This window comes from Schistocerca nitens, chromosome 4, assembly GCF_023898315.1.
Source record: "Schistocerca nitens isolate TAMUIC-IGC-003100 chromosome 4, iqSchNite1.1, whole genome shotgun sequence".
Classification (NCBI taxonomy): Eukaryota; Metazoa; Arthropoda; class Insecta; order Orthoptera; family Acrididae; genus Schistocerca; species Schistocerca nitens.
The window spans coordinates 868,999,312-869,287,669 of NC_064617.1; the positions used below are offsets into that span (position 1 = coordinate 868,999,312).

The 288,358-nt window shown below is 40.4% G+C and overlaps 2 protein-coding genes across 3 annotated transcripts; both read right to left on the reverse strand.

The window, feature by feature from the left end:
• Positions 1 to 295: 295 nt before the first annotated feature.
• LOC126252013 (tektin-2) lies at positions 296 to 75,266 on the reverse strand. 2 transcript variants are annotated; one of them, XM_049952795.1, is made up of 8 exons: positions 75,064 to 75,266; positions 60,929 to 61,043; positions 57,467 to 57,691; positions 51,695 to 51,911; positions 49,508 to 49,722; positions 42,462 to 42,684; positions 2,854 to 3,077; positions 296 to 535 (listed from the first exon to the last, which is right to left on the reverse strand). In XM_049952795.1, exons 3-8 carry the CDS (start codon positions 57,667 to 57,669, stop codon positions 406 to 408), a joined length of 1,212 nt encoding a protein of 403 aa, XP_049808752.1. In that variant the 5' UTR covers positions 57,670 to 57,691; positions 60,929 to 61,043; positions 75,064 to 75,266; the 3' UTR covers positions 296 to 405. The 2 variants fall into 2 exon arrangements, with proteins under 2 accessions (XP_049808752.1, XP_049808753.1); XM_049952796.1 differs by lacking the exon at positions 60,929 to 61,043.
• Positions 75,267 to 91,182: 15,916 nt separating this feature from the next.
• On the reverse strand, positions 91,183 to 224,870 carry LOC126252624 (folylpolyglutamate synthase, mitochondrial-like). The gene is made up of 10 exons (XM_049953525.1): positions 224,800 to 224,870; positions 216,663 to 216,715; positions 172,260 to 172,387; positions 162,170 to 162,416; positions 146,817 to 146,953; positions 139,243 to 139,426; positions 124,775 to 124,928; positions 114,359 to 114,569; positions 94,647 to 94,792; positions 91,183 to 91,677 (listed from the first exon to the last, which is right to left on the reverse strand). The coding sequence occupies exons 2-10, from the start codon at positions 216,711 to 216,713 to the stop codon at positions 91,439 to 91,441; spliced, it is 1,497 nt and encodes a 498-aa protein (XP_049809482.1). The 5' UTR covers positions 216,714 to 216,715; positions 224,800 to 224,870; the 3' UTR covers positions 91,183 to 91,438.
• Between the last annotated feature and the right edge of the window lie 63,488 nt (positions 224,871 to 288,358).

Below are 288,358 nucleotides of genomic sequence, written 5' to 3' on the forward strand. Positions count from 1 at the left end.
ACAAATACATACACAGCCATCCATTTTTATACTGATGATTAATACCACATAACAACCAAGCATTAATAGTATACAATGCACAAATGAAACAATTAATGATGCTGACTTTTTTATGCCCCAGCATCTCTTATTTTGTTCCACATGTTTAAAGGTGTATGTATGTGTGAATGAATCATCAACAGTTCTATAAAAATGCTGTACCAAAATTACTGAAACATAAGTAAGCTGTAGACCACATGCTTTTATTACTAAAAAGTTTCAGTATTGTATACAAATGAAAATTAACATCTCAGTTGCTTACTGAATCTTCTTTGATGAATAACATGATGAGACCAAAGAACAAGTTGTATGTATTTTACTGTAAGAATAATTCTTAAGCATAAAGTTGGAGGCAGCAGGATGAATCTACCTCTCATCAGGGTGCAATGCAGTCCGTATGTCACAACAGCGGTTCAGTAAAGTCAGAGCTTGGTTCTTGCAGTCGATATCAGTGGCCAGTCGTGCACTGTGCTGCTGCAGAGCATTGTATGTTGCTCTGGAAGAATAGACATAGTCTAACATCATTACCCCAAAAGTTTAACACAATAAGGCAAGTATTACAGATAAAAATTGTGTGTATGTCTTGAGACAGCACAACTGATACCACGCAATGACATGGACTTCAGTCACCCAGTATTTGAGAATGAGAGCACTTCGCAACTTCCAACAAACTTTACAATCAGTTTCAAACTTTTACGAAACCTTTTTTCACTGCCACCCCCCCACATAGTTCAATTTTTGTTTGAAATGGAGCACAAATTATGCTGACTGTATTCTTACAGTTTTTCGTAATGTCAGCGTCTCACGACTTCCAACAAACTTCAAGAACAATTTCAAACCTCTTCTAATCTTTTTCTCACTTAAATGCTTAATGTCAAGTATTTGACACATCAACTCATTTGTAAAGTAATCAGACACATTTGAAGCTGTTTTATACATGGGTGTTTGATCCTTAAAAGAATCGGTGGTTTTGCTGCATCAGTAATATTTATTGTTCTACCGATTATTTTTATACAGGGTTATTACAAATGATTGAAGCGATTTCACAGCTGTATAATAACATTATTATTTGAGATATTTTCACAATGCTTTGCACACACATACAAAAACTCAAAAAGTTTTTTTAGGCATTCACAAATGTTCGATATGTGCCCCTTTAGTGATTCAGCAGACATCAAGCCGATAATCTAGTTCCTCCCACACTCGGCACAGCATGTCCCCATCAATGAGTTCGAAAACATCATTGATGCGAGCTCGCAGTTGTGGCACGTTTCTTGGTAGAGGAGGTTTAAACACTGAATCTTTCACATAACCCCACAGAAAGAAATTGCATGGGGTTAAGTCGGGAGAATGTGGAGGCCATGACATGAATTGCTGATCATGATCTCCACCATGACCAATCCATCAGTTTTCCAATCTCCTGTTTAAGAAATGCCGAACATCATGATGGAAGTGCGGTGGAGCACCATCCTGTTGAAAGATGAAGTCGGCACTGTCGGTCTCCAGTTGTGGCATGAGCCAATTTTCCAGCATGTCCAGATACATGTGTCCTGTAACATTTTTTTCGCAGAAGAAAAAGGGGCTGTAAACTTTAAACCGTGAGATTGCACAAAACACGTTAACTTTTGGTGAATTGCGAATTTGCTGCACGAATGCGTGAGGATTCTCTACCGCCCAGATTCGCACATTGTGTCTGTTCACTTCACCATTAAGAAAAAAATGTTGCTTCATCACTGAAAACAAGTTTCGCACTGAACGCATCCTCTTCCATGAGCTGTTGCAACCGCGCCGAAAATTCAAAGCGTTTGACTTTGTCATCGGGTGTCAGGGCTTGTAGCAATTGTAAATGGTAAGGCTTCTGCTTTAGCCTTTTCCGTAAGATTTTCCAAACCGTCGGCTGTGGTACGTTTAGCTCCCTGCTTGCTTTATTCGTCAACTTCCGCAGGCTACGCGTGAAACTTGCCCACACGCGTTCAACCATTTCTTCGCTCACTGCAGGCCGACCCCTTGATTTCCCCTTACAGAGGCATCCAGAAGCTTTAAACTGTGCATACCATCGCCGAATGGAGTTAGCGGTTGGTGGATCTTTGTTGAACTTCGTCCTGAAGTGTCGTTGCACTGTTATGACTTACTGATGTGAGTGCATTTCAAGCACGACATACGCTTTCTCGGCTCGAGTCGCCATTTTGTCTCACTGCGCTCTCGAACGCTCTGGCGGCAGAAACCTGAAGTGCGGCTTCAGCCGAACAAAACTTTATGAGTTTTTCTACGTATCTGTAGTGTGTCGTGACCATATGTCAATGAATGGAGCTACAGTGAATTTATGAAATCGCTTCAATCATTTGTAATAGCCCTGTACAGATCATGTTATGTTGAAATTTTTCGACCACTAAAACTAGACCATATTTCTTAAATTTGTTATGTAGTAGACACTCCTCTCTCAGTAAAAATATTTTAAACTATTATCAATATTATTTCCAATTATTAGGTGATACATAATATATTTTGAAACGGTGTCATGAACATTGTCAGAAATAAGAACTTAAAAGTCATGGTGTTCACAGCAGTGTAAGAGATGTGCTCATTGATGTTCCTGAAGTCATCCTAAATTGTTTATTTAAAATTGTGATCCAGACTACTGACTGCACTTTAGGGTTTAATTTTATTTTAATGTCATTTGGTTAAACTTTCAAAATTTATTTTATTGCATGAAAAATAAAACTAGACATAGCTTATAAAATTTCTTGCTAAAACTTATGCACAGAACTCTCAAACAGTATTAGAAAGGAAAAAGAATAGTCATGAATTCCTTACTTTGCATCAGCAATCTGCTGTGTGAGCTTTTGTTGAGACAGTTGGAGCTGGAGCAGTTCATTTTTTATTGTCTGTTGGGCATCATCATACAAAAGTTCTGCACGTGGCCGCCATAGACGTATCTCGAGACGTGACTCTGCCAACTTTGATGGACCTGTTTTATCAGCTAGAGCTTCTTCCAATAGCGAAATTTCACGATTTATAACACCCATTTCATTTTCAGTCTGGGGAAACAGAGGACAAGCTCTTGTTACTGGACAAGATGGTCAGCTTCATTTAAATTCTGAGTATAATAAGTATTTCTGGTGCCACTGAAATAAAGCAATAACCTTAATTCACAGATAATTTTAGTATAAAAAATAGGAGAAAAGAAAAACAATTGCATAATAAGCAATAATCTTTATTTCTCTCTCATTGTGACCTCTTTTCTCCATCAAATCTCCAACCAGCTGTGGTATTTGTTGCTTTGTTAATTGATCCTTGTACAGTCCCATTCCCTTCAACCTCCTCTTCTCTTTGCCACATCTAGGAATGTCTGATACTGAAAGCCAGCATTTCTGTCATCTTATATTCACATGTGATTTCTATAACTGTCTGATAGGTTAACAGTTAGCAAAACATATTACCATCTTCAAAAATGAGAAATAATGTGTGCAGTGTGGCTTCTGAAGAAAATATGCTGTGAATGTTAATGTATACTGAGGAGTTAACTTATTTTGTTGGGTGTAGGAGAAAGGTTTGAAGGATTTTTACCAAACAAGAAAAAAATTTGATACAGAGGAATTAAATGAAGACATTTGCAGAACATACTTGCAGACCATGGGTCTGTGACCTCTTATAGTTTGTTGCCTTATATATGTGGTGTCTGTTCTTTCAGGTATATCCCAAAGAACAGACACTATTTTGATTCTGCAATCACTATGAATCAAGATACAAAGGAATTAAAGACATTAGCTGCCAGTGGGCATTGATTTTATATGAGTGAGACAAGTTGAAAATTTGTGCCGGATTGGTATTCAAACTCTGATCTCTTGCTTTCAAAGTGGTGAGATGCCATGAGCAATGAGGCTGATGAGCAGGGTCTCTACATCAGTAGTGTGTGGTATAAGTTGAGAATTTGGGTCTGATGGGAGGGGTGCTAGGGCAGTCTTTGTGCTTTTGCCGATCACTGTGTCCATATGGCATAGTGGTCAGCGCATCTGCCTGGTAAGCAGGAGAGCCAGATTCGAATCCCGGTCTGGCTCAACTGGTATAAAATTAATGCCCAATGGCAGCTAATGTCTTTAATTCCTTTGTGTCTTGTTGCTTCAGCACCAAAATTGCCTATACTGTGAAAGATTGCCACAGTGCAAGGTGCGACATTGTAAGCACATTCCAGTGTGAGCTGTCCTTGAGCAGTCAACTACAAGAACCTTCACAGTACTATTCATTCTGAGATGTGGAGTAGCACAGTTAAATTTACAAAATGAGAAAAGTAATATTGCATTTTCTTAGTATTAATTGTGACAGTAGTAGACAGTTGAAACATTAGAGAGGGAATCATGATTCTTAGTTGGTCTGACTGGCTCAAGATACACATTTTCAATAATTTGCTAGCAGCCATAAAAAGTTTAAATACTGATAAAGTTTTGTCTAAGAGGAACGTAAATGATTTGTTGGTGGTCAACTCCTTCTACTCCATTGACGAATTTCTTGGTAGAACCAACTGATGTTATATGTTACTGGTAATATGAAATAATGCAAGTATCAGTGCAGTAATGACAACATTGCAATTAAGTGCTGTAAAATGATTTTGCAATTTGGTGATGCATGGCTACAACAGCCTAAGGATTATCATATGCAGCTCAATGTATAGAACATTTACTTGTTTTGTAAAAGTTATTTATTACCATTTAAATAAAAAAACATTTTAAGATTTTTTTATTTATTCCACATTCACATTAACCATTTCACTTGGAATCTATGGAAGGTACGTATTCGTTTTTCTTTGTAAATATTTATTGTGCATGGTTGTTGTTCTGGTTTGTTCCACACTCTGGATGATCTCCACACTATGCAGCAAACACACTATGGAACAAAAAGTATATTTAATCGAAACTAATCTGCAATAATGACTATTGATGAAGGTGAAGACTCCATTAGCTCTGCACATTACCACTTGCAAGTGTTTACATATTAGAAATGTCTTAAGTTTGTTAAAAATAATGTAGATGTATTCACAGAATAATCTGGTATTGTAGAGCAAGACAGAAAATGAAACTCCACTTCATACTTTTTCTTTAAAAATTGTAATTTTCAGGATGAAGATCTGATATGCAATAACTTGCCAATGGAAATGATATTTAAAAATAATAAACTAGGTCTATTTCCTTACTTGGTTGTAATCTAAAAGTCCTCTTAGTTGTCACTGTCTGAACAGTACACCTGAAATTTTTGCACATGACTTCAAATAAATATAATAATTAAATGCAGAAACAATTTTATAAAAGAAATATACACAATCCAGTCACATTAATCCGACCACCCCATATGCTCAACATCTACATCTACATCTACATCTACATGATTACTCTGCAATTCACATTTAAGTGCTTGACAGAGGGTTCATCGAACCACAATCATACTATTTCTCTACCATTCCATCCCCGAACAGCGGGCGGGAAAAACAAACACCTAAACCTTTCTGTTTGAGCTCTGATTTCTCGTATTTTCTTTTGATGATCATTCCTACCTATGTAGGTTGGGCTCAACAAAATATTTTTGCATTCAGAAGAGAAAGTTGGTGACTGAAATTTCGTAAATAGATCTCGCCACGACGAAAAACGTCTTTGCTTTAATGACTTCCATCCCAACACGCGTATCATATCTGCCACACTCTCTCCCCTATTACGTGATAATACAAAACGAGCTGCCCTTTTTTGCACCCTTTCGATGTCCTCCGTCAATCCCTGCTGGTAAGGATCCCACACCGCGAAGCAATATTCTAAGAGATGACGAACGAGTGTACAGTAAGTTGTCTCTTTAGTGGACTTGTTGCATCTTCTAAGTGTCCTGCCAATGAAATGCAACCTTTGGCTTGCCTTCCCCACAATATTATCTATGTAGTCTTTCCAACTGAAGTTGTTCGTAATTTTAACACCCAGGTACTTGGTTGAATTGACAGCCTTGAGAATTGTACTATTTATCGAGTAATCGAATTCCAATGGATTTCTTTTGGAACTCATGTGGATCACCTCACACTTTTCGTTATTTAGCGACAACTCCCACCTGCCACACCATACAGCAATCTTTTCTAAATCACTTTGCAACTGATACTGGTCTTCGGATGACCTTACTAGACGGTAAATTACAGCATCATCTGCGAACAACCTAAGAGAACTGCTCAGATTGTCACCCAGGTCATTTATATAGATCAGGAACAGCAGAGGTCCCAGGACACTTCCCTGGGGAACACCTGATATCACTTAAGTTTTACTCGATGATTTGCCGTCTATTACTACGAACTGCGACCTTCCTGACAGGAAATCACGAATCCAGTCGCACAACTGAGACGATACCCCATAGGCCCACAGCTTGATTAGAAGTCGCTTGTGAGGAACGGTGTCAAAAGCTTTCCGGAAATCCAGAAATAAGGAATCAACCTGAGATCCCCTGTCGATAGCGGCCATTACTTCGTGCGAATAAAGAGCTAGCTGCGTTGCACAAGAACGATGTTTTCTGAAACCATGCTGATTACGTATCAATAGATCGTTCCCTTCGAGGTGATTCATAATGTTTGAATACAGTATATGCTCCAAAACCCTACTGCAAACCGACGTCAATGATATAGGTCTGTAGTTCGATGGATTACTCCTACTACCGTTCTTAAACACTGGTGTGACCTGCGCAATTTTCCAATCTGTAGGTACAGATCTATTGGTGAGTAAGTGGTTGTATATGATTGCTAAGTAGGGAGCTATTGTATCAGCATAATCTGAAAGTAACCTAATCGGTATACAATCTGGACCTGAAGACTTGCCCGTATCAAGCGATTTGAGTTGTTTGCAACCCCTAAGGTATCTACTTCTAAGAAACGCATGCTAGCAGTTGTTCATGTTTCAAATTCTGGAATATTCCATTTGTCTTCCCTGGTGAAGGAATTTCAGAAAACAGCATTCAATAACTCCGCTTTAGTGGCACAGTCGTCGGTAAGAGTACCATCGGCACTGCGCAGCGAAGGTATTGACTGTGTCTTGCCACTTGTGTACTTTACATATGACCAGAATTTCTTCGGATATTCTACCAAATTTCAAAACAATGTTTTGTTGTGGATCCTATTAAAGGCATCTCGCATTGAAGTCCGTGCCAAATTTCGCGCATCTGTAAATTTTAGCCAATCTTCGGGATTTCGCGTTCTTCTGAACTTCGCATGCTTTTTCTGTTGCCTCTGCAACAGAGTTCGGACCTGTTTTGTGTACCATGGGGGATCAGTTCCATGTCTTACCAATTTATGAGGTATGAATCTCTCAATTGCTGTTGCTACTATATCTTTGAATTTGAGCCACATCTCGTCTACATTTGCATAGTTAGTTCGGAAGGAATGGAGATTGTCTCTTAGGAAGGCTTCTAGTGACACTTTATCCACTTTTTTAAATAAAATTATTTTGCGTTTGTTTCTGGTGGATTTGGAAGAAACGGTATTGAGCCTAGCTACAACGACCTTGTGATCACTAAGCCCTGTATCAGTCATGATGCTCTCTATTAGCTCTGGATTGTTTGTGGCTAAGAGGTCAAGTGTGTTTTCGCAAACATTTACAATTTGCGTGGGTTCGTTGACTACTGCTCGAAATAATTTTTGGAGAAAACATTTAGGACAATCTCGGAAGATGGTTTCTGCCTACCACAGGTTTTGAACAAGTATTTTTGCCAACATATCGAGGGAAGGTTGAAGTCTCCACCAACTATAACCGTATGAGTGGGGTATTTATTTGTTACGAGACTCAAATTTTCTCTGAACTGTTCAGCAACTATATCATTGGAGTCTGGGGGTCGGTAGAAGGAGCCAATTATTAACTTAGTTCGGCTGTTAAGTATCACCTCCACCCATACCAATTCACACCGAGTATCAACCTGCGATAACGACTCACCAATGACAGGTGGCAGAACTATCAGTGGAAGGTATCCAGCATAAAGCAAATTGGGAAACACAGAAAGCAGTGCAGTCATTGTCATTGTGTGGAAACAGAGGAATATATCTGACATCCGAAAGAATATGATCATTGTCTCTCGGGCCAAGGATGGAAGCATTTCTGAAACAGCTAAATTTGTTAACTGTTCACATACTGTCATGGTTAAAGTATACTATGCATGCAAAATGACACTATTCTAAACCAGTGCTGAGACAACTGTGGTGCATCATAGGCTATAGATGATGGAGGTGAACAATGGCTGCAGAGATTTGTACAGACATACAACTGTTGAGCAACTAACCACCCACATGAACCAATGGGCTACCAACAGTGTCTCCTCTATGACCATTCAATGAACGTTGCTGCATATGCATTTCAGCAGCAGGTGCCTGGCTCATGCACCCATACTGACTGCTGTTCATTGGGGATGAAGATTGGAATTTGCATGCCACTACTGCAACTGGATGTCTGTCCACTGAGTTCCAACACATGACCTTTCCAGATGAATCACGTTTTGTGCTCCACCAGACAGATGGGCATTGATGTATATTGTGTGAAATGTCTTAAAGCAAATGCCCTGCATGTGTTATGGTCTATGGAATGTTTTTGTGGCATTTCCAGGGTGATCGTTTCATTCTGGAAGCCACAGTGGATCAGCCCAAGTAAGCATCTATCCTTGCAAACCATATCCATCTCTAAATGCAGTTTGTTTTTATTTGGCATGATGGCATCTACCAGCAGGACAACACAATGTGTCACAGCTTACACTGTACACGTGTGGTTCAGAGAGCACCACGACAATTCTACCAAATTCCCCTGGCCACCAAACTCCCCGTATGAAAACCCAGTCAAGAATCTGTGGGACCACCTCGAACGGCTGATTGCGCCATTGATCATCAACCAAGAGACCAAGCACAACTGGCCACATTGGAGAACATCACTCACTCTCTTCCTGCACACCTTACAGCGGCCTGTGCTGCAAAAGGTGGCTATTCATGCTTTTGACAGGTGGTCACAATAATGTGGCACTGGTGCATTCAGTGTGTATGCCTGGATGCACATTGAAGATGCTACTCCGGCAGCCATTGAGGGAACAGGATGCAGATTGTGGTGCATGTTAGAACAAATGATGTCTGTCGTCTGGGCTCTGAGGTCATTCTTGAGTCATTTCAGCGACTGGCATAGAAGGTTGAGGAGACCAGCTTTGCTTGTGGAGTTTAAATGGAGCCCACAATTTGCAGCATTGCCCCCAGAACTGATTGTGGCCCTTTGGTGGAAGGACTGAACCAGAGACTTCAAAGTGTTGTGACTCACCGATCTTTCAAAGTGCTGCCGTGCAATTACGTGCGTCCTCTACATGCGGCACTGTCTGCCAGCCATGCAGCAGCAGCGCCACCTAAGCGGCCAGCCAGCCAGCGGCCGCTAGACTTGGACTCAGTTATGATTTGACTGTTAAAGTGTACACACGTCTTACTCTGTTTACTTGATCTGTGACTTTCATGTATTGCATCTTCCTTGAAATACATTTGTTCAACTGGAAGTTATAACAATTGGCGACGAGGTAGTGATTTTTCTTTTCCATCGTTGACCCACATGTTTCCATGCCTACTTTAGAGCAACTATTGCAAGGTCTCATAGAACAGCAAACACTTCTTACAAATGCGATTCATGATTTCGTCACGGCATCAAATGTGGGGCGTTTCTCGTCATTGTCTCTACCTACTTTTCCTCCTTACGATGAGATGGCGGAAGACTGGTCTGATTACGAAAAACGTCTTCGACAGCACTTGTTGGCATTTCATGTCGTGGATGAACAAACATGTAAGTCTCTGTTCCTTTCATGGATTTCACCTCAAATGTATCGGTTGTTGTTGCAAATGGCTCCTCTGAAAGATCCTGCGTCTTCATCCTTTGCTGAAATGTGCTCCCTTCTGTCCGTCTATTTTCAAAAGCAAACGCATGTGGTAGCCTCTCGTGTTGCCTTTTATCATTGTCAAAACCAGCTGAATCAATCCTATCGTGCTTGGGCTGCTGAACTTCACGGACTCAGTAGAAAGTGTCAATTTGTTACTGAATTTCACAAAGAATCCTACACTGATTCCATGGTACAGGATGCTATTATCCAATCGGCGCCCGACAAAGAAGTTAGGTAACGTGTGCTTCAGTTGGAAAATCTGACTCTAGATGAAGTCCTATCCATCGCTCAGTCTTTTGAAGTTTCTCGCGCCGCTGGAGCACAAATAGAGGCATGGGGCAGCGTCGGGGAAATACAACCTGTGTGTGCTGTTGATGAAGCGTGTGGTGTGTCCCTGCCGGCCAACGTAGCTGCAGTACGCTCCCAAGTGCAGCCTCGGCCTAACCGTAAGCAGACCTCTAAGAAACTGCAGCAAAACCCACGGCAACTTCCTTCATGTCCGCGGTGTTTTACGGAACATTCACGAGAAGATTGTCCACAGCGTTGGGCCATGTGTCACAAATGCAAAAAAAAGGGTCATGTGTCATCCATTTGCAAATCTGACTGCATACATGATGTTCATGAACATGATGCTGATTTTGATTCTGTGTTGTCTGTCAATTGTACTTCTTCCCTTTCAGGGAAGTTATTCCTCACTGTCCAAATACTTGGTCGAGATGTTCGCATGCAGGTGGATACTGGTTCTGCTGCCACTATCATCAATTCTCAGACGTATCTTCAGTTGGGTTCTCTAATCCTGTCACCTGTCACTAGACTTACAATAAACAGCAGATTTCTCCCTTGGGACAATTTGATGCTGAGGTATCTTACACATCTGTTGTTCACACTGTTCCCATATTTGTGGTCGACCATAGTAACGCGGAGAATCTTTTTGGTTTCGATGCCTTTAGCGTTTTTGGGTTCTCCATAGATGACTCTGTCAATATTGTCTCTGATGCTATTCCTTATGCTCAATTGGATTCCTTGTCGACGACATTTTCGTCCCTTTTTTCTCCTGGGTTAGGCCGTGGAAACGATTTTGAAGCTCATATCATGCTCAAACCCACTGCTCGGCCTAAGTTTTTTCAGGCTCAGCCCATTCCTGTGGCCCTTTGTGATCAGGTCAAACAGGAGCTGGATCATCTCACTGCTTCAGGGGTCTTGCTTCCTGTCACTTCCAGTGAGTGGTCCTCTCCTGTCATTGTCGTTGCTAAGCCAAATGGTGATATTCGTCTCTGTGTCGATTTCAAAGCCACTGTAAATGCTCAATGCCTTATTGACACTTACCCTATGCCTCGACCTGAAGAATTGTTCACTAAACTTGCTGGAGGCCAGTATTTTTCTAAACTTACCTGTCAGAAGCTTATCATCAACTTCCTCTCGACACTGCTTCCCGGCAGTTTCTGGTCCTTAACACGCCTTTTGGCCTCTATCAATACCAACGATTGCCATTCTGGGTTGCCAGTGCCCCTGCTCTCTTTCAGCGATTCTTGGAACAATTATTGCTCACTGTCCCTGGGTATATAAATTACCAGGACGACATTGTTGTCAGTGGCTCCGCCACTGATGAACATCTTCAAAATCTCTGCACACTTTTTCATGTCTTACAGACTGCCGGTCTTAAGTGTAATCTTCAGAAATCAAAATTTTTTCAGGCATCTATCACGTACTTGGGGTTTCAACTCTCTCGGGATGGTATTCGTCCACTTCAGCAAACTGTCGCTGCGATCGATGTCCTTCCTCACCCTACGTCTGTTAAGGAACTGCAGGCCTTCTTGGGGAAAATAGCATACTATCACAAGTTTTTACCATCTGCTACTTCGGTGGCTCAGCTGTTGCATCGCCTGTCACATAAAAATGTGCCTTTTCACTGGTCTGCGTCATGCGATGCGGCTTTCCAGAAATTGAAGACTATGCTGAAACAGGCCCCGTGCCTGTTTACTTATCGACCTGGCTAACATCTTGTTCTTGCCACGGACGCGTCTCAATATGGGGTTGGTGCAGTTCTTGCGCACCATTTTTCTGATGGTTCTGAACAAACCATTGCTTATGCCTCCAAAACGCTCATGGATGCCCAACAAAAGTATTCTCAAATTGAAAAAGAAGCTTTGGCCATTGTTTATGCTCTTCATAAGTTTGGTGTTTTTCTCTATGGATCCAAATTTCATCTTGGTACGGATCACAAACCACTTGTTTCCTGGTTTCATCCATCAACGTCACTTCTCGACAAGGCTGCAGACTGCCTCCAGCGTTGGGCTCTTTACTTGTCTCGTTTCAATTATGAGATTCATTTCCGGCCGATGGCTCAACAAGTGAATGCTGATGCACTGTCTCGCCTTCCCATGGGTCCTGATCTGGCATTTGATAGGGACGAACTTTTGTGTTTCCACCTGGATGTTGCCGAGCAGTGGGTTGTGGACGGGTTCCCCATCACCGGGGACCGGCTGGCGGCTGCTACGGGTTCTGACCCTACCCTCTCCTGGGTTTTACACTGTATTCAGAAGGGTTGGACAGATCGTCCATCTGCTAAGACTTCTGATCCATTGCGGAACTACTACACTTTGTGTTACTGCCTCACGGCTAGGGATGGTGTTATCCTCCTTTCCACTGAAAATGCTTCGCCGCGTGTTGTGGTACCTGCTCCTTTGCGTTCTTCGGTCTTGTGCCTCCTTCATCAAGGGCACAGGGGTGTCTCTCACACAAAATCTCTGGTGCACTGTCATGTGTACTGGCCCGGCATCGACTCTGAAATTACACACATGGTCGCTGCCTGTGGCTCTTGTGCATCACAGGCCGCCGCCCCGAAGTCATCTTTGTCACCGTGGCCTTTGTCTAAGAAGCCCTGGGAGTGTATTCATGTGTCTTCGCAGTACATTTTTTAGGTACTTATTGGCTTCTCGTTATTGACACCTACTCTAACTTTCCTTTCATTGTCCATTGCACATCGCCTACCACCGCGGCAACCACCAATGCTCTAGCTCACATTTTCTCTTTGGGAGGCCTTCCCTCTACACTTGTTACTGATAATGGTCCGCAATTTGCCTCTTCTGATTTTGCGGATTTTTGTGCCCATCACGGCACATCTGTTCCATCCACACTCAAACGGTGAGGCTGAACAACTGGTCCGCACATTTAAGGTTCAGATGAGGAAACTCCTGACTTCTTCTGTTGCTGATGATGCGCTTCTCCAATTTCTGGCTTCTTACCATTTCACCCCCATGGGCGACCACAGCCCGGCCGAGCTCTTACATGGCCGACAGCCCCTCACACTACTTCATCTTCTGTGGCCTTCCACCTCACGGCCGCGGGTTCCTTCGCTTGGTCAGTTCACTGCCGACGACCTTGTATGGGTACAGATATATGGCAGGCAGCCAAAATGGAGTCCTGGTCGCATCTTACAACACTGTGGCCGACACCTGTATGAAATCCAGACAGACACAGGTGTTGCAGTGCATCATTCGGACCAGCTTCAGCCTCGTGTGCTGGTAACACCTGTTCCGGATGCCGCTACACCACCTTCGACTCTACCTGACACTCGGGATACTGGACTCTCTCATTACTCACAACTCAATCCTCTTGTAGGGAAGCAGCCTACTCACGCTGCAGCAAATTCACATCAGTTTCCATTGTGTGTTAGTCAGTCTGCTAGCTCTGACGTCATAGATGTTGCGCAATACCTTAAAAATCAAGCAAATGACATAAAACTTTCCTAGTATGTCTGGAATAATGATAAACTAATGTGTGTTAAATATCAGCTTGATAACTTCAGCCGTTTCCTTTATTTGGACGTTTTTCTATAAAAATAATTGGCGGCACAGAAAAGAGCTAGAGACTGCAAAATTTGTATTTAGATTCAGCTTTCATAATGATTTAATAAAAATAGTACTTTGGATTTCACAAATTAAGATGTTAGTGTAAATTCATGATTTTGTGGTTTTCATCTCAAAACTAGAGGAAGCAAGATAGATTAAGTGAGCTTATAAATCATACTAGGATGTTTAGATTTTAATAGGTTGGAGGTCCGCTATGATGATGAAGCTGTAAAAAGTTTCTTTCAAATATCTATTAAATTATAGCAATAGCGGATCTCAGAAGGGACAGTTCAGAGCCCATCTGCTGCGTGCAGTGCAATTAAATTAATTCTCTCGCCTAAGTTATTAAAGTTAGCCACGTCAAAAATTTATTATCAATACTTCCCTGCGTGCTGAATGCACAGTTAAATTAGGAGCTTCATCGGCCTTCAGCAAGAGAAGCTAAAATTTATTATGTAACTTGAAGTGGTGCGTTACTAGCCTAGCGGCTAGTCGAGCCAGCCGATTTGATCGAGCATTTCCTCAGCGGTCCGCACCGCGGATATATATATAAGAGCGCTGTGCGAGGAGCCAAAAGGCCCCAGTTCTCTCCAGACGCTGAATGACACGCCATCTGTGTCGGGAATCGCGCCGCGCCAGGATCAGTGCTACTAACAGCCTCGGGTGCCGTATTCTGTTATTCGAGATGCGCGTAACCAGTAAAGCGTTTCAAGTAAAGTGTTAATTCGGGAATGATTTTCATTATCTAACCTCAGTGTGCGTATTGTCGTATTTTCATGTGCCGTCGCGGGACAGACATTCTACTACTTATATAGCGTGGCGTTTGATGAGATATTTCATCAAATTATGGCGAGCATTCATTTCAACAATTATTTCGGACATTTATGGTTGCATTGGCGCAATAGACTCTGAACTGTTCTGTTAGTTAGGTTGGAGGGATATTTGTGTGTATATTTGTGATTTTGAGAATATACTCAACTATTTTGGAAAGTCGTCTTTGGTTAGAAATCCCGAACAACTTCCTGACTCTACAGAGCTACAAGCTGCAGCTATAATTGTAATCTCAAGGAAGTGGGCACTAGGAACTCTATTTACAGGCTTCAGGTTTTGTCAAATCGCTTTCTGGGGGTCTACAAAGTAAATAGAGAGCCAGTGTTGAGAACGGCGAAAGACAGTATAACAACATTCTAAAGCTAGAAACTGACAGCAAGCAAACATTAATGCAGCAGTAATATATTTAACAACCAACATCAAAAAAATTTCTACTCCTCCGCCGCCCCACATATGGTGCATCGGCCGGGAAATTTACTAAGTGAAAGCGATTTTTAACTATTCGGATTCGCGAGTGAAATGCGACACGCAGCTGAGTAATAGAACAGTGAAAGTGTTACGTGTGCATGGGAGCGACGCTATTGGATTAACGTCGCATCTGGATTCACGGAGCTGGCACTGAGTCTAGCGGTGCAGCCGGCATCGCGAGAAGCCAGTTTCACCTCACCGCAGTCGTCCGCTGCAGCAGCCGGAGACGCGCCTGCTATTGTGGGCCACGCAAACACATCACAGCCGTCGGAGTGCCGTCTGCAGTTCAGCGAGTTGCGTCGCCTCAGTAATCCTGGTACGCCGCGCCGACAACGTCGTGCAGAAGGAACTAAGTTAAGTGAAAAGTTGTTAAAAATTTTACTCACCTGCACTAAAAGACTGTCGGCGATGGAACCGCCAAAAGAAACCGAGTTTAAAATTAAATTAGAACCTATGTATGTTGAGGGAAATGTAAATTCAGACCACGATTCAATTGTAAATATGCATGGAAGTAATGTTCAAGTAAAATATGAAGTATTGTCTCCTGACAGTAGTGTGGGAAGAGGTAATGATTCTGTAATAGAGACCCCTGTAGTAAAGCCGAAAATTGAAATTGTAAATTTATTGGATGATAGTTTCTCTGATGAATTAAAAATGAAACAGTCATCAGAGCTAGTAGAATTTAAACAGAAAAAGTTAGACATGTCTGATCAATCAGAAGTTTCATTTAGTTTTGATGATTCTGGTATTGGAGCTAGTTTTTCGTCACCTGAGTGTGAAAAGAAACCAGCTATTGAGCAACCCAAAGATACTGGGGCTGTTGATTTAAATGTTATATTACAAGCAATAGCTGCCAGTCAAACAAATTTTAATATGCGGTTTGAGGCAATGGACAATAAATTAGAATCCAATAATGCTGAAATGTCAGCCAGTAACGCTCAAATGACAGCTGATTTAAAAGCTGAAATAACTGAGGTCAAAAGCAGTAATGCTGAATTAAAGTCTGAAATGGTGGCCAGTCAAACAAATTTTAATAAAAGGTTTGAGGCAATGGATAATAAATTAGAATCCAATAAAGTTGAATTAGAAAATTCTTTCAAGGCTAGTTGCAATAAGTTGAAAGACGATCTGGACAGTTTGAATAATAAAATAGATTGCAACCATGAGGATATTAAGAAAAAGGTTGCTCAACAGTTTTCTGAGATGTATAAAACAGTTAAATCCGAAGTTGCTGAGGTTCGCAAAGATTTCCAAATGGAAGATGCGAAGCTGGAGCACAAGTTAACAGAAAAGATCGAAGCGGAATCTGAACTGTGCTCAGATAGATTTAAAGATGTTAATATAAAAATAAACATATGTCAAGCAGACGTAGATGCAATCAAAACTGACACTACTCATATTGTGCAAAGAGTAGATAATGTTGAGAGGAAAGTAGAAAATATAAGTACTAACATTGCTAACATTGAAAGTAAAGTAGCTTCGGTAACTTCTGGTAATGGTAGTGTACAACAAGTTGTAGCTGCAAACGCCGCTTTTATCGGGTGTCGGCAGTTCTTGCGGTTCGATCCAGATAAAAATATTCACCCGCTAGATTTCTGGAACGATTTTGAAGATGTGATTCCATCAACCTGGTCTGAACGAGAGAAAATCTCATTTGTTAGAAGCCATCTAGCAGGGGACGCCATGCGTTGGTCAGCTGATGTTATGTTAAAGTGTAAAACATTAGCGGAGTTCAAAACTGCTTTCATTAATGAGTATTGGTCTAGCAATAAGCAAAATGAAGTGTTGAGAGAATTTTGGAGTGGAAAACGCTTCAATGCAGGCAAGGAATCAATTAAAGAGTTTGCTAGGTCATGGATCTCACGTTTGTCGCATTTGGACGAAAAGCTAAAACCTGAAATGATTATACTAGGTCTTGAAGCCAAACTGCCATGGTATTGGCAAACTAGAATTATATCTGCCCCTAGAGACAATCTTGATCGTTTCATTGAATATTTGGAACGTGTAGAACGTGTTGCCGCCAATGAGGAGCAAGCACGTAATAACAGAAATGGCAATAACAATAATAGTAATGTTAGGAACGAGCAAAATGGCAATGTAAACATCAGAACAGTAGGTGTTCGCCATCCTAAGAGAGGTAGGAATTGGGGAAATAATTATCAGAATCAACAATGGCGTCCAAGGGATAATAATTTTGTTCCAAACAGAAATATGCATGTAAGCAACAGTACGGAAAGTAATGCTGTGCCAGTTAACTATAATGAAACTAAAGGAAACAGTAGTAGGACGAGGCAGGAAAACTAGTTCCCGTCTATGAGGACACTGGCGCTCAACAGGCGGTTACTTTTCCTAAGCCAGTAGTTACGATGATTGGTAAGACGGATCAAAATACTCAAACTGAACATGTGGATGAAGAGTCGGTAGCACCTAAGAATACGACAGAAATATTAGATCACTCACAGTATTTAATAGATACCGTGTTAGAGACGCTTTCTAAATGGGAAGAGAAAGAGAAGGCGCAGCTGTGTAATGATAGGGAAGAGCTACAAAATATTGAATTGACAGGTGAAGAAGCAGAAGAAATTCATGCTTATATTTACGATGAAGATGATGTGCTCTTATCTAAAGTGCCTGTGCAGGATGTTGATAATGTACTAATAGATTTAGGACAGGAGATATGTGAGAATGTAGAGGGTAGGCTGTTGGGGGTCGATGAACCCGGTAGCTGTGACCAGTTGTCACTTGAGAAGGAAACCGACGATAATGGTGAAAATGGTTTAGCTGTAACTAATGTTATGCCCGGTCTGGAGGCGCAGAATCGCTCAGACTATAGTAATTTGGGTCATGTTCAGCAAACTAAATGTAATGAAGTCGTGCGGTGTTTCAATTTAAAATTAATAGACCGACTGGAAAAGGCAGCTGAAAGTGTAAGTCAGGAAACCCCTACTCACTGTGACCTAAATGTAATGAAGACAGATGTTGATCACTTTAGTTGGAGACAAATCCAAAAGGAATTATTAGATGAATTTGAGGAACCACCTGTACAACCTAGAATAAGCCACCCTATAATAATAGTGAATATGTTAGGTATCAATGTACGTTGTCTCTTAGACAGTGGAAGTGAGGTGAGTGCAATATCTCAGTCCTTCTTTGATGCATTACCTGGTAAGGACAAGCTTACAGTAATGAGGGTATCAGGACTAAGAATAATTGGTGCTACTGGCAAGGTGTCGAAAACAGTAAAGCAAGAAGCTTTACTGCCCTTTAACATAAATGGTAATTTAATTGATCATCCATGTTTAATTGTAAACAATCTGAGTATTGAGGTTTTAATTGGCATAGATTTCTTGTCAAAATATCAGAGTGTTGTTGACTTCGAAAAAAGCCAGTTAAAAATGGTCTTGCCAATAACAGGAGTAATTACAGTCCCTTTTAGTGATAAACATGTAGTAACTGATGATGAAACTTGGGAGTTGCCTATACGAGTTCTGAAAAATAGGAAGTATTGGGACGAGGATGTTAACCTTAGTACAAATAAGCTAAATACAGAAGAAGAAGAAGCAATTATTTTAGACAAGATAGAAGCTAAATTGCAGGAAATAGATACGATTGCCGCGAATCAGAAGGAAGAACTGAGACAGGTTCTAAAAAGGCTGTAGGGAGGAGGTTGTTCTTTAACCTCTACACAGTGTGGCAGCTGTGCAGTCCCAGCTGTGTGAGATCGTCTTTCCCGTTTCAGGTCTCACTCAATCTTCATCTTTCCTGTCTCCAAATATTTTCGACCTCTTCTTTCTAACATAATAAATTTGCCGTTATGGTTTTCTAGCCAGCATTCAACTAATGAATGCTGTAGGGAGGAGGTTGTTCTGTAACCTCTACACAGTGTGGCAGCTGTGCAGTCCCAGCTGTGTGAGATCTTCTTTCCCATTTCAGGTCTCACTCAATCTTCATCTTTCCTATCCACGAAACTTTTGACTTCTTCTTTCCAACAAATTAAATTTTCCGTTATGACTACTAAGCCAGCATTCAACTAATGAATGCTGTAGGGAGGAGGTTGTTCTGTAACCTCTACACAGTGTGGCAGCTGTGCAGTCCCAGCTGTGTGAGATCTTCTTTCCATTTCAGGTCTCACTCATTCTTTATCTTTCCTATCTACAAAATTTTCGACCTCTTCTTTTCAAATATTAAATTTTCTGTTATGGCTATCAAGCCGTGCGTTATGTAACCATTCTATCTACCGATTAGTGAAGAAAAACACCTGATATGACAAACCTAATAGTGACAAACAATAGAGAAGTATGACGTAAATAAGATAAAATGTGCTTGAGTAAAAATTATGTATAGTACCCTGGTAATATAGTAAGTACAAAGTGTTGTTGTATTGGAAATGGTCCCACAATAATATATTAAAAGATGTACAAATTCTTGTTCAAGCAGGATCTGAAGTGGTAGTGAAACCTAGTGTATGCATTAGAGCTAACTAAGAAATAGTAAAAGAGATTGCTTAGTGTTAGGAAAAATATGCAGACAAGTTGTAAGATTAAACTCACCTAGTGTAGCAAGGAAAGGCAGTGTAATAGAATTGAGCAGTGTTTGTGGTTGAGACGTGAAGGACACGTCTTTGAAGTATTTATAAGGTTGGAGCTGGCCATTATTTTGGTGTAGTGTGTGACAGGATACACCTACACGTATTGAGGTTATGAGTTGGAGGCGTGAATGCGACCATAGGTACCCTTATGTTAGATGAGACAGAGAAGCTCATGGTGTCCTATAGGTGTAAGGAATTTAGCATTACGCTCGTCCATAATTACTTGATGCACTTTAGTGGTAGGTCTGAGAGAGACTACCTGTGGTTTCAGCGTCCAATTGAGTGGAAATGGATTGCCACGTGAGCAAACTGATCAGCTGCAGTACACTAAAAATATGAAATGAATGTGCTATCCTATGCTTTAAATGTTAATGAGTGAGTGTCAAATAAGTACATACACTAGCAATATAATTGAAAAACATAATGACAGACGTAAAACATTATTTTAGCTCAGCATAAATACACTTCACAGTAAGTAAGTACCTAATTTCAGATGTGGAATTGACAACAGCAGAGGACCAATAAGTGAATTTAGTAATCAACTAAACGTAGTGTGTTTTGAACACTCGCAACTGTACTATTACCAAAAGTTACTCACATGTATAAAGAAGCTGAGGAACAACTACTAATCAAATATACTCATACTATCTCTAAGAATGAAGTAATAAAAAAATGAGTCAGTTAAGTGAATAAAAGACAAATGTATCAGAAATGTAATGAGCATTGGTTCAGTGTTCCGGCCCTGAAATAATAAATTCAGACTAAATATGATTTATGATTGTATGTCTTGAGCATAAATTTTATCTAGTACATGACTAAAGGCGTTTTGAGCCATTTGTTTACCAATTTATGACAATTAAGTAACCTCGAGAGTATTATTGAAAAAGATTCTGTTAACTTTGTTCCAGCAACATATTGAAGGCTAAGATGTATATATCCCCATTTCATTGTGACCCATCCATAGATATTTAGTGAACAGAGTCTGAAGCACTCTTTTTGTTTGTTCTACAGGACAAACCAGATAATGGCAGCCTGGTAGCTGCATGAAAGCGTGGAGTGACTTGGACACAACTCACAGTGACCCCTCCCCTTTCCCCTTGTAATTTAGAGAGAACGTGAAGGACGCACACCATAGCAACTTCCCTCCTCTACCCTTTGTGAATGGAAGTGTAGGACGCCAGCCAAAGCGGCTACAACCACGTGTGCAAAAATTATTTGTGCCATTTCTTTCAGGTTTATAAAAGACTGATAAGGAATAGTCATCTGTTTATGTATCATGTTATCTTCCTTGAATTTGTGTGTGTAAAAATGTATTTGATGTATTTAATGTAACTAAGATTTTCACAGTTTTTCAATTTCTATGTGTTTGTTAGTCTAAGGCAATATGTATGCCAAAAATATTTCATTGACTTTGCTTAAAATTTGAGTAATGACATTTCTAAAGAGGCAGTGAAAATGCCCGCAATTTAAATGATTAATGTAGGAAATCAGTTTCTTTTAATATTTATATATGTTTATAATTCAATTTTGATTTTTCATAGGGAGTTTAAATTGTACTCTTGCTTCCCTTTTTGTAATTAAATTTTTTTTTCTTCATTCATTAACATTCATAAACAAAACAAAAATTTAAGTAGAGGGTGATGTAGGGAAGCAGCCTACTCACGCTGCAGCAAATTCACATCAGTTTCCATTGTGTGTTAGTCAGTCTGCTAGCTCTGACGTCATAGATGTTGCGCAATACCTTAAAAATCAAGCAAATGACATAAAACTTTCCTAGTATGTCTGGAATAATGATAAACTAATGTGTGTTAAATATCAGCTTGATAACTTCAGCCGTTTCCTTTATTTGGACGTTTTTCTATAAAAATAATTGGCGGCACAGAAAAGAGCTAGAGACTGCAAAATTTGTATTTAGATTCAGCTTTCATAATGATTTAATAAAAATAGTACTTTGGATTTCACAAATTAAGATGTTAGTGTAAATTCATGATTTTGTGGTTTTCATCTCAAAACTAGAGGAAGCAAGATAGATTAAGTGAGCTTATAAATCATACTAGGATGTTTAGATTTTAATAGGTTGGAGGTCCGCTATGATGATGAAGCTGTAAAAAGTTTCTTTCAAATATCTATTAAATTATAGCAATAGCGGATCTCAGAAGGGACAGTTCAGAGCCCATCTGCTGCGTGCAGTGCAATTAAATTAATTCTCTCGCCTAAGTTATTAAAGTTAGCCACGTCAAAAATTTATTATCAATACTTCCCTGCGTGCTGAATGCACAGTTAAATTAGGAGCTTCATCGGCCTTCAGCAAGAGAAGCTAAAATTTATTATGTAACTTGAAGTGGTGCGTTACTAGCCTAGCGGCTAGTCGAGCCAGCCGATTTGATCGAGCATTTCCTCAGCGGTCCGCACCGCGGATATATATATAAGAGCGCTGTGCGAGGAGCCAAAAGGCCCCAGTTCTCTCCAGACGCTGAATGACACGCCATCTGTGTCGGGAATCGCGCCGCGCCAGGATCAGTGCTACTAACAGCCTCGGGTGCCGTATTCTGTTATTCGAGATGCGCGTAACCAGTAAAGCGTTTCAAGTAAAGTGTTAATTCGGGAATGATTTTCATTATCTAACCTCAGTGTGCGTATTGTCGTATTTTCATGTGCCGTCGCGGGACAGACATTCTACTACTTATATAGCGTGGCGTTTGATGAGATATTTCATCAAATTATGGCGAGCATTCATTTCAACAATTATTTCGGACATTTATGGTTGCATTGGCGCAATAGACTCTGAACTGTTCTGTTAGTTAGGTTGGAGGGATATTTGTGTGTATATTTGTGATTTTGAGAATATACTCAACTATTTTGGAAAGTCGTCTTTGATTAGAAATCCCGAACAACTTCCTGACTCTACAGAGCTACAAGCTGCAGCTATAATTGTAATCTCAAGGAAGTGGGCACTAGGAACTCTATTTACAGGCTTCAGGTTTTGTCAAATCGCTTTCTGGGGGTCTACAAAGTAAATAGAGAGCCAGTGTTGAGAACGGCGAAAGACAGTATAACAACATTCTAAAGCTAGAAACTGACAGCAAGCAAACATTAATGCAGCAGTAATATATTTAACAACCAACATCAAAAAAATTTCTACTCCTCCGCCGCCCCACACTCTCACCATCATATTGGTGCCAGCACAAGAACTGACACCACCAGGAGACATGCCCATGCAGGAACCAGACGACCATCATCTGTCGGAGCAACTCTACTCGCCTCATTCTCCTACGGACGCGGACACATCGCCCATGTCTCCTGTTATAACAACCGGACTTGCTGCAATGGGCAGATTGGTGGACGGGGCCCCAGCAGATTCGACCCCCATGTCTCCTGTGATCTCGACCCATTATCATCAGGGACACTTCCGTCCGTATGGGAAGCCTCCTCCTCGAGACTTAACGGCCAGTCAAACAACACCTATGGACATTAGCAATCTACAGGCCACCTCCATCAAGACCTGTGCAAAAAATTCAAAGGGAGGAAAAGTGTTGTGACTTGCCAATCTTTCAAAGTGCCGCTGTGCAGTTACACGTATCCTCTACATGCGGTGCTGTCTGCCAGCCATGCAGCAGCAGCGCCACCTAAGCGGCCAGCCAGCCAGCGGCCACTAGCCTTGGAGTCAGTTATGATTTGACTGTTAATGTGATTACACGTCTTACTCTGTTTACTTGATCTGTGACTTTCATGTATTGTGTCTTCCTTGAAATATATTTGTTCAACTGGAAGTTATAACACAAAGGTTCTCTGACAAACTAGGCTGTGGCTTCCTGGGCTTGCACCATAGTGTTGAGAACTGTAGGGTCCCCCTAAATAGGTCAGGTGTGCACTATACATCAGAGGCTGCTACTGAGGTAGCTGACTGTGTGTAGGGTGTACGCAAGGGTTTTTAGATTAGGTGACTCTCCATCCAGTGTAGATAACGGTTACTGTAGGAAACCCAACAGTACCTGTGTAAAATCAAAAGAAATGCATCCCGTAGGTGAGAGTATTAAAATCCTAATGGTAAACTGCCAAATCATTTGCAACAAGGTGCCAGAGTTTGAAGCGCTAATGAAAAGCAGTGAAGCTTACATAAAACCAGGTAAAGAAAGCTGGTTGAAACCTGAAATTGACAGCAGTGAGATTTTTGGGTAACATTTAAGTGTATATCAAAAGAATAGGCAAATGGCAAATGGAGGTGGTGGTATTTGTCACAATAGGCAAAAAACTCAAATCCACCAAGATAGAAAATGAAGCTGCATGTGAGATTGTTTGGAAAAGACTCAGTATCAGGGGTGGGCATTAACCATAATTGGACCCTTCTATCGCCCACCAGGCCTATCTCCTGATGTAACCAAAAACTTTAGAGAAAACTTATACGTACGTTCCCCAATCATACTGTATTCATCAGTGGAGACTTTAATCATCCAATAAATAATTGGGAAAATTACAATTTTGTTAGTGGTGGGCATGATAAAACAACTACCTAAAACAGATAGTTAGGAACCCCACTCATGGTGGAAATATATTGGATCTAATGGCAACAAACAGACCTGACTTCTCTGAGTATGTCCACATCAAAACTATTATCAGTGGTTATGAGTGATAAAATACCAGTGGTTATAGCGTTCAGAAAAGACCCTTTTTTTTAGGGTAGGGAGGACAGAAAGAAACCAAGTTTTAAGAGAGGTTAGGATTGAGACAAACTTTCAGTTTGAGAAAGAAACCAAAAAACGTAAGTCTAGCTAATTACATCAGCATAAACAGCTGTTGGTTAAGACTTTTCAACAATCAGCTGAAATTTCAACTCTACCCAATTTTAACTCATTCAATGTGAAATGTCAGCTGTCTTTATTGCATCAAAATATTTGAGGACTGAGAAATAAAATTAATGAATTAATTATCTGGATAGATGAATTAGAGTCCTCAAACCCAGTTGACATACTCTGCCTCTCTGAACATCATGTGACCACTGGTATAGAACTTCTAAGTGTTACAAGTTTTAGGTTAACATCTCACTTTTGTAGAGCAGAAATGGAGAAAGGAGGAGTTGTCACATTCATCAGGAACTGTCATAAATGCAATCAGGGGCATCTCTTGAGAGGCCAGACAAACGTGTGGTTCCTGAAGAGAGGCAGCAGCCTTTTCAGTAGTTTCAGGCACAAATTTCCGTCCAATTTCACTTTTGCCAGAATCCTCAAAAAAATTAGAAAAGATAATGTACAATCAGCTTTATAACCATCTTATCACAAATGACAGACTGTCAAAGTTGCAGTTCAGATTTCTAGAGAGTTCTGATATTGAGAAGGTTGTCTACACTTACAGTGAAAATGTACTTTATACATTAGACAAAAAATTGCAGGCAACTGGTATATTTTGTGATTTGTCAAAGGCATTTGACTGCGAAACTCACAGTATCATTTTAAGTAAATTAGAATATTATGGTGTAACAGGAAATGTCTCCCCATGAACCATAGACATTGCCATTGGTGGGGAGACTTGTGTGCCTCAGCAATACAGATAGCCGTACGGTACATACAGACATCCATACTGTAGATGCAACCACAACTCAGGGGCATCTCTTGAGAGGCCAGACAAACGTGTAGTTCCTGAAGAGAGGCAGCAGCCTTTTCAGTAGTTTCAGGCACAACAGTCTGGATGATTGATTGATCTGGCCTTGTAACACTAACCAAAACAGCCTTGCTGTGCTGGTACTGCAAACGACTAAAAGGAAGGGGAAACTACAGCCATAATTTTTCCTGAGGGCATGCGGCTTTACTGTATGGTTAAATGATGATGGTGTCCTCTTAAGTAAAATATTCAGGAGGAAAAATAGTCCCCCATTCAGATCTCCGGGCTGAGGCTACTCAGGAGGGCATCGTTATCAGGAGAAACAAAACTGGCATTCTATGGATCAGAGCATGGAAAGTCAGATCCCTTAATCGGGCAGGTAGGTTAGAAAATTTAAAAAGGTAAATGGATAGGTTTAAGTCAGATATAGTGGGAATTAGTGAAGTTTGGTGGCAGGAGGAACAAGACTTCTGGTCAGGTGAATATAGGGTTATAAATACAAAATCAAATAGGGGTAATGCAGGAGTAGGTTTAATAATGAATAAAAAAATAAGAGTGTGGGTAAGCTACTACAAACAGCATAGTGAATGCATCATTGTGGCCAAGATAGACATGAAGCCCACGCCTACCACAGTAGTACAAGTTTATATGCCAACTAGCTCTGCAGATGATGAAGAAATTGATGAAATGTATGATGAGATAAAAGAAATTATTCGGGTAGTGAAGGGAGATGAAAATTTAATAGTCATGGGTGACTGGAATTCGATATAGGAAAAGGAAGAGGAGGAAAGGTAGTAAGTGAATATGGAATGGGGGTAAGGAATGAAAGAGGAAGCTGCCTGATAGAATTTTGCACAGAGCATAACTTAATCATATCTAACACTTGAATTAAATATCATGAAAGAATATTGTATGTGTGGAAGAGGCATGTTGATTATATAACGGTAAGACAGAGATGTAGGAACCAGGTTTTAAATTGTAATACATTTCCAGGGCAGATGTGAACTCTGACCACAATCTGTCGCTTAAAACTGAAGAAACTGCAAACAGGTGGGAATTTAAGGAGATGGGACCTGGATAAACTCAAAGAACCAGAGGTTGTAGAGAGATTCAGAGAGAGCATTAGGAAATGATTGACAAGAACGGGGAAAAGAAATATAGTAGAAGAAGAATGGGGAGCTTTGAGATATGAAATACTGAAGACAGCAGAGGATCAAGTTGGTAAAAAGATGAGGGCTAGTAGAAATCCTTCGGTAACAGAAGAGATATTGAATTTAATTGATGAAAGGAGATAATATCAAAGTGCAGTAAATGCAGCAAAAAGGAATACAAACGTCTCAAAAATGAGATCGACAGGAAGTGCAAAATGGCTAAGCAGGGATGGCTAGAGGTCAACTGTAAAGATGTAGAGACATATCGCATTAGGGGTAAGAAAGATACTGCCTACAGAACAGACACAAGCAGACATATTTAAATATGTCTGCTTGTGTCTGTATATGTGTGGATGGATATGTGTGTGTGTGCGAGTGTATACCCGTCCTTTTTTCCCCCTAAGGTAAGTCTTTCCGCTCCCGGGATTGGAATGACTCCTTACCCTCTCCCTTAAAACCCACATCCTTTCGTCTTTCCCTCTCCTTCCCTCTTTCCTGATGAGGCAACAGTTTGTTGCGAAAGCTTGAATTTTGTGTGTATGTTTGTGTTTGTTTGTGTGTCTATTGACGTGCCAGCGCTTTCGTTTGGTAAGTCATTTGTTTGTGTGTCTGTCGACCTGCCGGAGCTTTCGTTCGGTGGGTCACATCATCTTTGTTTTTGGATGTATATCTCATGTTACACTTTCCATCTTCTAATACCATGTCACCCTCACAACACCCCCATTACGACCCCATTAAGTTTTATTTACATTCCCTCTGCAAACATGCCTTCGCCCTAGCCAGATTACGCTCCCATATTTTATTTTCTCAGGCTTGTCTGACATTTGGCATTACCCCCAAAGGCCTCACACTTAAAGTTCCCATCTCTGGCTGCAACCCTTCTCTCCATCAGTCCCTATACCAGTTCCAAACTGAACAATCCATTGCCCCCACCCAACTAATCCTTCACCTACACATCAACTCAGCCAATGAACACACCCGTCAACTACTATCCTTAATAAAAGTCCTCAATCTTTCCTCTCCCACATCCACACCGGCTGTTCAGAGCATCCTCCTACAGGCCAACCGTAAATTAGAACAGCATGCCACCCTCCACCTCAAAAAACTATCCAATCTCCTGGTTTCCCACCTCCGGAAAGCAACTCACTCACCCTTCAAAACCTTTCCAGCAAACCTCAACCTCCTCTCATTGCACACCAACCCAGTCTCTCCCATCTACTCAATCTCCCACTTCCAGCTCCACATCCTCCAAAACCTCAAAATTCCAATCAACACAATCTGGAACCACAACACCCCAATTCAGTAGTTAACCTTTCCTCCAAACCTCTCTCCCAATCCGAAACCTCTGTCCTATCCAAAGGCCTCACCTTCAGCCCCACTCCCAGATTCAACCAAACAGCCCTCATCAAAGATTTACTATCCTACACCCGTACTCTCAGATGGAAATATCACTTTGCCATGAAGAAAAATGATCCTAATCCTACTCTTAATGATCCAACTCCCCAAGACACTATCCAAATTGAACCCTGCCTGGAACAGTTCCGTCCTCCGTCGCAGCGGGACCCACCTCCTCTTCCTCAAAATCACCCTCTCCAAACCTTCCAGGAATTTCTGACTTCCAGCCTTGCCTCTCAATCCTTCTTAAAAAACCTTAATCCTACTCCCAACATCACCACTGCTGAAGCCCCGGCTATCCGTGATCTGAAGGCTGACCGATCCATCGTCATTCTTCCGGCAGACAAACGGTTCCATGACCGTGGTACTTGATCGTCGGGAGTATGTGGCTGAGGGACTGCGCCAGCTTTCAGACAACACTACTTACAAAGTGTGCCAAGGTAATCCCATTCCTGATGTCTAGGCGGAGCTTCAAGGAATCCTCAGTACCTTGGGCCCCCTACAAAACCTTTCACCTGACTCCATCAACCTCCTCACCCCACCAACACCCCGCACCCCTACCATCTACCTAAAATCCACAAACCCAATCATCCCGGCCGCCCCATTGTAGCTGGTTACCAAGCCCCCACAGAACGGATCTCTGCCTACGTAGATCAACACCTTCAACCCATTACATGCAGTCTCCCATCCTTCATCAAAGACACCAACCACTTTCTCGAACGCCTGGAATCCTTACCCAATCTGTTACCCCCAGAAACCATCCTTGTAACCATTGATGCCACTTCCTTATACACAAATATTCTGCACGTCCAGGGCCTCGCTGCGATGGAGCACTTCCTTTCACGCCGATCACCTGCCACCCTACCTAAAACCTCTTTCCTCATCACCTTAGCCAGCTTCATCCTGGCCCCCAACTTCTTCACTTTTGAAGGCCAGACATACCAACAATTAAAGGGAACAGCCATGGGTACCAGGATGGCCCTCTCGTACGCCAACCTATTCATGGGTCGCTTAGAGGAAGCCTTCTTGGTTACCCAGGCCTGCCAACCCAAAGTTTGGTACAGATTTATTGATGACATCTTCATGATCTGGACTCACAGTGAAGAAGAACTCCAGAATTTCCTCTCCAACCTCAACTCCTTTCGTTCCATCAGATTCACCTGGTCCTACTCTAAATCCCATGCCACTTTCCTTGACGTTGACCTCCACCTGTCCAATGGCCAGCTTCACACGTCCGTCCACATCAAACCCACCAACAAGCAACAGTACCTGCATTATGACAGCTGCCACCCATTCCACATCAAACGGTCCCTTCCCTACAGCCTAGGTCTTCGTGGCAAACGAATCTGCTCCAGTCCGGAATCCCTGAACCATTACACCAACAACCTGACAACAGCTTTTGCATCTCGCAACTACCCTCCCGAGCTGGTACAGAAGCAAATAACCAGAGCCACTTCCTCATCCCCTCGAACCCAGAATCCCCCACAGAAGAACCACAAAAGTGCCCCACTTGTGACAGGATACTTTCCGGGACTGGACCAGACTCTGAATGTGGCTCTCCAGCAGGGATACGACTTCCTCAAATCCTGCCCTGAAATGAGATCCATCCTTCATGAAATCCTCCCCACTCCACCAAGAGTGTCTTTCCGCCATCCACCTAACCTTCGTAACCTGTTAGTTCATCCCTATGAAATCCCAAAACCACCTTCCCTACCCTCTGGCTCCTATCCTTGTAACCGCCCCCGGTGTAAAACCTGTCCCATGCACCCTCCCACCACCACCTACTCCAGTCCTGTAACCCGGAATGTGTACACGATCAAAGGCAGAGCCACATGTGAAAGCACCCACGTGATTTACCAACTGACCTGCCTACACTGTGATGCATTCTATGTGGGAATGACCAGCAACAAACTGTCCATTCGCATCAATGGACACAGGCAGACAGTGTTTGTTGGTAATGAGGATCACCCTGTGGCTAAACATGCCTTGGTGCACGGCCAGCACATCTTGGCACAGTGTTACACCGTCCGGGTTATCTGGATACTTCCCACCAACACCAACCTATCCGAACTCCGGAGATGGGAACTTGCTCTTCAGTATGTCCTCTCTTCCCGTTACCCACCAGGCCTCAATCTCCGCTAATTTCAAGTTGCCGCCACTCATACCTCACCTGTCATTCAACATCATCTTTGCCTCTTCACTTCCAACTCGACTGACATCTCTGCCGAAACTCTTTGTCTTTAAATATGTCTGCTTGTGTCTGTATATGTGTGGATGGATATGTGTGTGTGTGCGAGTGTATACCTGTCCTTTTTTCCCCCTAAGGTAAGTCTTTCCGCTCCCGGGATTGGAATGACTCCTTACCCTCTCCCTTAAAACCCACATCCTTTCGTCTTTCCCTCTCCTGCCCTCTTTCCTGATGAGGCAACAGTTTGTTGCGAAAGCTTGAATTTTGTGTGTATATTTGTGTTTGTTTGTGTGTCTATCGACCTGCCAGCGCTTTTGTTTGGTAAGTCTCATCATCTTTCTTTATATATATATATATATATATATATATATATATATATATATATATATATATATATATATAAAAACAAAGATGATCTGACTTACCAAATGAAAGTGCTGGCAGGTCGACAGACACACAAACAAACACAAACATACACACAAAATTCAAGCTTTCGCAACAAACTGTTGCCTCATCAGGAAAGAGGGGAAGGAGAGGGAAAGACGAAAGGATGTGGGTTTTAAGGGAGAGGGTAAGGAGTCATTCCAATCCCGGGAGCGGAAAGACTTACCTTAGGGGGAAAACAGGACGGGTATACACTCGCACACACACACACACACACACACACACACACACACACACACACACACACACACACACACATATCCATCCACACATATACAGACACAAGCAGACATATTTGTCTTTAAATATGTCTGCTTGTGTCTGTATATGTGTGGATGGCTATGTGTGTGTGTGTGTGTGTGTGTGTGTGTGCGAGTGTATACCCGTCCTTTTTTCCCCCTAAGGTAAGTCTTTCCGCTCCCGGGATTGGAATGACTCCTTACCCTCTCCCTTAAAACCCACATCCTTTCGTCTTTCCCTCTCCTTCCCTCTTTCCTGATGAGACAACAGTTTGTTGCGAAAGCTTGAATTTTGTGTGTATGTTTGTGTTTGTTTGTGTGTCTGTCGACCTGCCAGCACTTTCATTTGGTAAGTCACATCATCTTTGTTTTTAGATATATTTTTCCTACGTGGAATGTTTCCCTCTATTATAACCATATATATATATATATATATATATATATATATATATATATATATATATATATATATATATATATAGGGAAACATTCCACGTGGGAAAAATATATCTAAAAACAAAGATGATGTGACTTACCAAACGAAAGCGCTGGCACGTCGATAGACACACAAACAAACACAAACATACACACAAAATTCAAGCTTTCTCAACAAACTGTTGCCTCATCAGGAAAGAGGGAAGGAGAGAGAAAGACGAAAGGATGTGGGTTTTAAGGGAGAGGGTAAGGAGTCATTCCAATTCCGGGAGTGGAAAGACTTACCTTAGGGGGAAAAAAGGATAGGTATACACTCGCACACACACACATATCCATCCGCATATACACAGACACAAGCAGACATTTGTAAAGGCAAAGAGTTTGGGCAGAGATGTCAGTCGAGGTGGAAGTACAGAGGCAAAGATGTTGTTGAAAGACAGGTGAGGTATGAGCGGCGGCAAATTCAAATTAGAAATTAGCGGAGATTGAGGGTTGGTGGATAGCGAAAAGAGAGGATATGCTGAAGGGCAAGTTCCCATCTCCGGAGTTCTGACTGGTTGGTGTTAGTGGGAAGTATCCAGATAACCCGGACGGTGTAACACTGTGCCAAGATGTGCTGGCTGTGCACCAAGACATGTTTAGCCACAGGGTGATCCTCATTACCAACAAACACTGTCTGCCTGTGTCCATTCATGCGAATGGACAGTTTGTTGCTGGTCATTCCCACATAGAAGGCTTCACAGTGTAGGCAGGTCAGTTGGTAAATCACGTGGGTGCTTTCACATGTGGCTCTGCCTTTGATCATGTACGCCTTCCGGGTTACAGGACTGGAGTAGGTGGTGGTGGGAGGGTGCATGGGACAGGTTTTACACCGGGGGCGGTTACAAGGATAGGAGCCAGAGGGTAGGGAAGGTGGTTTGGGGATTTCATAGGGATGAACTAACAGGTTACGAAGGTTAGGAGGACGGCGGAAAGACACTCTTGGTGGAGTGGGGAGGATTTCATGAAGGATGGATCTCATTTCAGGGCAGGATTTGAGGAAGTCGTATCCCTGCTGGAGAGCCACATTCAGAGTCTGATCCAGTCCCGGAAAGTATCCTGTCACAGGTGGGGCACTTTTGGGGTTCTTCTGTGGGAGGTTCCGGGTTTGGGGAGATGAGGAAGTGGCTCTGGTTATTTGCTTCTGTACCAGCTCGGGAGGGTAGTTGCGGGATGCGAAAGCTGTTTTCAGGTTGTTGGTGTAATGGTTCAAGGATTCCGGACTGGAGCAGATTCGTTTGCCATGAAGACCTAGGCTGTAGGGAAGGGACCATTTGATGTGGAATGGGTGGCAGCTGTCATAATGCAGGTACTGTTGCTTGTTGGTGGGTTTGATGTGGACGGACGTGTGAAGCTGGCCATTGGACAGGTGGAGGTCAACGTCAAGGAAAGTGGCTTGGGATTTAGAGTAGGACCAGGTGAATCTGATGGAACGAAAGGAGTTGAGGTTGGAGAGGAAATTCTGGAGTTCTTCTTCACTGTGAGTCCAGATCATGAAGATGTCATCAATAAATCTGTACCAAACTTTGGGTTGGCAGGCCTGGGTAACCAAGAAGGCTTCCTCTAAGCGACCCATGAATAGGTTGGCGTACGAGGGGGCCATCCTGGTACCCATGGCTGTTCCCTTTAATTGTTGGTATGTCTGGCCTTCAAAAGTGAAGAAGTTGTGGGTCAGGATGAAGCTGGCTAAGGTGATGAGGAAAGAGGTTTTAGGTATGGTGGCAGGTGATCGGCGTGAAAGGAAGTGCTCCATCGCAGCGAGGCCCTGGAAATGCGGGACATTTGTGTATAAGGAAGTGGCATCAATGGTTACAAGGATGGTTTCCGGGGGTAACAGACTGGGTAGGGATTCCAGGTGTTCGAGAAAGTGGTTGGTGTCTTTGATGAAGGATGGGAGACTGCATGTAATGGATGGAAGGTGTTGATCTACATAGGCAGAGATGCGTTCTGTGGGGGCTTGGTAACCAGCTACAATGGGACGGCCGGGATGATTTGGTTTGTGAATTTTAGGAAGAAGGTAGATGGTAGGGGTGCGGGGTGTTGGTGGGGTGAGGAGGTTGATGGAGTCAGGTGAAAGGTTTTGTAGGGGGCCCAAGGTACTGAGGATTCCTTGAAGCTCCGCCTAGACATCAGGAATGGGATTATCTTGGCACACTTTGTAAGTAGTGTTGTCTGAAAGCTGGCGCAGTCCCTCAGCCACATACTCCCGACGATCAAGTACCACGGTCGTGGAACCGTTTGTCTGCCGGAAGAATGACGATGGATCGGTCAGCCTTCAGATCACGGATAGCCTGGGCTTCAGCAGTGGTGATGTTGGGAGTAGGATTAAGGTTTTTTAAGAAGGATTGAGAGGCAAGGCTGGAAGTCAGAAATTCCTGGAAGGTTTGGAGAGGGTGATTTTGAGGAAGAGGAGGTGGGTCCCGCTGCGACGGAGGACGGAACTGTTCCAGGCAGGGTTCAATTTGGATAGTGTCTTGGGGAGTTGGATCATTAGGAGTAGGATTAGGATCATTTTTCTTCATGGCAAAGTGATATTTCCATCTGAGAGTACGGGTGTAGGATAGTAAATCTTTGATGAGGGCTGTTTGGTTGAATCTGGGAGTGGGGCTGAAGGTGAGGCCTTTGGATAGGACAGAGGTTTCGGATTGGGAGAGAGGTTTGGAGGAAAGGTTAACTACTGAATTGGGGTGTTGTGGTTCCAGATTGTGTTGATTGGAATTTTGAGGTTTTGGAGGATGTGGAGCTGGAAGTGGGAGATTGAGTAGATGGGAGAGACTGGGTTGGTGTGCAATGAGAGGAGGTTGAGGTTTGCTGGAAAGGTTGTGAAGGGTGAGTGAGTTGCCTGTCCGGAGGTGGGAAACCAGGAGATTGGATAGTTTTTTAAGGTGGAGGGTAGCATGCTGTTCTAATTTGCAGTTGGCCTGTAGGAGGATGCTTGGAACAGCCGGTGTGGATGTGGGAGAGGAAAGATTGAGGACTTTTATTAAGGATAGGAGTTGACGGGTGTGTTCATTGGCTGAGTTGATGTGTAGGTGAAGGATTAGGTGGGTGAGGGCAATGGATTGTTCAGTTTGGAACTGGTATAGGGACTGATGGAAAGAAGGGTTGCAGCCAGAGATGGCAACTTTAAGTGTGAGGCCTTTGGGGGTAATGCCAAATGTCAGACAAGCCTGAGAAAATAAAATATGGGAGCGTAATCTGGCTAGGGCGAAGGCATGTTTGCGGAGGGAATGTAAATAAAACTTAATGGGGTCGTTTTGGAGGTGTTGTGAGGGTGACATGGTATTAGAAGGTGGAAAGTGTAACATGAGGCTGAAATGAAAATGAAAATAAATGTATGGGGAGAGATAAAGGTGAACTAGAAAGCAAATGGAGATCTGGTGTGAAAAAAGGCGAAAAAGTGTTGGTTACAGCTGGGCTATGTTGATCCTGTGGTGAACTTGTGTAGGTAGACAATGATGTGCATAAAGGTTAGGTGGTTGTGTTGCCGCCAAAACACGTTAAAGTGTGGAGAAATTCGGGAAAATTTCGAAAAAACTACGTGTAGATGTATTAAAAGGAGTGGTTTGGTGGTGGCAGATTATGGAAATGAGGCTAACAATTGTCTGATGAAGAAATAATGACGTTAAAACCTGTGGGAAGCGGCTGAAAATGATCGGTGATGTGAGAAAAACGGAAATGGAAATAAAGCAAAAGTTATTAGAACTAGCCGAAAAGGTTGTTTAATAGGTGAAAGGAACTGTTTGTGAACTAGAAACGGTGGATTTTATAGCGGCGGTAGTGTTGAAAGCGTTTTTTTTTTTTTTTAAATGGGTTACGTATTACTACGTACTACGTATTATTGAGTATATATCGGCGGGATAAAATTGTATGGTCGATTACGGTAAAAAGGAGAAGGTAAATACAAAGTGAAACTACTGGCAAAAACAGAAGGAGGAAATAAGACGACAGAAAAGACTTCGAAATGCAACAGTGACAATAACAAACATAATTGTTGGGTTCAGATTAATGATATGAATATAATAGAGGGAAACATTCCACGTGGGAAAAATATATCTACAAACAAAGATGATGTGACTTACCAAACGAAGCGCTGGCAGGTCGATAGACACACAAACTAACAGAAACAAACACACAAAATTCAAGCTTTCGCAACAAACTGTTGCCTCATCAGGAAAGAGGGAAGGAGAGGGAAAGACAAAAGGATGTGGGTTTTAAGGGAGAGGGTAAGGAGTCATTCCAATCCCGGGAGCGGAAAGACTTACCTTAGGGGGAAAAAAGGACAGGTATACACTCACTCACACACACACACACACATATCCATCCACACATATACAGACACTGCTTGTGTCTGTATATGTGTGGATGGATATGTGTGTGTGTGCGAGTGTATACCCATCCTTTTTCCCCCTAAGGTAAGTCTTTCCGCTCCCGGGATGAGGAACTTGAAAGTTCGAGCACTGGACAAGAGCATGTAGAGGAAGTATGACTCAAATTTTAGAGAATAGTTGACCTTGCACTGGATAGGCATGTACCCAGTAGAACAGTTCATAATGGGAGGGAACTTCCATGATATACACTCACCATAAAGAAACTTCTAAAGAAACAGAGATTACTGCATAATAGGTGTAAAATAAAGTGTAGGGCTATACATAGAGTGATGCTGAATAATGAAACACATTTGGCTGTCAAGAGTGCAATGCATGATGCCTTCAATGACTATTGCAGCAGAATATTGTCGAATGACATTTCACAGAATCCAAACAAATTCTGGACGTATGTAAAAGGTGTTAGTGGCAGCAAAGTTAGTGTCCAGTTGTTAACGAATGAGACAGGAACTGAAATTGAGGGTACCAAAGCAAAAGCTGAAATGCTTAACTGCTTTTTCAAATGTTCCTTTAAAAAAGGAAAACACAGGAGAATTGCCTTATTTAATCCTTGTATCACTGAAAAGATGAATGGAATAAGTATTAGTGACAGTGGTGTTGAGAAGCACCTAAAATCGTTAAAACTGAACAAACTTGTAGGGATCAATGGAACCCCTGTCAGATTCTATAATGAATATGTGGCCGAGTTAGCCGCTCTCCTGACTATAATGTATCATAGATCCCTCAAACAAAAAACTGTGCCCAGTTCTTGGAAAAAGGGACAGGTCACACACATCTACAAGAAGGGTAGTAAAAGTGATCCACAATACTACCGTCCAATATCCTTGACATCGATTTGTTGTAGAATCTTAGGACAAATTCCGAGCTCAAAGATAATGAAGTATCTTGAGCAGTGTGACTTCCTCAATGTCAACCAATATAGATTTTGAAAACATAGATCATGGGAAAAACAACTCACACTCTTCTCACACGACATACTGAAAGCTTCGGATCAAGTCAGTCAGTCAGATGCAGTGTTTCTTGATTACTGAAAAACATTTGACTCAGTACCGCACCTACTATTATTGTCAAAAGTACAATTATATGGTGTATCAAGTGAAAATTATGACTGGATCAAGGACTCTTTGGTAGAGAGGGTACAGCATGTTATCTTGGATGGAGAGTCATTGACAGATGTAGAAGTAACTTCAGGTGGTGCCATTTAAGTGTGTTGAGACCATTGCTGTTCATGTTGTATATTAATGACCTTGCAGACAACAGTAAAATCAGGTTTTTTGCAAATGATGCAGTTATCTATAATGAAGTACTATCTGAGACAATCTGCATAAACATTAAGTCAGCTCTTGATCAGATTTCAACATGGTACAGAAATTCGCAACTTGCTCTAAATGTTCAGAAATTTAAAATTTTGCACTTCACAAAACAAAAAAAAATGTAGTGTTTAAGACTATAATATCAATGAGTCACTGTTGGAATCCACTGTTGGAATCAACCAACTTTTACAAATACCAGGATGTAACACTTTGTAGGGATATGAAAGGGAATCATCACATAGGTTCAGCTTTGGGGTAAGCAGGTGGTAGACTTCAGTTTATTGGTAGAATACTGGGGATGTGCAATCAGTCTACAAAAATAGATTGCTTAGAAATCACTTGTGTGACCCATCCTACAATACTGCTGAAGTGTATGGGACCCATACCAGGTAGGACTAACAGGGGATATTGAATGTATATAGAGAAGTGCAGCATGAGTGGGGTTTGTTTAATCAATGGGAGAGTATTGCAGAGATTCTGAAGGAACTGAACTGGCATACTCTTGGGAAGAGAGACATAAACTATCCCGAGAAAGTCTATTAACAAAGTTTCAGGAACTGGGTTTACATAACTGCTCTAGGGATATACAACAACCACGAACATACTGCTCACACAGGGATCATGAGGATAAGATTAGAATAATTAATGCATGCATAGAGGCATTCAAACAGTCATTCTTCCCATGCTCCAGATGTGAATGGAACAAGAAGAAACCCCGGTAACTGGTACAATGGGATGTTCCCTCTGCCATGTATCTCATGGTGGTTTGCAGAATATAGATGTAGGTATAGATGTAAATGTGACTGGATATAGTATTATAGTGCAAAATCTGTTTACATAGGGTTTTGCATTTACATAACTATAACTTAATCTATCACATAGTTGGGTCTGGTGGTCCAGTGGTAAAGCATGTGCACGGAAACCAAAAAGTTGTGGGATCAAATCCTGGTCTGCCTTTAACCTAGCCTTCACCTCTCAGTAATGTGAAGATCTCCCAGAAACAACATGTGGTTTGGATTCCACATTAAACAGTAGGTCACCTTTCTCCATTTGGATACCTGGGGTAGGTTGGGAATGTGAAGGTGGCCAAATTGGTGTCCAATTGAAAGACTTGCATCAGGCCATTGAGCCACATGAAGTTATTAATTATTACTGTGTGTGTGTTTGTGGGGGGGGGGGGGGAGGGGGGGGGGAGAGAGAGAGAGAGAGAGAGAGAGAGAGAGAGAGAGAGAGATAGAGAGAGAGAATACATTAAGGGAAGGGAGTGCATATTACTTGTCCCATATCATAGTGGACCTATTTTCCACCATCTGCATATCTTATACAAAAATGGACAAAAAAATATATCAACCCACTGGTCATTAAAACTGTAACACCACAAATAATAGCAAATCACGAAATTTTACTTTTTGTCTCCCTACAATACAATGGGAAAAATCCATGACTAAATTTAGAGGTGACTAGGAGTGTCCAGAGTGTGAAATTTAGCAAACAGAACTGCCACATCTGCCAAGCTGCTTCAGCACTATGCTAGAAGTCATCAGTTGTAGTTTGTTGTATTCTGCCTTCATCATGTTGCAGTTTTAATGGGCAGCAGTGTCTATAATAATAATACAAAATTATCAGTCCTATAAGATGGATCTGTGGAACAATGTGTATTTGTCGTATTTGTAAATTTATTAGTACTCTCATTTGGTTTAATGATTTTTACTAGATAATAGTGGTAATTACATCATTTAGCTAGTTAATTGAACATAATCCTTCCTAGGAATTCTTGTAGGCAAATATTTCCACTGAAAAGGTGGCCTATAAAAGGTATTGTACACATTTTGCTGCACAATTGATGTTCGCATAACAAGCAGTGTGGTGACATGTGACTATTTTCCTCTCAGCCGTTGGTGTAGCAATGTGCCATGTGATGCATCAGGCATTTGGAGTATAGAGAACAGTTTCAACAATATAAACAGTGGTTCTGTAACCACCTTAGTAGTAACACAAGTTATAATTTACTATCAAAATGATTGCTCAAGTGAATGAGATACAAAAATAAATGAACAAAGCTAATGGTGACAAGATGCTTCACAAGAAGAGAAACCTATTTTAAAAAAAGACAAACAAAGGAGTAAGAAGATCATAAAAGATACATACTATTTAGGACTAATGTACAGGTGACATGACTCTCTCAACTGAAGGATCTGTTCTCAGAGGCCATAGCCTCTTTGCGGCTAATGTTTCATGATTATTTACTTTTCTGTTCCCAGAGTGAGATTTTCATTCTGCAGCGTAGATTAAAGCTATGTGCCGGACGGAGACTCAAACTCCAGACCTTTACCTTTTGTAGGCGAATGCTCTACTGACTGGGTTATCCAAGCATGACTTATGAGCTGTCCTTACAGATTTACTTTTCTGTTAGCATTTAAAATAGATTCGACATAGTTCCTGCTTACAGTGCACACGAAAGCCAATTCTTGCTCAGTAAATAACCAACACCAAACACAAAGTGCCATTTCTGAAGATGATTCAACTCAAGTTGTAATGTCTACCATCATGGTCACTTGACTAGAATATAAATGAGACACTGAGATCCATAAGGGGCTAAAGCTCACCAGCATCAGACCCACATTTAAGTGCATATCAGAGAATCTAGTGATACAGCTCTTCACGAATTTTCATACATATAATGTGAGCCTCACTATCAATGGTCATGTGCTTTAGGCCCTCATGATTCTCAGTGACTCAAATGGATTACTGTATGATAAAATTCATAACTTAATATACTATAACTCGTTCAGAAACCCACAAAATAAGTTTACTGTCAGTAGAACTTTATCATCTTCCAATCTAATTTTACTATATGGTGAGTTAATTAGCTTATCTGAGGAGTGTACTATCATATAGCAGGATTTATGCCGAACAAACAGGGATAAAAGTCTGCCACAGTGTGGTACCACCTTGTGTCACTGGCTTAAACTTCTAGTTGAGTGGCAAGGGCTAGCTGTGCACATCATGAACCGTGCACAAATCCACATGTATTTGGCCGTAAGGCAATTCTGTCAAGCTCCTTAAAACGTGTACAACTGAAGGTGTGCTCATGACCCTCATGCCAGTTTTCATGACGTCTAGAGGAACAGCAGTGCGATAGATTTAAGTGCCATATCTCTCAGATTGCAGCATCTATGTTACACTTAACAGCATTCAAAGAAAAATAACGAATAATTCCAAAAGGCATCAAAATTTAGGGTGCTCTTGTGCTCGTACACAGCAGCCGCCATTGGGTGCCAATAAAAATATTCTCAGTGTGCTGAGCAAAATGTCAGACAGAATGGACCTCATTTCACGGCTTGATTTTACAAAGCCATAGCCTTGTTGAAGTAGCTGAGTAATACATTCAAGAGCAGCATAATACTGAGTGACAGGCATACTCACAGGCTGTTTCTGGAGGGATCAGCAGTACCAGGACAATGTGATGGCCTGGGAAATCTGCTTTTGAACTAGGCTGGTGGGGTAATTACTTCCAGTAAAGGCTGAGGTGAGAATGGTGGTGTATTATTATGCAGAATCTGCATCTGAACAAATATGTTTGTCTCAAATGGCAAGGCTTTATGGGAGGGAACGTTTTACATGGAAAGAATGGCAACTGCCAAAATGTAAGTATTATTGTTTTTTAGTAGGTTTAATGTGAACAGAAGTGTGTAGCTGACTCTCGGTAAAGAGGAGGTCAACATCAAGGAAAGCAGCATGGGATTCCGAATAGGGGCATGTGAAATTTAGTTGGGAGAATGTATTTAGAGATTCCAACCATTTTAACATGTTAGCTTTACCATGAGTCCATATGGCTGTGATGTCATCAATGTATCTACACTAAACCAGAGGTTCTATCGGATCCCTGGTGTGGTTTTGATATGCTGATGACATCTTTGTCAGATGGACTCACTGGTGATGCTGACTCTTACACTTAAATTATATTTTCAAAAACTGATTATTTTTATTGGTATACTAAACGATAATTTGTGCATCACAGTGGGACACAATGAAAATGAACCATGGAATGTTCAAATAACTAATTTCTGTTTCATTTAAAAACAACAAAGAACAATACACACACACACACACACACACACACACACACACACCAATGTGGGACACATGAGCCTTCCTGGTTTGTTTAGGGCACACAATGAAGAAAACTATGGTTTCCTGCCACCCACCCAGTCTACAACACATCCTGGTCTACCCTTGTAGCACACCTACATTCAGACCCTTGTCACATGAGTCATATCCCTACAGAATATCCAGGTGCAAAACCTGTCCTATGCATACCCCCAGCACAACCTATTCCAGTTCTTTTGCTGTAACTTTTGCACAGCCCTTATATGGACATGATCAGCAGTAGACTGTCCACCCATATGATGGCCATTGCCAAACTGTGATCAAGAACAAAGTTGACTTCACAGGGACAGAACATGCCACTCAGTGCAAAATGCTTGAGTTTAATGAATATCTTACAATCCATGCCTTCTGGATCCTCCCCCACCTCCCCCCCTCCCCCCCTCCCCCCTCCCCCCTCCCCAGTTCCAATTATAGCTCCTCTTAACTCCACGAATAGGAATTATCCTTCAAGACCACAATCTTCCAAACTTCCTTCTCCATAGCCCTTGGCTCATACCTTCCTCCATTCCCATCCCCCTGTCTTGCACTCCACCCCCCCCCCCCACCAAAAAAAAAAAAAAAAAAAAAGAAAAATCCTATAGATCACCATGATTGATGTACCTATTAATCTCTACCCCAGTTTCAACATTCAGTGTTTCACACAGTCAGCTGTGTGTTTATATAGAGTGGCTGACATTGGTATCAGTAATGGATATGTCTATTGGTGCTTCAACACTGAAGGTCATTGGATCAAAGAAATGCAGCTGACAATGACTTTTGCCCTGTGCACTTGTACCCTTTTTGAGCCATCTGCAACTGAACATAAGCCAAAGCTAGATTTAGCAGTCATGGATGGTGCAGATCACTATTCTGGCATAAAATTAACATTAAAGGCTTATCACATAATGACTATCCATACATCTCCACTAGTAAGAAAATCTGTCCTCAATTTGAAGGTTAGTTTGAATGCTGCAGTGCTTTTTTGCAGTTCTGTTGCAGGTGGTATATCCCCAACCTCCTCGAATCACTGAACTAATTTACCCATCTATTTGTATGAGCACCTACGGCAGGTGGTATACCCCTGTCCTCCTCCAATATTTGAACTGTCTTAACCATCAATTTATAAAGGGCCTACAGTTTCATGTGGGCTCCAAACCCCAGTGCAACTTTCCATTTTCACATTTACAAACCTTTGTTTGAGGTGAAAGAAGGAGTAAGTGACAAAAAAACGATAGATAGGGCTGACTGGTGTTGAACCTTTGGATTGGTGGTCTGGCACTTACTGAGTCATCAAGCCATATGCTATCTTCATCTAAATGTCCAAACTCTGAAATACCAGCTTGTGTATTCTACACCCTCCATTGTGGCATGAGCCGTTCAACACAAAACTAACAAATATTGAGTTTCTGTGTATGGTTCCCATTCTGGTGTATGTCTACTTTCATTCTCACCTCCTCCTTCTGCCACTGAAGCTCATCGTGGGCTCGCTGGACTTCATATATGCGTCTGCTGAGAGCATGGTCTGTATCAGAATGTTGAGCATGCAGTGAATTAGTGACATCAGCTCGCAGTGAAAACATGTTCAAGCGTTGACTTCGAGATTTTTGAATTTCTTCTTCGGCTCTGTTCATATTAGATTCGGAAACTTGTTGCCATGTCTCATATGGGATACATCTGAAATGTCAAAAACAAATCAGTGGTCTTTATCAAACATCCTACCATTTTAGCCATTTGGTGTTTTCAAAGAGCCAGAATTAAAGGGGTGGGGAGGAGATGTACAAAATAAAAAGTTCTGCAGGATGTCAAATCAGTGACTATACAAGAGAAAAAGCAAAATTAAACTATCATTCATCTCATTTCCACAGTTTATTGGTAGAGGTGTGCACAGATTAGATTAGATTAGTACTTGTTCCGTAGATCATGAATACACTTTGTAATGATGTGAAACGTGTCAGGTTAATAAAAGGTGTCTATACAAGATATTACATTACACGAGATATTACATGACACTTAATATTTTTAATTTTTTTGTGGGGGTTGGGGAAATTACCCACTTACTATATCCAAAAATTCATCTAATGAGTAGAAGGAGTTGCCATTAAGAAATTCTTTTAATTTCCTTTTAAATGTTATATGGCTATCTGTCAAACTTTTGATGCTATTAGATAAGTGACCAAAGACTTTTGTGGCAGCATAATTTACCCCCTTCTGAGCCAAAGTTAGATTTAACCTTGAGTAGTGAAGATCGTCCTGTCTCCTGGTGTTGTAGCCATGTACACTGCTATTACTTTTGAATTCGTTTGGCTAGTTAATAACAAATTTCATAAGTGAATATATATATTGTGAGGCTACAGTGAAGATCTCTAGCTTTTTAAATAAGTGTCTGCAGGATGATCTTGGATGAGCTCCAGCAATTATTCTGATTGCACGCTTTTGTGCAGTGAACACTCTTTTACTCAGTGATGAGTTTCCCCAGAATATGATGCCATACAAAAGCAGAGAATGAAAACAGGCATGGTAAGCTAATTTACTGAGATGTATATCACCAAAATTTGCAAAGACCCTAATAGCATAAGTAGCTGAACTCAAACGTTTCAGAAGATCCTCAGTGTGTTTTTTTCCAGTTCAATGCCTCATCAATGCATACACCTAGAAATTTTGAATATTCTACCTTAGCTACCGATTTCTGTAAGAAGTCTATATTTATTAGTGGCGTCATTCCATTTACTGTGTGGAACTGTATATACTGTGTTTTGTCAAAGTTTAATGAGAGCCCATTTGCAGAGAACCACTTAATGATTTTCTGAAAAACATCGTTTACAATTTCACCAGTTAATTCTTGTCTGATGGGTGTATCATTGGCAAAAAGTACCAGCTTTGCATCTACATGAATATAGAATGGCAAGTCATTAATATATATTAAGAACAGCAGAGGACCCAAGACCGAACCTTGCAGCACACCATTCTGGATTGTTCTCCAGTTTAAGAAATCACCAGTTTTTTGCATATTATGTGAACCGCTTATTTCAACTTTCTGCACTCTTCCAGTTAGGTATGATTTAAACAATTTGAGCACTGCCCTATTCATACCACAGTACTTGAGCTTATTTAGAAGTATTCCATGATTTGCACAATCAAAAGCCTTTGAGAGACCACAAATAAATCCCAACGTCTGACTTCCAGTTACTCAGAGCATTTAATATTTCATTAGTGAAAGTATATATAGCGTTTTCCATTGAAAACCCCTTCTGGAAACCAAACTGACATTTTGTTAAAACTTTATTTTTACAAAGGTGTGAAACTACTCTACAACACATTACTTTTTCAAGAATTTTGGATAAGGCAGTCAGAAGAGAGATTGGGCGGTAGTTGTTGACATCAGACATATCCCCTTTTTTATGCAGTGGTTTAACTATGGCATACTTCAGTCTATCTGGGAAAATACCCTGCTTCAGAGAGCTATGTGGCTAAGAATCCCACTTATTTCTTGGGAACAAGCTTTCATTATTGTGCTGGAAATGCCATCAATTCCACGTGAGCTTTTATTCTTGAAAGAGTTTATCATCTTTCTAATTTCAGAAGGAGAGGTGGGTGGAATTTCAATTTATCAAATGGTGTGGGTAAGACCTCTTCCATTAACTGCTTTGCTTCTCCTAATGAACATTTAGATCCTATTTTCTCTACAACATTTAAAAAATGATTATTAAAAATGTTTTCAACTTCAGGCTTGTTGTTTGTCAAGTTTCCATTCGCTTTGATGGTAATGTCGTCATCCTGTACTCTTGGTTGCCCTGTCTCCCTTGTAATAATATTCCAAATTGTTTTGATTATGTTATCAGAGGTATTAATCTCAGACATGATGCACCTGCTTCTGGACTTTTTAATAACCTTTCTTAATGTAGCACAGTAGTTTTTATAATATTTGGCTGTTTCTGGGTCATTAATCTTTCTTGTTGTTAGATACAGTTCCCTTTTGTGGTTACAAGATATTTTTATTCCTTTAGTAAGCCGAGGTTTTTTGCATGGTTTCTTATAATCAGATTTAACTACTTTCTTGGGGAAACAGTTTTCAAATTCTCTTACAAGTGTATCATGAAATAAGTTATATTTTAAATTAGCATCGGGTTCCTTGTACACCTCATGCCAGTCTAACTGCTGAAGATTTTCTCTGAAATTTCTAATTGTTGAGTCATTAATTGAACGCACAACTTTGGAGGGTAGTTTTGAATTACTGAATGGAGCTATGTCATATACTGTAACTAGCTGAGCACCATGATCAGAAAGGCCATTCTCAACAGGACAAGAATTTATGTTTCTAAACCTGTCTTGGTCTATAAAAGTGTTATCTATCAATGTGCTGCTGTCCTTTACTACCCAAGTAGGAAAATTAATGACAGATGTCAAATTGAAAGAACTGAAGCAAGACTTCCAGGTCATTCTTTCTATTACACTCTTTCAATGAATCAACATTGAAGTCCCCACAAATAATAATTTGCTTTCCCCTATCTGACAGATAGCACAACAAGGCATCCAAGTTTTCCAGGAATAAATGAAAGTTTTCTGAAGGGGATCTATATACTGTTACAATTATAAAAGAGCTCTCCTTCAGTTTAAGTTGGCAAGCACATGCTTCTATATGTTGCTCTAGACAAAACTTTTTGTATCTAAGCTTTTTACACAGTGATAACTTTTGACATATATGGCAACTCCTCCTCTCACCTTATTCTCTCTGCTCATTATGTGCAGCTAGTTTATAACCACTGATATTTACCTTTTCCATATCAGACACAGTGTGATGCTTAGACAGGCACAGTATATCTATTACATTATCAGATTCAATGTCATCTAAACAAACCAAGAGCTCATCTACTTTATTCTTCAATCCCGGAATATTTTCATGAAAAATGGAAACATTATTTTTTACTTTACTTTTGTGAGAATCTACTTTTTTCTTTAATCCACCAGTATTTTGGTTAAATATGGTAACATTATTATTTACTTTCCTGCTGTGAGAATTTTGTGAGTTTTGGACCTCTTTAGCACCTGCCTGCCTGAACTTCTCATTGGACACTGATATTAGTCTAAAAAAGAGGTACTTCCATGAGTACTAGTGTCCCCCCTTATGGATTTCGCTAACAACCCTCCCAGTTTACCCTTCCCTTTCCTACTGAGGTGTAGGCCATGTCTTGTGAAATCTCCCTATCAATAGCCTCGACAGGAACCAATTCAATGTCTGACAAAGTGGCCACCCTACACAACTGATCCAACTCCATATTTACCCTCCTGACAGAATGGTTCAACTGGGGCTGATCATGCCGCACGAAAGCAGGCACCAGCCCAACATTGCTACGGGTTGTTGCCAAGGCTATTTTCACGAGGTTACACTCAATACTGTAGCCCTGATCCCTATCAATACTGTTTCTCACTCCACCCACTATCATCACATGATCCTGCTTTGTGAAACCCTTGCACAAGGAACCTATATCCTCTACCACCTGCTCATATCCAGGTAAAAGTCAGTTTATGATATATGACAATATTCACAATAATAATTACTCATCAGTATCGTAACATACTTTTCATTGACATTATGTGCCACTGATGAACATGACTGCACAAAGTGACAACACTTGCCAGTTATAAATTTAGCTGGAAACTTGAGTCTGTAGGTATTTCTGGAACATTTTCAAGACCAAGATACAGCAAAAGTCAGTCTTATTTCTTACATTGTGCCTACAACTGTTTTACCTGCCTGCAGCAAGCTATACAAGACAGCTTCAGTGAAGTTTGGAATGTAGTAGAGAGCTGCTGTAGAACTGAAGCTGTAAGGCTGAGTTCTGAGAAGAATGTAGCCCATGACTGACAGAGGCAAAGGCGAAAAGCAAACATTCCAGGTTTGAGTCTCAGTCCAGTATGCAATTTTAATCTCAAAAAGTTTCAGGTTTCAGAACCAGATTATTAAATTTTCTGGCATTTTTACATTAGTATGTATTCAAAACAGTTTCTGTACAATGGCACATGTCACTGAGTGCTAAGTATTCTAAGCTGTCTACTAATTTGCAAAATTAGAATACTATACCAAGCTGAAGACAATTTCTGACTCATTCAACACTGTTAGAGGGTCGCCTTTTAAGTTTTTACAAATGACCTCTGTATAGTGCCACTGAGGCAGAGATCACTATTGTTTTAAAGTTTGTTAATGTTAAAACAAAGGCAGTTCAGAAATTGGACAAACAGTTTGTCTACAGTGAACATTGAAACAAACAGTGTGTTAAAAAATGGAAATTTCATGTGAATGTGCCTGTTGGATAATTTTTATAATTTTTGTAAAGACCTTATTCAACATCAGTGCCTCTAGTCACTTCATTCAGCTTTAGGTAATCAGTCACCTTCAGGCAGTACAGTTTATGACTGGTTTGCTGAATTTTGCAAAGATCAAATGTGATCAGTTGCTGTCCCAAGAAACATTCACAACGTACACAACTCAATCGAAGAGGACCACCATATGACTGAGTGTGTGAGACAGGGGCATCCTTAGGCACATCAAAAAGTGCAGTACATTCAGTTCAGCATTAAAATTTAGCTGTGAAAAAAGATCTGTTCTCGATCCATTCAGCACAATTTGACTTGAGCTCAAAAAGAGACTCTGTCAATTAGTGTATGGAAATGCTTGAAAAATTCAACCAAGCATGTGCAAAACCTGTCTATAAGATCATAACAGCATATTAAACTTTGATATATTCGTACAAGGTGGAAACTAAGCAGCAGACAATTGTTTGGGTGTTTCAAGATGAGCTGAAATCAGCAAAAGTTGTTCAGTTATGAACTTCATCCAGAAAAGACTTGTTACTTTTATTACACAGGACATGTGGCCATTGCTTTAGAGGACTGACGAACAGTAAATGCTATATTAGAAGTTGTGTACCACACGTCATTGATGCAATAAGAAAAAATAATTGAAAATATTGCATCATTCTTCATTATGACAATGCCAGCTATTTATTGCACAACATGTCGAACAATGAAGCTAAAATCTCATCACCTACATTCATCTGATTATCTCGGACAACTTCTTTTTGTTCCATTACAGCAAACAAAATATGCATGGACAGTCATTTTCATCACATCACGATGTAGCTGAATCTTTCAAAAAGGACAGTTTTGAGGTATGAGCATCAAAGTGTCAAAAATGTTTCAAAAATTGATTCAAAGTCATACAGAACTGTATAAATTCTTATATTAAGGAACAACAAAATGGTTGGTATAAAAACTCTTTTGTTTTTCATTGAGTTTGTGAAAACTTAAAACAGGGCCCTCATCTTCCAGATACTGAGTCATCTAATAAATGAGAATGTTTTTGTAGCACTATAAAACTGAAACTCAATATTGTAAATGCTGAAGGACTGGTAAGGAAAAGTCAGGTGGTGTACAAGGGCTGTAGTAGCTCTGTACAAGTTGGAGAGGAACAATCTTCATGGTTTCAGATCAAGGATGGAGCAAGGCACTGCACTAACCTCTCAACTGTTCACCACTGTTATGGATGATATAATACAGAACAGAAAGAAAAGTTTTGGTGAACTCCATGCAGTTCCTTTGCTAATGATGTCATCTGAGATGAAGAAGAAGAGAATTTTCAGACCAGACTCAACATATGGAAATCACAGTTGCAGGAGTAAAACCTCACATGAGCAAGACCAAGACAGTGGTGATGCCAACCAATAGAGATGGGCATCCTGCAAGTGGGAAACCATGATACCACCAACTAGAATGATCAGACAGTTTTCCATAGCTCATGAAGTATAACCTCCACAGACAATTTGAATAGACAGGAGATTATCAACAAAGTGCAGAAGAATTCTGAATTCTAACGACAAGTGAGAATCCTTTTATGGGACAACATGCTTCGAGAAAAAGCAAAAGCAGTGATAGTTAACAGTTAATTAATACCAGTATTGACCTATTGTACCAAATCATGAATTCCCACAGTATCATTGAGACTCCAAGCATCAAAAATGAAATTCCTTAGCTCCACTATCTAGAAGACCAAGATGGATAAATTAAGAAATAGGAAGGAAGCTGGAATCAAGACATTCCTTTAAACCAGATCAGTTAATACAGACTATGGTGCTACCTGCAAGTAATAAGTTTGGAGCCTACAAGAACAGACCAAATAAGTTTCAAAAGAGAGGTGGAAGGGAAACATTCTGTAGGAAGACCCAGAACCTGTTGCGTGGATGTAATTAAGGAGACCTCTCTGCCAGAGGAATGACAATGGATGATGTTCTCTGTGAAAGGCTATACATGGAGAGATGGAAGTGCAAGAGGTTCATTAACAGTATCTGGGAAATTAGGACTGTATGATGATGATGACAACAACAACAACAACAACAATGATGATGATGATGATGATAAATGCTACAGTTGCATATAACATGATATTCCTCCAAACTTTTATCTGTAACGATGTAACTTACATATTATTGAGAAACATACTCACTCTTTGGGATGTCTCGTTGGGTCCTGCCTGAACCCAATGCCACTACTGGAGGGTTTCAGACCAAGTGCACTCTCATCCACCGCGATTGCCTCACCCTTGTTCTGCAGGTCTCTAGACAGCTGGTTGAGGCACTCCCCGAGTCTCTGCAGCTGCTCCCAGGCTGCCTTGCACTCTGCTTCCAGGTCATTCTTCTTCTGTTCTATCAGTCCCAGCTCCTGCACACAATAAACAATTTATAACAGTACTACTTGGCATCTGAATATAGCTAGTGATTTGGGTTAATTTGTGGTTTCAGAGTCTCTTACAACATATGGTGCAGTAGTATGTGTCAGCTGGTGAGATGGAACAGCAGCTGCCAGGGCAAAGTTATGGCATTACTGGCTAATCTGCTGGAAATCTTGGAAAATGATGGGAGTCTATGTATGATACCATGATTGAAGCAGGGATATTCATTAAGTTATGTAAAAATTCTAGGGCTGGCTGGATCTTGGGAGTAGTTCACTCTGTAGACTACTTGTAATTGCTGTTACATCTAATATATTTGACATTTGTGTTAATTGTGGTGAAAGTTACTGCCAACTGAAGAATCTTGTGGAATATTAAAAGTGTGTGGAAGCTAACAAGAAGAGGCAGTGCAGTTCTAGATTAGAATCAGTATGAGGAATCAGATTCCTGAATAAAATACAAATGCCTGCTGTCAATAATTTTATCTAAAAAAAAAAAAAAAATTGCCTTCAAAGTTTAATACAAGAAGCCTGTTCACTCACAACTGGATGTTCAAAAATTGATGCAACTTTATGAAAGAATGCTTCTTTCTGTTGCATCTTCCTTGTTCACTTGTTCATCACCTTTGATGTTTCAGTTGTACTGAGACTTGGAATGACTTGACAGAAAAATATGGCAAGTTTGCAGCAAGCAAGTACTGCAAGATCTGAAAGAAGTGAAATACTGCAGATGGAACTAACAGAAGCATATTCTTTGAGCCCCATGAAGTCCATGTAGTGCTTATCTACCAAGTCTGGTGTCTCAGTTGGTACCACCCAAGTGTTAAAAGTTGCACTCCTACAAACTTCATGCTGCTAATGACTTTTTTAATTGAACACACTGGAAAATGTGTACCTCTCTGTCAGTGCGGGGTTTCATGTCATCTATAGTGTCAGATGGGAAAAAAACTTCATCATTGGTTTTGGTCAGATAAGGCGTGGTTTCATCGTGGTCGACATGTGATGCAGAGAATTCCTGAATGTGTGCTATAGTTGCACAAGTCTACTCTGCACACACAAAAAGTTTCAAGTAGATGAATATTCGTCACATTCTTTCATGGCACAGTGAACAGTAATGCTGTACACAGATGGTGCAAAAATTTGTAAACACTATAATTGAAGACCAGCTACAGGGTGAGTGGTTTCAGAGGAAGAATGCGTCATCTCATTCAGCCAACAAAATCAGTTCATTCTTGGATAAGAGTTTTCACAGAGAAGAGATTCTTAAGGAATAGTAGTTCCATTGATCTCATGATTGATCCCCATTTGACGTTTTCTTGTGGCTACACCTTGAGGATACTGCTTACAAAACTCACCCTCTCACTATCCATAAATTTCAGAATGAAAGTCAACAGTATGTTCCTGTTTTTGATCTGAAGATGGATGTAGATCACAGCTGAAAAATAAAAATAATTGATTGTCATCAGGCATAATAAAAGTAGAAAAAAATCATTTTTCAATCACAGTCTCCTGAATGGACAATTACATCATATTTCACAAGCGGAGAAGTTCTAATGGGGAAGCCACAACTGTATAAGTCTATTTTGTGAAATGAAGAAGCCACACAACAGTTGCTTGACCAATGGCCTTTTATTATATATATGACTGGTTCCAGAACACTTACAGTGCCATCACTTGGTCTAAAACATAAATCATTTAATCAGCCTCACTCCAATGTTGTCATGGAACCAAAAGTTCCATGTCAAAAGGATAAAAGGGGGGCCATAAATTCCATAAAAACCATTCCCTCTGTGCTGTGTGACTGGGAATACATACAGGAAAAAACAGTGTTCTGAAACCTGTCATGTATACAGTAAAAGATTTTTAATTAAGCAGCTGTTTTACAGTTTCTTCATTTTACAAAATGGAGAAGTACACTTTGTAAAAGCAATGAGATCTCACTAGGAGGCCACTGAGGAGATACCTTCTGCAGCTGCAGATGCACAGGGTCTCTAAGAAGGTCAGTGTCCAGTCTCTGGTCGATAGCCAGTTGGCACTCGACGGTCACGGCCCTCGGCACAGACAGCAGCTCTAGCTGCCGCTGGCACACGGCTTTCTCCTCCTCTAGGCATTCCATCTCACAGACTGTTGCTGCCCTCTTCAATTCCAGCAGGTGTTCCACTCGGCGAACTTCGGTACATCTGTCAGCACATTAAATAAAACCTAGCTAATGTCTGCCACACTATGGATTACATCATTTCTGTAGACAAGGGGTAATTGTCACTCTGAGAAGTGAATTATTATTCAAAATGGCAGACGGCATCAGTATCAAAAAGTGAGCCCCACAGCTCCATTCTAGGGTCTTTTATTGTACTTAAATGATTTAGCCATAAATACACACTGACCAGCAGGTCTGTTTAAAGATTACACTATGTGTTAATTGAAGGTAAGGATGCAGAAAAAATTGTAGGCTCTATTTTGAACACCATAATATCCTAAAAAATTAGTTCAATTTAAGTTGGTTGAAACTTGTCATCATAGAAACCCATTGGTATGAAAACCAAGAGTTAAAAATGCCAGGAGATTAAAATAAATCAAGCATCAACATACTGAAGAAGTCGAAACTGTTAAATTTCTCGCATTAAATTTGGATAAGAATTTAGGCTGGAATACAGATGTTGAATTTTTACAACTAAATTAAGCAATTTTGCAGTTTGAATGTAAATGTAGTGACACATGCACAAAAAATAGTGTATCATATTTACAAATTATTTAGGAATAAAGGAGACAACTCACCAATAGGCAGAAGCACTGTGCCATTGATAGGTTCATAAGCAAAAGGTACAGAGGTTTGCTAGCTTTTTGAATGACCCATACGCACACACACGCATGCACACACTTGTCACTCTACATCATGCTCAGTTGACTGCCAGCTCTTTCCTGACCCACGGTGAGTGAGTGTATTGGGGTGAGGTGGGGCTGCAGGATGGGGTGGGTGAGGGATGGAGAGAGGCAAGAGGCAGGAGGGGGTTGGGGAGAAGCGTCTATCAGCTTGTGGGAGAGTGGGGAGCCGTCTGTGGGCTAGCTAAGGGTGTATGTAGAGGGAGCGGATGGCAGATGGCTGGGCATGTGACACACACACACACACACACACACACACACACACACACACTGGGTGTGGGGTTGGGGAGACAGGTTTAGGCCAGGGAGGTTACAGGAGCGAAGGATATGCTGTAAGGATAGCTCCCATCTGTGCAGCTCAGAAAAGCTGTTGGTCATGGGGAGGATCCAGATGACACAAGTTGTGAAGCAACCATTGAAATCTCGATTGTTGTGCTCTGCTGGATGATCCACCTTGTTTTTGGCAGCAGTTTGGCGGTAGCCATTCATTGTAGTAGACAGCTGGTTGGTTGTCATACCAATGTAAAATTCTGTGCAGTGGTGGCAGCAGAGCTGGCATATACAATGGCTGCTTTCACAGGTAACCCAGAATCTGATGGTGTAGGATAAGCCTGTGACAGGACTGGAGTAGGTGTTGCTGTGTGGGTGAAATGGACAGGTCTTGCATCTGGGTCTTCCACAGGGGTACGATCCATGTGGCAGGGGTTGGGGGTGGGAGCGGCATATGAGTGGACAAGGATGTTGTGGAGATTGTTAGGTGTGTGGCGGAACACCACTTTTGGAGTGATTGGAAGTATCTTGGGTGGGATGTCCCACATTTCAGGGCATGATGATAGATAATCAAAGCCCTGACAAAGGACATGGGTCAGTCATTCCAATCCCAGGTGGTACTGGGTGACAAGGGGGGCACTTCTTTGTGGTTTGTTCTTGAGATGGATGTGAGGATCAGATACGTGTGTGGATATGACATGGGATATCTGTTTGTGAATTAGGTCTGGAGGGTATTACCTGCCTATGAAGGCCTTCAGCATACTGGGTGAGGGAGTTATCACTGCAGATGCGTCCAATGTAGGTGGCAAGGCTGCATGGGAGGGATTTTTTGGTGTGGAAGAGGTGGCAGCTGTCAGAGTGCAGGTACTGTTGAAGGGTGTGATGTGGACCGGGGTGTGGATGGAGCCATCTGAGAGGAGGAAATCGACATGTAGGAGGGTGGAGGAGGACCAAGTGAAGTGGATTGGAGAGAAGGAGTTTAGGTTGTGGAGGAATGAGGATATTGGTTCCTGGCCTTGGGTCCAGATTATAAAGACATCATCAATAAACTTGAACCAGACCAGTTTTGGGAAGTTAGGAATGTTTCCTGTAGGTGGCCAATGGAGAGGTTGGCATAGGAGGGTGCCATGTGGGTGTCCATAACTGTGCAATGAATTTGTTTGTACACCTTCCCTTCAAAGGTGAAGTAGTTATGGGGTAGGATGTAATTGGTTAGGTGTATGAGGAACGAAGTAGTGGGTTTCAAATCTGCAGGGCATTGGGAGAGGTAGCATTCAGTCACAGCAAGACCATGGGCATGAGGGATGTTGGTGTATAAGGAGGTTGCATCAACAGTGAGGAGTAGGGATCTGGAAAGTAAGGGCGTGGGGACAATAGAGAGCTGGTGCAGGAAGTGGTTGGTACCGTTAATGTGGGAGGGTAGGTTTTGGACAATTGATTGCAGATGTTGGTCAACAAGAGCCGACATTCTTTTGGTGGGGGCACTGTAAACAACCAAATGGGACATCCAGGATTGTTAGGTTTGTGGATTTTTGGGGGCATGTAGAAGGTGGGTGTGCAGGCTGTTGTTGGAGTGTGTAGGGAGATGGATTCCGGGGGGAGTTTCTGGGAAGAGCCTAAGGACATCCCAGAAGTTGACCATAACCTCCAGTCCCTGCTAAAATCCTTAGGCTTTTCCCAGAACCTCTCCTCGGAATCCATCTCCCTACTCATGCCAACAATAGCCTGTACACCCACCTTCTACATGCTCCCCAAAATGCACAAACTGAACAATTCTGGGCGTTCATATAACTACTAGCAAATCCAGCAATGCTTTACAACTGCTAAATATGTATGAAAATTAGATATGCATCCTACAACCCTCTCTCTGTCCGCTCCTCTTCACCCATTTATGTGTCCATTTCCTCACACCACCCCTCTCTCTCCTCTTACACCCAAATCTCCTCTTACCCATGTCTTGGACCTTGAGCTTTGTTTATTGTTATTCCAAATGAAACATTCACTGGGAACTGAAGTTGCTTAAAATGAATGGGTAAATCGGTTGGGATTATTGGTGTACACTGTAGGAAAGAGACCTCTCCAGCTGCTGGATGTGTGAGGATAGCAGCTTCAGTTGACAGTATTTCGTATAGTTTCAATCTACAAATGGGTAGGATTACAAAGTTTTGAATGTTGCAATTCTGTAGTAGTGTTCTAATCATTAGCCGATAAGCCATAAATATACTTTTCCTGGCAAGGAAGCGAACGAAACAGCACATTATTGTGTGTACAACTTTTTTTATGAAAGTATACACTGTGTCCCATATAAAACTGGTACATCTCACACCTGAGATTCAAGTTGTACTAAACTAACTAAAAAGATCATTGAAGTGGTGGCCATGGGCATCTAGGCATCGCTGACTTCGTGTGGTGATGTTACCAACACCATGCTGTAATTCTGCAGGTAAGATGTTAATTTCTCTAGCAATGTTCCAATTAAGATTGTCTGCTGTGCATGGATTGTCAGCATGTGTGTTTCTCTCACATTTGTAAGTTTATTGGTATATAAAAAGCATTGTACACATTTTGCTCCACAGCTGATGTTCAAGCAACTAGCAGTACAATTATGTACCATTGTTTTTACCTCATTGCCCTTAATGATGTGTAATCATAAATAAATTTTTCAGCCTCTGAAATACCTATTGCTTTTTAGAGAAAACTTTAAGAACCTAACTTGTGAAATAAGTGTAGCAGTCAGCATCCCACAGACTTTGTAATAGGAGATGGAACATGTAACCAGACCCTGAGGAGTGTTTTCCTTTCATTAAACTCCTGGCTTGCTACTGAATTCTAGGATAGGTAGGAATTGAAACTTTAATCTCCTCACTCAAGGTTCAGCAGCAATGCAAAATCATGATATATAAGTTTAAATTATCCAAGTTACATGAGTTATACAAAGAAGGATACCATATCTTCTGCTTGAGAAGAGACCATAATATGCATCCCATAGAGTTAGATCAAGCGAGTAATAGTGTTCTTGCTATATATGAATAGGCTACCAATTTATTTGTAGGAGGCAGCAGAATTAGTCCTTTTTGTAGATGATACAAGTATTGTTGCCAAGCTGTGCAATAAAGTATCAACAGCAAAAACAGTAAATGATGTTTTTATAAAAGTTATTAATGGTTTTGCCTGCTAAAAAGTTTACTTCAGTTACTTTTGTCATAAGAATTGTTGCCAAATAAATCGCTTAATTATCATACTTCACAGATTTTTATTCACTGATGTCCTGCATGATAATATTCTAGTGTATCTGCTCAGTTAGGCAAAAAGTATTCGCTGTACAAAAGAAAGTAATTATAATTACATGTGGGGTTCACACATGTACATCCTGCAGGAATCTCTTTAACCAACTGGATGTTTCAAGCCTAGCCTCACAGTGTGTTTATTTAATAATAAACTTTGTTCTCAACAATCCACTGCAGTTTTATGGTAATAGAGACATTCATAAATACATTACTAGAGAGAAAAATGGTCTGCACTTCACTGTAGTGAATCTACCTTTGGCACAGAAAGGTGTGAAGTACGCAGCTGTAAAACAGTTTGACAGTCTGCCCATGAAAATAAAATGTGTGGTGGATGGCAGCAGCAGAAGTGTTCTCTACAGCAGATGAAAGCTGTTTCTCTGTAACTCTTCCTCCTATGCCATATAAGAACTCGTGAAAACATTATTAGTTAATGATTTTTAGATTATGTCTGCATATGTGCATCTAAATAAACATGTCTTATCTTAATTTATTGAGACATCTTCAACTGCAGTGTATGTTGTTGCCTGTCTCATATATACTTACTATTCTTCTAGTGATCTAAATGATTAATGGAAAATCTCATATAAAGATGTGAAACAAATACTAACAAAGAGATAGAGGGGCTGGCCTCTCCTTTCCCTTCTTCCCTTTCTTTCCTCTCTCTCCTCCCCGATGAAGGAACATTTGTTCCGAAAGCTAGGAACTTAAATTTTCAGTTCTGTTTTATGTGTATCTATCGGCTGTACTGAGCTGAGGTAAGTACTGGCCAGCCCCTCTATCTCTTTGTTAGTATTTATTCTTCTAGTGAAGCTGTTGTCCTGGCTACACCACTAAGAAACTTTGTCAGCAGAACACGCAAACTATATGACAACTTTCCACAATGTAATTATGTTTGCACAAACATTATAATTAATTTTTGTGCTGTGCTGACAAGATTTCATTGTGATGTAGGCAGAAAAATAGCTTCACCAGAATAACAGCAAGCATACATGCGAAAGACAGCAATGCGTACTGCCACTGAAGATGCGTCAACAAACTGAGGTGAAATACACCTCACTAAATAAAATTTACATTAATTCAACTGTATATAGTCACACATAAAAATCATAATATCATATTACCCTGTACATGGACAGCATGCAACAACATAAATAATTTGTTTTAAATTGTCTATGCAATCTTTGCCCAGTCAACATGTTTCTCATCATAATGTTTACCATGAGTATGATCTAAGAAAGATATTATTGGACAACTGAATTGAGTATAGGGTGTGCTGTCTGATCTGCATATTGTCTAACCTGTCTTGCAGAGATTGTGAACTTTGCAGCAGGCTCCAGTGTGTTGTGACAGCCGTGTCAGCACGCAGCTGGATACTCTCTTGTCGCAAGTCGTGAGCCTCCTTCCTCCTCCTGTGTGCTGTCTCTCGCAGCTCCTGAATGCGAGCGTCCCAGTCTGTGACTGTTACGTGGTCAACAGGCTTTTCTGGTCGTCGGTCACACATTTTTTGTCATGAGCAGCAATTCCTACAGAGAAATAGTATATGTAACATAAGCAACAAATTGCTTTCAATAAATCTGAAAATTTTCATTTTGTGTGTCCATCTCCTAGTTGCGTCACTGACCAACCAACGTGAATTATTTCAGCTTGCGTTTGATACAGTGATTTATTTACATCACTCATCATACATGTCACAAAAAGAGGGAAGTAAAATATAGAACCAGAAATATTCATGGAAATCCATCCACTAGTCTTAAGTTGGCTTTAGACTCTGCACTATCTTTAATTTTAATTCTTCAAATGTCATAGCAAGACAAGTTTCTGGAATGTAAATGATTAGATGGAACAGATATAAAAGGGCTTGCTTATAATAAAACACACTTAGTAGTAGATATTTCTGTATAAATTTGTTATCTTATTTATTATAATTGAAACTGTGACCTTACACAAATGGTATCTATAGCTCATTGAACTACACAATTATTAAGAGAAAAAATTAGAGCCATTACCATGTTTGCTATTGAAATTACATATCACTGTTGGGAGAAGGATCAATACTTGTGCAGATAATCTTTTTCGCTCGCCAACTGTGTTACTTGCAAAGTAAAACTTTCGTAACTCAGCACAAAGTTTAATTTGAATCATGATCTAGTCTGCCAATGTGATTTGACAATTCAGTTTTGTTGGATAAGTATTTCCACAGTGGTTGAGTACATAGCATTTGCAAGGAGTATATAGTCAAATTTTTCTCCCTCTGAGCAGAAGCATTTCCCAACCCAATTGAGATATAACAGTCCATTAAAACCAATTAAAAAAAAAGTATTTTCAACCATAAATAGAAAATTTCTGATGTAAATACTATAGGGGTGTAGATAAACATGTACTTGTGGAATAGTTAGTAACAAGATAATTAGTATACTGAAATTGTATTGAAGAGTGTAGGTCCTGTAATTGGTAGGAATGTTCACTTCAGTATGAATCTTCTGTAATTAATAAAAACATCCAAAGTATTGTTAATATTTCATGTTTGAGTATTTTCACATTTATAAAATATCAAATGGTTAAAGTTTGTTATATGTATTCGTTCTGTAAGTGCCAATGCAACTGATGGAATCACACATTAATATTTAGATAACATTTTTAATTGTAATTTTATTAAAAAATCCTTTATAACAATACTGAGGATTGTTCGGATTTGTATATAAAGGGGCAGCCATATTGGCAAGTGAGTGAGTACTTTGTGTGCATCTAGCTTGTTGAGTTAAGATTCATTTCATTACTGTAAGTATGTTACTACTTATTTGTGTTTTGTAAAGATTCTTTGATATTCTTTGAGATCGTAATAAACACTCTATTGAAACATAATACAGGAACTGTCTAAGAATCCAGGACTACGGCTGTGACAGATCATCTGTAGCGACGAGTACACGACCTTAAATCAAACTATTTCATAAAAACGTTTTACAGTTCACTGATATTTGTAATAAGACAGCTAGTCCATCTAAGAAAGCAAAATTTTCTCCCTCTGAGCAGAAGCATTTCCCAACCCAATTCACTGATATTCGTAGTAAGACAACTAGTACGTCTAACGTGGTAGCACAATGTAAGACTGAGACAAATCCAAACAAGCATCTCTGTATTCATCTATGGGGCACATTAATGTAAAATAAACTAATTATTTTGATGATATTATGAAATGTAGAGCTGCTACTCATCATACAATGGAGATGCTGAGTCACAGGTAGGCACAAGAAAAAGACTGTCAAATAAGTAAGCTTTCACCAAAAAGGCCTTTGTCAGAATTAGACAACTCTCTCTCTCTCTCTCTCTCTCTCTCTCTCTCTCTCTCTATGCAAACACAACTTACACACACATGACCACAGTATCTGGATGCATTTTCATAGTATGTGTGTGTATGTTGTCTAATTCTGACAAAGGCCTTTTTGGTGAAAGCTTGCTTGTTTGACAGTCTTTTTGTTGTGTCTACCTGTGACTCAGCATCCCTGCTCTATGGTGAGTAGCAACTATCATTTTCATAATACTGTCATTATTCCATCCTGGATTTTCAATTGTTTAAACTAATTCTTTTGCCTCTTTGTAGCTTCTTGTCAATGTCCACATCACAAAACAAAGAGATCTGCATGTTCTTCTCACTTTACTTCTAACATGTTCAACAAAATTTAGGTATCTATGTCTTCATACATTCTACACAAACCATTGTACAGAAGTGGCAGAGGCAATATTCTACTATTTCTAGTCATTCCCTTTCTTGCTCCACTCCCAAACAGAGTTCACGAAAACACTTTGGCTCCAAATCTCTGTACAAGAACTTGACCTTGCAGCCATTTGGGGAAATGTACATGAAAGGCCATAGAATCATTCAGTTGCAAATGTTGATCCTCTGAACTTTCTATATATTATTTCATAAAAAGAATTGCTTTACATCCCATAGTTTTCTCCTTTGTGTTCATGTAGCATTTTCATAGCAAATCAACCAATAGTAAATCTGGTAGCATGCATTTGAATTGCTTTTATGTTTTACATTAATCAAATCTGGTAGAGAACCCAACCAACGGGTCTATCCAAATTTGGGAAAAAATCCCTGTGAATTACAGATGTAAGGAGGAAGATGGTGTCAAGAAGCTCCTGATAAATTAATGGTGAGTGGAAGAAGGGAAAAGGGGGGGGGGGGGGCAGCATACGAGAATAATGACTTTTCTTTCCTCTCAGCTGAGCTGTATACCAGCCATAAGCAACAGTATAAGCACAGTTTTTAAACAATGGTAATGTATATAGAATAATATTCATATAATTAACAAACTTTGAGATATTAAGTATTTTAAAATTGGTGATTTATAAAACTAAATAAAATTCAGTTTCAGTGCTAGGTAAAAACGCAGAATTCCCTGAGATTTCCCTGATTTTTCAAGGTAAAATTTAATTCCCTGAGAATTTCATGTTTTCCAAAAGAATTGCCACACAGCCAAATACTCAAACAGTATTCAAGAATCACAGTGTTCAAGACATTCACCATGGTCTTCTTTATAGGTGCCCTACAATTTTCCAGTAAACAACATATTTAACAACCAACTCCTTGAAGTAGCTCATAAGACTGGCATGGAGAGTTCAAGGGATAAATACATTCAAAACACAGTTGTACATATGTGTAGGCAAATCACAATCACTCCATGTTCTACCAGACAAATTAAGAATGTAATTAACAGCTTCAAAATCAGAAGAAACTGTCAAGGAGTTGATAATACCTGAAGCACTAAAATCCTTTTCTTCACATATATGTAATGTTTTCAGTAACATGCGTAATTCATCACTATTGAAGGGGATGCTTCCAGACAGACTGAATACACTATTGTCAGGCTCCTGTACAAGAAAGGCAGAAAGACAGATATTAATAATTACCAACCAGTTTCACTATTTACCTACTTCTCAAAGGTACAAGAAATGATTGTGCATGCAAGAATCAAAATGCACCTCTTTCAAATTAAGGTACTTTGTCAGTTTCAATTTGGGTTTCAAAAGATTTCTTCCACAGAATACACAAATTTGCAATTCACAAATCAGATTATACACAATTTAAATGACAAAATATTGGCAACTAGTATTTTCTGTGACTTGAGGAAACCTCTGATTGTTCAATTCACAGTATTCTCACTGAAGATCCCAAATATTATGGTATCAAAGATCTTACTGGTAATTGCTCTGTATACATTTAGTATTCGTACATTTGCTTTTAAAGTCCTGTGTCACATATTCACATTCACGGCACACAATGCACATTTTAAGTAGTGACTAATGCAATATGATGGCTTAAACCAGTTTAACCCTTCATCTGTGAAGATAGTCCAAGACCGAAACCGGTAGATGTTTGGGTGTAAAATAAAAACAGTTGATGGTTCAAATATACATTTTACACAACTGCTTTTCATTCAATCTTACTAAAAGGATGCACAGTGTCACATTAAGAACACCAATAAGTGTACACAATAGAAGAGCACCTTCAGAATGAGGAGTAGTAACTACAAGTCTACCACAGAGATCAATATTGGATCTGCTCTTTTCTTGTATACAAATGACATCAAACAAGCAGAAATAGTTTCCTTTGCTGATGATGCACCTATTATAAACAAGCTTAAAGGAATAACTTCACCTGAAAATGTAAATAAGCAATGAAAAATGCAAGATGGAATGTAATAACATTACAAGAAGGAAAGTTGCTACTCACCATACAGTGGAGATGCTGAGTCGCAGATAGGCACAACAAAAAGACTCTCACAATTCAAGCTTTTTGCTATTAAGGCCTTTGTCAACATTAGACGAACATATGCAAACACACACACTCATGCAAACGCAACTCACACACACACACTCAGTCTCAGGCAACTGAAACCACACTGCGAGCCACAGCACCAGTTCATGATAGGAGTGGCGACTGGGTGTTGGTGAGGAGTCTGGGGTGGGGAGAGGGAGGGATAGTATGGTGGAGGGCAGGAGATGGGGGAGGGGTGGGTGGGAAGTAGCGGAAGGGGAGAGAAATAAAAAGACTGGATGTGGTGGTGGAATGATGGCTGTGTAGTGCTGGAATGGGAACAGGGATGTATTACATGGAAAGTTCCCACCTGCACAGTTCAGAAAAGCTGGTGTTGATGGTAAGAATACATATGGCAAAGGCTGTGAAGCAGTCACTGAAATGAAGGATATCATGTTTGGCAACGTGTTCGGCAACAGGGTGGTCCACTTGTTTCTTGGCCACAGTTTGTCGATGGCCATTCATGCTGACAGACAGCTTGTTGGTTGTCATGTCTACATAGAATGCAGCACAGTGGTTGCAACTTAGCTTGTAGACCACATGACTGGTTTCACTGACTGTGAATGAACATGATGTCCTTCATTTCAATGACTGCTTCACATTCTGTGCCAGATGGATCCTTCCCACCAACACCAGCTTTTCTGAACTGCACAGATGGGAACCTTCTCTGCACTACATCCTACGTTCCCGTAACCCTCCTGGCCTCAACCTTCGTTAGTCACTGTCCTCACCCATCCGGTCCTTTCCCTGTTCCCATTCCAGCACTACACAGCTGTCATTCCACCAACACACCCAGTCTTTTTACTTCTCTCCTTTTCTGTTACTTCCTGCCCCCCCCCCCCCCCTCTCCACCTCTCCTCTGCCCTCCGTCTGACCTGCAGCACTTCACTGTCCACCACCACCACCATACTATCCCTCCCCCTCCCCACCCCCCACCTCCTCCTTACCCCCACCCTGTCGTCACCCTCATCATGCATTGGTGCTGCTGCTTGCAGTGTGGTTTCAGTTGGCTCAGACTGCAGTTGTGTACACTAGTTTTTGTGTGTGTGTGTGTGTGTGTGTGTGTGTGTGTGTGTGTGTGTGTGTGTTAATTGCCGAAAGCTTTAATTGTGAGAGTCTTTATGTTGTGCCTGTCTGTGACTCAGTACCTCTGCTATATGGTGAGTGGCAACTTTCCTTCTGATAATACCGAAAATGTGAGTAATATTTTCTAGAAAATTAATAACTGATTCTCTGCAAATGAACTGTCACTGAACATAGATAAAACACAATACATGAATTCTGTACTGCACAAAGCTGACTGTGCCATTTGAAATAAAATGCAAGGGGTAAATCAATAAATGAAACAGAATATTCAAAATTCATGTGTTTATACTGATAAGAACTGGAACTGGAAATCAAATGTTACAGATCATCTTAAACATCTCAAGTTTGTAAGACTGGTCAGGCACAGTGAAAAAGCACAGCTAGATATTATAAAATACCAGACTAAGATAAAACAAAACACACACACACATGTTCATCCATTCATAATTCACACACACATGACAACTGTCATCTCTATGCGATAAAGCCTTATCGGTCTGTTTCCAGTGTGCTTGTCTGCCCCTCAGTGCCTCCTTTATAAGATGAGGTGAACAGTGCAATGGAGTATCTGAGACCAGTCTTTCAAAATAACTTCAGTAAAATGGAAATGACACTCACATCTCCCAAAAAAGTAGCATCCATCATGAAATCCTTAAAATCTAAGTATTGTAGTGGGTATGATAACATACCAATGAAGTTAATCAAAGAGTGCTCTTGAACATTGAGTTCTATCATAAGTTATTTGTGTAATCACTCTCTTATCAGCAGAACACTTCCAGACTGCTAAAATATCATGAAGTTAAGCCTTTTTACAAGAAGGGGGATAAAGAGATACCATCAAACCATCAACCAATTTCACTTTTGCTGGCTTTCTCACAAATATTTGAAAAGGTTGTGTTCAAGCATCTCCTTAAGCAGCTGACTGAAAATAATATATTGTCCAAGCCACAGTTTGGTTTTCTTAAGGGTTCTGATATGTAGAAAGCTATTTACACTTACAGCGAGAATGTACTTAATTCATTAGATAATAAACTAGAGGCTACTGGCATTTTCTGCAATCTGTCAAAAGCCTTTGACTGTGTGAACCACACCATCCCCTTAAGTAAATTAGAATATTACGGTGTCACTGGCAGTGCTGCAAAATGGTTTGAGTCTTATGTAACAGGAAACAAAGGGTGTCATTGCAAAATAACTGTGCAGAAAGCAGTCAGTCATCATCTGATTGGGAATTAATTACATGTGGTATGCCTCAAGATTCCATCTTGGGTCCATTGTTTTATGTTGTGTACATTAATGACCTCTTATCTCTTACATTGCCAGATGCTAAGTTTGTTTTATTTGCAGATAATACAAACATTGTAATAAGCAGCAAGTCAAGTAAATATTTAGAAATAGATGCTAATCAAATTTTCACTGGCATTAATAAATGGTTTGAAGCTAATTCACAGTCATTAAACTTTGAAAAGACCCACTATATGCAGTTCAGAACCTATAAGAGATTTTCTTCCAGCACTTGTATAACATATGAAGACATACAGATCAAAGAGGTTGCCAGTGTTAAATTTCTGGGATTAAAACTCGATAATAAATTCAATTGGGTAGGGCATACCAGAGAACTGCTTAAGTGCCTAAATAAGTCTGTATTTGCGGTGAGAATGATGTCAGATGTAGGAGATATAAATATAAAAAAAACTTGCATACTTTGCTTACTTTCATTTTATTATGTCATATGGGATTGTATGCTAGGATAAATCATCAAACCGAGCAAAAGTTTTTAGCATGCAAAAGTGAGTAATAAGAATTCTTTTGTAGTGTAAATCCAAGAACATAATGTAGAAACCTGTTCAAGGAACTTTGTATTCTAACCACTGCTTCTCAGTATATTCATTCCTTAATGAAATTTGTTGCAAGTAATATATCTCAATTACCAACTGATAGCTCAATACATAGTATCAATACCAGCAATAAGAACAATCTACATAAATACCTAAAATCTCTTACCTTTGTCTTAAAAGGGGTCCAATATTCAGTAACACACATTTTCAATAAATTGCCAGCAACCATTAAAAACTTGGCTTCAGATAAAGCACAGTTTAAACAGAGTTTGAAAGATTTTTTGATAGGCAACTCATTCTACTCTATAGATGAGTATCTTAAAATAACTGTTGTTGTTGTTGGTGGTGGTGGTGGTGGTGGTGGTGGTGGTGTTGTTGGTGTCTTCAGTCCAGTGACTGGTCTGATGCAGCTCTCCATGTTACTCTATCCTGTGCAACCTTTTTCATATTCAAGTACCTACTGCAAGCTACATCCTTCTGAATCTGTTTAGTGTATTCATCTCTTGGTCTCCCTCTACGATTTTTACCCTCCACACAGCCCTCCAATACTAAACTGGTGATCCCTTGATGCCTCAGGACATGTCCTACCAACCGATCCCTTCTTCTAGTCAAGTTGTGCCACAAATTTCTCTTCTCCCCAATTCTATTCAATACCTCCTTATTAGTTATGTGATCTATCCATCTAATCTTCAGCACTCTTCTGCAGCACCACATTTTGAAAGCTTCTATTCACTTCTTGTCCAAACTATTTATCGTCCACGTTTCACTTCCATACATGGTTACACTCCATACAAATACTTTCAGAAAAGACTTCCTGACACTTAAATCTAAACTCGATGTTAACAAATTTCTCTTCTTCAGAAATGCTTTCCTTGCAATTGCCAGGCTACATTTTATATCCTCTCTACTTCGACCATCATCAGTTATTTTGCTCCCCAAATAGCAAAACTCATCTACTACTTTAAGTGCCTCATTTCCTAATCATTATTTTCATCATTGCAGCAACACCAGCAACTGTTACAAAACTTTTTTTGAATGAAAAACAGACCACAGTTTCACTAATTATGTTTGTACTAAATCTTACAAAGATAATAAGTGCAACTGTGGGCTGTTTTTCATTCGGGGGAAAAAAAAAAAATCAGTTCCTAATCTAATTCCCTCAGCATCACGTGATGTAATTCGACTACATTCCATTATCCTCATTTTACTTTTGTTGATGTTCATCTTATATCCTCCTTTCAAGACACTGTCCATTCTGTGCAACTGCTCTTCCAGGTCCTTTACTGTCTCTGACAGAATTACAATGTCATTGGCGAACCTCAAAGTTTTTACTTCTTCTCCATGGATTTTAATTCCTACTCTGAATTTTTCTTTTGTTTCCTTTACTGCTTGCTCAATATACAGATTGAACATCATCTGGGATAGGCTAAAACCCTGTCTCACTCCCTTCCCAACCACTGCTTCCCTTTCATGTCCCTCAACTCCTATAACTGCCATCTGGTTTCTGTACAAATTGTAAATAGCCTTTCGCTTCCTGTATTTTACCCCTACCACCTTCAGAATTTGAAAGAGAGTATTCCAGTCAACGTTGTCAAAGGCTTTCTCTAAGTCTACAAATGCTAGAAACATATGTTTGCCTTTCCTTAATCTATTTTCTAAGATAAGTCGTAAGGTCAGTATTGCCTCCCGTGTTCCAACATTTCTACGAAATCCAAACTGATCTTTCCCAAGGTCGGGTTCTACCAGTTTTTCCATTCGTCTGCAAAGAATTCGCGTTAGTATTTTGCAGCTGTGACTTATTAACCTGATAGTTCAGTAATTTTCACACTTGTAAACACCTGCTTTCTTTGGAATTGGAATTATTACATTCTTCTTGAAGTCTGAGGGTATTTTGCCCGTCTTGTACATATTGCTCAGCAGAAGGTATCTATCAGTAGTTCTAATGGAATGTTATCTCCTCCTGGGGCCTTGTTTCAACTTATGTCTTTCAGTGCTCTGTCAAATTCTTCACGCAGTATCATATCTCCCATTTAATCGCCATCTACGTCCTCTTCCTTGAGTGAGAGAGAAAAAAATTGGCAGTCTGCATGCAAGAATGATCAATCATCAAAATGTGAATGATTGGCACATGCGTAACGTCCAAACTGGCTCTGGACTTCCACGCACGACTTCTATTTTGGAACAGTCACTGGCGGGAGTAAACTTCCTTGAAACATCACCATTTAATTTAAAACTCCCTGGGTGTATCCAGCACGTTTTCTTCACAATTTATCTGTAGAACCTTCTGACTGAATTTCAAACTTGGACTGAAAGCTATGAATGCATTATGAACCGTGAAATTGTATATTTGTCTAGAAATGTATATATTTGTTGTAAATAACTGTCTAGCATTTTCATGTGTTATCATACAATAAATAAATAAATGTGCCTATCTGGCTCTTGACACCTTCTACTTATACTGAGTAGCAATCTATCCTTTTCATATTGTTGAAAATAGAATTGGATACTTAAAAATACTTACTCTCCAAGTGGTGGCAGAAGGAAACACATATAAAAGTTACAGAAATGTGCAAGCTTTTGGAGCCAGTGGCTCCTCCTCCTGGCAGAAGGGTTGAAGGAAAAGGGAGGTGGGCTCATCCTATGTGGTAAGTCTCTCCTGGCCCAGGGTTCTAGGTGAGTTTCCATAACTCTACTGTTTCCTAAATCTCACCAGTCCTTTTCCTTCATTCAACTTCTGTTCCCTTCTTCAGCCAGAAGAAGAAGCAACTGGCTCCAAAAGTGTGCGCATTTTCATAACCTTAGTATGTATTTTCTCCTGCAGCCACTTATTAGATGTTTTTTATCTAACCAATAATACTTTCAAAAACTATTATTCCATCTCAGATTTTCCATTGTTTGAATATATGATATGAAATTTATTTAGAATAGTGTGGGCACTAACACTGTTATTTACCTTGTACTCTGTATCTGTTTCTCTGTATTGTTTTGAGTTGTTATGAAACAATAGATTTAATATTATAGTGAATTCAAAAGTACTGTAAATCTTACGACTGTGAAAGTAATTATAAACATAAAAACTGACTTGTTCCATGTCCTGGCAAGTTAAACACAGTAGAACCTATTGAATGTGAAATAAAACTAAATTATTTTGTTCGTATTCACACTGATATCTTAGCAAATAATGAAAGCACTGCAAAAGTTTTTGTGATCTATCCCAGAGCAAATCAACTGAAGAAGAGGCGTACTCTTTAGAGTTCAGAATGAGTTTTAAATCCTGATGCAAAATACTATAACACGTTACTGGTAGACATGAGGCTGGAAACTGGAAATGCTCTGATGAATAAGAGAGTACTTTGTTAGCCACTCCTTCTACAGTTTAACAAATGTTTGAACTCAGGCATGTAATTTCTAGTTAACACTAGTGTTCATATTAAACAGTTTTTAACTTCTCTGATATACAAAAAGCCAATGATGGTCTGTGAAATTGATGAAGTTACATCAGTGCTAAATACAGGGAGCCCAGCAAAGGAGTCATTCATTTCAAAATTAAAACAATGGGGACTCCAAGTTGGAATATCAACAATATTAGTAAAAGTATAGATTGCTGCTCACTGTAAGGATGATTCACTCAGTTGCAGACAGCACAACGAAAAGATTTTTTTGTTGTGCCTACCTGCAACTCAACGGGTCATCTTTATGGTGGATAGCAATCTATCCTTTTCTTAATATTGTTGATTTCAGAATGAAATACTTCAAAAACTAAGATCAATATGCACGTGCAACAAACTGCATGTTTACTGTGCAAGTTGTAAGAATTTTATACAGAAGTTTTAAAATATTTCAAAAAGCTGTCAGATGGTGCTATAATGACAATACATAGTTCTTATAAAAATTGTGCAGTAGCTCAGAGCAATCAGTTCCATCATTGAAACATGACAGGAGGTTAGCATACTGAAGAAAGAGGTTGATGAAATCTTATATTCCACTAAACAATGTGTTTTTCTGGTAAATGGAATGCCACAGGTTACAACACAGTCCTAGGGCAACAAGGCACAATTTTCAAACATGATGTAATGTTCCAAAAGAACCAAATTCCAGCAGACAGGCCGTGTGGCTGATGATCTAATGGAAAGTGCTGGTCCCAAGGCAAACTGTAGTTAATCCTGAAAATGTTAGCACGATTTCTGGAATTATTCAGCAATTTCCACGAAAATCCATCTGAAGAATTGCAGCAGAGGCTGGTCTGAAGCATTCCAGCAACCAGAAAATATTGAAACAGAGCCTAATGTTTCCATTCAAAATCCAAAGTCACCAGGCCATACCTGTATGAACTGTGTGACAGAGGCCTAACTTTGTGAAGCAGGTTCTCACAACTGTTGACAAAGGATTTGATGCTGGCTACATCTGGTTTACAGATGAAGCACACTTCCACCTGAATGGAGCCAGAATAAACAAAACTGGCAATTTTAGGGTAATGAAAATCCCCATTTGCGGCAAGCAAAACCACTGTAATCTCCCAAAGTTACACTTTGGGCTGTGGTATGCAGCAGAGGCATTACTGGCCCTTTTTCCATGGGAGAAATGATCACTAGTGAACATTAACTTGAAATTTTGGAATACTTTGTCACCATTGGAGGATTAACAAGACAGAAAATGGTTCATGCAAGTTCGGGGTAGATTACATAGCATTGAGCACGTGTTTCACTTTCTGGATGAGTCCTTTGGGAATAGAGTCGTTGCATTGGATTATTGCAAATTTACTGGTGCAGGGATCGATCGGCTTCCATATTCACCAGATCTAACTCCTTGTGACTACTTATTTGGGGGACATTGAAAAACACTGTCTACCAGAGTCATCCCACCCTCCTGTTGAGACACTATGGGATGTAATGGCAAATTTCATTGTTTGCCTGCATCTACTCTGTACTGCAAGTGGTGGACATTACATTTTAAAAAGATTGTGATGTGACTGCAAAGTATGCTTGCAGAGGATGAGTTTAATTGCACGCACTGATACTATACAAGCTACACAGCCTACACCAACATCTGTTAGCACATTTTTTTTTAACTATTTTGAAACTTATGTATAAAATTCTTACAGCTTTCACAATAAACATACCTTTTGTTGCACTTGTGTATCAGTCTTAATTTTCAAGATATTTGATTTTGAAATCAGTAACAACCTCTTTGAGGTAGTAGATAAAACAGCATAGAGCAGGAGGAAGGTAAGTGCATTTTCTAGAGCAGCTGCCCCCTCCCCCTGCCCAGCCCACGCACACATCTTATACATATTGTAACTATTGGTATGAGTAGATTAGCTCTATTCATAATTTGATTTTACAGATATAGGACACAGTGGTTGTTCCTGCCTGTTAATGTATAATATGACTGATTCCACATCCATGAGGGCTCTCCTTCATGATGGAATTTGTGGAACATGACATGTGAATGAATGAAATGAGAAATAAATGAATGAAGGGCTTTCATAGATTAGAGAAGTGAACTCAAACGGGATGAGTGTTAATAGAAAAACAGATCAAACATGAAATGAAATCATATTTCAATGCACTGAAAAGGGGCAGGGGTGTCCTACTCAGAGGTGGTGTCTTCAGTGCGAAAAAATATGTAAGTCTCATTTTGAATAGTGTACTTCCAGGTAGTGTCAATACCAATATTACTGGATTATTGATCTTGAAGTGGAACCAAGAAGAGCAGTAAGCTCTTCAGGAAACTGTCATTTATTACAGTACATGAAGAGCCATGATCAGATATCCTAAATGAAGATGATAATTGAACAAGAGGCAGAGTAAGTTCAAAGTAAAATCTAAATTGTACTCACGAAAAGTGGCTAAAAATGAATAGTCAGGTGTTTGAGATAATTTCAGTATAGAAGATTGCAGGACTGGGAGACCAGACATTGACATCATCATCATCATCATCATCATCATCATCTTGAACAGGTTCCAGCCCTAGGCTGAATCTGTTTGGAACATAAGCCTCACCAGGTAGTTCTGTTTTCCCATCACCTTTCTGCATTCACTCTGGTCCAGTTCTAGCCTCTTTTTTTCAACACACTTATCCTAGCCTTTCTGCCATCTATCCCTTGGTCATTCTCTTCGCACTTCTATTTCATGTATTTTCTTGGGAATCGTCTTGTTTTTCACTTACTTTAAGTGCCCATACTACCTCAGCCTTGATGTTTCTATCCTGCTCTGCAAGGGTTCCTCTTTCGCTGTTTCCCTTGCCCTTTCATTCTTCATCCTATCTCTCCTTGTTATTCCCATTTGGCTTCTGACGGAATGTGTTTCACATGCCTCTAATCTGCTTACATCATACTAATTTCTATATATTACTTCTTTGCCTTTTTTTGGGACGTCTTTGTTCCAAACCAGGCTGCTAACACTTTACAGGAATGCTTTACCCATTTGCTATGTTCACTGATATCTTTCTCATTTCTTCCATTTTCCCGCTACCATGCTTCCCAAGCACTTGACACTTCCCACTTCCTTCAATCGTCCATCTCCTATCCTTATTCAACTAGTTGGTCAAGCTTTCTTTCTAGTTGTAACATGAATTTCACATTTGTTTACATTACATTTTGTTCCATACTGTCTCTCAGTTTTTTCCCAAGCATCTAGCGGTTCCTGAATCTCATCCTCCCTGTCTCCCCAGATCATCAAGTCATCTGCAAACACCATTGCTTTCATCTTGTCTTCTCCAGTTTTTTCTGCCACCTTAGTCGTAATCTCATAAAAGACTACAATGAAGAGGAAAGGTGACAATGCATTGCCCTGTTTCATACCACTCGTTTGCTGGAATCAAGCTGTCCTTTCATTTCCAACTTTCACACAACTCAGACTTCCACAATATATCTCAAACACTCTGCTTGTTGCCTCTTTTTCCACTCCCTTCTTTGTGTTGCTTCCCAGACCTTTCTTCTTTTTCTGCATCAAGAAAGGCCATCACCACATCTACACTATATTCCTAGTGATGCTCCTGAGGCTGCCTCAATGTGCATACGAGGTCAACAGTTGACATCCCAGGTCTGAAGCCATGCTGTTCCTCTCTCAATTTCTTCTTGAGACTTATTCAGTTTCTACTCTCCAGGATCTTTTCATATTCCTGGGCAAAGTGTGACTCTCCTGTAGTTTCTACAATAGGGACTAGACGTTGTTTACAAAATAAATGTGTTTCAATATAACACAGTAACAGGGAGCATATCCTTGACAAAAAGGGAGTAATGGATTGAAACATTTTGTGAAAAGAGTTTGTTAACACTTGTTTGTAACACTACACTGTTTCAAAAGGGGGATGGAATGCTGTGATGTTGAGGGTGTGCAAACATAAGTGAGTAATGCATTTATTGCTTATAGTCTGTACATTTGTTAGTCAATAGCCACTCACTGAACAAGATGGCACAGTGTGTAAGGCACTGGACTCACTCAGGAGGAATGAGATTCAAATCCCCAGACGATCACCTATATTTAAGTTGTCTGTGGTTGTCCCTTTCTTACAAACAAGATCATACTCAGTTTCATTCTTTCTGTATTCTCATTCAGTTCAAGCTTGTGACCTTTCACCACTTACCATATCACTACTGAAAAGTGCATGGCAGGGGGTACTTCCTAGTGTAACACATATTACAAGGTCTTCCCATTCCACTCTAAAACACAGCGCAGGAACAATGTCTGCTTAAACACCTGTAATTAGTCCAATATCATTTACTCTGTTCATATGAGAGTGATACACTGGGGGATGAAGTATAATTCTGAAATCTTCACTCAACACTGGTTCTCAAAACTTCACGAAGCAGGGTAGTTGACATCTATCATCAAGCTTCTGCCATTTTAAGTTTTTCATGATACTCTCCTGTGAGTCAAGTATACCTGTCCTTATATAATAATAATAATAATAATTATTATTATTATTAAATTCCAACGTGATCAGTAAGTGTCAAAGTTTTTATTTCTTCTCCATGAACCCTAATACTCTCTCCAAATCTGTCCGTGATTTCCTTCACAGTGTGATTGTTGTACAGACGGAACAACATAAGAGAGAGTCTTCAACCCTCTCACTCATTTTTCAGCCACTGCTTCCCTTTCATGTCCTTTGACTCACAACTGCAGTCTGGTTTCTCTAAAGGTTGAAAATAAGCTTTTGCTCCTTGTATTTTATCACTGATAATTTATTCCATTCCTCACTAAAAATGCACATAATTTTCTAAAAAGAACTGTGATTATGATAATTACTGTTATTATTATCACAGGTCTTTGAGGAAATTATGTGCATTTTTAATGAGGAATGGAATAAATTATCATGATAAAATAGAGGGAGCAAAATGTTATTTGCAACTTTTGTAGGAACCAGACTGCAGTTGTGAGTCAAAGCTCACAAAATGGAAGCAATAGTTGAGAAAGAAGTGAGAGTGTTGTAAACTATATCTCATGTTATTCAATCTGTAAAATGATCAGACTGTGTAGGAAACCAAGGACAGATTTGGAGACGGTACTAGTGTTCATCAAGAAAATAAAAACTTTGAGGTTTACTGATGACATTGAAATTCTCTCAATGAAGCAAAGGACTTGGAAGAATAGTTTAATGGAATGGATAGTGTCTTGGAAAGAGGTTGTGAGTACCAAGAAAAGTGAAAGAAAGGTAATGAAATGTAATGGAAATAAATCAGGCGATGCTGAGAGAATTAAATTAGAAGATGAGGACCCTGAGAGTAGTTGATGGGCTTTACTACTTAGGTAGGAAAACAATGGACGATGACAAAGGTAAAGAGCATGTGTAATATGTAAACTGGCTATAGCACGAAAAGCTTGCCTGCAATAGAGAAATATGCTAAAATGGAATACAAATTTAAGTGGTAGTAAGTCTGTTCTAAAAGTATTTATCTGAACTATAGCCTTGTATGGAAGTGAAATGTGGCTGGTAAAGAGTAAGGATCAGAAGAGAAAGGAAACTTTTGAAATGTGGTGGTACAGAGGAATGTGAAAAACTAGATTGATAGATCAGATAACTACTGAAGAGGCACTGATAAAACTGGGGAGGAAAGACCTTTATGAAACAACTTGCTTTAAAGAAGTAGTAAGATGAGAGACCATATCCTCACTCATCAAACAATAGTTAATTTGGAGATGGACAGAAGTGTGGAAGAGTAAACACTGCAAAGAGAATACAGTTAGTAAATTCAAATACAATAGTTACATGGAGATAAACAGATTTGCACTGGTTAGGATAATGGGAACATCTGGTTCAAACCAGTCTTCATATTAACAACTTGGACCAGTATGGAAGAAAATATAAATATTGTTTCATTAACATGCACAGAGCAGAATGTTTGCTTTTGCTTTATGCTCTTCCCATTGTCTATTATTATTTCAAATTTTAGATGTGGTATAAAAACTGGTGTTACACATACAATTATGAACTTTCCATTACTAAAATGAGAGTTATATAACAGTTATAGATTATTCTGCGAATACAGAAATTTACTTCAAGGGATCTGATACTGATCACTGTAAATTACAATAATGGCTTGAGTACTCTTTTTGCCTCAGTTTTCATTACTGGCAATAAATGTATATATCTTATAAATAAGTAATGACAGTTAAAAACCAACAAATCTACATCCAACAATATTATGAAAAGGACAGATTGCCACTCTCCATGTAGATGAGACACTGATTCACAGACATGCACAATGAAGACCTTGCTCCACATTTCAGCTTTTGGCCAAAAAGCCTTCTTCTGAAGTAGAAAACACACACTGCTTCAGAAGAAAGCCTTTTGGCCAAAATCTAAAATGTATAGCAGTATTTGTGTTGTGCTTGTCTGCAACTCCATGTCTCCTCTATACGGTGAGTAGCAATCTATCCTTTTCATAATATTGTTATTATTTCATCCTGATTTTATGAAGGCAATATGATGTTGATTTGTCAGCAGGCAAATTGCAGAAATTGAGCTGCAATTTTAACAAAGTAAATGTAATAAAAATGGGCACTAGTCACTTGAGAAAATCCTCAGTTCTAGATTTGTTAAAATATTCCAGCTTGAGGTGTCCAATTAGAAAGCAACAGAAGATATTTCTGTGCAAGAAAAAATGGTGGAAAAATGTGAATACTTTTAAAGCTTGCTTTCATGTGGTCACCTTTAATAAGAGTCCGTGTAAGATCTAGGCAGGGAGACCATGCAGCACAGCCTGTGGACATTAAAAACCATTTCTGTAAACTTTGTTTATGTAAACCAAACTGTTTCTCTCTCTTTTCTGTAATAATGCAATACAGTTCAAACTGTTTTTGAATATCACTGTTATTTTGGTCTTTAACTAAGTGCCAAAGATTTGTTGTTAAGTACTCAGGCTACCGGAACCAGGAAAGAGAGAGAGAGAAAAATTATATTTCACAAATCTACAAAAAACAATTTTATTTTCAAAAATGAATGAAATATAGTGCTTCAACTTTCATCATGATGCTTGGTAAATATTCATTGTTAATTATTTAGACTGTAATTTCCAAATTTTGAAACATAACTCGTAATTTATGTTTCTGAGCCCACTAAATTGAATTTCCAACCACTCTGTGAAGAAGCTTGTACAGTTTACAATAACAAACTGTACAGTAGATAAATATGCAATACAAAACAATTTCATTACATACCACTCCAAAAGCTAGGAAGACTGAAGACATTTACATGGCAAATTTAACAAAACACTCACTAGTACACACCACTTAATTACTAAAACAGTAATACTACAATATGTTAAATTATCTTGAAATAGATAACTTGAAAACTATGGATCAGGTCCCTGCAAATATATAACTGTTATCAGACCACCTATGTAAATACAATTATCAGAGAACATATGGATAAACTGGAAAGTTTAATTATTTATATATTAATAATATGAATATTCTATTCTTTGTGAGTATATGAAATGGAGACCAACATATCCCATCCTGACTGGCTTCAGCAAGTGTAGTTAAACTTGTCAAATTAGACTGAAACAGTGAGCTCTGTACCAAACCCAAACAAGTGTTCTGTTACCATGGTAACAAACTCTGTAAATATTGTGTTGATAGAGAGAAAATTCTCTCATGTTTCACATACATGTGTGTATTCATTCTTTTTTAATAGGTAACAGATATTGGTTTCATGTATTAATTCAAACAATAAAAGTGTTGTGATTATGCCAGTTATAAAAGTTGAAATAAGAACATAACAATTTTTACTGTCATGCTCAGTATTTTATATTTATTCTGGTTTAAATACACTTGTATTGAGCAAGTGTTACTAAATTAACCCTGCTACATGTATTGTTAGATTTTGGCAAAAGATAAATGCAAAAACAAATCTTTTGAATGCTGTTTCCTCAAATTATACCTATAAATACTTTACTCAGTTACAAATGAGGTGAAAACAGATATTTAATTGACAACTACTGCTGCAGTGTTGATAAATAATCCAGCAAGTTGTAAGTCACTATTTCTATATTTGTACAAAGGAAGTTAGCTTGTTATTAATTCTCTAAGGACACATACTGTAATCCAACAAGCATTCAAATCATTTGGTGTGCATTTACTGGAAATACTTCATAAGCAATCATAAAAACCTAAATTTACTTTATTACTAAAAAAATTGCATATTTGCTAATTTAGAGGTGTATATTAGTGAACCTTATTATATTATGTTAATGAATACTGTATGCATCCCTCCACTTCTCATTTAAGTTAGTCTTGAATATATTCTTTTTCTTCACATTTTGTGTAAATCACATGAGGAATGCTAGTCTTGCAAGCTTTGCAGGAGAGCTTCTGTGATGTTTGGAAGGTAGGAGATAAGGAACAAGTGGCAGGAGAGGTGTGAGAACACATTGTGAGTCATACTCGGGTAGTTGAGTCGTAGAACATTGCCCACGAAAAGCAAAGGTTCTGAGTTCGAGTCTCAGCCCGCACACAGTTTTAATCTGCCATGAAGTTTCAGTAACCATGTTGTTCACAAGTTAAACAATGGAAACTCCAGGGACGAACATCAACAATGTAAGAAGCTTGCTACTCACCATGAAGATGACATGTCACATTGCAACCAGGCATACTTAAGACAGTTGTGCCTGTCTGCAAATTAACGTTCATCTTTTCTTACATAGTTCACAAGCTAATACATATAGTTTACTTGGAAGACTTTGCCTGCTTGTACGGGATTTATAAAGCTTATATAGTGCAGTGCAAAAAATTCAACAGGGGCCCCTGTAGGCATAAGGCAACGAACTGACAATCTCTGCAAATTAATGGGAAAACAAATATCACTTACTAGCCATCCTTCTAAACATTACATGTTTATCTACAGTCAACAATAGAAATGCTTTGTCACAAGTATGAAAAATAATCATTTTAACTGTTTTCATCATATTGTTCCACAAATATCAAGTAAGCAGTGATATAAAGAACAATATATTTGGTTTAACTGATGAAGCAGCAGCTTTCCTAATAATTTTATAGGTTCAGTTATATGCTACATAAGTGCAGACAGATTGCACCAGTCAAATGATGATAAATTGTTAATACAATCTACAGAATTAATATGAGAGTTGCCCCTCTCTGTTATACTATACCTTGACTTGTTCCACAACTCTGAAACTCTTCTTCATGAAGAGGTCTACAGGTTGCCATAAATGAAGTGTCAGGGATTGTCAATTTTAGAGGTTTTTTTTTTTTTATTTTTTAACACTCTCTCTCTCTCTCTCTCTCTCTCTCTCTCTCTGTGTGTGTGTGTGTGTGTGTGTGGCCTAACTGTGGTAAGTAAGGTTGGTTGTGGTGAATGTAGTAGTGTGGGGAAAGGAGGGGGGCAGCAGGGTGGGATATACAAGGGGATAGCAGAAGAGGGAAGGACAAGAATATGTGAGCTACAGGCAGAGGTGGTGTCGTAGTGAGGAGCAGAGTTGAGGGAGGTTGCTATAGAAACAATCAAATATTGATTTATTTGTTTGTGCTTGTTGCAGGTTTCAAACAATATGTACCCTCAGTTGGTATATGACACACAATAAAACACTGCTCCTATGTTTCATACATCAGACAAAACTTGTTAGCTTCACTCGAGTGGCAATTGCAATGTACTTCTTGTTAATATTGGTACTAAGAACATCTTTTATATTGTTATGGTGTGATCATTTATTTGCAATGTAATAGTTTCAGTTCCATTGATTATGCAGATTAATACCAAAAAATTTACAGTTATACTTTTACGTACAATAAATGAATATTTTCCCATTTTTGTGTAAGGGGACTTAGTTTATGTTTCCTAGGAAACTATATTGACCAATCTACCCTGTTTTCACCATATATTCATTCACTGCAATTTTTAAATGTCGTCTTTTGTAATTTGGTGGACTATAAGAGATGCCACTTTTAATACATTGTTATCTTCTTTTATTTCCCTGACAGTGAAATTTAACACGCATAAGTTGATACCCTATAGGCATCATTCCGTTTGAAGTTACTGTACATGAACTGTAATGTAATGAATACATACAGCAGATACATGATGCACAGTTGCTTTATGTAATATACATTTTGTATATATATAATTATACTTTTATTGTTATTTCTAATGTCTGCAAAAGCAATCGATTTGAAGATTCTATGAAAAATATGCAAATTAATTAATTAATATGTGAATATAGCATCACAAAGTCTAAAACGAATACAGGTGTCCTATTTGTAATACAATAATGTTTCACTCCTGTTTCAGTCAGCTTTGTTTATTTTTCAATGTATTTTATATGGCAGTTTCTTGAATTGCATCATCCACAACTTTTCCTCTTTCATACAATTATCACCCATGTTACATTTCAGCTTATTGAACTGTGGCAATTCTGGAGAATCTAGGACAACTATTTCTCATTTATTTATACTCCACATTGCATCTGAGATAGATGGAAAAGGCGAAATGGGAAAAGTACATGAAAATCGCTCTGCTTCATAAAAATCAGGACCTAGATGTAGTGTCACAGTAAGATATCCACAGGGAATAGTCTTATGATAACAATCATGAGCAATATGAAAGCAAGGCAACAGTCTGTGAAATGAACTGCTGAACAATTTGAATGTATCCAAGATATTACATTTGATAGATTAATAAAGATTCAACAAAAAAGACTAATATAGCAGAAAGATTGCCAAAATTTCTAGTTACCATTTAAACACGAGGGCATTCTATGACTACATTCTAAAAGGAAGCATGGAGATATAATCAGTTTGATAAATAATGCACCTTAACTGTTGATCACAACATTCAACACAAAAGGAAAACAGATTTTACAAACAGAAGTCTTCAAGCCTTCTGGTGGATATAGGGTATTGCTTCAGTTTAACAAATAATATTAATACTGCAATTTAACTCTGATATCTGTATCAGACCTCTACCAAAGACTATGCTCCTTATTTTTACAGATTAAGTATTTATACGATTCTTTTGCTGTTCAGAATAAGACTCCAGTACTGTAGTGCAGATTTACTTCTGTTATTACAAGAAATTATACACCATATAGGTGAACACTAGTTTTTTAACAACATTAAACAATGGGATGGAATAACAATATGAATTAGGACAGACCAGTAAAACCCTGATTCTTCAAAGAATCAAACTTCTGTGTGCAAAACTACTTTAAACTTCTGTTTACTTTACAAATGAGTTAATGTGCTAAATATTTCACATTAAGGATGTAAGTGAGACAATGTGTAGAAAAATGTTTTAAATTATGGTTAAAGTTTGTTGGAAGTTGCCAAGTGCTCTCATTGTCAAATACTAGGTTAGTCTACGTCATTTGTACATCGTGAGCTATGCTGATTCAAGACACACATTCAGTTTCTAAATGTAATACTTGTCTTACTGTGTTAAGCCTTTAATGTAAGAGCATGAGCAGAGTCTGACAGCATTTTAAATTTGGTCAGTAATTATATGAAATCCTGAAATTCAAATTTTTGTTACCCTGGAAGCCATTAGATACGCAAGCATCACCTGAGTCTGCACACCACGAACCCAGTGTGGAGGTGACCGTGGCGCTCTCTCTCTCTGTCTCTGTGTGTGTGTGTGTGTGTGTGTGTGTGTGAGAGAGAGAGAGAGAGAGAGAGAGAGAGAGAGAGAGAGAGAGAGTGTCCTAATTCATATTTTTATTTGTACTGTAGCAGACCAGGACACACAATAATGAAGAGATCCGTTGATACCTTACCTATGAAACTGTGATCCATATTTTGTTTTACCATGATGTATGGAATTATGTTTTGTCAGTTTACTGATGAATATGTTGCAATTTATTACTGCACAGATAACGTTTCATTAAAAGTATAATAATTATGTTGAGTGTACTGAAAACGTACTTGTATTTTATATTTCAAAAGTGATTTGCGACAATTTTTACACTAAATGCAACCACGTGTTGATACGAGGTAACAAAAATCTTAGTATAATTTATGACTCAGTAATTGCATCTATAATTAGAAGTAACATCTTTGCATTGTGATTATAAATTTTTAGATTTTTCTGATGAACGCTTTCTATATTGCATGATTTTATGTAATTAATCTCTGCATCAGGATAGTGTTATTCATAAATTTGTATGTAAAGAACAGCCATGTGACCCAGGACTGGAGCAACTGAATTACATTCTCTGCCAGGGTTTCGACTACCTCTCAACCTGCCCTGAAATGAGAAATGTCCTACCCATTATCCTTCCTACTCCTCCTGCAGTGGTATTCTGCTGCCCACCGAACCTACACAATATCCTCGTCCATCCATACAGAGCCCCTGCTCCCAACCCCTTGCCTCATGGCTCATGTCCCTGTAATAGATCTGGATATTAAGACCTGTCTCATACATCCTCCCACCACTGCCAACTCCAGTCCAGTCACAAATATCACCTATCCCATCAAAGGCAGGGCTACCTGTGAAACCAGTCATGTGATCTCCAAGCTAAGCTGCAGCCAGCAGAATTCGTGGTTATGTGTGTGCTGAGTTGTGGTCAGTGTGTGTGTCTCTATTTTTGACAAAGGCTTTGTTGGCCAAAAGCTTATCTTGTGACAGTCTTTTTGTTGTGTCTATCTGCAACTCAGCATCTCTGGTATATGGTGAGTAGCAACTAACCTTTTCATAATATTGGCAGACAGCTCTCAAATGCATTTGTTGAGCTGAGGGATTATGAGAAGCATATCAAATAAACCTCAAATATATCAGATGGAATAATGTTTTGGGTTAACTCCTCTTTATGAAAGGAAGTGTTCAATACTCAAAAACACACTGTAACAATATTATATGATGCTCACCCATGATTGTCTTGTTGACAATCTGTTTAAGGAGTTGCACATTCTGACTATTGTTTTGCAGTATATTTGTTGGAAATAATCCACTACAGTTCAAAAGGAACAATGAAATACATATTTACAACACTAGAAGGAAAAATGACATTCATTACTCCACTAAGGTTGTCTTTAGCACAAAAGGGTACATAATGCGGCAACAAAAATTTTTGATAACTAACCCTGACATAAAATGTCTAACAGAAATTAACGAAAAAATTGATAACAAACTTTTATCCTTGACAACTTCTTCTATTCTATAAAATAATTTCTATTATTGTAATGTAAAAAATGTGGCAGGTAGGAATACACACACACACACACACACACACACACACACACACACACACAGGCAGGCAGGCAGGCAGGCAGACAGAGAGAGCGAGCTTATAAATATTCAGCATGTAACCATATGTACAAATTAATTTACAATGTGTATGTAAAGTGGCTCATTCCATGAATTATGATTTATTGAGCAAATGATCCATGGAACATGAAACTAACTACGAAAACAAAAGACTGTAATATAGAATCATTTTCATTATTTATTGCCTTTGTGGGTTCTTATTGAGATTGTATCATGGCTGAAGTGGGTCACTGGCAATTATAATTCTTAAGGGTACAGCTGAAGTGTGTGGCCAAGTTTACACAGCATAACCTGCACAGATAGGACTATACAGAGCTATATGTTAACCACTGGAAGTTGAATGTAAAATCTCTTTGTATATGAAATGTTTGAAGTTTCTATGTACTTTCATGAAATTGTTTTAAAGGGCTTCATTATCATTGTTGACTATAAAATTTGTTTATTGATAAAATACACTTTTATTGCAATTTTAGCAATAAGACAATCATCAAGTGAAGTTCTTTGAACCTGCAGACCCTGAACGTACATACAAAATTGCAATTATATAACTGCCATGCGCACAGCAGTTATATAATAAAATGACATATTATTCATTTTATGCTTCAGCACATGTAAAAACTTAAAAAAAAAGACATGTAAGTATGTCATCTCCACAACTTTATGTTCAGTTTTTAATTAAAAACACTTCTACATTAATCGAGACTGAGACTCTGTAGCGCGACTGCTACGGTCGCAGGTTCGACTCCTGCCTTGGGGATGGATGTGTGTGATGTCCTTAGGTTAGTTAGGTTTAAGTAGTTCTAAGTTCTAGGGGACTGATGACCACAGATGTTAAGTCCCATAGTGCTCAGAGCCATTTGAGACTCTGTACATAATAAAAATGAGATCATTTACACGCAGTGTTATTGTTGCTATAATCTTTTACATAAATTACATCAAATAACTACACATATATAGTGTATTAACTGCCATTAACTGACTTTCTGTCCAGACACAAAAGTGATGTTGCTTCAATCAAATGATGCAATGCTCTTCAGACCACAAAACTAGAAGTAGTGTGAATTGATGAGCTATCAAACACTAGCACAAATCTTGAACACTGAAGAATACACACACACACACACACACACACACACACACACACACACACACACACAAACCAGGGAATACAGAGCGTATTATCATTTAATGTATTTTTACAAATACAAATACTTCAGTCACCTCCAATTTTAACATCATGGTCATTTTTGTGAAGTGTTTGTGGGAGGAAGTAGTATGATCATGTTGTTGTTGTTTATCACCCAGAATTAAATAATCAGAAACTCTCAAGAACACTGCACCTCACCCAATTAACAACAAAAGGAGCTTATTTCTTGAGAAAGGGAAGCAAATCATTTCAAATTTAATAAGTTGCCTGTTAAGTCATTACAGGTTCTCACAAACACTTGGGGCATTTCCAACTCTGCTCTGAAATGATGTAGACAAATTTGAAAGTATTTAATGGGAGTATTATGCACGTTAATATTACATGAAATATTACTGAAAATATTTTTTAATAATGTTTATTTAACATAAAATAGACTATTAAAATGTAACATATAACAAGACTTCTTAGTTTCTATCCCAATTATAAAAAGCTTATATTAATTTTAAAATATTTTTCTCACATAAAAATACCAGTTAATCACAGAATACATCTCCTGTCACCTCAAATTTGTCTGTAAAAAATGTCAAAGAATATTGTTCTTCCAGATTTGTCAGAGGCACTAATGACACTGCTGGTACCCTCCTCGAGCCACTCATAGATATGCAGCACCTTGTGTATGGTAGAAGTTTTCATGTATAGATCCACTGTATATTATTGAACAAATGATAACAAACTAGATCTGTTGTATTGACTAGTTCTTTAAGAGACTTCCACATAAAAAAAAAAAAAAAAAAAAAAAAAAAACATACAACTGCAATGTCACATGATTTAACATAGATAAGTACACTTACTATACTAATAATGCCTCACTGGCAAGTAACATATTTACAAAGCAGCCATGTGACTTAAACAACAATAACTCACTTCCCTATAAATGGGTCTTACAACTTTTATAATGAATTACAAAATTACAATATGTCTATTACACTGCCCACATTCTTAGTGCTATAGATGATCGATCACACATTGACTCTTATCACATTTTGATATCATTTTGATAAAAGAGTGATTCAAATGATCTATGGAACAAACTAATCAATGAGACAGCAAACATGAGACAAAAGAAGAGCCTTCTTGCATTCAAAATGGCCATTCATCATCATCATCATCATCATCATCATCATCATCATCATCATCATTTATTGCACATGCAGATAAACAGGCCATTTAGGCCAACGGTAGAAGACAAAATATACAAATACATAAACATAAAGCATAACAAAATGATCAACGCATCCAGTCCACAAATCATGAGTAAATACTCATAGAGCAGTAAAATCACAAAAATTGATAACATATGCTTGCCCATTTGATTTCAAAGAATTATTTCATTTTTTTGTTGGGTGATTGCAATTACTATCTAAATTCCTGATGATATATCAATGAAAGTAACCAGTTTTTGAAAATGTAGTGTAATTGGTTAGATAAAAAAATCTACTCAGGAAGTGGCAACAGGAGAACACATATACAAAGGTATTAAAGTTCAATCCTTTGTACATGTGTTCTCTTGCCACTGTTTGGTGAGCAGACTTTTTATCTATCCAATTACATTATAAATTCCTAGGGAAATATATGACAAGAAAATACTGTGTGATGATATCTGTTTCAGTTCCAAGAAGTCTACACATTAGAGTCTGATGACATACAATGTATCATGCTTACATTATAACAGCATAAAATAAAACACACAGATAATTAACCGACAAGTAATACTGATGACAAATGGTATTGTTTGCTACAACTAAGAACCTTTAAGCTTCTACAATTGTTTCATAAGGCACGTATATTTTTTTCCATACAGTGTATGTAATTCTGATGATAAACTGTTGAGCAAATGCATTTATCATTATACATCAGAGTAACAGTTTGAATGAAGAATAAACATTAATAGCATATGAGATAGGAAAGTTATGTCTACCTATCAACTGCTCAAGCAGACACTGTTGGAGAAGGGTCGATATAAATTAATATAACTTTCCAGCTCTTTTACTTCACACAGTTGACAAATTATTTCATCGATTCTGCCACCTCACCATGCGTGTTTTGGCATGAGCATAGTTATATAACCAAAACCAGTCACCAAGTAGAAATAAATAATGATGTTACCTGTTTTAAGATAATGTTTTGATTATCAGTTACTGAAAGCTCAAATCTGTGTGTTGCTTAAGTATTTCCTCTGGTCACTAACCAACCTTTGTTATCGAACAATACTGTACGACATTACTACCAACTGATAAATACTGTATTTCATTTACCTGTGCTGTGTTCAAACTGTATGTGCTAGAATGAGTGCTGGAGCAGAACAAGATCCTTCTGATAGCACTTATGATTCCTCTTAGGAGAATAAATTCACAGTGCACACTGTCCATAGGAAAATAACAAGAAAACTGTAGCCAGGAAGGGGGTGGGGTTTGGACATCTGTATGAATTGTAGAGGAAGAACAAGATTTGCCTGCAGTCAGATGGATGCAAGTTGCAGTAATTATGCAAAGGTGAACACTGCTTAGGACAGGCTAGCATAGAGCTTATTCCCTCTGTCACACTCCTCTTTCTGTAGTAGTCCACAGTTTATTGTTAAATCAATTTCAGAGTATATGGTGATACATGTGTTTAGAAGTAGATGTAATGTGGAGTTCACATGAAGTTTAGAGATATCTGTTTATACTTATCAATTGATAATGGTCACAGAGAACAAAATCTGTTGTTTATGTTAAGCCGTACACAGAATGTCCCAGGAGGAATGGTCAATGTTCAAGAACATGAAATGAACGATTATTCAAAGTGCAAAAGCCTAGTAAACACTGACTTTAAAATGCATACCTTAAGAGCTATGATCACTTGTTCATCTCTGCTAATGTGAAACACATCTCTTCTACTGAATAAGTGCCCATAACTCTCAAGGTATGCACTTTAGAGCCCATGTTTACTGGACTTTTTTTACTTCGAATGATCTCCCCTCTTATACCCTGGAGTACTGAAATTTCCTCTTCGGACAACCTGTAGACATCTGTCTAATAACTGAACTCTATTAAAGAATGTCTGCACAAAAATGTGACTGCAGTTACACAAGTGAAGGACATGAAAGGAAGTAGTAGCTGAGAAGACGACCATCGTCAACGAATATGGCGGCGACCTGGGGAGAGGTCCCATTCTTACAATATTCTGGAGAGCTACTGTGGTGTTACTCCTGGTGTCAAAGTGTGGGAAGCCAATGCGTATCACTTCAGGTCATGGCTGATAATGATTGTGGGAACTCTGACGGAGACCATAGATTACTGGTGGGATAATGGAAAATGAATCAGTGTGTGAAAAATAGAAAACAGAAGAAAATGGTGAGGATACAGGATCAGAAACTGAAGGAGAGTGAAAGTGCCGAGAAGTACGGAGAATTAATCACACAAAAATTTCCAAAAGAAGTTTTCTGCAATGTAGAAAAAGAATGGAGTTTATTGAAAGAGACTTTAGTCGAAGCAACACAAAATGTATGTGGTAGAACATCTGGAAAGGAAAAAGTAAGACAGGCAAGTTGGTGGGATGATACCACAATCCAAGCAGTTAAAAAAAAATGGAGCATGGAGAAAATGGTGGAAAACTAAAAATAACAAGGACCATAAAAGATATACAGAGGAAAAGAAGACGTGCAAAGAAATAGTGGAAACAGCAAGGAAAAAGGCATGGAAAGAGTTTACAAAAAAATTGAAGAAGATGTAAACAGCAATAAGAAAATGTTCTATAAAATGATGAAAAATAAAAGGAAGGCTTCTGAAGTACCAGTAAAGATGGAAACAGAGGATGGTACTGTGATTGAAGATCCAGGGAATATAACAGATCTCTGGAGAGAACCTTTTAAGAAACTGTTAAACGCTGAGAAGCATGTACATGAGGAAACAACAAATAGTGGAGAAACTGAGAGAAGTTGGGAAGCGGAAGTAGGACAAATTACTCGGGATAAAATGTAAATAGCTGTGAAGAAGATGAATGGGGGGAAAGCCCCAGGACCTGATAAGTATCTGTGGACAAGATAAGAGCAGCAGGTTCAATGGGAATGCAGTGGCTGTAAAGAGTACTGCCAAGTGACGATTGGCAAACAGGAGACAAGTTCCCGTCTTCAAAAAAACGGAATAAAAGACTTTGTAAAAACTACAGAGGAATAACCCTTATGAGTCATACAGCCAAGATTTTTGAAAGAATTTTACTAAATTGAATAAGTGAAAAGATAGAAAAGGACCTGAGTGAAGAACAGCATGGGTTTAGGGTAGGAAGAAGCATGATCTACCTGATGTTTTCTATCCGTCAACTGACGGAAAAAAGTTGGGAGTATAAAAAAAAGGTGATAATGGTTTTTATAGACACAGAAAAGGCGTATGACTCAGTTAACAGGGAAAGACTCTGGGAAGAAATGAAGAAGATAGGTGTAGAAGATAGATACATAAAATACAATATACAGAGGAGACAATTGTAGAATTAGAACATCACTGGGGAACTCTAAATACTTCTAAATAAGACAAGGACTTAAACAAGGAAGTATTCTATCCCCTGCACTTTTTAGTGTTGTGATGAATGGAATGAAAAGGGCAGTTAAAGATATAGTAACAGAAAAAGGCAAATAGATGATTTTTGCAGACGATAAAGAGGTAGATGTACAGTTACAAGTTGATGTGTGGAAGGTAATAATGGAAAGGTATGGATTAAAAATAAATAAAGATAAGAGGGAAGTAATGGTGTTTGGAAGAGACAAAGGGATAAACAGGAATATTACTTTGAATGGAGAACCCCTCAAAGTGGTAGACAGTTTCACTTATTTAGGGAGTGAAATGTCTAGTGATGGAAGAATAACCAACGAAATTAATGGGAGGTTACTGAAGGGAGGCAATTTCTACTGCCGGCCGCTGCGGCCGAGAGGTTCTAGGCACTTCGGTCCGGAACCGTGCTAGTGCTATGGTCGCAGGTTCGAATCCTGCCTCGGGCATGGATGTGTGTGATGTCCTTAGGTTCGTTAGGTTTAAGTAGTTCTAAGTCTACGGGACTGATGACCTCAGATGTTAAGTCCCATAGTGCTCAGAGCCAGTTTCTACTAAACAATGAAACACCTGATTTGGAATAAGGAAGTTTCAGAAAAAGCAAAACTCCTTATGTATAATAGTTATTATTTCCCTATTGTCACCTATAGAGGAGAAACCTGGACAATGACAGAAAGGGACTAAAGCAGACTGCAAGCAGGGAAAATGAAATTTCTCAGAGCAGTTAAGGGAAAAACAAGTATGGCCAGAGTAACGAATGTAAATATTAGAAATGAAATGAAATGATCGTATGGCATTGTTGGCCGGGAGGCCCCATGCGGGGAAGTTCGGCCGCCGTATTGCAAGTCCTTTTTAGTTGACGCCACTTCGGCGACTTGTGAGTCAATGATGATGAACACACAACACCCAGTCATCACGAGATCCCTGACCCCGCCGGGAATCGAACCCGGGACCCCGTGCGCGGGAAGCGAGAATGCTACCGCAAGACCACGAGCTGCAGACGTAGATATAGAAAGGACCATAAACAAGAAAGTATGAGAAAAAAAGAGATTAAGATGGCACAGGCATGTTAAGAGGATGTGTGGGCAGAGACTACCCAAAATTGTGGAAGAACTAAAGATGGATGGAAAAAGACCAAGAACACGGTGGAAAACGGGAGTGAGAATATCTGTGGAAAGGAGAGGTGTGACCTGACAACTAGTGGAGGAAGAAACGTGGTTGGGGGACTGAGCCAAATGGAGAGGAGTCGTCAGCACCCAGACCCGGCAGTAGCTGGATAAAACAAACAAACAAACAACAGGTTTCCAGGATGTCAAGCACCAGTTACACCAACTGAGAGGCAGCTTGGCACAGGAGAGAATAAGACAGCATTACAACACCCTTCCCAACTGAATCAGTACATGCATCCAGGCCAGAAGGGGTGCAATGTCATATTCATAAGTAGGCTCATGCTGACAATTTCTTAGTAAACTAGAATTGATTTTATAATGACTGAAATAACATCACATATCCTCTCAAGCCACAGAGTTATTTCTTTTCCTCCTCCCCTTCTGGTTGATTCACTTCTTTTGACAGGTAGAATGCAACTAAGTTAAAAGGGGACAGAACAGGAGGGGAAATCCCCTTACTGCTGACTGAGACACATAAGAACTACCTCAGTTTTCAGAACTGCTAAGTTGTTTCCTTATGGAGGATTAGAAAGGAATGCTAGAATTACTCAAACCCCAGGATGAAAGGGCGCTACCGTCTGTGACGTTGAGACGAGACGGTTGAGAGGAAGGTATCAGAGAGTTGGATAACATTGCAGACAATGTTCTTTTTGTCTGAGCTAACCAGGCACAACTCGAAGACATGCCCTCATGGCTTCAATTCTGCCAGAACCATTTTCCTACTTTTCATACATCACAGAAGCTCCTATACAGTAGAGCTCTGCTGGATTACCAACTGTTGAAGAAAGCATATTGTGGAGAAGTGGCTTACTGTTAGACACAGCCAATGCATTGTTTCCAGTCTTTCAGTCTGCAGCCAATTGGGTGCTAGGTATGTTTTCTCTCTTACATAATGCAAATGATTTTGCTTACTAATGACAAGCCTTTAATTAGCACTTTTTGCCTTCTTTACTGATCTGAAAAAGATTGCTAACAATTGAAACTGGTTATTAGGCTTATAGTAGTCATTGTTATGATTAATAATTAAAATTATTATAAAATAAATAAAGGATTACCAAGGAGTGTGTTACACAACAATATTGAAGACAGCACAACCAAATGACAAAGTAGAGACAGTGAACACTAAGGTGTACCACGGTACTTAAGTATTTTACACCCCCTAGGTGCTGAAGGTCTACTGGAAACCAAATCAAACGTGAAAGTAATTCCAAGGGATTACAGTACAATGCAATCAAATTTTGGACTACAATGAAGTCATTTAAAAGACAAGTAGCGACAAAGAAAGAATAAATATAGAAGTCTGTGTGTAAGGTATACAATATGCTCCACAGATAAATTTTAAGAAGAGAGTTTTTGAAGGAAAAAATTAGTATTTTTAATCTTAGTAAATAAAACCTGTCTGTTTCATTACTTCTGTCTCAATCTTGTGCTGCAGGACACAACAATATACAGACTGATACTGTAAATTCTCTTTTAAGAAACGTGTTTACTAAAGTTAGATATACATTCAGAATGTTCACAATGTAAATGTCCATGCTGTAAATGTTTACTGGAGAAATGATAGTTTTATGGATCACGAAAGTCTTTAACAAATGCTGTTAAAAGAGAAAATGGCTACACAACATGAGCAAATTATTCTATTTGTTCTGGAATGAATACTGACTCCTTTCAGTGTTTTAACTTGAGGGTATACAAGTCTGTAAGACAACCTAACAATAATCCCAAAATAGTATTCTAAACTCTTAACCTGTAGCCAAAAATAAGTCAGGCATCATAGGGCCGTCGTTTAGTATTAATAATATAAGTGACATACTGGACAATGACATAAGAGCTCTTATATTGCTTTTTAGTGTATTTACAGGACATGGAAAAATATTTTGAAAAAGAAAAACAGCAGAAAAATCTACGATGATTTGCACAGAGTTTGGATTTTTTAACAATGAGCCTTATTTTAACTGCTGATAAAATGGGGACAATGCCCATAATGTAGTTACAGTATGTGAAATAATGAAGATGAAAGGCAACCCAAATTTCTCAATACTGAGTTAGATTCAGCTTTCTGGAAAGATTCCCGAAAATATTTTGCAGAAATGTTATGTAATGCATATCAAATGTCTGAGAAGATCCTTATTTTAATATAAATAATGAATTCAGGGTGTAAGCTTAAAATCTGAATGAGAATGGTACAGAGTGGCTAGATAATAACGGTGGAGGATGAATGTAAATTATAATCACCACCATAATAAAGTATTGTGAGGAAAAAGTTACCCTCAAAATATTTTGTGCCTGCACCTTCCCAGTTCACTTGGAAAACAAGTATAATATCACAAAAACTGAAGCATATTTTTTCTGTCAGTGGACTTCATACTCATTAACACATTTCTGTAAACACTTCTTCTGTCCAGAAATAATGTGTTGTACATTAAACTTTTTACCTGAATTCCTTTTTTGGCACACTTTTCACCTCTCCAAGAACATGTAACAAGATAAAATAGTTTATATGCTGGAACTTAAGGTTAACTTATTTTGAATAGTTTAAACACAAGAACATGAAGTACATAAAGAACGAGGGTACAAACACTGAAACTGCAAACTCACAAATCAAATTAACTTTCACTTTTAGAAGTATTTACAATGGCTTCTCATTTCACTGAAACCTTTATCACGAGCCCTCATCTACTTAAACACAACACAAATGGAATGTTGTTATTTTCAGCAGCAAGGCAAATGTTATCAACACGTGCCTATCAGAGACAACATTTCTGTCAGAAGCATAACTTGCAGTATTCCATAATACACGTTCTTGAAAATAGCCGTATCAAGATATGCCTTCACGATCCACTGCATTGTACAAAGCTTTATCCTCTTCTGAGTATACACATACAGCCTCCTACTTCCTCAGATGCCGCTACGTCACTGTCGGGACTGCAGCAGCTGCTCCTCTGGGTCCAGTAGGCTGAGTGCGGCCCCTACCAGGTGCAGGGATCCAGTGACCAGCACGTGGCATGGACCCAGAGTCCTCACGTGGGACAGCGCGTCCTGCATGCAGTCCAGCCGGCACACACCTGTCGTGCACAGTGAGAGCCACGCCTCGCAGTTGTGATCGCAGCGCTCCAGTTGCTGTGCCAGTGTAGTCATCAAATTAGCTTGGTCTAAAACAAGGAAACGACAGTTAGAAGCTGATGCATAAGGTACAGTTCACTGAAAATGCAATTAGATCCCACTGAGCAGTAAAATGAAATTTTCTGAAGGGTAAAAATAGGACGGGTTTGATTGTGGTTGAGTCAAGAAATACTGCTATTGCTGTTAGAATAGTATTTATCACATCAAAATTATCTAATTGCTACAATATCCACCTTACCAGATTTGAAAATTTGTTGCCATCTCCAATTGTGATAGTTAACCCACAGACAACTTCATCATTACATACAAAAACTCAAGTTACGTGCATTCTGAACATCGTGAAATGGCATAAAAGATGTCAATAAATTATACATCGTGCTGTTAAATGGTACAAATAGATATGATGTATAATTCATTGACCCATTTTGTGTCATTTCTTGAGATTCAGAATGCATATAACTTGAGTGTACACAATATGGCAAAACTGTTTGTGGATTATCACTCCTGAAGATGGGAATATACAGCAGAAACCGATGATACGAATATTGTAATACTTAGATTGACCTGATGTAACAAATTCCTATATAAACAATGATCTACTTTTTTCTAAATGCAAGCATTAATCCACGAAGTGATGTTATGAAACCGTGAAACATATTCCTGATGTGGACCCATAACACATGTTTCAACCTTCGTAACATGTATCTGCAACAATACAAACTGAGACACAAATGCTTAAGTATCTCATGAAAATGCCTACTTCGCCCACAATGGACCACAAATTGACAGCATAACGTTAATGCCAAAAGGGTGGCAGCGGTTGGACAGGACGCAAAATACTGCTTAGCTGAAAGTCTTCAGACTACTGACAGTCCAACAATCAAGTGATTTAGAAACAGTAAATTAAGTTTGCACTCTTTAACTTAAGGCATAGAGGAAGCAAATATCTCAAGCGAGAAGAGTGGTATGGAGGTAGTGCATGAGCAATTATCCTCACTGTAGGCAGTGAGCTCTCTTTACTGAGTCATTGTAGGTAGCACCTTCGATGGACCAAAAACTACTTTGCCATTCATTCTGGCATACATACAACCCAAAGACAGAATCTTTACTCACCCCACAACCCAAAAGATTATTTTAAGACAGCCACTATACAGAACTGGTGCAATCTTACTTTTAAAAAAGTGCTACATGGAGGGTTTTCTGTTAGTCTTTACTTGAGGAAAAGTTAATTTCCTGTACCTGAAGTGAGCCAGGAATGTCATTTTATGGAAGATTAGTTTAACACAAAAGAATGATATGGTGTCAACTGCTGCAGTTTTTCACATGAAGGAAGGAAGAAGGAAGAAAGGGAATTGGGGGTTTAATTTTTTGTCACTTAGAGGTGGAGCACAAGTTCAGAGAGGACAGGAATAGGTAAGGAAATTGGCTGTACTTTTTTTCAAAGAAACCATTTCAGCACACAATTCAGTGAAACAATGGAAGCCCTAAAGAAATTTCTCTATTTACAATCAACGATGTGAAATAAATGCCTAAGTGTGAAGTTCAGTCAGCAGTGACCACCTTCAAATCTGAATACAAGCACAAAGTAATGAGATAAAACATGGATATGCCAGCATAATCACATAAGGTAACAACATATGCACAGTGCAATGATGATAAAAATCATGTGTGTTCTAGGACGGTTACAAGCATACGAGATCTGTTCCAAAAATTCTGGAACTTTACCTGCAAAATTTTTCTATGCTTACCTTTTACTTTTTGTGCACTGTCTCCTTCGAAATACTCTCTTTGACAATTGATACTCTGCTCCCAATGCTGTTTCCACTTCTGGAAGCAGTATCGGTATGCCCCTTGCTTTATCTCATTTGTTGCTGCAAATCTTCATCCTTTCAACAGGATTTTCCAACTTTGGAAATAAAGTCCGCCGGGGCCAGGGCTGGAGAGTACGGAGGATGAGGCAGCACAGTGATTTCATGTTTTGTGCAATAACCATGCATGACTCACAAGCCATGGGACGAACTTGGCAGTAACGCGATGCATTCCATGATACTGTGTCAGGATTTCATGAATGATCCAACTGAAATGTTACATTCTTCTGCAATCTCTCAGACAGTCATTCTTTGATTGGCCCACACAATTTTGTTAATGTTCCTGATATGAATGTCGTCGGTAGACGTCAAAGGGCGTCCTGAATGAGGGTCATCTTTAGGGCGTCCTGAATGAGGGTCATCTTTAACTTTAGTCCGGCCATTTCCAAACCGTGTGAACCATTCGTAACACCGAGTACAGCTTAAGCACTCCTCACCATATGCTTCCTGTGTCATTTGGTGTGTCTCTGTAAAGGTTTTCTTGAGTTTAATGCAGATGTGTTGCTGCTCTAACTCTGCCATCTCGAAATTCGCAAACTGTGTAACACAACATTCACTCAATACAGCACTGAACAATAACTAACAGACATACAACAATGAAACTTCCGACAGTTACACATTAAATACAGGTGTGTGCAGGTATGCCAATCGCATTCTGCTCCGACACACCACTGATACGAAATTACGAATGCGCCAGAATTTTTTGAACAGACCTCGTACATTACAGAGGCTACCTGCAATTCTAAAATGTTACTTAGTTAAATGTGCCATATATCATTTGAACGATTCTTTTATCAAAATGATATTGAACAAGTCAGTTTACAGGATACATACACATGATTAGTATTAACATCAATGAACACATTATTTGTAGTTCTTGTCGGGCAACTGCTCTTTTCCAACTGGATACTAGTTTAAAAGTCAATGGAATAGAAACTGTTGTCCAGTAGAAATGATTTTAACACTTGCTTCACACTCTGTCAGACATGTTATGTTATTGGGCAAATGCAAAGAAGTGAGCATGTGCTGTAAAATCTTCAGTGTACACAATGACCAATATTTTTACAATACTAGAACAGTGACTTAGACACTTCCATGATTTAACACATTTATGCACATCAGCAACTAACCTGATGATGAATCTACTGTTTTGCAGACAAGATTGGGGCAGAATACACACAAATCAAAGTTGCACTCTGTTAATGGTGCCAACAGTTGCACTGCATCTCTATCACCAGTTGCATTGAAAATTAGAACTCGTTTTGATGCATCATCACTGAAACAAAGAATTAGTTTTTAGAAAATCTGACAGTAACAGACTTGGAACAGAATTACATTAACTATAGCACAATAAATAAATGACATACAACAGTGACAAGTGGACATTACTAACTGAATTAAAGGCAAATGAAATGACCAAGTGGGTTGGGAAATGGCAGATAGAAAGGGAGAAAATTATATAGTGTCAAGCAGTTTTCTGGAGATCAGTTCACAGAAATGAAATTAGAAAAAGAAGACTACATAACAAAATTGAGGAGAGATCTTTCAGCATTTCAGATAGACATATATGTAGATAAACACACACACACACACACACACACACACACACACACACACACACACACACACACAGAGAGAGAGAGAGAGAGAGAGAGAGAGAGAGAGAGAGAGGGGGGGGGGGGGGGAGGGAACAGAAAAATAACCATGTCTTCCCATATTTTGCGTTAATCTGTCATGAGATTCTCACCATCACGTTTCAGAATTCTTTTGAATTTTTACATCTTATACTTGCATTCTGCTGTCCCTTAAACAGTGTTGCTTTTGTAAAGATGCATCTAACACTTTTTTAGTCACTCAACCCCAACATAGTTGCTGTTCTACTTTCTGAAGTCAAGGCATCATTTTTGTGGTGTATACTTGTCAGCTACAGAAACACCAAAATTTCAACAGAATTCTAAAATCTAAATAGCATTAAAATTTCATACTGTGCATGAATCTGCTTTACCGTGATGATACAACAACACAACAGGCAAAAAAGAGCTTTGGAACGAAGTGCCTTGAGAGAACAGATGGATACATAATGTGGTATAACATGCTGATAAAATTTAACTTATTTTCATTGGAAGCACACCTTAGTAAACTATCTCCTTAGTTCAATTTGGTAACTTCCCATTCCAGTGTGAAAATAACAGTGGCATTCTTATTTTCATTCAAAAACTATATTAAACTAGAGGACACAATTAAGGAAAATCTATCAAGCAGCTGTCAAAACAAGAACAAGACAAAAATTAACACACACCTGAAGGATTTCTAGCTTGTAGAAATCACAAATGGTAAAGATAGAAAAAAGATGAAAACAAGGTTAAGATTATGATGAATTTTGCATGTGGTTCATTAACAACAACAAGAAGGAAAGGACAGGTTGCTACTTGCCACATAGAGGAGGCACTGAGTAGCAGACAGACACAATGAAAAAGAATCTCTGAAATGTTCAGTTTTCACACTACATCCCCCATGAGAAGTAAAAAACACACATCCACACAAGCACAACTCTCTCTCTCCCACACACACACATTGCTATTGTCATCTCCAGGTGCTAAGGCACAACTGCAACTGCATCTGAGGTGAGCAGCAACCTAGCTGTGGTAGGTGGCACAGCCTCACCTATCAACCCTATCCTATCACACTACATCCCTGCATGCTCCCACAGTCACCACTATCATCTCCCCCACCCTATTATCCTTCCTCCTTCCCACCACACACCTCTTCCATGCCTCCACTACCCACAACAACTAGATTAGTGCTAACTTCAGTCACCGTTGCTTTGGGCCTTAGCGCCTATAGACTGTGGCCACGCGAGTGTGAGAGTTGTGCTTTCTACCTCTGATGAAGGACGTAATCTAAAAGCTAAACATTTCTAGCATTCTTTTTCATTGTGCCTGTCTGCTACTCAATGATGAGTAGCAATCTATCCTTTTCATATTGTTATTCCCACATGGAATTTCCATAGGTGGTTCAATGCTAGAGAATACTAAATCTCCTTCGTTCCTTTTTCATTTAAAATAAATGCGTGGGCATTTCTGTGGGTAGGAAAGTATAGGGTTCTTTGGCAATGTACCACTCTGAGTTTATCTGTACCATGATGAGGACAGTATGCATGACCTTGTGTTTACACTTGGTTATGCATGAACATCTATCAACTTAACAATGACAACAGCAATATGATGCAAACAGTTTCTAAGTAATGTAAATTAAGTTTGTCACTTACTGATATACTGTTTTCTGGACGCATCACTTCAGTACAGTGGCTATCATAGAAAGAAGAATCTTTGGTGTGGGGGTTGAGTCAATGCAAACATTAAAACAGAAGTAGATAAGCACTGTGTTTTGGGCTGGAGCTTGAATATTTTGCACCCAAGAGTTCTACTGATTGAGCTATCCAAGTATGACACAACCTGCCCTTACAGCCTCAGTTCCGTCAGTGCCCAGAGATGACAGTGGCCGTGTGTGTGTGTGTGTGTGTGTGTGTGTGTGTGTGTGTGTGTGTGTGCGCCTCGAGGGATTAATAATTCTCAAAGAAAGGATACAGCAAAGAAATGACTTAGCCATGGTCTAGGAGATTTTTTCCTGAAAATGTTTTCACTTCACAGCAAAGTGTGCACTGTGTTTGAGTCACAGCTTGCACACAGTTCCAATCTTCTATTGTCTTGATTCATACCTTCACTCACACCTATATTCCAAAAAATCCTTCTTTCTAAGACTGACACAATGAGCAGAACTTGTGCATCCATAAAACAATGTGTAAACAAATGATGAACGTAATTCGTATTTCCTAGGAAATGTGTGCATCATATTATTGTTATCATTATTATGTTAGCTTTTCATACTTGTAGAAAGTTGTAAAACTGTTAGCTTACAGGGTCGCAGGTTGCTTCACACACAGGAGAGGAAAGGGTAGGATGAAGAGGAATAATAAGGCTCAAGGCCACAAGACAAGTCACCCAGGATCCCGATGATGATGACGATGACATTTTCAAGGCACTCAATGGCACAGTTATCAGCATCCTTGCAGAATATGAGATAAATGCTTAGTGAGAATAAAGTCTTTCCTCAAAAGCAATCTTCTTAGCATAATTGTCCATGGACATGCCAAGAAACTTGAAGACTCTGGTAATGGCAGAAGATGCTTACTGATATATTACAATGGATAGTAAATATCATGCACGAGACTGTGAATGTGTATCTGTTGATTCATTCCCTATCCTAACAGTTAGGATATAACCATACTCCATAAAATGACAATTAGCAGAAAAAAATGCTGCAAGTTATTCCCTGGGTACAGATGTCTTGCTGACTACTAATAAAGATCCAGGTACTCGGAGAACAAGTAAATGTTGGATAACAGTTAAATACCAGGCTATTACAAGGGCTTCAATAAAAGCCTGAAACTCAGTTAATAATGTATATCAAAAGAGAAATCAACAGACAATCAAAATTGTAAAATTGTGATTCGCATAATCACAGCTAGTTTGATTACTGAAAAAGAAAGAGTGAGCCAGTCACTCAGAGATACATTAAAGTAGCTTACCCAATTGGGACAGAACTCCATACAACACAAAAAACCTTAAAAATTATTTTCCACACCTGTATCATTGTTATTTAAACAGTAGGCAAATTATTATCAAGAAAACTGCAGCCTTCTTGGCAGATTACAAAATTCGATCAAGTAAGCTGAGGCACACTGACAGCAGTATACAACAAGCACTGCACTCCGGTGGTTTTTCCTGCCAGAGGTGATGCCTATATGAAAGAGGACTGTGCCCTATTTGCAGTTGTTTCCAAGTCACTTCTTTCCATTTGTGTGGCTGGAACAATGTTCACCATGGCAAAACTGCAGGCCTCACCTGGCCTTAATTTGTTATTCTATATCTGTAAGCAAACTTTCTCCCACCATGGATACTGAGTCAACTGCCACTAAGGGATCCTGGTTGCAAACTCTATGATTTTAAATTTGTCTACATTTTCAATCAACTACCATTTGGTGAACAGCGTGTCTTCTAGTTACATTATGAATATTTTCAATTCTGAGAAGATGTTAATTAAATGTCAAATTTCAAAAGATACAAATAATTATCTAATTCAAACACAGATCATGTCATTATATTTTAAAAGCACACTAGAGGCTTTTCCCTATATCATTTCACCATTTAATTTTAGCTACACATGATAATCCTTTTGTTTTCATCCAAGTTTACCACATTTTCAAAATCTTTCACCAATTGCCAAAAGTAATAACATTTCAAGAAACTGGCAAACTGTTTTAGAAATCTGATTACTGTCTGTATAGCAACCCTGTCAGGGTGTTTCAAACATACTTTCATGATCTTTGGGGACAAGCTCCTTACATCAAAATGAGAAAAAAAAATTTCATATAAACCCATATAAAAAAATCCTGCATGTCAGAGTTATTAACGAGAGTTGACTTTCATCACCTTCCACGGAAACTTCTTTACATTCGTCTGTCTTCAATGTGTCCATTGTGCACCTGTACTACAGATAGTGAGTTAACTGCCTTTGGTGTTGTGTACTGTTGCACTGCCGAGACAGCACCTGTAGCACCACAGACTATGGACTGAGGAATACCGTGCGTTGCTCATACAACTGACTGGGAAGCTCTATGGGCTGTTGAAGAAGAGTCAAGTATCAGTGCGAGAAAAATTGTGCTAGCATATGCTACATCTCCCAGTTCAGCACGGAGAATACTTCAGGAGCATCTCACGTATCCGTGTGGCCTGCAACATATGCAGGGCCTTAAGCCTGGGAATAAACAAATTTCCAAACCAACACATATGGACCAATTGCAATCCTCATGCTACAGTACAGGTTAGACATCAACATCATTAAAGATTAATGTGTGGGGTAGAACTGCAGGTGACTGGTAAGGTCACATGTTTTCCCAGCACTTCTTATAGAACTTTTCTCCAGGGACAACTTAAACACACAACAAAGATACAGAAACTTAATGACATGTCACGCAAGTTGCGGTATCAGCCCTTATCGGGTCAGCCGCACTTACTAATATGTTTGCCATGAGTTACACCACCGCATTTCCTACAGCCACCCCCGTGGCACGAGGATGCTGACACAGACAATTGTGTCACTGATGATGAGATGCAAGTGTCCCTTCTTTGAAGCTCCGGCAACAGGTCTACTCGAGTCTGAACATTCGTGCACTGTGCCCATTTTGTGTGTTTGACAGTTGAATAACATTTACAGACTTTCATAGTGACCACAGCTCGATATCTTCTGAATAGACATTGCATTGAAAGAGTGCCAGTTTTATAAATATTTTTATCCGTGTATATTTCTACATTCAAATCTACTGTTCACAACTGACGCTGCAAATACAGCAACAAAATTATGCATTATTTTTTCTATTTGATATTAGACATAGAATAAATCAATATCCAAATTCTTTGATCATGAATGGCATCCACATGCAACAAGATATTTGTCAATTTACACAGTAGTATGTCACATAAAAGGTTAAACTTCTCACAAAGAATATCTTATCACTAAAGAAGAAGTGGACTGTGGCCAAAAGAAAGACTGCGGCTCTACTGACAGCTGGCTTAGTCAACTGACTACGTACATCCATTTAAAGCAGGACATGTTGTTACAAGCCTGCTGCTAATAACATTAACTTTACTGGCTTTGCTTTCACCTGTATTAGGTTGGTTACAAAATAGATAACAAAGAGATAAATATTGATTTAACTAATATACAACATGTGTATATGAATTTATTTATTATGTTATGATTTACAACATTTAGAGTGATACTTACCATATGAACACTGGTAACAGAAATTGTTCTTGCACCTTGAACATTGTATGGACAATTTCTAATAAAATGAAGGGGGAAACATATGTCATCAACATACCACAATATTGGTTTCCCTATGTTAATTTTGCAGCAAAAAACCAGAATCTAATGAAGTCAATGGTCTTTCTCTTATATTCTGTCGCACACATAGTTAATTTCTTGGAGAGGGGAGGCCAGTATGATACTATACAAACTGAAATATCTAACCACTGCTAATAGGATGTCTGTTTTAATGGATTGTACAAGAACTTATCTTGTCCAATTTTGGAGGATGGTCTCTCCTGTATGAAGACACATCAGTGTGAATAGCTTTAGTGAGAGACAGCTGGCTCCTAAAGTTACATCACTATTCAGTCAATCCCTGAACAATGTCCTATTGTTAGAGGAACTGTTCTCTTCGTGAAAGATTTTTTTAAAAATGTGCCAGAATGAACTATTTATTATGTATAAAAGAGACGATACAGTTCAATAAAAAAGGCAAACTACAGTAGATCTATACAAAAACATGAGGCATCAGAATTATGATGGATAGTGTCACAGGTGGCAGTGCACCACCTGTAAGGAGAATGAGTGTATGCTGTCACCGCCTCCTCATTTCTTGAGCATAAACACAACAATTCTACCGCTCTGGCCGTGTATTCAGTCTGCTTTTCCCAGTAATAGGTACACTACATGATCCAAAGTATCCGGACACCTGGCTGAAAATGACTTACAAGTTCGTGGCACCCTCCATTGGTAATGGTGGAATTCAATATGGTGTTGGCCCACCCTTAGCCTTGATGACAGCTGCCACTCTCGCAGGCATACATTCAATCAGGTGCTGGAAGGTTTCTTGGGGAATGGCAGCCCATTCTTCAAAGAGTGCTGCACTGAGGAGAGGTATCGATGTTGATCAGTGAGGCCTGGCACGACGTCGACGTTCCAAAACATCCCGAAGGTTTTCTATAGGATTCAGGTTAGGACTCTGTGCAGGTCAGTCCATTACAAGGATATTATTGTCGTGTAACAACGCCGCCACAGGCCGTGCATTAGGAACAGCTGCTCGATCATGTTGAGAGATGCAATTGCGATTCCCAAATTGCTCTTCAACAGTGGAAAGCAAGAAGGTGCTTAAAACATCAATGTAGGCCTGTGCTGTGATAGTGCCATGCAAAACAACGGGTGCATGCCCCCTCCATGAAAAACACGACCACACCATAACACTACCGCCTCTGAACTTTACTGTTGGCACTACACACGCTGGCAGATGACGTCGACCAGGCATTCACCATACCCAAACACTGCCATTGGATCGCCATAATGTGTACCGTGATTCGTCACTCCACACAACGTTTTTCCACTGTTCAATCGTACAACATTTACGCTCCTTACACCAAGCAAGGCGCCGTTTGGCATATACCTGTGTGATGTGTGGCTTATAAGCAGCTGCTCGACCATGAAATCCAAGTTTCCTCACCTCCCGCCAAATTGTCATAGTACTTGCAGTGGATTCTGATGCAGTTTGGAATTCCTGTGTGATGATCTGGATAGATGTCTGCCTATTACACATTATGACCCTGTTCAACTGGTGGCGGGGTCTCTGTCAGTCAAGAGACTAGATTGGTCTGTATGCTTTTGTGCTGTATTTTTTTAAGACCTGTTCACATTACAAATTTTCTGTTTCAGTTTTTGCTTACTTGGACTATCATCATCATCATCATCATCATCATCATGCACCATACAGAGTTTTCTTTTAATTTGTCCCAAATGCATTTCTCTCTTGTGCAACTTTTCTGGGTTCATATCCAGCAGTCTGACACAGCCTGTACTGATAACTGTCTACCAGAAAAATCAAAATATAATTTATATTTCATTAATAACTTTAAAAGCTCAAGCAGTGTTAGCTTCATGAAAAGAAATCTTTATTATGAATTTTCTAAGAGTTCTTTATTTTCAAGCCTTGTTGTACTAATTTGAATACTTTGATTCCCAGATCATTACATAATTCAATACACATTCTTCAAGAGACTGTTGTACATTACATTTCAGTCTTTCAGTTCTGGAAATGTTATCTCTACTGCAAGAATATTTTAAGCCTGGTTAATAGTAAATGCTGATTGCATTCTGTCATGTGTAAAAGGTATGCAGGTGTTAGCAAACTACATTCAAGTCAAGTTCTGCTTAGTAGTTCACTTGCTATCTACCATACATCTGATGTTTCTGAAAAAGTTAAGAAACAAGTGATTCCTAATCTCTTCTTGTATGGACATTACTTACTTCATAGTGACACAAATTCTGTTTATAACATGTTTTCCCTTTAGTTCTTACTTGTTTCTTAGTGGGAAACAGTCCAGTAGCTAATGCATAATCTCAATGTTTGCAAGAATTTGCGCAATGAAATCCTCATTTTGTCGTGTCCCCTTCCATTCACTGGAACAGACACCAAGTAATAGAAAAAAAAAATGGCAGAGAACACTAACAAATTGCTCAATTTGAACAAACAAGTATCAGTGAATCAGAATTCTATAAGGTACGCAAGGTGGGTGAGCGTTAGAAAAGACTCAATCATGTCTGGTACTCATTCACTGCTGTTCACTCGTCTGCAGCTGGTTGTTGGCCTTTTCATGTAGCTTCAAAGAAAGCTGCTTTGACACTACGATCACAAAAAGTAGTCTTCCGTTGCAAACTAATTTATTTTCACTGTGAGTAATTAATGCTCTGTTTTTAAATTTCCTCCTCAACTACACTCCTGGAAATGGAAAAAAGAACACATTGACACCGGTGTGTCAGACCCACCATACTTGCTCCGGACACTGCGAGAGGGCTGTACAAGCAATGATCACACGCACGGCACAGCAGACACACCAGGAACCGCGGTGTTGGCCGTCGAATGGCGCTAGCTGCGCAGCATTTGTGCACCGCCACCGTCAGTGTCAGCCAGTTTGCCGTGGCATACGGAGCTCCATCGCAGTCTTTAACACTGGTAGCATGCCGCGACAGCGTGGACGTGAACCGTATGTGCAGTTGACGGACTTTGAGCGAGGGCGTATAGTGGGCATGCGGGAGGCCGGGTGGACGTACCGCCGAATTGCTCAACACGTGGGGCGTGAGGTCTCCACAGTACATCGATGTTGTCGCCAGTGGTCGGCGGAAGGTGCACGTGCCCGTCGACCTGGGACTGGACCGCAGCGACGCACGGATGCACGCCAAGACCGTAGGATCCTACGCAGTGCCGTAGGGGATCGCACCGCCACTTCCCAGCAAATTAGGGACACTGTTGCTCCTGGTGTATCGGCGAGGACCATTCGCAACCGTCTCCATGAAGCTGGGCTACGGTCCCGCACACCGTTAGGCCGTCTTCCGCTCACGCCCCAACATCGTGCAGCCCGCCTCCAGTGGTGTCGCGACAGGCGTGAATGGAGGGACGAATGGAGACGTGTCGTCTTCAGCGATGAGAGTCGCTTCTGCCTTGGTGCCAATGATGGTCGTATGCGTGTTTGGCGCCGTGCAGGTGAGCGCCACAATCAGGACTGCATACGACCGAGGCACACAGGGCCAACACCCGGCATCATGGTGTGGGGAGCGATCTCCTACACTGGCCGTACACCACTGGTGATCGTCGAGGGGACACTGAATAGTGCACGGTACATCCAAACCGTCATCGAACCCATCGTTCTACCATTCCTAGACCGGCAAGGGAACTTGCTGTTCCAACAGGACAATGCACATCCGCATGTATCCCGTGCCACCCAACGTGCTCTAGAAGGTGTAAGTCAACTACCCTGGCCAGCAAGATCTCCGGATCTGTCCCCCATTGAGCATGTTTGGGACTGGATGAAGCGTCGTCTCACGCGGTCTGCACGTCCAGCACGAACGCTGGTCCAACTGAGGCGCCAGGTGGAAATGGCATGGCAAGCCGTTCCACAGGACTACATCCAGCATCTCTACGATCGTCTCCATGGGAGAACAGCAGCCTGCATTGCTGCAAAAGGTGGATATACACTGTACTAGTGCCGACATTGTGCATGCTCTGTTGTCTATGTCTATGTGCCTGTGGTTCTGTCAGTGTGATCATGTGATGTATCTGACCCCAGGAATGTGTCAATAAAGTTTCCCCTTCCTGGGACAATGAATTCACGGTGTTCTTATTTCAATTTCCAGGAGTGTATAATGAGGAGCCAGTGGAAGGCATCAACTGAAAAATGTATAAAGTTTTGGAATGATGCTAAAGAAGGTTACAGCCACAATTCAATTTTAAGTGTACTATTTTGATGTGTTTCACAATTATGTAGGAATTCAGAAATGTACATACCTATTTTCCTATTCCATTTAGCTTCCTTCATCAAAACACCAGGCAAAATAAATCTATCTCAACATCAAAGATTTACATTGTAGCTATAACTAGTGCTACTATCATGTGAAACTTGTGTGATGATAATTACCAGTGGGGGAACGGGTGTGGGGAATTTGCAGCATCAGTAGAGTTAGCACGCTATGCTCATTCCTTCATGTTCTCCTCCCATCCATCTAGAGTGGACGCTTGTCCACAGGTACAAACGACTGCTAGTGAACACTGGCAAATTGTAAATGGTTGTTCACTTGTGTTCACTTCCATTCGCTGGGCTGTAAATGAGGCTGTACACTAGTTCAGTCAAGTTCACTCCAGTATACACCAGGCTTTACAACAGGGAAATGATGTCATATGATGATTTTTCCTTGGCTGGGTCCCATAACCATTACATACTTTTTAAATGAAATAATTGCTGCCATTTGACAGTAAGTTTTTATTATTCATTTATTTCACTATCACAATTTCACCTGTAGAGCTATTCTCAAGTGCAATGTGACAACTCAAGTACTGCTCCTTAAACGTTATCACATTATGCCTTGCACTTAGTTACCCATATGTTTTACAGGTTTCAGTTCTCACCTTGAAAATGGCTCTACAGCCAAAATTGCAATAGTGAAATAAATAAATAAATTCAAATGACAGCAATGCTTTCAGATTAAAATGGAGATAGTTCTTGTGCAGGTAGTGCAATTGCTGCAATAGTTCAACATGTAAGCTCAACATAATTTAGACAGAATTGAGTGTGTACGGCTCTTTATTAATTCTTACTTGTAACTAATTTGTTTATTCACCAGAATTCCCAATCCACTTATATAACCTTTCTTCATGTTTGACAAGAAATCAGAAATTTTTACTCTGGGACTTGTCCGTCTGCTCCTTCTACAGTTAAGGTACTTCAGGCACCAGCGATGCTTTTTTAGCTGTACTTTGCAGCCACTAGCCAGCACTTAAGGGAGCCTTGCCTTTGCACAAGGTTGCTGTTTATTTCAGCAAACGGAATGCCATCTAGTCACTGGTGCAAAATGTAAGTGTGCGATGCTGTCGCCACCTGGAGGCTTTCACCGCTCAGGGTTGCCTGTCAGAATAGGTGCTCAATGAATCTGTTTATTACCTGATCTGGGGTGTCATAAATCAGCATGTGTATAAGTTAACTTTAAGGAAATTTCAGTTTCAATAACAATAAAAAATACATAGAAGTTCGCAATTACATTTGTAACGTGCTATACAACAAGCAAAAAACACAGGCCCGACTTCTCTTGTTGGCATGACTAGAAGACCAATATGGCACTTATCCCTTCTATGCTGCACCAGCTGCTGCAAATACACTACCTGACAGAAAATGTGAAGCACCCAAAAGACATGGTTAGACATCAGCGTAAATTCACACACATACACATCATCATATCTAAATGAATATAGCTGTCATTCTCTCTGACAGGCAGAATGGTTGCCAGTGTGTGTTCGTGCTGTTCATGTTTGGTGTTGTTTCCAGGCCTGGTAGGGTATACAAGGAATGTCCATAGTATTACATGATGTGTGATCACTGTGAAGGACACACATTGCCACATACTTGTGTGAGGCAGCATTATCAGCTTCTGACAAGAGTTTTACAGAATCCTCACTGTGGATCTCCTTTTAGCCAGCTGGTTGAAATGTGCAATATATAGATTTGTGGGGCATTTGGATGCAACAGTGGCCCAACGTTGGACCATGTGGTAATGTGTCGGCAAGCATACTGATTGTCAAGGTTCTGGTCGACCACGTCTGACCACAAGGGAGGATAGGCATATTGTGTCCCAAGCACACCATAACCCTTTCAAAACTCTGCTTGCCACCTGAGAACAAGTAATGGAGTCTCTACAAACATACTGTGTCGTCTTGCACCTTTGGTTGGAGACTGGCAGTAGACGGATTATGAAATTACCATCACATGCTTAGACTACCATTTACAACACAAACAGCTGCATTTGGAATGGTGCCATCACCAGGAAGCACGGACTGTTGATGAACAGCATCACACTGTGTACAGCGGTGAATCGCGTTCTGCACTACCCTGGATGACTGCAGCAACATGGGGAGATGTCCCATTCTTCCAACATTTTGGAGAGGCACCTTGGTGTTACTCCTTGTATCATGGTGTGACTCAGGTCACAGCTAGTAGTGACTGAGGGAACTCTCGACAGCACAACAGAATGTCTGTGACATCTATTACCTTACATGCTACAATAACATGGACCATTTCTCAACAGAACAATGCTCACCCACACACGACACCTGCCTCTGTGAACTGTGCGTCATGTTGAGGTATTCCCCTGGCCATTAAGATCACCAGAAATGTCCCCGTAGAACACATGAGGGACCACCTTGGACGTCAACTGTGCCCCAGTGCCAGTATCCAGAATATCAAGAACCAACTACAACAGTTTTAGGCCAGCTGGCCTCAGGAGAGGATACAACAACCTTATGACACCATACTGAAATGAATCTTTGGATGTATTGTAATATTAGTAATTTTCGCCTCACAAACATTAATATATGCTCAATAGTAAATGCCTGATGGCCTAAAGTTATCGAACAATTGTAAAGTAAAAGAAATGAACCATCGCATAGCAGCGACGGAGTATATTATTCTTTATCTTTGCCGTTCTTGCGCGGTGCCTGTAAATCTCTATGTACATGTATCGATTAATGGTATAAAAAAGAATTCTGTTGTTTCAAGACAAATGAGGCTTTTGGCGCCTCACATTTTACTGTTTGTATTCTATGAAAGGCGGACGCGGACTTGCTGCGTTCCGCAACTGTATTTTATATTCTATGTGAAAATACTGAGTGAATATGCTAAATGTTATTTTTTTTAATCAGAAAACATGTAGTTTCTTGTAACTGATTACGAACAGACAGCATCAAGAGGACATTTTGACTTATGTATAAAGTATTTAACCACAATGGTCATCTATTGTAATTTAATATGAAAAGGTATGTAGCATTAAAAAAAAAAGGTGTGTTACAGATAAGTGTGCTTATTTTAGTAAATTAACCTTGATGATTTCCATCTCCTCATTTACTTGAATTATAATTATTTTGTGTTACTTCATCACCAGAAATTACGATCACGCTGATGGGCCGAACGCAGCATGAGACAGAAGGAACATTATCGTTTTCCTATTATTTCTGAACCAACTTTTTTGTGTAGTGTTGCATTTCTTTTAAAGTCTATAAATCTTCTGGTCCCTTAGTGTTGATACGGGTATGACTACATCGCGACTATAAAAATGCACAGAAATGATAATGTTTCTTCTGAACGATCTCAAATATATATATCACTATGCTGCTCTTATTCAGGTATTTAATGCTCAACGTATGTTATTATAATAGTATAATCAATCCGTGATTCTGTTGCCAAGTGGCCCACCAAAATATTCACTTTTTCGACATAAAAAAAGTAACAATTCTTTTTATTTTCGTCCCTCAAGAGCAACGCTACAGTATCCAGGGCGGAGGGGATGCTATGTCATAGTGATAAATCGGCTCATAGTGTCAAGTTCTTTGTAAGTTTGACACGATTTTGTAATCCCTGCAATAACATCACATTCCCTCTCAATCCATGAAATTTCATTTCAGATTCTCCTCCTCTTGTGGATGTTCTCCTCCTCTTGTGGATGATTTTCAATTTTTTTGTCAGGCAGAGAATTTGGTACAGTTTGCTCTCTCCACAGTCTACACCGTCTCCCACCCCTCTCGTGTTTCAATTCCACTTTGAATCCTGACATAACTGAAAACTAGGAAGCTGCAGCAAGTCGTGCACCTCGTCATAATTTTTGAAAGCCTTTGGCTGTTTCAAAATAACAATCTAAATATGAATGGAACAGGAAAGGAAACGACTGATAGTGGTACAAGATAGTCTCCGCCCACCGCCACATAGTGGTTGATAGAGTATGTATGTAGACATAGATATCAGTGATTTCATAAATTTCAAAACTTCAATGAACTTTTATTATGTATTTTAACAATAATGATCTCAAGTTATGCCTTCTACTTGGTACTCTTAAATAAATATCATTCTTTCAAAAAAATATCTGGCTGAGTTGGCTTTAGTAACTGGGCCATATTCACGCTACACCTCTGAACACTAGGTTCCTTTCTTGCCTACGAGTCATCAACCCACATGCATTAAGAAACAAATTGCCTGTCACAGCAGCAGTACCCCTAACTTTATTGTCTCCTAGTTCTCCATGACATGGCTCTCCCCACAACTTACAGTTTAATTTATTCCTTTCATAAATGAACCTTATGGTGCAGTCATAAACATTATAATATGATTGAAAACTTCCTTTACGTAACTAGATAAATCCTCTCAATATGCAGCCAAACATTTCCAAGTACACAATTGAAAATTATAAACCAGAAAATTCTTGAGTATGGTGAATACTATTACTCAGAAAAATATAGAATGAAAGGCCATTTGGAGCTAAGCAGTTTTTTTTTTCATTAAGTAATTAGGTGTTTACAAGAAGCCAACAATCACAACAGTCAATCTAAACTACTTGTAAAAAGTTAAAACTGTGTACTGGACTAGGACTCTTCACCAACAGCTCTGCTTTTCTCAGAAAATAAGCTGCTAGCTGCTTAATTTGTAGCATACTGCCCATGAAAGGCATGCATCCTGGTTTGAGTCCTATTCTGGCACACAATATTAACTTATAGGGACCAGAAAAAAAGGGTTTTATTTTTTGGCCAAAATCAATGTCATTTTTTGCCCAATTTGGTGTAATTGTTTCACAGTTTTAGTATTATTTTTTAAAGACTTGTATTCCGAGTATGTTCTTTATTTCTGTCTTATTTATACCCAACTGTCACATTATACTTATTGGCATCACTATCTCATTTATTTCCATTATTGTAAAAGGAAACCATGTTAAACCTTTCAAATACACTCCTGGAAATGGAAAAAAGAACACATTGACACCGGTGTGTCAGACCCACCATACTTGCTCCGGACACTGCGAGAGGGCTGTACAAGCAATGATCACACGCACGGCACAGCAGACACACCAGGAACCGCGGTGTTGGCCGTCGAATGGCGCTAGCTGCGCAGCATTTGTGCACCGCCGCCGTCAGTGTCAGCCAGTTTGCCGTGGCATACGGAGCTCCATCGCAGTCTTTAACACTGGTAGCATGCCGCGACAGCGTGGACGTGAACCGTATGTGCAGTTGACTGACTTTGAGCGAGGGCGTATAGTGGGCATGCGGGAGGCCGGGTGGACGTACTGCCGAATTGCTCAACACGTGGGGCGTGACGTCTCCACAGTACATCGATGTTGTCGCCAGTGGTCGGCAGAAGGTGCACGTGCCCGTCGACCTGGGACCGGACCGCAGCGACGCACGGATGCACGCCAAGACCGTAGGATCCTACGCAGTGCCGTAGGGGATCGCACCGCCACTTCCCAGCAAATTAGGGACACTGTTGCTCCTGGTGTATCGGCGAGGACCATTCGCAACCGTCTCCATGAAGCTGGGCTACGGTCCCGCACACCGTTAGGCCGTCTTCCGCTCACGCCCCAACATCGTGCAGCCCGCCTCCAGTGGTGTCGCGACAGGCGTGAATGGAGGGACGAATGGAGACGTGTCGTCTTCAGCGATGAGAGTCGCTTCTGCCTTGGTGCCAATGATGGTCGTATGCGTGTTTGGCGCCGTGCAGGTGAGCGCCACAATCAGGACTGCATACGACCGAGGCACACAGGGCCAACACCCGGCATCATGGTGTGGGGAGCGATCTCCTACACTGGCCGTACACCACTGGTGATCGTCGAGGGGACACTGAATAGTGCACGGTACATCCAAACCGTCATCGAACCCATCGTTCTACCATTCCTAGACCGGCAAGGGAACGTGCTGTTCCAACAGGACAATGCACGTCCACATGTATCCCGTGCCACCCAACGTGCTCTAGAAGGTGTAAGTCAACTACCCTGGCCAGCAAGATCTCCGGATCTGTCCCCCATTGAGCATGTTTGGGACTGGATGAAGCGTCGTCTCACGCGGTCTGCACGTCCAGCACGAACGCTGGTCCAACTGAGGCGCCAGGTGGAAATGGCATGGCAAGCCGTTCCACAGGACTACATCCAGCATCTCTACGATCGTCTCCATGGGAGAATATCAGCCTGCATGTGTCAATAAAGTTTCCCCTTCCTGGGACAATGAATTCACGGTGTTCTTATTTCAATTTCCAGGAGTGTACAATCCATTAAAGAATAGTAACTATGCCACCAGACAAAGCTGAAATTTTTTTTGAAAGAAGGTATTGTCATAACGCCCAAGTTGTCTTGTGAGAGACAAAGCCAGCAACCCATGAACACTTCACTATAAAGTGAAAAATGCCTCTCGGAGCCTACATTTGAACATAGAAGCCTCCATCATAGCAGTAGACATTTGATGTGTCCACAATAATGACCACATCTCCTGCTGGCATGGAAAACCGCTTTTTCACTAGATTCTGAGTTAAACCATCATATTGGATGGTTTTTATATTTATACTTGCATTTAACAAAAATCTGCAGTTTCTCTGATGCACCACACTAAAGATCGGTTGCAACTAGTGAGTTAGTATTAAAGTCAGCTTACTCTCCTTCAAATATTATTCCACTGTTCCACATCACTCTGCACTCAACACAACACAACATTGAACAACCAGGCCCAGATTTTAATTTCAACTCAAGTTGTTTATTGCTCACCATTCATTAACACAGAATTACTCACTACAAATAGGAAATATCACACTTTTAAACTGCTCCCTACAACAATGCATAAGTGCTGAAGGTGCGAGAAGTCAAAAACACTCTCTCGACTTAGCTACAGAAATTTTATAAAACCACACAATATGTTAGGTTGGTGCATTAGTTTGTGATGTTTCTCATACGTTTAATAAACACAACAGATACACATAACAAGAGACTTTAGTCATCAATAACATATTCTCCTTCACTATTTACAACAGCCTGCCAATGCAGGGGTAACTTTTTGATTCCACAATGGTAGAAATCATAAGGTTTTGTGGCGAAGAACTCTTAGAGCTATGTTCAGATCACATTTTCATCCGGAAAGAAGTTCCTTGAAGGGTATTCGATAGATAGCGTAAAAGGTGAAAGTCTGATGGCACAAGATCAGGTAAAATATGGTAGGTGCAGAATGACTTCCCAACCTAACTCCCATATAGTGTTTTTTGTCAATATAGCACAAAACGGGTGGGCATTTTATAGAACAGCATCACTTCACATAGTGTTTCTAGCCATTGTTCTTCGACTGTGACTGCAAGATGTATCAGTTGTTGACAGCAAATGTCAACAGTGATGGTTACACCTCGATGAAGCAATTCATTGTACAGCACATTGCTGCTGTTCCACCAAATACATAACATTATCTTTTGTGGATGTGTGCAGATCTTTGTATGGGGAGTTACTGCTTTTTTAGGCTCAACCATACCTTTCTTTTCCTTATGTTAGCATAAAGACACCATTTCTTATCACCAGCAATGAGGAATAGTTGCTGTTGTTCACGAGCAAAGTGATGACGAGCAAGCAGACACACACACAAGGCCACACTCTGATTTTCATGATTTCGGCTTTGAGCATGCGGTGCCCACGCACCCAGTTTTTGAACCTTCCCCACTGCACACAAATGGTTCATAATGGTGGAATGATCACAGTTTATCACATTTTCCAGTTCTCTACTACACTGACCTGGATCATTGAGAATAATTAAATGATCTCCATCAAGCCCCACAGGTCTTCCTGAATATGGAGAGTCACTACTGTCAAAACAAGTCTCCTTAAAACAAGCGAGCCATTTATTTCTGTGCATATTATCCCCACACATAGAGCAAATCTTTCTGGCTGCCTCCGCTGCTGGCATCCCTTTCTTGAAATCAAACAAAAGATTGTTCTGGTTTCTCCACCTAGCACTCCATTTTCTGGCATCTACAGCTCCACTCACTATGTCAAAATGTAAACTCAAATAGTAGCAGTGAACCACAAATAAAAAATGACAATGATAAATAAACCCATTAGCAATTGAAATAACACTAAGCAAAACAAAATCTCTACAAACTTATGCACCAACCTAATAGTATAGTAACATTACCTGCAAAGATTCATACTGGGGGTAGGCACTCATGATGTTTCAAGGTGACTGGTTGCCTTCCCCTAATTTTGTGTATTGTTCTATCCTGGAATTTCCTACCTATTGTTCCATCCAAGAATTTCCACTATTGCTGATCTTTACATACCCTATGTATGGCTACCTACAGCTCAGAATGGAGTTCCATATTCCAATTGAAATACCTACAACACGTTTCCTGTAGACATAAGGGCGAAAACTGAAAATCTCCAAATATGGAGTAAAGTCATACATCTTATTGACAACTGTACTTATAGTTTACCAGACTCTTTAGACACAGTACTGTAAATTACAGTAAACCCTAACTTTCATATTTTTTTATTTTACTTTTCATTTTTACAGGTTGAACCCAATCTCCACAAACAAAATTTTGGAGATTGTTCAGGGACACTTTCCGGGTATTTTCACATAAGTAACCAGCTGTCTCTGGTAGCTAATCACAAAGTAATTGCATTTCATTTGATTTCTTACACAGTCATGGAAATGTTGGCAGTATGCACTGTGTGTCTTGTTTGGGAACAAACATGTTTCTTTCACTCACAGTACTTGCTGTTGTCCACAAGTTTTCATTCAGTAATGCCCAGTTCTATCTCAGGTTTGTGTTTCTGACAGTGTTAGTTGTGTTGACAGTGATACACAACAGTATGGGTAGTTTTACTGATGAAGTATTGGCCAATATGCGTCTTGTGTCTGGGTTCACCAAATGCAATGGAAGAGGAGGACAACAACCCCAACTGAGAAGTTCCCACAGGGACGGCAACTGAATCAGAATACTTCCCAACTGCAACTTTTGCAACTCTTCATCAGTAAACCTATCCTTATTATTGTCAATGACTGTTAACATACAACTAACACAGATGGAAAGACAGTACTGAGCAGTACTGAATAGAATTTGAAAGCAAAGAGTGAAGTGGGCATAACCGTTGTCACCATCAAATGGAGAAAGTTTCCATACAAAATCTGCAATGCAAACAACTGACATTTGCACTGTTGTGCAGATATTTTCACTACAATACAGATATCAAGATAAATGAGGAGCAAGAAATTAAATGAGATACAATTACTCTGTAATAGCAGATCCTATATATCAAAATATTCAGGAAATATCTCTGAACAACCTCCAGAATTTTGTCGGTGAAGTTTGGATTCACCCCGTGTAAACATTTACAGTGGTCTCTGAAATCAGTACAGTTACATAAATGTTTTATTTGGAGTGTCTGATAAAAACAGCAACTGAAAGTGGCACTGGCTTTTTTGAAAATATCTGCTTGTGTTCAAATCTTTAACTATTCACGTAACTTTACTTGTTCTACACCTATTCAGGCTCGTCTTCCTGACAGGAGTTACAGAACAGAAAGTATGAAACAATAATGCAAGGAGTACGAATTTGCTATCTTGTCCACTAGTAAATTGCTAATGTTGCCTTAATCAACTTTGTTACTGCTTTTCACTTACTAATCTGGCTCCTTGGGTGAAACATTTCGGAACCACTGGGAGCACAGAGCCATGCTTTCAGCTGTGTGGGCTCCGTCCAGGAAGAAGGTGATAGGGGGCACCCTCAGCACCTGCATCCTGCCCGGCCACTGACACTGCGTTAGACCCCGCTCGGTGCTGCAGGAGATGGCAAACGTTGGAGCGACTGGCAGCATTGTTGACTGCAGGATGGCTGCAAGCAACCGAGCAAACGAGTAATGTACAACGTGACTGAGAACACCATTGTGCAAACTGCAGAGTTGTATTATAATTTTTTATACTCATTACAAGCAATTTGTTTTTGGCACATTGAAGAGTACACAAGACAAGTTTTTCACCTTCACTCAATCTAGTCTGTTCTGAGGAAACAACAACAACAACAACAACAACAACAACAACAATAATAATAATAAAATAGAACAAAACTTTCAATCAAACTTTTCCTGCACGTATCACAGAAATAAAAATGACAATACATGGATAGAAACTTTCCATTCAAAGGAAAGATGAAACCTTAGCAACAAAAATGTGAAAAACCAACTACTCTAATTAGTTCTAATGGACCAAGAGATCAGAATGAACCTTCACCTCCCATGAATTGCAAAGAGTTCAAACACAACATCGACTAAGAATCAATAAGCCTGCTGGATCCTATAATAGCAAAAATCGTGGAAGTTCGCACATGAAGAAGCAAAAATGTACACAAAACAATAATAAACATATGTGAGAAAGAAGAAGTAAAAGATGACTGGAAAATAGCCTCGATTCATCATCTGCATAATAAATGCATAAATACATAGATGAATAACTACTGTGGTATCTCACTACTTCCAGTAATGTACCAGACATTGTCACTACTCACCTTAAATGACTATAACAAAATGGCGATCATAAACTGGGAAAATATCAAAGAGGGTTCCAAACAGGTCAGTTGACAGTAGAACAAATATTGAATCTGAAAACACTGAGAAGGTGGAGCACACTGAGAGCAGTTCCTTGCTGGCCTCAGTGTCATGCTCCGCTGATTGCTCGTAGCTCACTTATACATAGGATGGCATGAGCTTCATTTTCAATACTGACTGATCTGATTGCCATGCATATATGATTGTTTTTAATTAATTATTATCACCTGATGATTGTGTAATGCTCTGAACTTGCCATGCAGTTAATAAACAAATTTTCATTACAACTGACGCATATTCTTACTTTATATGTTACTCAGTTGCAGATGTCCACCACATCAAATCCTTTGTAAGAAATTGAACGTAACATGACTCTATATGGTGAAAAAAAAGTACACTTTCACCATAACAATCTGCCAGCATATTTTCTGGTTTTCAAACAAAGAAATGGAATTTTGACAGTATTAGGAAAAGAACAGTTTTCTGTTCAATGTAAAGATGACACATTGAGTTGCAGACAGGCACAACAAACAGACTGCAGTCTGAGCTGCCAGATAGAGCGGTCATGCATGCATGCCTTTTAATTGTCTTACACAGCACTGTGTCAGAGGAAGCTCAGTTGAAGATAGTCATCCATTTTTGATGCACAAAAAGTAAATTGAAATTAAAGGAACTGTCTGACTGGCTGTTAAACTGGACAGTGGGAGATGTGCTACAGTCATACTGTAAACACAGTGGCACATTTCTCGAAGCACTTTCTGCTTGGAGCAAACAGCACATTTAAACATTGACATACTCTTCTTTGGAAGTTCACTCTCAATAATATTTCGAAAATGCCTCCCAGTAGATTGTAGGGGATTACCATAATCAAAGCACTTTTCTCGGACAACTTTCCTCCTTTCTGTGGGATAAGCTTCAACAATTTCCCTTACCAGAGACAGATGAAAATCTGCTATTGACGTTTTTTGCCCTGTTACTACCTGATGGAGAGCACGAGTATTTAAAATGCACAAGGTGAGCAAGTGCAAAAATAGCTTTTTATACCACTTCGCCATCTTCCACATTGATCTGAGTGAACTCAGTAATATATCAGTATGTCAGTATGGTCAACTGTCCCCATACTCTAGTTATAATGTGTAACACACTGCAGTTTTTTGATTCTTACACCTGTCTTTCTGTTAGTCTTTTCCGTCTGAAATATTTCTATAGTATTACAGGTGGTCAATATCCATGTTTCTCTTTTTGTCACACTTTTCAGGGCAAGAATTATACCAGTGGACATAAACTGGATGTCTCCTCATTTCAGCTGTGTTGCGCTAATGCCACAAACTTTCCCCAAATTCTGGAAGCCAATTTCTGCAGTTAGACCTGTAAACGCAATAAAATCCAGAACATAACCAGTCCAACAGTCACACAGCACGAGTATTTTTATTCCAAATCTACTGCTTTGGACAAAATACACTGTTTGAAAGATAATCATCCTTTACACAGCAATAGGCTTTCATCAATGCAGAGCTTCTGATATGCATGAAACGCACTCTGGAATGTTGTGTGAACTTTACCCTTAATGTTTCTAATATTGAATAACCTGTCCCCTTCATTGTTGATAAAGTTTTCACTATAATGAAGCATTTAAAAAATTAAAATAAAATGGTCTCTGAACATAATTTTGCCGAATACCAGTGTGTTCAAGAGTATGTCCTTTTACCAACAGTCACTAATTTTCAGCTTTTTCCTATGAGCCATAGGCAGATAAACAGCAATGAAGGACTAGAGTTCCACAAATTCCATTTCTTTCCATCTTGAGAGATGAAAATGCACCAAGCATAATTGCATTGGTCTATCAGTAAAATCTGCTGGTTTCAATTGCAAAAGATTTCATCAGATCTTCTGCTAACTATATGGGGGAAAGTGTCATAATGCTAGTATTTTGAGCTAATCCACACTTGTGCCCTGGAGCTGAATTGCCAAACGCATGCACAAATGGATGAAAATCACTTTTCTTCCAGTCAAAAGTGTCACTAAAATGTTCTCTTTTTCCACACATTTTGCTCTCACAACCAGAAAACTTCAGGTTCTGAAGAATTTTCATGTCTTGTAGAGACAGAGGGACATGCTGGTCAGCTGATTTACTTTGCTCACAACTGTTACTTCGAGACTCTGTAGAAGAGTCATCTATCAAAGATTTCACTCTCACTGTTGTTTCCCATTAGAATCTCCACAATTCCTTCCTCCATATAATCATGACAGTGTACCATTTTCTCAATCCAAAATGAAGACGAAAACAGCAACACAAATAAGATCACAACAGCAAATGCACTACACAGACTAAACATTGGAAAGCTACCGAGGACTTGGGCAGAAAATGCAGCTACTTGGCCACTCTACCCGGCCATTGGGTGCCTTGCACATTAATGTGTCTGGAGCAAACAGACCTGAGCAGCTCTCGACACATCGGGAGCAGAAAGGTATTGGCAAGTTGGCGTGTGTACACACCTTCTAAAGCACCTGACGGGAGGAACAATGGCACACAAAAACACGTTCAGAGTACCTGGGGACAGCAGCAGTGGCACGTGTTAGCAGATCTAGAGCAGTCATAGGTTAAACCCAGATCTAGAACATTATAACCTGTTGGAAAACAGTTTACAGCAATCAAACCACATATGAATGGTGGTATAAGTATACTCACTGTTCCACATACTATGTGGGCATGAGCCATGTCATGCTACATGGTTTATGTCAAGATGAAAAAAAAGAGCAATATCATTCAATCAACTGCTTCTAGCTTTTAGATGGGAAAACTTTAGACGAGAAAAAATGACATTCGATGCCGTTTATGGCAACATCTCAGTCCCTCACATGGTGTGTGGGACTGTGGGTATATTTATAAAACCATATGTATTTGGTTTCAGACTTCTCCAACACCTCGTCTGAACTGCCGCAGCATGTAACAACTATATGTTGTAGAGTAGGCTTGAACATCCCACAATGCTTGATAATAACAAAATGTCAAAACTGCAGTTGCAGTAAATATTTTTAACAGCAATTTGTAGAATGACTTCATTCAATAAAGAAATGGGTCACAAGTAAAAGACGTCTGATTAAGTGCAGGAAGGGAGGGTGGTGTCATCACTGAGACACTATTTTGAAGAGTTTGACAATTTCTATTTTTGGAGACATTAAAAATTGACTGAAACACTGGGAAACATATATACACTGACGAAAGGATATCAGAACGCTAAGGAGGAGTTGAGGAACATAAGTGAAAGTTGGTAGGCATATTCCTACATCTGAAAGACGATGTCTATTCAAATTTTGATTCATATAACAACGAAAACAATCAATTATTGATAAAATTATTTACCTGGATAGATAAAAAATCTACTCATCAAGCTGCGGCAGAACACACAAATAAAAGACTGTTGTGACTGGCAAGCTTTTGGATGCAGTGGCTCCTTCTGCAGGCAGAAGGGTTGAAGGGGAAAGAAGAAAGGTGAAGGAAATGGACTGGTGAGGTCTAGGAAAAGGGGTAGATTTTGGGGAAGTCACCCAGAACCGAGGGTCAGGGGAGACTTACCGTATGGGTTGAGAAGGAAAGACTGACTGTTGGGGAATGCATTGGACAAGATTTGAAAACCTGAGAGCTTAAAGGTGGATGACAGGGTAATATGCAGGGCAGAGATTACTACTAAAACACCGTGCTCGAGTTAATAATAGTGAGAAGCTAAGTGCATTGTATGTAACAGAGGTGGGAGGGGGCGGTGAAAAATAAACGGAAAAGACAATGAAAGATGTACGAAATTAAAACTGAGTGAAGCAAAGAGTAGTTACAGTGAAGGAAAGCTTTTCTTCTCATCCCATATGGCAAGTCTCCCCTGACCCGTGGTTCTGGGTGACTTTCTCAAAATCTACCCCTTTTCCTAGACCTCTCCAATCCTTTTCCTTCACGCTTCTTCCTTCCCCTTCGACCCTTCTGCCTGACGTAGAAGCCACTGGCTTCAAAAGCTTGCCAGTCACAACAGTCTTTTATTTGTGTGTTCTGCCGCCACTTGGTGAGTATTTTTTATCTAACAAATTTCGCTTAAGTCGCGTTAGAGTGGTGCTAGTAGTGCCATTATGAGGTTTGCTTTAAAAACATACTGTAACAATTGTGAGCCTCAGGCTACATCCTACGTAAGCAATGGAAGCAACCAACAGTGCGCAACAGCTTCAGATGACAAAATACAACTGCAAATACGGTTACGGAAAGGTTCTAGGTGAGTGACGTCCGTGGTGCTGCCTGTCCTCTGCTACACCTTGTGATGTTTGAATTTGCTGCAGCACGCACGACAATGAGAGCGACAGCTACGAGTCTTCTCGGATCAGACATGCTAGCTGCTATGAAATACTTATCATCCAATTTTAAGAAAACTATTTGTCAAAAGAATTTGATTCTTCTACATCTTACACATTGCTAAATGAAGGACAGAATTTATTTTCATTATTCGTCATAGTAACTGTACTGCATGAAACTAAGTAAATGACCGCATGAAATTTTTAAGACTGCACAGGCCATACATTATTGCATATGAAATGTAGCCAACATATCGAAATTGTACTTAAAAGGTGAGAGAGGAATAATCTCTTAGATATTGGTTGTTACATCCACAGATGGGGCGCCCACAATATATCCGAATTGCTTCATGTGCATCAGGAATTGTTTCCTGTGCTTTGGGAACCAAGTGATCGTAGAAATTGTGATATTTCATAAATGGTTCAAGATATCGAAACGAGATTTTTTGACAAAGACAGCACACAGAAAGGACTTATTCTGTTGTATGATTAACACACAAATAGTTTTGGTGAAACGATCAAGCAGAGCAAAAACAAGACTCCCTATAAACTACGCAATGAGTATTTGTCTGAATTTACATAGCCAAATAAACAGTGTGGAATGGACAAATGGAGTATCAAAGCGACCAGTGTGAGGTCTAATATTGAAAGAAAATATTTAATTGCTTGAAAGTAATCAGGATAATTAAGGAAATATTAATTGCCAATTTGAGAAAAACAAATATTTCATGAACAGCTGCTGCTAGCTATGTAAATAAAGAGTCAAAAAGTTCATGTCTTCAAGGTCTAGCTATCTTGTGTGTAAGAAGATAAATTGTTGTGATATTTAACTGTCAAAAAGGCTTCCTTTGAATTAAGTGCTAAATTTAGGAATTTCGAGAAGAAGTTAGGACAGCAAATGAAGTATCAATAAGATCATGCTTTCTGAATGAAACATGAAAATATAAAAAGAAAGAAATCAGTGAAATATTTTTTGAAATGATTTGTCTAAAAGAAAACAGATCTGAGAAATATTTGATGTGCTTTTGAATGATGCTCAAAATCATGTACAGAAAATGAGGCGCAACAAATATTTCTCTCATGAGTGTTATTTCTTACTTTTAGACAAATTGTTTCGCAAAACATTTGACTTTATTTTCAAAAAATTGTATGCTTCACCTATGCAGACTGTTCAGATTAATTGAAACGCTTGGCCTTTAACACTGATTCCTGATGAATTATGTTCCGAACAATCAAATATCAGTAATAGTTTATGGTTGTTCACAGTGTTTTATTTGAAATTTAATGTGTATGATGTTCTGGGATAGGTGTGAACACACTCAAAGATAAAGTACTTTGGCAAGACCTTAAAAATATACATTGAGATGCAATGTAAACAGTACAAATAAAACTTAGTAAACAGCTTTGGTGACAGGATTGTAACAGAGTCAGTTAAAATGTAAGTTGGGGCCAGGATTGAACCTGGGTCCCAACAATGATCCTGACTGCTAACATATGATGCTACCGTTACACCATGCTTATCTTGTACTGAAGGTCTCTCAATCTTCCATATTTACCCTAGATAATCACACTTCCACATTTATCGGCTGTTAAAAGTTCTCAGTCATGTAAGAAACATTTGTTTTTAATTTCTTGATGAGACAGTCAATGTCTCTATGCTCATCCATGTATTTTCAAAGAATCTGTCTGGTGATCTTTGTAGTTGATGAAATAAATTATGAAATCCTCTGTGAAGATCCTCCCTTCATAAATAGTGCTCCATTATTGCCTTATTTTCCTAAGCAAAGCTAATTCCGTTGCCTTACTCTCAAGCTACAATATTCTACATTTTAGGGCACTGTTTTAGAGAAACGGCTGGTTGACTCTAGTAGCCGTCTTGTACTGGGAGATCGTCACGCACATGCAGAACACCCGAGTATATTGCCCAATGCTGCCCCTTGTTGCTGGAGTGTCATGTATCCAGGTGTCACCTGCTGTCGGATGGTGGCCACAAGAATGTACAGTTGCAAGAAGACATGACTCCAGATGGCAAAGTACCTTTACCAAGAGGAAAGACCATCATGTTTGGTGTACTGCTCCAGTCCATCATACTGCATCTGCAGCAGGAATATTAGCAGCAGTTGGCACCACAGTGACACAACAAACAGTTACAAATTGCTCACTAGTTAATACAACATTAGGTGAAGTTACCCTTTTTTCTACTCTATCTTGGATAAGCTTAATTTCTCTCCACAGGTCACCCATACCCTTCCTGGTATCATTGCGTTCGGAAGAAGAAATAGGCGATATGTTTCCAGATGTTATTCTCTCGGTAACCTTTTGATCTATAATTTCTCCAAATTGTTCCTTCAAACTAATTACATTTATAATATTAGAGTTAGCTATTTTCTCTTCGAAATTTCTTTCTATATTATCTACCCATGTATTGACACCTGTAATTTGCGATTGAATGACGCATTAATTCATTCTGCTTATCTACACTCTCTTTCAAAGTATTCACCCCTGCCTTACATCATTATACTTAACATTGTACACATTTTCAAAAGATCCTAACTTTTCAGTAAGTTCGGAATCTACATTATTACATTTGTTCTCAATGTTAAGTTCTAACCTTTTTGATAAATCTTCAAAAGTGTCCTCCTGTTTCTGACTAAGGTCAGTAAACATATGATTTATACGAGTGGTCAAAGAATTTGTCAACTTGTTATTTAAATCTACTTTTAAACCCTTTACTTTATTACTTACAGCGTCGAACTCAGTCTTCAAAGCACCCATGCCTTCACATAGATTACTAATTTCTTTGCTTTGAGACGTGTTTAACAAACCTAAATTTGTCGTTTGAATATTTACAGTTTCACTCTGAGAATTTAAAGTTTCACCCTGGGTATTTAATTGAGAACTTAATGAGTTTAACTTAAGAGTCTGAGCTTTGATTAAATTTATCAACTCATTCCAGTCAGGCTCTTCTTTGCCAATTTTCATGGCCACAGCCGGTTCCTGAGTTTCCCCAACTTCTTGTAAATTTTTTATACTTTTAAATCCTTTAGCTCTTGTAAGCATTTAAAACTAACTTTAAATACGATAATTACACAATAAAAGTTCACTCAACAGTATCTTGTACCACTTCATACTAAAGTAATCAAGTTATCTTTCACGCTCACCCAGCATAGAATTCACGTTGCGTAGGTGAGTGGATGTGGAGGCAAGTCAGCACAAGGGAACAGCAGCTGGTGCCAGCGGCGTTGGATGTATAATGGTTTCCGAGACTGCATCCCTTTGAGATGTGTGTGAGAGCTGTATACTCTCCACACTGGATCTTCTTGGTCGAGGCATTCTATGCATACTTCTTCTTAGACAAATACATCGAAATCTTCTTGGCTGTTTTAGCATTGTGAATTTTTCAGTTCTTCACTGTTTTTCCATTTAAATTTTGCTCCATTGCATACTTGAACATATTCCAATTTTCATCAAGTTACCTTCCATTCAGAAAGCTGTTGCACTCAGCGACTGTTATATTGACTTCTAAATTATAGATTGCAGTGATCAGTCATTCTTTTTAAATTTTATTGTGCAGATCTAGATTTTGGCAATAAGCTAGCCATTTTCAATGCACTACTGTTTTCGTTCAATGCGTTGAGAGAAAATAATAGTGCATTGAGAATGGCTAGCTTTTAGCCGAAATCGAGATCTGCACAATAAAATTTAAAAAGGACGACAGATTGCTGCAATCTATAATTTACAATCAATATTCTAATTTCTCAGAGTAATTTCCTTGTGTTATTATGTCTGGTTGCTATGGCAACACGTAACCGCTTCTTCTCTCGTTTCTGACTTATAATTCCTGTTTTTTCAGTCCTTTCACACAGGTCGCCACGTTCTAATGACTTAAAGTGTGAATCTGGGTTATATCAGTTTATTCCCCAAACCACCTTCCACTTCTTTATGAGGTGACTTACTAGGAACTTGTAGACACTCTTCTTTACTGGCTAGCCAGCTGCTGGAAACCCTCTTGACTTCTTCTCCGTCGAATAACGCTAGATACAGGAATTTTTTGACTCTTTCTACTTATGAAATAGGTAGACCTACAAACTTTACTTTTTGTCAATTAACGATGTATTTGCCCTCCATACACAATAAACTCTCACTTTCCACATAAATATGTAAATTCCAGTAAGTCTCTCATACAGCCAAACGTCAGAAATAAATTGATTTACAGTTAAAAGAAAGTTGGCTTAGATACCATAACTTTTCTTAACATGAATCAGGTTATAGCCTACACCAAGCTTACGTAAAGAGTTTTCAAGAGTTCTTTTTTAATTGTCTATGTTTTAATAACTATAGTCAGACACAATAAGCACAGAGCTGCATATAAACTCCAGGGTTCTTCCTTACACACTCACTAAAACATCTATGCATTGCCTGACAGGTACTTGTTGGTGCTGTTCGTCCGCCGCGTCTACTTTCTTCCCACGACTGATTTTAAACCTGCACACACAAACATATGACAAGCAGTAGGTAGGATTCTAACATCCCACTCATATCCAGAATATCGTGTGTTCAAGACAGTACAAGGCTGAGTGATTCTAGAATTTACACAGAAATTTTCGAATCACTACACCACCTGTGACTTCTGAGATGTCAAGTGAGAGCTCATCGGATAACAGCGTGGAGGTCTGTCATGTTTCCTGATGAAAGCTGGTTCTGCCACAGTGCTGGTCACGGCTGTGTGGTGGTTAGGAGGAGGCCAATTGATGACCTGCAACCAACCTGCCTGCAAGGTAGACACACTAGACCTACACCTGGAGTTACGGTCTAGGGTGCAATTTCATATGACAGCAGGCACACACTCGTGGTTATCCCATGCATCCTGACTGCCGATCTACATCTCAATCTGCTGATATCAGTGCATATCTAAGAGGTAACTATAGTGAAAACTAATTTGTTAAATGAAAATGACTGCTTCATTCCTAATACACATACATACTGAGCCATTCTCATTAGACACAGGATATATAGATATATCATATAACATCACTAATTAAAGGACAATTACTATAACAAAACATAACAATTTATTTCTGAACATGTACCTTCACAATGTGAAACATTCAGAGAATTTATCAAAAAACTAAAATCTCAGTCAAAGGCTCACGTGTTCACTTACCTGTGGCTGGTGGTTTGGTAACCATTCCCAGACAGATTGTTGTCAGCTGCAAGGCAAGGGAGGCATTAAGCTTTTGCACATCCACACTCAGGTCTGGCACCCTACCACATGGCCAATTGTATGCTTCCAGTGGAGGTGCTTCGAACAGTGGACACTGTCATTAAAAAAAAATTAAAACATCATGGTAAGTTAGATATTCTCAATGCATTACATGTATACTGCAACTATAGAAAGTTAGGAACAATCTGAAACAGTCATTTCATTACTGTAACTACTTTAAAAAGAAAAATATTGAAGTGTAATCAGTAATTAAAGTCATAGTTATTTTTATTGACCTCAACTCAGTCTATGATAAAGCACGAATTGAGTGATTCCTAGCCAAGCCCACAAGGACAATCAAATGTAAGCAAACATATACTTTATTCAAAAGCATGCCAACTGAAGGAAAAGCTTAAGTTACACTTACTGAGAAAGTTAAAAAGAGAATAATGATGAATAATGGTTTACCGCAAGGATCAACACTGTGTCCTCTTGTTTAATTTATAAATACCAGATATGATGAAAGTGTTATCTCATAAATACATACTGTTTGTCCACGTTAAGCTGACGACTGGAACAGTGGCTTTCGGGAACGCCCATGCCCCCACATTACAGCTGCCAAGGGGAGAGGAGTGATGGGGGGGAAGTCAGCATTGGCTGCCTCCAGTGCTGGCACAACTACCGGCTTTTTGTGCGTAACATGAAATCGGAGGTAGCACTCGCAGAAATATTGCCCACTTAGATGACACTTCCGTTGGATCAGAAATCACCTAATTAGTTGACATACTCCTTGCTCGAGAGTTTTACCTATAACTTATGTGTTATTTATTTACTGCAAATAATGAAACATGAAAAGTAGATGAATGTCCAACTTATGACACTATCAATCGAAAGTTAAGAACTGATTTTTGGATCTTTTTGCACATTGCATTTATTTAACACAATGCAACAGTAATGTTTACAAAGTGTAATTAACTGTGCTTGAAAGAACTGTCAAAATGATGTTGACTAAAGAATATTGTCATTTGTGTTTGATTCAAGATCATCACTGTTTGATTCCAGATGATCATTATCATCATAGCTTGAGGGCATGGCATTCATGAGAACTTAATCAATGACAATTTCCATTACTACATCTTGTGTCCAATACTCTTGCACCAGTTGCTGCACTTTCCTACAGTAACCTTGCCAGTCCTGTGCAGTAACGGAAAGGAAAGCAGCATTAATAAGAGTCTGCAATTTTCCTTCAACATGTCACCAGCGACATTGTGTTTTATTTTGGCCCATGCCAATTCCATCAGATTTAGATCACAGTTGTAGAGCAGTAAACGGATTATTCTGTGGCCTCGGCTCTCAGCAATTTATCCATGAAGTACACATTCACGGTTGGTTTGTTTTCCTTTCTAGGCAATGGTTCAGTTTTCCTCATTGTGTTGTTGCAGTTTATTTTTCCTATCTTTCAACTACTATAACACTGTAATCCTGAAATCATATTTATCAGGCATTCTGTCAAACTTTTTGCTGTGGTATGGCGCATTATCCAGACAATCGCAGAACTGGGTGGAATATAGGAACCAACAGATCTGCAAACAGCCCCCCCCCCCCTCCAGCTACACATCCAGTAGTTTCATCAACTTCAAGAAATTCGCAAGTTAGTGAAAACAATTTCTTGCATGAAATTTCTTGACAAACTACAACTGTGTGCCAGGTTGGGTTTCCAGGTTCGAGTCCCAGTCTGGCACACAGTTTTAATTTGTCAGGAAGTTTCAAATCAGCACAAATTACACTTCAAGGTGAAAATTCGTTCTAGTTTCTTGCATCTTGCAGAAAGCACTTGCCGAATTTCTCATTTGTTTTCCCAAACTAACAGAAGTTGTCTGTGTTCAGTGGCAATGCAAAAATGTCAGTGTTGAGAATGAGAATGGCACAAAGACAGATGGGCCAAAACAAATGTACTATTGGAACCCCTAAACACACACAATTGGCACCACCAGTCAAGGAAGTATGAAATCAGTTTACCAATCAATTTGTTTCACCGTAAGTGAAAGCAGAATGGCAATATAGATGTCTTTTAATTTTAGCTGATTTTGTAATGTTAGCATAAACATAAATGCATTTCACATATGATAAAAGTAGTAAATACTGCTGGCAAAAACTGAAGGGTAATTAAAAGGCAGTCTCTTGGTTGAGATACCGCTCATCATTTTTGTTTCCTATTATCAAATATTTAATTATACAGTAGACAAGGGATGTTCAAGATTTGTGTATGACATCCTCAAATTTTTTAATCTAAGCAAAATGCTCTGACTTTAGTTAACTGAACAGTGATTCTTGGTAACATCATTATGTACTCCTCTAACACTTTTTCCTACTCTTTTATTTTTGTGTTTCATGATTTTTATTCATTAATAATAATAATAATAATAATAATAATAATAATACGACAACAGTAAAGAATGCTTTGGTTTTTAAGAATAACTGCACTTCTGCAACAAGTACTTGCAGAAAGTTCCTGAAATAAACTTGCCCAGTGACTTGAACAAGTAAACTTGAGTAAGATTTTGTTGTACTGTAACCACAGCAAGTGCTTACACAGATTACCTGCCAGTAAACTCAAGCCTCTTGGAATACTTCGTGTCTAGGGGGAGCTTGACGTTGGCAGCAGACAAATGAATATATTTCAACTGGTGCTGATTTTCTCTTATGATTTTTGCTATGGAAAATAATCATTAGTAACATAGGTAGTGATGGCACATTTCACAGTCCTACGTAGTGATGGCGCATTCCATAGGCCTAACAATTTGCATCAGGGCAGAGCAAATGGAAATCACATGTTACTTGTCATAAGCCACCTCTGTTTGACTTTTCCATGATTATTCATGTAATAATAACTAAACAGATAAATCATCACTGACAATACAGAAAGAAGCGCTACAGGTCTTATTTTCTCTGTGAGAATACTAATGAAGAAACACTAGAAATCAAACCTCATCATGATATTTATTGACAGAGAAACGTATAAATCGGCCACAGACAGCAGATCTGGAAATGCTTGGAAAATATACATGTACCAATCTTTCTGATCAATAAGGCAACAATGTTATTCCAGAGATGCTAAAGTGGTGTTCAGAAAGCAGATGGAGGATCTGAGTGGTTTCAAATACAGAGAGGATTTCAACAAGGAAACGTTTTATCACCACTATTTATCACAGTTCGAGACAGAACAATAAATTCAGTTCCATAGAAAGCAGGTGCTGGCAAGTGTAAATATTGCCAAACTATCAGTTTAATAAGTCATTTGCAATATACTAACACAAATTCTTTACAGAAGAATGGAAAAACTGGTAGCCAATCTCAGGGAAGATCAGTTTGGATGATAGGGATTTGTACAAACACATGAGACAACAATGACCCTACAACTTCTCTTAGAAGATAGGTTAAGGAAAGGCAAAGCTACATTTATAGCATCTGTAGATTTACAGAAAGCTTTTGACAATGTTGACTGGAATACTCTCTTTGAAATTGAGAAAGTGTCAGAGGTAAAATACAGGGAGCGAAAGGTTATTCACAACTTGTACAGAAACTGTATGTCTGTTACAAGAGTCTAGGAACATGACACGGAAGCAGTGGTTGAGAAGGGTGTGAGAAAGGAGACAGGGTTGTGGCCTATTCTTGACATTATTCAATCTGCACACTGAGTAAACAATAAAGGGAACCAAAGAAAAATGTGGAGCAGGAATTAAAGTTCCATCAATATGAAACTGATCGCCTCAAACCTAAGCGTACAGCACTTAACTGGACGTTTCTGGATCACTAGAATGTTTGCTCCTCTAGTCCAAATGTATTTAGATACTTATGAGATTTCAAGGAAGTCATTGGAGGACTTGGACTAGATAGTTGTAGCGTACCACTACCACTGAAATTGCCTAATGTGTACGTAACAAATGGAATTAATTTTGATCACAGGGCTCACATTAACAATAAAACTTGACACCATTCTTCAAGACAGTATCTGGAGGCAATATAAATCTATATTAATGACTCCAAAACCAGTGACCATCAAAAGCATGTACTGTGTAAAATGTTTGCAGGAAATTTGAATGTTCAAATTAATGGCAGAGCCAAGTATTGTGACCACAGAACTTGTTGTAATACCAGAAGCACTTCGTTTCTGATCCTAGATGACAGCATCCCTATGTTTGCTACTCAGTGACACTGTTCTAATGGTACTTCACAATTCTGACACCTATAAGACTGAAAACCCCATCACTGAAGTGTTGGAATCGATGCGTGAAGGCCTAGCAGTTAATTTCATTTGGGTGAAACAACATTGTGAGATCACTGGCAATGAAGCTGCTGACCACTTAGCCAAAGAAGCTGCAGTGGCAGAGCATATGACCCAGATAAAACCTGCAGTAGGGATTACCAATACATCCAACACAGGCGCACGACAGAAGACTGGCAAATCCATACCTGTATATTTTATGTAATTACGAGCTGACTGTATGGTCTAAGTTAAGGGCCAATAAATTTAAATTTAAACAGTTAGAAAAAAAAAATTGGCCAGGTGTGAATAGGACTCTTGCTCTGAGCATTCCATACAAACTTTATTACGTATATGGAAAGTTTATTCATCCTAGGAAACAAAAATTTTGACTATTTTTGCCCGGTCCTGATACTAGGAAGACATCAGCTCCAGGAATGCCAAAACTTCCAAGAATGTTTTAATTTTAAGTTTAAATTTTTGTGTAATTTTGCATTTGTTAATGTAATTTTTCACTTACTTTATTAATCCTCCAGTTATATTACCATGCTGTGTTATTAGCAATACCAATAATTTAAACTTTTTAAAAATTTGCTACTTAATTTGTTTGATTTGTGAACTTTTAACATTGCAGCGCATCAGCAATTGTGAATAATTTAATGATTATAAAGTATCCGCCTCAATTGCAAATAGAAACTGGATGTTGACCTAGGTTTACCTGAGAGCCTGCGGCCCACCGAACATTGGTTGGGGTGAGGAAGCACGCTTCTGACGTTTGAGCTAAGTACAGCTATTGACATGGTACACACGTACCATTTATTTTACATTTTATGCGAGTCTTTTTGCCCTTTTGGGCGTTCTGTATTAATGTTGGACCATGTCTCTTTAGGCAGTTTGTAGTTTTAGTGTGATCCGAAGAAGGCGCGGTTATCCGCACCGAACACTAGGTCAACATCCGGTTTCTATTTGCAATCGAGGCAGATTTTTTATAATCATTGTTTGATTTGCTGAATCAAAATTTAAATATCAGTGAGCATAATTATTTGTAATCCTATGCGCTCACACATCATTTAAGTTTTTAAATTATAATATATGAAGTAATGCAATGATAACAGAAACTGACTAATAGATACTTAAGACTCATACTTCACTTCAAACCACAAGTAATTTAGAAATTTAATCCATGGACTTAAATTCCCGGCTAAACTGGAAGTAGATATCCTACTAATTAATATTTCCCCCCCAAAAAAGGGTCCCCTAAGCATATAACCATAACACTGGGATCTTTAAGCCTATAGTGATCATGTATTTACATCAGAGGACCTTTGACACTACCTTCACTCACAATTAGGTGAAATTGTGGTCAAACATGGGTTTAATAAAACTTCCTGGCAGATTAAAACTGTGTGCCCGAACGAGACTCAAACTCGGGACCTTTGCCTTTCGCGGGCAAGTGCTCTACCAACTGAGCTACCGAAGCACGACTCACGCCCGGTACTCACAGCTTTACTTCTGCCAGTATCTTGTCTCCTACCTCCCAAACTCCTTTCTTTCAGGAGTGCCAGTTCTGCATGGTTCGCAGGAGAGCTTCTGTAAAGTTTGGGAGGCAGGAGACAAGATACTGGCAGAAGTAAAGCTGTGAGTACCGGGCGTGAGTCGTGCTTCGGTAGCTCAGTTGGTAGAGCACTAGCCCGCGAAAGGCAAAGGTCCCGAGTTCGAGTCTCGGTCGGGCACACAGTTTTAATCTGCCAGGAAGTTTCATATCAGTGCACACTCCGCTGCAGAGTGAAAATCTCATTATGTGTTTAATAGTTTGCATGAAAGTCAAAAACTAAATTAAAATTATTATTTAGGTATTACAATTGAACCAAATCGTTAAGTGGTGACTGGAAAAAGAAGTACATTGAAGTTGGAAATAACACTGTCAATCATCATATTAGCTCTTGTAGTGCCTTGGTTTATAAATGGAAACATTTCTTTGGAGGAGAGAGATAGTAAAATTGTGTTTTGGGGTTTGGTTTTCAAATTTAAGTTGAAGTCTCCTACAACAATCAGATGAGAAATATAACTGCTGTCATTGTTATAATTTATGACACTGTCTATGGATTCTATAGTAACATTGGTTAGACATTGTGACAACCTCTGAACAGCAATCAACTGGACTGAACCTCTAACATTTCAAAATGTACGCACCCATAACAGTTGTAGTGCTTCGAGAATTTCCGCGTAAATTCTAGAACCACTTGGCCTTCCTCCATCTTGAATCCACAATATTTGAAATGGAAGAGTGAGAGAGACGAATCCGGCCTACTGCGCACTGCATGTTTGTGTGGGCAGGTCTAAAAACAGTCACGAGCAAAATGTGGACGTGGCGACCGAACGGCGGCCGACAAGTACCAGCTGTACTATCCATAGTGTTTCAGTGTATGTGTAGAGAAGAGCCTGTGCTATTCTTTGCTGGTTTAGTGACTGTGATGATTGTTAAGAACAAATGAAGAAATGAGATTAGACTTTTAAGTAATTCATGTGTTGGACTTGCTAGAAGCAAGACATTTTCATATTTTCTGGTGTTTATTAAACGAACCCTATTGTAAATGTATTCTAACAGAGTCTAATGTTTGACGACTTGGTTGACTCGCACGAGTTCAAATACTTATATGAGAAGTGGTGAATTTGTTTTTTGTGGAAGTTGAAATATACCATCACTGAACTAAAAGTATTCTTCGAGTACCAAAATTATTTCAAGAGTAGAGAGAGAGTCTGATAAATTCCCTTAATGAGCATTATTCTTCAGAGAAGAAGTTTCTGGAGACCGACATGGTCGGCTATCCAGAGAAGAAGATCGGCTGTGCATACCATCGTTTCCTGTTGTCTAAAGCGTTAGACGGTCAGTTGCATCAAACGGGTTATTTAACCCTGTAATGTCCATGGCATGTTTGATTATACATTACACTTTTATTTTTATTTGCTGCTGTTACCATTAATTTGAATTGTGTCAGTTGCTTACGGCTGTTTCTGTGGACAGTCAGTTGGAAGCTGCTCTTAACAAGGGTTGTTTTTTAGCAACACAAAATACCGTAAGAGCACCGAAAGCCATTTTCTCTTAGTGTTCCTCTGAACTGACAAAATATTGAGAGAGGTAAGAATTTCATCCTATACTAAAGCTGTTTTATGTTTGGCTTATGGTTTTAGTATTTACTCTGAATAACAATTGGGCACTATGTTGTTTTTAGTTGCAAAATAATCTTTATGTATGCTTATGTGATATAATACTACATTGTCATATCATATATTATACAATGGGAAACTATCACCACTATTATATCTAATTCACTTAACATTTCGTTTTGTACTTTTTGAGTAAAATAACGGATACAATTGTTTGCGGAGGCTATTTTTAACCCTTGACACAAACATCAAGCTGTTACAAGCTTAATGTGTGTGTGTGTGTGTGTGTGTGTGTGTGTGTGTGTGTGTGTGTGTGTGTGTGTGTGTGTGTGTGCGCGCTGGTTTAACAATGATGGTTCTTAGCTCTGTCCCATGAAAGTCTGTTCAGTCATTTAAATTTCATCAGCTACATTATGTAAAAATGTTTCCACCAGAGTACTCTCTTGATATACACTATGAAAGAAAGAACACTTGTTTATCTCTGACAGTTGACCAACAATAATGATTTTTGTCTTTTGAAGTTATCTGTTTCAGCGCCTACAAAGGAAAAAAATGAAAACTGTGAATCAACTGTAAAAGACAAACAGATGTTCTTGCAACCGTCTTTGTAGTTCTTTTTGAAGTCTACAATTCAGTACCAAATCAAATGATTTTGTCCCAACAGTTTAGGAAGCCTATTGAAATTGGCAGCCCACTTTCTTCTGACTTGATTTAAAATTATTGCCGCTGCTTATTGCTTATGTTACATAAATTAGCTAAATCAAACAATGAAAACTCCAGGCTGGAGTATCAACAATGTAGGAAAAGGTAGATTGCTACTCGCCGTAAACATGACATGTTAAGTTGCAGACAGGCACAACTGTGGCCTTCGTCAGAAGGCTGTGGCCACAAGCTTATGAGAAAGTGTCTTAATTGTGTCTGTCTGCAACTTAATGTGTCATCATTATGGTAAGTAGCAATCTACCTTTTCCTACATTGCTAAATATACACTAAAATACAATCAATGTAAGTGTGAATTAAAAAAAGGAAACACGTAAATGAAATAAGTAAAAAGATCTCGAGTTGCAATTTCGTCCTGGAAAGTATTTCCATGTATGTGGGGATAGTGTGTCCATCATACCATGTCTACTAGTAAAATATAAAGTTTAAACAAAACTAAAACTAAAAATTTAAAAAGCCTTGACACAAAAAAAAACACTTAAAAACAGAATACATATAAAAACAATAAAGTATGAAATTTAAATACATGTATGCTGCCTAGGCAAATATTCGCAGGTAAACATCAAAACAACAATATCAGATAACTGAGTCCAAGTCTGAATTAATTTACACTGAAAAATTCGCAATATAGATAAAACCATCAATGACACCTGCCATCACGCAACCGCCCATTTGGGTCGCCGCACTTGGTCAAGCCCTGTGCACCATGAACTGCACACTACACAATTCGTGATTCAAGGAAGCATGAGTTAGTATGATATCATCACACCACTGCAGGACATAGGCCTTGCCAGGCAGATTAATGGATGAAACTAAGTCATATGATATAAAATAAATAGGTAACGGTATTCTTTAACAATTTAAGCTAATTAAAGATGAATTTATTTGTATATGTTATGCAAAAAGTAATTACAACTTCACTAGCTAGTTTGAGGTGTGGACGGTGGGTCATGCAGGACTGGAAGAGATGAAGCTGAACAGAATAGGTTTACACCCAGTAATAATGAAAGTATGCTGTTCTAGAAAGGATAGCTGCTATTAACTTCTAATTTGTTTTTTATTTACTTAGCGGCCCCTGAAGCAACAATGCTTGTATCAAAATATTACTACTTATACTAAACTTAAAGGGGCAAAACAGTTTTTTTAAAATTTTTAATTTAAGTTTTAAGCTAGATCCTTTTGTAGCATATTTTATTAGGAGGTCAAACAAATACTATTACAATTCAGATGATTCCTCTAATGCAGAAGAGTGTCTAAAAATACTTGAGAATCTCAGTGACGAAGATAGTATCAGCAGTGAAGTAGAATGAGGAGATGATCTGGATTTAGTCCTCGTTCCATCATGTGATGGAAATGATTCTGATTGTGATGATGCTCCCAGTAAGGACAAAAGACTCGTTATTTCAGTGATATTGATAAAGGAGTTCATTTGCAGCCAATGGAAGTACAAGCCATTTCAGACGGAAACAGAAATGATGATGTGGAGCCTGTGACAGAAAGCAACAATGGGTATAACAACACACCAGAACAATCAAAGAAATCTAAAACAATACCACGAAAGTGGATATCAAAGGAACTGAATACCCTGAAAGTTGGCAGTCAAGTCGATTTCATGGATAATATATCAGAGCCTTTTTTTGTGTCTGACATGAAAAGTTTCAATGAAAAATTTGTGGAATCCACTTGTAAAGAGACAGTGAAATATGCTGCTCTGAAAGGATATTTATAAATACAAGTTTCAGTTGATGAGATATACAAATATTCTGGAATTCTTATTCTTTCCGGTTACAATCCAGTCGCATTTCAAAGAATGTATTGGGAGACCTGTAAGTAATTCACTCAGCAGAAAAAAAGTTTGAATAAATCCATCGCTTTCTGCATTTCAATGATTACACAACTATAGATCCAAGTAATAAAGCTTACAAAATTGATCCTCAATTGAAATGTCTGAACACCATATTTTGGTAACTTTTTCAGCCACTAGGATGTATGTTCTCTTTAGATGAAGCCATGGAGCCCTACTGTGGGCATAACAGGATGAAACAATTCAGGGAAAAACATATTTGTTACTGGTACAAATTATGGTGCCTTGCAACATATGAGAGCTTTGGTTGTGAAGTTCAGTCAACACACTGGTGTTGGTGACAAGGAAGAAGAAAAAACATTGGGAATTTCAATTACAGAAATATTCTGTGCAGTGTTTCTTCCTCCTCATGCTGCAGTCACTGTTGACAACTCTCTACAACTCTTGGAACCACTGATCTTGCATGAATTTCACAGCATTGGCACTGTCCTAAGACGCAGGATTAAGAAAGCACCACTGAAAGACTTATGAGGTTTCCATAGAATCAGGATCCGGTCCAAGAAATAGTACTGGGTGCTTGTTGGATTCTGCCTTAATGGTAACCTTGTCAGTATGTGGATGCTGTATAGAAAGGTGAAGAACATACATTTGTTGGAGTTCTGATGGAGTATTGTAACGTAGCTATTTAAATTGCTAGAAATGGATAAACCTCAACAGCCCATGTCAAGATCCAGAAAAGGTGTATCAAATTATATCCCCAGAGAGAATGCTGGACACCTAGTGGACAAAATTCTCACTCAATGGAGATATGAAAATTGTGGAAAATGCACGCAATTTCATTGTATAAAATGTAATGTTGGTCTTCCCCCAGATTCTTCTTTTTTACAATATCTCAGGTAAAAATTGTGCAAAATATAGAAAATTTTGCTGATATAATGTGATGTTCGGCTTCATACAGATTTTTCCCCGCAATACCATTAGTGGCTGAATTACAAATGGGGAAATCAGTAACATGTCAGTCCTCTATGAATAAAATAAGATTTAACATTGTTTCCTTGGTACACAAAAAATTACAATGTGCTACTAAATTGTAAATATTAATGCCTGGTGTATGTTTTACCATATACAAAATAAATCTGTGTAAAAATTAAAAAAAGTAATATTTTAGTCACTGATACACACTGCTACTCTCAAATGAACTACTTTGACCTAACTTCATCATAATCGAGAACAAGAAAGTAGTTTTGGGGATTGATGGGTTAAGCAATACCTTTTACATGACCCACCTGTCACAGGACCTCTTAGATTGGGATGTGCATACGCAAAAGATCCAAAACCTGGATTTGCAGTAGCTACTGCCAGGCTGTCTACTCTGCACACCTCATCAAACCTATCAAGTTTAAAGGTGTTTCTTTGACATCCCCAGTTTTCATCATGATGTCCGGCAAAGGGATGATAGACCTTATTATGTGACAAATTTCTGCTTGATATATCTAACCATCCCTGAGAAACAGGGGTCTTAACAAATGGACAGTCATAATTCTCGATTCACAGGCGTTACCCTATAAGTTTTGAGGAGCAAGTTTGCAAGCATCAAAATATGTAAAACCAGTAGCTGTATCTTTTGATTGGATTAACGTAAAAGCTTAAATTTTCTATACCACAACAGGACTGCAGACCTAACAATATGACATAAATTTTAATTTCATACCTCTATCAGTTCCTGAGAAAAAGGTGTCGCGCGCACACACACACACACACACACACACACACACACACACACACAGAGAGAGAGAGAGAGAGAGAGAGAGAGAGAGAGAGAACAAAGTGGTCTCACATTTCTACAGCAAAGTGAAATCTACTGAAGGATAACAAAGTATCCAATGAAATTAAAGTAACCATGTTATGACCCATGGGCTGGTACACATGTACCTTCATAACCACAGAAAAGAAATTCATTGGCCCGACCAATTCAGAAGACTGAGAAAGACAGGAGGAAAAATGAAATAAAGGGGAATGCATTTCTTATTAATTAAGCTTGCGGGATATGGACAATTTGTGAAAATGGAGAAATGTAGAACAGCAATGAAGTATTTCGACACAGAACTACAAGTGAAAAGACCACAAAGGAAGGCAATGAAACTGTGACTAAAGACAGTGCATTTATGTTAGGAAAAAACGAGCTAAAACTGAGAAGATATTACGGACCATATATTATGTAATAATATGAAGAAATGTTAAGCATTTGTGCACCATGTCTGAGAAGATGGAGTTGGGAAATGATGTTGACATAGTATTTTGCAATCTACACTACATACTGATTTATTTAGTTTCTCAATAGTCACTTGTTTTCCAGCAACCAACATTCACTGATAGTTTCAATTTCTACTTAACACAACCATTTTAGCATTTTAACATGACCATGAACGCAACAATACAATAAATAAATTATAATTACGGTCAAACACTGGAGCTGGCAAATAAAAATGATCACTCATGGAAGAAATAGTTCTGGGTAGTATCCAACCACTTAACCAAAGAATTTATTCCAAAATCGAGCATGTTTCTTCTCTCTTTTGTGTGTGTCTGTTGACAACAGATTGCTTCTGCTATTCGGCGAGTGATCTCCTTTACTCATAATAATAAAATGTAATATGATAAGCTATTTTACAATCATATCCACTACTACAGTAGCAACTGTCTTCTCTACGTAAGGTTCTGTGGTGATGGTTCCTACACAGTGAGCACGTGACGCAAAAATGAAATGATTGTATGGCATTGTTAGCCAGGATATCCCAGTTGGGTTCAGCTGCCAAGTGCAAGCAGTTTTTGACCTTGAGAACCCTGTCTTAGCTTGAGGAGAGAGGGAGCTGAAAAACCGCAAAGTTGTGGCACATTTTTCAGTGTTTTGTCTATAGCTTTTCTCCATGCTTTCCACAACAAAAAGCATTTAGACCTATCTTGTATACTGTAAAATGTTCTATAATTTACATTGGTTAATCACAATCTTATAACAAATACTTACAAAGAGAGAGAGCTTTGAAGAAACAGTACACTTCCAAAAATTGCAAGAAGTAGTCAGAGTGATGATAATGAACATCACTATCCCATACACTGCTGCATATGATTGTGTTGCCATCATAGATGAAGACATACATATCCCGGTACTGCTGATGGTTTTAGCCCTATTTCCAAAAGAGTGGGAAGGATGTCCAATTTGACTCCCAGCATTCTGTACTTGTTCGGATATTCTTTCCCCTCACATATCAATCTAGTGTGACACTAGTAGAATTCCCTTTGGACAAGAGAATACAAAAGTTGGCACCATTTATGACAAAAACCCTACCATGCCTGTCTTTGTACTTTTGAATAGTCATTTCTGAAGCATGAGAAAGGCTTCTTGTGACATTGTAGGGTGGAGATATGAACAGAGATACACTGGACAGTTTTCTAAATCTGGAGCAAAATTAAGAATTCCATCAGTTCGTGACTGGACACTAACAAGAGAAGGGGTGATCACCATAACAAAATGCAACTTCAGATTCCTTACTGAAAATCACTTCCTGCGAAAGGATGAAAGGGTGTAGAACAAGGAACTGCAACTGCAAAAAAGCAGAACTCCGGTACTCAGCAATTGGCAAACATTGTTGTGGCCATGCATTCGAGAATTCTCCCATGCCGGACATTTATGAGGAGGATACAGAGAGGGATTATAATGAAGGGGAAACCCTAGTTGACAGCATCATCACTGAGAAAGAAACGGATGGCTAATTTGACTTTGCATGTGGGCCAATGAGGTCAAAGCATAAATTTTGAGAGCTTCTGTACGCTTTCACATATTCTTTTCATTTGTAATACTTCTCACTTTTAAAATATACTATCAGCTGGTATTAGAAATGGATGGTGTTCTGGGGGTTGTTAAACTTTGACCATTAGAAGTGTCTACCGCAAAAAAAAACTGTGTTTTGTGACTTTTTGGACAGCTTTACAGAAATGAGTATCCAACTAGGATTAGGTCTTCATGTTACACACTGACCATTACAGAGACCTACCATGACCCTTTTTTAAAAAAAGTTCTAATATTAAAATTATAAATCTAAAACCTGTCCTTTTTGCTTAAGTTTATGTTAACCTGAGCATTCTGCCATTCCTTTGAAGCACGGTATTATTGGTAGCATAGTGTAAACATACGTTTGACTGGTGCAAATTGCAGAAAATTTTGCACTCTACAAGAAATGTCTGAATGCTTGTTGTTGTAAGATGTAGGGCAAAAAATTTATAGAGAAAAACTGGAAAAATTCCCAAATTCCCACCTGATAAGGTGGCTTGGTCATTTGTCAAACTATAGCACACTTGAAGGGAACTGTCCAACTGGTTGGTGACCCTAAAGCAATTCTTCATATAGGTCTGCCAGTAAAAAGAATGGAGATTCCAAGACAAAAGAATACGGAAACTACAAGTGTGCTAACTCACCTGCTTCTCCTCTGCCCGCGCCTGCAACACCCTTATGGTTTCCTGTGGTTGCCCAGGCACCGTCACAGCAACCACACCTTCTTTCATAATTCCTGCCTTTTGCCAAGCAATCTTCTCCAGAGTATCTCCCAACAGGCTTGTATGATCAAGACCAAGAGAAGTAATACCAACTGCTTGGACCTTCCTGAAAATAATGAATTGTGATTGGTTGATTATAATCGTGATGCAAAACAGATATTGTACGAAAACACCGTTTCAATGTTATACACAAGTTAGCTCTCATATTTCAAATTCAGATTTACCAGACAACAGAACAATTTTTCCTTTTTTGAGTTTAAAATGGATATGGCCATTAGGCGATCTATTATACGGGTGATGATTAAACTTGTAAATACATAAGCAAGTAGCAAATTTTAAAACGGTTATGTCGTCAAGGAAAAACAAGACACTAAGTAAGAAATGAATTTAATTTCATTGGGTCCACTGTGAGTGAGACACCCGTATGGGAATTTTCCAGCTACTGTTTAATTTATTCCAGTAAAAATGTCAATTTTTTCAGTCACCTGTATCACATAAGACAACAAATTGAACAACAAATAAACTGTGGGTTATAGCAGTATGGAGGATCTGAAATTGTTGCTGAAATAAAAGAAATAAATGGTACATAATAACAAGTAACTGAATAGTGCAGCAGTATTTCATTAGATAATCGCCCACAGGGAATTTCTGACAATGTCCACTGAAAAACAGCAATTCAATAATGAAACTGATACTACAACAGTAAAAATTGTAATTTTCGAGGACAAGTCAGTAAGTAAAGCCATTTTTTCTGCTCCACAGAGTGACTCAACAGTGGCATGCATTATTAAGCTCACTTTTGTATTTGCATGTTAGGTGTCTTGGTACAGTGACTAGTTCTACCCGTAATGATTTCAGAACATGTTATTGTAAGTGCCCCTTTGCCTGTAAATACCAAGGAAGAAATCTACATCTACATACATACTCCGCAAGCCACATTACAATGCGCAGTGGAGGGTACCTTGTCCAACTACTAGTGGTTTCCTTTCGTGTTCCACTTGCAGATACAGAGAAGGAAAAATGACACCCTATATGTCTCTATGCAAGCCCTAATTTCTCTTATCTTGTTTTTGTGGTCTGTACGCGAAATGGACCATGGCAGCAGTAGAATCATTCTGTGTCAGAATGCCGGTTCTCTAAATTTCTCAATAGTGTTTTGCAAAATGGATGTCATTTTCATACCTGGGACTCTCATTTGGGATCACAAAGCATCTCTAATACTCATATGTTGATCAAACCTGCCAATAACAGTTCAAGCAGTACGCCTCTGAATTGCTTCAGTGTGTTTCTTTAATCAAACCTGGAAAGGATCCCAAGCACTCTAGCAGAATTCAAGAATGGGTCACACTAGTTTTCTATATGCGGTCTGTTACGAATGTGCTACATTGTCCTAAAATTTTCCGAATAAACTGAAGTCGATCATTCATCCTCCAACAGCCAACCCCAACTACTTGCCCCGCTCCACGTCACTTTGCAACGTTACACCAAATAAAACATTTATCCATTATGCATGTGGAACACTGCAACTTTGATGAATAAAAATTTCCAAAAATTTCTACCACCAATTGCATTTTTTAATTCTTAAACTTTTCAATATTTTTTCTTCCAATTTTTATTTACTATTCTCATACTATTTGTCATCTCATTTACGTATATAGAAAACAAAAGTGGTCCTATCACACTTCCCCGGTGCACTCCTGATGATACCCTTGTCCCTGATGAACACTTGTTGTGAAGTGCAATGTACTGGGTTCCGATACTTACAAAGTCTCCGAGCCATTCAAATATGTGGGAACTCTGTATGCTCAAACCTTTGTCAACAGTCTGCAATTGGGCACTGTGTCAGACACTTTCTTCGAATCTAGAAATACTGACTCTGCCTGTTACCTTCATCCATGATTTGCAGGACAATGTGTAAGAAAAGGTAAAGCTAAGTCTTGCACGAACAATGCTTTCTAAATCTGAGCTGATTTGCACACTGAAGCTTTTCCGCTTTAAGGATATTTATTATATTCAGACTTCGAATATGCTCAAGAACTCTGCAGCAAATCAATGGTAAGTATATTCCGTAATTTTACAGGTCCTTTCTTGTACCCTTCTTGTGTGCAGGAGTCACCTGTGATTTTTTCCAGGTACTTGAAACTCTGCACTGGTAGGGAGATTTGTGATGAAAGAAAGTCAATTAAGGGGCCAATGTCGAAGAGTGACCTCCATAAGAGCAAATTAGGATTCCATCCAGACCTAGTGACTTATTTCTTTCCAACTCTTTCAACTGATTCTTAACACCAGGGATTCCTATGTCCTCCATATGGGATTCTGTATGACAGTCCAACAACGGTATGTCCATATGATACCCCTGTATGTATTATTTTTTTAAATGTAAATTTTGAAACTTTGTCTTTGCTTTGGCAGCCTTCTATTGCCACACCACACTGGTCAACAAATGAGTGAGTAGAAGCCTTTGACCCATTTACTATGTAGGACTAGAATTTTCTCAGGTTCTCACCAGGATCTATCGCTTAAGTATGGAGGTGCATCAATATTTTTATAGAGACACAAGTTGCTACTAACTTTTTCCTGTAGACATTTCAGCACCCTTTTTGAACCAGGAATGCAACAATCTCAGATTCCTCAGAATTTTCCAAATTTTGTTATTACCCATTGTGGCCCTTTTCCATCCTTAATATACTTACTTGGAACGTACTTCTCAAGAGCTTGATTTACAATCACTTTAAACTTTGCCCGTAAGTCCTCTGCATCCAGCATATTTGAATTAAATGATGTTCTTCCACAATCTAAGTAGGGAACTAACAACTACTTCTTGACTTTTTCAAGCATAAAAACTCTTCTAGCCCTCCCAATAGATTTATAAACTTCAGCAATCATTGTCTATTGGATTTGGCATGATTAATTTAAGGGGTTGCCAGATGCCATTCCTGTCACCACCCCATTAACCACCACCCGCGGCCCCCACTTCACCCCACCTCCATTCGCAGGATCAAATATCTATACCCCAATTGTTTGGATATAGTGTTATTCAAGAGTAAGAGAGAGAATGTTTTCTAAATGTTACTGAATTGTGTAGGTGAGGGGGGCCTCGAGTGCCAGCTCAGTATTCATGTAGTCAGATGTGGGAAACTGCTTCAAAGCCATATACAGGCTGACCAGCACATCAGCCCTCGTTGTTAGTCGAATGTGGTGATTTGATGCAGTGCCGGTGCACCTGCCTATTATGCTAACATATATAGCTATCCTGGTGGGTTACATCATTATCACCAATCTCTCTCTTTATACCGACAGTGTCAATATGACTGGACTGATTCATTTTCTGTACTCTGAAAGGACTAAAGAAGCTGATTGTTTGTAGAATGGGAATGTAGATTGGTGATAGCTGTCAGTGGTCAAAACATTTACTAGTGACTACACCGCTTTAACAATTAAAGTATCTTTTTGGAATGAAAAGCCTTCAGATGGCTCATCCATTTCGAAAATGGTCAGGAACATTGAACTGACATACCTAAGCAAATGATTAGTGATGTCCATTGTGCCAGAACTGATGATACTGCACATTAACTGAACATTACCCACAGTACAGTATTTTCACTCACCCAACAATCTCTGAAGTATTGAAAAATTTGTGTGCATTTGCTACCACTTTGACAGACAAGCACAAACAAACAGGAATGTAATTTCGCCACTTTCAACGTGCTCTGAAGAGAAATAAGTCTTTCTCATTCACATGGTCACCACTGATGAGACGTCGGTCTATCACTATGAACTACAGAGTAACTGGCAGAGCATGGTATGAAAACATCCATTTTCAACTAATGCCATCTGATCATTTCATCAATCTTCACCTAAAGAAAAAAGTTCTAAGGCCAAACTTCTGCAGGAAAGTTAATCACAGTGTTTCAGGTTATGAAAGGTTCAGTTATGATACATTACACTCTCAAAGGTCAGTCAGTGATTGGTAACTGCTGCTGTAAACTACTGTGAGATCTGAGAAGCAAAATCAAAATGAAGAGGGGAAACTTTCAGATGGTGTGACTTTGCCTCAGGATGATTCCCATCCTCATACAGGTGGAAAAACGACCCAGGGCATTTAAAATCTTAGTTGTGAGGTGCTGTATCACCAACAGTACAGCCCTGACCTCACTCCAAGTGATATGCACCTTTCTGGTATTGTGGAGGATTACTTGTATGAACCTTTGTGTGAATCCAAGTTGCTGAGGTTGTGGAGGTGGTACATGAGTGGATACACACAATGGCACAGAACTTCTGCCAGTACAGAATTAGGAAGCTTGTCAAAAGATGGACCATTGCAATGTAGTTTTTAAAAAATCCAAATACCTTGCCTTCACTTTTTGACTTGTCACATATTTGTTTTTTAAAGTAGTTTCAGTTACACAATGTTTCAGTCAACCATTGTCCAATGTTCCCTTTGAAACACTCCAAGTGGTCCTTTCAAATCAAGGTCTCATAACCTCAGCAATTTCTTCAGTTTTAACCTCAGTTCATGAGCAATAAATTATAGTCAGTGTCCACATCTGCTCCTGTAAGTGTTTAGCAGTTTAAAATCAGTTTTAGAAATCTCTATCTCAGCATTACATAATATGTCTGATATCTCCTGGTGCACCTAAGTCTTTTCTAGATATACAACCTTCTTTTATAATTCTTGACCCAAGTGCTAGCTACGCCCTGTGCACAATTCTGTCGTGTGGCTGCCCCTTTCATACCTCCTTCCACACACAGCCTTGTTGTTCTACCACTTCTCCTCCTCCTGCTATCAAAATGCAGTCCCTCACCTCAATTATATGGTTCTCTCCCTTATTTTACTGAATAATTTCTTTCATTTCACAACATATTTGTTCAATATCTCTACTCGCAGAACTAGAACCCATATATACTTTTACTACATGGTGGAGTTGGCTCCATGTCTACCTTTGCTATGATAATTCAGTTATTATGCTATTCAATATAGTCCATCCATATACCGATTTTCTTATTCATTATTAGACCGGCTTCTGCATTACCCCTGTATGACTTGATGCTGATAACCCAGTACTCAGCAGCCTTAATGAATTTTATTCCTGCCACCACACTTCACTAACTTCCACTATATTCAACTTCAACTGATCCATTTCTCTTTTTCAAATTCTCAACTTACCTAACTCATTGGGGGATCTAACATACCCCACTTTCACCAGCAGATCATCAGATTTGTCTTAAGCCAAGTAAAAAGACGACCTGAGAAGGAGGAGGAATGGCAAAAAGAAAAAAAGAAAGTAAGAAGAAACTGTAGGGGCTGCGATGGAGGTGACTAATGCAAGTTGAATACAGAAGGTGGGCACAGAGAGATTTGAATGTCTCCTATATCACATCAGGTTTCTTTTCCTTTATGTGAACATTTTCGGTTAGGCTTTACTGTGACTGTTATTGACATTAAATGAAACAACAAGTACACTGTTACCAGTCACTGTTTATTTATCTCCACGATGTGTTTCAAAGGTTTAAACCTCCATCAGGTGGATTTACATTTGTTAGTATGACATTTGTGTATGTGTTGTGTTACGATTTTTTGGAGAAACTTATGGCACTGTCTAGTGGAGAAACAAAACACTATTTCAGAACATGGTTTTGGGTTTCTTTTGTCAAAAAATTAAACGTACATATAACGGTAAACAGTGGTCACAGGTACCTTTCACTGTCTTAAAACATCACATGTATACTGTCATATTTTGTAAGCAAATGTAGCGTATGGAAACTATTGGGAGCAAGGATTGTATAGCAGAAGAGAAAACATTATAACAAAGAGCAAAGAATATACATAATAACAACATTATTACAGGATAAATTTTAAAGGATTTGGAGGTGTTTGTTTTGAGGTGTCGAATACATGGGTTGTAATAAATACTTCACGTGGTATATAAATCCGATTTTGACAACTCAGAATAGTTTAAACTTCATACTCGTTTATACAATCAGGTGAAATGTTACAAACTTTAAGTACAAAAAGCATATCGGCTAAAGTGGTAAAATTATACACAAATAACAATTTTGGTTGGGATTCATAGATAGATATGAAAGGCTAGAGACAATAACAGAGAAGGAAAGTTGCTACTCACCATATAGCAGAGATGCTGAGTCGCGATAGGCACAATAAAAAGATTCACACAATTAAAGCTTTTGGCCTTTAAGGCCTTTGTCGGCAGTAGACACACATACACATACACACACACGTGCACGCACACACACAAACGCAACTTGCACACACATAAATGCAACTTGCACACACATCTGCAGTCTCAGAGAGCTGAGACCACATCGCGAACAGCAGCACCAGTGCATGATGGGAGTGGCGACTGGGTGGGGGTAAGGAGGAGGCTGGGGCAGGGAGGGATAGTATGGTGGGAGTGGCAGACAGTCAAGTGTTGCAGTTTAGACGGAGGGCAGGAGAGAAGGTGCGGAGGGGGAGACGGTAAGTAGCGGAAAGAAGAGAAATAAAAGAAATTAAAAGACTAGGTGTAGTGGTGAAATGATGGCTGTGTAGTGCTGGAATGGGAACAGGGAGGGGGCTGGATGGGCGAGGACAGTGACTAACGAAGGTTGGGGCCAGGAGGGTTATAGGAACGTAGGGTGTCTTGCAGGGAAAGTTTCCACCTGCACAATTCAGAAAAGCTGGTGTTGGTGGGAAGGATCCATATGGCACAGGCTGTGAAGCAGTCTTTCATGGGATTGGTAATGTCAGTGACCGGACTGGAGTAGGTGGTGGTAGGAGGATGTATGGGACAGGTCTTGCATCTAGGTCTATTACAGGGGTATGAGCCATGAAGTAAGGGATTGGGGGAGAGACAGAGGGAGAAAAAGAGAAACAGAAAGAGAGAGGGAGATAGGGTGGAAAGAGTGATTGTGTGAGAGCAAACTTTACAAAGCAAGGGGTCTTAAGATTACATCTGTAACATGTAATAACTGCCTAAAGATTGGGCTTATACATTGGTTAATGCTTTAAAATATGCAGATGGTGTACAATTTGTGCCAGTAGTTGATGTAAATATAGTTTCAAGCTGACAAGGGGTACAAGCTGTTGGTGTGATGATATAACGTAACTAAATATTTATAGAAAATATTAACATAGTGTGAGTGTGTGTGTGTGTGTGTGTGTGTGTGTGTGTGTGTGTGTGTGTGTGCATTGCAATTTTAATGACATAGGCAGTTGCTAAAAACAGAGATGATAGTATAGTAAATATTGTAATTGTTCGCATTTAAGGTTAATCTGCCCAGTCAGGCAATCAAGGCTATTTTTGAGTACCAAAACCCATGTGTGTGGGGGGAGGGGGGTCTATTTTTGACAAAGGCTTTGTTGGCCGGAAGCTTATTCTGTGACAGGCTTTTTGTTGTGCCTATCTGTGACTCAGCATCTCCGCTATATAGTGAGTAGCAACTATCCTCTTCATAATACTACTAGAGAAAAGAAATTTACAACTGGTAGGACTTACCTTAAAACATTAGTACAATCATATTCACCACCTATACCGACTTCAACAATTGCTACATCCACCTTTTCATGTAGGAACACATTAAATGCCATTATTGTCAGGAATTTGAAGTAGGGTGGCATATCAGTATCACTTTCCTGAAAACATTCATACATTTAGTTCAAAATGTGCAGTCATAGTGTTATATATGTTTATTACTTAGTGACACATTTGCATTAGACAAACACGGCTCTTCAAACATTCACTTACAGGAGACCTGATATTTTGTTTCCAGTGTAACCTCATGTATATGCATTTCTGAGAGTTGCTGAATACACAAAGTAACGAAAAGGAATACAAAAATTTTATATAATAAAACAGTCCCAACCACATAAAGATGTTTATGAATTTTCTAGTGACTGAATTCGATCACTGTTCTAGTTATCATCCGACTGCTTATTCTGTGATGAGATTAACATGAATGTACTTAGAGGAATGTAAACTACAAGCACAAAAATAAAAAATAGCAGACAGACAGCTGTACCCATGGGAGTCTGCTAGGTGGCATATAACCACTGTTGCATGACAAGCAATTTACATCGCTTAAATAGTGGAAGCTCTGCCCAGCGTCTCCAGCCTACATCACTGTCAGTCAATGGCCATAAAACACATTAAATAAAGTCTAAATACAATTATTTGTGTACAATATTTACTTCCAGACCATACGTATATCAAAAATACAAATATGTCTTATCAAACCATAACATAAAACTTAAAACTGAGAAAAAAGAAAAGAAAAGAAAATAAGCTATTAATGTATAAGAATATGTGCGAGGCCTTCTATGGGCCCTGTGTGTAACAACCATTAGGCAAAAATGTTTAGCAGGAATCCCACAAAGTAACCATGGTAACATTCTGAAGAGTGATGTATTACAACTAAACATCAAAGATACAATCTTTGGCCTACAATCTTTGTATCACCAGTAATCGAGGTACCATCATCAACATCAATATGTTATTGCTACCGATCAGAAAACAAAACAGTTATTATATTTTGAAAATTATTTCTGTCACAATTATACTCAAAAATTAATGTGGCCTTTAAATACTAATAGGAGTTACAAGCAAACAATAGCAAGATATAAAACATTAGTGCCCTTCTATAGGGACAATTACACAGCGTATTTCAGGTACAGATGTGAGAAAATATTACTTATACTCATGGTAATCATATGAAGATTCATATGCTCCTATTCTTAGTATTATGTACAACATTAGATGTGAGGTATTAACCCCAGAATTTACAATTATGTTTAAGACATTAAAAACATTCAAGAACATTAGTCGAATAATACAAAAATAAATTGAAATAAACCTTTGACATTCACATCAAATGTCCACAATGGTAACTTAACCATACATTTGGTAATGATGATTAGGAAAATGCACCACCAGTACTCCAGCAACATCATTATACCCTCATTATACACTAAACGCTCACCTGCTATTCCATCTTGGTTTACGCAAATGTTACACCATGATTTGTAAAACGAAAATAAATAGTGTTACATCAAATGTAATAGGAGTGAACTAGTCCTTTTGTCAAAACCAATATTCCTGAATATACAGTGCCTTCAGCATGAAACATGTGCTAACATTGGCATGCAACGGTATTTCAACATTCCAATCAGTATTTAGACATTAGTCATTAAAACTTTGATTTAAATTGTAATTAGCTATAGCACAAAAATGCGAATATAGAGTAATCAAGTCAACTATTACTGAAACTATACCTCAACTTAACACAGTTGTTTATTAAACTTAGGTCAGTCCCATGATATTAAAAAAAAAGTCAGTAAATAAAGTGCCCAGGACATTGGCTATTAAAAGCATCACCAAATACAACAAGGATATATTCACACGATACTTTTGCCACAACAAAATATCAAACCCATATTAAAACAGACAAGCAACGAAACCTAGAGTAAATCCTCAAAGAGATTGAAAAACAATTTTTCTCTGAAATCTAACTGTTTTATTAAGTAATGATAGTCTTTTTCTTTTATGATGAACACAAATTTTTAATTTTTCTTTGACACTATAGTAGACAGTCAAAGTGAAAAAGTTTATAAATAAGTGCAAAGTTCATATAGTGTAGGCTTACTTCTTTGTTTACTTTTGTTTCATCACAGACAATACAGACTTAATTGTTTCTATTTCTATTGAAGTTTTGAATTAGTATCCAAACTTTAGGCCTGAACTTTCTAAGAAATTTAAGATATTAATTGAGTAGACCAGGAAGTTAGTCTTGTTTACTTTAGACTAAAACTGAAATTTGTTTGGCATGAGTGAGAAGTGTATGATTTGCATAGAACTGTTAGTTCTGGGGTGTGGTGTGAGGGTTGTTGCAGTTTCTTTCATGTGGGTGACTGTAGTGGTGTGGGAATTAGAGAGATAAACAAGGCTTATAGGTTTTGTAGGATTTGCTATAGAGATAGGCAGATAGTGGAACAGGAGGAGGAGACTGCTGACCTTCAGGTGGAACTAGATAAGGCAAAATAAGATCTGGAAAGATTAATGGGAGAGAAGAGAAAAGAGGTGGGAAGTGGCAACAGGTTATAGAGGAAATAGGAATAGGACATTCTCAGACAGTTTTGTTGTTAATGTGAAAAACATGTTTGATCTGTTGCCACAGTTGGAAACTGATGAGCCCCGAGTAGATGTAGGAGTAGACAAGACACAACAAACTTTTGAAAAGTGAGAAATGAAAAGTCAGAAAAAGATATGAAAAAAAGAAAGTTTTGTTGTTAGGTAATTTGGATGGTAGAGATGTTGGCCAACTGTTGCAGGATGACGTAGGGTCAGCTTACCAGGTCATAAGTTCTTTTAATCCCAGAGCAAGTCTGGGTCAGGTGATAGAGGATGCAGGTTCACTTTGCAAAGACTTCACAAAGGAAGATGCCATGGTAATAGCGGATGGGGCAGACAACAGCTCAGACAGGAACACTAAGTATTAGACTGAAAGTGACCTAGTAAAGATACCTTCAGCAACAAGACATACTGGTGTTGGCCTAGTATCTGTTCAGAGGCACATGACCAGCCTCATTTAAACTCTTCTGTTAGGAGAATTAATTTAGAGGTGGAATGGCTGCTTGGATCAGGTATGGTGTTTCATATCGGTGTGGTTCCTGTTGACTGACTATCAGTAGTTCGATGATATTAGGCATGGCCTTCACCTCAACAGGAAAGAGACGGGAAAACTGTCTTGGCTAATAGCAAATAACTTAAGGTGGGGAGGGTGGGGGGGGGGGGGGGCACTAGCATATGTGGTAAAGAAACAGTGGTTACAAGTGACAGAACAGCATATTTTTTAGGGTATGAAGGGCAGGACCAAAAGATGTTCAGATGTTAAAACAGGCAGCCAGAAAGCAAATTTTAATGTACACAATTCATGAAAGCAGCTCCTAACCAAAACTGGAAATGTTCAGAAATTGACAGAAAAATTAGGTTCATCCAGTTGTAATTCAGCCAGTGCACAAAATTAGTTACCCTTATTGCATCAGAATATCTGAGGACTGAGGGGGTAAGCTTAATGAGTTGCTTACCATGATTTGTATTGAAGAATTAAGAGTTGGGCAAACCAGTTTAATATGCTCTGCCTCTCTGAACATTATGTGACCACTGGTGTAGATACGTTAAATGTTACAAGATTTAAGTTATCCTCTTACTTCTGTAGAGAAAACATGGAGAAAAGAGGAGCTGCCACATCTGTCAGAAACCGTTTTACTTTCAAGAATATTGATATTATTAAATTTTGCTAAGAGCAGCACTTAAAAGCTTGTGCAACAGAAGCAGCATTTCACAATAAGTCCTGCATAATAGTAAGTATATACAGAGCACCTTCAGGAAACTTTAACCTCTTCATAAAAAATCTGGAAGCTCTGTCATCACACCTTACAGTAAAAAACAAGGAAATAGTGGTCGCTAGTGATTTTAATGTGGATTTGTTGAAATTTCTGTCAATGAACATTCATTGCAACCAATAACGCTATCATTTGATTTAATTCCTGCTGTTAACTTTGCAGTAAATGCTCAAAGACTGCTACTAATAATATCTTTGTAGACAAATTTAGGGAAAAAGTAGTCATATTACAAAACAACTATGAAAGTTACTTCCTCATTTGAAAATTGTTTTCTCTCACAGGTAACTCAAATCAAACAGATGCAAACAAATAAACCATGGATTACACAAAGAACAGAGATATCATGTGAGACAAAATGGAGACTGTATCTACTGTCTACAAACAGCTCTGATGTCAGCATTGTAACACATTACAAAGAATATTGCAAAATATTGAAGCAAGTAATCAAGAAATCTAAGCAGCTTCATTATGAGAAAAAACTAATTACATCAGACAACATAATAAAAACTACATGGGATCTAGTGAAGACAGAGACAGGTGGGGCCAGAAAGAAAGAGGAACAGATACCTCTAAAAATAAATGAGACATTGGTAACAAATGCATATAGTGCTGTAAACCTCTTAAACAAATACTTTGACTCCATAACTAACAGTTTGGGCTTATCAGGTTCAGTGCACAGTGCAGTGGAATATCAGAGACCAGTCCCTACAAATAACTTCTGTGAAATGGAAATGACACTAACTACTCCCAAAGAAATAGCATCCACCATAAAATCCTTACAATCAAAGTTATGATAACGTGTCAATGAAGTTAATCAAAAACTGTTCATGTCGGTTGAGTTCTATTTTAAGTTATTTGTGTAAACAATCTCTTATCAGCAGAACCTTTCCAGACTGACTAAAATATGCTGAAGCTAAGCCTCGTTACAAGAAGGAGGATAGCAAAATACCTTTGAACTACTGACCAATTTCACTTTTGCTGGCTTTTTGAAAAATATTTGAAAAGGTTGTGTTCAAGCCCATCTGACTGCAAATAATATACTGTCAAAGTCATAGTTTGGGTTCCTTAAGGGCTCTGATATAGAAAAAGCTATATACACATACAATGAGAATGTACTTAACTCGTTAGAGGCTACTGGCATTTTCTGCATAGGCCGTTGACTGTGTCAATCACAGCATTCTCTTCAGTAAATTATAATATTACGGTGTCACCGGCAGTGTTGCAAAATGGTTCGAGTCCTACCTAACAATAGGAAACAAAGGGTGTCATCGTGAAATGCCTGTGGAGTAAGCACTTAGTCTTCATCTCTCTGGGAATCAATTACATGTGGTATTCCTCAAGGTTCCATCTTGGGTCTGTTGCTTTTTCTTGTGTACAATAATGATCTCTTGTCAGTTATAGAGCCAGATGCTAAGTTTGTTTTGTTTGCAGATGATACAAACATTGCAATTCTTAGCAAGTCAAGTACAGATTTAGAAATGGCTACTGATCAAATTTTTAATAACATTAATAAATGGTTTAAAGCTAATTCACTTTAATTAAACTTTGAAAAGACCGGCTAAATGCAGTTCACAACGTGTAAGAGATTTCCTTTTAGCATGTATGTAGCATATCAAGAGATGCAGATACAAGAGGCTGACTGTGTAAAATTTCCGGGATTATATCTCCGTAATAAATTCATTTGGGAAGGGCATACCACAGAATTGCTGAAGCACCTAAACAAGTCTGCAACTTGCAGTGAGAATGGTGTCAGATGTAGGAAACAGAAAAAAATTGCATACTTTGCTTACTTTCATTCTATTATTTCATGTTGGATCATATTGCGGAGTAACATGTCAAAGTGAAAAAAGTTTTTAGAGTGCAAAAACATATATAATGATACCCATGTGTAGTGTAAATTCAAGAACATCATGTAGAAACCTGTTCAAGAAACAGGGTATTCTAACCACTGCTTCTCAGCATACTCCTCAATGAAATTTGTTGCAAATAATATGTCCCGAAGACCTAAAATCACTTACCTTGGACCAAAATGGGGTCCAATATCCAGGAACACATGTTTTCAATAAATTGCCAGCAACCATTAAAAACTTGGTTTCGGGTAAAACAGAGTTTGAAAGACTTTTTGGCATGCAACTCCTTCCACTATATAGATGAATGTCTTAACAGGGTCTGTAAGACCAATTTACGTAAAAATGTCTGCTAGATTTCAGTTTTGTCAGCATTTGACCACAACAGTCAAAATTAGGTATTTTGTGTATGATGAATTTATTAAAAGTGCATAATTATGTTTCATTCTGACAGTGTATTAATTCTGCAAATACTAGCAGTTCCCATTTTCTGTAATAAATCTACATATTTTGACAATCTCCTGACAAATGATCACGGAAGTGAGTATTATACTCGAATAATCTATGTCTTTTATGTCATACTTTCTGACATGTTCCACACTTGTGGGAAACATCTCATTTTTGGGTCTACGGAACAAAAACTGAATGTAATCTAATTCCAAATGTTTCTATTTTCTTCTTGTCTGTTCAACACCATGCTCTGTTAACTGCTCATCACTATTCACAACACCCCTATTCCATCACTGTTAGTTTTCTAACACTCAAAGTGAATGCCTTGGAGTGTTGTCAACCTCTGATAACCCTCCAACATCCAACTGTTGGCATTGTTGGGGCTGAGAGGGTTGGCTCTCCTCACAAATGTGGCCCAAAGAGATGGTCTTCTTTGTTCTCTAAAGTGTTGGTGGTACTAGAGGGTCTCTGAAAATGAGCTAGTGTGCCTCAATGGAACTCTGTGACAGTAAGTCTGCTTGTGGAGAATGACTTTGTTCGTTTCCTGAATTAATATAGTCAAGAATGGTGCTGATAATCATGCCCTCGAATGCCCTAAAATCAACATAGCCATTGGCATATATGAGTTTCAAGTAAAAAAAGAAATAATTGAGGGAAACATAAACTGGTTGATATGAGTTGCTCAAGTAAATTCCACAGTAGTATTGAGCAAAACTATAATACCAAAACCAGCTAGGCATGCTAGTTATAACTCTAGCACTTAATAAACTTGCTCTCTCATAAAGGTATGCCATGAACAGAACAGGGTACTGCCAACTGCAAGTGGTGGCTGGTGTTGGTACTAACGATGTCGGTCGCTTTGTATTGGAAGAGATTCTCTCTGGTTTCAGGGGGATAGCTAAAGTGGTAAAGACTTGCTTGCAAGATGAAGGTGGAGCTAACCATCTGCAGCATCGTCAGCAGAACCGACAGTGGCCCTTTGGTAAAGAGGTAGAGGGTTTCAGGAAATCACAGAAAGGGTGTCAGTCTAAAAGGGCGCCCAGCAAACAAAGTACAAAGAAGATCTAGCAGCAATTTGCATCTACATCGATACTCCGCAAGCCAATGTACAGTGCGTTGCAGAGGGTACCCTATACCATTACTACTCATTTCCTTCCCAGTTCCACTTGAAAATAGAGAGAGGGAAAAACAACTGTCTTTATGCCTCTATAAGGGCTCTAATTTCTCATATCTTATCTTTGTGGTCCTTACACGGAATGTATATTGGCGGTAGTAAAATCATTCAGCAGTCACCTTCAAATGTCGATTCTCTAAATTTATCAATAGTGTTCCTCGAAAAGAATGTCATTGGTACTACAGTTGTAAATTGTCATAGCTATGTTGGGAAAGAACCAGAGCTTCAAGCACTGACAGAAAGCACTAAAGCTCAAATCATTATAGGTACGGAAATAAGTTCAGCGGAAATTTTTACAAAAGGCCTAACCGTGTTCAGAAAGGATAGATTAAATTCAGTTGGTCGTGGAGTGTTTATTGCTGTCAGAAGCAATGAAATTGAGATAGATAGTTACCGTAAGTTAGTATAGGTAAAGGTTATGCTTGACAACAAGAATAAATTAATAATTTGTTCCTTTTACGAACCTCCAGGCTCATATGATACAGCTGCTGAAGATTTAAGAGGAAACTCGAGTGTCATTTCAAATAGGCACCCCACTCAAACAATTACAGTTAGTGCTGACTTTAATTCACCTTTGATATGTTGGCAAAAATACATGTTTAAAGTGTGTGATAGGTATAAAACATAATCCGTAGTACTGACTGCTTTCTCAGAAATTATTTTGATGAACTAGTTCAGGAGCCCACTTGGATTGCGAAAACGTAGTTGACTTCTTAGCAACAAATATGTTGTTGTTGTTGTGGTCTTCAGTCCTGAGACTGGTTTGATGCAGCTCTCCATGCTACTCTATCCTGTGCAAGCTTCTTCATCTCCCAGTACCTACTGCAACCTACATCCTTCTGAATCTGCTTAGTGTATTCATCTCTTGGTCTCCCTCTACAATTTTTACCCTCCACGCTGCCCTCCAATACTAAATTGGTGATCCCTTGATGCCTCAGAACATGTCCTACCAACCGATCCCTTCTTCTAGTCAAGTTGTGCCACAAACTCCTCTTCTCCCCAATTCTATTCAATACCTCCTCCTTAGTTATGTGATCTACCCATCTAATCTCCAGCATTCTTTTGTAGCACCACATTTCGAAAGCTTCTATTCTCTTCTTGTCTAAACTATTTATCGTACATGTTTCACTTCCATACATGGCCACACTCCATACAAATACTTTCAGAAACGACTTTCTGACACTTAAGTCAATACTCGATGTTAACAAATTTCTCTCCTTCAGAAACGCTTTCCTTGCCATTGCCAGTCTACGTTTTATATCCTCTCTACTTCGACCATCATCAGTTATTTTGCTCCCCAAATAGCAAAACTCCTTTACTACTTTAAGTGTCTCACTTCCTAATCTAATTCCCTCAGCATTAACCAACTTAATTCGACTACATTCCATTATCCTCATTTTGCTTTTGTTGATGTTCATCTTATACCCTCCTTTCAAGACACTGTCCATTCTGGTCAACAGCTCTTCCAAGTCCTTTGCTATCTCTGACAGAATTACAGTGTCTACGGCGAACCTCATAGTTTTTATTTCTTCTCCATGGATTTTAATTTCTACTCTGAATTTTTCTTTTGTTTCCTTTACTGCTTGCTCAATATACAGATTGAATAGCATCGGGGAGAGGCTACAACCCTGTCTCACTCCCTTCCCAACCACTGCTTCCCTTTCATGCCCCTCGACTCTTATAACTGCCATCTGGTTTCTGTACAAATTGTAAATAGCCTTTCGCTCCCTGTATTTTACCCCTGCCACCTTTAGAATTTGAAAGAGAGTATTCCAGTCAACATTCTCAAAAGCCTTCTCTAAGTCTACAAATGCTAGAAACGTAGGTTTGCCTTTCCTTAATCTTTCTTCTAAGATAAGTCGTAGGGTCAGTATTGCCTCACGTGTTCCAACATTTCTACGGAATCCAAACTGATCTTCCCCGAGGTCGGCTTCTACCAGTTTTTCCATTCGTCTGTAAAGAATTCGCGTTAGTATTTTGCAGCTGTGACTTATTAAACTGATAATTCGGTAATTTTCACATCTGTCAACACTTGCTTTCTTTGGGATTGGAATTATTATATTCTTCTTGAAGTCTGAGGGAATTTCGCCTGTCTCGTACATCTTGCTCACCAGATGGTAGAGTTTTGTCAGGACTGGCTCTCCCAAGGCTGTCAGTAGTTCTAATGGAATGTTGTCTACTCCCGGGGCCTTGTTTCGACTTAGGTCTTTCAGTGCACTGTCAAACTCTTCACGCAGTATCATATCTCCCATTTCATCTTCATCTACATCCTCTTCCATTTCCATAATATTGTCCTCAAGTACATCGCCCCTGTATAGACCCTCTATATACTCCTTCCACCTTTCTGCTTTCCCTTCTTTGCTTAGAACTGGGTTTCCATCTGAGCTCTTGATATTCATGCAAGTGGTTCTCTTTTCTCCAAAGGTCTCTTTAATTTTCCTGTAGGCAGTATCTATCTTACCCCTCATGAGATAAGCCTCTACATCCTTATTCCTTTTTGCCTGCTTCATTTACTGCATTTTTGTATTTTCTCCTTTCATCAATTAAATGCAGTATCTCTTCTGTTACCCAAGGATTTCTACTAGTTCTCGTCTTTTTACCTACTTGATCCTCTGCTACCTTCCCTATTTCATCCCTCAAAGCTACCCATTCTTTTTCTACTGTATTTCTTTCCCCCATTCCTGTCAATTGTTCCCTTATGCTCTCCCTGGGTTGCAAAATTCTACCAGACGGCTTCCTCTTTAATTTCTTAGCCCCAATCCATATTCACCTACAATGTTTCCTTCTCTTCCTTTTCCTACACTCGAATTCCAGTCACCCATGACTATAAAATTTTCGTCTTCCTTCACTACCTGAATAATTTCTTTTATCTCATCATACATTTCATCAATTTCTTCATCATCTGCAGAGCTAGTTGGCATATAAACTTGTACTGCTGTAGTAGGCGTGGGCTTCTCATCTATCTTGGCCACAATAATGCGTTCGCTATGCTGTTTGTAGTAGCTTACCCGCACTCCTTTCATTATTAAACCTACTCCTGCATTACCCCTATTTGATTTTTTTATTTATAACCCTGTATTCACCTGACCAAAAGTCTTGTTCCTCCTGCCACCGAACTTCACAAATTCCCACTATATCTAACTTTAACCTATCCATTTCCCTTTTTAAATTTTCTAACCTACCTGCCTGATTAAGGGATCTGACATTCCATGCTCCGATCTGTAGAACGCCAGTTTTCTTTCTCCTGATAACGACGTCCTCCTGAGTAGTCCCTGCCCGGAGATCCGAATGGGGGACTACTTTACCTCCGGAATATTTTACCCAAGAGGATGCCATCATCATTTAATCATACAGTAAAGCTGCATGCCCTCGGGAAAAATTACGGCTGTAGTTTCCCCTTGCTTTCAGCCATTCGCAGTACCACAACAGCAAGGCCGTTTTGGTTAGCGTTACAAGGCCAGATCAGTCATTCATCCAGACTGTTGCCCCTGCAACTACTGAAAAGGCTGCTACTCCTCTTCAGGAACCACACGTTTGCCTGGCCTCTCAACAGATACCCCTCCGTTGTGGTTGCACCTATGGTACGGCTATCTGTATCGTTGAGGCACGCAAGCCTCCCCACCAACGGCAAGGTCCATGGTTCATGGGGGGGAGCAACAAATAACCATGAGCAAATAGGGATCACCACCACAGATATAGGGATTAGTGACCATGAGGTTGTTGCAGCAAGACTGAATATTGTAACATCCAAACCTCAAAAATTCACACAAAATACATCTAATTAAAAAAAGCAGATAAAAATTCTCTTGATACCTTCCTAAGAGACAGTCTCCAATCCTTCCAATCTGACTAAGTAAGCATAGTCCAGATGTGGTTTGAATTTAAAAAAAAAATGTTTTGACTGCAATTAGAGATGTACACAAAATAAATTAATAAGAGATGCCACTGATTCCCCATGGTACACTGAACAGGTCAGAACAGAACACTGGAAAAAAGCATCCCAAATTTAAAATAACACACAATACCAAGATTGACAAAGTTTTACAGAAATTTGAAATTTAGAATGAACTTCAATGTGAGATGCTTTCAATAGCTTCCTCAATGAAACTGTCTTGAAATCTGACAGAACAATCAAAGAGATTCTGGTCATACCTAAAAAACACCAGCAGCAAGAGGCAATCAGTATCTTCCCTGCACGATAACAATGATGATGTTACTGATGGCAGTGTCACTAAAGCAGACTCATTCCATACTGTTTTCCAAAATTCCTTCATTAAAGATAACGAAGTAAGTACTCCAATTCGAATAAAGAACAACTGCCAACATGAGTAACTTTGAAGCAGTAATCTTTGGTGTAGTTAAGCAGCTAAAATCACTTGGCAAGGCCTCTGGTCCAGATTGTATACCAGTCAGCCTCCTTTCAGAGTAAGCTGGTACAATTGCCCCATACTTAATGATCATATACAGCTGCTTGCTCATGAAAAGTTCCGTACCTAATGACTGATAAGTTTCACCAGTCATAACAACAGCAAAGAAAGGAAATACCAGTAATCCACTGAATTACACATCTATATCACTAATATCGATATGCAGTGGGATTTTGAAACACATTCTGTGTTTGAATATTATGGAGTACCTTGAAGAAAGTGATTTACTAACAAGTAGCCAACACGGTTTCAGAAAATATCGATCATGTGAAACAGAATTCTCTCTTTATTAAGTAATGAGGGCTATCAACGGGGGAAGTCAAATTGATTCCATATTCTTAGATTTCCATAAGGCTTTGGACATCATTCTTCACAAGCAACTTCTAATCAAATTGTGTATCTAAGACGTATCATCTCAGTTGTGCGACTGAATTAGTAATTTCCTGTCAGACAGAACATAGTAATCAATGAAAAGTCATCGAGCAGAACAGAAGTGATACCTGGAGTTCCCCAAGGAAGTGTCACAGGCGCTCTGCTGTTCCTGATCTACAAAAATGATTTACGAGATAATGTGAGTATCCTTCAGATTGTTTGTAGGTGGTGCTGTCATCTACTGTCTTGTAAAGTCATCAGATGCTCAAAACCAATAGCAAAATGATTTAGGCAAGATATCTGTACAGTGCAAACAGTGCCAATTGACTAAATAATGAAAAGTGTGAAATCACCCACATGAATAGTACAAGGAATCCATTTAATTTCGCTTGTATGATAAATCACACAAACCTAAAGCCTGAAAGTTCAGCTAATTACTTGGGGATTGCGATTATGAATAACTCAAATTTGAACGAACACACAGATAATGTTTTGGGGATGATAAACCAAGACTCTGATCTTTTTGGCAGAACACTTACAAAATGTGACATGTCTACTAAAGAGACTGCTTACACTGTGCTTGTTTGCTCTCTTCTGGAGTACTGTTGTGCGATGTGGGAGCTGCAACAGAGAGGATTGACAGAGGACACCAAAAAAGTTTGGGGGGCAGCTTGGTTTTGTATTATCACAAAATAATCAAGAGAGTGCAACAGATAAGATACACAAACTGGGGTGGCAATCATTAAAATAAATGAGTTTTTTGTTGCGACAGGATCTTCTTGTGAAATTTCAATCATCAACTTTCTCCCCAAAGTTTGAAAATATTTTGCTGGCACCCACCCACATAGGGAGAAACGATCATTCATGAACCATCTGCCAAGTACTTAACTGTGAAATGCAGAGTAATCATGTAGATGTTGATATAAATAATAATGCATAATGGAGACAACTTCTGAACACTTTTATTTCGATTCTCATAGTATCATTACTGTTGTGACCTTCAGTTCAAAGACTGGTTTGATGCAGCTCTCCCCATTAGTAAGCCTCTTCACCTCAGTATATCTACTAAAACCTGCTAACTGTATTTACGGCTTGATCTGGTTTAGGAAAATTATGGTAAAATTTGACTAAACAAAGGGATAGGTTGATAGGACTCATCCTGACACACCGAGGAATAGTTAATTTGGAAATGGAAGGAAGTGTGGGAAGTAGAAATAGTAGGAGATCAAAGTAATTAATAAAATTCACAGTGAATGTAAGCAAAGCTAAGAAATGGAGGACTGAATATCACTTCTTATTAATGTACCTAGCTGCTCACTTGGTAAGAAAACTGGGTGAGACAGCCACTCTGCCACACATTAATATTTCCTCTTAACACCTTAGTGAGGAGGCTATGGTCATCAACAGTGCAAGTTTCAGCTTGCCCAAGCTGGCTCACCTAGCAAGCTGAGTTCCACAGGCAGAGGGCTAGCAGGAGAGCCTACTGCACTGTGCCCTTCCATTACACCATCAAGCACTCTAGCCCATTACCTGTGTTGCGTCGCACTTTGTGTCTTGTCTGCAACTGTCCAAAACTTACGGATAGAAAATATGACTTTGGTGTTATGTTCTACTTGATTCCTACTGTGCATCAATGGATTCTTGCATTGCGATTATCAGTGGTTTCATCCTATAAGATGGCAATTATATTAATTCTGTCATCGTATGCTTCATTTTCACTATTTGGAAGTAAAAAAAGAAATATTCATATTAATGATTTATAATTCTTATTGCTGCCATATACCCATATAACACAAGAAATATATATATTGTAAATGTCTGGAAAGAATAAAATATGAATACACTGGGACTACACTGAAGCATGGAGGCTCTAACATTCACTGAAACCATTGCCAACCTGTCCCTGCATAGTTACTGAAACTAAAAATAAAGGAGGATATGTAAGGACTTTGTAGAGTGGCATGGTGAGTGACCAACTCAGCGAGCTCATGGCAGGCCAGCAAAGCATATCAACGTGGCCGGACTGCTGGCGAGTTGCACTTGGCTGCAGAGTCTTCAGAACCACACGCATGGGCCTGTGTACCACACACACTGGGCATGTGGAAATCAGCACTGTGCATAATTTTGGAGGGACCCCAACAACAAGGCTGCTCTATTCCCAACAAATAAAACCTGCCTAGTAACAATAATAGGTATACATGTTGCACTGTACACATTGCATACTGGTTGGCATTCCTGTTTAATACTTTGGAGATCGAGCCCGAGCGTAGCTCGGGCCACAACATTGTGTTACAAAGATCGTGCCCGAGTACAGGTCAGGCCGCAATTTTCTCAATGCGCAAGCCACCTACTTCTTAAAAACTGCACTGATTTAATATGAACACAATGTACGGACATCTTGCAAACTGTCCCTTGACTGTTGCTGCCTGCTGTTGTCAATTTCTAGAATTATTTTGAGAGAAACAGTACCAAACATAACAGCTGCTGTCATGAATGGCAGAGCCGACTGTGATCACACTGACATAATTTCGTGTGCGTACTCATTCAGTTTCTCAATTTACTGTAATTCTGGTACAAATACATCACATATGTTGAGTGAACGAGAAATTTTTGGAAGCTCAAGAGGAAGAACTTGCTCAATAACCGACCTTGAACTTTTTTCTTGAAAGGATAGTTATACTTTCTGTCATCCGTATTTTACAGTTTATAATCTATCAAAGAACTAAAGTAAATATGAAAAATGAATCTTGAACTCTGATTTTTTTTAGTATGTATTACTCTTAAATTACCTATGTGCCAGCAATGTTTTAAATAACAGCAAAAATGACCAGTTTCCTAGGCTCAACATTCTTCTAAGTGGCTGGTCTCCAATGTGTTAAAAAGGGAGCATTGGGTCATAAAGCAGTGGCCTATTCTGTGTGTGCTGAGCACCACTTACTTCCATCTACATTGTGGGAGCTTGTGAAACTAAGGTTATATTACTCACAATTTTTCCCCTTCTTCTGTGACAGGGAATGAAACAATTGAATGAAGCAACAGTATCTCCCGAACACAATAATGAACTTAGTTTGGTCGCTTTAAGTAGATACTGCGATAACTATTTGCCTCATTACTACATATAAAAATTAGGATATGCAAAAATTTCAAAGAAAATAGTTAAAATGAGGCCATTTTAACTTACCTTCTGGAGATGCAGTTTATTATAGACATTCCAGAAGTGCTGTGTAAAGTCCTCTTGACTGAGGGGCTTTCCATTAATTCTAATCCTCTCCCGCACCGCCACCAGATGAGGCGATGAGAAGAAGCCAGTTTTAAGTCCATACTGCCTGAGAAGCGAATCACAAAAGGCACAAACAGACCCCTTCCCCTTCGTACCAGCCACATGGATTGCTCTAAGCGTATCTAGCTGTTCCAAAGTCACACCAGACCTGTAAAGATCAGAGCAACTGGTCACAACAAGTTTAATATACATTTAATGTAATGCCAAAACATTGTCTTCGAGAGAAAAGTGTCATCATTGGTGACAACTTCAACAAATCCTGATTTTAGCATATGGTCCCCCCCCCCCCCCCCCTCTCTCTCTCATTTACTCCCTCTCACTAAGCTACAGATCACAAATTTTTTTTATTCCATTGCTTGTTGTGTTTTGCATATTTTTCTTCTTGCTGAAGCGTGCATCATGCGCCACGCAGCAAGCAATGCCTACTAATGAAAATCATACTTCTTCTAAGTACTGTTCTGGAGCAGTTAACAACCATATGCAGTTTCAAGGAGTGCCTCGGAGCAGTGGGAGATTGCATGGATGATGATGATGATGATAAAGAGTAGCATGTAAAAGATGAATGTAAGATCTTAGTTTATAATTGGCCATGGTAATGATTTGCATCATAAAGCTTGAAATTATTATCCAGCTGTTTTGCAGTATAATGTTCTCCATAAATAACAGTTGTACAGTGGATTAATTCTAGATACATTAATCAATATCCACTGAAGATTCTATTCCATTTTCTATAAGTACATTTTATCATCTCTAAATTCAATCTGTGAAAGGTGTACATTGCTGAAAAGAGGAAATCTGGAGATATCCAATTCAGCTGTAGGAGAAAACAACATTAATTCCTTGGAGCCATTATAGAATGGGAGAAGATATTGAAACACTTTTCAACGTACAATGTACCGAGATGTGGTGATGTGTAACTCCTGTAATTGTTTTCTTGTGATATCTTTCTTAATCACGGTAGCTGACAAGTGCACTTTCAATACATTCACATGGAACACCCAGTCAGGTCATGTAAAGGTCAATTGGTGTCACTACCAACATAATTTGTCAACACTGTCAAAAGCACTGTGGATTTCCAAACACGAATCCTGACATTCTGGCAAAAGCTGTAACGGCAAACTATAGTTGCTGTGATTGTTACTTAGAAGCGTGAAATGGCAAAGGCCACAAGGCCCACCGACTTACCTCAGCACAAATCGAAACAATGAGTTTGCAAAAACCCTTATGCAAAAAAAAAAAAAAAAAAAAAAAAAAAATTTATAGGTTTTAAGAAACAAGCTCAAATTTCAAGAGTAACCCCTTTAAATCCTTATATTAAATGAGACAAAAGAAAAATTCAGTTGAGAAAACTACTAAAGTACAAAGAGACACAAAACTCCAAGTACTGCAAATAGAAATACTGAAAACTATAAAGAACAACAATATAAGAAAAAGATAGATTGCTATTTACCATAAAGTTGGCAAGTTAAGTTGCAAACAGGCAGAATTAAAAGACACTTACACATCAACTTTCAGTCACAGCCTTCATCAGAAAAAGGAAGAGAAACACACACACCCATTCATTCACACAAGCAAACACACCTCACGCACACATGACCACCATCTCCGGCAACTCAGACCAGAATGAAAGTTTCGCGTGGAACAGAAACAGCAATCTGGAGGTGGTGGGCAAAAGGAAGGGATAGCAGTGTATGGGTGGAGGGAGAGAAGAGCACTGTGTGGTGGAGTGTGCAGCGACTATACTCCCAACAGGTGCAGCATTGGGAGGCTGTGGGGCAGGGAGGTGGGGATGGGGGGGAGGGATGGAGTGAAAAAGGAGAGGACTGTGGAAACATGGGTGGATGTGTTGGCATCGGGTGGCACACAAACAGGGTGGAAAATGAGAACAGGGAGGAGATGATAGGACAGAGGTGGTGGGAACTGTTGGGCGGAGGGTGTGGGGTGTGCTTACCTGTGTGAATGAATGCGTGTGTGTTTCTTTCTTTTTCTGACAAAGGCTGTGGCTGAAAGCTAATGTGTAAGTGTCTTGACTGTGCCTGTCTCCAACTTGACGTGCCATTTTTACACTAAGTAGCTATCTATCTTTTCCTTACATTGTTGACAAAATTCACAGAAGCACAGGTCTCATACACACACACACACACACACACACACACAGCCACTGTCATCTCTGGGTGCTACTTTCTCTCTCCTCTCCCCTTTCACACCACCTCCCTTCCCCCTCCTCCCCAGCACAGCCTCCCAATGCTGCACCTACCTGTCCCTATCACATCCCTGCACACCACTCCAACAGGCAGCATTAACATTTTTCCATCCACCACCCCAACCCCTATCCTACTATCTTTCCCCCTCCCCATCCCATGTCTCCTCCACAGCCCCACAATACCCCCATTCCAGTTATGTCTGCTGCTCACCTCAGACAAGATTGCAGTTGGGCCTTAGTGCCTGTAAATGGCCCATTGACACTCAGTCAACACACATTTCGAAAACACCGTTATTGTGAAACACAACTAGCTCTTTACTTGCATGAAGTGTTGAGTGCTACTGACAAGGGATTTCAAATTGATTCCTCGTTTCTGGATGGCTTTGGACACTGTACCACACAAGCAGCTTGTAGTGAAATTGCACACCATCTCAGTTATGTGACTGGATTCATGGTTTCCTGTCAGAGTGGTCACAGTTCGCAGTAACTGATGGAAAGTCATCAAATAAAACAGAAGTGATTTCTGGCGTTCCCTAAGGTAGTGTTATAGGCCCTTTGCTGTTCCTTACCTATGTAAATGATGTTCCTTACCTATGTAAATGATTTGCAAGACAATCTGAGCAGCTCTCTTAGGTTGTTTGGAGATGACACTGTCGTTTATCGACAAGTACAGTCATCATAAGATAAAAAAAAATGCAAAATGATTCAGAAAAGATATCAGTATTGGCAATTGACCCTACACAACAAAAAGTGTGAGGTCATCCATAAGAGTGCTAAAAGGAATCTGTTAAACTTCGGTTACATGATAAATCAGTCAAATCTAAAGGCTGTAAATTCAACTAAATACCTTGGAATTACATTTATGAAAAACTTAAATTGGAAAGAACACACAGAAAATGTTGTGGGGCAGGCTAATCAAAGATTGCATTTTATTGGCAGGGAAGATCTACTAACGAGACTGCCTACACCACGCCTGTCCGTCTTCTTTCAGAATACTGTTGCGCGGTGTGGGATCCTAACCAGATAGGATTGACGGAGTACATTGAAAAATTTCAAATAAGGGCAGCATGTTTTGTATTATCGCAAAATAAGGGAAAGAGTGTCACTGAAATGATACAGGATTTGGAGTTGTTGTTGTTGTTGTTGTTGTTGTTGTGGTCTTCAGTCCTGAGACTGGTTTGATGCAGCTCTCCATGCTACTCTATCCTGTGCAATCTCCTTCATCTCCCAGTACCTACTGCAGCCTACATCCTTCTGAATCTGCTTAGTGTATTCATCTCTTGGTCTACCTCTACGATTTTTACCCTCCACACTGCCCTCCAATGCTAAATTTGTGATCCCTTGATGCCTCAAAACATGTCCTACCAACCGATCCCTCCTTCTAGTCAAGTTGTGCCACAAACTTCTCTTCTCCCCAATCCTATTCAATACTTTTTCATTAGTTATGTGATCTACCCACCTTATCTTCAGCATTCTTCTGTAGCACCACATTTCGAAAGCTTCTATTCTCTTCCTGTCCAAACTAGTTATCATCCATGTTTCACTTCCATACATGGCTACACTCCATACAAATACTTTCAGAAACGACTTCCTGACACTTAAATCTATACCCGATGTTAACAAATTTCTCTTCTTCAGAAACAATTTCCTTGCCATTGCCAGTCTACATTTTATATCCTCTCTACTTCGACCATCATCAGTTATTTTGCTCCCCAAATAGCAAAACTCCTTTACTACTTTAAGTGTCTCATTTCCTAATCTAATTCCCTCAGCATCACCCTATTTAATTTGACTACATTCCATTATCCTCGTTTTGCTTCTGTTGATGTTCATCTTATATCCTTCTTTCAAGACACTGTCCATTCCGTTCAACTGCTTTTCCAAGTCCTTTGCTGTGTCTGACAGAATTACAATGTCATCGGCAAACCTCAAAGTTTTTACTTCTTCTTCATGAATTTTAATAGCTACTCCGAATTTTTCTTTTGTTTCCTTTACTGCTTGCTCAATATACAGATTGAATAGCATCGGGGAGAGGCTACAACCCTGTCTCACTCCCTTCCCAACCACTGCTTCCCTTTCATGCCCCTCAACTCCTATAACTGCCATCTGGTTTCTGTACAAATTGTAAATAGCCTTTAGCTCCCTGTATTTTACCCGTGCCACCTTCAGAATTTGAAAGAGAGTATTCCAGTTAACATTGTCAAAAGCTTTCTCCAAGTCTACAAATGCTAGAAACGTAGGTTTCCCTTTTCTTAATCTTTCTTCTAAGATAAGTCGTAAGGTTAGTATTGCCTCACGTGTTCCAACATTTCTACGGAATCCAAACTGATCTTCCCCGAGGTCCGCTTCTACCAATTTTTCCATTCGTCTGTAAAGAATTCGCGTTAGTATTTTGCAGCTGTGACTTATTAAACTGATAGTTCGGTAATTTTCACATCTGTCAACACCTGCTTTCTTTGGGATTGGAATTATTATATTCTTCTTGAAGTCTGAGGGTATTTCACCTGTCTCATACATCTTGCTCACCAGATGGTAGTGTTTTGTCATGACTGGCTCTCCCAAGACCATCAGTAGTTCTAATGGAATGTTGTCTACTCCCGGGGCCTTGTTTCGACTCAGGTCTTTCAATGCTCTGTCAAACTCTTCACGCAGTATCTTATCTCCCATTTCGTCTTCATCTACATCCTCTTCCATTTCCATAATATTGTCCTCAAGTACATCGCCCTTGTATAAACCCTCTATACACTCCTTCCACCTTTCTGCCTTCCCTCCTTTGCTTAGAACTGGGTTGCCATCTGAGCTCTTGATATTCATACAAGTGGTTCTCTTCTCTCCAAAGGTCTCTTTAATTTTCCTGTAGGCAGTATCTATCTTACCCCTAGTGAGACAAGCCTCTATATCCTTACATTTGTCTCTAACCATCCCTGCTTAGCCATTTTGCACTTCCTGTCGATCTCATTTTTGAGACGTTTGTATTCCTTTTTGCCTGCTTCACTTACTGCATTTTTGTATTTTCTTGTTTCAACAATTAAATTCAGTATCTCTTCTGTTACCCAAGGATTTCTACTAGCCCTTGTCATTTTACCTACTTGATCCTCTGCTGCCTTAACTATTTCATTCCTCAAAGCTACCCATTCTTCTTCTACTGTATTTCTTTCCCCCATTCCTGTCAATTGTTCCCTTATGCTTTCCCTGAAACTCTCTACAACCTCTGGTTCTTTCAGTTTATCCAGGTCCCATCTCCTTAAATTCCCACCTTTTTGCAGTTTCTTCAGTTTCAATCTGCAGTTCATAACCAATAGATTGTGGTCAGAATCCACATCTGCCCCTGGAAATGTCTTACAATTTAAAACCTGGTTCCTAAATCTCTGTCTTACCATTATATAATCTATCTGATACCTTTTAGTATCTCCAGGATTCTTCCAGGTATACAACCTTCTTTTATGATTCTTGAACCAAGTGTTAGCTATGATTAAGTTATGCTCTGTGCAAAATTCTACAAGGCGGCTTCCTCTTCCATTTCTTCCCCCCAATCCATATTCACCTACTATGTTTCCTTCTCTCCCTTTTCCTACTGACGTTTTCCAGTCACCCATGACTATTAAATTTTCGTCTCCCTTCACCACCTGAATAATTTCTTTTATCTCGTCATACATTTCTTCAATTTCTTCATCATCTGCAGAGCTAGTTGGCATATAAACTTGTACTACTGTAGTAGGCATGGGCTTTGTGTCTATCTTGGCCACAATAATGCGCTCACTATGCTGTTTGTAGTAGCTAACCCGCACGCCTATTTTTTTATTCATTATTATACCTACTCCTGCATTACCTCTATTCGATTTTGTATTTATAACCCTGTATTCACCAGACCGAAAGTCTTGTTCCTCCTGCCACCGAAGCTCACTAATTCCCACTATATCTAACTTTAACCTATCCATTTCCCTTTTTAAATTTTCTAACCTACCTGCCCGATTAAGGGATCTGACATTCCACGCTCCGATCCCTAGAACGCCAGTTTTCTTTCTCCTGAAAATGACGTCCCCTTGAGTAGTCCCCGCCCGGAGATCCGAATGGGGGACTATTTTACCTCCGGAATATTTTATCCAAGAGGACACCATCATCATTTAATCATACAGTAAAGCTGCATGTCCTCGGGAAAAATTACGGCTGTAGTTTCCCCTTGCTTTCAGCTGTTCGCAGTACCAGCACAGCAAGGCCGTTTTGGTTAATGTTACAAGGCCAGATCAGTCAATCATCCAGACTGTTGCCACTGCAACTACTGAAAAGGCTGCTGCCCCTCTTCAGGAACCACATGTTTGTCTGGCCTCTCAACAGATACCCCTCCGTTGTGGTTGCACCTACGGTACGGCCATCTGTATCGCTGAGGCTCGCAAGCCTCCCCACCGACGGCAAGGTCCATGGTTCATGGGGGGAGTAGACATCATTAAAGCAAAAGCATGAAATTTCAATCACCAACTTTCTCCTCTGACTGCAAACATGTTTTGTTGATGCGGACCTACATAGGGAAAAATGATCACCACAATAAAATAAAAGAAATCTGAGCTTGCATGGAAAGATATAGGTGTTCATTTTTTCTGCACGCAATACGAGACTGGAATAATAGAGAATTGTGAAGGTGATTTGATTAATCCTCTGCCAGGCACTTAAATGTGATTTGTAGAGCATTGATGTAGATGTAGATGACACGACAGTGACCATGTGTGTGTGAGTTGTAATGACATGAATTTTTTTACAAACAATGAAGAACTGCGTTCCAAACCTGAATGTTTCTAGCATTCTTTTTCATCATGCCTGTATGTGATTCAACATCTCCTCTATGTGCTGAGTAGCACTCTATCCTTTCATTGTTGTTGTTTTACTATTTTGATTGCTTCTGTCTGCAATACACCAAATTTCACTTTCTGAAAGTAAGTACTGGCCATTTACACTGTTTCTTTGTAATTTCTCAATACATATTATGGCAGTCATACCTGAAACTGTTTAGAAACTTACTTTATGAGGGAATTCTTCAAATGAAATCATTTCTCCATGTACTTAGGAATAAAAGCAATCTTCCCAACATGATCTTCATCCCATTGAGTCTGAGGAGCAGATTTGAGTACTGGCATTGAACTTCACAGAGAAAAACAAAGGTATCTTTTATCGAGAGCTGTGACCCACTTTACAAGTTATTAACTGCCTGCAACATACCTGTTTCCAATTAATCTCAATTTGTGGGTAACTAACATACCCCTTAATGTGATATTCACAAGGGATGCACAAGTTAAAAATATTTTCGTCAGCAATATGTACATGATAGCTAATTTATTTCTGAATGCCAAGGCGTGAATCAGCTCCTTTGTATGCTGTTAGGTATACAGTTATTCACACATTTCTTACTTAAAGGAAGCAAATAGCAGACGCATAATACCATGTTGCAAAAACTAAATTAAGTTCATCACTTAAGAGATCTACAACGACAAAGTCTTAATGACCTTTGGCTGCTCTTGCACAGCATTGCCCACCTGGCCGAATACCTGCAGGAGGAATGAAACAAACTTAGGATTTAATGTCCTACTGATTACACTTAGAGATGAAGCACAAGTACCAAGTGGAGATACAAACTAGTCATGGCCTTTCAAAAGAATCATCCCGACATCTGCCGTAAGCGATGCAGGAAAAGTGTGGAAAATCTAAAAGATGATGGTCAGGTAGGCATTAGAACTGCTGTCCTTCCAATTATGACCAAATACCTAAGAGCATTTTAGTTCAAGACCACAATGCATTGCACCTCCCATTGTCACCGCTGCTTCGTGCATGTCTCGTCTGGTTAGCAGATATTACTCATAAATTCTTCCTTTCTATCCTAACCATTCCGTCTCTAATAGTTTTTTTTATATATATCTGCATGCTGCTCTCTCATTTTATCCCAGAACAATTTCCATGGGGGTTGCAACATTTTGAAATTGCCATTTTACACATAAGTGAGTCAATGAGAGAAGATACCTCACACCCCAAAACAAAATTTTACAGCATACACAAGAATCTCATCACATCTCAAACAATTTATAGTTACCCACTCAATATTAGTGATACAGGTAGATTACTACAATACCTGAAAGGTAGAGATGAATCTCTAATATTCACTAAATTCACTTTTTATAATATTAATTTCATTATTGATGTCATTTTTTCAACTGCAGTATTTTAAGTTATTTGCTCATATGACTAACCTAGAAAGTAGCTAAAAAATGATAAAATTAGAAAATGAAGATACATACAACCACAAAGGATATTTTTATCTATATATTATCAATGATGTCAGGTTGAAACTAAAAATTGAAAATCTGAAATAAATAATCATCATTAAAAATTAGTAGTCACAAAGTTCCATATGCTAACTTTTCTAAAAAAAAAAAAAGGGGGGGGGGCTATGCTATCTAAGCAGTGTTTCTGAAAATACTTTGAACAGGTATTCACTGCACCAAAACAACAGGAGTAGATCAGAAAACCAAATGCCAAAAATTTCTCCATTGCTGAGTCACATTGAACATTTCAGACTAGACCAAAGGTCAAAATTCAACCACAGAAACTTGCTAAAAATAAACAAACTTCATGTTGTCACAATATCAATATAAGTCAATCTGCTGATGCACATACTCACTGTATCCTAGATGACAATTTGCTATTATGTAGAAATATTTATATTTAACATTTGCATATGTTTGAAATTAGTTTATCTTTTAACAAGTCACGCATCTAAATGATACACGTAATGAATGCACTTTTACTAACTACTGTTGGCTATTCATTTTTTGCGAAGTTTGTGTAAAGTTCTATGAATGTATACCTGACCACAAAAAATGTATACTACTAAGATGAGCCAGCTACCAGTACATGCCACATCGCCATACCATTTGATACATCTTAGTAAACATTAATAAAAACCATTACAGCTGTATTTCAGGTATGTTTAATACATCACAAACTGGTTTTGTTCTAACTGAATGTCTTCAGGAGACTACAAATTCACCAACAGTCTTTGTAACTAGTTCTCATAAAGTGGCAGAAATGTGCTAGTATCATGCCTATAAATGTCTGATCACTAAATACAATGCTAAATAGCATATTCTGGAATAAGATGAGCATGTTGAGTTGTGTTGTGTAAGTAACAAACATACCTAATGCAGAGAGAGACCTGGTCACATTACCATGGACATCTACAAAAGCATTTGACACAATTCAGAAGTGTTGGGAGAGTTGTATGTTTGTGCCTCAGCAAGCAGAGGATATTTTGGGTATCTGGTATCAGTTGTTGATCTGCAAACTTTTAAGAGTGTTCTTTCATTAGTAACAAATGATAGAAACATTTTCATATATGACATTATGTTTAGGAGAGAGGAGACCTTTATAAAGCTTTAGAAATCTAGAAATTTACACTGCTTAACAGCACTACATCACATTATCACCATCCATTTGGCAGCCACGGAATTAAGAAAATCATTTGCTGTTATCACCACCACCACCACCACCACCACCACCACCACCAACACTACCACCATTGTGGAAAATATGAAGGAGAGAAATGTGTAGCTGCCTGCACAGTTTCCTTGTTTACTACATACAGACCATCACAAAACAAGACCTGTACCAGGTAAAACATTAACCCAGAAAATAAGATGCATTCCAGCACATAACTTAAAGTATTTTATCAAATCATACATTCCAAATTCAAAATATTGAAAAGTAATATCACAGCATCTAGCAAGAATTTTGTACTTGTCTCACCTTATTAAATACTTTTTCGTGTCTTCAATGTTCTGTCTCTGTTCAGAATGAGTTCGTGAACCTTTCTTTCTGTACTCCTGAAGTAATGCTGCACTTGTCTGCAGAGAATTTAGGGTCTTCACAGCTTCCTGCACAGGAAATTCAAGTCCAATAACATAAAAACAATACCACTTATTATTAAAACAGAAACAAACAAAGACACCAAGAGTATAAATCTTACATCAAACCTATTCCGTACATTGTGAGATGCCTCTGTTTCTTGTCTGCACACCATTATAAGGCAAACGAAAGAAATAAAAGCATCATATCACTGATTCAAAGTACAGCACTCGGAGGAAAAAACGTCACTGATATCAACAGTTGTGTAATTGATGCCCACAGCTCAGTCAAATATCTTATCATGTATGACATAATAACTGACAATGAGTGATCACACAGACTGGGATTTACATGAAAGTAATTTTAGATAGAAGCCAGCAAAAATGCACAGTGACTACAGTAATATGTTACATATTTCTGCACAGTCATGTAAAAAACTTTCAACCTTTGATCACTTTTAGCACTTAGAGCTGTAACAACAGTAACTTTACACAACATATATGCTGAGGCTAGTTGTCACTAATATGTAGAGTGTGCTATTAGCTTTCACAGGATGTTTTAAAATAAAACGTTCTCCAGTTACACAATAAAATCCAAGTGAATTATTTCAAGTCGGTTTCAACTTAAACTGAGAAGATGTCAGTTTACTATTTATTCAACATAGAAAATTATGTAAATCATCCAAATTTGGTTTGACCTGGGAACAACCATTGAAGTATACATGGTATTAACACTATGGTCTATATAACTTTGACAACTTTCGAGTTACCTAACACACAGTTAAACCAGATTATTAATTGGGTCACTGTGTTTCCACTGCCACTAATTTTGACCTTTTTCGCACTGTAAATCAACATGTATTTTCAATATCTGACAGTTATCCATATGCTCATCTGTAAGTAGAACCATTAGGCATTATTTCAGCAGTCTGTCTTTAGTCATCAACATGTTAACATCCCTGCTCATAGTCTGCATCTCCATGTCGTCAACAATCATTCAGGCTGTACAAGAGTCCTCACCTAGTGACAAGCTCGGGAACACCTATGTGCAAACGTCTTAAAGAATCTGTGGTTAGTATTTACTCAATTAACATCTCTGGACCAAATGTTTTACTAAAACTTTAGTGGCACACTCTATGAACAGTTAAAAATTGGCAATCACATTTAATTGTGTTTGTGGGCATTTAAAATGTGTGATTTTAAGTTCTATATTGAGATTGTTGAATAAGTACTGAGCCCCTGTTTAAATTTGTTAAATGCAGCTGCTAGCCTGTGTTTTCTCAACTCAATACAAAATCAGAAGAATGGTCATTCCATGGTAACTCATGTTACAAGGTGATGTTTATAAGTTTTGGACAATTAACAGAAGGAAATGTTTCTATTAAATATTTTTATACCTCAAAACATACTTTATATAGAACGCTCTGTAAACCTATATCACATTGTTACATTTTTATATTTATAAAACCAAATCTGATAATTATTCTTGGTAACTCACGTTACATTTCCAAGAAATGGCTTTTGCATGTGATAAAGAAAATACAAAAGTATGCTCCGTTTTATGTGAACATTTCTTGTAAGATTTACACACAATACCAGAAGATCTTATAAGTATTTTAACAAAGTTCCGAACATTTAATCTCCAATAAAATAAATATTAAAACATAATGAACAGGTAACTTGCAATACAACATACGGTAACTCACGTTACATTATCACAGATCACAGTCAAACCTGAAATAACCATGGGAATTTACAACACTGGGAGGGTTCAATTTTCTGCCAAGCTTGTCTTTAGTGTATTATATCTCATCTTTAATTTCAGGCCACTTCCATAACTTCCAATCTTTCATCATAACATCGGTTTTAAACTCACCATTTTCAATTTTAGTAACAGTACCAAGAAAATATAAATTGTCATATTTTACCACCACCCAGTCATCTACTTGTATATCTAGTGATTTTTCTGTTCTGTTAGTGTTTCCCTCTGGAGCCGACGGAGTAGTGTGTCTCCTACAACTTCAGTATTATAGAGTTTCAAGCGATGAATTTTAGAAATGTTCAAGAAAGGCTTGAAGTTCTTGATTAAGGCTGAGAGGTGTAGTTTTTTGCTTCTTTGCCTAAAGTCTTCTTCACCCATAAAAACTGCTGACACCTTAGAAGAAGAATTCAACAATGCTTTTACAAAATCTGTTTACAACACATTTCCTGTTTTTCACCCGAGACCAAACTTGGTGTTTGACAGCCCCACCAATTCCATCCACTGGCCCCTTCCCATGAGAAGTTGCAAAGTACTTCCATGTAATTATTTTGGCATGACTCTTACTTAGAACTTTTATAGCCTCTGCAATATATCTGTTTTTAAACTGGGAAGCAGGACCATCTGACCAAATTGTAGCTTCTCTAATATTTTTTGGTAGTTCTTCAAGAAGTCTATCAACATAGAGAATGACATTGTTTTTTGTGTGGTCCAGATTATCAGATACTAACTTGTAGGCGTGAGAAGTGCCTGAATGCGAAATCATGGCAGTAAAAATACTAATTTGATTCTGCTGCCAATGTGCACTTTGCACTTCATCTTGACTTACACATGTAAAAATTTCAGAAAAATTGATTTGCATCATGGCAGTTAGCATCGCAGAAGACAGTAATTTCTTGTCATTCTGATAGTTCTTTGATTGTTCTCTCTTAAAGTAGAAGTGCTCTAAAAATTTAGGTCCCATGGTAAGAATATGATCAATAAGATTCTGTAATGTACCTTCTTGCTCTACTTTCAAAATTTTGCCACCACTCTCCTGCCACACATACTATTTCATGCTGTACTCTTGTACAGCAGTACATAAATCAAGAAGTTTAACTGCCAATAAATCTTTACATTTCATGCACTTTCCCAACCAACAATCAGCTGTAGGCTCTGCACATGGAAAAAATTCTGGCCAGTTACTGGTGTACTTAGGTATTTGAGGTACTATGCTGTGAAGAGAGTTAATAGCACAGATGATATCTCCAGAGACATACATTGTGTGGAAGTTTATTTGCAAGCATGACATGTAAGGGTCTTAATCCTGCGAATTTACTTTTACCAATCACTTTGCCATTTCCTTCACAAAACACTGCATGGGCTTCTTTCAAAGAAAACATCAAGTGTCATACTTGCAACTTACCTTTCTCATCTTTTACAGTCACAACATCTTTGCACCCAGGGGCCTGTCTGCTAATGCCATCCCTTTCATAGAATTTTCTCACTGCACTTATTATTTTTCATCACTTATTTTTTGTTTAGAGATTCTTTCTGCTTCTAAAGGTTCATCAAATGTATGATACAACCTTCTAATAACACATTTTTGTTTTCTGGGTGATGCTGGAAGTACACATTTCAATTTTGATATGGCGTTTCCCAATGAAGAGTATTTTTATATGGTGGAGAGGCAGAACTACTTGGTGTAGCTGAAGATGCTTCCTTTAACTGCTGCCTGTCCTTGGCAACTCTTTCTCTAACATTCCATTTCCTGTCTGCAGCAATCCTTTCTTGTTCTCTTTTATTCAAACATTTTTGCCTTTCCTGCTTCTTTTTCCTGAATTTTTTCATAGCTTCCTTTTGTTTGATTTTATACTCTACATATGTGCCTTCATCTTTCAATTTCTGCCTTCTTCTTCTTCTCCTCATCTTTTCAGCTGCACCTAAAGGCATTCTGCAGGAATTAAAAATTGCTGTAAAATAGAAATAGCTATTCCCTATGGGATTTTATGTGGCATATGGAGATAAATATACATTAAATATGTTGAAATATATTGTTAGTTGTGTTGTATGGAATTCAGAACCAATCTGACTGCTCAAAATAATAACTAATCCTACAAAAATTATGGTAACTCGTGTTACATAAATAAAGGTAACTCACGTTATGTGAATTAAATATCCTATACCAGGAGAAGGCTTCCAGGAGGAAATTTATTTGAGACACCAAATTATCAGGTACACTTATGTGAAGGACAGCATAGCATATAAGATTCTATACTGTAATGTATTTTGTGAAAATCTTCAAAAAATTGGCATTTGGTAACTCGTATTTTTTGGGTTAGGTTATACAAATGTTTTTGTATTTATCATGCTTATTGTTTGCTTCTAAAAATATACCAAAAAGAAGAAGTGATGTATAAACCACAAAGAATTATTATAAATTTCATGATTTTTTCTTACCGTGAAATTGATCAAATCTTCTGCATGAACAAACTCAACAATATAATCTTCAAAACAATGGCTCCCACAAGTAAACAATAGGTTTTGGAGGGAAAAATAAATCTTGCCAACAAAATTCAGTGCCCAGCCTACATATGTAACAGGGGAAAATATTCCCACAGAAAAATTAATTTTTTGATAATGATTCCTCATTTACATGGAATGACCCAGAAGCTGATAAATAGTAACATGTGTTGAGAGTAATAAATGTGATAGAAGATTCCAAACATATCTCAACAGTATTGTCATACATTTAACAACAGCAATACAAGACCAACCAGTTTCAGGAACAGACGCAGCGTACTTAGAACAATATAGCTCTTCAGCTAAAAAGTTTCCAGTTTACTTCTCATTCTCTCTAGTAACTTAAATCAAGCCAATCCTCTCATCTGAACACACTGGTAAAATCATCCACTGAGCAATGTTAATTTCTTTGAACTTAATAGTCTTTCTTACCCAAAAGTAATAACTGAATGGTTACAGTATTTATGGCTAGAATTTAATTTAATTACAATACAGAGTAACATTCACCACTAAGGCTGTGTGTGTCAGAGGAGATAGGCAAGGTACATACTTAACTATGAGACAGTCAAGACACTTGAATGTGGAGTGTGGGGACATTTCAGTCAGTGGAAGATGCTGTAAGTAGGCTTTGCACCTACCCAGCCAGTAACCAATGATACATCCAAGGGAAGCAGTCACATAATTCATTGATGCTAGTCTTCCCACAGACAGATGCAAATTGACAATGATCCACCCTGCCACCAGACAGTATCCCAGACATCAATAGAGGTCACTGGCCCCATAGTCCTATTCTCCTCTATAGGCCACATGACAAAATGAAGCCTATAGTATCCTAACACCCGGGCTGTTTTTAGACTGGCTTTCGAGCCCCGGCGGACAGTTCACTCCGAGTGGGCTTCCTGGACCAGTGCTGAATGCAGTAGCATTCCATTAATCAGGAACTCACACTGGAGCTGCCGCATCAATGTCTTCAATCCCTGAGTCAGTGATCAGCTAGTGGACTTGCAAGATTTCGGATCTTTTTTTTCCATTAGTGCTAAAGCTGGATTTGCTGTGTTCCATCATACTGAAATTCTGATCCTTGACTGTCCTTCAGGGACTTTAACCTGTATCAATTCCAAATTTACAACTATCACGATACTCTTTGGACTGTCCCATCGGGACCTGATTTTTGCTAGTAGTGCATTGTGTATTTACTAATTAGTGACATTTTCAGGTAGTAGTTATGTTCTAAAGACCTTCAGTCAATACTGATGTATATTCTTTAACCAAGATGTGACTGTTTTGCTCAGGCCTTCAGCCTCCATATAATTGCTGCTGTTATTTCCATATTCATGAAGGGACTTTCTTATAAATACTGTTTATGCATATTTGATAAGAAATCGTCTTTCTAAATTAATTACTCCTTAAGTGGTACTCAACACACAACAGAGAAATTGTATTCTTTCTTGTTAATTAAATTTGTTCTACCAAATTTGCATGAATATTTCTTGTCTGTCAAACCAGGCAGATATAACAGTACACTTCATTCTTGAGCTACAGTAGAAACACCCACACAAATCCAGCAGAATTATGCATAATTCAAGTGATAACAATTACTAAATAAGTTATTAAAAACCAAGTTGAGCATACAGGAACCCTTTACACATACTGAGTTTTCATATTTGTAATGCTATTTACTACAAAAAAACTTCCGGAAGATAAACAAATAAGTCAAATTAATGTGACGAATGTCAACGGAGATGGCCAATCTTCTACAAACATGTTCTACGTAGCCAAGTGAGAAACTGTTCAGTATGGTCATTACACAGCATAGCTGAGGATTCTATGCTGTTAAGCCATAAATTGTTATCAAATTACCATTTTGTACTTAAAAGTAAAATAAATGTTAAGAGTGCCTCATGTGACATTTGATGTAATATTACACAACTATCATGAAGATATAGTGATTCTATGTACAAAAGTTGCAGTGTTCAATATACTCGTAGTGATTAGGCAATATAACCATAGCACTGACTTACAGATTGGTCTCACACGGCACTGATTTTGCCATATAGTTAGACAGATGTGTTTGTTTAACACAAGTGAAGAAATAAAAACTTAGCATATTACTGTAGTGGCAATAATAGTGATTCCATTTACTTTCATTGTAGAAAGTAGTTATGTTAAAAGCTGCAACCTTAGAAGAAGAATTACAATGGGAAAAATAAGACAGCTTTTGGAGACTTAAGCTGAGCAGGTCTCTCTTCCTACATCAGCAAAACCACTGAGTGCAGATTGTTGGGATTTACTCTCGCATTTTATCCGTCACAGCCCTTCATATGCAACTTAATGTAGGAAAGAACTTATGGAAAAGCATTTTCATATGCAGTAACATATCAGAGCAGGAAGATCCCATTCTGCTTAGCAGTCCAGGAATCACAATAACTAGATGAGAAGATTGGATTACAATCAGGCCTTCCCAGTAGTGAAAATACACTGTGTGATCAAAAGTATCTGGACACCCCCAAAAACATTCGTTTTTCATATTAGGTGCATTGTGCTGCCACCTACTGCCAGGTACTCCATATCAGCAACCTCAGTAGTCATTAGACATTGTGAGAGAGCAGAATGGGGCACTCCGTGGCACTCACGGACTTCGAACGTGGTCAGGTGATTGGATGTCACTTGTGTCATACATCTGTATGCGAGCTTTCCACACTCTTAAACATCCCTAGTTCCACTGTTTCCAATGTGATAGTGAAGTGGAAACGTGAAGGGATATGTACAGCACAAAAGCGTACAGGCCAAACTCGTCTGTTGACTAATAGACACCGCCGACAGTTGAAGAGGGTCGTAAAGTGTAATAGGCAGACATCTAGCGAGACCATCACACAGGAATTCCAAACTGCATCACAATCCGCTGCAAGTACTATGACAGTTAGGCAGGAGGTGAGAAAACTTGGATTTCATGGTCGAGCAGCTGTTCATAAGCCACACATCACGCTGGTAAATGCCAAACGACGCCTCGCTTCGTGTAAGGAGCGTAAACATTGGACGATTGAATAGTGAAAAAACATTGTTTGGAGTGACGAATCACGGTACACAATGTGGCGATCCGATGGCAGGGTGTGGGTATGGCGAATGCCCTGTGATCATCATCTGCCAGCATGTGTAGTGCCAACAGTAAAATTCAGAGGCAGTGGTGTTATGGTGTGGTTGTGTGGTCGTGTTTTTCATGGTTGTTGTTTTGTGTGGCACTACCACAGCACAGGCCTACACTGATGTTTTAAGCACCTTCTTGTTTCCCACTGTTGAAGAGCAATTGGGGGATGGCGATTGCATCTTTCAACATGATCAAGCAACTGTTCATAATGCACGGCCTGTGGTGGAATGGTTACACAACAATAACATCCCTGTTATGGACTGGCCTGCACAGAGTCCTGACCTGAATCCTATAGAACACCTTTAAGATGTGTTGGAACGCCGACTTCGTGCCAGGCCTCACCGACCGACATTGATACCTCTCCTCAGTCCGGCACTCTGTGAAGAATGGGCTGCCATTCTCCAAGAAACCTATTAGCACCTGGCTGAATGTATGCTTGCAAGAGTGGAAGCTGTCATCAAGGCTAAGGGTGAGCCAACACCATATTGAATTCCAGCATTACCGACAGAGAGTACCCAGAACTTTTAAGTCGTTTCTAGCCAGGTGTCCGGATACTGTTGACGACACAGTGTATTTATGAGATTACACCAAACATGAAAATACGTTCAGAAGCATCCTGAAAGTAAAGGTGATCTTATTAGTGGGCATGTGCCATATTCATGGAAAGGGACTTTCAGAATTGGCACAGATCTCTTGAGGTTTCACCTGGTCCTCATCCCAAGAGGCCACCTTCCTCATGTTGACCTCCACTTTAAGGATGGCGACGTCAGTACCTCTGTGCCCTAAAATGAGAAATATCCTCCCCACTTTTCACACAGTGGTGTTCTGCTGCCCACCCGACTTAAGCAATATCCCTGACCGTCACTACTCCATCTCTGGTTCCAGCCCCTTGCTGCATGGCTCGTATCTCGCCGGCAATAGCCCTAGATGCACCCCCCCCCCCCCCACCCACTCCAGTCCGAGCACAGGTATTTCTTACCCCCATCAAAGCTAGGGCTACATGTGAAAGCAGCCCATATATGATCTACAAACTAAACTCCAACCACTGGGTTACATGATACGTGGGCATAACAAATAACAAGCTATCTGTCCTCATGAATGGCCACCGACCAATTGTGGGTGAGAGAAAGCTGGACCAGCCAGCTGCAGATTATGCTGTCCAACACAATGTGTTTCTTTTCAATGACTGCTTCACAGCCTGCGTCATCTGGATCCTTCTCACCAACACCAGCTTTCCTAAACTGTGCAGGTGAGAACTCTTCCTATGACAAATCCTTTGTTCCCGTAAACCCCTGGCCTCAGCCTTCGCTAGTCACTGTCCTCCATCTACTTTCCCCATTCCCAATTCTCACTTCAGCCCTACACATGTTCAGTCTCATCTGTTCACCTGTACAGTCCTTTCTCCTTTTCTGTTTCTCTCACCTTCCTGTGAAGACAATGTGTTGAGTCACTGTAAAAGCCATATCTGGGCTGGTATTCTAACAATTTTACTGATTAAAGGATTTTCATTCTAATACCCCTAAAATCTTGTGCCGTTATCTGTGAAGTAGTAATAACGTGAATAATAATTTTTTTGACCACCTATAAATAGCTATATGATTTGAGGCTTTCGCAGAGAATATGCCGCTTCAATGGTTTGCGCTTGTACTGCTGGATCGGATCATCAGATGTCCACAATATTATGGAGGACAAGTTTTTCCCCATCATCAGATGATGCTGATGGAATGAAATGTCTGCTGTGAGTTCAAGATATTTATACCTGCCAGTCCAAATCTCAAGCCTAGCCAGCCCCGCCACATGCTCAGTGGTTGGAGTGTGTGCATCTGCGGCAATGGAGGGAAGAGTCTCAGTTACCTTCCAGATGCCGTCCCTGTTGCATCTCGTGTCCAGGTGTCAGTTTGCTTCAATGGAGCTTAATATAAGCTATCATGCCTTGCTGAATTGGAAGCCAATGACCCTGTCGATTAAATTGTTAGTCACAAGAATTTCAATTGCTTCTTTGAAAATGTAGTCTCAAAATTTATCAGTGGTGGCCAGGACTTTCACTTGCTGGTACTTCATTTGATGACCAACAGCAATGTGGTGTTTTGCTACTGCAGACTTGTGTATACCTTAATCCAATGCAGACGGCTCTATATCTCCATGCCTCCTGCTGCCACCATCCCTCGCATAAGAAAAGCATGCTTAACACTCAGTACACGAGCCAGAATCCATCTCATATGAACAAAGTTGGATGGTGCAGCTGCGGCACCTGGAATCCCTCTTCCACAAGAATGACTACAGCAACTGACATATTCAGACAGCTCTGTGATGAACAAGCCCCAAGAACGACACAGAAGACGAAAACACGGAAGAAGAAGATGAGAAGACCGCTTTCATATGTTTGGCGAAAACACCACATAATGCCAGTTTTCTGCCCGCCAGCAAAAACATGAGCTTTGTTAGGGACAGTGAGAGATGAATTAAGTCTCAAGAAAGTGGGGATGTACGAAGTTATGTATGAATGTAGAGAAACTTATACAGGACAAATGATCCACAGAGCTGAAGACTGATGTTTAGAACATGGGTGCCATGCCTGCTTACTGCAGCCCAACAAGCCTGCAATAGCAGAACACTGCATTCAAAATGGACATAAAATGAATTACCAACAAACGAAAGACATGGCTACCACCAGTAAATTTTGTGATTGCATCTTCAAAGAAGCAACTGAAATTCATGTGACTGATAATTTAGTCAACAAGGACACTAACTTCCAATTGAGCAAGGCATGAGAGGCAGTACCATGGTTCATCAAAACATAGCATGACACCCTAAGCAACACTCATGGCATGTGGAAACCAACTGGGTCTCCCCCCCCCCCCCCTCCCCGCTCCCCCACTGTTGCAGCAGCATGCACCTCCACTGAAGTCATGGACTTTCAACGATCAGATCCAGTATTACACCCAAGAACCCTGGAAGCACAACAAACATCTAATTTTTATTTTCTAGTATTTCCTTCTAATAGCTGGAAGGACTTTGCTGGCATAAGTTTTTCTTCCATACAACATTAAAGAAATTCTCATTTATGTAAAACCAAGATATTAATTTGTGTGTGTGTGTGGGCAGGGGGGAGGGGGGGGGGAGGTAGGGTAAGGAAGGTTATGTTTCAATACCCCAAAATTAGTGAAGAATGTCAGCAGAGTCCTTAACATCTTGCCATTTGCCTTAATCTATTTAGTGAAATCAAGGGAAACCTAAATCAGGGGTTTAAATCTTGCTAGCCAATGTGCTAACATCCTTGGTATACATTCAAGAACAAGGATGAGATGACGAACAACATAAATATCTGGTTGCATTAAATTTGGAGACTGAGGCGGTGATACTTGTATTTGCACCACACAGTGGTGCACACGTGTTATATGTTTGCTGACTAAATCAGCAGGTCAGTATTTGTTCTGCCTGCTCCAATTACAACACGCAAGAGTAATGGTCAGAACCTGACCTGTTAAAACACCCAAGCACCACAGCGGACAGATGAGATTGTTGCCATTTGGAACCGTAGTAGGTTACAACATTACTATCTACCAATAACAAATCATCTTGTATCTTTTTTCTCTCTCTTGAATGAACTAACAGTTCTGAATGTTAATTATTATTGTTTACTGGCAGTTCTTGGAATTTAATCTCCTGAAAGTAAGTGCTCACCAGCCATTTTGTTTCTTTTAATTTCAATTTTTTCAGTTGAATTTTCCTTTTGTCACATAATGTTTACTGTATTTTGCTCTAATTACTTGAGAGTCACACATCACAATGTTCCAGCAAATTATTCTTGCTCATTTCTCCTCTAGCACTAAGAGGTATTTTGTAAAATGTCTGTCACTGTGGCATATAAAACTCTAGTCCTCATAATAAAATGTGTTCAGCAGAAAAGTTGTTCACAGAATTAAAGCAAGACAAATAAAAGAAAACAGAATCCAAACCGGTACAACAGAGGCTCAGGATGAGCTCTGCCACAGATTCTTCAGTACTTCTGAATCTCATCGTATTACATATTTACCATGCATAGGATTTATTTACAATTATCCATAAATCTTCATAGTTTTCATGAAAATGCATGTATTTGTTTCTGTGCTACAGCTGGGAGAAGCAGGTTATTTATTGCCTTGAATTCCAGTGCAAATTGGTTTAAAAATAAGGTATGTGGATGGATGAGAACATTAAAAGGACTAAATGTCAACAGAAGCAGAAGAAAATCTAATTTTATTACACAGATGGTCAAACAGTGATAACACTAAGCAATTAAATGTTAGTAATAAACTGCATGGGAAAAGAGGAATAACTATGATGGTTAGGAAGCACAGAACTAACACTATCAATGGCTTGATTTAAATGTTTAAAAGTGATTATAATGTAAAAAAATGGATATCAAACAATGGAAAACTACTAACTAACTAACTTAAAAAAAAACACACAAACTTGCATGCAATTTAACAGAAAGAAAGAGTTCTAGCATTAACTATGTGAGTTAACACTAAAAAAACCACGCAAGTGTACTAGTCACTGTAAAACATTAACATCGTATATGACTAGTTTGAGTTTGACATGCTTCTTACTCATTAGTACTCGTAATTTATTCCCCATGTGTGGATTGGTGTACACCCGTCACACGTCGTGCTGGTTTATGGAAGTAGATCTTTGCAGATTCTGTTAATTGGAATAAAAAGAGAAATAAATGTATATAAGAAGTGAATAATATGTAATTTACTCTCTGACATGCTTGACATTATATTTCAACAATGTAACTACTACTACTCCTCCTCCTCCTCCTCCTCCTCCTCCTCCTCATCATCATCATCATCATCATCATCTGCCTCCTGACATACGCTGGAAAGTGTTCTCCCCTTAGTATGTGCAGTGGGGAATATTTTGAGCAAACTTATGGAGAACCCACAGGTAGGCTGCTTTCTCCAGTGGCAACAAACCTATTCATGGAGCACTTTGAGGACAAAGGTTTGCAGCTGTCCACATGTAAATCTAGTAATTTTTATTCCACTATGTGGATGATACTTTTGTCACATGGCTACATGGATTGGAGAAATTAATTGGGTTCCTTCAACACCTCCACTCACATGGTACCAATATACTGTTCACTGTGGAACTAAAGAAGGAAAGACAGCTATCTTTCTCAGGTGTCCTTGTGAGATTGGACAGTTCACTTGGCCACAGCCTACACCACAAGCCTATGCACGCTGACCTATGCCTTCATGCAAAGAGCTGTCATCTTCCATAACAGAAGAACAATGTTCCCTGAGCTTTGGTCCACAAACCTATAAATCAATGAGATACTGAATTGTAACATCTACATGAGGGTTTTTCAAAATAATGAGTATTCCGCTCATCTAGTCAAATGAACACTTTGGCATGATGTAACCAAAAAGGGGACAACAAACAAGGAAATCCAAAGACAGAGATATAGCTCCCCTACATGGGTGTGATTTGAATGAAAATCACTGGAATTCTGAAGAAGTATGACATTAAGCACATAGCTTGCCCACTGAATAAGACAAGCAATTTACTGGGAAGTGCAGAAGATGACACAGGATTACACAAGCCTGGAAAGCATTGTGTGTCCATGTGGTGTGTCATGCATCAGCCAAACTAATTGGAAAAATGGAGACCCAATATCTGGAGCAAGAACACCACACACATTTCTTGCAACCAAGCAAAAAAAAAAAAAAACACTTCTAAAGATTCCAAGATCCTGGAATGGTCTTATCAGAGAGGCAACTGAAATGAGATTAGCCACAAGTTCAGCACAGCCCAAGATCCCGCCATACAATCAAAAGAAGAGTGGAAGTGGACTCACATGAGCCCAAAAACATGAGAACTGGCTCCAATCAATCCATTTGAATATCAATAACCATTCATAGGAACACACTGATGGACCACAAACACTTGAGGTCTTCTCAGGGAATGCCAGTGGGTGTTAGGGAAGCAAAAAGGCAGAAGAAGGAAGGAATCAGTGGATATAAAGCGGAGAGCAGCTTCCTCGGATGAGCCAATACCTCAGGTAGCATCTAATGATAATCATGAGTTACACTGTTGAAACGTTGTGCCAAAAGGACATGACATCCTGGCTGCATACCTGATAGACGCTTATGTATCATCAGTGGCAGCAGAACAAGGAAACTTACAAAAAACAATATACTACTCTGGCATACATACAGATTTCACTCTGTGTGAAATATTTTTTTAAAAATGTGACATAGCAAAAGATGGAACTTCTCATTCCATACAATAAAATTCATTTTTAGTGTAGACTATAGATACAATGGTGCCCCTTTCCTTGTTCTGTTTGTCAAAGTTAAGTAAAGCTATAAGTTATGTCACTTAGAGAGAGAGAGAGAGAGAGAGAGAGAGAGAGAGAGAGAGAGAGAGAGAGAGAGAGTTTAAGTGTTAGGACGCCTTTTCGAAGGTATCTGTCTTGAGTATAGCCCTTCATAGTAGTGAAATGCATATGATAAACAGTTCTTTTAAGAACAGAATGGAAGCTTTTTGAAATGTGGTGATACAGACAAAAGGTGAGGATAAGATGGACAGACCAGGTAACAAACTGTTAAAGCGGATAGCACTTTCTTTGCTGATGATGCAACCATCATAATCAAGACCAAAAGACCTTCAACAACAGAATGAGCAGTAAATCAAATATTCAGATGTATAGTCAATTAGTTCGCAGTACATGGTCAGTCACTTGGAAAAAATAGTGTTATTCTGTTCCGTATAGAAGGCAAGGTACACAGTCAACAATGATAACTGAACATGAGAGAAATGTAATATGTAAACTTGACTGTGCACGATTTCTGAGTGTGTATTTTGTTTAAATTGTAATCACATATTACAGATTTTCACAAAACCTTGAGTTCGAAATTTGCTCTATGTGAATTGCTGATTTTAGAGTTGAAAGGATTAATAAATTATCTTACTCAGCATACTTCCATTCATTTATGTCATCTATACTAATAATAAATCTGTAAAACTGCCATGTCTTCCTATCTCTTTGAACAAGCTAATCTCCAAAACTACTAGACAAACTTTCATGGGGGTTTTGCAGGTATCTTGAGTGTAGCTTTGGGCATAATATAGACTTTATTTCATCAAAATTGGATCATGCAAAAAAGATGTTCATACATATTATAAAAATGTATATATGTGTGCATATGTTCCCATCACATCTGAAAGCACTGTCTGAAAGTATTGGACAGGTTTCAACCAAACTTGGTGGACATATCACTTACTGCCTGTAGAGAACTGCTGTGGGGGCAAGAATCACCTACCTATCAAGGGGTGGGAAGGGGTGGCAGAGGCAAGGGTGAAAAAGAAGTGTAGACCACGATGTGTAAATGCTAAGATTTTATTCATCTATATGGATCTCTGAAAATCACACTTAAGTGCCTGGCAGAGGGTTTATCGAATCACCTTCAGAATCATTCTTTATTATTCCACTTTCTAACAGTGTCCAGAAAAACAAACACCTATAGCTTTCTGTGCGAGATCTGATTTTCCTTATGATTGTTTCTTCCTATATAGGTCAGTGTCAACAAAATATTTTCACATTCAGAGGAGAAAGTTGATGATTGAAATTTTGTGAGAAGATCCTACCACAACAAAAAAGTCTTTGTTTTAAAGATGTGCACCCCAAATCCTGTATCATGTCCTGATATCCTCTCCCCTATGTCACAATAATGCAAAACGTGCTGCCCTTCTTTGAACTTTCTCAATGTACTCCATAAACCCTATCTCATAAGGATCACACACCTCGGGCAATACTCCAAAAGAGGACAAGCAAGTGTAGTGTAGGTAGTCTCTTTAGTAGACCTGTTGCATCTTCTAAGTATTCTGCCATTAAAACGCACTCTCTTGTTCGCTTTCCCCACAACATTTTCCATGTGTTCTTTCCAATTTAAGTTTTTATTCGTTTTAATCCCTAGGTATTTAGTTGAATTTATGGCCTTGAGATCTGATTGATTTATCATGCACCCAAAGTTTAACAGATTGTTTTTAATACTCGTGGATTACGTCACACTTTTCATTATTTAGGGTCAATTGCCAATTTTTGCATCATACAGATATCTTTTCTGAATCATTTTGCAATTTTTTTATTTTCTGATGACTCTACTAGACATTAAATGACAGAATCATCTACAAGCAACCTAAGACAGCTGCTCAGATTGTCTCCTAAATCGTTTATATAGGTAAGTATTTGAGAGCAAGAGCACTTGCAAGTCTTCTTCTATAGTAGAAAACAGGCATGGGCATGTGTGTGTGCGCGCTCACACACACACACATGTGCACACACACACACGCGCACGCACGCACGCGCACGCGCGCACGCACGCACGCACACACGCACACACGCACACACACACACACACACACACACACACACACACACACACACACACACGCGCGCGCACGCGCGCGCGGTTAATGTCGCTGGCCACTTTGGCTGGACTGCCACAGGGGCCAGAGACATTTGGTCACGTGTGTGTGTGTGTGTGTGTGTGTGTGTGTGTGTGTGTGTGTGTGTGTGTGTGTGTGTGTGTGTGTGTGTGTGTGTGTGTGCGTGTGCATGCACGCGTTTTCTGCTTGTATGAATGTGTGAAGAAGGCTTTTGGCCATAAGCCACAGCTGTCTTTCCGTTGTGCCTGTCTCCAACTCAACATCTCATCTATATGGTGAGTTGTTGTTGTTGTTGTTGTTGTTGTGGTCTTCAGTCCTGAGACTGGTTTGATGCAGCTCTCCATGCTACCCTATCCTGTGCAAGTTACTTCATCTCCCAGTACCTACTGCAACCTACACCCTTCTGAATCTGCTTAGTGTATTCATCTCTTGGTCTCCCTCTACGATTTTTACCCTCCACGCTGCCCTCCAATGCTAAATTTGTGATCCCTTCATGCCTCAGAACATGTTCTACCAACCGATCCCTTCTTCTCGTCAAGTTGTGCCACAAACTCTTCATCTCCCCAATTCTATTCAATACCTACTCGTTAGTTATGTGATCTACCCATCTAATCTTCAGCATTCTTCTGTAGCACCACATTTCGAAAGCTTCTATTCTCTTCTTGTCCAAACTATTTATCGTCCATGTTTCACTTCCATACATGGCTACACTCCATACAAATACTTTCAGAAACGACTTCCTGACGCTTAAATCTATACTCGATGTTAACAAATTTCTCTTCTTCAGAAACGCTTTTTTTGCCATTGCCAGTCTACATTTTACATCCTCTCTACTTCGACCATCATCAGTTATTTTGCTCCCCAAATAGCAAAACTCCTTTACTACTTTAAGTGTCTCATTTCCTAATCTAATTTCCTCAGCATCACCCGACTTAATTCGACTACATTCCATGATCCTCGTTTTGCTTTTGTTGATGTTCATCTTATATTCTCCTTTCAAGACACTGTCCATTCCGTTCAACTGCTCTTCCAAGTCCTTTGCTGTCTCTGACAGAATTACAATGTCATCGGCGAACCGCAAAGTTTTTATTTCTTCTCCATGGATTTTAATACCTACTCCGAATTATTCTTTTGTTTCCTTTACTGCTTGCTCAATATACAGATTGAATAACATCGGGGAGAGGCTACAACCCTGTCTCACTCCCTTCCCAACCACTGCTTCCCTTTCATGCCCCTCGACTCTTATAACTGCCTTCTGGTTTCTGTACAAATTGTAAATAGCCTTTAGCTCCCTGTATTTTACCCCTGCCACCTTTAGAATTTGGAAGAGAGTATTCCAGTCAACATTCTCAAAAGCTTTCTCTAAGTCTACAAATGCTAGAAACGTAGGTTTGCCTTTCCTTAATCTTTCTTCTAAGATAAGTCTTAAGGTCAGTATTGCCTCACGTGTTCCAATATTTCTACGGAATCCAAACTGATCTTCCCCAAGGTCCGCTTCTACCAGTTTTTCCATTCGTCTGTAAAGAATTAGTGTTAGTATTTTACAGCTGTGACTTATTAAACTGATAGTTCGGTAATTTTCACATCTGTCAACACCTGCTTTCTTTGGGATTGGAATTATTATATTCTTCTTGAAGTCTGAGGGTATTTCACCTGTCTCATACATCTTGCTCACCAGATGGTAGAGTTTTGTCAGGACTGGCTCTCCCAAGGCAGTCAGTAGTTCTAGTGGAATGTTGTCTACTCCCGGGGCCTTGTTTCGGCTCAGGTCTTTCAATGCTCTGTCAAACTCTTCACGCAGTATCGCATCTCCCATTTCATCTTCATTTACATGCTCTTCCATTTCTATAATATTGTCCTCAAGTACATCGCCCTTGTATAGACCCTCTATATACTCCTTCCACCTTTCTGCTTTCCCTTCTTTGCTTAGAACTGGGTTTCCATCTGAGCTCTTGATATTCATACAAGTGGTTCTCTTTTCTCCAAAGGTCTCTTTAATTTTCCTGTAGGCAGTATCTATCTTACCCCTAGTGAGACAAGCCTCTACATCCTTACATTTGTCCTCTAGCCATCCCTGCTTAGCCATTTTGCACTTCCTGTCGATCTCATTTTTGAGACGTTTGTATTCCTTTTTGCCTGCTTCATTTACTGCATTTTTATATTTTCTCCTTTCATCAATTAAATTCAATATCTCTCCTGTTACCCAAGGATTTCTACTAGCCCTTGTCTTTTTACCTACATGATCCTCTGCTGCCTTCACTACTTCATCCCTCAGAGCTACCCATTCTTCTTCTACTGTACTTCTTTCCCCCACTACTGTCAATTGTTCCCTTATGCTTTCCCTGAAACTCTCTACAACCTCTGGTTTAGTCAGCTTATCCAGGTCCCATCTCCTTAAATTCCCACCTTTTTGCAGTTTCTTCAGTTTTAATCTGCAGTTCATAACCAATAGATTGTGGTCAGAGTCCACATATGCCCCTGGAAATGTCTTACAATTTAAAACCTGGTTCCTAAATCTCTGTCTTACCATTATATAATCCATCTGATACCTTTTAGTATCTCCGGGATTCTTCCATGTATACAACCTTCTTTTATGATTCTTGAACCAAGTGTTAGCTATGATTAAGTTATGCTCTGTGCAAAATTCTACCAGATGGCTTCCTCTTTCATTTCTTAGCCCCAATCCATATTCACCTACTATGTTTCCTTCTCTCCCTTTTCCTACACTCGAATTCCAGTCACCCATGACTATTAAATTTTCGTCTCCCTTCACTATCTGAATAATTTCTTTTATCTCATCATACATTTCATCAATTTCTTCATCATCTGCAGAGCTAGTTGGCATATAAACCTGTACTACTGTAGTAGGCATGGGCTTCGTGTCTATCTTGGCCACAATAATGCGTTCACTATGTTGTTTGTAGTAGCTTACCCGCACGCCTATTTTTTTATTCATTATTATACCTACTCCTGCATTACCTCTATTCGATTTTGTATTTATAACCCTGTATTCACCAGACCGAAAGTCTTGTTCCTCCTGCCACCGAACTTCACTAATTCCCACTATATCTAACTTTAACCTATCCATTTCCCTTTTTAAATTTTCTAACCTACCTGCTCGATTAAGGATGTAGGTTGCAGTAGGTATTGGGAGATGAAGAAGCTTGCACAGGATAGAGTAGCATGGAGAGCTGCATCAAACCAGTCTCTGGACTCAACACCACAACAACAACAACAACAACAACAACAACAACAACGGAATCATCTGCTACTTGCATACAACAGAACTGCTGAAATAGCTAAACAACTTGACATGAATGTTGTGCTTCAACAATAAAAAGCTTGTTACTTCATTTATGTTCGTTCCAAATGTTGTAAGTTAATATACTTTGGGATAGCTCAATCAGCCAAGCAAGTACAACAATTTCTTTTTAGTCTGAATTCAATAACATCTAGCACAAAGCTGTTCAGAGACCTGAATAAAGTAGCTACTGATCCTTACATTTAGTCCTAAGTGAAAATTGTCACAAGCAGCATTTATGTTTCAAATCAACAGCTCAATTCACAGACTCAATACCAGGAATACGAACAATCTTCATATAGACAAAGCCACTCGCTTTTTTCAGAGAGGCGTCCATTACTGAAGAAGATGGAATTTAAATAATTTGTCAGATGCAATCTAAATAGTTTAACACCAATCATCAGCAGTTAAGCTACTAATAAAATACATTTTAAAGCTACTAACAAAGAACATTTTAAGAGGAGCATCTATCCAGTGATCAATTTCTTAGAAAAACTGATATGTTTTGTAGTAAATAACAAAACACTTAAGATGAAATTATGTAATACCTGACTTCGGCACAGAATCTATGCAATAAAGCAATTTGCACAATTAAGCCTTTAAACCGTTCTTAGTTTTTGTAGTCATTGGCTACAATGATCTAGGAATATCTGGTGCCCTTTATTGTTGTTATTGTGGTCTTCCGTCTGAAGACTGGTTCGGTACAGCTCTCCATGCTACTCTATCCTGTGCAATCCTCTTCATCTCCAAATAACTACTGCAACTTACATCCTCTTGAATATTCTTACTATATTCACCTCTTTACGCCCCTCTACGATTTTTAACCCCCCACCACCCAATACTAAACTGGTGATCCCTTGTCTCAGAATGTGTCCTGTCAACCAATACACTTTAGTCAGGTTGTGCCACAAATATCTTTGCTCCCCAATTCTGTTCAGTTCCTCCTCATTAGTTACATGATCTACCCACCTAACTTTCAGGATTCTTCAGCAGAACTACATTAAAAAAGTTTCCTTCAATTTCTATAATATTGCCTGCAAGTTCATCTCCCTCGTATAGCCTGTCTACATACTTCTTCATACTTCCCCTTCTTTGTTTACAACTTTTTTCCATCTGAGCTCTTGATATTCACACAGCTACTTCTATTTTCTCCAAAAGCCTCTTTAATTTTCTTGTAGGCAGTATCTATCTTTCCCTAGAGAAGTATTCTTCTAAATCCTTGCCTTGGTCCTCCAGCCATTCCTGCTTAGCCATTTTACATTTCCTGGGGATCTCATTTTTTTAGACGTTTGTGTTCCCTTTAATCTGCTTCATTTGCTGCATTTTTATATTTTCTCCTTTCATCAATCAAATTCAATATCTGCTGTTTTATCCAAGGATTTCTATTGGGTCTTGTCTTTTTAACTGTTTGATCCTCTGCTCCCTTCACTATCTCATCTCTCACAGCTACCCAGTAATCTTCTACCATAATCCTTTCCCCTCTTCTACTCAACCATTGCCTATTGCTTCCAATAAAACACTAAACAACCTCTGGTTCTCTCAACATAACCATGTCACATCTCCTTATTTTCCTAACTTTTTTCAATTGCTTTAGTTCCAATCTACATTATATTACCAATAAATTGCTCCTGGAAACATGTTACAATTAAAATCTGGTTCCCAAATCTCTGTCTTAGCATAATATAATCAATCTGAAATTATGCTCTGTGCAAAATTCTAAGAGGCAGCTTCCTATTTCATTTCTTTCCCACACTCCATATACACTTACAACTTTTTCTTCTTTTCCTTTTCCTAATATCGAGTGGCAGTCACCTGTCACAATTAAATTTTCATCTCCATTAACTATCTGAATAATTTATTTTACCTCATCACACATTTCTTCAATCCTGTGTCATCTGCAGAGCTAGTTGCCATATAAACTTTTACTATTGTGGTATGTGTTGGCTTTGTGTCTATCTTGGCTAAATAATGCATTTATTATGCTGTTCATAGTAACTTAGCCATATTCCTATTTTATTATTAATTATTAAACATAATCCTGCATTACCCCTATTTGATTTTGTATTTCTACTCTTGTAGTAACCAGACCAGAACTCCTGTTCCTCCTGCCACTGAACTTCACTAATTCACACTATAACTTAAACCCATCCATTTCCCTTCCTACATTTTCTAACCCACTTGCCCAATTATGGGATCGAACATTCCACGCTCCGATCTGCAGAACGCCAGTTTTGTTTCTCCTCATGACGACATTCTCCTGAGTAGCCCCTGCCTGGAGATCTGAATAGGGGACTATTTTATATCTGTAATATTTTATCCAAGAGGCTGCCATCATCATTTAACCATACAGGAGAGTTGCATGGTCTCATGAAAAATTACAGCTGTAGTTTCCCCTTGCTTTCAACTGCTTGCAGTACCAGTACAAGCAAGGCTGTTTTGGCTGATGTTACAGAGCCAAATCGATCATCCAGACTGTTGCCCCTGCAACTACTGCAAAGGCTGGTGACCATCTACAGGAACCACACATTGTATGGGCTATCAACAGATAACCTCCTGTCATCATTCCAACTGCTGTACAGCTATCTGTGCTACTGTGGCACGGAAGCCATCCCAACAATGGCAAGGTCCATGGTTTAGTAGTAAGCTTTTTGATTACCGTGTAGATTAATTTTCTTACTCAGTACCCTTGAGTGCTGTTTCATTTAGGATGTGTGGAAAGAATATTAGTGTATCAGCTGTTTTGCAAATATGTATTACATGTTTTTGTTTTTCTGACTTGTTGCACATCCTCAATGATGCCAACTACATTGAGCACTGAAACTGTAATGTCAAGCAGGTGGAAATTTAAGGAGACGGAACTTGAATAAACTGAAAGAACCAAAGGTTGTAGAGTGTTTCAGAGAGAGCATTACGGAACAATTGACAAGAACAGGGGATAGAAATACAGTACAAGAAGAATGGGTAGCTTTGAGATGAAATAGTGAAAGCAGCAGAGGATCAAGTAGATACAACGGTGAGGGCTAGTGGAAATCCTTGGGTAACAGAAGAGAGATTGAATTTAACTGATGAAAGGAGAAAATATAAAAGTGCAGTAAATGAAGCACACAAAAAGGGATACAAACGTCTCAAAAGTGAGATCAGCAGGAAGTGCAAAATGACTAAGCAGAGATGGCTAGAGGACAAATGTAAGGATGTAGAGGCACATATCACTTGGGGTAAGATAGATACTGCCCACAGGAAAATTAGAGACCTTCAGAGAAAAGAGAACCACTTGTATTAACATGAAGAGCTCAGATGGAAAACCCATTCTAAGCAAAGAAGGGAAAGCAGAAAGGTGGAAGGAGTATATAGAGGGTCTATACAGGGGCGATGTTCTTGAGGAAAATATTATGGAAATGGAAGAGGAGGTACATGAAGATGAAATGGGAGATACGATACTGCGTGAAGAGTTTGACAGAGCAATGAAAGACCTGAGTCGAAACAAAGCCCCGGGAGTAGACAACATTCCATTAGAACTACTGACAGACTTGGGAGAGACAGCCCTGGCAAAACTGTACCATCTGATGAGCAAGATGTATGAGACAGGCAAATTACCTTCAGACTTTAAGAAGAATATAATTCCAATCCCACAGAAAGCATCTGTTGACAGGTGTGAAAATTACTGAACTAACAGTGTAATAAGTCATGGTTGCAGTAGAAATGTCGGAACACACAAAGCAACACTGACCCTACGACTGATCTCAGAAGATAGGTTAAGAAAAGGCAAACCTACATTTCTAGAAGTTTGTAGACTCAGAAAAAGCTTTTGACAATGTTGACTAGAATATTCTTTTCAAATTCTGAAGGTGGCAGAGGTCAAATAAGGAAGCTAAAGGCTATTTACAATTTGTACAGAAACCAGATGGCAGTTATAAGAGTCGAGGGGCATGAAAGGGAAGCAGTGGTTGAGAAGGGAGTGAGCCTATCTCCGATGTTATTCAATCTGTATATTGAGCAAGCAGTAAAGGAAATGAAAGAAAAATTTGGATAGGAATTAAAAATCCATGGAGAAGAAATAAAAACTTTGAGATTTTCTGACGACATTGTAATTCTGTCAGAGACAGCAAAGGACCTGGACGAGCAGTTGAACGGAATGGAAATAGTCTTGAAAGGAGGATATAAGATGAACATCAAAAAAGCAAACCAAGGATAATGGAATGTAGTCAAATTAAATCAGGTGATGCAGAGGGAATTAGATTATGAAATGAGAAACTTAAAGTAGTAGACAAGTTTTGCTATTTGGGAAGCAAAATAACTGATGATGGTCTAAGTAGTGAGGATATAAAATGAAGACACAATTGCAAGGGAAGCATTTCTGCAGAAGAGAAATTTGTTAATATCGAGTATAGATTTAAGTGTCAGGAAGTCTTTTCTAATAGTATCTGTATGGAGTGCAGCCACGTATGGATGTGAAACATGGACGATGAATAGTTTAGACAAGAAGAGAGTACAAGCTTTCAAAATGTGGTGTTACAGAAGAATGCTGTAGATTAGATGGGTAGATCACATAACTAATGAGGAGGTACTGAATAGAACTGGGAAAAAGAGGAATTTGTGGCACAACTTACCAAGAAGAAGGGACCGGTTGGTAGGACACGTTCTGAGGCATCAAGGGATCATCAAGTTAGTATTGAAGGAAAGCGTGGAGGGTAAAAATCATAGAGGGAGACCAAGACATGAATAAACTGAACAGATTAAGAAGGATATAGGCTGCAGCAGTTACTCGGAGATGAAGAAGCTTGCACAGGATAGAGTTGCATCAAACCAGTCTCTGGACTGAAGACCACCACCACCACCACCACCACCACCACCACCACCGCCACAACAACAACAACATGCAGTTAAGTGTTGCTGGGTATACCTTTTTGTTGGAGAAGCAAACTGTGTATGGTGTGCTGTAAAGAAGTATTTTAGTATAAACTAATTTCAAGTGAATGGCAAAGCGTAAACACCGTGCTAACGTAGTAGGTTTAACCACTCTAAACTTATCTCCCCCACCCCCCACCCCACCATGTGCATCAACTCACTTTCCAAACACCACATAACAGCGCCCCTTTAATGAGATTGTGGCAACATTTTACTGTGCAAGTTGCCGGCACAAGAGAGAAAAGGTGAACCGCTGATTTAGCAGAGTATTTACTGTTGATGTAGAGTTTGTTCATTATTTTTTTGTATTTATGTTCATACGATTTAGTGTGTAATGAAGGTCTGTACTGAGTAATCATCGTATTCTCAGTTTATAAGGGAATTATTTCTTGTTGTCTAAATACCCAGGGTGGTGTTCCTTGGGGAGGAGACTCTTTTTGTAATTATAATGAACGCGACATTGCAACTGCCAGAGACTGATGATAAAGTGAAACAAACCACATCTCTAGCTACGTGACAGCCACTGACACTAATTGGCAAAACACGTATTCCATGACTTGTTTTAGTCATGTCAAACTTCAACCTTTATGGTACAATCACCCACTGATGCAGTTTATGTACATAAAGTGCACCTTTAAAAATATTTCATAATGAACAGCTAGATAACATGCCCATCTCAAATCTTCATAAGTTACCAACTGGTATTTGCACAGTCATGGTAACACATCAAGATTTGTCATTGCAGATATTGGCAGAGATGGCTGATGCAGTACTGAAGCACCAGTAGGTGCTAAAATTGGGAGTACAACTGGCAATGGTCAGGGAACGAGCGTTGAAGTAGCAAGCACCAGCACTACCACTGAAATGCGTATCATGAGTGCTGCTGTGACAACACAGGAGGAAAGAGTGAAACAGTTAGAAGATCAAATCATACACTTGGACTGGACGCAACCAGCACAGCTATAAGCATGCTCTTGAGTGTGGACAGGGCACTGGAAAGATGAACGGCGTAGATTTGATACAACTACTGACCAACAGCTTTGGTATAAATAACGTTTAGGAGATGCGGCCCACCATAACAACAGCCTCTGATGTCACCAAAACGCTGTACACATACGTTAGAAGACACTGACATTGTCATCAACAACGCATGTGTCCGCAAATGAAGGATGAGAGACACCGTATAAATGCAACACTGTCGGCACCGCACTGGTGACTGAGGTTACTCGTGTACAATAGCATCTCCAGTAAAATTTCCTTGTAGATTCGGGGTCTGAACAGTGTCTACCCCAAATAGCTGAGAGTTGTGCATGCCACACCGACACAGCATATCCTCACCAATGCAAACAATCCATGGATGACACTGGATTTGGGCCTTCAATATGAGCCTACCTGGATATTTATTATACCAATGTCACTGGCACCACACTCAGAGCAGACTTTTTGGCTCATTTTCATCTATCAATGGATTTAGTCAACCATCATTTAATTACAGTGAGCTGCAGTGCCAATCTGTCAACTGTGTCATCTGTGATGGTAAATGAGGAGCCAACTCTGGCTGTACACCAGTGCACATGATGCTGACCACAGGTCAAAATGTTTTCTGGTCGACGGAAACCGTTATTACAGTAAATGATGGCAATCATTCTGTCCACATACTTCAAGAATTTGCACCACTCATCGATCTGACCACACCTGGCGGGAAGTGTCACCAGTCGACAGTGCACTATATCCGTACATCACCTGGACAACCTGCTGCAACTAGTCTGAGTAGCCCTCCACCTCTCAAGCTGCTGCCATCACAAACAGGGCTCAAGGAACTTTTGAAAGCAGGTACTGTGACAAGATCTGATAGTTCTTGGGCATCCCCATTCCACATGTTGTGCAAAAAAACAACAGCTCCTGATGACTATATGGGGAATACATGGAACTCAATGCAAGCACAACTTCTGATCATTACCCTGCACCTAACGTTACTGACTTTAACAGTGCCACCGCTCATGCTCAGGTGTTTAGTGTGGTCAATTGAACAAAGGCATTTTTGCAAATTCTGGTGGTGCCAGAGGACACTAAGAAAACTGCTGTAATAATGCTTTTTGGGCTTTACCTATACAAATGTATGCCTTTTGGATAGAGAAATACCATGTAGACATTCCTGTTCTGTTACATGGATGATATCCTCATATTTTCACCTTCTGTTGAGTAGCATGTGGCCTTATGTGATGTGACTCACCTTTGACAGCTTTTCCAGTGCCTACAAGAGTATGACAACAGGCTGTCACCACTTCCTGGACATGTGGCAGCAGTGCAAGGTATGGTTGGTTGGTTGACTGATTTGGGGGAGGGGACCAAAGTGCGAGGTCATTGGTCCCACAGTATTAGGGTCGGATGGCGAAGGAAGTCAGCCAAGCCCTTTCAAAGGAACCAGAAGCGATTTAGTGAAAACACAGAAAACATAAATCAGGATGGCCAGATGCAGATTTAAACTGTCGTCCTCCCAAATGTGAGTCCAGTTTCCTACCCACTGTGCCACCTTCTCGGTTGCAAGGTATGTCTTTGCCGACAACCTACAAACGATTGTGCAGATCATGTTACATTACTATCAGCTACACCTTCCAGGGCTGGAAAGTGAGCAGGAACCACTTAACCACGCCACTCTCAGGCAAGCAATTGGAAGAACTTTGACAAGTGAAGCAGCATTTCAGAAAGTCAACCAGTTTGGCACAAGCAGCACAGCTGGCTCTCCTGCAAATTAGTGTCCTTTTGGCTCTAATGGTAGATGCGAGCCAAAATGCAATTGACACAGCACTGCGAAAGAGTGTAGATGGTCAATGACAACCGCTCACCTCTTACTCACAGAACCTTACACCGCAGCAGAAGAAACAGGGTTCTATCGATAGGAAATTTCTGGTGTTCTACACTGCCATTAAACATTTCTGACATGTAGGGTACTGTTCAGTTTTTTGCACATTCAAAGGATCATATTTGTGACAACTCGCCATGATGTGGAACATGTCAGGAAAGGGACAGATGACCTCAGCAGTTTGGTCCCACAGGAACTTACCACCATGTCAGAAAACAGAGCTTGTACTGCAAGCTCCAATTAAAAACCTTGTTTTCAAGGAGTACTGCATCAAAGATATTCCAGTTGAACAGTAATGCCAATCCATGTATAGTGCAGTCATTACTGTGGTAAGCCCACTGTTGTGCGCCACAGCAATTACTTACATAAAAACATTTTTAGCATGATCTGCCTGTATTGAATCTTTCACATTTGAGGGATTTACCATTTGGCAACAAGTTTGCAGCCATCCAATGGCATTCAGCCAAAACAACAGCACAATAAAAGTCAATGTGATGAATTCCATTTTTACACATCCTTAAAAAAAATCATCAAGGAATGTTGCCACACTCAACAGCTGTGCCACTGGCAAGATACTGACATGGTCATTAGTGGTGGTGAAGAGTAACATGAATCATCAAAACTCAATGGGGCCCCAGGGCCCAATCAAGTTCCTGTTTCACAATCTGTGAGTGATAGTTACGAATTATTTGGGAATAAAGGGGATGAGACTCACCAAAAGGAAGAAGTGCTGCATCGTCAATAAGCACACAAGCAAAAGGTGCAGAGCATTGCTAGCTTTCATAATGAACTTCCGTTTTCAAGCTTGTAGGAAAAATATGTATGCACACACACACGCGCGTGCACGCCCCCCCCCCCCCCCCCACACACACACACTACTGAGTGGGAATGGGGAGCCAGCGAGTTAGCTTAGGTTTAGGTCAGGAAGGTTACGGGAGCAAAGGATGTGCTGTAAGGATAGTTCCCGTCTGCACAGTTCAGAAAATCTGGTGGTGGTGGGGAGGATCCAGATAGCATGGGTTGTGGAGCAGCCACTGCAATCTCACATGTTGTGCTCTACTGTACGTCATGCCGCTGGGTGGTTCACCTTGTTTTTAGCAACAGTCTGGCAGTGGCCATTCATTCTGGTTGACAGCTGGTTGGTTGTCATACCAATGTAAAACGCTGTGCAGTGATTGCAGCAGAGCTGGTGTATAACATGGCTGATTTCCCAGGTAGCACTGCCTCTGATGGGATAGGATAAGCCTGTGACATGGTTGGAGTAGGTGGTGCTGCATGGGTGGAATGGGCAGGTCTAGCATCTCAGTCTTCCACAGGGGTATGACGCCCACAGCAGGGGACTGAGGGTGGGAGTGGCACAGGAATGGATTAGGATGTTGTGGAGGTTAGGCCTTTGTGAGACCTTCAGCATACTGGGCGAGGGAGTTCGCATCACTGCAGATGCAGCTACCACGAGTGGCCAGCTTTTATGGGAAGGATTTTTTGGTGTAGAAGGGGTGGCAGCTGTCAAAGTGCAGGTACTGTTGGTGACTGGTGCGTTTGATGTGGAGTGAGGTGTGGGTAGAGCCATCTGAGAGGAGGATATTGAGATCTAGGAAGGAGGCACAATGGGTGGAGGAGGACTAAGTGAAGTGGGTGAGAGAGAAGGTATTTAGGTTGTGGAGGAATGAGAATAAGGTGTCCTGGTAGTGGGTCCAGATTATAAAGATGTCATCAATAAACCTGAACATAGTTATTGATTTGGATGTAGTTGGTTAGGTGTATGAGGAATGAAGTGGTGGGTTTGGAATCTGCAGAGCATTGGGGGAGGTAGCATACAATCGTGGCAAGGCCATGGCCATGGCCGTGAGGGGTGTTGCTGTATAGGGAGGTTGCATCAACAGTGACAAGTAGGGATCCATGAAGTAAGGGTATGGGGATGGTGGAGAGTCAGTGCAGGAAGTGGTTGGTACCTTTAATGTGAGAGGCTAAGTTTTGGACAAATAGTTGGTTATGTTTATCAACAAGGGCCGAGATTCTTTCAGTGGGGGCACTGTAACCAACCACAATGGGGCACCCAGGATTGTTAGGTTTGTGGATTCTGGGGAGCAAGTAGAAGATGGGTGTGCAGGCTGCTGTTGGGGTGAGAAAGAAGATTTATTCAGGGGAAATGTTCTGGAAAGGGCCTAAGGATTTCAGCAGTGATTGGAGGTTATGTTGGACTTCTGGGATGGGGTCACTTTGACAGAGCTTGTAGGTGGAGGTGTCGGGCACTGGCAAAGGCCGTCTGCCAGGAAGTCACTCCAGTTCACAACAATGGTGGAACCTTTGTCTGCAGGGAGGATAAGGTCAGGACCCATTTTTAGGTTGTGTAGGGCAGTGCTTTCTTCTGTTGAAAGGTGGTTGTTCTTAGGGAGGGACCTGGAAAAGCATGGTGAGGCCAGGTTGGAAGTTAAACATTCCTGGAAGGTAACTATGGGATGCTTAGGTGGGACTGTGGGAGTTTAACACTTGGATGGTGTTATGAACTGGGACAGGCAGAGTTCAAAGCTGGGATTGGATTGGCTTTCGTTGGAGGAATTGGTGGCAAAGAAGTGTTTCCACTGTAGGGAGGGGGAGAAGGAGAGTGGGTCTTTCACAAGTCCAACATGGTTAAACCTGGGAGTAGTGCTGAATGTGAGGCCCTTGGACTGAAACTTCTGTGGAGCTAAGGATTTTGGTGGGGAGGTTAACAACAGTGTTCTGGGACTGTTTCAGCTCTGGATTTTGTGGAGTATTGGTTGGTAGGGTATTTTAGAGGATGTGGTAGCTTGAAAAGATCAACTAGGCACGGTCTGGATGCTATGAGGGGTTGACAAGAAGGAACACTGTGGGTAGGATGGGGGTTGGATAGTGGTGCCCCAAGGCGGGAGAAGCATCTCAGCAGGCTGGGTAAATTGTGGAGGTGGTGTCTGCAATGTTCTTCTAGCTGTTGGAGAGTCATGATTTCAATTTTGATGATGAGTTGTAGGTAATGGGGATTGCATAGTAACATTATTCTGCGGAGGCAGTGGAGGTGGTTCAGGGATGCTTGTGCCATGGAGATGTGTTTTTGTAGAACCAGGTGTGTGAGGGAAAGGAACTGGCAGAATCTGAAAAGATGAAGGCCATTGTGGAAGGAGGAGTGGGATCCACATGTAGGGATTTTCATGGTTGGGCCATTGGGGGACAGGGGATGGGGAATTCCATGGCTTAGACACTCTTTAAGGAACACAATATGGGACACAGTTTTTGGCTAGGGATAGGGGAAACTTTCCTGAATTGGTGCAGTTAAATAGAGCAGGGGTCTATTGTGAATGTGATTTTTTTTTTTGGGGGGGGGGGGTGAGAGGGAGGGATTGGGGGGGGGGATAGTGCTGAGGTAAGAAGTTGGGGTTCGAAACAGCGAGTAAAGATGTCAGGTGGTCATGGGGGGGGGGGGGGGAGGCGGGGGGCGTTGAATAATGTTGATGGCTGTAAGGAATGAAAAGCATTGTTCTGGGAACCGTGGGTGGTACTGTGACTGGAGCATATCCAATTGCACGTGATGTACCATCACACAAGCGAAATAAATATGATTGCACACGATTTGTCATCACACATAAGAAATAAAAAGGAAACAAGTACAAGCAAATCGGGAGCAATACCTGTTAGTGAATTAACTCTGCTCTTGGTCATAACTTATCATATGTCCTTTCAGCAGAGATATCTCTTATGAGTGGAAAAGATGACAGGTCCACTCACATGCAAAAGAAGACAGTAGAAGTCGTCCACATAACTACAATTCTCTATCACTGACACAATTGCAGGGAGTACTGGAAGATATTAAGAGTTCAAATACATTAAAACCTACACAGAATAAAATAGCCTTCCCCACAGAAACCAGCATAGGTTTCAAAAACACTTATCATGTGAAAAACTCAACTCTCTCTTCACATGTGATACCCTCAGAGTGAGGTTAATTCAGTACTTGTAAGCTTTCACACAGCCTCTGATTCAACACAACTCCTGAAAAATCTATGTTCCTATGGGATGTCTGGATCAGAAAATTCTTGACAGGCAGGGCATAGCATTTTATCCTGGGTGAGACTCTCCGACAGACACTGCAGTAACATCAGATGCACCCCTGAGGAGCATAGGAGGACTCCTGCTGTTCTCGTTATACATTAATGACAATAGACAGTATTAGGTGAAGTCTAAGACTTCTCATGGATGATGCAATTATCTATGTGGAAACTCCACCTAATAATAACTGCGGTAATATGCAGTTAGATCTCAACACAATATCAGTATGACTTATCACTGGCAATTAGCTCTCAATCTGGAGAAATGAACAATTTGAGAGGTTCCATGCCCTCTTTGCATGTCTCTTCTCATTTTCATCAAATTTATTAATGTTCTATGTCATTGCACGGTATTAACAGACTGAATAAGGTCACCGTAATGAGAGCATTTGTGCTGAGAGCTCAAAAAATACTTTTCACTTAATTCCTAAACATGTCGGGTTACTTCCCTGGGTGGCCTGTGTGAGGCGAGCATCAGAGGACGCAGCACACTGCATTTCCGGTTGGGGGCTGCAATTCCCTGTATTCTGAGGGGTTCGTACGATAGGCTTCAGCGCCTGGCGGAACGACTGACGTCGGACGAGTTTTGCCTATTGTATGCAGGGCGGAACGACCTGCGAGACATCTGAGTGTCGCCGCAGTTTATGTGTTTACCGTTCCGGCGCATCCAGAACGAAGGTTCCTGGCACCGACTGACTGCATTATCCTCTTGATTCTGAGACTACTTGTGGACTGTGCTCTGCTGGGTGCGACTGTCTGGCACCGGATGGCCGGTGGTCTAGGCAGGTTGTTTTCGTAGCCGGTCAAATGGCAAGTTCAGTGCCCTCAGCTGAACAGCAGAGGCACGATTGATTAACTTGACATCATAAAGCCCGGCTCGAAATTGGAGGGATCGGTCGCTATTGAAGTGAATGATGTTCTGAGACAGTGGTGGGGAATTTTGGAATCAGAACTGAATGCTGATTCGCAGTTTTTCGAGGAGAGTAGGGAGTAGAGCAATGTTGGCTTCACTCTTGCGTTGCGTGCGGGCAGTGGATTCGGGATCTGATCTTCCTCAGAGTCGGACGGTCTTGCGACTTGGTCACTCATTTTCGGAAGAACTTAGAATTCTCGGACAGCCTTCGCGGCCAGGGGTTGACAAAGAGTTGCTGCATGACAGAAGTCGGCGCCTACATCATCAGGACGCTGCCCACCGACAACGTGCAGCAGATTTCAGTACTGGTACAGTATTTTGTGGCTCCGGCATTGTAGGACCTTATCAATTTTATACTGAATCCCTCAGCAGCACACGCTCTCACTTTACTACAAGTCCACCTTGCTTGTTTCTCCATGTGATCCCATTTGAGCTCTCAGTACTAATTGTGATACTGCTAAATAGGTGGTAGATTAATATTCGATTCATTAGGACCTCCAGTCATTATCATCAATCTATTGCATCACAGAGAGTAGGAGCCCCTTGTTCTCCAGCCAACTCTTATTCTCATAATAATCCAGTACACCCTATCCTTTAACCTACTGTGTGTGCCGACAATCATGAGCATTTATGTTCTGATATATAATAAATCTCATCGTAATATTTAATCTGCATATCATTTTGTAAATATAGGCAGAATCCCATTTCCTGTTGTTTATTATGATAAAGTTCTCTTTTTTTAAAGTAGATTACAATTTTTATTAAATTATTGTGAGTGTGCACTCCGTATTTTACCAACTAGCAGGATCCATCATTATTTCCTTCCATTACCGTTGTGTGCATAATCAATTATGCTGGTAGATAAGGAGGGGGTCAAGTGCATGTCTCGTTCTCATGCAAAATTCAACTGAATTAAAGAGGTACAAACTCTTCTCCACCCCAGCACCTCGCAAACTGTGCAGTTCACAGAGCATAAAAATGTGGCTTCCTTTGACTATAGAATTAATGAGTCACAACCAGACTCATTCTTGTCACATAAATATTATGGAGTAATAGTTTTGTATCAAAATGACACGGAATGACCACATATGCTCAGTTGGAGGTAAAGCTAATGGCAGCCAATGATTCACTGGTAGGATACTAAGAAACTTCTGTTTATCCACAAAATAGATGACATATAAAACACTTGTATAGCCCATACGGCCCAAGTTTGATACCATCTCATATCAAGCCGGACTATCAGTGGACATCAGCATGTAAAAAGACAGGCACCGAATGGTCACACGCTTTTTAACTGGTGAAAGAGTAACATAATTGTTGATAAATCTTAACCATAAAGTCAGACAAGGAAACCTCCAAGTTGGAATTGTGCTGGAGTAAGTTGTCACCAGCACACCAATCGGCATAAGCGTAAAGATCGATTAGTAGGCACTGGATCAAGCGCACCAGACACATCCACAAGCAACACGCCGCCAACGCCCTCTCAACAGCATGTATTTAGGCTGCTGCCACTGACTGGAGGAACTATCTCACTCAACACACTCACTCACTCATCCAGTTTGGCATCTGTCAGTTTACTCGCAGAGCGGGTTAGGCTACAACAGTACATAGCACCGATTAGTGACTATAGCAGGACTATTACTGATGTGCTTATACTACAAAGATGCATTCTATTCAAGGTACGTAAATGTTCCAGTTCATGTAAATGAAGAACCATATTAGCCATTTGTGCATTTGCGTTGTAGAAAGAGGATGCCTGCTACCCATAACAGCATTCTCTCCATTGCTTCCTTGCGGTGCAAGACTCTACAGTGGTGAACGGGGATAATTTAGTGGCAATCGAAGTTAATCAACTTGGCCAAAAATTTGGCTTCCTTCTTTTCTGTTTCAGCTTGCAGGGGTGCTCATGTTCAAATGTTTCTAACTGCTAATTTGTTGTTGTGTTCATGCACATATTCCAGGAGGGGAGCTGCAAAACTAATCAAATTTCTCTTTTCAGAGGCCCTTTGGTTGCTTTTTGATATAATGTATTTGTATAGACCATAAATTTCCCGCCCGCTCCACCCCCTGCCCCCCATGCCTCAGCCACAGGTGGCCAATGTGATGGATCTAACACAAGCTTTTCCATTTCAGAACCAACAAATCACTACCTTACTGACATTGGTACAACTACTGACTGTACAAGCTGCATTGGCTGCACAACTACAACTGACCAACCAAGCTGCTCAATAAGTGCTACCGACCAGTATACGAACATTCCTGTAATTTATGGAAACAGAGGATGAATGGACTGAATATCTTACTCAGTTCCAAGCACATTGTCAAGTTCATCGTGTTCAAGGTACTGTAAAGTTACAGTACTTTCTTTCAATTGCAGGGTCCCCAGTCTTCAGGTTAATACAAAAACTATTCCCAACCGCATATCCCCCGAACTTAGCAATGACCAAGTGATCGCTGCATTAACTCCACACTATGACCAGCAAGTCCAAGTAGCTGGAGCTAGGTATCAGTTCTTTCATTTGCAGAGAAATCCGGAACAGACGTACTGCCAGTGGTACACAGCATTAATGGGTATGACTAGGAAGTGTAAATTTAAGTGTAGTTGTGGCAACTTTTGCAGTGATTTAATAGTACTTGATGCAATAACATTCAAAGTCCCAGATAGTAGAATATGGGAACATCTTTTACACCTGTGAATTTAGTGAAGTCTTGCCCTAGATGTTTTGCCTGCCATAAAACACAGAACTGCCCATCACGTAACACAAAGTGTTACATGTGTGGAAAAAAAGACAATGTCCAAGGAGTCTGTTTATGGCACGAAAATGCCAAATTTGCCGCTCCCAGAAAAACCAGGCTTGTGCATATACAGTGAATGCTGCATTTTCAAAACCTACAACAGGTTCTGACATAAGTAAGATTAAGGCTGTGCCACCTTCCTGCCCCAGCACTGTGCAATGACATTCTAACAAACTATCTGTCTCATTACAAATTGCTGGCCGCCGTGTGAACTTTCAGTTAGACACAGGTGCCTGAATAACTTTGCTTAATCGTGCCACGTACGAACAGTCAGGCTCACCATGCTTTTCTAAATCTAGCAAGCACCTCGCTGCTTACAAAGGACAGGAAATTCCAGTGCTTGGACAGTGTAGTTTGCCTGCCTCTTACAAATCTCACACTAGGACAGTAAATTTTCCATGATGAAATCAAGAGACAGTGAGAACATATTCAGTTTAGATGACGTTTGATTTGTTTGGACTTGGGATGCAAGATGGTGTACTTGAGTGTCTGCTTTTGAACCAAAAGACAGTGTGGCTAGCTTTCTTAATGAATTTCATGACCTATTTTCAGAAGGAATGGGAAAAGCTAATTGCTTTAAGACACAGAGCAGCTACTGAACTGAAAGAATTGCAAGATAATGGTGTAATTGCTCCCATTCAAGCTAGCCAATGGGCAAGTCCTCTCATTTGTTGCCTAAGCCTTCTGGTCACACTCGCATTTGTGTTGACTTCAAGTCTACAGTCAACCCACAGATGGTAATTGACACTTATCCATTATCTGGCCCTGAGGAACTTATGAACTGGCTTGGTACAGGCCATTACTTTTTTAAGATAGATTTGCGAGATGCCTACTTGCAAATTCCATTGGATGAAGAATCACAGAAAATTTTTGTTATAAATACACACTCAGAATTTTTCAAGTATTTGCATTTGCCCTTCAGTAGTGCTTCTGCACCCGCCATTTTTCAATGTTACTTGGAACAGCTGACTGCAAAAGTGTCATTTTGTTCAAACTACCTTGACAATATTGTCGTCTCAGGTCATACACCAAAGGAACACACTGGCAATTTGCATACTCCTTTTCGAGTGTTGTCAGAAGCAGAACTAAAGTGTTGTCTCCAAAATTGGCAGGGCATGGACACCCACACTGAATAGATTACGTCACAGTATCGCACATGCGCGGACAACCACCAGCACCTGAAGCATGTGCACCAGTCATTGTTGCCATCATTGCCCCAGGACACGCCCTTAGGCATGGATGAGTGTCGTGGCAGCAGTTTTCAGGAGGATGTTCCTGTTGCTTTGCAAGCCAGATTGCAGAGTATGGTTGGGAGTACACCGTCCTCCACAGTCATGTCTCATGGCTCATCTACATCCAGGGTCCTACTGCCCCCCTCTTTGTCATTGAGGTCCTCCACAACAGTGCAGCAATTCAGGGGAAAGGAATGTGCTGGCATAAGCTTTCGCTAGCACACCAGTTGGTAAAGATAGGGCGCAGAAGGGGGAAGGGGAGGGAAGGTGGAAGAGAGGGGGCGGAGGGGAAAGGGGGGCAGAGAGGGGGAAGAGAAGGCGTGGAGGGGGAAAGAGGGGGCAGAGGGCGAAGAGAGGGGGAAGAGAAGGGGGTAGAGAGGGGGAAGAGAGGGGGCAGTCAGGGCGGAGAGGGGGAGGGAGATTAGAGCCGACACAGAAGCATACCGACAATCCTCCTTTCCACGAACAATACGAGACTGGAACAGAGGGGAGAACCGATAGACGTAATCAAGGTACCCTCCGCCACACACCGTCAGGTGGCTTGCGGAGTATGGATGTAGATGTAGATGGAGGTGGCGGTCGGGGCGGAAGGGGGTGGGGCAGTCGGGGCTGACGGGCGAGAGGGGTTGCTGACAAGCGAGGGGGGGGGGGGGTCGACGGGCGAGGGGAGGGGTGCGTGACGGGGGGGAGTGGGGGGTGCCTGACGGGCGAGAGGGGGGGTCGACGGGCGAGAGGGAGGGGGGTCGACGCGCGAGACGGAGGGGGGTCGACGCGCGAGACGGAGGGGGGTCGACGCGCGAGACGGAGGGGGGTCGACGCGCGAGAGGGAGGGGGGTCGACGCGCGAGAGGGGGGGCGACGGGGGAGAGGGGGGTGCCACGGGGGATAGGGGGGTGCCACGGGGGAGAGGGGGGGGGACGGTCGAGAGGGGGGGGGGGTTGCGACGGGCGAGATGGGGGGTGGGTTGCGACGGGCGGGAGGGGGGGGGGGGTTGCGACGGGCGAGATGGGGGGTGGGTTGCGACGGGCGGGAGGGGGGGGGTTGCGACGGGCGGGAGGGGGGGGTTGCGACGGGCGGGAGGGGGGGGGTTGCGACGGGCGGGAGGGGGGGGGGTTGCGACGGGCGGGAGGGGGGGGGTTGCGACGGGCGGGAGGGGGGGGGTTGCGACGGGCGGGAGGGGGGGGGGTTGCGACGGGCGGGAGGGGGGGGTTGCGACGGGCGAGAGGGGGGGGGCGACGGGCGAGAGGGGGGGGCGACGGGCGAGAGGGGGGGGGGGCGACGGGCGAGAGGGGGGGCGACGGGCGAGAGGGGGGGCGACGGGCGAGAGGGGGGGCGACGGGCGAGAGGGGGGCGACGGGCGAGAGGGGGGGCGACGGGCGAGAGGGGGGGCGACGGGCGAGAGGGGGGTCGACGGGCGAGAAGGGGGGGCGACGGGCGAGAGGGGGGGGCGACGGGCGAGAGGGGGGGCGACGGGCGAGAGGGGGGGCGACGGGCGAGAGGGGGGGGCGACGGGCGAGAGGGGGGGGCGACGGGCGAGAGGGGGGGGCGACGGGCGAGAGGGGGGGGGCTACGGGCGAGAGGGGGGGGCGACGGGCGAGAGGGGGGGCGGCGGGCGAGAGGGGGGGCGGCGGGCGAGAGGGGGGGCGGCGGGCGAGAGGGGGGGCGGCGGGCGAGAGGGGGGGCGGCGGGCGAGAGGGGGGGCGGCGGGCGAGAGGGGGGGCGGCGGGCGAGAGGGGGGGCGACGGGCGAGAGGGGGGGCGACGGGCGAGAGGGGGGGCGACGGGCGAGAGGGGGGGCGACGGGCGAGAGGGAGGATGCAGACTCAGTTTCTCAGGTGGACTGCAGGGAGAACATGAAGACACGCATGATGCATAGTTGGGGTCTGTTTTGTGAACAGATTAGAGCTAGTGCAAAAGGTGTAGCTGCACATTCATGGCCCAGGAGTCACCAACAGGTGCCCTTAGCATGTGCAGCAAGGAAGAGCAGAACTATGTTCTATTATATGAATGTATGGAGTCTGTTCTTCCAGCCATGTCCGACAGGACAGACCCCATGCATTCATATAACTGATTCGCCTGGATGGACAATGGATCCATCTCCTTCAGTGCAGATGCACAAATACATCCAACCTCCTGCGGGAATCTCAGAGTAGTAAGCTTGGAGTAAATGGGCAAGGACTGCGGGTAGGTGGCACTCGGTGGGAGTGTAAGTCGGTTGTGTGGTGTGCCAAGATAGTTCGTGCAGCTGCAGTAAACACTGTGTTCCAGATGGCGCAGTGGTTAATGCACCTGCCTAGTAAGCAGGAGGTCCTGGGGTTGAATCTCAGTCCAGCACACATTTTCATTCATCACCGCTGATTCCGCATAATGTCCCAATGCAGCTGACATCAGTAGGCTCACCGCTTTCCTTTCCTTTCTCCCCTCTCCACATCCAATTTACGTACTATATTTTATACAATAAATTTCAATACAATGTTCCCGGTTTAGAAGCTGCATCACTTTGTATAAAACACTCAAGCTTCCAACTGTTGTATCCGCCTCTGTTATTAGGGATTAAAATTACTGACTGCCGGCACTGGCATGGCATTGTGCTAACACATATTCTACTAGTTGTCGCTAGGGAGGTAGTTGGCTGCACAGCTTCTCCCAGCAGTACACCAATGGCATCCTGGCACTGTCTGCTTCCAATGTGTCGTCACTTCCGCTGCGCTGCCAATGTAGTATTTTGAGAGTGTGTGTGTGTGTGTGTGTGTGTGTGAGAGAGAGAGAGAGAGAGAGAGAGAGAGAGAGAGAGAGAGAGAGAGAGAGAGAGACAGAAATGCCGGATCGCCTCTACTTCCTTTGGATAACGTGGTGGAGTGAACTGCAGATGCTCTACAAACCACAGAATGATCAGTGATAATGATCTGCAAGGAGAAATTTGCAAAAGAAGAATCAGGTGGGTCATATAAATTGGAGACACCTGGGAAGAAGAGGCACCTGGAGAAGAGGGTCACAAATCTCAACTCTTTTCAGGAAGATGTGATTGGTCATCAGATATACGCATACTATTCAAGAAAGAAAATGTGACACAAAAAGCTACATGTTACCCGTGTAGCAGAGGACCTATTTCAGGGTAGTAAATCATCCTTGTTACGAGTCATGGAGAAGCTAAGATGCCGCTACAAATTCATTTCTGGCCATAAGGTATTAATGAAACACCAAGATATTGCAACCTGTTGTTGCTGCTTCCTTATAGAAGTAGTAGGGACAAACTTTTGACGATATTGTTTGGCTTGCTGAAACTTGTGTGAATGCAGGACACAGTTTAAAAAAAGACTGGGCAGATGATACTATCAATGGTAGTATGACAGCTCCGACTGGGAGAGAAAAAAGAATAACTGTACCACATGCCAAAAATTCAAAAGGGTTCATTTCTAATTTTCTGCTGTTATTCACTTCAAATAAGGCTTCCAATTACCAAGAAGAGATGAACCAGAATATTTTTGTGAAATCGTTTGAAGACACTGTGCTTCAAAACTTAATGAAAAACTCTACAATTGTCATGGGTAATGCTCCGTATCATCAGTTATATAAGACAAGGTGTCCACGAAGACAATAAACAAAAATGACACTGTTTGCTGGCTAGAGAAGCATAAGATAATGTTACACAGTAACTTGACAAGGGCAGAATTATTAGAAGTTGTCTCACAACACACGCCAAAGAATCCAGTTAACAATGTGGATGAAATAGCAAAAAAAATATGGACATAAAGCAGACTGCCTCCCACCATTGCGACTTCAATGCAACAGAACTGATTTGGGCTCAGTTTAAACACCATATTGTTGCAGAAAATGAAAAAAAAATTACATTGACCAAAATGCAATGGCTCTTGAGAGAAGCAGTTAAGAAAATGACACCACAAGACTAGCAAAAGGTAGTGAATCGTGTGAAAGGAGCGATACAGGAAGCATGGAACAATTAGGTGAGTTACAACAGTGTGTCAAACTCTTGTAATACATGTCACTATGAGTAGTGACAATGAGATACACTAGCACTGACTCTTAATTGAGCAGTGTCTTCCCACTGTCTGTAGTGTTTAGTGTATGTTAATGAACATCTTACTTCCATTAAAGCTTGCATTTGTGACTATTTTGATCAATTTCTCTTTCCTTTTGTCAGACTAAGGAATACTGTTCATCTCCTTATGGTAAGTTAGACTTCATTTTAAATACATTTCATTTTGTGTAGACACAAAGACGTTATGAGATATTCAACAATAAGAAGGAAACTTTACCGTATGTGGAAATTTCTCCTGTTTCAATAACCAACATTACATTGGCCCTAATTAAAATTTAAAAAAAGATTTTTGACAAGCTTAGAGAGAGCACTGAGAGTGATACTATACATAAATTTCAGAATTTGTACATTATTTTTGTAGGAGATAGTGACTTTAAACTTGACACTTGTTAACCTTTAAATAGTGACACAACTACATAAAAAACGCAATGAGGTACAAAAAAATTTTAAACAATTTGTCGCCAAGCGAGGTATTTTAGTAATCGATGCAAAAAAAGTATTGCTGTGAGAGCAATAGTTTTTCAGATGTGATATGATAAGTTTGAAGCAGTTTATGAATGGAAAAATTTAATCTGTTTCAAACAAATTAACGTAACTACTTCCATAATTAAAATTAAGAACAGATTTTTGACTTGCTAAGAGACACTACAGAGGTCTACATTTTATGTGAATTTCAGATTTCTTTTACTTGATTTTTGCAAAAGATAGAGACTTTAAAGTGATTTTCTTTTGCTGAAGAGAGCACTGTGCTGTGGCGGCTGCCTGCTGACAGTACTAGACATGACAACGTTACAACTCTGGAGCTTGAACGTCAAGTGGCCACCGCTTTAAAACCAGTTTAGATGCGGCTTGTAAACTGAGAGGATTTTATTGAAGCACGTTACCACCAAACACTCCAAGGAAACATATGATAAGAGTTACCTGGAGAAAACTGCCTGTAAACCAAAGAACACAGTACAACACGGGCCAACCGAATGGGGCAGTGAAGTTGTTAAGACACAGACCTCATATTCTAGAGTTTAATGATCGAAAAGTCCACGGGTGTACTGCTGGTCCACAGTATCAAATGGGCATTATGCATAGTGACCATTGGACACAGAGGACTGGCAGTACACCTATGGACAGTTCAATTGACAAATATGTTGTCTATAATTGTGAAAGTGTTATCAGTGAAGGATTTTGTGCACGAACTGACCTCTCGATTATGTCCCATAAATGTTCAATGGGATTCATGCCGGGTGCTCAATGTTCTTCAAACCAGTCATGAACAATTTTGGTCTGGTGATATGGTGTATTCTCATTCATAAAAATTCCATCTTTGTTTGGGAACATGATGTCCAGGAACGGCTTCAAATGGGCTCCAAGTAGCTGAACATAACCATTTCCAGAATGAGATTTTCACTCTGCAGCGGAGTGTGCGCTGATATGAAACTTCCTGGCAGATTAAAACTGTGTGCCCGACCGAGACTCGAACTCGGGACCTTTGCCTTTCGCGGGCAAGTGCTCTACCAACTGAGCTACCGAAGCACGACTCACGCCCGGTCTCACAGCTTTACTTCTGCCAGTATCTCGTCTCCTACCTTCCAAACTTTACAGAAGCTGTCCTTCGCAGGAGAGCTTCTGTAAAGTTTGGAAGGTAGGAGATGAGATACTGGCAGAAGTAAAGCTGTGAGACCGGGCTTCGGTAGCTCAGTTGGTAGAGCACTTGCCCGCGAAAGGCAAAGGTCCCGAGTTCGAGTCTCGGTCGGGCACACAGTTTTAATCTGCCAGGAAGTTTCATAACCATTTCCAGTCAATGATCGGTTCAGTTGGACCAGAGGACCCAGTCCACTCCAAGTAAACACAGCCCACACCACAATGGAGTCACCCACCACCAGCTGGCACCGCGCCTTGCTGACAACCTAGGTCTATGGCTTTGTGGGGTCTGCACCACACTCGAACCCTACCATCAGCTTTTACCAACTGAAATTGGGACTCTTCTGACCAGGCCACAGTTTTCCAGTCCTCTAGGGTCAAACCAATGTGGTTCAGAGCTGCAGGCGATGTCGTGCTGTTAGCAAAGGCAGTCACGTTGGTCATCTGAAGCCATAGCTCATTAATGCCAAATTTTGCAACGCAGTCCTTATGGATACGTTTGTCTATGCCCCACATTGATTTCTGTGGCTATTTCACGCAGAGTTGCTTATCTGTTAGAACTGACAACTCTATGCAAACGCCACAGCTCTTGGTCGTTAAGTGAAGGCCATCAGCCACTGTGTTGTACACGGTGAGAGGAAATGTCTGAAACTTGGTATTCTTGGCACACACTTGGTACTGGATCACGGGACATTGAAGTACCTAACAATTTCCAAAATGAAACATCCCATGTGCTTAGCTCCAGCTACCATTCCGCGTTCAAAGTTGTTAATTCCTATCGCGCGGCCATAACCACGTCAGAAGACTTTTCACATGAATCCCCCACCCCCGAGTACAAATGACAGCAATGTCCTTTTATATGTTGTGTACACAATACTACAACCATTTGTATATGTGCATATTGCTATCACTCTACTTTTCACCTCAGTCAATATATTCTGTACATTTTTGAGCTATTTATTTTCATTGTATTATGTGACAAATCCAGTATATTGTAAGATGATCCATGGATGGATGCATGGATGGATGAATGAATGAATGCATAAATAAATAAATAAATGTATCTATCAGAGTAGTGATATTTCTCCGAGAGGTAAGTATTGGCCTCACAACTTTACAGTTTTCTCGAAAAAATTACCTCAGGTATACAAAATATTATCTGGAACACACTCCAAGAAAGTCTCTGTAAACTTCATGAGAACCTGCTTATAAAACTTTTAGTAAGTGGAGAAACCACAAATATGTTTCAGTTCTTTACTTATCCATACAGTGAAGATTTCAAAATTATATACAATCTGTTACAGTTGTTATTAGCGGTCTTTGATTTTCTTAAAATAAAAATTAATTTGCCCAGTCTTTGGCTTCTACAGACATTTATCTGCTCGTTTATAGCTAAGTAAGCTGGTCCATGACAGTCACAGTGGGCTGGGCATGGCAGTTTTGCGGGCGAAACTCGACCAATAACATAATTTCTTTTAGTGAACTACTCTATGACAATGCCTCAGAGTTGTCACAGAACTATAGATAGCTAATGTTTTCACCTGCAGCCATTAGTGCTTTGCAGCTGAAAGCTGGCAACAGTGCTGGGAGCTGTCAGGGATCTCCTCGTGTTGTCTCTATTTCTGTACTGTATGGAATTCACCACAACGCTTTTCACTATATGTGAACATGCAACTTTTCAGTTGAAAATATCCCGCGTTTTTATATTCTACAATTGAAAACAAAGTCAAATGGATGTTAGAATCAAACTGTAGCTTGATGGATGTTAAAGGCAAATTACAGTGAGGTGTAGCATTTGTTTTGCAGATAATTCTACATTTCACTTGACAACATTCGCATCTCTATTGAAGTGAATTATGTCATGCTGAAGTTTCCCAACTATGGACACATCACAAAGCACTGCTTTTAGATAAGTCTGAACTTCTACAGACATTCTGTTGTAATCCTTTTGGTCTAAAGGACTATTATGTGAGATCGGCTTATAGGTTGTTACTTTGGAAACAGCTGATCAGGTGAAAACTATGACCAAGAACAATGTTAAATCTGGTTAGAAAGTTACAACAGAATTCATCTTCATCACCATCAGAAGATGAAGCAGAGGAAATACATCCATCAGAACCACTCAACACCATCTCCACTGTTTATTGGGATCTCTTCTCTGAAATTACAATGTGTGTCAATGAGGAATGCCAGAATGGTAGTAGTGCACTTACAGGGTACCCAGGATTTTCTGTTGTGTTAGTTGGTAACTGTTTGCATAATGAGCGATGGCAAGCGAACACAACGAATCAGGAGGTGGATGATTAGACAATATTGCAGAAATTAGTGTTTGATAAACACTGTCATGAAGCCAAATGTATGATGTTACCTGCTGGCAAAATGGAATATAATGTGCAGAATTCTGTCATATAAAACAGAGCATTCCGTAACATTTAAACTGTACTCTTCGGCTCCAACTGAACCACCACCTCTGAAATTAAAACATTCTGAAAATACGCGATAATGCTTTTGGAACGATCCTCAGGCTATGCTACTGATCAGTCCGTCACCACAGTCAATTTTCCTCCAATCACAACTGCTGGCTTCATCATCTCCCAACATGTCTATAATACTGGAATACGAAATAATAATCCAAGGAATCCTGTCATATTCTGAGAAACATATACAAGAAATAAATATGTAAACCTGCAACCAACCTTATAATCCATAACAGCCAGATCAATAGCCACCAGCCTCACACTCTCCATATCTAAAACAAAAGTAATCAATTTGTATCTTCTGCTGAAGAAAGTCATTAGATTCCATGAATCTCAGTGATTACCGTATACTATCACCCCACTGGCTACAAACAATAGCAACAAATTTCCAACAGCAGCGTGCAAAAGAAGAGTGGCGGTACACAGTAAGCACACACTTCAGCCACCAAGTGATTGCACACACCATTGCTGCTGCTGATCAAAAAGATTTTCAAGCACGTAGTACGAGTACAGCATGGCGTTAGAGGATATTAGATGGCAGGCAGCTGATTAAAGAACTGAAAGAAAAATTGCAGCTTCCAAGGCAGATAGAAAAAGTGCAGATTTTGTCATCATCACCTCAAAGTTAAACTACAGAAGATGTGATGCAGGGATTTTGCCTCAGAAAGAATGGTAAAATATTGGCACATAACATGCAGAATTATCTGCAAAACAAATGCAACACTACAATTAAATCTTGCCTTGTGCATACACCTAACTACAATTTGATTTTAATGTCCACTTGCCTGTTTTCAAATTTTAATCATACAATTGCTGCATATTTTCAGCTAAAGAGTTGCATGTTCACAGATGGTGAATTCCAGGACAGCAAAGAAAAAAACTAAACAAACAGATTAATATTTCTCAGAGTCAAAGGCTGAGCAACTTACTTTTTGAAACTTCCTGGCAGTTTAAAACTGTGTTTGCGTTTCACAAGCAAGTACTCGACCAAATGAGCTACATGAGCAAGACTCATAACCCCTCTCACATGTTACACAGGGGAAGTGTGAAGTTTGGAAGGCAAGAGACAAGGTATTGGCAAAAGTAAAGCTGCAAAGACGCGACATGTCGTGTTCAGGTAGGTCAGCTGGTAGGGCAACTTAATCACCAAACGTAAAGGTCCCCGGCTCAAGTTCAAGCTTTAATCTTCCAGGGAGTTTCATATCAACCCACACTCCGTTGCATAGGGAAAATTCAGTCTGAACATTAATTTTTTATTTTAAGAAAATAAAAAAATTAATAACAAATTCAACAGATTTACTTTTGGAACTCAGACTAACTGACGAATAATTTTTTTTAAATCAACTATTTTTATCCTGGATAACTCAGAAATTATTTGAGTAACCAAGATACCATTTGCACAGTCTTATGACATGCTGGCTGGCTGGAAAACAGGGGGAAAAAAGTCAGCAGCAGGAAGTCATACTATCATTAAGACAAAAGCTGCTAAAACATGATCCAAATTTGTCACGACAAGATTTGTGAGCTACTTTGATGGCAAATTTTGATTATTATTTTTTATTATTTTTCTGGCTAAATAGCAAAACTGATTGATAACTTTTCATATATCACTTCCTAATCTACTCCCCTCTGCATCACCTGATTTATTTCAATGAAATTCCATTATCCTCATTTTATTTTTATAAATTTTGCCATCTCTGACAACTTTGCAAATTCATGGGCAAAGGCAGAAGTTTTCATTTGTTCTGCCTGAGCTTTAATTCCCTTCACTGCTTGCTCAATGTACAGAATGAATAGCATTGTGGATTGAGTGCAACATATCCTCACTCCCTTCTCAGCTACTGCCTCCATTTCACGTTCTTCGACTCTTCCAACTACTATTATATCATCATACATGTTCAACAGTGCTAATGAATCCAAGTCTTGAAATTTATTGTTTGCTTGTAAAATAAGTTTGCAGATTGGGTCACTTTCAAGTCTCCTGCTTCACCATAAATACACAGTGGAGCCAATGAGCTCTGAGCTGTGTGCTCTACAGAGGCTGCTCACATGGTGACAGGGCGCACGCGCGCGCGCGCGCGCGCACACACACACACACAGTTCACAGACCACATTACACATCCACGGAGCACTAGTCGACCCTCATCGTTGGGAATGTACCAGTTTCTAGCAGCTGTTGTAGTTGGGATGAAAATGGTACGTGACAATCTGAGGAGATTCATCAAAACATTCTTGAGACAAGCGTTGTTCAGTTCTACCATTATGCACCATTCCATGAAACAGGAGATTTGACAGTGATCTAAAATTCAAATTTATATTTTATATTCAAATCATACACTTCCAGACATGGGTTCTTTATCAAAACTTATCCACTAAGTTCCCTCTACAGCCCCTAAGAGGCCTTTACTATGAGTTGTGAAACACCATTTACATTCCTTCCATCTTCCAGCCTTCCTTCTTCACTTAGTACTGGTTTGCCATTTGAGCTCTTGATATTAATACAGCTGCTTTTCTTTTCTCCAAATATTTCTTTAATTTTTCTATAGATTGCATCTATCTTTCCTGTAGTCATGCATGCTTCTACAGCTCTGTATTTCTCCTCTAACCATTCACAAGTTGCCACTTTGCACTTCCTGTCAACCTCATATTTTTTATGTCTGTTGCCTATTTCCTGTTGCCTGCTTCACTTGCTGTGTTACATTTTCTCCTTTCATCAATTAAATTCAATATCTCATGTGTTATCAAATGATTTCTACTACAACTTCTATTTTTGTGTAGTTGTTCCTCTGTTACCTTCACTATTTCATCCCTCAAAGCTACCTGCTCGTCTTCTATAGTGTACCTCAAGCCTCGTTTTAATCAAAAGTTGTCTTTATGCTTCCTTAGAAACTCCACAACTTCTGGATCTATCAATTTCTCTGGATTCCATCTCCCTAGTATCCTACTCCTCTCCTCTTTCTTCATTTTCAATGTCCACTTCATAAACAAATAATTATGGCCCAAATACTGCCACTGGAAATGTACTGAAGTTCACAATCTGGATTTGAAATCTGTGTGTAGAATCTCCAGGTCTCTTCCATGTATGCAACCTTCTTTAGCTATTTTTACACCAACTATAACCGATAATTTAACTCTGCACTGGGCAAAATTCTTTCATTCATTTCCACCATTCATTCTCCAACTATATTTTCTTTTATTTCTTTTTTACTATTGAATACCACATTTTTATCTCCCTTAAAGATCTGAATAATTTCTTTGATCTCCTGATACGATTATTCAATCTCATCAACATTTGCAGATTAAGTGGGATACACAGTATGTGTGAGACTTTTCAGAAATAAAACTCTGGAAATGTTGACCACATCTAGCAAAAGAATAAATGATGTGTCTAAAATAGCAGAACCAACTGCAGGATGCCAGACACAAACAATAGCACAGCAGCCATCACCAGCAGCTGCTACTTCAGCAGAACCAACACCAGTGTCAGCTAAATCAGCATCAACAAAAACAAATCTATTATCAGAAGCAGCCATAACAATCGAAAAAGCAATGTCATCATCACCCCAGTCAACAGCAAAACCACAACCACCATTGGCAACAGCAGCAGCATCCCCAGAATCATTATCATCAGAAACACAGGCAACAAGAGAAGAATCAACACCAATAACAGAAAATGCATCATCAACATTGTCAGAAGTAAAAGGAACCATTCATCCCCTTAACAAGATAAGAATTTCACCACCATGCCATCTGAAGGAGCAGTCAACATTGTAAAACTCATCACATGGTCATATATTGCAGAAGACGAAAGCAGCAGTTCCATTCCATCCCAATGAATTTTTGCTGGAGGGCTACAGGAGAACCACAGTAAGATAAATACAAGTGTGATGTTCTTACATATTAATGTGCAGTCTCTTAAGAGCAAACTTAATGAACTTCAGTATTGGCTGGAAAACAAACTGCACTGTGATTTCAATAAATTAACGCTAGCTTCGCAATGAGGAACTAAAATTAAGTGTACCATTGGGATATGAATTGGCAACCAACTACTGTAGAACAAGTATTAAACATGGCGGTGTATATGTGTATGTTAAGAATAGTGTGAGCCTAATCTATGAAGTTATAGATGTAAGTGGACTGTGTATAGAAGCAAAATTTGAAGCTGCAGCCATAATGTTGCCAAAACAGGAAATTATAATAGCTTCAGTATACCGCCCCCAAGAACACAATGAAGATCTGTTTGTGGAGCTTCTGGAGAAACTGATATTCTTGCTACTGAAATACAAAGATTACAGAATACTAATATTTGGTGATATCAATATAGACATTAGGTTTAAGAATAGAAATGCTGATCAATTGCTAAATACATTAAGGTCCCTTAACTTCAGTTGCGTAAATGACAAACCCACAAGACAGGAAGCATGTCTAGATAACATAACATGTAATTTTCATCTAAACAAAACAGAATTCAACACAAGCAAGCTAGGCATTTCAGACCATGACAGACTAAGGCTCAGGCAAACTCTTAACAGTAAAGCAACTGAAACATTCACAGACTGCACAAAAATTTTAAGAACAATTAATGAACGAATGCTACACAAGTTGATAAGTAAATTGAATTTAATAAAATGGGATAAAATAATAACCACTGTGGGTGCAAATGAATCTACAAACAAATTTTTACAACTGTGAACTGAAAATGTTGAAGCACATTGTCCTAAACGTTGCAAGAAAATATCACAGCAAAATCGTTACACCAGACCAATAAATCCATAAAGCTGGTACACCCCACATATAAGTAGAATAAGAATCATAATGCTGCTCTACCATGATAGGTCTAAGCACAATAATGCTGACAAGGAAATGTATATGAAAGTGAAAAAGATTTACAGGTCTGAAATCAAGGCAGTTAAGTGCAAAGCAAATGATGCATATGTATTGAACTCAGTGAATAAATGCAAAGCTGCATGGGAAATTATTAAAAAAGAAATAAACTGTGATGATAAAGTATACCAGACACCAATTCTACCTGATATTCTAAATGCACATTTTGTCAGTCCTCAGTCAGATAGCAGCATAATGGGGGATGTGAGTAAGGCAGAGGCACTGCTGCCAGCAATGAACAGTAAGCAGACAGACAGCTTTCAATGGCCTCATGTAACAGACAAGATGGTTAATGAATCAATAGCTAACCTCAGTAATTCTAGAGCAGAGGATTACTATGGTCTCTCAAATTATGTTATTAAATACATCAGAAATCAAATTGTAACAACACTGACTAAAATAATCAACAAAATTTTAAATGATGGTAATTATCTGGAATGTTTAAAAATATATGTAGTTAAAACATAACATAAGGAAGGAGATATAGCATCTCCATATAACTGTCAACCAATATCATTTACACCCACAGTATCAAAAATAATAGAATACTGCATGCATAAACAAAGGAATCAATATTTTGAACATAATGATATCTCCTCACAGTATGGTTTCAGATCCAGCATTCTACAGTCAAAGTAGTTGAGAGTATGGTACCAAAAATATAAAATTGTTTTGAAAATAAAGATATTATCTGTGCAACACTGTTGGACCTCAGGGAAGCTTTTGATGTGGTATACAATACTCTCATGAAAAAGCTCTACCACTACAGAGTGAGAGAGAGTGCTCTATGCCTAATACAGGCTTACTTGGATAGTAAAAAACAGTTAGTTAAGGTAAATAATCAAATGTCAGGATGTCTCCCAGTTATACAGGGTGTACTTCAAGGATCTGTTCTTGGACCTTTCCTTTCCATTATTTACATAAATGATTTACCTGCAGTTGTATCATGCGATGCAGTGCTTTAAGCTGATGACACAACATTCATCACATGTGATACCAACCTTGAAAATGTGCAGCAGTGTGGCACTGCCAATGGAGAGATGCACTACTTGGTTTGAGGCAAATGTACTTCATAAGAATCATAGTAAAACTGAAGCTATTGTATTCAATCTGAATGCTCCCAGTCATGATAACAAAACAGTAAAATTATTAGTATTTCATATAGGGCCTAGATCAAAAACTCAGCTGGGATACACACACAGGGAAGTTGTGTGGCAAATTGGCACGTGTCATCTATCTGCTGTACAAGCTGAGAAGCAGCGTCAGCAAGGAACTTCTATTATATGCATACTTTACATACTTCCATTCCCATCTGAGTTACAGAGTACTATTATGGGGCAATTCCGAATGCCCAAAATTAGTGTTTAAATGGCAAAAGAAAGCCATAATGTGCATAGCAGGACTTAGCCCATATGAATAAAGTCAAGATTATTTTACGAAACTAAATATAATGAAAGTGCCTGGCCTGTATATTTACAACTGCCTTGTTTTTGTTAATGAGAATATGAGTAAATTTGACTTAAGGAAGATGGTTCATGACCATAACATAAGAAGTGGACATAGAATTAATATGCCATATGCTAGGCTTGCAAACACACACATCAGTTACAAATATTTTGGTCGTCTACTTCAACAAATAACCTGAAAATGCCTATATCGTGCCAGTAAATAAATTTAAAACTAGTCTTTCGGGGTGGATGAAAAGTAAAGTAATTTACTCTGCTCCCGAGTTCCTCGAGTATGTGACAAATGATCCACTTTCCTTATGAGAATGAACAATAAATTAACTGAATGTATCATGTACTTATTGTTAATTATCTGTTTGATTATTTATTTGTCATTTGCTGAACTATGTAATTTATTTATCTTGTAATTGATCTCTTCGGAAACTTTTAGTTGTCTTGACACTTGCATAAGTATGTATTGTATCCATCTTGGATTATTATATTGTAGTTAATGACACTTGTCCACTTTATTATTATTATTGTGTTAACACTGACGACACCAATTGTATGTAAACATGCTCAAAGGCAGAATAAAACATTAGTACCTGTAAAACATTTGTATTTGTGTGTATAAACGTGGTGGGAGTTGCCTTTGTGCCTACGATAATGCACTCATTAGGCTGTTCACAGCAGCTCATCTACATATCTCTTTTTTTCTTGTTTAGTATCAGAGCTACTCCTGCATTACTCTTACCAATTTTGTGTATTAACCTGACAATTCCATACATAAATTCAACCTAACCATTTATCTTTTTGAATTCTCTAACATACTTGCCCAATTAAGGGATTTAACATTCGATGCTCCAACCCGCAGAACTCCAGATTAGCTTGTCCCAAAGATGAGGTACTATTACGTGGTCCGCACCTGGGCATTCGAACTGGGAGCCTCCAGCATATGACACGAAAGTGGATTCCATCATCATTAAAGTATACTGAGAAGAGGTGCATGCTCTTGGGAAATACAACAGCTGTCGTTCTCCCCTGCCTTCAGCCATTCACAGTATCAACGTAACAAGACAAATTGGTTAATGTGTTACAAGGCCAATCAGGCAATCATCCAATTGGCGTAGGCCAATCAGGCAATCATCCACTTGGTTGTCTGCCTCTCTATAGCTGCGTGGTCAGTGCAGCAGAATGCCATGCAAGGGGCTCGGGTTCGATTCCCAGCCAGGGACTGGCTGTTGTGTTGTCTTCATCATCATTTCATCCTCATTCACACAAAAGTCGCCAATGCATCAAATAAAATGACTTCCACCAGGTGGCCAGTTTCCACACAGTATGGCTCCCGGCCTAGCTACATATATCATTATTATCCACTTGGTTGACCCTGCAAAAACTGGAAACACTCTTGACCCTCTTCAGGAACATTATGTTAGCCTGACCCATGCACTGGCAAACACTGAATGTAATTATACCTATAGAATGGCTACCTGTATTGCACAATTCACAACACAGCAGCGATCTCCACCGCTCGTGGTGGTCTCTTAAAGCTAACAATTGTATTAAGATACCTGTTTCAGGTTTCCATGTTATTGATATGTGCTATACTTAAAAACAGAGTAATAAAGTTAAATTATATCTGACAAGTGGTTAAACAAAAACCGTGACAGATAATGTTTACTGCAGTCTACGTACGCTACTAAAGAATTTGGAGCAATAGGATAGTAATTCAAATTTTACTACAGTAAGAGTTTACTGTACAATAGTGTCTCGATCACATATCTGTTACAAATTATTTTGCAATACTCTGCATGGGAGCTAAAATGTGAATTGTATGCTCTTTAAAGCTATATATTAAGATCTCTATAGTGCTGGAATTTTATTTAAGAAATAAACACTACGTAGTAATTGGTGTTATTTCAAGGCTGTGTTATTATTTGTACACTCATATCAGTGTTTCGTAACACTATGCTCAAGGCACACGTATTTCTATTACTTTTAATGTGTCACTGATGTTGCTTACCCACCTCGTATTTATAAGAGCTCTGCGTGACCGATCGCCAACGTTTACATGAGAAATAAAGACTGTCTTTTACCATCTTTGAACGCTGGAGTATAAAACACATGTGCAAATCTACAACAACCTTGAGGATTTAATTCAAATCACAAGCGCTTACAACCACGCCACAGATGTACGAAACGTGCAGTGTGGCCAACACAAATCCTACATCCATTTACTTCAATAGTGTGCAAACCATTGCGAAGTGTATAGCAGAGGGTACTTCCCGATCTCCTCGTTCCATATGACGCGCGGGAAGAACAACTGTTTAAATGCATCTGTGCGTGCTGTAATTAATCTAATCTCGTCCTAACGATGTCTACGGAGTGATGCGTACGGGTAATAGTACATTCCTAGAGCCATGTTGTAAGTCTAACAGGTTTTCTGGGACTAGTGTAGCAGGGGATACAACCCGTCGGCTTTGGACAATGACGTCACAAGTCGCCAAACGAGAAGCGATTCTTCTTAGCGTTGTAGCTCCCTTGAGTAGCTGATAAGTGTTTTTTGGCTTTTTAAAAAAAAAATCTCACGAGATAGAATAAACAGATCCACTTTATTAAGCAATCAGTAAAAAAACGAAACTGAAACATAATAGCAAAAGCGAAAATGGTAAACTGCTCTCTGGCGACTTGTGACGTCATTGTCCAAAGCCGACGGGTTGTATCCCCTGCTACACTAGACCCGGTTTTCTCTAGGTAGTTGGCGTCTATCTTCAAGTGCCTGCCAGTTCAGCATCTCTGTTACATTCTACCACGGCTCAAACAAACCTGAAACCATTGACCCTGCTCTTCTGTCTATAATTTCAATATCCTGTCGCTGTATACGTTCAATATCCCCAGCTTGTCCTATTTCGTATGAGTCCCACATACGTGAGCAACATTCTACGATGGATCGTAGGAGAAATTTGTAAGCAATGTCCTTTGTAAACTGATGGCATTTTCGTAGTATTCTGCCAATAAACCGAAGTCTTCCACCTGCTTTACCTACGACTAGGCGTTTGAGATCATTCCATTTTTATATTTCTACGAAGTGTTATCAGCCAGGTATTTGTGTGATATGATCGATTCCAACTGTGACTCCTCGATGTTGTTGTTGTTGTGCTCTTCAGTCCTGAGACTGGTTTGATGCAGCTCTCCATGCTACTCTATCCTGTGCCAGCTTCTTCATCTCCCAGTACCTACTGCAACCTACATCCTTCTGAATCTGCTTAGTGTATTCATCTCTTGGTCTCCCTCTACGATTTTTACCCTCCACGCTGCCCTCCAATGCTAAATTTGTGATCCCTTGATGCCTCAAAACATGTCCCACCAACCGATCCCTTCTTCTAGTCAAGTTGTGCCACAAACTTCTCTTCTCCCCAATCCTATTCAATACCTCCTCATTAGTTACGTGATCTACCCACCTTATCTTCAGCATTCTTCTGTAGCACCACATTTCGAAAGCTTCTATTCTCTTCTTGTCCAAACTGGTTATCGTCCATGTTTCACTTCCATACATGGCTACACTCCATACAAATACTTTCAGAAACGACTTCCTGACACTTAAATCTATACTCGATGTTAACAAATTTCTCTTCTTCAGAAACACTTTCCTTGCCATTGCCAGTCTACATTTTATATCCTCTCTACTTCGACCATCATCAGTTATTTTGCTCCCCAAATAGCAAAACTCCTTTACTACTTTAAGTGTCTCATTTCCTAATCTAATCCCCTCAGCATCACCCGATTTAATTTGACTACATTCCATTATCCTCGTTTTGCTTAGACATAAGATACTACAGGCCCGTCCACACGCAACGATCTGTCTGCGCAAATGTCTGCGCACTTAACATCTGCGCAGACAGATCGTTGCGTGTGGACAGAAGATTTGCACCAACGTGAGGTGTGTGCAAACCTGGAAGTTGGAGGTTTGAGCGAAACCTCTCAAATCTGTGGGTTCAAAACGCATCTGCGCAGACAAGTTGGAGCGTGTGGACAGGAGATCGCCGCAACTCTGGCGCTAAACAGCTGTTTCCTCAATCTGGTGTTTGTATTTGTGCGCACAGGGAATTAAAATGGCTGGGAGTTTGTAAGTGAATTCATTGAAATATATAGAAACCACCCATGTTTGTGGAAGATTAAAAGTAAAGAATACAGTGACCGAGACAAAAAGACAGCAGCATACAATGCTCTAATTGAAAAATTGCGGGGAGTTGACGCCTCGGCATACAGAGAAACAGTAATAAAAATAAAAAAAAATCCTTGCAAACTGTATACCGAAAAGAGTTATCCAAAGTTCAGAAATCTAGAAGATCTGGTGTAGGAGTAGATCAAGTATACCAGCCAACGAAGGTTCGCCCTGCAACTCTCGCAGTAAATTTACGTGAGAAAACTGCTTTCGCTTCAGCAGCCACTGTCTACACCATTCTCACCGCTTTCTCTGTTGCCTGCGGTTGGTCTGAATATTTTTTGCAACACAAGTTGCGAAGACAGACCACAACAGAACTTCCTCCATTTCTATATTTCAAAATAACTGAATTAAATTTTTGACGTTTACGGGGAGCGTAGTCGCTTGCCACTGATATTTCTTTTCTACACCGACAGATGGCGGGCGAGTAGTAGATTGGGGTTTGTGTCGTGTGAACACACCACATTTCCAGCGATCTTTTGCATGTACAGACATCTACGCCGATGTCTGCGCAGACAGATAGTTGCGTGTGGACCGGGCTTACGTTTTTTTCTTTTTTGTGAAGTACACAGTTTTACATTTCTGAACATCTAAACAAGTTGGCAAAAGTTGCAGGGGCAACTCAGTGGGTGATTGCCTGATAGGCATTGTAACATTAGCCAATATTGTCTTGCTTTGGAATCTTATCAAGATCTGACCGAATATTTGTGCAGCTCTTTTACAGATAGTTCTTGATTATAGATAAATGCATCATCTGCAAAAGCCTGAGGTTACTATTAATATTGTCTAGAAAAGCGTTAATATACAACACGAACGGCAAGAGTCCCAAAGCGTTTCCCTGGGTACACTCGAAGTTACTTCTAATCTGTCGATGTCTCTCCGTCCAATATAACATGTTGTGGCCTCTGTAGCAAAAAATCCGCAATCCAGTCACAAATTTCGCGTGATGCCCCATACGATCGAGGTTTTGTTAATGAACGTAAATGTGGTACTGCGTCAAATGCTTTTCGTAAGTTAAGAAATACTGCATCTACTTAATCCATGGTTTTCGGGATGTAGAGTGAGAAAAGCGCGAGTTGGGTTTCATGTGAGGGGTGTTTCCGGAATCTATGCTAGTCTGAATGGAGGGCGTCATTCCTTTCGAGATAATTCATTATGTTTGAGCTCAGAAAATGTTTTAAGATTCTACAATAAATGGACGTCAATGATATTGGACGGCAGTTTTGTGGATCGCTTCTACTACCCCTCTTGTAGATGGGTGTGACCAGTGCTTTCTTCCAACTACTGGACACAACTTTCTGTTCAAGGGATCTGCAGCAGGCTATAGTTAAAAGAGGTGCTAACTCAGCTGCATAGTCGACATAGAATCTGATAGGATTACGTTAACTCCTGGAGTTTTGTTCAGTTTTTAAGATTGCAGTTGTTTCTCAACACCACTGACACTATTTAATGTCTATTTCACTCATCTTTAAACTGGCGCAATACCCATGTATTTTCATTTGTAAAGGAACATTTGTAAATCGAATTCAACACTTTCCTTTTAGTTTGCTACCCTCAATTTCTTATGAATGAATTTCCGAAAGATCGCAGTCATCAATTCATTTCGTCATTACCGAAATGGAGGCAACCTATAGTAGCTGTGGGTACATAAAAATACAAACCAAGAGGTATCATGTTTGTGTCGTGACCTCAGAAGGAGCCGTAGTACATTAATTTGGAATACATTCAAAACATTTGTGGGCGCCCTTCGTCCATGAGCAGCATTTCGCATGGGAAGAAGCTTTAACTCCATATCCGAGGCGAAATATTTGCTTCAGTAGGCATCAGAGTGATACCGAATTGAACACTTTTCGAAAAATACGTAAGAAATGAATGCTTCTCGCTCCTACTATCCATGGCGATTAGAATACAATCTACATCCATACTTTATAAAACTCTAAGAAGTACATGGCAAAGGATACTTCCTATCATACCATTCATTGTGGCTTCTGCCCTTTCCAATAGTGTGTGGAGCAGAGAAGACTGACTGCCCAAATGCTTCTGTGCACGCCATAATTAATATATTATTGACTTCATAGTTATCCAGACAGTGATGTGTAGGAGGCTGTAGTACATTCCTAGATTGTTCACTTATTACTGGTGCTGGTAACTTTGAAAGTATATTTTCATGGGTAGTTGGAGACTATCGTTTACCATTTACCAGCGTAGGTTATTCAGCATTCCCATGACACTCTGCTGTGGGTCAAAAACCTTGGACTATTTTCTAGTCTCATTGTGGTTAACTTCCGTAATGGATTTTAGGAGGATCTGGTTTCAAAAGCCAAATGGTAGCCACCCCTGTTAGTTATTCTGTCTTGTCCACACTCATGCTAATAGATTAAGGATAATGCTGATACACGGTGAAACAACGGTCTAGTGGGCGGTTTGTGGGTTTAAATCACCTCGGGGTATGACCGTGCAGTGCTTTTGACATGCTGTCGTCGCATGGTGGCGCTGGCAGCAGTCCACATATGCAGAGGTGTGTTGGTGCATGTCAGAGTATGGTGCATTAAGTAAGTGTGCAGACGTTTCCAGACGTGCTAATGGTGACTGTGTGTTGGAAATGGCTCAAAGAACACATATTGGTGACATTATGAGGGGTAGAATACTAGGGCTACCGGAGGCTGGTCAAACACAGCAGGTCGTAGCACGGGCCCTCCATGTGCCACAAAGTATGATCTCAAGATTATGGCAAAGATTCCAACAGACAGGAAACGTGTCCAGGCGCTACAGTATGGGAAGTCCACAGTGTACAACACCACAAGAAGACCAATATCTCACAATCAGTGCCCACAGATGGCCATGGTGTACTGCAGATAGCCTTGCTCGGGTCCTTACCGCAGCCACTGGAACAGTTGTCTCCAGACACACAGTCTACAGACGACTGAACGGACATGATTTATTCGCCCGGAGACCTGCAAGGTGCATTCCACTGCCCCTGGTCACGGGAGAGCCCATAAAGCCTGGTGTCAAGAACACAGTACGTGGTCATTGGAACAGTGGTCCCAGGTTATGTTAACGGACGAGTCCAGGTATAGTCTGAACAGCGATTCTCGCCGGGTTTTCATCTGGCGTGAAGCAGGAACCAGATAACAACCCCTTAATGTCCTTGAAAGGGACCTGTATGGATGTCGTAGTTTGATGGTGTGGGGTGGGATTATGATTGGTGCACGTACACCCCTGCATGTCTTTGACAGAGGAACTGTAACAGGTCAGGTGTATCGAGACGTCATTTTGTACCAGTATGTCCGCCTTTTCAGGAGTGCAGTGGGTCCCATCTTCCTCCTGATGGACGATAACGCACGGCCCCACCGAGCTGCCATCGTGGAGGAGTACCTTGAAACAGAAGATATCAAGCGAATGGAGTGGCCCTCCAGTTCTCCAGACCTAAACCACATCGAGCACGTCTCGCATGCTCCCGGTCGACGTATCGCTGCGCGACTTAAAACACCTACGACACTTCAGCAATTCTAACAGGCACTGGTGCAAGAATGGGAGGCTATACCCCAGCAGCTGTTCGACCACCTGATCCAGAGTATGCGAACCCTTTGTGCGGCCTGTGTATGTGTGCGTGGTGACCATACCCCATATTGATGTCAGGGTACATCCGCAGGAAACAGTAGCGTTTTGTAGCTCATGTGTCTCGGGACGGTTTTCTCAGCTTATCACAAATACCGTGGACTTACAGATGTATGTCGTGTGTGTTCCCTATGTGACTATGCTATTAGCGCCAGTTTTGTGTAGTGCCACGTTGTGTGACACCACATTCTGCAATTATTCTTAATTTATGAGCATTAGTGAAATATGAAGTTGTGCAAGGCCTTCCTCTATTTCCTTGATGCAGTGGATTTGTTGTTGTTGGCTAGCTTGAAGATATTAGGGATAACCTATGGGGTACATTCTGTACAAGTGGCCCTATTAAGCTGGGTGTCTTCTTCTAACTGCATTGGCGAGGTTTTCTTGGTGTTGCCAAAGAATTCAAAATTATATTTGTACCACAGTCTGGTATGATTCTTGGTCCAATTACCCTTAATGTAATTTGAAGATCTTACTGGGATCTTATTGGTTAGGCATAGACACTCTGCTGTGTAGAGGAGTTATAGTATCTTAGTTTGATACTCAGTTATAGACATTTTGAGGCCCAAGTTTTTCTCCAAGCATAGTATGTCGTACATTAATTTCCTTTGATCGAGAACTGTTGTTTCACTGACATCTCCAGCGTTTTTCTACGGTTTCAGTTCTCTTGAAAAGTTTAGTTGTGCTGATTCTCATCATTCTAAAGGCATTTTTAATGTTGTTGTTGTGGTTTTCAGTCTGAAGATAGGTTTGATGCAGCTCTTCACACAACTCTATCCTTTGCAAGCCTCTTCAGCCCTGAGTAACTACAGAAACTCACATCTATTTGAACCTGTTTGCTGCACTCTACTCTTGGTCTCTCTTTGCAGTTCCTATCCCCACACTTCCATCCAATTCTAACTGACGAGATCTTGATGTCTCAAAATGTGTCCTATCAATCAGTTCCTTCTTTTAGTCAAGTTGGGCCTTAAACTTATTTTCTCCTCAATCTGATTCAGTACTTCCTCATCAGTTATTAGAGCTACCCATCTAATCCTCAGAATTCCCCTCTAGAACCACATTATACACTCCTGGAAATGGAAAAAAGAACACATTGACACCGGTGTGTCAGACCCACCATACTTGCTCCAGACACTGCGAGAGGGCTGTACAAGCAATGATCACACGCACGGCACAGCGGACACACCAGGAACCGCGGTGTTGGCCGTCGAATGGCGCTAGCTGCGCAGCATTTGTGCACCGCCGCCGTCAGTGTCAGCCAGTTTGCCGTGGCATACGGAGCTCCATCGCAGTCTTTAACACTGGTAGCATGCCGCGACAGCGTGGACGTGAACCGTATGTGCAGTTGACGGACTTTGAGCGAGGGCGTATAGTGGGCATGCGGGAGGCCGGGTGGACGTACTGCCGAATTGCTCAACACGTGGGGCGTGAGGTCTCCACAGTACATCGATGTTGTCGCCAGTGGTCGGCGGAAGGTGCACGTGCCCGTCGACCTGGGACCGGACCGCAGCGACGCACGGATGCACGCCAAGACCGTAGGATCCTACGCAGTGCCGTAGGGGACCGCACCGCCACTTCCCAGCAAATTAGGGACACTGTTGCTCCTGGGGTATCGGCGAGGACCATTCGCAACCGTCTCCATGAAGCTGGGCTACGGTCCCGCACACCGTTAGGCCGTCTTCCGCTCACGCCCCAACATCGTGCAGCCCGCCTCCAGTGGTGTCGCGACAGGCGTGAATGGAGGGACGAATGGAGACGTGTCGTCTTCAGCGATGAGAGTCGCTTCTGCCTTGGTGCCAATGATGGTCGTATGCGTGTTTGGCGCCGTGCAGGTGAGCGCCACAATCAGGACTGCATACGACCGAGGCACACCGGGCCAACACCCGGCATCATGGTGTGGGGAGCGATCTCCTACACTGGCCGTACACCACTGGTGATCGTCGAGGGGACACTGAATAGTGCACGGTACATCCAAACCGTCATCGAACCCATCGTTCTACCATTCCTAGACCGGCAAGGGAACTTGCTGTTCCAACAGGACAATGCACGTCCGCATGTATCCCGTACCACCCAACGTGCTCTAGAAGGTGTAAGTCAACTACCCTGGCCAGCAAGATCTCCGGATCTGTCCCCCATTGAGCATGTTTGGGACTGGATGAAGCGTCGTCTCACGCGGTCTGCACGTCCAGCACGAACGCTGGTCCAACTGAGGCGCCAGGTGGAAATGGCATGGCAAGCCGTTCCACAGGACTACATCCAGCATCTCTACGATCGTCTCCATGGGAGAATAGCAGCCTGCATTGCTGCGAAAGGTGGATATACACTGTACTAGTGCCGACATTGTGCATGCTCTGTTGCCTGTGTCTATGTGCCTGTGGTTCTGTCAGTGTGATCATGTGATGTATCTGACCCCAGGAATGTGTCAATAAAGTTTCCCCTTCCTGGGACAATGAATTCACGGTGTTCTTATTTCAATTTCCAGGAGTGTACAAGATTCAATTCTTTTCTTGTCTGAACTGTTTATCGTCCAAGTTTCATTTACATATATGTCTACACTCTAGATAAATGTCTTTGGAAAAAGAGTTCCTAACATTTAAATTTATATTCAATGTTAACAAATTTCTCTTCTTCAGAAACACTTTTCTTGCCATTGCCAGTCCACGTTTTATATCCTCTCTTCTTCAGCTGTCATCGGGTATTTTACTGCCAAGGTAGTAAAACTCATACATTAGTTTAAGTGTCTCATTTCCTAATCTAATTTTCTCAGAATAGTCTTCAGTATCAGCAATTAACTTAGTCTCTCTGGTGTTGATCAAGAACTCTGCTCTCTCCTAGTTAATGTTAAGCTTGAAGTTTCCTAGACGTCTCTTGAATGTCGTCTCCCAGTAAGACAGTGTTATCAACTAAAACAGCCATGAGATACTTTGATCCCAGTTCTTAATCTGGTGTCCACTGGTACAGATCTGCTTCGTTCCCTGACGACTTTATTCAGGACACAGATAAATAATATACATGAAATACCGCTTCCATGTCTCGTTGTATTGATCAATAACTGTCTCAGAGTTTTTCGCTAAACTTTAGACTGCACCAGCTTACTGAGTTTTTCATTGAATCGTAGTTCTCTTAGAATGCTAAAGAGAATGATTCTATCACTGGAATCAAACTCTTTTTGGATTCGTTACATTCTGTATTGGAGGATGATTTTGAGGTTTTTGTATTTGTCCAGTACAGGATCTCCATGCTCTGAAACCTGCTTGATATATCCCCAACTCATTGACCAGCTGTCTTGTTACACATTGTTTGAGGATTCTGGAAAAGGTTTTCTATGTGCCTGCAAGGAGACATATTCCTCTTTAGTTGCCAGGACCTCTTTATCTTCCACTTTTTGATAGTCAAGTTGATAATGGGTGAGGCCCAGTCCTCAAGGAATTTCTGGGATGCTCAAACATTTAGGATTACTGTATCTATGCACCTATGTTTATTTTCTCCGCCTAGTTTCTGCATTTCTGCCACTATCCCATCTTCCTCAGAACTTTTGCTGTTTTTTTAGGAGATTCACGATTTCTTTGCCTTCTTTGTATGTTGGAGGAGGAATCTGCTTGGCGTTGGGATTAGTGGGTTCTCTTGAGTAGGTTCTTCTGGATTGAGAAGTTTCTGGCAGTAGTCAGCTAGATTTTTAGTGTATTCGCTGTCACTAAGGCGCGGTGATCTATTTGTTTGCTGGGGATGTAAAGCAGGTGGAGCAAATTGGGGCATCTATTGGATGAGGTTCTGGTACAGGTATCTAGAGTTATTCCTTTGAAAGTTCTCTTCTGCCTGTTTGTTGTACTTCCTCTTTGCCCCTCCTGTGATGCAAACTGTGGTCTTCCTTTTTATAAGCAAGGCTTGTAGGCTATCTTCATTTTTGTTCTGGTGCCATTTGATCCACACTAGCTGTCAGGCTTGTTCACCATCATCACTTTCAGTGGACCACCAAGTGCTCATTCTCCTTAGATCTGCTGGAGATTGTCTCCTGAATTGGCATCCCTAAAGTTGTCTCAGTTTTTGGAGGCGTTCGTGATGTTGTTATTCTCGTTCACTCTCTCTTGGTAGCTAGTACCACAGTTTTTAAGTTTCATAGTATAAAATCTAGAGACCATCTTATTCTTCAGTGTGTGGTGTTTCCTATCACTGGATGTCAAAATCAATTGAGCTCTGGGCCCACATAAATTAAAAACACGCCACAAATCCATCTAATGGACCTCATCGATAACAATGATTTATTTAAAATGGCTGCAGTTCCATTCCAGAAGTTGGTGCCTGGGTTCACTTTTCCAGTGTTCCAGATGTTAAGAAAGAGGTCGAAATATTAATTCATAGTATGTGGTTAATTGATAAACGTCATTCATACTGTTCACAGAAATCACAGTTCATACTCTAATAAAGCATCGGCCATATTGTTTCAGAGTTACCAATTTAATTTTGGCAGGATATCACCAAAACTACATGAAAGATACGGTATTGCAGTGGCTGTGTTGTTCAGAAGTATGATGAAATGTTCCTTCGGAAATGCATGCATGTCCAAAGTAACATTCACTGACGTGACTACAGCCATTATCAAACACATGAAATGTATTCACAGTTGCGAATATGTATCATCATCAACTGTATAATGGAATGACGAAAATGAAAATTTGTGCTGGATCGGGACTCGAAACCGGATTTCCAGCTTATTTTTTGTTTATAGTTCATTGTTGCTATTTGAATTTACATATTGCCAGTTTGTCATTTATAGGTAGTGAGTGGAACTGTCAGTGCTAGAAAATGAAGTGTCAAAAAAAAGGAATCAGAACATTTCGGACATACTCTTCTCTTTGAATTCAATAGAGGAGTGACAACAGTGGAGACAGACAGAAACATTTGCGCCATGTATGGGGATAATGGGATTCGACGGAGCATAGCAAGAAAATAGTTTTCTCGTTTTAAGGAGGACTGTTTCGACAATAGTGACTGTCCACGTTCAGGAAGACCTTCGGGATCTGATGAAGATAATATTAGTGCATTAATCCGCAATGATCCACATCAGTGTACTCGAGAACTGGCAGATGTGATGAACTGTAATCATACTACCTTTGTGTGACACTTGCATCCAATGCGGAAGGTTCAAAAATCGGGTGTATGGCTACCACATACTCTCAGCCAAATCACAAAAATCATCGGCTGGTCAATTGTGCATCTCTACTTGCTCATCATCAGCTGGCTCGTGACATAAGAAAAAGAAGAGTATGGTTGAGCAAAAACAAAGTAGCCTTTCCCTATAGGAAGAGCTGTGGGCATCATCAAAAGATAAGTTACGCAATCGGATGGAATAGCGACAGTGTGATGTGCTAAAGACTGCTTCCCCAAGGCTATCATTGTTGACATTCATTGTCAATAACTGAATTGTGTTGCAGACGCAGCCCAAGAAGAGCGACCAGGAGGACTGAATTAACCCATTAAGTGCCATGATCCCCATTTGGGGATTTGTCTTTGTAACGGAAATTTTGTAATTCTAATAATACTGGCAGTGAATGCTATAATTTCCCATTGTTGTCCAGACCTTTGTCGAGTGCTTGCATTGAAGTTTCGTCAGTTGTTGTTAAACGAGCCAGTTGTAGACTTTTATTTCTGTGAAGAAGCTACGTTTTTCAGCATTACAAGAGAGCGTAAGTTATATTATTATGTAAATAACTAGCAGTATCTGTCTACAGGCATGTTCTGTAATGATTTGAGAAGATGTTTATCAATCATTTATTTCAAAGATCCTTTTCATTTCGACATGGCACCTGTTAGACCTTCGATCCCCATTTTAGGCTCATGGCAGTTTCTATGTAAAACTTTATTTTGCTTTTATTTGCGCCTCAGGCACAAAGACTCGTTATGAAGCACATTCTATGAGGAAAATTGAAGAAATTGTAAATGACCCGAACTTCATGGCTTCTTTTGGTGATGATGGTAATGTGAATGAAACCATTGACCTTGTCGAGCTCCTTCCAGATCGTGTACGTGTTATGTCTGAGTGTGAAGATATCGACGGAAATAAGCCCACATCAAAAAAAGTTTTGCGTCACCCCAGTTCCCAGAACCCTATAGATAGACGCTGACTGTGGATATTGTGTAACAGACACAGTGCCTTTGACAGTTCAGAGATGTCACTAAACCCGCCCAAAGATGTAAGCAACCATGCATGAGCAGCGCCTATTAGATGGAGGGGGTCCTTCAGCCGATCAGTTCCAGTAGTTCTACAAGGAAGGAGGTACACTACTCGTATTGTCTGTAGTTCAGTCATACGTAAATGGTCAATGCCGCGGTTCGATCGCGTCCGCATTGTTACTTTGTGCCAGGAAAGGCTCTCAACAAGAGAAGTGTTCAGGCGTCTCGGAGTGAACAAAAGCGATGTTGTTCGGACATGCAGGAGATACAGAGAGACAGGAACTGTCGGTGACATGCCTCGCTCAGACCGCCCAAGGGCTACTACTGCAGTCGATGACCGCTACCTACGGATTATGGTTTGGAAGAACCCTGACATCAACGCCACCCCGTTGAATAATGATGTTCGTGCAGCCACAGGCCATCGTGTTACGACTCAAACTGTGTGCAATGGGCTGCAAGATGCACAACTTCACTCCCGACGTCCATGGCAAGGTGCATCTTTACAACCACGACACTGTGCAGTGAGGTACAGATGGGCCCAACAACATGCTGAATGGACCACTCAGGATTGGCATCACGTTTTCTTCACTGATGAGTGTCGCATATGCCTTCAAGCAGGCAATTGTCGGAGACATGTTTGGAGGCAACTCGGTCAGGCTGAACACCTTAGACACACTGTCCAGCGAGTGCAGCAAGATGGAGGTTCCCTGATCGTTTGGGATGCCATTATCTGGGGCCGACGTATGCTACTTGTGGTCATAGAAGGCGCAGTATCGGCTACACGAAATCTGAATGCCATCCTCCAACCGATAGTGCAACCATATCAGCAGCATATTGGCGTGGCATTCGTCTTGATGGACGACACTTCGCGCCCCCATCGTGCACATCTTGTGAATGACTTCCTTCAGGATAACGACATCACTCGACTAGAGTGGCTAGCATGTTCTCCAGACATGAACCCTACCGAATATGCCTGGGATAGATTGAAAAGGGCTGTTTATGGACGACATGACCCGCCAACCACTCTGAGGGATCTACGCCGAATCGCCGTTGAGGAGTGGGAGAATCTGGACCGACAATGCCTTGATGGACTTGTGGATAGTATGCCACGACGAATATAGGCATGCATCAATGCAAGAGGACGTCTACGGTTTATTAGAGGTACATGTGTGTACAGAAATCTGGACCACCACCTCTGCAGGTCTAACTGTATGGTGGTACAACATGCAATGTGTGGTTTTCGTGAGCAATAAAAAGAGTGGAAATGATGTTTATATTCATCTCCATTTCAGTTTTCTGCACAGGTTCCGGATAGTATTACTTAAACAACAATAGTTATCACATCTGATATCATCGATATTATTCTTAATGGCGTTCGATGTATCGATTGATTATCGATTGTTTAGGGAAGGTACTTCAAATGACAAATAGCTTTCTAAGACTTTGTATTGCTTAAAATATAACAATAGAAGATATGCAAATTATGTTTTATAAAAACTAAGGTATTTATTTAAATTCTTGTCCTTTAGTATGTTGTTAAAAATACAACATTAAAAGGTTCACTTAAGGTGTTTAAATTTTACTCCTTCAGTCTGGTCGGTTTTCAAGTAATCATTTATCCTGCCTTGGAGAAAACCCTCTCTGCAGGAACTGAAGTCGCTGGCGCCACAAAAATTTAATGGCTGTTACACGCAACATACTATTAGATTTTGCACAATATCCTAAAACACAAGCGTGCTTGTCTACTATGGATTGTTCAAGTTATTGACGTAGGCCAATTATGGATTCACTGACTGGTGTAACGACATCGACGTTACGCTGTTGCTAATTGGACAAGAAAAGTAGATCATCCGACTTCAATCTTGTAGACGCATTAGTAGACGTAGGCCTATTAGCACTGCTCATGGATGCTTCGGTTCCAGGTATTATTTTTGTAGTTGGTTCGATGATAGCAGCATACTCTTTCTGGAGTATTTGTACAGCGTTCTCTGCCTCTTGAAATGTCCTGAAGCAAGTTTTTTAAACCTATATGCAGCGAGAGACAGCAGTGCTGGCACCTTCACCCATCATGTCGATGTAATCCTATAATATACCAGCGCCGCTCAGAGATTGCACTTGACAGAACCTGATAGCGTTTCGTCGGCTTCACTGTGGCGGCGATACAACAGCTTCGATTACCCAATAGCTGAGAGTTTTCTGTTACCACTGGAAAGTTCCGACTCGGTTAGTACGGCCTTTATGATGTTTGTTTTGTCGGGCGCTCAACTGCGCGGTCATCAGCGCCCGTACGAAGTCCCAATTTTTCCACAGATCAATTTTTGCACAGGCTAATCCAGCCACTGTCACGAATGATGATGATGATGATGATGATGATGATGATGAAGAAGAAATGATGAGGACAACACAAACACCCAGTCTCCGGGCGGTACGGCCTATATCTACAACATGCTGTGGTTAGTCTTTTCTGGCAAATACATGCATTAATACTGACGCTGTTTTTATAAGCACCGAAAGTTTTAATTCTGTTCCGATTCGCCAACACAATGGAAGCACTTGCATATAAATCGCCACAAAAGGAAGTTACACTCCTGGAAATTGAAATAAGAACACCGTGAATTCATTGTCCCAGGAAGGGGAAACTTTATTGACACATTCCTGGGGTCAGATACATCACATGATCACACTGATAGAACCACAGGCACATAGACACAGGCAACAGAGCATGCACAATGTCGGCACTAGTACAGTGTATATCCACCTTTCGCAGCAATGCAGGCTGCTATTCTCCCATGGAGACGATCGTAGAGATGCTGGATGTAGTCCTGTGGAACGGCTTGCCATGCCATTTCCACCTGGCGCCTCAGTTGGACCAGCGTTCGTGCTGGACGTGCAGACCGCGTGAGACGACGCTTCATCCAGTCCCAAACATGCTCAATGGGGGACAGATCCGGAGATCTTGCTGGCCAGGGTAGTTGACTTACACCTTCTAGAGCACGTTGGGTGGCACGGGATACATGCGGACGTGCATTGTCCTGTTGGAACAGCAAGTTCCCTTGCCGGTCTAGGAATGGTAGAACGATGGGTTCGATGACGGTTTGGATGTACCGTGCACTATTCAGTGTCCCCTCGACGATCACCAGTGGTGTACGGCCAGTGTAGGAGATCGCTCCCCACACCATGATGCCGGGTGTTGGCCCGGTGTGCCTCGGTCGTATGCAGTCCTGATTGTGGCGCTCACCTGCACGGCGCCAAACACGCATACGACCATCATTGGCACCAAGGCAGAAGCGACTCTCATCGCTGAAGACGACACGTCTCCATTCGTCCCTCCATTCACGCCTGTCGCGACACCACTGGAGGCGGGCTGCACGATGTTGGGGCGTGAGCGGAAGACGGCCTAACGGTGTGCGGGACCGTAGCCCAGCTTCATGGAGACGGTTGCGAATGGTCCTCGCCGATACCCCAGGAGCAACAGTGTCCCTAATTTGCTGGGAAGTGGCGGTGCGGTCCCCTACGGCACTGCGTAGGATCCTACGGTCTTGGCGTGCATCCGTGCGTCGCTGCGGTCCGGTCCCAGGTCGACGGGCACGTGCACCTTCCGCCGACCACTGGCGACAACATCGATGTACTGTGGAGACCTCACGCCCCACGTGTTGAGCAATTCGGCGGTACGTCCACCCGGCCTCCCGCATGCCCACTATACGCCCTCGCTCAAAGTCCGTCAACTGCACATACGGTTCACGTCCACGCTGTCGCGGCATGCTACCAGTGTTAAAGACTGCGATGGAGCTCCGTATGCCACGGCAAACTGGCTGACACTGACGGCGGCGGTGCACAAATGCTGCGCAGCTAGCGCCATTCGACGGCCAACACCGCGGTTCCTGGTGTGTCCGCTGTGCCGTGCGTGTGATCATTGCTTGTACAGCCCTCTCGCAGTGTCTGGAGCAGGTATGGTGGGTCTGACACACCGGTGTCAATGTGTCCTTTTTTCCATTTCCAGGAGTGTATTTATATACTTGGAAGAATGCAACACAATGAATGTAAAGCCACTGCCAGCTGATTTTGCTATGGTGTATATTAATTTTGGTTCAGACGGTGTTGCGGTTCACGTTCGTTTCTCATTTGTTAGTCTGCTATCGCTCAAACTCTCAAGAGGAAACTTTGGGCGCGGAAGTAACTACATTTGAGAAAACGCAATATAGAGACGTCTATGATCAAATGTGTTGCTTATTTGTAGCAATGAATAAGAAAATATATTAGGCCCCTAAGCCTGTTGTGACGCAATTATTCAATGATTTGTTGCAGTTGGCAGTGTCTGTAAACAGAACACGAATGACACGACGGCTTCAGATTTCTATCGACAAGGTGGCTGGGGGGGGGGAAGGGGGGGGGGAAGTGGAGGAGGGGCGGGAGTGGGGGAGGGGAGGGTTGAAACTGCCAAGAAATACCTTACAAGTTACGCCGACGTGACTTGCACCGACATGTACCGATCACAAGAATGAAACGAAATTAACATGACATTGACGAGTTAAAGAAAGAAACATTTTAAAAAATGTTAGTTATATGTGCATAGATTCTGCGTTGTGGTGGCTTGCAGTTTTGTCACTTTTAATATGGGTGTAACTAATTTTTCGTCTATCAGAAAGTGGCAAGTCGATGGTAGTATGGCTTCATTCGCGTTGCTTTTCCCCATGTCCGTTGTTAACACTAAAAAAATTGCATTTTGTGAGGGCTTTCTCTAATTTACTTTTTATCTCTACCTATACTTTTTAGGTCAGTAAACATTTAAGTGTGGTTTTATCTGACAACCCATTCTGTTGTCTAAGGCATAAACAATTTTTTTCAAACCTTGATGGTCGGAAGTTCTGTACGGCAGCATATCGATAGCAATCATTTTTTTTTTTTTTTTTTTTTTTTTTTTTTTTTTTTTTTGAGCTGGAATCGTACAACTGACTTCTGTTAAAGTAATTTCTTATAGAGCTTCTCGATTCTTTTGGTCGCACCTCTTGCACTTGATCTAGCTCACAAGTTGATCCCTCACCTTTCAGCTCTGTTACTAATTCGTGGTTCTCTAGTTTTACACCATGCTTTCTTTTTACGTGTCTCTTAAATTAGTCCTACGCCGGCACGGTAGCTCAGCGTGTTCGGTCAGGGAGCTGGCTGGCCTCTGTAATAATAAAAAAAAAAAAAAAAACTGATTGAAAAGATCAACAACGAACTTCAACGGATGTTATGTGACGTCCGCTAGGACGAAATACAACGAACCATAACGAACAAATTGAAAAAAAAAATGAAAAAGTAAAGAAAAGCGGTTCTAGGAGCTTCAGTCCGGAACCGCGCTGCTGCTACGGCCGCAGCTTCGAATGCTGCCTCGGGCATGGATGTATGTGATGTCCTTAGCTTAGTTAGGTTTAAGTAGTTCTAAGTCTAGAGGAATGATGACCTCAGATGTTAAGTCCCATAGTGCTTAGAGCCATTTGAACCATCTTCATCCTCTAGCTGGTGAAGCACCTGGATATGATATTCCTTCTTTTTAAGTGTGGAGTGAAGCTCTTCCCACACTGTGGATTTCGGCATGGATAGTTCATGACTCAGCCGGCGGGTAGATGTCGATGGACTTCTTTCGATAGCTTCCCCCAAACACTGCGGAGATGGTGGTCGCCCAGCGCGTCTCTCATCAGGTACAGGTCCTGTACGGCGGAGTTTGTTGACGAGCTTCCGAGTGGCAAGTCTTGTAGGGGCATCCTTCCGATACTTTCTCTGAAACAGCCTCTGAACCACAGCATAGGTTTCGCCACGTAACCGATGTTCCAGAATTGTGATTCTTTCGGCAATTGTTAACACTGTGATGTCTCTTCACGGTACCTGTAACAGAAATAATCCATATGTACGTTTTCCGCAAAATGGATACTTACTTTATGGGCACCCTGTACAGTACAATCAAAAACACTTAACAAATCTTTTAAATGTCATTTTTCTCTACTAACTGCATTTTATTACAATTGCCCTATTCACATTTGTATTCCTTGCTACAAGCAATTAAGGTAACACATTTGAAGATGAAAATCAGTGTAATGCGCTTTCATAAATCCATGTTATTTAGGTCTGTAGTTTTTACCATAGGCATCTGATCGGTAAGAGATGATCACGTCTGTGAGTTGTCATCAGTGGGAGACAAACGATAAAATTCCCTCTTTCACGATCCCTCCCCCAATCTATTAACAACATAGTTTCTAAACAACTTAGACTGAATGGCGCCACCATATTTGTTGTTAATTAAATACCTCCATACAGTCTACTTTCCCTCTGCACACCAAACACCATAGAGGTAATACGAACCGTCAATTTTTCAGGCGCCAATTCAAAAAGAATTATATCATAAACAATAAGACTATCGATAGTTAAACAATACTACCGATAGTGACGATAGTGCAGATACTATTGATTAATCGATAGTTTATCGATGTTTAAGTCACACCAGTTCTGGAAGTCTTGGAACCGAGGTGTTGAAACCTTTTTTGATGTGTGTATTTGAAAATACTGTTCCATCTGGTGTGCCAGGTTCCTTGGAAATTCATGGCAATGGAGAAAAGGAAAATGAGGAACATGCAGGCCAACGAAAGAAGAAAGTGAAGGCAATTATCATTTCTAATAGGACAACAGAAGAAGCGACTTACTCTAAAACCTATCCTGATACAGCAGAAACTGAACAGCGAAAATCCAATTTGGTGGCAGCACTAAAAGGAAAATCTTCTGTTGAGTGCTTTGAAGACTTTTTTGATGAACAGGTATTGAACTTGATTGTCAGTGAAAGTGTCCGATATGCTACACAGGACAACAATCACAGCTATGAGTTATCCAGTGGGTGCATAAAAAAAGTTCATAGATATACTACTCTTCACTGGATACCATGCTCTTCCACGGGAAAAGATATACTGGAATCAAGATGAGGCCTTCGACATAAGATGTGTATGAGTCGCAAGAGATATCTGGAAATAAAGCGCCACCTTCATTTCAATGATAACGCACGTCTGAACAGAATCCCACCTGACGAAAGGGATAAACTTTTTTAAATTTCAGAATGAGATTTTCACTCTGCAGCGGAGCGTGCGCTGACATGAAACCTCCTGGCAGACCAAAACTGTGTGCCCGACCGAGACTCGAACTCGGGACCTTTGCCTTTCGCGGGCAAGTGCTCCACCAACTGAGCTACCGAAGCACGACTCACGCCCGGTCTCACAGCTTTACTTCTGCCAGTATCTCGTCTCCTACGTTCCAAACTTTACAGAAGCTCTCCTGCGAACCTTGCAGAACTAGCACTCCTGAAAGAAAGGATACTACAGAGACATGGCTTAGCCACAGCCTGGGGGATGTTTCCAGAATGAGATTTTCACTCTGCAGCGGAGCGTGCGCTGACATGAAACCTCCTGGCAGACCAAAACTGTGTGCCCGACCGAGACTCGAACTCGGGACCTTTGCCTTTCGCGGGCAAGTGCTCCACCAGCTGAGCTACCGAAGCACGACTCACGCCCGGTCTCACAGCTGCCAGTATCTCGTCTCCTACGTTCCAAACTTTACAGAAGCTCTCCTGCGAAACTTGCAGAACTAGCACTCCTGAAAGAAAGGATACTACAGAGACATGGCTTAGCCACAGCCTGGGGGATGTTTCCAGAATGAGATTTTCACTCTGCAGCGGAGCGTGCGCTGACATGAAACCTCCTGGCAGACCAAAACTGTGTGCCCGACCGAGACTCGAACTCGGGACCTTTGCCTTTCGCGGGCAAGTGCTCCACCAGCTGAGCTACCGAAGCACGACTCACGCCCGGTCTCACAGCTGCCAGTATCTCGTCTCCTACGTTCCAAACTTTACAGAAGCTCTCCTGCGAAACTTGCAGAACTAGCACTCCTGAAAGAAAGGATACTACAGAGACATGGCTTAGCCACAGCCTGGGGGATGTTTCCAGAATGAGATTTTCACTCTGCAGCGGAGCGTGCGCTGACATCAAACCTCCTGGCAGACCAAAACTGTGTGCCCGACCGAGACTCGAACTCGGGACCTTTGCCTTTCGCGGGCAAGTGCTCCACCAACTGAGCTACCGAAGCACGACTCACGCCCAGTCTCACAGCTTTACTTCTGCCAGTATCTCGTCTCCTACGTTCCAAACTTTACAGAAGCTCTCCTGAACTACACAAAATATATTTTGATAACTTTTTCACGACTTTCTGTTTGATGAAAGGGCTCTCAAAAAGGAGAGTAAGGGCAACTGGAACTGTCCATATGAACCGAATGAATAACTGTGCAATAGAATCTGAGAACAGCATGAAGAAGAAACGAAGAGAAGGGTATGACTATAGGTTTGACAAGAATACGGGGATAATGGCGGTAATGTGGAAGGATAACAACTGCGTAAAGGTCTTGTCAAACCATGAGACAGTGCATCTAGTAAGCCAAGTAAAGAGATGGAGCAAAGCTGAGAACAAAGAAGTGCGAGTTTTGCAGCCAAGAATGATTTCAGAATGTAGCAATCATATGGGAGGTGTGAACAAACTGGGCTGAAATGTGCAGCAATATTGTGTAAGAATTCGATGAAAGAAGAGGTACTTCCCATTGTTCACAAATGCATTAGATGTAGGGTTGGTCAACACGCACATCTACTGCCTCTCGAATGAAAATGTTCCACTGCTTCAATTCCAGAGGATGGTGGCAAGGACATATCTTGTTCAGTCATCTGCTGCTTCTGATCTGAAAAGGGCAGGACGTCCATCACACCCACAATCATCCCTTCCACGTGTTCCAATTGAACTCAGGACTTCTGGGAACGGACATGTGATTGAACCCACAACACTGGGGAAACAAAGAAAATGTGCAATTTGCAAGAAAAATGTGAGGAAACAGTGTCCTGTGTGAATGTGGGACTCTATATCGATTGTTTTATTGTCTGGCACAAAAAAATGAAAGAAAATGTAAAAAGAGAGTGTCATGTGACATGATCCCCATTTGGGGATCGATTAAAATAAATTGTAGTTTTTATTTTATATTCCTTTTCATCATATCCAGTGCTGTTTTTCTGGGGGAACGAGCGAGGTGGCGCAGTGGTTAGCACACTGGACTCGCATTCGGGAGGACGACGGTTCAATCCCGTCTCCGGCCATCCTGATTTAGGTTTTCCGTGATTTCCCTAAAAATCGTTTCAGGCAAATGCCGGGATGTTTCCTTTGAAAGGGCACGGCCGATTTACTTCCGAATCCTTCCTTAACCCGAGCTTACGCTCCGTCTCTAATGACCTCGTTGTCGACGGGACGTTAAACACTAACCACCACCACTCTGGGGGAACGCTGGGGGCCGGCCGGTGTGGCCGTGCGGTTCTAGGCGCTTCAGTCTGGAACCGCGAGACCGCTACGGTCGCAGGTTCGAATCCTGCCTCGGGCATGGATGTGTGTGATGTCCTTAGGTTAGTTAGGTTTAAGTAGTTCTAAGTTCTAGGGGACTGATGACCTCAGATGATAAGTCCCATAGTGCTCAGAGCCATTTGAACCATTTTTGAACGCTGGGGGATGCGTACCCCTAAACTTTTTCGTCGACAAAGTAATTTTTTTACTGTATTGAGAACTTGGAAGAATGCCAAAGATTTATTTCAGGGACGTAAATTCTTTATTTCATTTTTTCGTGTTGGAAATTGCAATACGAACGATGCCAGTGCAGTTTTTGGTGGAAAAGCGATGTCATTGTTTCAAGCATTTCGAAGCTGCTGCAACCGTTCTCGACAAGTGAATCGCTGGCAGCCAGTTCGGCAAGCATGTAGTGCCCTCACCCGCTAATAGTGGGCGATGGTAGTGCTAAAGTGCTAAACGGATATGCGGACGCTCAACCGCCGAGCTACCGCTAGACGTCTCTAGTCCCGCTACCATGATCCTTCGCGATTCATTGCCATCTTTTTTTTGTTGTTCTTTATTCGTTTGCGTTTGCTGTCGGAGTACCCTCAAACCTTTCTTTTTTTTTTTTTTTTTAGAAAAAAAAGCACTGATCGTATCTATGTCAATCAGAAAACACAGGAATAAATGTGGTGGTGGTGGTGGTTAGTGTTTAACGTCCCGTCGACAACGAGGTCATTAGAGACGGAGTGCAAGCTCGTGTTAGGGAAGGATTGGGAAGGAAATCGGCCGTGCCCTTTCAAAGGAACCATCTCGGCATTTGCCTGAAACGATTTAGGGAAATCACGGAAAACCTAAATCAGGATGGCCGGAGACGGGATTGAACCGTCGTCCTCCCGAATGCGAGTCCAGTGTGCTAACCACGAATAAATGTAGATCGAAGGAAAAATGTTTGGTACTTAATGGGTTAAGTGATGCTACTCCACGATAACGTCTGATCGCATTCTGCTAGACTGACAAAAAACACTATACAGGAGTTGGGGTTGGGAAGTCGTTCCTCACCCACCTTATTCACCTAATCTTGTCCCCTCAAATTTTCAACTTTTCCGCTCTCAATCGAACAACCTTTAAGGAACTTCCTTTCCGGATGAAAATGCGCTCCAAACAAGGCTCGACGAGCTCTACTTCTCAAAACCACATGATTTCTACAGTCGCAGAATCGAAAAGTTACTCCAGCATTCACAGATTGTTGTAAACAGTGAAGGTAACTACATTATCGACGACTAAAGTCTGTGTAGTGTGTCTGTTGTGTTTAACTGGTGGAAAAACGTTACGAACTTATGTGCCAACCTAATACGAGTGTCGTCCACAAAGTAAGTTCCGTTTGTATTTCCATTTTCAGATCGCTGCTGCCATTGTGTGCTTCGTAGTGCTTCTTTATAATGTCACCAGTAACTGAAAATGTCGCCGCATGTGAAATCAGATTTGTGATTCGTTTTCTAAATGTAAAGAAAGTTAAACCAAAGGAAATTCATCGTCAAATCTGCGAGGTTTACGGACAAAACGCTATGATTGATTCAATGGTTAGAAGATGGGTCAGACTGTTCAATGAGGGACGTGATCAAGTCCACGATGAAGAACGAAGTGGAAGCCCGTTTGTGGTTACTGATGAACTGGTTCACACAATTGAAGAGAAGATTAGGTACAACTGTAAGTTTACACTTAGTGCCCTTGCTCTGGAAGTTGCACAAATCTCACGATCAGTAATTCATGAAATTGTTACTGAAAAGCTGAAATTTCGAAAACTTTGCTCATGTTGGGTACCCAAAATTCTTACTGAACAACACAAAAAACAATGGATGAGCAGTGCACTTCAGTATTTGACACGCTACAATGAAGAAGGCGACAGTTTTCTTTCTCGGATAGTCACGGGGGATGAAACTTGGGTATCGTACAACTCCCCTGAAGCAAAACGGCAATCAGTGGAATGGAGGCACACGTCATCCCCAACGAAGGGTAAGCCCTAAGCAAATCTTGACACCTCCAAAAGTCATGTGCACCGTTTTATGGGACAAAAAAGGCATTTTGCTGATTAATTTCTTACCACGACGCCAAACAATCAATGCACATGGTTATGGTTCAAATGGCTCTGAGCATTATGGGACTTAACATCTGAGGTCATCAGTCCCCTAGAACTTAGAACTACTTAAACCTAACTAACCTAAGGACGTCACACACATCCATGCCCGATGCAGGATTCGAACCTGCGACCGTAGCGGCCGCACGGTTCCAGACTGAAGCGCCTTGAACCGCTCGGCCACATCGGCCGGCAATGCACATGGTTACTGCGAGACCATTAAGAAATTGCACCGCGCAATACAGAACAAGCGCCAAGGATTACTGTCAAAACGTGGTGTTTTCTCCACGATAATGCCCGACCTCACACGGCGAATGTGACCAAACAACTCTTACGGGATTTTCACTGGGATGCGTTTGATCACCCTCCGTACAGCCCGGACCTCGTTCCTAGCGACTTTCATCTCTTCTTACACTTAAAATCTGTCCTTGGTGGTCAGCACTTCAACGATGATGACGAGCCGAAAGAACATGTTACCACTTGGTTGAATACAGAGGCGGCAACCTTCTATGAAGAAGGCGTACAAAAACTTGTGCCACGCTATGACAAGTGCCTACAAAATTTCGGAAGCTATGTACAAAAGCAGTTTAATAGTTGTAGATTTTTGTACAATATATATTTTTTCTGTATCTGTTCACATTTGTTTTATATAACCAAACGGAACTTACTTTGTGGACATACCGCGTATACTCCTGTACAGGTGAGACATTTTAATTGAAAGTCGCTTGCCCGCAGTCGGCGGGTAACTACAATACTTCAGCGCCCCCTTGTTCAGAAGTACGATACAATGTGGAGACTACGGTCGTTACGAAATAAATTCGCAGATGCGAGTATGGACAACCATCAGTTGTATAATGGCATGATGATAGTGACAATTTTGCCATGCCGGGAATCGAACCTGGATTTCGCGCTTATCACGAGCGGTCGCTCTACCATTAGGCTATCTGAGCACGACTCATGGCCAGACACAAACTTCCATATGACGTCAGCCATGTGTCTAGCCTAATGGTAAGGCGACTGCTGTGATAAGCGGGAAATCCGAGTTTGAGTACCAGTCCAGCACAAATTTTCATTGTCATCATTCCATTATATATTCGCTACTAAGAATATACTTCATGTACATGAATGGTAAGTCAGGCGACATATCCTAATCTTACAAAGAACTGCTTTTGGTGCCTCTCACCACCAGATTAGGGGATGTGAGCTCACAGAAATGACAAATAAACATGTACTTCATTGTAGAAGTAAGTTAACTTGTAACAAACAATATTTTAATTTATAATACTCTTAACACAGTAGAGCCTGTCACTTGCAAATTAAATTGATTGGAATGTATCCAAAGGTGGTTACCACAATGTTTCACGAATTTCCTGCATACTGGAATAATAGCAGGTCAGCAATGTCTGTTAATCAGTGCAACGGAAAGCCAGCCAAAGTTGAAAATTTCAGTTTTTTATTTACTGCATGTGTTATCTGTATGCATTGTAACTGTTTATTTGCACTTTATAACAAATATACATTTGTCTTGACATGTATCTTGCTGTTGCTTTTTTTTTAAAAAAAAAAAACTACCATTTTGACGATCTGGATGATTTGGAAACAGGTAATGGCGTGAAACTAGTCACCAAGTGAATAAAACAGTGAAATTTGCAACTTTGACTGATTTCTTGTTTGACTGAACAATATTTCAGTCATATGTTCAGCCGGACTTTCACAAGCATGAATTTCTTACAGGTGAATCCCCCACCACCATCCTTACATGCAGATTAGAGTTTCCACTCGCAAAGTTGGAAATGCTACTTATGCAATTTTCACGATGGCGACAAGTGAAATTATTCGTATGGGAGCTGTGCAGGTTTTAGTTTAAGAGCTTACAGTGACGTTGATGAAGAAAAAACGGATCCACAGATGTTGGTTATGGAAATGGGCATATCGAAGGAATCATTTGGGAACATGCAATATGTAAATAAGGGAGTTATCTGCCAAGGGCGACGTTTCGCTCGGAAATCACTTTTAAACAAGTAAATTCAATTTAGAAATATTTTAGCCATATTTATAGCTCTAAACAAAAATCTAATATCGATACACATATGCTAGATGCTGTTCCAGTTCTCATTAAATTAAAGGTACCAACAGAATACAAGTGCAGCCGAGGATCTAGTAGGTAAAAAGACGAGGGCTAGTAGAAATCCTTGGGTAACAAAAGAAATATTGAATTTAATTGATGAAAGGAGAAAATATAAAAACGCAGTAAATGAAGCAGGCAAAAAGGAATACAAACGTCTCAAAAATGAGATCGACAAGAAGTGCAAAGTGGCTAAGCAGGGACGGCTAGAGGACAAATGTGAGGATGTAAAGGCTTATCTCACGAGGGGCAAGACAGATACTGCCTATAAGAAAATTAAAGAGGCCTTTGGAGAAAAGAGAACCACTTGTATGAATATCAAGAGCTCAGATGGAAACCCAGTTCTAAGCAAAGAAGGGAAAGCAGAAAGGTGGAAGGAGTATATAGAGGGCAGGAAGTCATTTCTGAAAGTATATGTATGGAGTGTAGCCATGTATGGAAGTGAAACATGAACGATAAATAGTTTGGACAAGAATAGAAGCTTTCGAAATGTGGTGCTACAGAAGAATGCTGAAGATTAGATGGGTAGATCACATAACTAATGAGGAGGTATTGAACAGGATTGGGGAGAAGAGAAGTTTGTGGCACAACTTGACTAGCAGAAGGGATCGGTTGGTAGGACGTATTCTGAGGCATCAAGGGATCACCAATTTAGTATTGGAGGGCAGCGTGGGGGGTAAAAATCGTAGAGGGAGACCAAGAGATGAATACATTAAACAGATTCAGAAGTATGTAGGTTGCAGTAGGTACTGGGAGATGAAGAAGCTTGCACAGGATAGAGTAGCATGGAGAGCTGCATCAAACCAGTCCTGAAGACCACAACAACAGAATACAAGTATTGCATTCCGAACAGTATGGACTTGCAATGCACCAAAGGTATATCGGAAAGTAAAGCTTTTTCGTAATAGTTCAACTTATTTTGGCTTTAGAGTTAGTCGAGGTCATGATTGCTCACAGGCAGGGCCATATTTAGGCAGGTGCAACATACTGCAAAGTATTGGGGTGGCAAAATGTTGCTACAGAAAAAAATTTAAGTATTATTTTAGCGTTCATTGCGTCAGCACTCACGCAGTCAATAATTTATTGGCAGAGTGTTGACAGATGCTTGTACCTGTCATTATACTCGAATTTTACTACTATTCCACCCGTATAACGGCTACCATATACCAGCACATTAAAGTTCTGTCAAACAAGGAGATCGCAACCTGTGAGGGCACCCGCCGCGGTTTCTGTTTCACGCTACGCTGTGGTGTTGTCCCGGTCAAACTGAAGGCCTCTGACCGCCCTTGGCTGAGGTGTGATGCTTGCAGGCTGTGATTTTGTACAAAGTCTGTGGCGAGCAATTGTGCGCAAGATGGCGGCAGAAACGGTAGGACTGACTGAGTTTGTGCGTGTAAATGTACTTTTGTACGATGTACGACATCGTAATTATAAAAATGTGATGAAAAAGGCGGCAACAAGCAAGAAAATTGATGCAAGTGTGTATCAAACAGGTGTTTTCTTTGTTTATAAACAAATGCGAAGTTGCAAGATATACTGTATCACCAGATGAATATTGTAGTGTACAATACAGTTCAGTTGAAATAATGATGTGCTGGCACAAACTTGTGATGCCTTTGTAATGCAATTTAAGCTACAAATACGCAGCTTAGACAACAGCTTCTGCAATATCGATTGTTGAATCTATAGGCCTTAAAAAGACTCATCACTCCTGAGCGAGTATACAGTAGCCATTTTCCATCACACGACGGCCCCTGCGTATTTGTTTATTGTAAATTGCTCCTGAAGGGTCCTCCAAGGTCGCTGATTTGGGCAAAAGGGCCATGAGATAAATTTGTAAGTTAAACCCCTCATCAAGTCTCAGTACATGAGGGACGGGCATATTTGAGCCCGACAACGATTTCTGAGGCAGAATTCATCTTCCTCTTATGAATTCGTGGAAAAAAATGCAGAGTTTTCAAAACCTGTTCTGTCACAGTGGCTGACAGAGCTGCCCACGTTGATCACCACATAGCTGTAATCGTGATCAGTAAATGAAAGTAGGACAATTGAAAACAAGTTTTCGTAACAAAAATAATTTGAACCATTGTTTTTAGGACGCTTCATGCTAACATGCTCCCGATCTATGCTGCCAGTCCAGTTAGGGAATTGCCACCGTTCCATCAATCCCATCTCAATTTTCTTCCAGATTTCCTCTGCTGGTTGTGTTTGTAAAACGTTGTACTGTTCTTGACACAGCCGGCCGGAGTGGCCGAGCGGTTCTAGACGCTTCAGGCTGGACTGATGACCTCAGACGTTAAGTCCCATAGTGCTCAGAGCCATTTGAACCATTTTTTGTTCTTGACACACGTATTTGATTAAACTTGCGACAGTCGTCCATCCCATGTGGAATTAAAAAGTGACGGTGTGTTATGGATCACCAGTGGCCAAATATCTGGAACAAAATGTACTATTTGTCATAAATGCTTCATATGAAATAAAATATTTTGCGTACGCTTGACTGACAGGTGAGACTGTTCGAACAAAACGGAAGAATCTATGAGACACCTACTGCAAATACCTAAAACTGACAGAGAGAGGCACTGGTTCAGCCAAGGAGTATCAGAATTGGCCATGGGCAGGTCATCTGGAGTTTCGTCTTGACACAATGTTGCCGTGTTATACATAATCAAATTTTGAAGAATCAAAGGGTTGGATTGTTTTGGGGGAGGAGACCAACCAGCGAGGTCATCCTCTTATCGGCTTAGGGAAGGATGGGGAAGGAAGTTGGCCGTGTCCTTTTCAAAGGAACCATACAGGTATTTGCCTGAAGAGATTTAGGGAAATCACGGAAAACCTAAATCAGGATGGTCGGACGCGGGTTTGAAACGTCGTCCTTCCGAATGGGAGTGCAGCGTGCTAACCACTGCGCCACTTCGCTCGGTGAAGAGTCACAGGAACCATTTTCTGACGAAGGGGATTGAGAGGAAGAGGCATAATTGAATCAGTATGTCTGTTCATTCAGCGAAGTCCGCAGCTCGTGGTCGTGCGGTACCGTTCTCGCTTCCCATGCCCGGGTTCCCGGGTTCGATTCCCGGCGGGGTCAGGGATTTTCTCTGCCTCGTGATGACTGGGTGTTGTGTGATGTCCTTAGGTTAGTTAGGTTTAAGTAGTTCTAAGTTCTAGGGGACTGATGACCATAGATGTTAAGTCCCATAGTGCTCAGAGCCATTTGAATCATTTGAGCCATTCAGCGAAAAAAACAAAACGAAAAGAAATAAATGAACATGTAGCTGCAGTCACACATTATCAACACACCAGAGACAGTAACAGAAAAGAGAAGTGCGAGCTCGACCACATGGCAACTTATTTTTGAGTTGTGCACAGTCGTTCAAGATATTCCCATCTCAAATATAAACTCATTTAAAGTGCAACTGTCACAATATTCGGAGAGATTGAACTTGAGATATTAAACACTGAAACTACGCCACATCTTCTCTCACAGTCCTCGCATCATCCAACTCAGCAGTGTCACAATGTATCATACAATCAAGTCACTAATAGAATTTTGGAACCAGGAGAATCTTCCAATGGCTCTTCTAGCTCTAGAGAAATGTATGAGAAGGCAAAAGTTCATTTCGGTGTAGATGATGACGATCGACCTGTAGCTCGCACTTGTGTGCCCACAGTGTTGACAAGTTTTTCAGTTAAAAAAATGCTTCAAATGGCTCTGAGCACTATGGGACTTGACATCTGAGATCATCAGTGCCCTAGAACTTAGAACTACTTAAACCTAACTAACCTAACACACATCCATGTCCGAGGCAGGATTCGAACCTGCGACCGCAGCAGCAGCGCGGTTCCAGACTCAAGCGCCTAGTACCACTCGGTCACAGCGGCCGTATTTTTCAGTCAGTATTTCATTTATAACGTTCCATATTTTATGATTATTACTATTTTTGAAAACATAAAGTTAAAGTAAATAAAATAAAGTAAGTGGTTTCTGCCATAAATAATGTTATTTCCTAAATAACGTTCTACTAAGCAGCGACAGAAGGCTCAGCTAACATCATAAATAAAATGCTTGCCTCAAATAAACTGACAAGTCTTTCCTCTGAACCCGTGGCCTTTCTCTAGTTCATTTCAGTTTTTGGGAGTTACGGTTAAATAACTTGTGTAACGTTACTAGTTGTTTGCGAGACATTCGAAAATAACTGAAGAAGCGGACTTCACAGGATCACAGTTCCTCTGCATCTACACCTACATCTATACCCTGCAAACCACGGTGAGGTGCTTGGCAGAGTGTACACCCCATTGTACCATTTATTAGGGTTTCTTCCTGTTCCATTCACGTGTGGAGCTGAGAGGAATGATTGTTTGAATGCCTCTGTGAGTGAACTAATTTTGAAGTAATTATTCTTATTTTATCTTTATGATCGTTACGTAAGAATACGTAGGAGGCTGTAGTACATTCCTAGAGAAATCATTTAAAGCCAGTTCTTGGAACTTTATTAATAGACTTTCTCGGGACAATTTACGTCTATCTTTGAGAGCCTTCCAGTTCAGTTCCTTTAGTATCTCTGTGACATTCTCCAACGGATTAAACAAACCTGTGACCATTCATGCCACCCTTCTCTGTACGGTTCAATATCCCCTGTTAGTTATATGTGGTACGGGTCCCACATACTTAAGCAATATTCTAGAACCAGTCGCACAAGTGATTTGTAAACAATCTCCTTTGAGACTGACTGCACTTCACCGGTGTTCTACCAATAAACCGAAGTCTGCCATCTGGGGTTCCTACACCTATCGTTATCTGGATTGGATGGAGAATCTATCTATATCCGAATCCCGCTCCAGCTACTGCCGGGTCTGGGTGCTGACGAGTCCTCTCCATTTGGCTCGGTCCTCCCACCACTTTTCTTCCTCCACTTGCTGCCAGGTCACACCTCTCCTTTCTACAGATATTCTCATTCCCATTTTCCACCGTGTTCTTGGGCGTCCTCTAGGTCTTTTCCCATCCATCTTTAGTTCTTCCATAATTTTGGGGAGTCTCTGCCCATGCATCCTCTTAACATGCCCATACCATCTTAATCTCTTTCTTTCAATTTCTTCTCTCATACTTTCTTGTTTAAGGTCCTTTCTAATCTCTACATTCCTTACTCTGTCCATTCTTGTTTTTCCCTTAACTGCTCTGAGAAATTTCATTTCCCCTGCTTGCACTCTGCTCCAGTCCCTTTCTGTCACTGTCCATGTTTCTCCACCATAGGTGACAATAGGGATGTAATAATTCTTATACACAAGGAGTTTTGCTCTTTCTGAAACTTCTTTATTCCAAATCAGGTGTTTTACTGTTTGGTAGAAATTGCCTCCCTTCTGTAACCTATTAATTTCGTTAGTTATTCTTCCATCCCTAGATATTTCACTCCCTAAATAGGTGAAACTTTTTACCACTTTGAGGGGTTCTCCACTCAAGGTAATATTTCCGTTGATTCCTTTCTCTCTTCCAAATACCATTACTTCACTCTTGTCTTTATTTATTTTTAATCCATACCTTTTCATTATTTCCTTTCACGCATTAAGCTGTAACTGTACATCTACCTCTTTATCACCCCATGTTACCATATCATCTGCAAAAAGCAAGTTTTTGTCTTTTTCTTTTACTATATCTTTAACTGCCCTATTCATTCCCTCCATCACAACATTAAAAAGTGCAGGAGATAGAATACTTTCTTGCTTAAGTCCATGTCTTATTTCGAAGTATTCAGAGTTCCCCAATGGTGTTCCAATTCTACAATTGTGTGCTCTGTACATTTTCTTTATAATATTAATGTATAACATCTTCTATATCAATCTTCTTCATTTCTTCCCAGAGTCTTTCCCTGTCAACTGAGCCATATGCCTTTTCTATGTCTATAAAAATCGTTATCACACTTTTGTTATACTCCCAAGTTTTTTCCATCAATTGACAGATGGGAAAATATCAGGTCGATCGTGCTTCTTCCTTTCCTAAACCCATGCTGTTCTTCACTCAGCTCCTTTTCTATCTTTTTATTTATGCGATTTAGTAAAATTCTTTCAAAAATCTTGGCTGTATGACTCATAAGGGTTATTCCTCTGTAGTTTTTACAAAGTCTTTTATTGCCTTTCTTGAAGATGGGAACAATGTCTCTTGTTCTCCAGTCGTCAGGTATTGTACTATTTCTCCACATGCTTGATAGTACTCTATACAGCCACTACATTCCCACTGGACCTGCTGCTCTTATCAGGTCCACTGATACTTCATCAGGTCCTGGGGCTTTCCCCCCATTCATCTTCTTCACAGCTTTTTCCATTTCTTCCCGTGTAATTTGTCCTAATTCTGCTTCCCAACTTCTCTCAATTTCTCCATTATTTGTTGTTTCCTCATGTACAGTCGTGCCCAAAAGTATCCGAACGACCTGAATTGCATTTTGCCTGATTCGCATGCAACCCACATAACGCAGCTGTCTAGCAGGTCCTCTAATCGCTCCTTGGTCCAGTCGTTTGACTATAGAAAATTGTTCCAACAAGTCACCACTATTAAACACTGCTCTGTATCGCAATAACTCAAGATGTAAAGTAATACTACGATACTACAAATATCAGGGAACACCTTATCACAGATAAGACTGTCCTTAAGGCTTGTAAGCTCACATTTATTACAATAAATGACATACCTGAAAAGTTATCACTCTCATTATTACGTCAGGTAGGTAATTCACGTAGTAAGTTCGTCGTATTCATGATTTCCTCTTCAAAGTAACATACCGTACTTATTATTTAACACAAAATGACATTAAAAATATAAGTTATTCACGAGCAGCTAGTTGAGAATATGTATGAACTTCAAATGACACGACGAACCGTCTCGTTCTGCATATGGATTGAAACTCAGGTCATGCAGACTAAGCAAAGATTTCGTGACTGACGCAAACTAACAGTCATTCCTGATTAGGCATACAGAGAGTGGTATACCTCGATTTTAGACAGTATCAGTTAGCAAATATCAACTTTAAATTACGTAACGCAAATATTTTTAACTGACGCGAATTCCTACCCAGCATCTATTGTCACTGTTAACGAACTACGAGAGATGTTAAATATTGCTTCTTCACAAGAAACTTACTTCAAATACCGTGAGGCAAAGCTTTGTGTTGGACAGGGATTCGAACCCAGAACCTAATAAGATAGACATCGAAGCACAATCAACTGTGACATATCGGATTTTCTCGGCAGTAGCTAGATGTTTTAACTGAAATGACGAGAGGAAACATTAATTTTTTCCTTCCCAGGACTTCAACCCGGCACCTATCGCTGTTATATTCTAGGGAAAACTAACGTTAAATATGGGTTTGTTGCACCAGCAGCGACATGTGAGCATGTTTGAACTAGAAATAATATGACGAAGAGTTCAGTGCTGACTGGGAATAGAGCTCCACGCATATCGTTGTTGACTACACTCAAAGAGACGTCAGCTACCGAATTTTTCTCCACCAGCAGCTCGGAATAACATCTTGAACTTACAGTGATCTCTCAAATAGTTCTGTGTCTCACTGGGAGTCAAAAAGTCACATATCGTTAGTGTAGTTAACGAATGAAAATACAATAAAAATCAAAATTATTATCCACCAGCAGATAGGTGTTCTCATGCTATAACTTGATAATACATAATGGAATCTTTAGTGCCGGGTGAGGATTCGAACCCATTCACGCGCAATATGTGGAGATGTTGAGGAATCTGCAGTTTTGAACAAACAACAAACTGTAGCCGAGCTGTATTGTCACGAAGGGTTCAAATTCCGCGTTAAGGGCGGTCTGAGTTGCATCCCCAGTTCAGAACCAATTTTATCGACATACACAAGCTCATATAAAAGATGGAATAAGTGTCCTGTGAGCATACATAGCGTTTGTTTCGTCACTAGAAATAAATAACTAGTATAAGAAAGGTTACTGGTGATAGAGTTTCTACGAGTACATGTCGCCACTCCGGACTTGATTGTGGCTCAACCTAACGTCTACTTGGTAGAGAAGGAATATCATTTTTAATGTGAGTTTCAGACCACAATGCCGTTATATCTTCTTCACTTGGTGTAGCCAGAAAAGAATGGTATCTTTCTCTCCCTATCTAAAATCATTGACAGAAGTGGAAATCGAGCCCAGACCATAGGTATAAGAACCTATCATCAGTCCAATACACCACCAAATCATCCTTTGTCTGCCTCATTTTTCTACCGTAACACCGTTGCGCCACACTGGATGAGAATTCTGACACACAGGCTCCCTGTAGTAAATTGCAGCATGTTCAGTAAACTCATTTACTTGGTTGACCGAATCACCATGAACTAGCTGACTCGGCTACCCAGTGCATGTATTCATCTTTATTTTGTAATCACCAAAATAAAATCACGTAACTGCCACCAACACAGAACGGCCAACAGTGTAGGATGCAGAAATTAAAGTAGGAAGTGTTCCTTTCCACTTGAGCTACTCTATTGCGCTATCGGTTTGTTGAAAACGTCGTGCAGTGCAAAAGAAAAGGTATAACTGTTTGTCTCTCATAAGTATTGACCTGGCGATATGCATTATCCCACAGCGCTGTGGAATGCAGAAGTTCTGGAGGAATTGTTCTTCACTTCTGGAGGTGTTAAAGCTACGTGTCAGCTAGTGGCGTAATGGTAAGTATCCTGCACGGTAGATAAGATGTCGCCAGTTCGAGTACATTTACTGATATATTTTTTAAAACGCAATTGTGCTGTCTGCTAAAATTATCAATCTAATGGAACTTGTAACATAATTTCCTTTTCTCAACCCAAAATAGTCGTATGTGGGAAAAGGGCTAACTTCTGCGACATTTTGTTCATTTCAGGTTTAATAGACAGCCAGACAGTAGATGCATCTCGAAACTTTTGTATTATATATGGGTAGAGCGCATCGTGCCAAAAACGTCGGAAAAGTATTTTCTACATTAGCTGTCGTCTGGTAGTGGCATTTTATTCTTCTTCAAACCTTGTTTGACAGCTTTAACTCAGAACAAGTTTTCTACATGCATGTAATCAATAAACTGCATATGCATTTTCAGACTGTTATAGATGACATCAGAGAATTCGCATATAGCCGGCCGAAGTGGCCGTGCGGTTAAAGGCGCTGCAGCCTGGAACCGCAAGACCGCTACGGTCGCAGGTTCGAATCCTGCCTCGGGCATGGATGTTTGTGATGTCCTTAGGTTAGTTAGGTTTAACTAGTTCTAAGTTCTAGGGGACTAATGACCTCAGCAGTTGAGTCCCATAGTGCTCGGAGCCATTTGAACCAATTCGCATATATCGTTGATGATTAATTTCTCTCTCATGTTTGCTATTGTTTTAACAACATTAAAGGAAACCTTACGAAAATTGTGAACTGTATTATAAAATATGAAATAAAACTACCCACGATAACCTTACGACGAAAGTCTGTTTTAATAAAACTGAGTATCAGTACACAAGCGTGCCACTATCGTCACGAATTGGTAAAATACTACTCACTTAGATTTTGATTGGGTCTGTGTTTAATTGGCATGCTGTGTCATACTCGAGAGGTAAGCAAATGTGGCATATCATAAACAAAGTTATGTATTCCTAGAAACCCAAAATTTGCTTGTCAGCAGCGGAAAGAGGCGTTACCTGTTGTGCAGCATTGTAAGTTTTTCACCATTGCACTATGAGTGGAAAGTATTTTCTTGTGATTTCCTTATCGATGTTTGATCTGACTGCTTGTAGCTCTTTCACAGAAGGGATAAAAACGCTACACTGAGTGAGACTGGAACTGCGAACCCTATCACACGTCTTTTCATAGGTCAGCACATTACCACAGAGGTGGCGAAGAAGTATGTGCCTTACCTTCCTCTTAAGAGACCAATAGTGGCTAGAACTCGTAAACCGCTATTTGAAGGACGAGATTAGATGCGATTTCCACGTGCAACGACTTTCGTGGGCCTGCTACGGCCTGGAATATGTAATGCGTCTGATTCGCATTTCTGTAACTAGGTTTAGGGACTGGAGCGTAGTTACTAATAAAACTCAGAACTGACTGCAAACTAAGCATCATAAATCAGTAACTCTCATAGTTGTTTTTATATTTCTTTCGTAAGTGTACTCAAAACTAAGAAATTCATTCACAGACGTTTTCGTGCCTCACCGATAGTCGAGCACAACAGAAAAATAAAAAGAAAAAGAATGTGTGTGTGTTGCCAAAAGGCAAAGAGATCTTACTGCCTTCCGATATACGTCGCTATCAGTTCCTCCATATGATTTGGTCGACATGATCTGTTTCAAGTTGTGTATGACAGACAATGTTTTAGAAAATCAATTGTTTTCCTTTGCAATAAACAGAAAGATTTTCATTCTAAGCTATCCAAGTACAAAATTTTCGCCATATTAGTTCAAATTTAATATTCGCTTCTATAACGTAGGAAAGTATTATAGACGGGCCTTTTATCATTACAGGGCCTGGGCAGTTCAACAGCACACTGACAACAGTAATGTGCTTATACTGACAACCTGATTGTTCGTTTTAACTGATTTTGTAACAATTTAAATAAAATAACATGGCCTTCCAGTGGAAGACATTTCGTCCCCCTTTTCCTTCTGTGAAATTTGCCAGTAAGCTTTTTGCCTTCCAACCAGTGAAATGCGGTAGAGTACGGCCGGTAAATGATTCACAAATCACGACTTTGTGCCGTTAAGAGGATTTATTTAAACGTCACAAGACTGCACATAGGTGCAATCGATTTCGAGGTGCAAAGTGTTTGTTATCTTACTTTTGTGACAGGTGGGAATAAGTGATTTCCAAAGACTTTTTATTGTACTGAAATAATCTTTTGTCACAAATTTTGTAGAAAACTGTAATCGTGATGGAAGATTATACACCTGAATGTTTGACACAACTGGTAGGAGAAAACGCTGCATATTAACCAAACCCCGCGCCTCCTCTCCGTATCCCCCTATGACACGAGCACGGGATTCTCCTCGCATACCGCTACAGAGCTGTTCCTAGCACAGCTGAGAATTGGCAACATCGTTACAAACATTAGGCAACACTGTGACAGGGCAATCACTTCCGCGTACGGTACTGAATTGACTCGCTAAATTCACTTGATATTCCCTTACCATTTGAATGACTCGTGCTGTATAATCCTCATGTAAACTAAGACACTGAGACAGAAAATTCAGTTTTTTGCCTAAAGAAATGCTATTCTTCACATAAGTGACAACGTTTATCATCTTTCACGATGCGTTATTAGGCTGAGCGACCAATACCATGATGAGAGCGGCGTAGAGGCAGCAGTGTGTCCGTAGCCCGGTGGTACCGCCCGTGTCTCGGGTCAGGACTGCTCAAACTGGATCAGAAACAATGAAATTAATTCTGTGCCACATTGAGGTATTGCATTCTAGTATAATAAAATAATCATCAAATAAAAACGGTTTTGGGCCTCCTTTGCTATCAAGAGTGAAACACAAATCGTAGACAGATTTTCTGGGTCAACACTCAACAACATTAAAGCATTTTACATGGTCGAGAGTGCGGAGTGGAGCAGACGTTGGCGGCAAAAGGCGAGACTATGCAGTGCCTCAGCCCCCGCCGGTAGGCAGTAAACGGGTCCCAGAGAACTCAGACGCATGCGGTGTTCAGAGGCAGATGGTCGGCAAAGAAATCTTTCGCTAAAACATTGTTGGACCAAACTATTATTATCAGTGTGACAGAAAGCGAAATCTATTGTAGATTCTCTTGAATTACACTCATAGCTTCAGCACCGAGAGGAAAGGGGCGATAAAAGCTTTGTCGACGTGTGCTTTTAGTTACCAGACGTCGTATTAGCTAGTCTCGCGTTTTACCTCAAGACTACGGTCGTAGTCAAGAATAAAGTACTAAGACTGAAGTCAAGACTTCCTCTGGGATGTGCTGCAGTCTACAATGTTGCCAGATCGAGCATATTGCCGGACATAGGATTCTGAGATGAGCACAACTGTTTTGCCCACCTTACGTTAACGACTCGGCGGTCAATTTATTGCTCTAAAACTGTATCTACAACACATATTGCACGCTGAAGACCCAGAAGAATTAAAAAACAAAAGTAGTTTATGAGAGCAACATTAACTATAGCGTTCGAAGTATTCATAGTATTGTATACGTGTGTGTAAATGCCTTCCAATTCCCACGCAATGAGGACAAGGATACACAGTCTAGCTTCAATATTATAAGTTCGCCTCAGTTTGCGGATGAACTCAGAATTAGGTTGATAATCAATTTGAATATTTAGCAGTACTGTACCCATTGGTGTTAAACTCGTTTTCAACCAATGATTCCCACAGCTACAGGAACACTACTTGTGATACCTCATAGACAAAATACTTACGCAGTGCTATCAGACGAAAAGGTCAACCTGACACAAACTGGGGTAAGTTTGTTTTACGACCTTCGTACCTGGATAATGAGCTTTTTCCTATTTGAGATGTCTGTGGACGTTGCTGCTTGAGATGATTTAGGACGAAACTAAATTCCTTCAGCTACGACAATGTTTAAAGAAATCGTCTTAACGGCACTAAATCCTGGTTTGTGAATCGTTTACCGACCGTACTCTTCAACATTTCGCTGGCTGAAAGGCAAAAAGCTTACTGACAAATTTCACAAAATGAAGAGGGACGAAGTGTCTCCCACTGAAAGGTCTTGTTATTTTATTTAAATGATTACAAAATCAGGTAAAACGAACAGTCAGGTTGTCAGTATAAGCACATTACTGTTGTCAGTATGATTTTGCACTGCCCAGGGCCTGTAATGACAAAGGGCCCGTTTAGGTCAGGCATATTGTATACAGAAGTGGAAGAGAGAGCACCACTAAATTCTAATCCATATGCATTGCATACACACAGAAATTGCTGTTACAGTGTACTTATGGAGCTCAATGAGTGAATTGCGTATTTCCCGGTGAGAAAGATCACTGGCAAACAAAAGACTTCGCTACATTAGGTTACTTAAACTGGTGTCACTCTGAGCTAGAATTTATGGTCAGCGACTAAGTGTAAGGTCAATGAGTCGGATGCGAGTTTTGCAACTGTGAAATACTTTCCTACATTATAGAAGCGAATATTAAATTTGAACTAATATTGCGAAAATTTTGTACTTGGATAGCTTAGAATGAAAATCTTTCTGTTTATTGCAAAGCAAAACAATTGATTTTCTAAAACACTGTCTGTCATACACAACTTGAAACAGGTCATGTCGACCAAATCATGTGGAAGAACTGACAGCGACGTATATCGGAAGGCAGTAATATCTCTTGTTTTTTGGTTTGGCAGTACTCGATAGCCATTTCTAGGCGCAAGTAAATGAAGAAAGGCAGCGCGTTTTTGTTATCAAGTAACGTCTTCATCAATTACTTTAGTTCAATGTAATCCACGAGTTATTACTGATGTTTGATATTAACATGAAAAGGATTCTGTAGGTAGGGAAAGAACCTGTTCTTGGGAAACTACTTCTATAATGACCAAAAGGCATCAAATGATCTTCAAGTACAGTGCTCCAGCAGCGGTATGACGAAAATGATAGTAATAATGACGATAATAATCGAATTATCCGGTAACTTCACACTTCCCAGTGGATTTTCTTGAACTAAGAAATTTGCTGAATTAGTGAAAATTTCAAAGTGGCTTCACATCGAGCCTATGATGCCTAGAAGAGTCTTTACATCCTGCTGACATGAGAATAGCATAATCTCCGCTTCAGAAGCTTGCTTCTACTTAACCATTGAATAGTCTCGCGTTTTTTCACCGTGACTAATTTTGTAAGCTAAGCACACCACCTATTACAGCACACTCCTGGGGCTGGGAAATGTGCCCACAATGGTCTAGCAGAACGAACTATCACAGGTGCAATGCATGGGTTCAGGCATTTATTTTTAAGAGGCACAAACAGATTTACTTTATCCCCGGTAACATCAAGAGAAAGACGTTATAATCCAGAATCCGCATTAAACATCACGTTCCTTCATTACCAACTGGGCAGAGCCGGTTTACGTTGGGAAATGACATAGCGGAAGTCATGGTAAACAGAAATGCAGTCGCCAGTAAACTTATTTACATTAGAAAATTTTATTTTATTTGATGAACCGATAGCCATTTAAAGGAACAGGGCTCTTACTTTACTTGTACTTGATTGAACTAGAGACGTTGAAAAATTTGTTGCTGGACTGTGATTGGAATTCGTATCTCCTCTTTCGAGGATCTGAATCTCTCGGCACAGTATAGTTCAATCATTTTGTTCCTTTTCTCAAGACTGCAGTCTTCTCTAGGTCTCCTCCAAAGGTAAGTATATGAGTCCGAGTCCTGATCCAGTACAATTCATAATTTCATTCAAGCCCTGCCACGTGCACACTGGCCTGTGGTGAAAATTAATGTACATTTTTAATGTCTGTTCATGTGTTGCCAACAAACGCAATAGGTGTCGTTATTTCTGGTCGACACGCACACATCTTACTATTGGTGAGTAAGCAACTGATACTTAAGCTATATTCGTGGATGCACGGTAGGCGTGCAGTTAGATTGTCGCTTAGGCACAAAAGTTTGTATCCTTATTTTAGAGTCAAGCACCTAGCAGCTGGTAAGAAAAACCGATACGTAACATTTGATTTTACTTAGTTAACAATCCGATTATGTGTTGGGTTCGTATCTCCGTCACAGAACTTCACATCATGCGCTTCATCTTTAAATGCATGCACACTTTGTTACGTCAGAATAGAAGTTCAAAAATGGTTCAAATGGCTCTGAGCACTATGGGACTTAACATCTGTGGTCATCAGTCCCCTAGAACTTAGAACTACTTAAACCTAACTGACCTAAGGACATCACTCACATCCATGCCCGAGACAGGATTCGAACCTGCGACCGTAGCGGTCGCGCGGCTCCAGACTGAAGCGCTCAGAATAGAGGTATATCAGACATATATCGTGGTTAGTTAACAGGGACGAAAGGGTCTTGATAGAAGTCCTGGTATATTATAAAAACTGTCGTCTTTTATTTTAAAGTTTAGATTTGGTTACTGGTATTGGCAAAAACTTTGGTAATTCATGACTCTTCATAGCTAGTCATCAATATGATATGATTAGATTAGATTACATTACATTAATTCTTGTTTCATAGGTCATGAATACGATATTTCGTAATGATGTGGAACGTGTCATTTTAAATAAAGATTTCTTTACATACGATGATTCAATTTCGTTACAGTATTTTACTCTCTCTCTCATTCTTTTTGATTTTTATCTCTCTCTCTCTCTCTCTCTCTCTCTCTCTCTCTCTCTCTCTCTGTGTCACACACTAACACACACACAGACACACACACACACACACACACACACACATACACACACACATTCTTTTTTTTTAATTTTTTTGTTGTGCTCGACTATCGGTGAGGCACGAAAACGTCTGTGAATGAATTTCTTAGTTTTGAGTACACTTACAAAAGAAATATAAAAACAATTATGGGAGTTACTGATTTATGATGCTTAGTTTGCAGTCAGTTCTAAGTTTTATTAGTAACTACGCTCCAGTCCCTAAACCTAGTGGGGGACTGATGACCTTAGCTGTTTAGTCCCCCTTAAACATCCCAACAACCACCACCACCTAAACCTAGTTACAGAAATGCGAATCAGACGCATTACATATTCCAGGCCGTAGCAGCCGCGACTGGGAGACACCAGCTATGTTCACTACCCAGCCCCAGCCCGCTGTAGGAACACATCGGTTCGTCTTCTTCCTGCTGGTATTGTAACTGAGATTTGGCAACAAGGCAAGGTATGTTTGGCAACTCTGTGATCGACGAGTTACTTCCTGGTGCGCACGGAATTAAGCCTCAAAGTTCACTTGATTTTACCTGTCATTTCCATTGAATAATCTGAGTTAGTATCGCTTGAGGTGTAACAAACGATTGTAAATTTACGGTTTTCAGCCCAGGAAAGTCGTTGCACGTGGAAATCGCGTCTAACCTAGTCCTTCAAATACCAGTTTACGAGTTCTAGCCACTATTGGTCTCGTAAGAGCAAGCTAAGACACATACTTCTTCGCCAGCTCTTTGGTAATGTGCTGACCCGGGAAAAGGCGTGTGATAGGGTTTGCAGTTCCAGTCTCACTGAGTCTAGCGTTTTTATCCCTTCTGTGAAAGAGCTACAAGCAGTCAGATCAAACATCGATAAGGAAATCACAAGAAAATACTTTCCGCTCATAGTGCAATGGTGAAAAACTTACAATGCTGCACAACAGGTAACGCCTCTTTCCGCTGCTGACAAGCAAATTTTGGGTTTCTAGGAATACATAACTTTGTTTATGAAATGCCACATTTGCTTACCTCTCGAGTATGACACAGCATACCGATTAGACACAGACCCAATCAAAATCTAAGTGAGTAGTATTTTACCAATTCGTGACGATAGAGGCGCGCTTGTGTACAGATACTTAGTTTTATTAAAACAGACTTTCGTCGTAAGGTTATCGTGGGTAGTTTTATTTCATACACTCCTGGAAATTGAAATAAGAACACCGTGAATTCATTGTCCCAGGAAGGGGAAACTTTATTGACACATTCCTGGGGTCAGATACATCACATGATCACACTGACAGAACCACAGGCACATAGACACAGGCAACAGAGCATGCACAATGTCGGCACTAGTACAGTGTATATCCACCTTTCGCAGCAATGCAGGCTGCTATTCTCCCATGGAGACGATCGTAGAGATGCTGGATGTAGTCCTGTGGAACGGCTTGCCATGCCATTTCCACCTGCCGCCTCAGTTGGACCAGCGTTCGTGCTGGACGTGCAGACCGCGTGAGACGACGCTTCATCCAGTCCCAAACATGCTCAATGGGGGACAGATCCGGAGATCTTGCTGGCCAGGGTAGTTGACTTACACCTTCTAGAGCACGTTGGGTGGCACGGGATACATGCGGACGTGCATTGTCCTGTTGGAACAGCAAGTTCCCTTGCCGGTCTAAGAATGGTAGAACGATGGGTTCGATGACGGTTTGGATGTACCGTGCACTATTCAGTGTCCCCTCGACGATCACCAGTGGTGTACGGCCAGTGTAGGAGATCGCTCCCCACACCATGATGCCGGGTGTTGGCCCTGTGTGCCTCGGTCGTATGCAGTCCTGATTGTGGCGCTCACCTGCACGGCGCCAAACACGCATACGACCATCATTGGCACCAAGGCAGAAGCGACTCTCATCGCTGAAGACGACACGTCTCCATTCGTCCCTCCATTCACGCCTGTCGCGACACCACTGGAGGCGGGCTGCACGATGTTGGGGCGTGAGCGGAAGACGGCCTAACGGTGTGCGGGACCGTAGCCCAGCTTCATGGAGACGGTTGCGAATGGTCCTCGCCGATACCCCAGGAGCAACAGTGTCCCTAATTTGCTGGGAAGTGGCGGTGCGGTCCCCTACGGCACTGCGTAGGATCCTACGGTCTTGGCGTGCATCCGTGCGTCGCTGCGGTCCGGTCCCAGGTCGACGGGCACGTGCACCTTCCGCCGACCAATGGCGACAACATCGATGTACTGTGGAGACCTCACGCCCCACGTGTTGAGCAATTCGGCGGTACGTCCACCCGGCCTCCCGCATGCCCACTATACGCCCTCGCTCAAAGTCCGTCAACTGCACATACGGTTCACGTCCACGCTGTCGCGGCATGCTACCAGTGTTAAAGACTGCGATGGAGCTCCGTATGCCACGGCAAACTGGCTGACACTGACGGCGGCGGTGCACAAATGCTGCGCAGCTAGCGCCATTCGACGGCCAACACCGCGGTTCCTGGTGTGTCCGCTGTGCCGTGCGTGTGATCATTGCTTGTACAGCCCTCTCGCAGTGTCCGGAGCAAGTATGGTGGGTCTGACACACCGGTGTCAATGTGTTCTTTTTTCCATTTCCAGGAGTGTATTTTATAATACAGTTCACAATTTTCGTAAGGTTTCCTTTAATGTTGTTAAAACAATAGTAAACATGCGAGAGAAATTAATCATCAACGATATATGCGAATTCTCTGATGTCATCTATAACAGTCTGAAAATGCACATGCAGTTTATTGATTACATGCATGTAGAAAACTTGTTCTGAGTTAAAGCTGTCAAACAAGGTTTGAAGAAGAATAAAATGCCACTACCAGACGGCAGCTAATATAGAAAATACTATTCCGACGTATTTTGGCACGATGCGCTCTACCCATACGTAATACAAAAGTTTCGAAATGCATCTACTGTCTGGCTGTCTATTAAACCTGACATGAACAAAATGTCGCAGAAGTTAGCCCTTTTCCCACATACGACTATTTTGGATTGAGAAGTGAAGGAAATTATGTTACAAGTTGCATTAGATTGATAATTTTAGCAGACAGCAGAATTGCGTTTTAAAAAATATAGCAGTGAATGTACTCGAACTCGCGACATCTTATCTACCGTGCGCGATACTTACCACTATTTTTTTATTTTTTTTATTTTTCTTATTTTTTTCAAATGGCTCTTTTTTTCTTAACCACTTTTTTGTTTTTCTTTTTTTTTCATGTTTTTTGAAAACCCTTTAATAAAATGGAAGTACAAAAAAAAACCAAGTGTCACCGCCACTTTTCATCCTATAACAAATAAATCTGGTCCACTTCAGGCGTTGGCTCCTGACTAAACCTACCCCGGAGAGCTGCCTATATACCAGGGGAAATATGGGAAATCAAGGTTAAGGCTATCCTTACAAACAAAACAAGATCTTCCTTTTTCTGAATTTTATTTGTATTGTTTTTATTTTATTTATTTATTTGTTTAGTTTTGTTGTGTAATTGATAAGAGGCCTTCTGCGCCCCGCTGGTAATATGTTGAGTCACGTCTTCTCGATATTGATGTGTTCCGTTCAGTTGTTCAGAAATGTTCATTGGTTTATTTTGGGTGATGGACAACGACATAATGACGGTCATTGAGGTATGTCCAAAAATCGAGTACAGAGTTTACAGTTTGTCCAAATAAGTAGTGAATGGCACGTCCGCAAATCCAATTCACAGCATTGGTCTTTGTCCGAGGAAAATAGTCACGTTCCGGAAATAATAATGAAAGGAGAGTAATCCGATCCGGAATGTCCCTCGTTAGAAACGCCACAGTACGTCGAACCAAGTGCCATACCTCCGCAGCCGGTCCGCAAAGAAACCAATGTTCATCATTGTCTGGCACTCCACACATGGAACATAGAGGTGATTGGGCGAGGTGGATACAATGAAGGCGAAATTGGTTGATTTGCTTACCATTGACAGTTAGGTACCAGACAGATTGAACATTCGTGTCAAGGTAACAGGCGAACACCGCGCGCCATACATGACGCCAGTCAACCTGGGGGAACTTTTGTTCAATCGGGTTAGGTGTACGACCTAATTGGAGGACATTGTATACTGCCTTTGTCTTGAGTAAAAGCTGTCTTGATAAGGTGAGGCGTAGATAACTGAGTTCCAGAAAGAAGTATCGTCTATAATGGGACTGGGCCGGAACATCCGAGAACATCACTGGGGCTGATAGTCAAACCGGCGAATATGCCGACAGGAGGAGATCAGTGAGGCTCGTTGGGCAACGTGTCCATACCGTCATCTGGGAGCTGACAAATAGGGCGCGAGCTCTACCCGGCACTTGAAACAGACCTATCCCACCTCGTTCACGGGGAAGAGTAAGGGTTGCATAGTTAACTTTGAACAACAGCCCAGGGCTGACGAAAGATGCCATCGCTGCCAACATGCGACGTGCCACACTAAGCGGGAAAGGTAGAACTTGTGCTACATGGGGAACTCGGGATGCGATATATATATTGACATATCGAGCTCGTTGGAGAATATCTAGGGATCGAAGGCGATGGTCCATAAGACCTGCTCTGATCATTAAAAGGAGGCGTCGGCAGTTGATAGTGGCTGAACGCCGGAGATCAGATGAAAAATCTATTCCCAAACAACGAATGGTATCAACGGTGGTGAGAGGTGTAACGCACTCCACGGGAAGTCCCGTGCCAATGAACATAACTTGTGACTTACGTACGTTTAAAGAGCTACCCGACGCCTCACCATAAGTCGCTACCCACGTCAAAACAGCTCGAACCTCGTCGGCATTACGTAAACAGATGACTACATCGTCAGCATAGGCCGTGCAACAGAATCGGTAGCGATCTATGGACAACCCTACCAAACGTTGTCTTAGTCCACATAGCAAGGATTCCAAGGAAAAGGCGTACAAAATTGCTGATAGAGGGCAACCTTGACGTATGGATCGACCTATTATTATCGGTGGAGTGAGTCTGCCATTGTACATAATCCTGGTTGAGGCACCCCGCAGAAGGCGCATCACTACCGTGATAACGGCGACTGGGAAACCCATATGGTGGAGAACGGCTGTAAGGAACGAATGGTCAACCCTATCAAAAGCTTGACTAAAGTCCAAAGACGCAAGTGCCCCAGAGAGGCGTTGTGCCTGGGTAACGGCGATCATATCCCTGTAGCGGCATAAAGCTGTGCGGATATTATTATCCCCTCCCAAAGATGCTTGGTCTGGCGACACAACATATCGGGCAACGTTTTTAAGTCGTGCTGCCAAAAGGCGAGTGAAGATTTTCATATCACTGTTAAGGAGAGCGAGGGGCCGATAATCACTGATATTGTTGCCACCATGCTGTTTATGTACGGGAATAATAATTCCTTCCATGAAAGCGCCTGGCACAGGTACTTCCGGAGATATCAGTTCCCGACAGATGGAGGTGAAGGTGAACTCTAACAGATCACGGAAGGTGCGATAAAATTCGAGGGGAAGACCGTCGGGTCCTGGGGAGCGATTGATGGTTCCTGCCCGGATCGCATCGCGGACTTCCTCATCAGTCATCTCTGACATCAAGTCAATCGCCGCATCTCCTGGGATACCACCGAAGTTGAGCTGTGTGACTTCCTCGATCAACTCTGGGGAATGTGGAATTGCGGCGTATAGGTGCTGGTAGTGGGCGTGAAGCACATTCTCTATTGCAGATTGGGTTACGTAGCGACGCCCTTCTTGATCTGTTAGGACGTGAATCAATTTTCGGTGTCGATTTTGACGTTCTTGGATGATATGGTACATCGACGGATGTTCATGAGGCATGCGATCAGCAGTACGAGATCGTACTATCGCTCCTTCCAAATGCCTTCGCATGAGATTGGAGATTTGGGCATTAGCATGGTTCATCCTTGTATGGCGCTCAGGGGAGGCTGGCATCGTGGAGCATTCTCGTAGGATCCTGTAGTAAAAGTCCATAGTGCTCTTCCTCCAGGCGACAACATCTTTGCCATACCGGATTAAAGTTTTTCGAAGAGCAGGTTTTGCACACTGGATCCACCAGGATATGGTAGACGGATACGTGGGTCGGCGTCTATTACATGTGATCCAAGTGTCTTCTATTAGAAGTCGACAGTCAGGTGAATTAAGTAGTGCCGTGTTCAGTTTCCATAAACCACGTCCGTGCCATACTGCCTGTCTTGTGAGAACAACATCACAGAAGTAAGCCTCATGATCTGAGAAAGCAACAGGCCAGATTTCAGCCTGTCAAGTGTGTTGAATTAGGGATCGCGAGATGTAGATGCGATCCAGTCGGCTAGAGGAGTGCGCAGTGTAGTACGTAAAGCCCAAAAGATCACCGTGAACATGTCTCCACGTGTCGACAAGTTGTAGCCGCGTGACTACTGTTTCCAGAGCTGCGCATGGTGAGTGACGCGGCAATTGATCCTGAGGTCGCTGGGTGCAGTTGAAGTCTCCACCCATTACCCAGTCATCGTGTGGTCCCATAAAAAGGGGTGTAACTTCATTCGCGAAGAAGGCATTGCGATCACGACGGTAGCTGGAGCCCGACGGCGCATAAATGTTGATGATGCGTACACCAAAGAGAGTAAGGGCATACCTCTGCCGTTGGGGAGGTATAGGACATCTTCGGCAGGAAGACCTTCGCGTAAGACGATGGCAACACCACTACCGGTGTCCGAAGCGGGAGAAAGATGCGCCGTGAAGCCATGTGGTGGTGAAAAATCGGCGACATGCACTTCCTGAAAAAGCGCAATATCTATGTCCGCATCATAAACCATATCGGGGAGCAGCGCTAGTTTGTGGGGCGCACGAATGGTCGCGAGGTTAATCGTTGCGACACGATAATGCTGGTGTTGGAGTCCCACAGGCACAGGTGGGGCTCCTTCTTCAGGAGCGAGAGGTCGTCGATCTTGCCGGTCCGCCGAAGAGGCTGCTATTGTGGAGAGTTTGGGGGCGCGGCGCGGGCGCAACCGATGGGGGTGCCCCATCATCAGCACCGTCCACCCCAGTCCCTTCGATCTCCACGTCGTCTGCCCAGGAGACTGATGCTGCGGTAGGGCATCGGCTGTGCACATCATCCACGTGGAGAGGAGACGTAGTTTTCGTCTCATCGGATAGGCTCTCTTCAACGTCGACCTGTTGGGGCGACGGCGCCAGTAAGGAGGGGTGTTCGTTGCCAGTGGTCGCCTGTGGCGGGTCTTTCGCATCAGACTTTTGGTCACCAAAGAGCGGTTTGCCGTCCATCTTCGGGTCTGCATCCCTGGTATCCATCTGTAGAATGGATTCATCAGGGGGTGTACGGCTACGTTTCGTTTCTTTCTCTTCCGTGTCGACCCTTGTTTTCGAACAGGTCGTTCAGTGTCCGATTTCGGGTGGCTTTCTTCTGACTCCGGACCAGCCTGAAGGAAAGCAGAAGTAGGTACCACTCCCGGATCAACGTCCATCTGAGTAGCATTATCATTCACAGTACTGCGATGATTCGGCAGGTCAGGATCTGGTGTCTGTGGCACCTCAGAAGGAATTTCAGGAGCGGTTGCATCTACCTGATCAGACGACGTCAACGGAGCAGGAAATCCCTGTGTAGAGGTGCTACCTTCCTGGGCAACCTTGGCATATGTGACAGGGATCTGAGTGATCACCGCTGGGGACGCTTCCTCGCCGACCGGCGTCTGGATCAGACGGCGTCGCATGCAGGCGGATCTGACGTGGCCTTCTTGTCCACAACCCGCACATGTTCGGGGTTGGCCGTCGTACATGACAATGGCTCGCACCCCGCCAATTGTCAGGTGTGATGGTATATGTTTTTTCAGTTCAATTTTGACCTGACGCACACCATTAAGGACATGGTAGGTCGTGAAGGTTTGCCATTTTTCCTCTACGTAACCGATGACGTTACCGTATGGTTATAACGCAAAGACAACTTTGTCCTTCGGCACTTCAAAAGGTAGTTCTAACACCCTAATCGTGCGTTGACCGTACTCTGCGAGTTCAAGTGTTACAGCTCCGACGTGACCATCAGAGTATTTGAACTTAAGTCCATTGGCATGGCGGCGAATAACATCTTCACACACTTCGGTGTTTGTCATTTTAATATGAACGACACTACTCGTGATCGAAAAATGGATTCCGATAACGTGGTAAGGATCTAAACGAACTTCTTCACGTATGAAAGTTTCAACTTCATGTGCACGAGGTCGCGCATGTTCAGCTGGTTAGGAAACTTTAAGGGTCGCACGGCGGTAAGCGCTCGACATGTTGTTCACGGTGGACGGACACAACTGTACTCGAACTGGCGACATCTTATCTACCGTGCAGGATACTTACCATTACGCCACTAACTGACACGTAGCTTTAACACCTCCAGAAGTGAAGAACAATTCCTCCAGAACTTCTGCATTCCACAGCGCTGTGGGATAATGCATATCGCCAGGTCAATACTTATGAGAGACAAACAGTTATACCTTTTCTTTTGCACTGCACGACGTTTTCAACAAACCGATAGCGCAATAGAGTAGCTCAAGTGGAAAGGAACACTTCCTACTTTAATTTCTGCATCCTACACTGTTGGCCGTTCTGTGTTGGTGGCAGTTACGTGATTTTATTTTGGTGATTACAAAATAAAGATGAATACATGCACTGGGTAGCCGAGTCAGCTAGTTCATGGTGATTCGGTCAACCAAGTAAATGAGTTTACTGAACATGCTGCAATTTACTACAGGGAGCCTGTGTGTCAGAATTCTCATCCAGTGTGGCGCAACGGCGTTACGGTAGAAAAATGAGGCAGACAAAGGATGATTTGGTGGTGTATTGGACTGATGATAGGTTCTTATACCTATGGTCTGGGTTCGATTCCCACTTCTGTTAATGATTTTAGACAGGGAGAGAAAGATTCCATTCTCTTCTGCCTACACCAAGTGAAGAAGATATAACGGCATTGTGGTCTGAAACTCACATTAAAAATGATATTCCTTCTCTACCAAGTAGACGTTAGGTTGAGCCACAATCAAGTCCGGAGTGGCGACATGTACTCGTAGAAACTCTGTCACCAGTAACCTTTCTTATACTAGTTATTTATTTCTAGTGACGAAACAAACGCTATGTATGCTCACAGGACACTTATTCCATCTTTTATATGAGCTTGTGGATGTCGATGAAATTGGTACTGAACTGGGGATGCAACTCAGACCGCCCTTAACGCGGAATTTGAACCCTTCGTGACAATACAGCTCGGCTACAGTTTGTTGTTTGTTCAAAACTGCAGATTCCTCAACATCTCCACATATTGCGCGTGAATGGGTTCGAATCCTCACCCGGCACTAAAGATTCCATTATGTATTATCAAGTTATAGCATGAGAACACCTATCTGCTGGTGGATAATAATTTTGATTTTTATTGTATTTTCATTCGTTAACTACACTAACGATATGTGACTTTTTGACTCCCAGTGAGACACAGAACTATTTGAGAGATCACTGTAAGTTCAAGATGTTATTCCGAGCTGCTGGTGGAGAAAAATTCGGTAGCTGACGTCTCTTTGAGTGTAGTCAACAACGATATGCGTGGAGCTCTATTCCCAGTCAGCACTGAACTCTTCGTCATATTATTTCTAGTTCAAACATGCTCACATGTCGCTGCTGGTGCAACAAACCCATATTTAACGTTAGTTTTCTCTAGAATATAACAGCGATAGGTGCCGGGTTGAAGTCCTGGGAAGGAAAAAATTAATGTTTCCTCTCGTCATTTCAGTTAAAACATCTAGCTACTGCCGAGAAAATCCGATATGTCACAGTTGATTGTGCTTCAATATCTATCTTATTAGGTTCTGGGTTCGAATCCCTGTCCAACACAAAACTTTGCCTCACGGTATTTGAAGTAAGTTTCTTGTGAAGAAGCAATATTTAACATCTCTCGTAGTTCGTTAACAGTGACAATAGATGCTGGGTAGGAATTCGCGTCCGTTAAAAATATTTGCGTTACGTAATTTAAAGTTGATATTTGCTAACTGATACTGTCTAAAATCGAGGTATACCACTCTCTGTATGCCTAATCAGGAATGACTGTTAGTTTGCGTCAGTCACGAAATCTTTGCTTAGTCTGCATGACCTGAGTTTGAATCCATATGCAGAACGAGACGGTTCGTCGTGTCATTTGAAGTTCATACATATTCTCAACTAACTGCTCGTGTATAACTTATATTTTTAATGTCATTTTGTGTTAAATAATAAGTACGGTATGTTACTTTGAAGAGGAAATCATGAATACGACGAACGTACTACGTGCATTACCTATCTGACGTAATAATGAGCGTGGTAATATTTCAGGTATGTCATTTATTGTAATAAATGTGAGCTTACAAGCCTTAAGGACAGTCTTATCTGCGATAAGGTGTTCTCTGATATTTGTAGCATCGTGGTATTACTTTACATCTTGAGTTACTGCGATACATAACAGTGTTTTCTAGTGGTGACTTGTTGGAACCATTTTCAATAGCCAAACGACTGTACCGAGGGGCGATTAGAGGACCTGCTAGACAGCTGCGTTATGCCGATTGCATGCGAATCAGGCGAAATGCAATTCAGGTCGTTCGGATACTTTTGAGTATCACTGTACCTGCTGCTCAGCGTTTAACAGCTTCATAAAATGTTCTTTCCAGAGATCTTTTATATTCCCTGGATCTTCAATAATGTTACCGTCCTCTGTTTCCATCTTTACTGGTACTTCAGAAGCCTTCCTTTTATTTTTCATCATTTTATAGAACATTTTCTTATTGCTCTTCACATCTTCTTCAAGTTTTTCTTGTAAACTCTTCCCATGCCTTTTTCTTTGCTGTTTTCACTATTTCTTTGCACTTCTTCTTTTCCTCTATATTTCTTTTATGGTCTTCGTCATTTTTGGTTTTCCACCAGTTTCTCCATGCTCCATTTTTTCTTCTAACTGCTTGGATTGTGGTATCATCCCACCAACTTGTCTGTCTTATTTTTTCCTTTCCAGATGTTCTGCCACATACTTTTTGTGCTGCTTCGACTAAAGTGTCTTTGAATAAACTCCATTCTTTTTCTACATTGCAGAAAACTTCTTTTGGAAATTTTTGTGCGATTAATTCTCTGTACTTCTCAGCACATTCACTCTCCTTCAGTTTCCAATCCCGTATCCTCACCACTTTCTTCTGTTTTCTATTTTTCACACACTGATTCCTTTTCCATTGTCCCACCAGTAATCTATGGTCTCCGTCTGCACTCACACTCGGGGTCAGGGATTTTCTCTGCCTCATGATGATTGGGGGTTGTGTGATGTCCTTAGGTTAGTTACGTTTAAGTCGTTCTAAGTTCTAGGGGACTGATGACCATAGATGTTAAGTCCCATAGTGCTCAGAGCCATTTGAACCATTTTTTGCACTCACACTTGGAATTACCTTGACATTTGTAACTTTCTCTCCCCATTCCCTATCTACTAGAATATAGTCAATTAAACTCTTGGTTCTTCCATCCCAACTGTATCTGGTGATAACATGACTTTCTCTCTTCATAAACCAGCTGTTTGCTATTTTCATTCCATTCCTCTGGCACAAATCCAGGAGTCTTTCCCCTTCTTCATGTCTGCCTCCATATCCAAACATCCCAATACTTGCCCAAAGCCCTTTCTGTCTTTGCCTACCTGTGCATTAAAATCCCCCATCACTATACTAGCACTCTCTATATGGTTTTCTAACACATTGTCAAAGTCCGTCTTCTCTTCTTCGCTACATCCCACTTGAGGTGCATAAATATGGATTACTTTCAGTGTTTCTTTTAGGAATCTCAGGTTTAAGATTATGATCCTGTCTGATATATATCACACATTTTCAATACAGCTTTGTACATTCTTATTCACCATCACTGCCACACCATTTCTTCCAGACCTGTTATTCCCACTCCAGTACAGTTTTCCTCCTCCTCTCAAATTCTTCTCACCTTTTCGCTTCCACTTTGTTTCGCTTAATCCCAATATATCTAACTTCCTCTTTGTTAGTACGTCTGTCAATTCTTCCATTTTTCCATTGAGGGTTAATATATTAAGGGTGCCAATATTTAGGTTATTTTTAGTCCAGTTGGTTTCATCTTCTTGTACTGGTGAATATCACCAGGTCTCCCATCATTTGCACCAGTACTTGAAGAAGCAGTGGGGTCAAATCCTGAGTGGTTCGTTCCGAGGCTTGTCTGTGTTTTGAAAGCAATATATGAGGACTTTCCTACTGGCTTGCTAGGCCTAATGCAAGAAAAGGATTTTCTGTTGGGGTTGTCTCCCTTAGCCTTTGGAGTTTATCCTCCACCACAAGGCAGTGGTTCCTTTTGAAACGTCCCCTTTTGAACAATTATACACGACTGTGCTTAAACTGACACACAATACTTTTAGCGCAACGCAATCTGACTTTCAGAAATCCCTACAAAAGAATGGCCCTGACTAACATTAACCTATGCATTTCACAAATCGATTACCTCACAAAAATATTGGTTACTCGAACTACTGCAATACAGCGAGCGCCATTACTGCCAGCTAAATAAAAGATTCAAACTATGGAAGGCACTAACTACTGATAGGGATAGTTAGCAAATGAAAGATTTTAATAGAGAACAAACAATGTATTTACCTTAATAGTCATAATATATAGCAGTTCATGACAAATTTCAAAACTCCGCCATCTCTCTCCCCACATCCACCTCTGCTGGCGGCTCACCTCCAACTGCGCAACACTACGCGCTGTTCACAGCCAGCTGCCTAACACTACAATGGCGAGTATTACAACAATGCAAAGCAGCCACAGACTGCACACAGCACAGCCAGTGATTTTCATACAGAGGTGGCGTTACCAATAAAAAAACCTAAACAGCCTACTTACATAGCCCCCATGCTCCCCACAAAAAATTTTACAAATTGTTTTGGGCACTGGGCAATACATATTTGTTAAAATTTTTCATAATCGTAATTACAATAACAAAGAAATCAAATGCACACACTTATTGATACAATGTTGGTCAAAAGCTAAAATTTTCTCACAGTCCATAAAGATAGTTCTGATCATTCACCATAATAGTAATTACAGTTTTTTTTCACAAAGTCTCATTAGTAAAAGAAATTGCACACAGAAGTAGTGGATTTCCATGCAGTCTTGAAGAAGTAGTGTTGTCCTTCCAACGGAAAGACAGTGCTGACTCTTGACATGCTGACAGGTAATGGGCCACAACAGAGCAAACCCACAGCAGAGTCAGTCGACGTTTTGAAGAGTATTGGTAGGTAGGTCATCACAGAGCAGACCCACTGTAGTCCTGGTAGAGATTACGGTACTGGTGGGCCACCAGAGGTGCAGACCCACTGCAGTCCTTGTAGAAATAATGGTACTGGTGAGTCAGCAAAGACGCAGACCCACTGTAGTCCTTGTAGACATAATGGTATTGGTGGGTCATCAGAGGTGCAGACCCACTGTAGTCCTTGTAGAGACGGCATTGGTGGGCCACCAGAGGCGCAGACCCACTGCAGTTCTTGTAGAAATAATGGTATTGGTGGGTCATCAAAGGTGCAGACCCACTGTAGTCCTTGTAGAGACGGCCAGCAGCCATCTGTTGCAAATGTGCAGGTGCACAATCACCATCGAAGAGTCTTGTGGACAATATAGCAAGTCCATAAACCACCACTTGTGCACTCACAAAGTTTTTTAATTGTCCTTAGAACCAGCAATGCTGTTATCCAGTCCCTTGCTGAATTATTAACACACGTGAAAACACTAACAGTCCCTACTTGTCACATATTGTCCATATACTATGACCAACAGAAATGTGTGCAGTGAAATGTAACTTACAAGTTGCTTAGTTTGATGAACTGGTGTCAATTACAATTTTATAACATGAGAATACAATAACAAAGGTACAAAATACATCATTAAAGAACATAATAATACAGATAACATTTGTAGTACAGGCTTGACAACAGAATAGAAATAAACACATACATCAATGTTACAGGAATTATGAGATAAGTAGATACATAAAAGATCAGAATAAATTTTGAAACATCAACTTCACACATGAGCATTAAAACAAAACAGAATAAATAATGTCTAAGCATATTTACAAGGTAAATAACATATTATTAATGCCAATTATATTTGAGGATAACAGTATTCCTCATCATAGTGAATGTAGCTTAGTATTAGAAAAATTCTACAACATAAGTCTTATCAGATAAACATATAAATACAGGAAAAACATAAATACACAAGGGAACACAAACACATAGTGGAATAACACAAGGAAAGGACAGGGTTTCTTTTACTGCAGTATTTTGCAAACAAAACTTTCTTTACTTCTCGGAGATCTCCCTTCATTCCCCATTATTTCCAAAAAGTCCTATCTATACCTGTTTTCTGTACTTTTTTCGTATGACTTCTCAATGCATTTCTTCCAATTCATCGCAACTCATTCTCTTATATAGTCTACCCCCTCTTAAGCTAACTTAAATCCACTGAGCTCAGATGCTAAACTAAGGAACGAGGCAATGCAGCAGCACAAAACAATTAACACAAACAGCAATGATAAAAAAATACAAAAGGCAAAGCAAGCAGCATAAATTACAACTAATATAAGGCAATGAGCAGCAAACAAGAAAAATAAATCAGTAGTAAAACTGGCTTAAAAGAATAATACAAAGTGAAATTTAGTAGCCCTATGCATGGCAAACAGCAGCAGCATCTAAACATGACAAAGCTCAAGCAGAAAAAATAGTACAGTAAAGACAACAATGCAGACAAGGGAAATGTATATTCACATCTTAATGTCTATGTAATTAAAGTGGTGCACCACAAAAAACTTATTCTACGAAATAAATTACCAAGTATTGTAAAGAAAATTATGTATGCAGTTCCTGTGAAGGGAAATGTCTTTTTGTGCTCCCTCATTTTTTTTGGAAATATATCACAAAACTATTATTTACTGGATCTGTAGACAGAAAATATTTATATTAGTACATCTATAAAATTTTATTTTAACCAATGCTGCAGTGCAGCTAGAAACTAGATATTAAACAAAATAGGCAAAGCAAGGCGTGAAACGTCATTCACTAGTCATATGGCATTTCATAGTGCAGTAAACAATCTTTCAACTAGAAAGACAATAATGTGAAATGTTTCTCATCATTTCATTTCAGTAAATATCATAAATTAAGAGCTCCACAGTGTAATCATATGTTTTCAAGTTCGACCGTGTCGTTTTTGCGATGCTCTCTGCAAAGGAACGTCAATAGCGAGGATAATGGCCTCCCCCTTTTTTTTTCTTCTCCACCTGCGCCTCTGGCACACACTAATGACTTCTTTCCAGGCGACTGTCGCCCATCTGGGTGCCCACGACGCATTACGTGCAGGTGGTCACTTAACTTTCTTACGGAAATATTTACGACAGCAGTTTCCGCTACAGTGACAGTCTCGTATAAAAAATTTCACAGGCCAAGAATTTGCGTTACAAATATGTAGAAACAAAATCCTGTAAATATAACAGCGTCCAAAAAATTTTCGCCAGCATTGTGATACATTCACACATATACACACAAATGGCTCTGAGCACTATGGGACTCAACTTCTGAGGTCATTATTCCCCTAGAACTTAGAACTAGTTAAACCTAACTAACCTAAGGACATCACAAACATCCATGCCCGAGGCAGGATTCGAACCTGCGACCGTAGCGGTCTTGCGGTTCCAGACTGCAGCGCCTTTAACCGCACGGCCACTGCGGCCGGCATATACACACATTTCATAACCCTTAAATTACGATTCTTGGTTTCCAACATCCTTTTTCACAAGTCAGAGTCCCTAAACACTATTCATTATTCCTTACCTTATTATAAATATACATATTCGTCGACACTTCTTCAATATTTCATCATATGAAATACGTAGCATAATCAAATTCCTCATATACGGTAGCATCATCTTATTGATCATAAACATACCTCAATAGCATAATACACATCGTCGTCATAATAATAACATCATAAAACCTCAGTCAAATCTTGAAAACGTCGTAGCTTTCTGCAATAATTAAAAAACCTAACAAAAATTCTCTGCTCATTTCAATGGTGTGATCTACCTCAAACGTACTTTAAAAATCATGATCTTATACCAAATACATCATTCAAAGCTCTCATAGTATCACAATGGTTCCGAAAAAATATGAACAGTTCACAAAGTACAGACAAAATACAATTTCATAAGTGTGAAGTTATCCAACTGTGTAATTGCGTAAACATGTGTCACTGATGTAGTAAAAAAATGTTTATCTCTCAGTTAAATGATCAGATAGCTGTGTAATTTGTGTGTTACAGAAATATGGTACCGATGTGTAAAGTTGTATAAGCAAATACCATATTAGCTAGGGCTCCTTGTGCTTGCCAAACACATGGTACACAAAGTAGGCGTGTACCCCCCTGAGGATTAATGTATAATACCCTCAGGTGTTACAGATTACAGCAATGGAATGAAATGGGTCATGGAAAACCTTTGTATCATTGCACTTCAAATATCTTTAAAAAAATAAATGTTTTAAGTGCGAAATTAATCACTCAAATACGTGTACTGTAGCGCTAAACTGTGCGTCATGTTGTAAGATAATCTCTGTGGAAGTCTCGTAGTTATCGTCCTCTGAAAGCTAATTTCTGCAGTAGTCAATGTACTTACCTCATGATAAACAAAAGTGGAATGTTTTGCGTATAGATATCTTAGTTATTACGCTTATTGCCGTGATGAAGAAAGTACTGTGCTGTAACGTATTGTTGTGCTACGGAAAAGGCTGTCTCCTTGTAGCTATACCACAAAAGTTACTACTAAAACATGTTTTACTTTCCAGAATAAAACAGAAAACTGTGCAGATACAAAACAGAAACACTGCAAAAGCAACATTGTATATTGTTGCTCATTAGTAGCGTCGTGATAAAATCGTGTAGCTGTCACATAAACTAACCTCTGTGTCATCTGGTATCTCACAGAAAGTACTTTAAATCCAGAATGTATTTTCAAGTAAACCAAAATGTTGCATTAAAATCTCATTAGCAGTACTGGTAAATGTTCTAAGTATGTGAGCCTTATAGTCGTTACGTAATCGTACAACTAACAAGCAAGAATGTACACACACAATAGCACTGTGACGTCTGTTCACTATAACAATGCATTCGTAATTTCTGTTTAAATAAGTTCTCTTGGTTCTTGACTGGATATTTAACTTCAAACATTGTTGCATGTTAACAGTTTCTTAAGTCTGACAAAGCATACTAGTGTTGTAAAGTGAAAAGTTTTATGGCAAAGACAAAGTTAAACAGCAGATTATCATTCAATAAACGGTTTTACATGTGAAATGTGGTGTAAACCTTTACTCTTCCTAGTACGCAGACTTTCAACTGAAAAGCAATTGTCATGTTTTATACGTCGGTGAGGAATGCTAAATCTTTTCTCAAGGTTAGCGTCTATGTTATTTTTCTCTGTGCCAGCCGGCGCAGGTGGCTGCCTGCGGTGCGAGTCATTGTCTGTTCCTTTATTGGCGCGCGTCGTTATTGGGATTAGGAGACCTAGCTTCTACAAATTCACGTTGTCGAAAGTACCCTGCTCTGTTTGAATCCCGCCAGTTCTGATGGAATTCAGGTCTGTCGTTATGTCGGTAGTTTACATAGTTTCTTGTTTGTCGGTCATGTGGTGGAGTATTTCTCCCTGAATCGTAACTGCGCGCTGAACTGTTGCGTCTGAAATTATTCTGTCTCCTTTGATAATAATAGTTCTGATTACCATATTGTCTGTTTCTATGGTTATCTCTGTCATATTCATTACTACGGAAATGCGATCTTTCTCTGTAACTATTACTCTGCCAGTGGTTGTCATACGGGTGGTGTCTGTTTTGGTCACGATTTGTGTTGTGAGAATAGTCTTGTCGTGTCCAGTTATTGTTTCTGTCGCCACGGAATTGTGACGTATGTGACCTGTAGTGATTGTTATCCTGTTTTCGCATCCGGCGACTCTCTGTGTCAATTTCTAATTCTTGTAAGAGTCCTTGAAAAGCTTCAATGTCGTCTTTGCAACGTCCTGCCAAAATAATGTGTCGTAAATGTTCAGGTAATTTGAGTAAGCAAATGCGGATGAGTTCTGAGGGGCTGTATGGGTTTGACAGGTACTGATTCTTGTGCAACATGTCTTCAAAATATTTGACAAGACTCGAGAATTCAGATTGTTCGAAACGTTTCATCATTATGATGCTATGTTTTACTCGGTCTTGTGTAGCTTGAGACCAATATGCTGAGAGGAAGGCATGATAAAAATCTCCTTCACTGTGACAATCGTGAATGACCGATCGCATTCTTACAGCTGGTTCATTCTCGAAGTAGCCACACATAAATTCTAATCTGTGTTCTAACGACCAGTTGGGAGGAAAACAATGAGAGAATTGATGGAGCCATGCTTGTGGATGAATGTCGTTGCCAGAATTCTTAAATGTTTTGAATTTACGTGTAGTAATGAACAGCTTATAGTCAAAATCATCATGTCGGCGAGTCGCATATCGGTCACTGTTAGGTCGTGTCGGCCGTTCCATCTCAAAATTCGGTGCACATTGCCAATTTCTTTCATAACTTCCGAAATGCCCTGTGTTATTATTTTGCGGCTTTTCCGTATTTCTAAGTCCCTCTTCCCGTTTTGGAGCGCGAGTGTCCTCTGAAATACGTAATTCTTGTATTACCTGTGTCAGCTGATCTTGTACTTCCCGGATTTCTCTTTGGTGTTGCGTATTAATTTGATTCTGATTTTGTTTGAATTTCTTAATTTGTTCATACTCTTCTGTGTCGTTAAAGACTACCGGTCTTGTGTCATTCAGATCATCATCTACCTTTGTAGATAAGTTAGTGAACTGATCTGAAAGTTCGGCTACTTTATCCGTTAGTGAAATTATTTCCTCTGTGTGTTTTTCTGAACCAAGTTTCAGAGTGTCCATTTGTGTTGAAATCGTATCTACTGTGTCCTTTAAGTTTTCCTGAGTTTTTGCAAGTTGCATAACCGAATCGGTAGATGCAACTGAGTCAATTTTAGCTTGCAGGGTGTCGTGATTTTCATGAACAATAGTTTGCAGTTCTTTTATGGCTGCTTCGTGATTCTGTAATGCATTTTCATGACGCGAAAAAATAGGTTGGAAATGCTCACAAATTTGTGTTTTTACGTCATTACAGACTTTTTGACATTTCGATTCGATTTTATGTAACTCAGTAGTTAAATCTTCACGTGTTTGTTCAAATGTGGTGTCTAACTTTTGAAGATTTTGTTCCATTGCGTCTAACTTTTGAAGCTTTTGCTGTGTTTGTCTCTGATTTTGTTCCATTGCGTCTAACTTTTGAAGATTTTGTTCCATTGTGTCTAACTGTTGCTGTGTTTGTCTCTGGTGTTGTTCCATTGTGTCTAATTTTTCAAGCTTTTGTCCCATTTGTTGCATTAATTGTAATAACAATGCACTGGTGTCTGAAACATGTTCCTCAGTGCTTTTCGGCAGTGAATTTGCATCGGCAACATTCACATTTTGACAAGTGGAAAATGTGTCTTGACTCATTTGAGAAAACGGTGAGAACCCAAAACCTGAGTCTACAATATTTGCAAAATTGTGTCCTGTCATTCCCGATTCCTGAGGCGAGCTGTTGCCGACCGATCGATCGATAATGCTTCCCTCTTCACTAATTGTTTCACTGTCCACGCCATTGTTTGCCGCCCCCTCCATTTCCCTATGCACAATTACCAAATTACTACTTTGAACATCAGTTAATTCATTACTCGGTGGCGCTAACACACTGCTTTCGTTTTCACTGTCATTTCTCAGTTTACTTTGGAGCGTAGTATTACGTTTTTCACACGCCATTATTGTCACAGTATTTCACACGACAACACAGAAAAACACAATTTGAAGAGCAAAAATAAGAGAACACATTAACATAGCACTGAAAATAATATCTAGTTGCCCGCATCTCGTGGTCGTGCGGTAGCGTTCTCGCTTCCCACGCCCGGGTTCCCGGGTTCGATTCCCGGCGGGGTCAGGGATTTTCTCTGCCTCGTGATGGCTGGGTGTTGTGTGCTGTCCTTAGGTTAGTTAGTTTTAAGTAGTTCTAAGTTCTAGGGGACTGATGACCATAGCTGTTAAGTCCCATAGTGCTCAGAGCCATTTGAACCACCAATATCTAGTTAATTACAAGCGCAGCTGCGAAATACTTGCTGCAAATCTACATGCATGCCACAACTGCTTTACTGTACAACAATGAAATACTACAACTACAAAGGAAATTCTCTCTATAATTACGCACTAGCAATAAACAAAAGCTACACTAATTACACAAACTACAAGAAAAAAGTCAGAAGATTCCAGTGAGGTATCCTGGCAGGATCGCCATATGAAACGTCCCCTTTTGAACAATTATACATGACTGTGCTTAAACTGACACACAATATTTTTAGCGCAACGCAATCTGACTTTCAGAAATCCCTACAAAAGAATGGCCCTGACTAACATTAACCTATGCATTTCACAAATCGATTACCCCACAAAAATCTTGGTTACTCGAACTACTGCAATACAGCGAGCGCCACTACTGCCAGCTAAATAAAAGATTCAAACTATGGAAGGCACTAACTACTGGTAGGGATAGTTAGCAAATGAAAGATTTTAATAGAGAACAAACAATGGATTTACCTTAATAGTCATAATATATAGCAGTTCATGACAAATTTCAAAACTCCGCCATCTCTCTCCCCACATCCACCACTGCTGGCGGCTCACCTCCAACTGCGCAACACTACGCGCTGTTCACAGCCAGCTGCCTAACACTACAATGGCGAGTATTACAACAATGCAAAGCAGCCACAGACTGCACACAGCACAGCCAGTGATTTTCATACAGAGGTGGCGTTACCAATAAAAAAACCTAAACAGCCTACTTACACTTTCTCATTTAATCCCCAGAAAGGAGGGTTGCCTCATCTGCCAGCTACGCCATTCCGAAGTCTTCCTTCTCCGCCGTCGCTGCCATTAAGATCTTCACCCGTAACCCTGGGCATGGGTTCCGTGTTATACGCTGGACAATGCTGCTGGATGGAGAGTCGCCTAACCTAAATAACCCTTGTGTGTACCTCACACTGTCAGCTACCTGGTTAGCAGCCTTTGATGTGTGGTGCACACCTGACCTATTAAGTGGACCCTACAGTTCTCAACCGTATGGCGCAATTCCAGGAAGTCGTAGCTTAGCTTGCACAGAACCTTCAAAATCTCTGATTCAGTCCCTCCACTCGACTCAGAACCAAAGGGCCACAATCAGTTGTAGGGACAACGCTGCAAATTGTGAGCTTCATTGAAACTCCACACGCAAGGCTGTTCATCTCAGCCTTCTCTGCCAGTCGCTGGAATGACCCAAGAATGACCTCGTAGTCCAGATGACAGGCATCATTTCTTCCAACGAGCACGACAATCTGAACCCTGTTCCCTCAATGGCTGCCAGAATAGCCTCTTCAACATGTTGAATGAGGCCCTCAGGCATACCACACTGAATGCACCTGGTGTCCTTTCTTGTCCCTAGCTGCCATTTCCGTAAGGAGTACCATCATTCCCCATACATTTAAACTGCTGACGATTAGTAGAGCCTGTCCCTTTGCGTTTGCCCCCTCCTGATAGCAGACAGAACAGGTTTTCCCAAAATAGGTGAAGTGAATCCCATTGGTTCAGTTTCAGTTTCAGTGAAAAACAACACCTGAATGTTGTTGTTCGGCGGGATCATTACAACACCCTGAGTCCTCCCGTGTCCCCATCCACCTTGTACAGGACGCCTAGATCTACCACTGACACGCCACTCACAGTCAACTGGACGGGTAATAACAGATCCTGTACTTTCTGCAGAGGAGATAGGATCCACAGGAGAAGATAGTACCATATGTAGCTCTGGTACAGGTATCACAGGTACACGACTCTCGGGAGCTCTTCCAGCACACCGATTTACAGTAGCTGCCAACCGTTTGACAGTAGTCACTGCGATTTCCAGCTGCTTACAAACTTAACCAACTCATCTCGTGATTGACAACAACATTCACAGTGGGGCTGCATTTTGGGCGTCGCAATGTATTGCAAGGTAGTGAATAAATTACTTTAAATTAAGCCCTTTGATTATCTTTTATTCTGTTGAGCCAAAAAGCTACTAATTCCCTATGAGAATTGAAGCAGATACACAAAACGGAATTTCCATTAAGGCGTCACAAAAACCTGTGGCAAAAATTACTAGTTTCCTAAAACGTTTTGAAGCTGATTATAGTTGTTAGCAAACTCGAAAACGGAGTTAATTACGATAAATGCTGGTAATATATAGAGCTACGTCTCTACAGGGTGTTACAAAAAAGGTACGTCCAAACTTTCAGGAAACATTCCTCACACACAAATAAAGAAAAGATGTTATGTGGACATGTGTCCGGAAACGCTTAATTTCCATGTTAGAGCTCATTTTAGTTTCGTCAGTATGTACTGTACTTCCTCGATTCACCGCCAGTTGGCCCAATTG

Excerpts from the sequence above, each read along its gene's own strand:
- LOC126252624 (XM_049953525.1), bottom strand. The coding sequence starts at position 216,713 with ATGGAGAGTGTGAGGCTGGTGGCTATTGATCTGGCTGTTATGGATTAT. Across the intron at positions 146,954-162,169 it reads ATAAACTGCATCTCCAGAAG|GAAAGTGATACTGATATGCC; the intron begins GTAAGTTAAAAT and ends GAATGTTTTCAG. Across the intron at positions 91,678-94,646 it reads AACAGTAGATTCATCATCAG|ACCAAGCTAATTTGATGACT; the intron begins GTTAGTTGCTGA and ends TCCTTGTTTTAG.
- LOC126252013 (XM_049952796.1), bottom strand. The coding sequence starts at position 57,669 with ATGTGTGACCGACGACCAGAAAAGCCTGTTGACCACGTAACAGTCACA. Across the intron at positions 51,912-57,466 it reads TCACAATCTCTGCAAGACAG|ATGTACCGAAGTTCGCCGAG; the intron begins GTTAGACAATAT and ends ATGTGCTGACAG. Across the intron at positions 42,685-49,507 it reads CCAACGAGACATCCCAAAGA|ATGTATCCCATATGAGACAT; the intron begins GTGAGTATGTTT and ends TTGACATTTCAG.